Genomic DNA, 288,358 nt, shown 5'->3' on the forward strand with positions numbered 1-288,358 from the left:
GCAGCAGATAGTCTCAGTATTATAGGTGCCTTGAGACATGTGTCCAGCCTGGAAGAGAAGGACTCCCTTGTCCAGTCAGCTGCTGACTTCTTTGTCAACGGCAGATTGGCGACTGCCCTGGACCAGTAAGTAATTGCCTCACCTGTCTTGTCTGTCCGAGAAATTAAACTCACTAGCCCAGGACAACTCACACTGTCACATGTTTTCATAGGTTTGCTGATGGGTTAAAAACCCTTGGATTACTCAAAGAGATGAGGGAGAATCCGGCCGTGTTCTTCAACTTCTTTGTCAATGAGGAAATTCCCCTTCAGGCGAAGGACCTGTGCAAGTTATTTGTTCCAGACTTCTCAGCGCAGGGCAGCAACCGGAGAAACCGAGAAAATATGACAATCTGCTTCTGGCGTGACTGGTTGATTGACATAGAAGGTATACTAATTATTCTACCAGTAACAATATTGTATGTGAAAACATTTGATTTATTTTAAATTAACTTTTCTCCAATTCTATCAAGGTGTGAAAGGCATCACTTAATCACCGTTTCACACCACTTTCTTGTGTTACAGAAGGAGAATGCAGTCCAGTCACCCTTGAGAGGGTTTTGGAATTTTCGTCTGGAGCCTCTGTAGTCCCTCCACTGGGATTTCCACACCCTCCTCAAATACAGTTCATTCATGAAGAGAACCGAATCTTCCCTGAAGCAAACACGTGTATTGTTACACTACGCCTGCCGCTGCACTCTTCTTATGAATGGTTTAAAAAACATATGATGGAGGGAATTTTGCAAGCGCCGACCTTTGGTCTTGCATAATGTTACCGTGTTTGTTTTTAAAATTGTTCAGTGCAGGTTGTTAGAGGGCATGCCTCTATTGTTCCCAATTGTTTTCTACATTCTAGTTTTACAAGTGCTCTTTAACTTGGCACTTGTTGTTCTAATCACAACCCCATCACCAGATTTGTGCCCACCCTCTGCCACTCTGCCAATGCTGGGCCCACGACACAGGCCACAATGCCTGTTAGTTGGGCATCAACCACAGCTGCCATCAAGTGCCAAGTGCACTTGCACCTTCACTTTTAATGATGTGGTACTCTGTTAATGTTATGTCCAATTTCATGCACTTTTAAATATTTTCTATGTCCAAATCTTACAAGTGCTCCTTGCCTCTGTGGCACTTGTTGTTCTCTTTACTGTGGCCATCCCCACTTGCTGCACTCTCAATAAAGTGGTCAGTGCTACAATGATGCATTGTTGAGTGTATTTATATGCAGGGCCTATAATTTAACAAATCCTTTAAATCAGCATCCCAATAGCAGAAGGCCTAATAGACATAAGAATAAATGGCTTCTAGGCAGAATGGAAACATTCTCACACAAACATGGACTTTTGATCAATACTCGGACTAACAAGACTTTATCACTTTAGATCAAGCGTTTGCAATAATACACATTTGTTCCGTTTGTTTTGAAGACGTATGACCATGCATGATGCCAGCCTCTTGGGCACCTGTGGGCAGGACATGCAAATTAGTTAGACATCAAATGTATATTTATTTATTGTACAATGTTGACCAAGCACAATGGGAGCAGTAACGCAACTATACAGCCCATCCCCCTACACAGAGTAGCCTAAACAGAGTCAGGCAGGGCGTGTCGGCGCTTGTCAACCAACAATAGGCCTACAATATGACATATGACAACACTTGTTGCTACTTCCAATGTCTTGACTGGCACACCCGGCATTAGCTACATCCTGGATAATGTATGCAACTAATAAAATGTCTCTGGGCTTGGAATTGGACTATACCTGATCAGTTTGCAAAATACTGACAATTGCAGTACAGCAAGCCTGATATTTAATCTTCAGATCAGAAAAGTGTTGGATTGCATTGTGCACAGATGTCTGTTGTTGCCGAGTGAGGATGAGTTGAGGTGGCTCTACCCTTACAGCTGGGAACTCTTCCTCGTCAAGTGTAGGCAGTGTTTGAATTCCGTACTGCGCTAGGATGGCCTCAATGTTTTGGTCGCTGTAGGGATTTTCCCCAAACACATTGTTGACAGCTGTGCTGTCTGTGGCAATATTTCTGAGCATGCCCTCTGTCCAGAGTTGAGTTGGTGTGCGATTATTTTCTGTTCTCAACGGATGGAGGTTCCAGGCCTGTCTAAACTGCTCCAGTCTTTTCTGGATCTCCGGAAGATAAACAATATGCAGTGATAGTCTGTGGACATCATTATCTGGGTTTAGAACCTCTGAATCCTCTAAGGAGTAGAACATATGGTAAAAGTGCTGCAACACATGCAAAAATACATCACGCCAAAGGCGTTCAATTCTCTGATTGTGAACTGATCGTCCGGTTATGAAACCTCTGTGTTCAAGTCCTTGAACTAGATGCATGAATAAAGCCACAAGGATGTTTTCACCACCATGGTCAGATCTAACTCTTGATGGTAGGGCGTAGAGGCAGGTTGCTTTCAAAAACTGAGAAAGCACTGTTGTGGAACGATTGTCTGTGCTGCAGCTGAGGTAAGTAATCAGACGGGAGTATCCATCAATTGCACCATGAGTGACAAAGCCCCATCTAGAAAGGTTGAAAAACAAATAAAATGATTACTTGAAATTATAATACTATTGACAGTAGTCTTGAAACAATATAGCTGTGAACTCCAGTTTTTCACTTGCTGAAGTTCTCTTCAAAATATAAAAGAATATATTGACAAGTCTGGTAGTAAGTATGACAAGTCTGGTAATAATAACCTTATCAGACGCATGTTCCCATCAATGTGCCACAAACTGTTGGGGTAAGGTACATGATAAACACGTCTTGCAACTGTCCGGCTCCATCTCCTTGCAGCAGCAGTTGGATTCACCCGTGTCAACATCTCACGCACTCTGGACTGTGTAACAAAGACACCCCGTGTGCGCAACAGGGCTCGAATAATCTGAAACACATTTAAGAAAAGATCTACATTTTCTTGATATTCAAAAAACAATGGCATACAAATGTGAATTAAATACAGGCTAAAAATAAAGACCACCAATTACCTCATTTCCAGAATTAGGATATTGGCCCTGAAGTTGCCTCACATGTTGTTCTAGTCCACCATCATCTATTGCAGGCCGCATACTTCTGACAGGTATACCCATCAACTTTGACTTCTTGTACAGAAATGATGAGGAACACCCAAGTATTTCAGCAGTTTTTGCAATTGTATTGCCTTGCGCCAGCAGAAATTCTATCTGTTCTCTGGTAACATCAATAGCTGGTCGGCCTGTTCTCCCTACAAAAAGAAAAAGTCAACAAGGTTTAAGTGTTGAGGCAGCATTGGACTGTTTATTAATTATAATTTAAAGTAGGCCAATATATCAGCATACCAATTCTCAAACATGCATTGAAATTGCATATTGTTAATGAATAGGCCAATAGGCTACCCTGGGTGTGGAGAGGCTTGAGGATTTGCAAAAATACTGTATTTATTGCTGTGACCAGTCAGTGGACATAACAGTAAGACCAATACATTTAATGATTGCTGAAATAAGCACATGGATCAGTGTGCGAAATACCCATCAATATTCGGGGGGTCCCCATCTCCCCCGATTGTTGCGCCATATCGATCTAAATTTTCTCATGCAGTAGGCCTATTACATTACAATATTTCATGGATGCAAGCCAAGATAATCAGTCTAATAGGCTACATGACAAACACATGCACACACTTAACAATTTTGCAAACTGAAATAAACATTTGACAAAACTTCCTTTTACAACGGTGAAAAATCATTAAAAACACTGAACGGGAGCAAGTGTGCGGACTTTCCACTCTTTTTCATTTTGATAGTTATTTTTGTCCAGTAGCAATTGTTTTTTATTTCTTTAGTGTGACTTCTCAACATTACGTCTTCTGTTTGGCGCACATGGCTAATTTGCATACGCGCACAGGACTGGCTGGCTGCTTGGCAAAAAATAGAACATATTTGTGAATAAATGTTTAAAATTCTGAATACTGGACATGGTGAGCTTAAACACATTGAAATTACCATTAGTGACAATAATATACATATATATATATATATATATATATATATATATATATATATATATATATATATACGAAATTTGAGACCCCTCTCAAATTTTGCTTTTGAGGCTTTCAGGGGGTCTCATGGGATAGGGGATAGTCGGGGGGTGCCCAGCCCCCCCGACCCCCCCGTATTTCGCACACTCCATGTGGTAGGCTATGCCACTCGTTTTTTTGTTTGTTTATTTTTTATTGACCAATGTACAAAATCCATAACCACTCGGTTATCGGGTCACCCATGCAGGAGCGATAGAGCAAACTCCATGACTCTGACCCATGCAACTTGTTTTTGTATTTTCACAAACAATCAGACGTGGTCTGAACCGTGCACCTGCATGTCCGTAGGAAACACTATCGCCACTATGTCGCCACAACTATTTTACGTAGCGAACTAATGCATATTATAGCCTAATATATGAATGCAGTGATAAACGGACACACCTGAACGAATGCGCCCGACAGAGAAACTTCGGTCTTCCCCAGCCTGGAAATGTGTGCCTACTAGATTTTTCAGTTCAGCCAAACTGCTTTTGAGTTCGTTGTTGGTCTCTGGTGATAGCAAATCTTCAATTCTTCCGAGATTTCTTTCACAGCTTTCAATCGAACGACGTTCTCTCTCTCCACAAATCCCCTGTGTGAGGGCTCGTTCAATTTCATGGCATTTTCTGGTGATTTTTTCGATTACAGCCAACGCCATGACTGCTCCTTTCTTATTCCCACTTCTTCTTTGATTATGGCGGCAATTGGAAATTACGTATTTCTGGATATCTAAAACGTCATGCCCAATAATTCGCACTCAAATGACGTTTGAGATATCTTTAACTTTAATTCTGCCTAGTCAAAACTGAATTACAGATATCTGCAATTGTCATTTAAGATGTGTGACGAGTTGAATGTCGTTTTCTGTGACGTCATTGCAGATATCTGTAATTCAGTTTCGCCTAGTCAAAACTGAATTACAGATATCTTTATCTGTCGTTTCGACTAGTCACAATTACATTACAGATATCTTGAATGAAAATTCCAACTATTCAAAATGTAATTACGACTAGTCAGAAAGAAGTTGTTGATATCTACAATGTTAATTCCGGATAGTCAAACGTAGTTGATAAATGACAATTCGGCTTGCCATAGGTTTGACTATATTACTATTTCTTTTAGCTGACACCTTTATCTAAATCGACTTACAATAAGTGCATTCAACCATGAGGGTACAAACTCAGAACAACAAGAATCAACAAAAGTACAATATATTAAAACAGTTAGCACCTTCAAATTGTTTTTATTAAAAGTCCACAAGGACAGTACGGTTTAACATAATGTTTAGGTCACTTTTATATGTGGTTAATCAGTAGCATTAACTTTCTGTGTTTTGTTGCGATGACCTGCTGTATGTCTAAAGTTCCTCAGGTGTAAGTCTATGTAGTTAAACTGTCAGATTATACTGACTGTGTAGGAAAAACATCAGAAAGTAAGTTTACTACATTTTATTCAGTTTTATGGTTTCTCCTGGGCTGTGGTTGTTGGATTTGTTGGTGTCAGGGTCTTTTTTTCTACTTAAATCAGATTTTATGTGCTAATGTCTGATTGTTACCAACTTTATTTTTCTATTTCTCAGTGCTGACATGCTTTTGTATGATTTTTTTATCAGCCATGAATCTATCAGGGGCTGAAGGACTGAAGCTGAAGTTGAAGATAAGGAAGCGAAACAACTGGAACTCATCCAACAATCTGATGACTGGTGTCAACCACAGACTATGGTGTCAACAGAAGGAAGACTTGTGGTGTGGAGCAGAATATTTGGTGCCTTTCTTCCGGATGTGGAGAAGAGAGACTATAACAACATCCTTCATTATTTGATGATGTGATGATGAAGTTATAAACCACCTTCAGTTCAGTCCAATGTCAGTAAAACAGAACTTTGTGTTTGATACTCTGTATTCTCAGGTTCAGTTTCTTACCTTTTACTTAATTTCTGCTGTTTTAGTGGTGGTGGTATCTCACATTATTGTAGCTCACATAATTTAGTCACATGTGGCAGAAACAAAACAAAGGTCAACATGTTAATGTTGGTTGAATCAAGCTTAACGTAAACACCTGGTAAACACAGGTTAGAGGCCATGAGGGAACTGCTAGGCCCAGCGTTGCAAAGCTATCGGCTTACTAGCTAGCTTGGTTAGCATCGTAATTCACGTTCACCGGGACAGTAACTAGCATTCAAACAGTTTCCTGTCCTTCAGTCAGAACACAGAAACACACAGTCACTTTTGTGGTGGATTGTGAACACATGTGAAGCTAAAGAGTGTAAAACGTTTAGAGAACAAGGGTTTATTTACTGAACAAACTGGATATCAGCTCCTCTGAGTCTGTTACTGAAGAACAAACTTCATGGTGAACTCAAAACTAACGAAAACAAACTAACAGTAAAATGTAAACATTTTCGTCGACTTATGACAGAATAAAAGTAAATGTCAGAGAACTGAGTGAAAACGAAGTAAATAAAGCTCCAGTTTTCCTTCAGTAAATCTCGCTCTAGTCTCAACTGCTGCCTGTCAATCATCTGAGAATCTACCAGTCAATTAAACAGACATGCCCCAAAACCTAAAATTTTACAAGTTACGATATTATTTTAAGATGGACCACCAGATCCCTGATAAGAAGGAGAGTATCTCGAGAATGAGACCGTAATCCCCCGAAGAAAACGTTTCAGTAATGAGTATTTTATGGGAGAGGTCGCAGATTTTGAATTGCAGTCTAGAGAGCTTCATCTTTTGGAGCTGGAATCTACAGTACGTTCACTTTTTATAAACAGTGTATGGTCAGACCTGAACTGAACGCGGGCCACTTGTGATCAGATCACTTAGGACAGATGTAAACACCTGGTCTGAACAGCGTTTATACATTAGCTCAGTAATAGAATATCCAGGGTTTACCTATAGCCATCGCCCAATGCATTCTGGGATAGGCCCCAGTGCATTACTATCTTGCACAGGATTTTATCTTTTTTGTACGCATCTGAGTAATACTGCTTGCACTTCTCAAGAGAAGCAACAGCTCCATCTCTTACACTGGCCACGGTTCATTTCTCATTGCAGAATAAGTGTATAAAAGTAACTGAGTTTTTGAGCTGAATGGGGACAGGATCACAGTTACTGATGCAAAATGAACAGCAGTACTAAGTGGTCGCTTATGCTGTGAGGCCCTTCAAGATAATGGGGAAAGCAAACTGTTGTTCAAAGTCTCTCATCACAAACTGCATGAAGTATTATCACAGTTCGTAGCAAACCTCATTCTCCTGCATATGCGTCTTTGACATTATCTAATGAGCGGTTGTCTGCAGCTCACAGATATGGAGCCTAACAGGAAACGGGTGGATTCAACCCTGCATGTTCTGCTGGGATATGCAGCATATAATGCAAACAGAACAACACACAGTGATCCTGAAAGTGTGGGTGTGAACTTCAGGAACTCTAACTCTCTTGCCGGCGGTTGGAGAGAATGATGAGGACCTGATGGTGCTGTTGTAGACTCAAAGGTTAGACTCATAATTTGGTGACTGATGGTTTCAATAAAAACTGCAGGCTTCTTCTGTGCACCACAGCTCCTCAACATCACCTATTCTAAATTTGACACCGCATGTCTGTTCGTATTTATTTTATTTCTTAAATCATTCAGAGTGTACTGCACGTGGGAGGGTTTCTGCAGCGTTTACCCCTGCACTCTGCTGGAACTTGTGTTTTTGATGATAAGGCAAGGGAGGGGGCAGCAGCTTCTGAGGCACATTTTCTTTTCCAAGGTTAAGACATGAATTTTGCATTGAGATAAGCTGTGGTGCTTTCTGCTCCTCTGTTGCACCAAGGTCAGGATTGGTTTTGATGATACAGAAAATCTAATTTGTTTTCTTCTCTTACAGGGTCCTCTCTACTGAGTGCATGCTGAATCGTTTTGGCAGCAGTGGTGTGGGTTATAGAGTTAAAGATAACCCCACATTAACTCAGTTTACTCTCCTCACCTCAAATTGTGCAAATGGGAAATTGAACCTGCATGGAAGTAAACAGGACATCGTGGATATCAGAAGTAGATTGGGTAGAAAATGTGCAACCAAAAACTGTCTTGTATGTTGTAATAAGAGAAGGGGATGGGCTTGTGCTCTTGAGTTAAACAGTGCTTTGTTTGTTATACCTCTGTCAAGGCAGAATCAAACAGCCACACTGTATAGAGCCTAAGCACCTCTTTTAAAGCAAAATGACATGTGAGTGAGCATTTAATGAAGCATTAAAGGTGGCGGCTGCATGAGGACGAAGGATTAGAGGAAAAATATTCCTCCAGCAAAATGTTGTATCACCCATAAAAAAAGCTACTTTTATCTTTAGCCTTTCTTGTCTAGTTAATAAACCTACAATAAAACAATACACATTATATTTAGTCCATCTACTTGGTCATCGGGCAAAGTTGGTGAACAAAGGCAAGTGTGATTCATGAGGTAGAGTCACACTTATGTTCCTGGAGTTAATGTGAGCTCACCTGTGCACATGTGCAGTAGAGCAGTACAAGGGGTTTCAGACTCTTTTTGGCTAGGAACATCTTACAGAGGAAAACATTCTCATAGTACTAATGCAGATTAAACATATACTTACTCCGATTAGAAGCTGTATGAATAACTTTTATTGTAAAACTTTTAAAACAACACACCTCAGACCTGTTTCGTAGTGACGAACACTGTTCCATTGTTTTAATCAGTCTGTCACTCTTTATAATGCGTTGATCTCTTCTCCCCACACCATTTACTTTCAAAGTCATGAGTCATTATTTGTGTGAATAATCTAACACACTGCTGTGACCTTGACTGAACTACATTACTGATGCATTACTCATAAGGTCGAGTGGGTTAGTAGGCTAACTCCCAGGGCTTGCTTGGGAAGTTTTACAGTGACATTAGCAGAGGATTCAGAATAAAACCATCTGTGTAATGGAGTAAGAGGGGTAGTTATGCCCCTTCCTCTTTTTCGTGTAAATACTATATGCAATTTCACTTTGGTGTTATTCAAGGGTAACATAGGAATTCTTTGTAATGTCTTTACAGGTTTGCAGAATACCATTACATAGCTTAGATAAAGTTTTTGTCTCCAGAGGGATCTGTGTGAAGTCTGATCAATTGCAAAAGGGTTAGGGTAAATATTTGTATAACTCTCATTTTTGCATTCTATTCCAATGATTCCTGTGTTATTTTCAATGAGAGACCTACTGTTGATGACTGGCTTAGTTCCTTCATATGGAGTAACAGAGACCAAAAAAAATATAAGATTGCTGTGGGAAGTCGATATTTACCAAATACCAGATGAGAGATATTGAGGATGGGCTAACTGTTTTTTAAGAATTGCAGAGTCACTATATATTATGTATATTGTATATTACATTATATCTGTACAGGAGAATAGAACCTGTCTAATTCCACAGATACTCCCTCCTCTCTTAGCAGTACCCAAGGTCAAGTTTTAAATAAAGGACAACAGTTCATTGTAGTGTCTACGCTTAGGGACTTTCATATCTAACCAAGATGCGGCAGAACGAGATGCACCAACTTCAACTCTCACCCTAACTATTTTGCCTACTTTATCAGTGGCAAGACGTAAGGACACAATGCAATTTAGGAATGCATGCTAGGAAGGGTTAACTATCCAATAGGATATGAACACCTACATGTAACATAGAGTGACGGATATTCTAGCCTAATGGATGTGCTGTTAGAATGGCTGACGCAAGTAGAGGTAGATATATGGGGATGCTGTGGGAGACATCTTCAGACTTGGGGGTGACAATTAGTCATGTAACTCTGTTAGCGTTTGGATGTTTCACCTTCTGTTCTCCTTGAGGCATCAGGTCTACATTAAAATCTTCTGCAAAAGACATCAGCTGCTGCCTGAGTTCTTCCACCAGCTTTCAGAAAAGTTCCATAACACCTGGTGGTTACTGTTTTGACTCCAGGGGAAGTTAAACTGACTGTGATATAACAGTCCTGAATTCCATCCTGAGTGGTTTAATGCTGGTTTTGGGCCGTGGGGTAACAGTGGCGTTAGTGAACTGAATTACTTGTTTTCTGATCATTCAATAATAACATTTGAAAGTTTAACAAATATTTTTGTCATTTGCAGATAAGGGATTATATGTCACACAGTGCAACAATAATTGACCCCTTTTAAGAAAATGTTGCTTCACATGGTTATTAAAATGGTCTGTTCAAGTCTGTTCTAACACTCTATGCTACTTTACAGGGGCATTACATTTTTATTCGCCACATATATTCAACAAGCTTCCAGGTCCGCTGCAAATCTTAGTTCATTTAAATCAATGCTGACAAGAGTTTCACATAAGGTGTTTGCCACAGCAAACATGAAACTCACTTTTTTTTAATTTCCTATGCATCTTTTTTGAATTGACTTATGTTGTTTTTTCTAATGCATTTTATATTTTATGAAAAAAAATATATAATTATCTTATAATGATATAGTTATAAATACAGTTTAGGATCATACACAGAATGCAATCCCAACCATAGACATCATTTCATCAGTATTCTTATATTCTTGTGCTTCAAATGCAAGACAGAAATTGGTAACGTAAAACACTTGTAAAGTTTAAAGGTACAGATCCAATGTGCTATCTGAAATGTTAAAACTATTATTTTTGAAATTGGAGTTGAACCCAGTATCTTACATCTTGGGCCTTCCAAGCAGATATATAGTATCTAAAAACAATAATAGATCTTACTGATTTCTCACCTATGTTGCAAAGAAGTTAAATAATAAAGCTCAGACTTTTAAAGACCGGCAGTGAGTCATGATTTAGTGTGGTTACACCTTATGAGAAATTCAAAAACAGACTGTTAAAACAACATGGAACCTTGCGTCATTGACATTATTCTGCAAGGGGATTTTTATTAGTGCTCTTCTTTGTACTACACCTCTGGAGCTGTGTGAACAACTCGTACCACGTGTTTTGGGTTTGATTGTGTCACCGGCTGGTAACAAGGAGACGCACTTCTTCTTCTTGTGTGTGCGTCAGGCACACCATTATCCAATCCCCGTTGTGTCCGCGTCTCACACCGGTGTTCAATAGAGTGAAGTTGCTCCCCCCCCGTTTCCGGTTCAGGTATATTGTGACGTGCTCCGCAGTGCATTTTGTGGCTTGTTGCACATTACTGTATTTCCGGTCCACGCTACCTCAGCCGACCCAGGGTGTGTGCGTCATCGGCGTGACGCGCCAGGCTCTGAGAGCGCACAGCTATTCGATGCTACTTTAGGGGTCGTGGGAATTTAGGGACAGCCGAGGTAACCCCTTTGCGTTTGTTTATTAAATTACCTGATGCCATGCCTACATTAAAGTATATTAACCCCGTTTATTATTTCTGTTGTAGATGAAATGCTACCACTCTTGTCTTGCCTTATAGTTGGTTATTAGTATTGGTTTGCTTTTGTAAGCCAGTTACAATGAATTGTTAAAATGAAACATCAAGGATCACGCCTCGATAGGTAGATAGTGATCAGCCACTCAGAAGGTTTGTGTATGTGTGTGAGAGAGAAAGAAGAGACGTGCTCGTGTGGGAGCGATCAGAATAGGGAGTGGAGTTGAGACAAGTCACTGGAAGTTTGATAAAGTTGGTGGAGCTTTGACTGCAGCGAACCGAGAGACAGAGGGGGTCTGGAGCGAAACCCGGTTCTTTTCACTGATCTCGCTAAACTAATGATCTGCAGCTAATGTGGCATGGTGTGAAGTGAACACGTACTACGAGTCGGTGTGTGTATTGCCTTTTGTAGAGATGCTATGGAGAAATGCATAGTTGTTCAATTCAGACAGCGAATTATAGCAGTAAGTGCTTGGTAACAATAATGCTATTAAAATAGTAACACTCTTAAATGCAATTTAGCTGATACTGAAGCAACTCTTTTGTTTTCTAGTTACACATTTTTTCAATGTTATAAAGGCAGTGTTAACTGGTTAGTTTTAAACGCTGACAGAAGATGTTGAAATATTATATTGATGTTCATTATAATTGTACTGTTATTTTTGAAGATGTACTCTAACAAGAGAGAGGGCATTACAGAGCCATGGGTAACACCTGTGTTTTCATAATTTTTCCTAATACTAGATGAAGGTGATACTTAATACTTTTGTCATAATGGTTCTATTAAGAAGACATGATTAATCAGTATTATAATGTATTGATGTATGCTGGTTATTATTCATATATTGATATTGAGACTTGAACTTGAACTAGAGTGTAATGCAAGGCCTGAACATATTATCATTAAGTTTTATACAGTACAATTAACTTAACGTTATGTGAGTGTTTTGCTTTAGTATGATTGTTCTAAAACAAAAAGATCAAACAAACTCTTAAATTCCTGTTGCAAAAACAGGCCAGGTCTTATGGACAGAACACTGTCATTAACGAACCAGTGGATTGACAAAACACATCAAGAGTGAACGCAGGAAACCGACTTTAAAGACGACTGATGTAAAATGACAGATTTATTTTAAAGGGCCCAATTTTATTTTCATGTAATATATATAATTTATTTTTTTTATTTTTCCAATGCTTAATGAATTATCACCTGCCACTTTAAGTCGGTAAAGTTACATTTAGCATTTAATTGTTTTGTGTATTCTGTGTACTTTTATTTATGGTTATTGCAGTCGTTGTCCCTCAGATCTTCATCGGACCTGTTAGATCGTAACCTAGCCACAAGTGGGTCACAATTTGCCTTTGTGTAGGGTTTGTGTTTGAAAATCAGTAGCTGGTGTAAAATCTGTGTTTTAAGGTGTAAAGTTGTTATTTATGTAATGTGAACAGATGAACTAAAAGCAGAGTTGTTGAGTGGTGGTAGTGGTGGTAGTGATGGCGGCATTGGATATTGCAGGAGTGTCTTTAATCCTCAGTCATTTGTTTCTTCAGTGTGATTTACCTTTCTTTGGATTATTTTACCCCTTTTCTTTGCTGTTTGCAGTGTGTGTTTTGCAGTGAAGTTGCAACCACTTGCCCTGCAATAGCCCTGGTTATTTTGACCTACCTCACCTTAATAATATGCAGTGTATGCTTCTCTAGGTTTCCATTTTCCAACTGTGTATATCTGGTATTGTAATATACATTTTTATAGAAAAGGAATATTAAATAATTGTATTAAAAAATAAACTTCTGACCAAATAAACATTGTTATATTTTATAATTGAAACACACGTCTGTATTCACTTGTGGACTGATCTGTGTATTTATGGGGAACCCTCTTGAAAGAGATTAGTATAATTGCAGGGATCAATCAGGTTTATCCTGGTATCATTGCTTATTCTTTAGGTGAAAGACCCAAAGAAGACGGTTGTCGGTGTTGGTTAACAATCAGTCAAGTAAGATCTCTTTCTAAGACATCCAGTTCGGTTATATTTGATTTTACTAGTTAGTCTTCTGCCCCTTTCTCTCTTTCCTGTGCCTTTCACTATATATTCATCCTCTACCTAGATCGGGGTTATTCATACTTCTAAATTATACAAAATTAATGCATATGAGTAATTTGTCCTTTCAAATTAATTAGTTCTATGTAATGACACTTATTTATGTGCGATAGGCCACATATACAGAAATAAACCCGGTTTTAAACAGCACGGGGGGCATATTTGTGGGGTGTATTGTTTTATATACCAGTGGCAGAATGAAATGTACTCCTGGAAGTCCACTCTGAGGAACAGGTTCATGTTTTCAGAGGCTTATTAGATGCAAAAACACATCACAGTGGTTTTTAATACTCACAGAGAGGATTTTATTGTGGACAGTTTTATCTTTCACTGCAATGATGCCGAGGTAAACCACAGAAAATACAGGATACTGGATGCCCTACAGCAGGTGCTGAAAAATATGAATATATTTATTATCTGTACTATGTGTGCAATGTGCATATATATTTTATTTTAGAGGCAAAACCTGCAAGCATAACCCCAAACCTGCACCCTGCATCAAAGGCTTCTATACATTCCCTCAGAAACTCAGTGTTTCTGTGTGGGGAGTGATGAGAAGTCACATAATAATCAACCCCATCTTAATAATAGCTACCTACAAATTCTACAAACATATGTCTGTTTGTCTTTCTTTTTCTCTGTTTTTGGAACGCATATCTCGTAAACCTTACAACTTATCTGCTTCACCCTTGTGTCCTGGGAGTGTTTGTGTCCTGGGGAGTGTGTTGTCAAATTTGCTGGGATTTGGACAAACGACATATGCAATGGTAATAAAAGTTTCATAAATGGGTGCCCAGCGCTCTGTAGCTGTCAGTGGAGGTGGGGCACTGTGCTTAAAGACGAGTTGAACATGCCTTTTTATTTGTCTTCGGATTAACTACAGCAGTGGTCTGCATCTAGGTACAAAGTATTTTTTTCATTTCACCATTTCGGACTGAGACAGACCCAGGATGGGTGCGAATCTCCATCATGGCAGCAACATTCAACAGTCACTTCCTGTTTGGTAATTTATCTTCTACGGAAAAGCACTATGTTTGTTTTATAAATGCAAGCCTTTACGGAGAGCTGAAATACAGAGCTTTTATTTATAAAAAATTGGGAAATTGCTCTGAAGACTCAAATCCTCTTTCTTTAAATGAAAAACCCTATTACATCTTGCAGATAAACCAGGTAGGATGAACAAAAAGTTTTCTAACTTCACTCTGGGTCATAGTCTGTTTATAAAAAGCTCTGCACACAAACGATAAAAAGTGAAAGTATATTTTAGAACAGTTTGAGAAGGACTCACTTATGTTAAGGAATAATTATAATAATTCTGTAGTAGCTCTGAAGCATTACCACAGGTCGGGCAAGCAGTCCATTCCAAACAGGCAGGTGGAAAACAGGCACTGCAGTAGTTAATCGTTAATTAAATTATGGATAGTTTTATTCCACAATTCAAAATAATAGGCGTCTACAAAGGTTGAGATCTTTCAACTGTACATTTATTTCCAAAAGGCTGCATATACATTTGCAAATTCTACTGTACAGAAAACATCCAAAATGTCCATAATTATAGATACAATATACCACAAAGCTGCCCTGGCATTACCAAAACATAGATGTTCAGCACTAGAAAAGCTCTGCAGCCTATTCAATATTATAATCTTAAATACTTTTCAACTAATACCTTTAAATGAGTGTCAGTATGATTAATTGTTCAGTTTTTTTTTTCATCCACACCTGTCCCTTACAACATTCACCATTTACAGTAGTTAAACAAGGCACAAGAATAGTGATATGAAGCCATAGGCCATGCGTTGAGCTAAGAAGAAGCGCATGGGTCCCACCAACTCAGGTGACAGAATATCATGGACGCAATAACAGTGACATTTTTGTCTCATGAAACAGGGTTAAGTCTTACACCAAAGCATTATACGTACATAGTGAGAACACGTTTGTGAATGTTTGTGTCTGAGTTCACTTTTTAAAAAACAGAATTTCGACAGGTTTATGAATAGACATAGCTGAAACACATCCAGGATGAAGGTGAGAGCTGGGTGTGATGATGGGTACCGCACAGACAGGAAGCTCTTGATGCAACATAGGCCACTGCGAAGCAATAAGAAAGTACACATTTCCATTTTTTTGACACTCTTTGCTTGCAAGTATGAGAAGGAGAATCCAGTTAGTCACAATAAGGGAAGTGATCATATCCAGGAAAAAAATGATTCTTCACTTACCAGTTTAAATCACATAAAAGACGAGTATAATCTGATTATAAATGGATGGCGATGACGGAGAGAGATAAAAAGAATGGTTCTTCATCAGGGCAGAATAAAAGCATTCACATATATAAATTCAGTAACCCTCAGTGGTGTGTTTAAAATCACTGTATCGTTTCTGATAAACCATTGGGACAAATCAAAATTCATTTAGAGCTCTCTACAAAAACCACAGAATCTACTTCCAGCTGGCCGTCTTATGCAGTAGAAAATTTTAAGAATCAGCTCTGAGGACGAAAGAAACACAGTATTTTGAGGCAAAATTGACCCAGGTGTGGATAAAGCAAAGAATAGGCTCAATTGGGCTCTTCAACATAACATGCAGTGTGTGCCAATGAAGAATCCATCTCGAAAACCATGAGTTAATTTGTTCCACATTCATCGTAAAGCGAGTCTGAACGTGGATCCAATACGGTGAATAGTTATCTGATTTACCAACTAAGTTATTGGTAATATTGAGTAATGTCACACTCTAACCACAAGGATCACTGACGTTAACCTCATGTTTTTGATGTACAGTGAACCGAGCAACTTTATTTGCAACTGCTGATCTTTCACTCTCATGGGACTGAACAAACTCATGTCTTACAGCCCCCTACATTGAAAGTTAATTTCCACCTTAAAAAATGAGACACCTTTAGAGTGGAGTATCCCCCGTGAAATCATGCAGTTGTAGCCCAAACTCTCTAGATATCAATAGTAAAACATGTGAAAATCACGAGTGCCTCATTTTATTCTAATAAAGTTGAGCAAAGTCGAGATAGACAGGTTTTAGTAGGAAGACCCACTGGTGACAACTGGGACAAAAATAAGTGGCCACAAGATAAGTTGCGGCTGCTAACCCTAACCCTGTGTGTGTGTGTGTGTGTGTGTGTGTGTGTGTGTGTGTGTGTGTGTGACCTATGAATGCTAACGCTGTGTTTCCAAAACAAAACTGAGGTAATCAAATCTGTTGTCCTGTAGCAAGTTTTGTGCCGTGACAAAATGTTTTACTGGGTGAGACCAACATTAATGTAATAAGTCCCGTGTCACTCTGCTCTGCTGCTCTGGACCAACATTATCTTATCGAGAGCCAAGGCCGGTGAGCCTCTGTTCCACTGGCTCCAGTAACTCAATACAAATGTCCCAGTCAGCATTTCTTGCATCCAAATAATGGATTGTGTTCCTTTTTCCGAGGTGTGCATTCTGAATCAGGACCCACTGCTGTTAGAAATTGAAGCCATTGGGATTCTAACAAAGTTAAACAATGTTTACTTTGTGAAAAACTCTACAACTCCCGTGTGAATTTACACTGAATTTTGTGCCTGAACAGACTTAGGCTACTTCCACACAACTAAGATTTCCTTTGAAAACATTTTTCACTCTACTACAGATATACATGGCATTCACACCACTCTGTTGGGAACAATAACATAGGAGCTCACAACTGCTTGCTGATTGTTTTTTTTGGGTCACAACGATTCTCTTTGCTGGTTCTTCAGGCTGCCATCCCACCACAGACATTAATCAGCCTCGGCTACCAGTTTAGAATGCAACAAGGATAATCAATTACAAGCAGCTAGCCTTGTTGGTGTAGTTTAATTCTGCATTTTGCAATATTACTGATTACACATGTAGGACACAAGCTATTATTCTAGCAATCGGCGACAATTCCTGTGTCCATTGGTACACACATGCCTAGTGTGCGTGATCTGAAACACGATATGTGTTAGCAGGTATGTTAGTATGGACAAGGTGTAAAACCAATATGGAGCCACATCTATTATGTAGACAGAGATCGTTTTAGGTTCAAACAGAAACGCAGTAGTGTGGATGTAGCCTTTATTACCTTCAGCAAGGAGGTCATATTTTCATTTTGTTGTCAATTTGTTAGTTAGCAAGATTCTGCAAAAACTACTAGACATTTTAACATGAAACTTAATGGAAGGATATGGTATGGGGCAGGACAGAAGCCATCAAGTGTTGGTACAGATCCAAATCAATGGGCATATAAAGGAATTTTGTTGTCTCTTCCTCTGGGGGTAACAGGGGTGCACACATATGAATTCGCTCTCCAACCCAAGAGATTCTGAGAGACACAGGAGAACTTTATTAAATTCCACCTCATAGCTTCAGCTACAATGGAGGAAAACCCCAAGTGAGAGATCTCTTACATTATTATGAGAACTGTGGCAGGACAAAGTAGAATATGGTGGGCCATATAATGGGAAACACTGGTGAGAAAGGTCATTGGCTTTGAAGGAGGTGTGTGCTCTCAGAGAACCCTTCTAGTATAAATGTGAATTGTTTATAGAAAGTGCTGTATAACTTAATTTGTTTTCAGATTGATTTAGAACACCATCACACTGAGTGTCATGCAGCATTGCCCCTCACAACGGACTGGACATGTATACTGTTAACACTAAATGAATAGAAGCAGAGATGAAGCTGTTCCACAATCAGGAGGAAAACTGTGCATCACATCATGTTTTTATTTTGCACAACATCCATTCATCTTTGACAGCATCAAATCCAAATTGCCGCCATATTGGCACAGTTGACACAGTGTATCAAGTCCCGCTGCTGAGACGTGACCTCCTTCATGTTTCCTGCCTTGGCTCAGCAGTAAATTGTACACGGCTCATCAGACTTGAGTCCTTTTAACAACAAACAATATAATGTTAATCACGTTGTAGTATTACTTGTAGTAATGCAATCAAAATTTGATTTAGCGCCGTGATGCCACTGGTACAGGTTGCTGATGCAGGCCGTTCTTTAATTTGCTAGAACCATAGTGTCATAATGACACAGCCGGTTCAAAGTGATCTAAACTTAAGAAGCCTACAAAACCAGAAATGGACCTAACTCTTATGTCGTTGAATCACTGACTGCTTCAGATGGGTAAAAATAACAAAGCCAGGGAATGAGATTCAAAGTTTTGTATATTTCCTAAAGAGAACAGAGGCTGTGTTCCAATTCAGGTGCCGTCTCCTTCAGAGGACGTAGTCTACAAGGCCCACAAGGGAGATGGTCGTTGTAGACCGTGAATGCTGAACAGAAACAAGTCTGATCTACATTGACATCACAGGCTCATCCCGCCCTTATAGCTGTCGTCTAATACCAGAGCTGTAGTTGGACATGACGAGACAGTGTTAATGCTCCTTGCTTTTTTAACGTGCACTGTTCAGTTGAGTTGAAGAGTGATACTTGAGCTCTCTTGCTGGTGCAATTAATTTTTCGAAAAACTGCTTGTCATTGAAGTGCAGTGAATCCTGGAATAGGTTGGACCGGGAAGGACCCAACCATGGGAGCCTTCGTTTTTCGGGGATGAAATTTGAAGGAGCGTTCGACATGGGACAGTTCAGTTACGATGCTGTGACGCAGTCCGTCTTCAAATGCAGCCTCCGAACGATGGAGCCCCTGAATGGGGACACAACAAGAGTCCCCTGGTGGCAACCTGCTATCACACTCCTTCATGACGATGTATGCTTAGTGTTGATTTGAACACGTATGTGACCCTGTGTTGTACTGCTTTCACTCCCTGTTTGTTTGTTTTATAGTCCCAGTTCACGTCCAAGAAATGTGGACATGCAGTGAGGGGTTTGGGGGGATGGTTGGGCGTTTTGGTTTGTCAAAGCATGATATGAGGAGTATGTGACGGATGTTAGCGGTGGGAGTTGGGTGATAAGTTGTGGCGTTACGTTCCCTGCGATGCCAGAGAATTACTTTTTACAGCTTCCTCATGCTCTATCTACTGGTAGAGGAAACTGTAATGAACTGCAATGTCACGGTTTGAAATCTCACTCTGCCACATTCACAACTATGCTTTTTTTTATTTTCCTTGCGCACACATAGTTACATCTGAATGTGCCATCCTTCAAGGTTGGACTGGGGCGGATACAGATTTTTTTTATCTCTATAAATGATGGTGTAACACTGGTTTGTCTATCAGAAGTTCCAAATCACTATATATTTGTTTGATCTTTATTTCATAAGGGATGCAAACTGGTGAATTTCAAGATACTTGGCTTAAAAAGTTCACAATCACAACATTTAAGCAATCAGCAGCTTCCTTTGAAACTTATAATACTAGACGTCACGAAAATAAACTGAGTCCTCATTTACTCAGATACATGATTTAGAGGGAAAAAAGAAATTAGATTAAACACAGGCGACTGTAAAATGATGCCACAGTTGTATTACCTTCTTTGCATATAAGAACTTTTATGCAAGTATGTCCAGCTGGCAAGTGGACTGCTGGGAAAGGAAGGGAGCCGGCAGGGGCAGTCCTGCGGGAAAAGGAGCTTCCATCTCTAATCACATAGGTTCACTAAATTACGGACACCACCACCCCTCCTCCTTCTCCTTTTCCTTCTCCTCCTCCTCCTCTCCCACTCCCACTCCCCCTCTAAGCTCGATATGAATGTACAGGGAAAAACTTAAAATAAAGAACATTTCAATATATATTTAACCCAAAACTTGAGTGGAAAGGGGGACGAAGAAGAAAATGTACAGTCCATCCTAAAAGAGGGGGAGTAGATCCACAGCAGGCATCGGCTCGCCTCGACCCATGTGATGGGTCGGCTGATTGCCACTGTCTACTCACCGACGACCTCATGAAGTTCCAGCGGACTGCCACAGTGTGTTGTCCATCACTGGCCGTGCACATGCACAGATACATGTTTGTCAGTTTGCACTTGCGGCTTGCACTTGCACTTTTCCCTCAGCCCGTATATTCAGGAGTAGGGTCCTCTGTCTTCTCGCCTGTTAGTTTGCCTGTTCCACACAGACTGCCCACCTCTATGTGATTGAAGTCAGACTCCGGCTCATCCCGGTCCTGGGGGGGGCTTTTGGAGTGGATCTTGCCAATCTCCTCCAGGGCGCTGGCTAGAGAGTCAAGGTCAGCAGTGTCCTGATGGCGAGCCTCCCACAGGCTCAGTATGACTGCAGATGGGCTCTGCTGCTTTGCAAAATAACCCAGGTTTCTGTGGAGGAGCACACAACAACCCAGGGACACAAATCAGGGCAAAACCTTTTTAAAATTTGACTCAGATACAGACGATTATGTTCAGAATGTTTTTATCTTGCAAAAGACATTAGTCAAACTGAGTCCATTTGTTTTAATTTCCTTAGAGAGAGCGATGAGAGATGATTATAGGAAAAGCAGTTCAAAAACAAACTGGGGACTTTAAAGGGATAGTTCACAGAAAAATGAATATTCACTCATTCGCTACTCACCACTATGCCGATGGAGGGGTGGGTGAAGTAATTGAGTCCATAAGACACTTTTGGACTTTCAGGGCTAAACAGTGTTGCAGCTTAATCAGATACAATCGAATTAAACAGGGAACAATTCTTTAAACGTAAAAGAACAACAGAAAAAAAACATTAAATGCCTCCATACTGCTTCTACGTCTCGCTGATGTCGTCCCGTGCCCCTTGATAGCTGCAGTTACTGTGAGACCTACTCAGCAAGACGAGATTGAATTTGAATGTCAGGGCTTACGGACACTTGGATGACACCACAGGAGCAGTATGGAGGTATTTCATGCTTTTTTTTTACGTTTGAAGATAGAGTCCCCAGTTACTTCAACTGTATAGGATATTGGCTGCAAAGCTGTTTACCCCTGAAACCCCAAAATATTTTTGTGGACTCAAATACTTCACCCACCCTTCCATCTCACATGGGCCATGGGAAGAACCCAGGGAAATTTGGTGTGGATACAGATCAAGGGGTGTAGCCATGAATTAGAAGTTTCACTTTCTTTAATGTTCCAAAATAGGGCTTATTATATTTTTACAATAGGAATTAGACAATCATATGAAGGATCTTTAGGCCTTGGTGGAGGTTTGCGGATGGCTGAGTGCCAATGTAGTTCCAACTGAAAATCTTTCAAACACGAATACACACTCTGGCCTCTGTCATTTCTGAAAAAACAGGTGTGAAATGAACCAAACATTATACTTGCATTTAATATAACTATTATATTACTTCATATATATTTTGGTTTTTACTATTTTCAGCTGCAGATCAGTACACATTTGTGTCTATGAGACACAATCCAACAGTGTGGCTAACTAATGTGTTTTCAATCGTTTTTTGAACAACAATGGAGCAGTCATTTAGTTCCAGGCGGCACGGTGGTGCAGTGGGCACTATCACCTCACGTCATGAAGGTCGTGGGTTCAAACCAGCCAACCTGTTCTCTCTGTGCCTGCTTAGGTTTCCTGTCACAGACCAACTGCATAACTGACCATTAGTGTGAATGTCAGGTGTCAGCCCTCTGACTGCTGACCTGTCTGCAGTGCCCCTCTCTCACCCTCAGGTAATTATTGGATGGAGGGTTTGGATGCAACCACACACACACACACACACACTCACACACAGACACTACTTGTTAAAATTATACAATATTTTTTCATTGACTGATTGTAAGTATTGTGTTTGTGTAGTCCCAGCATGTTTGTGTCATTTTAACTATTTATATCAGCTGTGTAGTAAAGACGGTTTTGCATGGGGGACCAAGAGCATATTTCTGGCTCAGCATGGATTAGGTCTAGAGGTTGCACCAGTTTCATATTCATACCAGTAAAGATAACGACTACGTTACTGACACAGGAAGTTTTCCACATCTGCTACTCCCACTAATTTGACAGCACTTGTCTTTGCTGACATTTAAAATGGCAGGAACTGCTTATCTGCATGGCAGCACCACGGTGGGTACCTTGTAAATTACACTGACATCTTAAAATATCACAAAGCGCATTTAAATGATGTAAGTGGCATAATTACAACAAAATTAGGGTTGAATCATTTCTACAGTTGAATGCAAATGAACTACACAGTATGGATAAATATGAATATAGTTAAAGTCCTTACTGTCTGAGATCTCAAAAGGTCCAAGACTCACATTTCAAACTCTGGTTTTTTGTTGTTCCTCCCACAAATAGAAACATTAGACTATTAATATTTATATATCTATCACTGGATCATAAAATTAATCTCATACAAAATGTTTCTCCACATGTCCCAGGAGAATCCGCCCTACATTAATATTAACGAAGCCCATATGGGCCCCTGGATCCTCTTTAGTTGACCATTAGTAAATCTACTAATTATATTGGTGGTGTGTAACTGTAAATTCATTTAAAACAAATTGGATAATCCCGGTGCTGTTAACACAACTATCTGGTTTAACATGTAGCTAAAACCAACAGCGTGACCTTTAAGTATTTTAGAAATATAATCCAGCATAAATTAGCATCAGAATTAATGAGCAATTACTGGCAAGCACAGTTTGGTTGGAATCTCGTTCTCAGGTGCTGCCAAAAAACAAAAAGGGAGCTTGTTGCCATGCCAATACAGTACACTTCCCCCTTGCATCATGTTGTGATGTGTCCAGATGGAGGCAGTGTTTCACTGCCGCTCCCCGCTACTTCACCGGAGGACTAACAACAGGCAACATTAAAGGCTGCAGCCATTGGTCACATCAGGCTCAGTTCAAAGCCGTTCAAAGTGGAGAGAAAAGCTTATCTGGATAATTTGGAATCCCAGGGGACTCGTGAGACCACTGTCTCATGAATCATGTTCTTAACAGGGCATTATAGCTGCCACAAGGTAAGACGGAGCAAAGACACCAAATGCACAGATGCAATTTTAGTCCGGTGTATTATTGTAAAAATGCATTTCCATCAGATGAAATAAGAATAATCAATAGTAAGTGTTAACCTATAAGGCTTACAACATTTACATTAACTGGTCAACAGAAAGGCAAGAGGATTGATTTTCAAAATGATATTAAGATCACAATGCACACCATCTTCCACAGCACACAACCTTTAACAAACTCACCACTGTGCTCTACAGTTAAACATTTTTAAATTCTGCTGACAGAGACGAACAGAGATAAAAGGTAACAACAGGCTGCATATACGCTCGCAGGACTGTTATCACTGTGGTCAGCACGTGTGCACGGCGGGACCACCGCAGAGACAAGTGTGCACGAGGACATCATGCAATCCCAGAGAGGATACACATCATACACTCACCGGTCTAAGTGGAGTTTCTGGGCTAAGAGTTGCCAGTCCTTGCCCTTGGCGTTGGCAGTGTCGAAGGTGGCACAGATCCTCTGGCGGATGGATAGGGGGATTTTGAAGGCCTTGGGCCCCGTCTGGGATGTGATGGTGCAGTCTGTCTGCATAAAAAATGGAACCGACTCCTTTTCCGTCTGGATGGAATAGAAACAGAAAAACAGCCCTACATTCAGACCGGGTTCAGGGAGGATCTGCAAATCAGCCAAGTAAGGCAAAGATGGAGACAAGTGGAGTTTTCTCCTGTGTTCAGTTTGAACTCAGATCAGTTACAATAGATTCCAACAAAAACTGGCTGGTTTGCAAACAACTGAACACCACCCCGCTTCAATTCCATTGGTCAGAAACGCTCTATTCCAGCAGTGGTGGAGGAAGTACTGAAGTTTAGTACTTAAGTAAAAGTACAAGTACACAGGAAAATATATACTTAAGTAAAAGTAAAAGTACTACATCAACAATCCTACTTAAGTAAAAGTACTTGCTTTTAAATTTACTTTAAGTATTAAAAGTAAAAGTACTCACGCAATGGGTTGTCTCTCAATGTCTAGGCTGTGCCATTTTGATAAAGAAAGCAGATATAGCTACTGGTAATACCCATGCCTCTACAGATGTCACTACAAGTAATAATTATAAGCAGTTGAATGTTTTTTCAGCAAAACAGGCAAGGTTGTAGTGCTGCTGCCAAACGCGCTGTTGCAGGTATGGCCTGCCCCTTTAAGGAACGGGCCCAGAGAGTGATTTAGTGCACCTGGGTAACTTGCGCAAGAAGTGTGTGAATACGAGAAGTGCACGAGCACCTAGAGGTGAGGAGATTGTTGCTCCGGTGGACAGTCAATAAATAAAGTGGCGGCGTTAAAACTAAAGAAACGTCTCCTCCTACTTCTTCACGGAGTGGTCCGGACGGCTGCTGACCGGCCACTGTGTGTGACTGTGTGTGTGTGTGTGCGTATGTGTGTGTATGTATGTGTCACCCAGATGCGTATGTGTGTGTGTGCGTGTGTGTGTGTGTGTCACCAGACGCGGAGCTGACGAGTGTGCACCCTCCGTCGGCCCAGCGCTAAACAGAGTAGCTGATGGTTAGATAGTGATCAACTACGAACTTTAACAGGAAGAGTGGAAATGTTTGTTGGCGCGTGTGTGACTGTGTGTGCGTGTGTGGAGCTCTGGCGGAGCCGCTCCGTCACAGCAACATTTTGGCGAAACTGTGTGCGAAAAGTTGTTGGATACATAATTGGCCCCTCTGTGTACAGTGTGGCTCCTTAACGGCCCCTAATTTAGAAAAATCCTAGATCCGCCACTGACAGGTGTAAAAGTTAAGGTCATTAAAAAACACTTTTAGACCACATGTCCCCATGCAGGGAGTTACATCCCAGCATCTGCCACCTTGACTCCCTGCACATGGAGAAACAGCACCCCCTTCTGTCGTGTCCCGTATCAAAGTCCCGGCAGACCCGGTCACATAACACACAGCCGAGGAGCATCCAGCTGCAGCAGCTTCAGCAGACATAATTCTACACAGCAGCTGTCATCCCCTGACGTACCTTTCACTTTTATATAGTGGCAGGAAGTGATAACCCCCAACCCTGAAAAATACTGTCACATTGACATCTCTGTCCAGTTAACTTTTTATCCATTGTCTTTTTCAGTGTGCTCTGCAGCTGGCTCAGGACCTAGACTTCACTTCTGACCATGAGGATGTGCTTAGGCGGCCAATAGAGACACAGACGAGGAGTGGAATAATGTCAAAAATGTCAGGGGCTGAGTGCTCTTCAGTTTCAATTGAGTGTACCGTACGGCCCCTTGCACACCATCAACACTGTGCACTGCATTGAACGCAAGGTGGGAATGTAGTTTTACTTCGTAGATATGACATTTGAAGAATAAAAGAGGAAATGATGAACTCCATTTTAAAAGCTAGCTCAGTCTTCCCTCACCTCACTGAGACGTTTGATGCTGCGGTGATCATTAGGTCGTGATATTAGAGGAGGATTCTTTTCATGTTCCATTTCTTGAATAAAGTTAAAATGTTCAGAATAAAGTCAGCTCCTCTGGTCCATCACATTCAGTCTGAGTGATCTAACACGGTTTTACATGCTTTTAGTTTAACAACTGATATATTTGCATTTGACCATGTGTCAAAACCAAAGTGCTGATGATTTGCATTCCACTCACAGCTCCTGCAAACACGTTGAGTCTTTCTTCCTACATGACAAACCATAACTAATCATGGAGGTGGGATTAAACCATCAAACCATAGAAGGTAATTTCAAAGAATATTTCACCTGTGTCTGATTGTAGCGCCACCTGCTCAAATGGTGACCCTGAGGTAGGACGTTCAGGTTAGTGTGACTGGCTGTGAAAATGCTGTGTGGTAAGAATCAATGAGTAACAGTCTCTCCTGCCTTACAGACACAAGGAGTTCTTGACTGAGGACGTCAAACTCCTCACTGCTCCAGTGGAGCTGCTCAGACGTTGACAGAAGGTGTTGTGGAGCCATTTGCTGGAACACGTGTAGAACTAAAGAATAAAACAGCTTCATCTTTGTTGTCTTTGTTTAGCATAGATTTGTTAAGAAAGAAAGAAAGACAGAGAGGGTGTCCTCCTCGCTTCATTAATAAACACTGCGAGCTCAGGAGAGCTGGCACTGGGAACACACTCCGGGAAGGTTACAGTAACAGCTGAGCACCTCTTGCAGCTGCAGGGCCTCACCTCGTCCACGGCCGTGTAGACCTGCAGAATCTGCTCGTGGCCCTTGACCTGGCGCACGCTGATTTTGCAGGAGAGCTGGGCGGTGGCGGGGCTGTATCTCTCCAGAGAGAAGGCACAGTGCAGGGGCTGCTGGTTGCTGCACCAAACTTGGGGGAAGGAGAATTCCTGAGGTGGCAAAGAGAAAAGGAGAAGAGGAAGAAGAGGGACGTCAGGGACAAACGGCCACATGTACAGCCCGAGAGGAAGACTGCTTATATAATTCACAGCCTGAATCCTTTGTACAGTAACGCTGTTAGCAGAAGCAGCTTGTGGGATAAGTACTGTACCCAATATATGAGGGAATGTGAGGAACAGAGAAAAAATATTGCTTTGATGTTTAATTAATTTCTGGAGAGAAGGCACATCTGAGGGGAAACGTCCTTGACCTTTGCCAGACTCTGTCTCTGCCTCATCTGCATATTAAAAGTGACCTGTAAATGATTCCTGGTGAAGACCACGACATTAAATGCGGCAGGCCACAGCGCCTGCTGAAGAATTAACCTGCATGGCTTTGATCTCAGCCGCACAGCAAAGCTCACCGCAGCAAGATAATGGAGCCGGGGAGCGGTGGCGGAGTACAGAGGGGGGGGGTGATGGACGTAGGAAGCTCGGCTCTTTAGCACTAAAAGCTGACTTGATGTATGGTGCGCCATGCGCCTATTATTCTACACCTGCTCCGCCAGAGCAGGTTCACCGTGCCTGCCTGCCCGCCATCCCAAGACCCTCATAAATAAGGCTGTAGAGAGTGGGTGTGTTTGAAACGCAGAGCTTTCCACGCTGCATCCACGTCTTTAAGCACCGGCAGAGTACAGTGGGGAAAACAGCTCAGCTGCTCTGCACATGGCAGCAGCAGATACAAAACGGTGTTCTAGTGGCGCGGGTTGAATCCTAATGCACCTGCAAGCGAAAACAAACACAGAGATATTAATCACAAGTCACGTCCATCTTAATGATCCTTGTGTGAGAAAATGTGGGCGACAGGAGGATTCACGCTAAAAGGAGCTGTTTTAAAACACAGGATGGTGCAAACAAGCAGGAATATAAATCAAACAAAAAGCAGTTGAATATGATCTGAGAGGAAATGATCTTCAGATTTGCCTCCTCTTTGTCTGAGTGTTTCTGACAAGAGGTAAACATCACAGCACCTAAAGCTGTAGGAGGTTTGCTTTCTCAACCTGTGGCGACTGACGCTGTGTCACTTAGCATCTGACCGGCTGAGAACTGCAGTTTAGAACGAGCTGAACTGATGAGACAGTTCAAGCTGAGGTATCACAGATGCAAAGTGTGGTAGCTGCGGCTGAAAACAAGACTAGGCTCGGGTCAGGTGTTTTTTCTTCACAATCGATTACAATTTTGGTTTTCAGATTTCATGTCAGTCACTGCTGCAGACACAGTTTTAAATTCTCAAGTCTTTTGATCATAACAAACATAGAAAGGTCCATCTTAAGTATTTGACCTCTGCAACAATAAATCTCCTTAAAATATGCTGCTGCATCTGTTATTGGTAGCAGAGGTGGAGTGGAAGAAAACAGTAAAACACACCGTATAAACAGGGAATAGTCAGTTCCAGGAGTTCACTCAATAAACAACTACACTTCCTCTGCAGGACACACAGTGTGTTCTCCAGCTGACAGGTTCATGCAGCACTGCTGGAGCCGCAGCTGACAGCTGGAGCACGGGTCACACGCACCTCTCTAATGCACAGCTACGGAAGGCTCAAACTAGAACATGATAATGCCATAACATAACATACAGATGTAACATACATGGCTCATTTAGATTATTTTACTATTATTATTACTGTAAGTCGGAATAAGCTTGTTTACACCATTTCCCCCAAATTTCAGTTTAATTTTGGACCTGATTCATACGACAAAACTACACATTAAATCACAGGCTGTATCACAACTCTAGTGAAATAAATTAGCTCTAACTTATCACTTACCATTTTTTTTATTTAATAAAATTCACAAGCATATTTTAATTGAATTAAATGTGATTTGTTGAACATAGTGTTTCATTACAGACACATGATAAATTTTGCGAAAGAAGAAGAAAAAGAATGAATGAATAATAAATGAAGGAGTATTATTTAGTTTTTCACTGCCTTCAGCACTGGAAATATTGTGATGTTTTTTTCCGTGATAAAGAAAACAACTGAGCAGATGAATATTAATGACTCTTTGTGATAGTTGTGTGAAATTACCATCAACTAATTTAACTTTAAGTTATCTTGTAAATTAAATCAAGTTCATGAGGTAATGAATGTTTTGTTGTTATTATTATAATTATTTATTGCTCATTATGATTGCGGTTTATTATTTTGGTGCGTACTGGGACTAATGTCCTGTACAGCTGCTTCTCTAAAGGTTATTTATTATTCCACAGGGGGCGAGTCTTGAAACTTAAATTACATTTACATATATTTTTCGGAAAAATGTATCAACACTGATTTACTTTACTGTAAAACACAAAGTCAGTGATGCTGAACACACAAAGTCGAACTTGACTTGAACCACAATCAGGTCGAAGCTCGCCTCACACTGTTTATTGATCAGTGAACTAAGAGAGGAGCGCTGCAGAAACAGCACAGTAATTAGCTCTTAGCAGCAAAAAACAGGATCTTGCAAATTAGCGCCTCTGTTTCAGATCTATGTTTTGACTTAATGTCCCGTCGGTTATTGCCATGGTTACCTGACATGTGGTAAAGGGTTTGATATTCCACAGGAACTGGGGAACATCCTGGATGGACACCTGCAGGCTGAAGGTGTTCGCTCGGAAAGGCAACATCTTTGGCTCCTCGAGGAGCTGACCCCCTCTGGTTTTCTCTGCTGCCACCACTCCCTGGAGAGGAGAGGGGAGGAGAGGAAGCAAAGAATAAGGGGGAGAGATTAGAAATAGGGGGGAAAAGAGAAGTGAGATGAAAGAGAGAGAAATAATAACACAAGACTGTCCTCCTGTCCTTTGAGGGTACAACACCTTTAAATACCAGCACAATCTCCTGTTTCCAATCCTTTCCTCTGTCACATCCACTAATTGACTCACAAACGTTAACACAGAAACAATCTGAAAAAGAAGTGACGTTGATTCTGAGCTGAACAAATCCTACTGCAACTTGTGCTCGCACATTAGCCTCACACACTCGCAGCCTCCACTTGAGAGATTGAGGCTTGGATGTAATGCCGGGGAAGCGCCTGCATCGAGGGAGGGAGGGGGGAGCAAATGTCCATCTCCCAAATTGAATTTGTGATGATGAAAGAGCACTTTGATTGTCGCCTGTAGGTATTCATCTGTCATCATTGTTCAGTGTCTCTGTGGACTCTGGGAAGGTTCAGAGTCGGGCCTGTCTATCCTTAGCCGTCTCAATCACAAAGAGAGGAGACAGGGAACAGAACTGTGGCTAATGCCAGGCCTCTCTGATGGATTCTGACTCAGTCTGTGTGTGCAAGAGCACGCCTATGCATGAGTGTGTGTAGCCACTGGGTGTGCAGAAAGGTGAGCCCATGCCATATTGCATATTGCCTTAGCTGGAGGTGGGAAAACAATCAATTTACAGCAGATAAAGGACATAAATCACAGGGAAAATAAATGTGAAAGTAGGGAGCTGATATATGATGTTTCTCTACTGCCATCATGACTCTGTCACCGTTAAACACAGAGCCTGTCAGCCAGTTTTCTGTAGACTGTGATGGTTCCTTTAATTTGACACATCACACACACGCACACACAACTGATTTGACTGTTATATAATATTTTTTACAGTTGCACGAGGGGTGCAAAGTCAACCATAAATGAGAAATCCCACCCGGTGAAGAGGTACCAGAGGAATTTCCAACATCCAACAATTCTCAGAGACAATTTTGAGCATTGAGAATGTGAGTTGTCGTCTGAATCGACCATTGTGTTGCAGAATATTCGGTTTGATGAAAAAGTGAAAAGCTGAACATGAATGAAACTAACTACCAAGTCGGAGGTTAAAGAGAATCACTTCAGTTTTGGATTCATTTAGCATTAGGACGTTTTGTGACATCCAGGCCTTAAGGCCGGCGCATGCTTCTGCAAAGGCCTCTGCGGCTTTTCACACAGTTGTGACGCAGGACTCATTGTCATTCATGGTTTTCCAAGCGTTGCGCGTGTTGCCAAGCAATTCCCCGCCAGAACACTAGGCGGAGTAATGTTTTTTGTCGAAGTCGGCTCTTCTTCGTGTGTGGCACGAAGAAGAGCGGTTTACTTACATCGCCACGCCGGCTCCTCAGAGCCTTTTTCTGGCGGACAAATCCGCCGGTCAGTGACGGGTTATACTAGTGGTCATAGTTTCGGATCTCTTCTGCCAAGTGCTCTTCTATTTGGTCCATATTCGTTCTTCTAAATCTTCTGTGGTTTCCGCCGGTATTATCGAGCATGAACCGGAAATGCGACTCCGGAAATGATGTAGTTAGCAGACCAATCACAGCCTTGCCGGCTACGTGACGCTTGCGGAGCTTTGCTGTCTAGTTAGAAAAATTGGGCGACGCACGTAAGCACGTAAGAAGGGATATGTAAGTACTTAAGGGGCCCAGAAGGGATCTTACGCTTCCGGGCCTGTGAAAACGCAGAAGCATGCGCCGGCCTTTAGTGTCCTGGACACAGTCTCACAGAGGCTGCAGTGATTGAGAGGTGTTGAATTTAAGAGGGAACTTACACCGTTCACTTTTTACAGATTCTTTTATCACATGAGTTGAATGTTTCTCCCCATAAAACAGAAAAATACATACTTTCTAGGTGTCTTAGGTCCAGGCAACATTTTTCTAATCTGTATCAACAGCTATCTGAACGCAGACAAATTAAAAAGGCAGGCAGCTGATCCAATTCAGTCAATGTGTTCCAGCTCCTTTGCTCTCCACACAGACTGTTTAGCTCCTAGCAACCAGAGTCTGCTCAGACCTGAAATGGAGACCAGACGGCTTCAGGCCCCAAAATTGTCTGAGCATGCAGAATCTGTTTATAGACATTAGCAGGTAGCGAACTTCGATCTGTGATCCTGCTCACGTTGATGATTTGGTCTTAAAGCTCTTAGTTCATTTTAAATTACCAAGGGACGCTATCAAAGGTTTGCAAACCAAATTGCCTCTGGACTAAATTGGACAGGCCGACAACCAATCAGATCAAAGTACTGTGTGAAAAAACAAACTATAAAAACGCCATAGGTAGAGTTGTCTGTTCTTCTTTCACAGAAAATATTTTTTTTCCTGAAGAAAATAAACTTTCCAGGTGGTTTTATACTGTCACACTCAAACACACTCTGCTTTTGATGAATGGTTGTGATTGGCCCAACATGTCCCAGACAGATTTATGTCTCTGATTGGTCTGTTTCGGCTGTTGGACACATTACACAGCTGAGTGAGTCCTCAAACACGAGATGGCAGCCACTGCATTGTGACATATATCAAGACTATTGTGAGGATCAATTTGGACATTCACAATCACTGATTGTGCTTAAAATGCTATCATTTAAAACAAATCATTTCATCTTAAAGATTTTACAATTAAGGGCGAGAAGCTAGAGGTCGAGGTGAAGGGTATTGTCTTGTAGCATTGAGACTGAAAGAGAACATCTGCTCGGAGAATACTAATACGAGTGGTATTTCCAGGATTGAACCATTGACCTGCTGTATCTTCAATATGACCTGAGCGCTGGGACCTTTCTGCAACATTCTGTGGGTTTGCAACAACCGAAACCGAAAATCTGACCATTTTTTAATGATTTTCAGATTTGAACTGCTTGTTTATTTTCCAATTTTGAGACAAGCTGAAGAGATGAGACCAATCAAACTGTCCAAAAATCTGTCTAGTTGAAGAGATGAATATTAAACGGTGCAGCTTCACCCGGTATTGCAAACGCCGACCCTGTCTTGCTCTCAGCTGAGGAGAACGTCTCCCTCACACGAGTGTTTGTGTTGCATCAGGCTTTCCGTTGATCCAGGATCCAGTCTGTAATTGACTTTGTGCCGCAGCTCGGAAAAAACACACAGAAGCGATGTGGTGCTAACAGACAGGGGCCCGAGGGACACGCAGAAGTCTGGCATCTGCTCGGCAGGCATGGAATTCATAAAGCGAATCCAGAATGCATTTTAAAGCCAGCTGCCACTGACGGCTGAGACATGACAGAGAGGCAGAGCCAGTCACAAGGCTCGTGGTGCTCTGCATGGCTCTGCTCTTCTGTTAGTCTAATCTCTGCGGGTAGAGGAGGAAGCTTGATTTCCCTGATGTTCACTGATGAGCTCTCAATACTTAAAAAAACCAATAGGTCGCTGAAGTGTAATCAAGTCAAACAAGGGGAAAAAAAGGTAAACATTTGAATGGCAGTGATTACACTACGGCAGCTTTTGTCTCAGTCTATTAAAACCACTGGCAGAGAATCTGTCAATCTGTTCCAGTCCCCACTATCGGCTCTAAATATTGTTTCACGGTGCTAATGAATCTGCAACCACTCACATGGCTCAACTGGTAGAGAGCACATGTTGAGGTCCCTGCTGCCGCAAAGAAATCAGGCAATACACAGAACAACTTTCATTCACACAATATGTGGAGTTTGAATCTTTGCCACAACCTACAGTGTGTACTTCCTGATAGAGTGGATATAACTTTAGTGAACCTGAGCATCCTCATCTTGTGAAAGAGCTAATTCCTTATTATGAGGCTCCAGCAGTAAGTCATTAAAGACTCGGCAGCCTGTCCAAAATGCTGCAGCACGTGTCCTGACAAGAACCAGGAGAAGAATCCACCTTTCTCCTTTCCTCTTCCCCCTCCCTATTACATTAAATAAATTATTGTCTCATCAATAAATGTTACTGACTTGACTTCTTCCCCATAGTCCCTTTGCGTTATCGCTCGCAGATCCAGGGCGGCAGGCTGCGGCCAAATCGGGGATTATGATGGTGGATCGCGAATCAGAGGCGGATCCTGTATCGTGCTAGCTGATCGTGATAATAATGGCCGATCCTGTATCGTGTTGGCAGCTGACCCTGGACTATGATTACAACAAGACTACTTGATACACAATATGAATTGAGGGGCTTTTGAAGAGTGAGGTGATAGCTTACTATGGGTCCATTACTGTAGGGCGGCACAGCAGGTCAGTGGTTAGCACTGTCACAGCAGAAAGGTTTGAATCCCGGTTTGCATTTACTCTGTCTTTGCATGCCTATGTTTTTCCCTGGGTTCTGTAGCTTCCACCAACAGGCCGAACACATGCTACTTGAAGACTCTAAATTGACCATTGAGGTGTGATTGTGATTGTGAATTAGGGCTGCGCGTTATGAAGTCAAATCAGTATCACAATCGTTTTAACACACTCAATTTTGTCATTAATTGATGGTAATACAGCACGGTACAAGGAACCCGGACCACCGCGGCAAAATTAATGTAGTGGAAACGCGACAGTTTGTGAATGCACGAATTGGGGAAAGTAGGAACTGACATGAGCAGGATTAAGTTGGTTAGAGGTTATAAATGTCAGTTTCAATACATTTTGAGTTGATTGGCCAGCCCGAGCGTGAAATGTTGTTTGTCTCAATATGTTGGCCCTGTGATGGACCGGTGACCCCACCCTCGTCCGAGCTTGTCAGCTATGATTGGCTCAAGGCCCTTGTGACCCTCAATATACGTATAAGCAGTTTTGCTAATGAAGGAATTGGTGTAATTTAATTTATTTAAAAAAAGTCGATCCTCTGCATGTTTTGCCTTTAGCTGCTGGCAAATGTAACTTAACTGTTGGAATTGTCTACAGTGGGGGTTGCACATTTTAACTGCATATTCTTCTGCAGCAAAATCTACAAAGTAATCCTTAGAACTGGACACATGCTAACAACAACTCAAAATTACAGATAAATGAATCATTTCCAGTATAAACAAATCAACTCAGCAGTGTTTTTCCACCTCACTGTCTCACTTCAATCAGGGAATTATTTTGAACGATTGGAGCGTAGAAGATGAAAGTGCATGATCCGCCTCAGCTGCCATTTTTGAATGCAGCAGTCTCACATTATATTAGAGCTGGTGTCCCCCCCTCACCTGAAAGGCGTGTGGTGTGTCGTCCACACAGTACACCCGCAGGCTGTAGTTCATGGAGCCGGCCTCCATGCTCCCAAACACAGCCAGCTTCAGCCTCTTGACGGCAGCCTGCGTCAGAGGCTCGCCCACCAGGGCGTACGAGCCCGGCTGGTCCAGCAGCAAGTGGCAGCTCGATGAGTCCATTAGGCAGTAACAGGAAGTGGACTCCTCCTCTATCGACATCACTTCCTGCAATGAAGGACAGAGGAAGTTAACGTCTTTAGTGATTCCAAAAGTCTCAGGTAGACAATATCACATTATATAGACGGCCATTTTACTTGCATCAATTATACCACTAGGCTTGATATATCATTTTAAAGCATTTTTAAAACAACATGTTTTTTAGATTGAGGCAGAAAAACTGTAAACAACCCAAAGTGCACAAGAACGCTCGAACAAATTCCCATAAAACTGTTACCTGTTGCAAAATAGCCACATGTTATATCTTGACAGTTGTATAACCTTGTATATACATACAGGTGCATCTCAATAAATTAGAATATCATGGAAAAGTTTGTTTATTTACATAATTAAATTCAGACAGTGAAACTCATATTATATAGATTCATTATACACAGATTGAAATATTTCAAGGGTTTATTTCTTTTAATGTTGATTATTATGGCTTACAGCTAATGAAAACCCCAAATTCAGTATCTCAGAAAATTAGAATATTGTGAAAAAGTTCAATATTGTAGACTCACGATGTCCCACTCTCATCAGCTTATTAACTCAAAACACCTGCAAAGGTTTCCTGAGTCTTTAAATGGTCTCTAAGGCAAGTTCAGTAGGCTACACAATCATGGGGAAGACTGCTGACTTGACAGTTGTCCAGAAGATAGTCATTCACATCCTCCACAGGGAGGGTTAGCCACAAAAGGTCATTGCTAAAGACGCTGGCTGTTCACAGAGTGCTGTATCCAAGCATATTCATAGAAAGTTGAGTGGAAGGAAAAAGTTTGGCAGAATAAGGTGCAAAAGCAACAGGGATAACCGCAGCCTTGAGCGGATGGTGAAGCAATGGCCATTCAAGAATTTGGGGGAGATTCTCAAGTAGTGGACTGAGGCTGGAGTCAGTGCATCAAGCGCCACCACGTACAGATGTACCCAGGACATGGGCTACAACTGTCGCATTCCTCGTCTCAAGCCACTCCTGAACCAGAGACGACGTCAGAAGCGTGTTACCTGGGCTAAGTAGAAAAAGGACTGGACTGTTGCTCAGTGGTCCAAAGTCCTCTTTTCAGATGAAAGTCAATTTCATTTGGAAATCAAGGTCCTAGAGTCTGGAGGAGGAGTGGAGAGGCACAGAATCCAAGTAGTTTGAAGTCCAGTGTGAAGTTTTCACAGTCTGTGATGATTTGGGGAGCCATGTCATCTGCTGGTGTTGGTCCACTGTGTTTTATCAAGTCCAAAGTCAACGTAGCCGTCTACCAGGACATTTTAGAGCACTTCATGCTTCCTTCCGCTGACAAGGTTTATGGAGATGCTGATTTCACTTTCCAGCAAGACCTGGCACCTGGCCAAACTGCCAAAACTACCAATACCTGGTTTAATGACCATGGTATCACTGTGCTTTATTGGCCAGCAAACTTGCCTGACCTGAACCCCATAGAGAATCTGTGGGGTATTGTCAAGAGGAATATGAGAGACACCAGACCTAACAATGCAGAAGAGCTGAAGGCTGCTATCAAAGTAACCTGGGCTTTCATAACACCTCAGCAGTGTCACAGGCTGATCGCCTCCATGCCACACCGCATCGATGCAGTAATTCATGCAAAAGGAGCCCCGACCAAGTAGTGAGTGCATATATTTGAACATACTTTTCAGCAGGCTGACATTTCAGTATCAAACATCTTTTTTTTATTGGTCTTTTGTAATATTCTAATTTTCTGAGAGAGAATTTTGGGTTTTCATTAGCTGTAAGCCATAATCATCAAATTAAAAGAAATAAGCACATGAAATATTTCACTCTGTATGTAATCAATCTATATAATATGAGTTTCACTTTCTGAATTGAATTATCGAAATAAATGAACTTTTCCATGACATTCTAATTTATTGAGATGCACCTGTATATACTGTGCATAAACCCTCTCGAAGCAATTTACAGCCCGTGACACCACCAAGTCAAAAGTTTCGTCTGAGTTCATCAAATGTTTCGTCTGAGTTCATTAAAAGTTTTGAACAAATAATTACTTTTTTAAATATCTATTTTGTTCAACCATCCTCCTCAAGTTCAATAATATTAATGATGTATGACTCTAACTGATCAAGAGAGCTTAGATTTTGAATTCTAACTAATATTTATGACTGTCGTGAATTCTTTGAAAGGAAAAATCATTGCTTTCTTTTTAACTATATCACCTAAATACACTCAAAGTCCTTACAATAAAACCTTCAGGACGTGTTTTGAAAATTGTATTTAACTTTCTCATATTGAAAATTACTGTTCAAAACTCATCACCATCAGAAATAATCTGACTCTATCTTCGTGACAGACAGACAGACAGACAGACACACAGAAACAGGCACAAACACACACAAACACGCACACACGTACACACACACACACACAATCTGTTGAAGAGCTAAATATTCATGCCCAGGGCTGCATGGATATCATGATAAGAAAACTGTGCAAATGATGCCCAGCACACAGTAGAATATATTATGGATTGACTTCTGGCACTGTGCAGTGGAATAACAGTGGATGGAACGCAACACAGGTTTAAATCACAAAGCAAAAACCCACACAGGTTGTTAGTAGTCTCCTGAGAACATGAGAAAACATTTCCTACATGAGTGATGGTGTTAGCACATAGCAGAATACAAAATAGTCATTACGAACAATACAGTTATTTATTTATGAAAAGACAACAGCAGCTGGGAAGAAGTTCATTCCAACTGGAAAAGGGAAAACCCGTTTATGTCCTGTCTTTAATTCTTTTCTATTCCCTTCTTTTCTTTTCTCTACTTCTCTAGAATACAAACAGGAGTGTTATTGTACCAAATGGAAGTGATGACAAGCCAATGAACTCTTGGAAAGAGATGAGTTCAGTCTGTGTTTATACAGTGCATGACTGAGGAGGTGGAATTTCAAGTACACTCAGTTGCCTCACCAATTCAAGTGAAAACTCTGAACCTCATTTCAAGAGAAACATAACCTAACAAAAATGCAAATGAGCTCAAATACCGTATATGATGAGTAAAGATTTGTTCTAATCTACTAAAGAAGCTAAAGTTGAGCATTGACTCCTCCAATTCTCCTTCAAAAGTATTTCTGTGAATGTCCAATTTCACATCATCGGTACACAGCACTTTGCACCCCCCCCCCCATCCGTTCAGGCGAGCAGATACAGTCCATGAAATACATGTGATTATAGAATTTAATGAGGAGCTGTGAGGCCAAACAGCCTAAACACAGCCCTGAGGAGGAGCAACATTTTATTCCCTCGCAAATAACCACACGTTACCTGGCAGCTTGGCAGAGAAAAGAGGTGTAACTGGCAGTCCTCGCTGCCTGCTGGACGGCAGAGCACCACATGTTCACTCACTGCTGGGTCGCTTCATAACAGCCTTTAGCTACAGCACCACACTGGACCTCAAGGAACACCGAGGGAGGCGTTATGGAGCTGAATGACCTCGAGTTTAGATTGTTTTCTCAACTTGTCAAACTGTAAATTCATAAAAAAATAATGAGCTGATCCTAATCAAATGTTTCCTGTGTAAATAAAATCTGATAAAATCTTCATATTCTTCTGAATCAGTCCCACAAATGTGCTCTTTCCTCTTATTTGATACAAACTACAGCAACCAGCTGTCCAGACGTTTTCTTTCATGTTTCGGGGATGTTCTGATCGCACAGAATTTGATTGGACAGGTGAAAGGGGAAGAAGAGAGATAGTGAGACACGTAGATCAAAGGGCCGAGTCAGAACTGAACATATATTCACTTCACTTCGGGGCGGCTGGGGCTCAGGAGGTAGAGCGGGTCGTCCACAAGCCAGAATATTGGAGGTTTGATCTTTGGAGGAAAATTCCACTGACCAGGTGTCTCACTGCTGTGATACTGTCTACCTGACAGGATGCAACCCTTATTTGGTGGTGTCTCACTGCTATGATCTTGACAAACAGGGTGTATGCCCTTTTTCTGTGATGTTTTCTCCAACTACTACAGCAGATAGACACAGATGATGATCTCATGTCTTTTTCGAATATTATGTTTTATGAAACGCCTCTTTGTATAACTTCTGGCTTTTTTGAACTTGCGGCCAGTTCCATTTTGAGCACCCATGCTTGTTGTGTAACCTCTGCAGAGATTACTATTAAAAAGACTCAAAGGCAACTCCGGTCTGAGAATTTCACTATTTCAAATCTCAAGATGAATTTCCATCACAGATCCCAGAGATAAAGTGCTGCATGTAGATGCTCTGGTTGATGCGTGTGTGAAATAACATTAACTGCAGAGGACTCAAGCTTCGATTCACTTTGAGACAGTTCTTTTTAAGAAATTAAAGACTTAAACCCATTATCTACTACAGCAATTATCCTGTAAGGGTCAAGGGGTCTGGAGCCAATCCCTCAGAGAACATGCTAACCACAAACAGAAAGGTCTCGTCAAAACAGGACTCGAACTAGGAACCTTATGCTGTGAGGCGTAAAAAGGCTAACCACTGCACCACCATGCACCAACAATTAAAGACTTCAATAGTTGGTCTGTTACATGTCTGTCAATGAACACATTACTACTACTGGATTACTTTGATACTAAAGGAAACACGATTCTCAGCCAAGATTTATTGATCTATATATTTTCTCCCATGATTTTCTCCCTCTGATTTAAGGATGTTTATGTGCAGTGAGCATCAGCTCATAACTCACATGAATTGTGACTCTGAGAAGGAAGGCGAGCCCTGACTCAAACTGCAGCTATCAGGCACCTGGGGCTGTTAAAGGAGCTTCACATCCTCTGAGAGGTGTGCCACAGCCACTGCTGCTGCTCCTGCTGACCTTGCCACCCCCCCCCCTCCAGGTTCCCTCCTGTAACGACGCACCTCACAGTCTGAAAAACCTCAGGTAGTCAATACCACAGGGTTCCAATGCTAGATGATACTGAATTTGTCACTGACAGTAGATCAGGATTCTCAGTTCTTGTATGAAATTTCATACAAGAATATGTTTGTATTGAGGGACTGACTTAACACATTTTTGATTTCAATAGAATTTGACATTGACAATAAAACATAATACCACCAAGCTTAATATTTTACTAAAACCACAATGTAAGGGTGTTTCCAGCAATGCTCCAGCTGAGGGACTGATAAATAAGACCGTTCAGTTTGGCATTTCACCAGAACTGTATCGCAATTCATCAGGAAACTTAAAGAATTGTGTGGAGCAAAATAGGATGCTTATATTAGACTCAATGTTTTCTCTGTAGGCAAATTCAGCTTGTACTGAATTATCAGGTCCTTTACTGCTCAAGGCGATGCAACACACAGGGAGAGACCTTAGCACTTTTCAGCCACACTCATGTCAGGGTCTGACAGTCCTTCTGTAAATACTTTATGTTTACCTATTTTATTCCTGCTGTATCCTCACAAGAAAACTGTAACACAGTGCAATATGACACTCAATAATGTTTTAGTGTGGCTGGGAGTGCAGAGGAGTTTTCTACGGGTATACTGTGTATACAATTCTCTGAAATATATATATTTTTTAATGGCATGACAGGTATTTTCCCGATCCCCCCAGCCCGCTCTCTTTAGATTAGACCTCAATGGTTAGTCATCATTTTGAACCCGGAAGTTGCAAGGTTCTCTGTGCCCTTTTAACATCAGAGGGAAATCTCAGAGCGACATGAATCTTCCATTCATTCCTATTCCCCCTAGTCTCCTTCCATTCCTCATGCGCAATACTTGCATATTGAGAAATGTCCCTCTTACACCGAGGAGAAATCTTTTTTTTTTTTTCTTTCCTCACACAATAGGAAAAACCCTGATTGTTCATAAAGGGCAGGGTTAGATAAACATGAGCCTGAACTGAAGGAGGGGGAAGCAGAAATGCTCACTGACACCTCTGTAAGCAAACAAGATGTCAGCAGAAGAGCTGTTTAATCTCTGACTGGATGACCTGAAGAAAACTGACAAGGTTTCTAATCTGCAGCAGCAGCGGGCGGCATCTCAGAGACAGATTATGAAAAATAGACACGGGAGAAGACAGAACAAATGAGGGACCCTGCAGATTATGTCTTCTGTATGTTGGCAACCTCTTATGTAAGATTAGCATGCGATTAAGAAAAAGACTGATATCATATCTCATGTCTGTGTCATAAGAGAGATTAGCTGTAGGTTTGGCTCGACTGAGGTGTCTGTAAACCAGCACAAATTAAACATGGTGACAACACGTTCAGTTAGTGATGCTTGGTGTGATTACAGGTTAGGAGCTAAATTTACTGCATCACATCACCAGCATTCACAGGCATCTGCCTCACCCAATATTAGGTGTTTTCAGAACGGATTTTTTCTACTTCTAGGAGCGTCAGTGAGAACGACCCAACTTGCAGCATTTACTTTTCTGCATTTACGTTTCTGCTGAAAATAAATACTGTATTCTAAATTCATCACATTGTCCTTGAAGAGAAATATTGATAACTTTGTTCTTTTTCATTAATCACCACATTATAAATACAAAATAGGGCACACTTGAAATAACATAACAGAAACAAAGAGAACCAACAGTTATGCACTACCATTATCATGTGCAGGACCACAGCGTTCTACTCTGGTATTTGACAGATTGTTCATGTATACTTTATTTATTTCACCAGATGAGTTATTAAGTATGGGCGAAACTAGTCTTTTTCTACTGAGTAATGTCCAGCAGATTGGTTTGAGTACTTCAAGTCATGTGTTTCTTTACAGGTCATGCATATCTCATCAGTTTTGTGCAGTAATGTTAAAACAGATCACTTTTTCTCAGAATTATCAATCTCCATATACTTGGGACACGAATGTAACTTATAGAATGATACTCGGTAGAGTGCATATCTCTGTTAAGGCCCAGTAGTTCCTTTAAATTCAATTAAGCTTTTTAGCCAACAAAAAACTGCAGACTATATGAACTCAGAATTCCATTGAAGAAAACTTACAATATCTTAAAATGCGAGACAATAAGTGTTGGCATTACAAATGAGCCATTAGTGGTGCATGTTGTCTTTTCACTATTTATATTTTGTGTACATTAGAACTACAGCTACTAATGATTGAAATAAAGAAACAGCAAGTGTCCTGTCCAGTGGAACCAACTGAGACATCATTCAGCCAGATTGCAAAAAAACTGCTTACCAGTTTTTTAGCTCAGTGGAATTACGTTGCTTCACATTTATACTACAACAGAGGTAATTATTGCTTTACGTTAATGACTCAATTACTTTATTCCCAACATGATTCCCGACAGTGATTGTTTCATATCGACAGTTTAAACATTATATTAAACCTTTTAAGGCTCATGTGACATGATATGTGGAGATAAAAGTACACTCATGTTGCCTCTGTTAGAAAACAAACAGAGGCTCTAACACTGAACGCGGTGAAATCTGAATTTCGATCAAATGGACCTCATGCTGCGTCTGTGTCTTTACCTCAGGCAGTGTTTTGCACAGACGGATCTGCAATCTTTCTCTCTGCTCTGTTAGGATTTTGTTTAGACTGCTTTTTCTTTGACCTTGGGAACAGCAGTTTAGAGGCAGATGAAGTCTGTTTAGTGTTCAGGAAAACAATTGAACAAAAGTACATTTCCATGACAACTGGGCAACTCTGTACGCTGAGGGAGACTATGTGATATGATTGGAAGCAAGAGCTGTTACTGGGCGGCACGAAACATAGTTAAGTGAGCCAGAATCTCCAGTGTTTAGAGGAGACTGAGCTGAACTTGCTTTGTGATTCAGGCCAATGGAATCTTAATGTGTTCACCCTGGCATAACAACTGGAGGCAGAAGGAAACTTCTATAAATGTGTCAATGCTGACTTCTTTACACAGTAGCTGTTGCTTTGAAAACCTCTAAATCAAAAAACATAAAAAAATAAATTGTGATTTTAGGTCAGTTACATGATATCGCTTCTTTTCCAACTTCACATGAGAGGTGCTTTAACAATCATGCTTTAGATGTGCTGCATAAGGGTTTTGGTTTCAAAGCTCACAACCTCATCAGCAGTAATGTCGAATGGAAACTATGATAACAAAGATTTGATGACATACCTATTTTCACAACACATATTAGTCTAATTTATTACTGCTTTGATGCCAAACAGTTATGTTATGTGTTCACCCCTGTTTAGTTGTTGGTTGTTAGCAGGATTACTCAAAAACAATTGGACCAATTACCATCAGAGGGCATATCCAATAATTTTTACTTCCTTTATTATTGTGAAATAGGGCGTTTTTCACCATTTTCACAATTTAATAACTCGTAAATCTTGATTTAAAAAAATGGTGCATTTAGAGATATGATATCTATGAGTGTGTGCAATTTGGTACAACTTGTTTAAATGTAAGGGGACTGTTGGGCCTTGGTGCTCTACTGAGTGCAATTCTAGTTTGAACGGTATCCTCCACCATCCAAAATGACATCTTGTTCAGAGCTTGATTTGATTGACCTGTTGCTCTAACATTAAAAAGAAGCATCTTTAAATCAGTAGCAATCTGTAGCTGTCAATATGTTTTCGAATGAGTTATCTGTACACTAACTTAATCTACAATCCACTGAGAGGGAGACAAGAGGACACAACAAAATAGCCGAGACGTTGAAGAAAACATGCATGTGTCACACTGACATTTATGAGAAGGTGAGTTAAAGTAACATTATTAACTTCTGTGGCTGGAACATTAATGTTGTTTTCATCTGACTGCTCTAAGCAATCAAATGGGATAAGTAATCTTATGCAATAATGTCACTGTCATCCATCTCAATGTTCCCTAAAGAAATATCACTAAACTCTCTGAAGCTGTGGGCTTAACACACTCACAAGACATAACAATTAAAAACTAAAAACTAATATACATTTGATTTTGGTCAGATGACTGAGGCACTACTTGGAGCTCCTAACATACACACTCCAGCATTTTGTAGTGAAACTTAGAACAAATACATTTATTTAATATAATAACAATATTTTACGGATCCCCTAAAGGCAAGAATCCTTTTTGAGGATTACTTTTGCATTTCCTCGCAATTTGTTTTTCGATGCGTTGCAAAACTATACAATCCTTTATTCTTTCTAAGCCATAGTAGAGTCATATATCTCTGTCTGAACTCATCTGAGCCTGAGGGAAAGCTTGCCGAGACCGACTAAAATCTGACTTTCTCAAACAAGCATTCTGTTTTTATGTCTGTGATGTGATTTGAATGTAACTAGCTTGCTTGCAAGTCTTTGTCTAAACCTGGCCCAGCCTGATGGATCCCGACAGGTCCCAACGGTTTGGTTATAGTAGCTCAGTAGCTAATTTGCACTGCATTTGCATACCTCTACGGTATGGATCAGTTTATTGAATTTAACATTTCACTGGGCATTAGGTATGCTGCTAAGTGCCACTACTTAGATATGGTTTTATAATTAGTGAAAATAAACAACTAATTCTCTTGAAGAGTATAAGATAAAGTATTGCAAGATAACGTACAATCTCAAAAGAGTCTCACTGTGACCTTTCAGAGTTCCGTAAAAGTACTTTTAACTGGGTTATAAGGACCTAACCCGACTTCCATAGCACATCATGTTGCATCTTTGCTCGGGGTGAGATCGGGGTGCATGCAGACGCCAATGCAGTTCTTACATATTCTTCTCAGCAGCCCTCTATATCGCTTAGAAAAACATTACTCAGGACAAAGGCAGTCCTTGTAGAGAGCAGGCAAATGTGACTGCTCTTCCTCTACATAACAAGCTCTTTAAAGCGCTGACAAGCACCACAACAGCCAGGGGCAAACCTGCAGCATTCATTATTCTGACCCATGCTTGCCTTGCCAAAAATTTACGTCAGTTTTACATTTGCATTTTACATTGCCCGCCTGACTGGATATTCTCTTCATTAATCACCCCCACTACTAGCCTCGTTATCATGGCGCTGGTTACTGCTCAAAAACATGAGCAAGTAATGCAAAGTGATGGCGCGATTGGGCTTGTTATGCCTTTAGGTTTGGGATTAAGCGTTCGGGACTTGGAATCTTCTTCGCTGGAAAGAACAAAAAGGCTGAAACTGTTGGGATGAAAACCCACACAGAGCTGGAAAAGTACCAAACACAATGTGTCCTATTGCAAAGCATCAGAACAAAGCTAACGGGAATCGCACAACACTGGGTGAATTACACATCGCTTAGATTTAGTAGGTGTCGATGCACTCATGACTGTGTGTGTGTGTATGAGTGTGTGTGCGTGTGTGTGTGTGTGTGTGAGGACATCTATAGGGAAACAGAGAGTTGTTGTCAGCAGAGAAACAATCTCCATGATTCTACTTCTGATCGCCTCACGTCTAAATTCAGTCTGCCGTGTCTCTCCTTATCCGCTAATCAATACTTCCCTTGTCCATCGGGCGCTGCCACTCCCTGCATTGACTGACAGCAGCCATGCCTCTTCCTGGCCATTACATGCTGTAATTGTTTCTTTATATTCCTTCTGCCGGACCGGCTGTGTTACCTTCATCTGGCCTTATGTCACCCTCTGGACCAGCAGAGGACATAAGGCCGGATCAATCAGCTCGCCCACAAAGCCCCAGCAGTCTTTTATGGCTCACACATAATTCACCGGTCACATGTCACAGTAACTGACTGGACCTTTTTCCAAACATAAAGCAAATGAAATGGTCAGTGAACAGAGGGAACAACGAATGGCATCTGGTGTCAAGATCATTGCCTGCAGATCGTCTAAATAACCAGATTAATATCAATTTATCTTGACAGTAACAGACCTCGGATGTAATACTGCAGCAGCATTAGAATTTAATGAAGTCATGGTTCTGGGAAAGTGTAGCTGTGTTCTGGTCTCACATATGGTAAATGCACCAGTGGCATGCTGTCAGGGCCACTCAAGTAAAGCTGTGCCTGATCTGTCTAAAAATAGACATTAATTCAATTCAAGCAATCAAACGATCACAGAACAGTGATGTAAAGGATCCGATGTTACCAACTTCCACAGAACTTTTATTTGCGTCTATCGTTCCTGTCATTTTTGTCGGTGTGAGTGTGTCCCTTTGACAAAGTGTTGGGGGGGAGGAGCTTGTTGTGGAGTTTTGTTCATTTAGAACCAAACCTGATTACAGTAGCGAAAGACAACTTTGTGATATTTCTGTTGGTTCCACTATAGCAAAGACAAGACCTGTTTTTGAATTTCACCAATGTGTTTTTGAGAAAGGCCCCCCACCATCAAATGTAATGTTTGTTTCTGACTGTTAACAACACGGCTACTGCTGTCAACCAGCTAAGAACAGCACTTTAAACTGCAACACCCAAGCTCAGTGCTTTGATAAAGGCAGGGTAAAACAAACCTGAAGGCAAGTTTTGTTCCTGATACAGTAGAAATAATGCCAAATTTTGGATTGGATCTTGGATAAATGGACTGCTGTCATATAGAGCTTGATAACATGAAATTACCTCAACATGCACCGGATATTCGTGGAGGATGGACTGCCACCTCTGAAGGTGGTTAGTGACCTCATTGAGGACATGGGCCGAAATAATAATGTTATGCTAGCAGCCATTAGGCAGGTAACACATGAAGAGGTCCTCTTCTCAGTCCTGATGTCATTCAAGGCTTGTGGATAGAGCTAATGGATGGCTATGAATCATTCTGTTCATGTTTTTGTTTTATAGCTTTTGGACAAGCACAAAAGTGAGGATGTAAATGGAGTCTGGCTGTTGGTCAAGTCCTGGACTACCTGGACAAGTCTGGACATGTTGGCTGCTGAATTTGTGGAACACAAAAAAAAACGGTCCCAGCAGATAACTCCAGGTTGTTTGACCATGGCTGTCTCCACTCCTCATTTTAAGTTCCCTCCTTACTTAATCCAGTGTCTGTTTCTCTCTAGCTTCCCCTTCTTTGCCACCTCTTTTTCTAGATTGAGTTTCTAGATTTACTCCAGTTGTCCCACTGCCTGCTATTTCCATTACCTTGGGAAAGCCACCAATAAGTATCAGGGAATACGAAAGCACTGAAGAAAGCATTTGGTTTTTCCATGAAATTTCACGCAAGAGGCCAAATAAACTTGTATAGTAAGAGTGAGGCTCATAGGGACCTGCACTAAAGCCATTACTGTGCAATAAACATTTAATTCATAACGATAACATAAAGTAAAAAAAAAGAATACTGCCACTTAAATTTAACATTTATTGATCAGTAGACCTTTGAGGTCTGAGGCAGAATACATCTACAGCAGTTGCATTAGCTAATTCAGAAACATATGGGCCTCATGTGGAATGAATCTGAACAAAAGGGGAAGCAGGCTTCATTACAATGCTGCTGTTTGTTTGAATCCGCGGATCCAGGTGTTGCAGCTGAATTTGCATTAAAAAAACATGCTTATTTTAACCAGGAAAAGAAGTGAGTGTATTGCACATGCTGCCGATGCATTTCCCTTATCTGCCTATTGTATCTCACTGAAGCCAAACAGGTGTTCAGTGGGAGGAAACAGCTCCCAAAAATACAGATTCACATAAAAACAAACTGCTTTACTTTTCTTCCGTGACCAGTTTTGTCTTCTGCTTAATATCTTTACAAAATCAATACGTTGGAACTTCTGTCACATTCATGGTCTTGAGATGTAGCTGGCTTCGTAGTGCAGACATAACCAGTGGAAACACTTGAGTTTGGTGGGTTTACCCCTCCTCCTTTCATTCTTGTTGACATTTATTAACCAAACAAAAATAATGGTGCCAATCAGGGAAAAGAGACAACAGGGGAAAGGCAAACACTGTGTCTAAGCCCAGCTAAGATCCTGATGGGCCGCACGGTACTTGACAGGTGTGGTTCTGCAGCTCTCACCTCCCATTTGCTGTCCTGGGTTTTCCTCTTAAGCTGGATGTTCCAGTTCTCGGCGTCCACCTCGGCGCAGTGAGCGATGGTCATGGCCACTGGGCAGAAGAGGTCCAGGCCTGGAGGACCGTATGTCACCTCTGGGCCCAGAAGGATTTCACAGCCTTCCAGTGTTTGGACACTAAACACACCATGACACACAGACACAGACACACACACATAATGAGAATGAAAACCAGCGTAACAAGAAAAGAAAAGTCTTGCAAGGAAATTATGTTGCCTGAGTTAGTATATGGACACACATCAGCAGAAAGACATCCTGCTCTGATCCAAATGCATCATAAATTATTTTTTTATTGCAGGGAGAGGTTGTCTGAACAGCTGTCTTCTTATGTGAAGCAGGCATGCAATAAATTACTGTGCTGCAAGACTGATAAACTACAGAAGCATTAAGGTGAAATGCCTTAATGAGTTCTGTACTTTAAAGTTTTTGAAGCATGATCCCTAATCTGTGAAGAAGAAAAAAAACTCTCACTCTTGCAAAAAAGTGCAAGAGTGAGAGTGTCTGTGTTAAGATTGTAGGCTGTGATCTTCACATGACTTCCAGTATTCAGCATTATATATTTATGATCCGAGAGTAATCATACACGGGAACAAACTCTCTCTGAGAAACAACAAGCTAACGAGAGGAGCTTTTGAAACGAGCTGGGCTGCAAACAAACCATGCCTGAGGGCTTATACCTCCAGGTCCGGCTTCCTGTGGGGGCCAGTGCTGTAGAATTGTTGCTCTAGTTCAAGCTACTGCTGAACGGCCGTGCCGCTAGAAAATGCTCCAGCCCGGGTGAGAAAGTCACAGTAATTTGTGTCGAGCAGGAGTGTGCTCATTAAAAGCAGCTTACAGTAAACAGGTCTTGCAAGTGGATGGTGGCAGCAGTTGTTACAAAAAGGAAAGGGCAGGCAGGATCATGAACACAGGAGAGCGTCGCCTCTAAAAAAAGCCATGAGCCCACTGGGACTTTACATCTTGCAATCCACAAAGCAGAACACTGCAATGACAACTCAATAAAACATCCTTAGTTAAGTAGACTCTTTTTATATAAATATTTTACTATTTGATCTAACATTGTTTACTTAATTGTACTTTTTACATATATATATACAGTATGCATTTGTACTTATTCCACTAGTCCCCCAACCCTCTATTTCAATCATTCCCCCTCGAAAACCGATAACCAAAACTGGCCTTTTTGGGATTTCACTTAATTGGCTAAGTACTATCTCAAGTACTATCTCCCACATTTTGTTTTTAGCAGCACTACCAGCAAGGCTATATGGTTGGCAATGTTGGATCATAGACTGTATATAAAGATGGATGACATGTCTCCACTTCCTCCCGATGTACACAAATTAGGCCAAAATATCCAGTAGAGAGGTGCTGTCATTTTGTTATTTTTACATTATTTGGAGCCAGAGTTTGTGCAGTCATGATTATGAATATGGAGCTGCGGTATTGAGGTCCCGCCAACACTCAACCAATCACAAGTCTGTCTCAGCTGTCAATCATGAAATTCACGCCATTTCTATAGCATTAAATAGTTAATTAAACGCAAACTAACTGAAAAAGTCAACATTTGAACATACTTAGGTGTGATAAGAACCACCTAAAATGACAGAAACCATCTTTGAGAAAAATTTGCCAACATGGAGGAGGACGGGTTTAACATATATACTGCAGCCAGCCACCAGGGGGTGATCGAGCACTTTAGCTTCACTTTTGGGGGATGTCATGTCATCCATCAAATTACGAGCCCCAAAATTCAAAGGATCTCCAGATCTATTTGGCAGATTGGCCTTTAGCTTTGCTTAAGATTTACATGGTCCCCCAGATAAATCCTAACATCTTTGGTAAAAGCTTAACTTAACTACCACTACTCTGCTTTGATTTAAAAGGACCTGTACAACTAATGAGATTCCATTCAGGCACAGCAGCACTTTGTGTTAAGAGCTAATTAGGAAATGTTAGCATGCAGGAATTAGCAAGTGCAGCCTCAGAGCTGCTAGACACATAATCTTGTTAAATGATATATGTTTTTTATACTGGAAGCCCAGCAAAATGGGAGGTGAGCACATCTGAAGTGTTCGTTAAATTGCAAAGATAAATTGAGTACACAGCTATGGCAATTAGGAAAAGTCGTTAGTAAGAAATTACAGTGGAAACCGCTTATAGCGATCACGACACACAAACACACACACATCTAAAGAGGTGCTCACTTTTCTCTCTCTCTCTCTCTCTCTGTTTCGTTGACTTGCAAACACACACAAACACACACGCACACAAACACACAAACCCACACACATCTAACTGCTGCTCAGTTTTCCCTCTCTCTCTTTCGCTGACTTGCAAACACACACACACATACACACACACACACTCACTCACACACTTGCACGCACACACAGAAACTTTTATCGGACATATGTATAAACTACAGAACTGGAGAGACGGAGGAGATGATGAGGCGCGCACGGTTTGTCTTGATTCGGTTTGCGCAGTGCGAATGATGACGACACTGAAAAGAACATTAAGTAACTGACAGAGCCAGTAAAAACTGTAAAAATCTAATTTTTTCAGTGCAAACATGTTTGAAAAGACCCAAAATGAACACTGTAAGCACACTACCAGATCACTGTAATCAATTTATTTAAACACCATTTGTAGAGGAATGATGCTGTCCTAAGCTTTTTGATCCATATAAGTGGTTGATCACAATACCCGTGATTATTAAAACTGGTTTCCACTGTATTGTTATGAGAGGTTTAAGCCGAAACCTCTAACCTATGATGGACCATTATATCACAGAGTATGCATACAAAATTCTAACGCCTCCTTCATTTCTCTTTCAGTCGGATTGTTCAACCTGTTGGTGGGTTCATGACCTCTTTGTTTAACTCCTCATTTGTATTGTCCTGCTATTCATGTTGAGACACTCCCATATCTATCTACAAAAATAAAACACAGTGTCAGTGTAAACAAGAACAATCCTTCAATCTATAATACATTTCATTTGTGATACATTATTCTCTAGCTTAGCAGGTTCCATCAAGATGCAGAACAACATCCCCTGTCTTCCCAGTGTCTAATGGGAAGTCGGTCCTTATATGTTAACAGCAGCCCTGCTCTTGACAGGCCCTCGACCCCTCAGCCAACAGCGCCGAGCCTGATCACACGTTCACTGCAAAGTGTAGCCAAGGAGCCGATTAACTGATCGTTATGAGCCCTCAGCTCGGGCCTAAGAGTCCTACAGTAACCTTACAGGCTCCTGTCCTCTTCTCTAAGTTCCACTTGTCATCACGATGAAGGCCTTCATACGGCGGCCTCTTAAGCCCCAAGATGAGGTGCATTATTTAAAGAGACTGATGACTCACTCCTCAGGGAGCCGCGCAAAGTGGCATACTGGGCAAGGGAGAGGGTCGAGCAGCGCTTAACAAATGCATACATTAGCATGCTCCATTAACTTCACCTTTATTTGCTTGTCGTCTTCCACCTGTTTGTCCCACTGTGATTTTAGGCATTTTGAAGACACCTTATGTGGTGCATGGATGCATTAGTCAAACAGGCATCCAGAGGTTACCCTTTTAGACTTCTGCTTCTTCTGCCGCCATCGTCCATAACATCTCTGTTTTGCTGCAGCCTGTTTTTCCCCTGCTAAAGTTTTTCTTGCAAAGCTTTTATCGGCGCAACTTCAGTAATCAAGGATCTGCATGGTTCCTTGATTGAAAGAACAGCTCTTTAAAACATTAACAATAGCAGAAATTAATCCCCCGTCTATTTTAAAAAAAATACACTGCAAGGGACAGTGTCTTGATTTATAATACAACCCTAATGACTATTCAACTAACTTTAATACCCCACTTTATTTCCAGTCCCAGAGCTTGGTGCACCACGGCACACTGGGAAAATGACTCTCAGCAACAAGGCAAATCACTTGAAACAATTCACACAATGATATGTGTTCACCTATCATTTAGAGTCATATTAAAAAAATACAACAAAATGTCTGAGTGAGTTGAGTAAATGTGCAAAGCACTTAAAGGCACATAAATAGCGATATGTTCTGCCACATTATTGTGTACAGCAGACACTGTGGTGCGTGGGCACTGTACACTGAGCTCAGCTGTGTGATCACAGCCTCTCAGGCCCATTGTTATTGGTAATGAGTTTATCAAAGGGACCTGTAGAGCCGAGAGTCAATCCTTTTCTCTCCAGCGTGTGTTCTTCTTGTTTTTGATGAAGTCAATAAAGGGCAGAGACGAGTGCGTATGGATGTTAGCTGAGTCATGTGTTTATCTGAGCAGAAAATGGAAAAGATGATAACCATGCTAAAAATCGATCCGTTAACTTCCCATCCAAACTCTGGACTTTCAAGTTTTGAAAGGTGATATTGCTTTCAGATTAAAGTCTTATCATGAACATTGGTTTTATTTTGAAAATATTGTTAATTTTAGTCATGGGGCTTTAGGGACTGCAATAATAATTGATGCCAGGCAGTTGGCCCATGGGTTTACACTTTATTCAATTTAATCTACAACAATACAGGTTTCCATTGAATAGGGACTATAAAACCACAATTAGGTTAGGTAAGCAAATTTGGATTATGTATTTTTCCTGAAATTACGTCAGTCCATACTAGTACAGTATAATTACAATATTTACCAAAATACAGGTGTGTGTAACTAATATAACATCAATTCTCTAATGTCAGTTGCTACTGAAATAACTATTTAAAATAAGACTGTATATTAACATTGGGAATTAGCTTTAGGATTGTTCAGTATGTTGAATAATGTTTTATTTTTCATGTTCATTCATTTAGTTTCCATATGCATATAATGTCGAGGTCTGTGGTTTAATTCTGATCATTATTTTGATCATTGATCCTCATCCTGTTTCTTAGCATTGAATAAAAAACAAATTTATCAGAAATGTGAGCACTTGAATATAAATTTGTGATTTAGTGAATTAGTGACTAAAAGGACTAAAATATCTTTAGTTAACAAACATGTTCTTTGACATTTCAGTTTATGACCTTTGCTTTTTCTGGCTGGACTTCTGGGCAGCTGTCACATCATGCGTCCTTATATAAACTCACTGAAGGGGAAACAGAGTTGTGTGCTTTGCAACAATACTATGAATGTTGCGTCTGAGATGAGCGGTGAGGTTCGAGCAGGAGCTGCCCTGGAGCTGTTCCAGAGAAACAGCTGAGCTGGGTCAGACACTGTGGGCAGCCTGGTCTATGACTGCAGGGCCCTGCATCCGCACGGGAAGCCATGTCCCACCTATGCACCGGTGCCCTTCTACTGACAACCATGTGTATGAGATTATCATGTTAACCCCCAAACTGTTAAATTGATCCTGGGACACACTGTGCGAGTTCTGAGAGTTTTCCTCCTCTGGTTTATGAGGTAAAATTGAACCAGGGCCATCTAGACAACAATAAAACGGCGAACAGCGGCGTGTCCCAAATGTTCATAGAGCACACATTTGGAAGTTCCATCATTAAAAGCTCTGTTCCTACCAGGACAAAGGTGTTTCTGCCTCAGTGGTCTGAGGGATTTATCTCACAACACAAAGCACTCGTAAAAACCTCAGAGGAAAGCGGAATATGTCTGACCTAAGCAAAACTGCGCCTTGAAAAGATTTAGATGAGCCTTTGAAAAGCTTGAAGAACACATTTTTTTTTTTAGAAAGGGGCTTTAATAGGACTCTGTCAGGGTGTGGAGAAGTAGGCTGAGCAGGGATTGGGGGGCTGGACGCAGCAGAGAGAGAGAAAGGATGCAATTCTCCAGCGTCTGCGAGGATGTCGACAGTGATTGACAGCTGGTGAGATGACAAACACAACAGACCACAGGCAGAATTAAGGGTGTCTACAGTAAACATCTCACACAGCGAGGTGGAAAAAGAAATAAAGCACTTGAAAGTCACGGCTGTGGCTGAAAACTGAATACTGACGGATTGAAGCTTGAGATATTTTTTATTGTGTTTCAATGGTGGATCAACCGGTGGAAGAAAGCAGACCCTTAATGCTTGTAGATAGAAAAACAAGAGATGAGGATGGCTGCAGACCTTCCTGTGCAGATATATAAAGAACACTGCCGAAAAAGAATTCACGATTCATGGGTGTGTATACTTACTGGGTAGCATATTGAAAGTGTTACAGAACAAAGCGCGCACTGCAGTCTTTGAGGTCAGTGTATCATGTGTCGTCCTTTGTCTAAAGGGGAAATTGACTGCCTGCTTTTAAAATTGAGCCCAAGTAGAAGAAATGACACATTCATTGCTGTTTGCACCTTATTATTTCAGCACTTTGTCAGGTCCATAAAAGCCTGTCATTTCGTGCGGCTAATGTTGGCACTTTATGGGCTCTCTCTTTTCTTCTTGTGACTTTGTTCAAGCGGAGTGGCGAAAATAAACACTGACACTTCAGAGGAAACTGGGAAACCCTTGTGGCTATCTGAGAGGGGCGAGTTTACAGCCCCCCTCCCCCCTCCACACGTCCCCCCCTCAGAGAGAAGCTCAGTCCATCCAAGGGTCATTACCTAGCTGTGATCAGAATACACAATGCTGTCGAGATAAAAGGCCTCGGGAGACGTCTGCGCCTTCCATTCCGCTGTGCATATCCATCAGCGCACCGCGCTCCATTCATCACCGCATTCATCATCGTTTAAACAAGCTTCCCAGGTAGTGCCTCTCTCCCAGAGCGCCGTATTGTTGACAGAGTGGAGAACATAAACTACATATTGACTCTAGGCGGAGTGGCTAGGACACCGAAAAAAAAACGGAGCGAGATTGGAGGTTTCACTTTGCTTCCTGCGCGTCAGTTGGCTAAATGAAGGACTCGGTTGCAGAGCCCCCCCGCGGTCGCACGGCGGGAACTCGAGTTTTTTCAACAGCAGCTGGGACATCAAAGGCACAAACTACCACCTGTGAGAGGCTTCTGGAAATGAACACCCATATTGTGACACCTAGAGGACTCCTATAGGGAGCGGGCGATGGGCTGCAGTGCTTGCTGGGTCCATCTGTCAGGCAGCCAGCCGGTAAACGCTCAGAGATGTGCCGATGGCCACAGGGAGGGTCACACACATCTGCTCTCTTTACATGTCTCCATGCAGTACTGCCCAGAACACAACATGTTGGCTAATTTAAGGTAACACTGATGATAGCAGCAGTTTTACCTTTTTTACACCAGAATAGGCAGGTTTATACGCAGTTTTTTTAAACGTGGGTAAACCTGTTAAAAAAAAAAGGAGTCACCGACGCACCAGAAACCGAGGCACTATCCTCCATCGCTGTCTAGACCACCATATTCAAGAAGAAGACAAAATTAACGCGACTCGAGTGTCATGTTTCCATCACTGCAGATCGGAACTGGAGCCGATAAAAACTAATGTCTTCTGCAGAGTCGTTTGACCTGATGGGAGTGAATGCAGATTATATCCATCTCGTCCTATGGGCTGCGATGAGCTAATGAATTGGACGACTGGATGTCCTTGAACACACTTGCAGGACAAAGTCACACAGTAAGTAGGACAGCTACATCAAAATTCAAAGTCTCCAAGTCTGAGATGAGAAAATTACTAAAAAATGTTAACAGTAGTGAACAGTACCAACCTTAATGCTCAGATTGGTATATAAGTGTAAAATCAGTGAAGCCTTTCAGAATCCACGTTTTTTACTTTGAACTTATTGCAGAATTTCTACAAATATATATATATATAAATTACATTTGTCAATCAGACTAAAATAATCACAGGTTTATAGAGAGTGCTTCTTAACTCAGAATAATGTTTATACTCATTCCAACGCCCAACAGTCCCTTAAAATCAATCAAGCTTCACCAAATTTCACACACTAATAGATATCAGTTTCCTAAATGTGTTTGAATTAATATGATTGATCAAGAATCATGAATTATTCCCTGGGGAAATTATGAAAATTTTTAAAAGTAAAAATTAACTGAATGAAAAGTTAATGGGCTCCTCCCTGACCTGTACCACAACGTCCACATTTGTAATCTTGATTCCAAACTATCAAACAACAGACAAGGGTGAAAACATAAACTCTTCATTGTCTGTAAAAATACTAAATGGATACATTTCTATTGTTCTATTGTTTCTATACAACTATGGACAAGCAAGCAGTTTAAATTACACTTCCCTGGCGACACTGACAATAAATCCTCTAATTTATCTTAAAGCGCGAGAATCTTCATATTTAATACTCAGAGGAAAGAATGAGCAAAGTCAGCGGGATAAAAAAAAACGGAGCCTCATTAAAGGGAACTCAACAGAGACGATTAACAGTGAGAAACAAACACAAAAACACATTTCTTTGACATCAGTGCGCTTAACTGTAACTCTGTGGTAATTAAGCCACCAATGATGGAGCGTATTAATCTTGTAACTTTATAATCTGCTTCAGTAAAACTTCTGAGTGTTGTTCTACTGAGCCTGGTCTCCTCCCTACACACTGCAGCTTTAGCCGAGGGTTCTGCATAATTAGAGAGGAGCAGGACAGTGAGGACGGAGGACGGAGGTTTTGGGGTGATGGATGATAGGACAGACGGAGACTGACAGACAGATAGATGCTTGAAATGATATTTGGGTGAACTCTGGCCTCACCTTGCTTCTCCCTGATTGATCACCATGTACATCTCCCAGGACATGTTTTCAGCCACGGCTCCATGAGGCACCAGCAGGCTGACCCCTGGAAAACACACACAGATGTGTCAGCAGCCGCCTGACAGCGCGTGGTGGGGGGGGGGGGGGGCGAAACAAGGGCTTACAGCAGGTTGTTCATGATGCACGGGTTATGGAAATATTTATGTGAGCTTCATTTGACATTAATGAGCTGTGGGAAAGCAAAGAGCAAAGTGAAACTCAAGTGTGTAAATAAAATATCACAAAAAGACTTTTATCAGAAACATAAAGAATTTCAATAAAATTATAATAAACTTTAGCACATGCAAACACTGATGGGTATAAGAAATGTATATTTAAGTGAATGAGGATGTATAGTCACTCAAATATTTACACAGGATCGGGCACACACACACACACACAAGTTGCTATATGTGCTTCTGAATTGTGATTGGCTAACAGCAGTGTTTGTCTAAGCTTAAGTATGTACAACGCTCTGAATGACCTTCAAAATTAAAGTGTGTAATTGCTTTTTAAAAACTGATGCCGTAACAAAAAATGACTAAGACGACTTTTGCCTGAGCTGAGTTTGGCTCAGACTATAGGTAGAAAACATATGGTGAGCAGCAGCCTTTCATGTGAAAGTCATAACCTTCATTGCCCCAAACATCCCTGTTCAGTTATGCTGCTGTGAAACAAAGTCAGGCTCCTTCCACCTCTTCCTCGGACAGCCAGCGGTCAGATCTGGCCTTTGCTCTCTCAAGGTGGTGCTCTGTCCTTCGCTCACAGGACAGGTTCACTTTTCCCCCAGTCTCAAGTATTGTAAAACAACAGAGCTCAACTGTAAGTTTCAGGATTTCAAATTGGCTGTAACTTTGAAAGAAACCCCCTTTTTTCTAACTTCAACAATGAAGTCTCTTACCGCATTATTATTAAGCATCAGTTTATGTTTGGCATCGTTACTCATCATTTACTCCGACCTTTTAAGTCACTACACGACTAGTAACCATGTTATCTCAGTCTTTTATGTGCAACTTCCTCTAGATTCATCTCCTCCCTCGGACTAAACACATCATGCAGTTCTGTCATATCGTTCTCTCGTTACTCTATGATGTCTGACCGTCTCATTTCAACTATGCTTCTGATGTAAATCTCCTCTTAGACTGTCTGATTGTAAATTTGATTCTGTCTCTTTAGATCTTATGCACATGAAGTACTCTAACCTGGAGTCTTAGGATTTGAATATTAAATAAACTACAGAGAGTTCACTCCATTAGCTACTAAGAGTTTTAAAGGAAACAATGCAGGGACATTAAGTAAACGTGCATTGCTTCAGCATCAAAAAAAAACAGAAACCTTCCTTTTTCAATTCTTCATAAAAACAAACCTCAATATTAACCATGATGAAGGGCAGTACTGAAATCAGCTGTAATACAGCCAGTCTCCGGGAGCAGCCCCCCATGTGGTCCTGACTGATACTAAGTGGCTTCATCTCAGTTGGCTCATACACCAAGGCCTCACAGGCTGCGTGTGTGTTATCTGTTGTCCACACTCACAACTATCTTCATCTGTATCATCTTCAAATGCATCTTCTGGGTCATGAAATAACAATTAAAACCTTTTTAAAACAAACTAATGGTATTGAGTCAAGATGGCTTTTACTTTGAAACTGCTACAGGAAGTGTTGCCACTACATGTGTTTGTCACATATTCCACAGATTGCCACTGATAAAGATAATTTTCCCTGTCTATTTCTCTAGAAGGTTAGCACGTCTCATGTGGGCAGTGTGGCCGCTCTGAACTGATAACATGGGCGCAGACATGTGTAATGGAGAAACATAGATGAGTCAATATATGGATTTGAATTATGTTATTATGTAAACACGTCTCTCTGAATTGGGCACGTCGATCTTGAATAATCATAACAATCTTTTTTTTATTCTAATCTCCTTGTAACAACAATTACTAAACTTCTGATTATGCAAGAAGCAGTGCAGCACTGGCTCGCCTCTATTCATCAGCCCTGCCTGACACTATTCATCTGCTGCTGTGTGGATGGCGGAGCATTCACAGCGAAGAGCAGAGAGCATATAGAAGGCCCATGCTCTGAAAAGAAAAGGTTCAGAGGGGCAGAGGGGGAGAGGGGGAGATGACAGAGAGAGAGACAGCTTTTGGCAGCTGTCTGGGGAGGGGATCTATTGTAATAGCAGCAGCCTTCTTTCAAATGTGCCTTTTAAACCAGTGTGTTTTTAATAAATAAACCTGCTGTGTCAAATGTTCATATAGAGTCCTGTACTCGATCTACAACCGTTAATAATGGAAAAGACTCTCAGTCATTCTCTGAAATGTCTTGTGTAGCATTGATAGGAAACGCCACTGACTTTAGAGGTAAAAGGTCGGGTTAGTTGACAGAGGCTGAACAAAAGAAATGACTGAGGGGTTTACCAGGTAGTGAGGGTCCAACATGGGATCCAGAGATTGGGGATCTTGGCCCACACTAAAATCTGCTCTCTTGTCCACCAAGTTAAGGTAGTGAAATACAAAGCTTTAATAAAATAAGTGACTTAAATTACCTTCTGTCTTTTATTTCAGTATAGAACCCAACAGTATGGTTATATTCTCCTGTAGACATCTTTTATTTGCAATGTCAAAGAGAAGTACTAAACTACCCACAATCCTCAGAGGTAATTGCGACATCTCTGATTGGTGGAGCTGTTTGTTACCGTGGAAATGTATACCAAAAATACAGAAATCATGTCTCTATGATTGGATGGTTCAGCCTTACATTACATTTACTGTAAAGCAATTATATTTCTCTTTCTAAACTACAGTGTTTTGAAAATAAAATTCAAAAGGGTGAAAATAACTTCAACAAGATTAAATTACAAGCAGAATCGCAAGGAAGTTGTCGGTAGGGGTTAATTTCTGATGGTTCAAAAGATACCTAGTTCCTTCATTCTTAAGATAATTATGTTGACAGTCTTGTGCTTTTGTATTTTTTCTATGTTACTTTTTGCATTGAATCAAAGGTGTTATGGTCACTGTTCATCTGATAGCTGGTCGTTATGGTTACGGACACACTGCTATAATTCCACGCATGTTATTGCCACTGACTGTCAATCAGTGGAATAGCGTAAGCCCACTGGCAGAGATGTTGCATGTCACAACAACAATGCAGTGGGGAGACAATCATTAAGATTTTGCATAGTGTTACCAGTAGTCACAGTGCACCTTTAGCAACACATTCACTAATTCACTGCAGCACATTTGTATTAGACTACATTAGTTATACACATGTACTTGTTTGAACTTGCAGATGAGTGTGAATTGTCATGGAGCCCCACGTTTGTTCACCCTGCTTATGTGTTGTGTTATATATATATATATATATTAAGATTAAGATACATTTATTTGTCCCAAACACATGCACAGAGGGAAATTTAACCTCTGCTTAACCTCTGGTGCAGGACACACAGAGCAGTGGGCAGCAATGTACGGCGGGGAGCAGTTGTTGGGGGAGTAAGGTGCCTTGCTCAGGGGCACTAGACAGGGTAGGGAGAATCCTCCTGGATTTTTGGACAGCTCAATCCAGGTTCGTCTTTTTGTTGTTTCTCCGTGGAGTCGAACCAGAGACCTTTTCTGCCCATAGTCCAAGTTTCTGCCACTAGTCCACCGCCTCTCAGGGAAACAAAGAGAGGCTGTGGCGATAGAGAGACGATATACCATTTATATATTGGTGTTGATTTGCTGTTGTGTTTTCTTTGCCTGCAGCTTCTTTATGTGTTGTCCTGGCGACAAAGCTCTTTTATTCATCTGCTTTTTTTTTGTCCATTTCTCTTTGTTTCCCTGCCACACTACTCACTGAGAAACTATGTCTTCTGCAGAAAGTAGGGCCAATTAAAAAAGGACGTCAGAGGATTGTCCAGAGTCGTCAGAACATTGTTTGCAGGCAGAGATGTTGCTGCAAATCATCTCTCAATTACGCCAACACCTCTAAATCTCAAACCTCAGAGGCATAACCTATGCTAGAAATTTGGCTTAACATAAAATTATGTCAAAATATTCACCATTTAAAATCTAAATAGTGAAATATAACTACAATATCTGCAACCTGTGTGAATCCACTCTTTAACAGGCTCAATATAAAAGTCCGGTGAGCTGTAAGGTATGCTGCTATTTTGGTTCTATACCACTGAGGTGAGGAGAAAGCTTCAGTAATCTGCAGTGAAGTGCTGCGTGCGGCTGGCTATTCACTCTAATGAATAGCAGTCCCCGCCGACAGACTGTGTGAGTGCTGCACTTGACAGCAGTGACTGCTCCACTCAGACCCTCCGCCTGAAAGATGACCGCAGGAGGCTGATTATACTTCACCTCTCCACGCCAGGCGAGGGCCACAGAAGAGGGCCGTGAGCTGGAGCGGGCTGTTGACCCCCAGACAACTGTAACAGTCCATGCAAAGTCCTCCAATCACTCCATTTGTGTTGGCGGGACACGATGACAGCGTGACCCATGTTTGCCTGAGAGAGCCGGCGATGATGTGGAGGAATAACAAACAGCTGCCTACCTTGGCAACGGCACTGATTGAGTGTGTAGGTGCACAGATAGTTGTGATGTGCCATAGAAACAGGCTGAGTTCTTAGTGAAGCGCAAACTCATTTAACACTTTATGCACGTAATCTTTCTCCATCTTTACTTAGGATAAAAACTTTTTCCAATAATTTGCTGCAATTTAGTATAATGGTTGTTTATGGACCTCATTTTCATGGTGAATACCTCTGAAAAAGCTTCATAAGAAGGATATAAAGAGTTGAAAGTGTTAATTATAGTGTTTACGAGTGCTAGTTCTTAAACTGCCTGTTCTATTGTCATGTGTTAATGCTCCGGAGACAACTTCAGAATTAGTCCTTGTCCTCGTTCAACAGTTCTACAATATATGGTCTGTTTTTCTTGTTTTCCTGATTTATCTCATCTAAAGTTTTTATCATCAATGTTTTCATAAAAAGAAACTGAATTTGGTTTATTATGTGGCTTTTATGTATTTTTTAATTATTTGCCGAACTAATTGTTGTTAGTTATTTTTCCCACATTACATTTAGGCGATTTAAGATTTTCTTTTAAGCAATCGACATAATCTTAAAATCAAAATAAAATCTCACGCATGTAATGTCACTCAAAGCATTGTGTCAACAAAATTAACCTTGTGCTGGTTCTCCAAAAAAAACAAACCGGAAAGGATTCTGTTAATGTAGCCAAGACAGAGATCATCATCTGTTGTGTGTCAGTACATCAGTAAAAATAAAAATATAAGATCAAAATGATCTGGAGGCGAATTGGACCCACGGTTTGACCTAGCTGCCAACCACTGCTGTAGTTTATCCAAGGACATAGACGACATGTTCAACTCGGTCTGTGCACTGACAACACACAAACGCCCCCCCACTGATTGCTATCTGTGTTCACCTGTATGTATTGCAGGTCCAAATCACACCAAACTCTGCTCGCACAGCCTATTGGATGAAGGGTTAAAGAGATATGCGCTCCACATATAATATATTTATGGAATTGGTAGGTAGATATACACTCACCAATCTTAACTTTCTTTGGAGGCTTGATAGTTTTGGTGTCAAAGAAAGTTAAATATTTAAAATTGTTTACAAAGCTGCTCATGAAGAGGCTTGCTGGCTGGAGTGGTCGATGGGGACTGTATTATAGTTGGTAAACCTCAGACGAAGCTGAGTGCCTAATATATCTGTCAGAAGAGGAGATAAAGCAACAATCCTCCTGACAGACTCTTCTCATCTTTCATTCCGTCAATCTGAGACCCTGCAGTGTGGGAGGTACCACAGTGTGCCGCTGACAACCACAAATACAGTAGTTTGAGAAGTCTTTTATTCCAAGTGCAATCAGCAGTTTCAACCAAAAAAAAAATCCTGCTGCAGAGAAGTTTCATCCACCATGTAATCTACAGTATGCTTTGATTTGGCAATTTTTTACTATCATACTGTGTTTTTACATCCTAATGTGGTCTGTATTTGTATTTTATATGATGAATGTTCTTGTGCTGTTTTTATGTTTTTGGTGAGCTAAAGAGAAATGTCCACTTTGGTTGATAAAAACCATAAAGATGAATTCTGTTTTATTCTATTCATACCTTATTTGTGAAAACCCCTGATTTGTGTTTCTCTTTAGGCAGCATGCCACCTCCCAACTCTGAGAAAATTCACTGCACCACTTTTTTCTGTCAGAGAGTGCGTGTGTGTCTGTGTGTGTGCCAGCAAAGCACCACAGTGAAAAACTGTGCTTTCTTGATTGCACACGCAGCAGACCGTTAACAGCAACAACAAGCAACATGGAACTGGAGAAAAATAGATATTTGTTGTGTTGGGAAACTTCCTGTGGAAGCTGAACCCAATGCTAAATTGGGCTGGCTGATGATGGCCACTATAATGAGAAGTTACTGCAGCCTCTTATTATGGAAACCAAGCTGCTTTCCATTATCAACACAAAGTAAGATAGAGGCAGAGCCTTTTTATCTCAAACTTCCTGTGAAGCTCACCGGTGTTGGGCACCACCAGGCGTCCTCCGGGGTGGCCGAACACACCCGTGGTCCTCAGCTTCTCTTTACTGGAGCTGATGGGTCCGTTGAGCGTGAGCAGGCCCTTCTTGCGTCTGTCCATGGTGCTGCTGTAATCCCGGCCCAGGTCTCGCGGGAAGGTCTCGGCGGGAGCTTTTGCGTGGAACTCCGCCCGCTCAGCCACACCCAGCGAGACCATGAAGGAGCTCTGAACTTTGACCTTGATGTCTGGCAGGGGGTCAAAGAGCTCTTTGTCCGTGCTGTCCTGGAAGCAGAGGGGAGTGCTGTACGTCCGTCCCACCGTTAGGTCAGGCTGCATCGAGGAGTTGAGAAGCAGCGGGTTGCCTGCGGAGATGGAGAGAGCACAAAGCGCACGGTCACCTAAACGCCCCGCTCACAGCTGAGGACTTGCATTATCTAGGGCAACTGGTTTTGTCCCAGGGACCACCATTCTGACTAGAAAGTTATCCACGGCCCACATGCCTAAGGAAGTTTTAACATTTGGTTTTCCATGTTGGTTTTATTTAAAACCCTCAACAAATCTAGAAAAATCTCTGAAAAAACAACGAAAACGGTTGATTTTCACCCCCGGTTAAAAACCCCTTATCTAGGGGACTCATTTATTTAATGAATCAAAGCCTCTGTGTTATCTCACATGGGATAACACAATTCACCACTGTCCTAGATACAATGCAATAAAGATAGTAATACAATTGTCATTTGTTCTTTCTTTTATTCTTGTTGTGTTAGTTATTTTGTGATTTTGGTGTAAAAGCTGACAATTGTGTCAAGAATTCTGTAATTTTCCCGGCAGAAAAAGATGTGTCACTCAGTTTGCATGGATTAAATATGGATTTCTGTCTGCAGCACAATGCAGTACATTCAGCAGAGTTGGATTTTCGTAAGAGAAGGCACAACGCACCTGGATACCTGGATGTTCCCATGCAGGTCACATTAATCCAGTTCAGATCAGGTTTAAAGGACACATCTCTGGGCTCCTTTAAGTACAATATTCCTGCAGCTGACCAGTGACGCTCCAGTAGCCTCCCAATTAAAATAACATGTCCGGGCAGGCGATCAGCGCTTCAGAGGTAAGGGAGCACAACCTGGACAGAAGGTCCAGGGCTCGGAGCCACGGTTAGAGCGTCAGATTTAATTACCAAGCGCTCACAGTGCTTGATCTCCATAATCCATCTGCCAGACTCCGCTCCTCTGGACGGGGAGGCGTCCTCCTGAAGGACAGGAGGCAGGGCCAGGAGGGGTCTAGGTGACTGCTCTGTAAATGAGGGTAGTCCTTCAGCTCGCAGTGTGGACCCAACAGCCTGTGGAGGGGGGTCTTCATCTGCGGCCATTAGATGTGACAACGCTGCCAAACAGAGCGAGGAGTGCACAGCATCGATCTGGCAGACTCGGAGGCTCAGTGCCCCCGGACGAGCTGTGCCAAGATAACGCCGAAGTCACTGAGTCCTTGCTGCCCAGCTGTTGCCTGGCAAGGGGTACAAGGCGGGAGGCTAATGTTGTTTTATTTTTAGGGAAATGGTTAATCACCGGTGGCGTGATTTGTGACGAGCATTTTGGGATGTGTTCGTTCTGACTTGTTCTTGAAAAGCTCAACTTTTCCTGTTGTTTCTGTCCCCCCCCCCTCAGGAGTCTCGTCAGTGAAATATGGAACACGGCCACACATGTATTCAGATCCTAACAACCGTGCTGCTGCTCTAACGCAGAGTGAATCATAATGACTGGAGCTGAAAGTACTACTTATTTTGACTATATTAGAAAGTGTTAATTATTTCTTGATGAATCAATTGACCATTAATAAAAAATAACTGTTACACTAGTCACTATACAGAGTTTCAATGTGCCCTGTCCTGTGCTCTAGGTATCATGTTCAGTATCATGTACAGAGTGAAATACACTGTTGCTTTTCATTTATGTATTAACTCTGTCATGGTTTATTCAAATGTTAAATTACCAATATGTATTTACTAACTGAATGATTTTCATTCATGTCACCCTCTAACAAAGCAAAGTGATATATTGTATGTCAATGTTGTTCAGTTGACTGCAGAGTAACACTGCTAAATGCAAAGCACAATTTGTACAAGAGCTGAACATTTTGTTGTCATCTGTTCCAAAATTAAATAAAAGAAGAGATAAGCTATCCAACCACAGATTTAGATACCATGGATACTGGATAAACGATGCAACCCCTCTTTTGCTAATTTGTGTAAGTGGACCTTTTTAGGGTATTACATGGTGCATTATAACCATATTTCAGTCCATGTATATAGCAAATCCTAACAAAATGTTTAGGAAAATGTTTTTTGTTTTGTCCATGTCCCATCTGCTAACATGGAGGAGACCGGCTTTATGACCTATACTGCAGCCAGCCACCAGGGGAAATCCAAGTGATTAGACTTCAGTGTTTGTGAGTTGGCATGAAATCCATCGTCCATCATCTGCAGCCTCCTGCTGTAAAAGCCGTCACTTAAATCTACAGTGAATAGTCTGGCCAAGAGGAAACGCTTTCCACGTGAAAGGCTGGCTGTCATGGCTGCCATCAGCTCAGGTCGCCCATAATGTCACGACAGATGATTGCTTTTCCTTTTGGAACTAATTACATGTCTACTTCCTCATGAAAACTAATGACAGTGCTTCGTATTTAGCAGCAGTCTGTACATAATGCGGAACAAAACTGAAACACAATCCATCTTCTCACTTTCTTTTCTGTTCTGTGTTTAATGCGAAATGAAAAAAACATTTCACTCAGTTATTGAAGACAAAAGGGCACAAAGGTGTCATGAAACAAATGTGTTTCAATGTGACACAGTCAACACATACATACAAAGTGATTAAAGTACCTGTCAGCTGGATTTCACTTTTGTTGTTCACTCTCACCTGTTCCTTTTTTAGATTTGGAGGCCTCTATTAAAAGAGCTCTATTTCATGTCTGTCATTAAAATACTGCCAAAGTACCTACGTGCCAAATTACTGTAATTGTAAAAACTGTTGATTACAAAGATTACCCAAAGACATTAAGTTGTGTGTTTTATTCTACTTACAGCCTATGTTTGCTTATAGGAATGCAGAATGTTTATATTTTATATAGACTCAAACGTATCTTATGACAATGAACAATATCAAGGCTTAATTATATTTCTTTGTCATAAGAATTTGATAACAACAAAGCCACATTATATATTCTTCTGTCATCTTGCTCTTGTACTCTATCCACTACCGCATATTGTTTCACCTGTATTATACAAGAAACAAAGTCTGAGCAGATGGGAACATGTTAAGTAATTTCTACAAAGTTAGTGTTCCATATAAATATACATGCTCCATGAGAAATGAAAAGATGCATTTCTGAATGCTCTCACGGTAAAAGCAAACCTGCGGGCGACTTCGCGGCTATTCGAGGACTCAGTGAGAGCTGCAGGCGAGTGGACATCACCCCTCAGCAGCAGATATTCGATCAATGCAAAATGTTCTCCACTCCGGCCGAGTGGAGAATGATCTGGTTATCGCTTGAGTGTGCATCTTTAAGAATGGCGTGGGACTAAAATGGAATGGCAGTGGCGAGATGAGAGAAGTTAATGAAATGTACCTCAGGTTGAATACCTTGAGGGATCGGTCTGGAATTGGGCCTCTGATTAAAAATCACTCAGAGGGAGAGGTAATGCAGAGAGACAGGGTCAGGTCCGAAGACTCATTCGACACACTGACTTACAGCCGCTCCGGCAGCACACAGCCATCCGAAAGCATTAAAGAACCTCTTTAACTATTTATGTTTTTTTCTCTCTGGTGATTATTAGGCAGGAAGCCACTCATTGAAATTAAACACACACTTTTAGAGGAGTTTCCCCCCTTGAGGAAATGTTTGTGAAAAAGTGTTAAGAGTGCAGTCACAGCAGAAACAGGCCGATATAAAACACCTCAACAACTTGCTCCCAAACAAAGTGCCTCTGCCGTAAGGAGCCAGGAAGTGATCCTCATTTCACGGGGAGCCTCAGCCGGCTGAGGGAGAGGAAAATGGAAGAAAGTGATTGTGGCCGGTGCAGGGCACAGCAGGCAGGCTGCGGGGAGACATGGCCTATTTAAATAGGATTGATGACCTGCTGAATGTAGACCCGGCTTGTACCACCCCCCCCCCCCCCCCATTCTCCTCATATCTTTCCCCGGTGATGTGGGGTGGGGGCTTGAGCTACTCCCTAGGCCTTGGGGGAGCCGGGGGTATAGCGGGGGCACCAGGAGGGCTTCTCAGTGCGTTGTCACCGCGGCGGCGAGGATGGATCACCCATCGCCACGATGGCTATCACTTGCGCTAACCCAGAAGTGTCAGGTGACAGTAATACGAAAGCCTGGAGCGAGGCTGGCCGGGACAGCCACAGTCCCATAACCAACAGAAGTTATTGCTGTGCGCAACAAAAAATGAATTGATGTTCACTGTTCCATACCCCTCACATTTATCCATCAGTGGCTCAGGCCAGTGTAATCTGATGGAGGAGATTGGTTGCCTGACAGTCAAATGTGTGGTCTTCGGGGAGGGGACGGCACAGCGCCGGTGTCTATCAGAGATTGATTATCTCCTTCTTCACAATAACACGGGAGCAGGTCTGTCAGAAAAGAAGGACAGATCCTTTCATTGATTATGGAGGTATAAATCCTAGGCAAATAGGGAAGCTGCACGCCATGCTGCTCCATGTAAACAAATGCCATCAATCACCTGGGTGGCCCTGCAGCAGTGGTCTTTGATGACGCCGGCTTTTGGCCTTGTGGATGTCAGCGGGTGTCGGCGTGTAGTTGATGGAGAGGCTTCTTACCTTGTCTGGTGGTTTTGAAGTTGAAAGACTGGAACCCTCCTGTGAGGGCAGAGGAGTCGATGACGTCCACGCCGTACTCGCTGTGGTTCTTCCTGTACAGCATGACGGCCACCACGAGGATTGCCACGGCAATGATGCCGGCTCCCAGGCCCGAGTACAGCGCTACATCATTGGAGCTGTCCATACCTGAAACACACAGGAGACATGGGAAAGTAGAGAGACTTTAAAATCTCATATAAAAGCCAGTATTCAAATATTGCCCAGGTATTAAATAACAGGGCCCTGCACAAACCAATGTCAGCCAGTCGCTACTAAAGCCTGGTTACAAAAGGGGAGGAAATTACCTGAAACCTTACAGTTCACATTGTAAAAATCGGTAAAATGTTCATAACAACTGAATACAATTTATATTCTAATGTATTCCAGTTATTTTGACTTTCTCTTACTCCTTGCTGATATTAAAAGCACGCACATGAATTCCATTTACAAGTTTTGGGGAGTTAATGTTCCGCAAACAGTGTTAAACTGCAATAAGTGATGTCACTTGAGTCACCTATATTGGAGGTTAATGTATAAATACTATCAAAAGACAGTATAGATATTATCTCTGGTTCTGCTGCTTCATTTATGAAACATTTGCATTCTCCTCACTGACTGCAATGGTGAATCAGTGGAGTGCTCTTTAAAACCTTGTCACCAATAAACCTCCTCACATTAAAAGCCTACAGCAGGAAAAGCTCGGAGAAATACCACGTGAAAATTCTGGAGAAAACTTTGATGTTCATTCACTGAGATGAGCCGAATGTTATTCAGAGAAAAAACAAACAAATGGGAACTCCTGACATGACCAGTGCTGTGAAATTGTACTTTTTCCTGAATTCATCAAGACAGCAGGAAAAACACGGAGTGAGTTAAGTTTAGCGAATTAGAAATAAAGGCACGTCTCTGAAATAAGACTTAATAAAGACCTGTTTCCATCTGTACTGAGGTAAGTAAAAGGCCCCGGGGCAGTTGTGGAGCGTGTGTCTGTACAGTATGTGACAGTGTGACAATATGTGAATATGTTCTTGATGTTTCTCTCGCAACTGGGTCAATTCTTTTTCACTTTGATGAAAGCAGCTTCGCCGGAAAATAGGGAAAAAGCCTTTTAAGTGTTGCACATAAAATACCCTTGTGTTATTTTTATATTAATAAAGACCCAGACTCAGTGAGGAGGAGGAGGAGGAGGAGGAGGAGGAGGAGGAGGAGGAGGAGGAGGAGGAGGAGGAGGAGGAGGAGGAGGATGGAAGGAAAGCAGTGAAGACAATTTTGTTATGATGAAGACATTCAAGGGCAAACAAATGCAAGAGTTGTACTGTGTTACACTGGCTCCAGCATGGAAGTGAGATGGGAAGGATGGAGAAGTGGTAAGATGGAGCAGACCATCTGTCTTATCTCTCTATGCTATATTATGCCCCACAGACAGGATTAAATGAACACGAGCGGTCGTTACTCTAAACTGTTACATGCCACAGTCAAGCTGCTAACATGGAGGGTGATTAGCCAAACTGCCTTTAGACCCACCGGTCTATAACCAATAGCTGTGATGGATATCTCACAGTGAAGACAGTTAAGAGCCCATGCGGTGTTGCTGTTGGTCACAAGTTGACGCTAGGGCCAATCAGAGGCAGATTCATTTATATTGTTCCTACCAGGGTGATCACTCGACACATATCAAAGTAACGCACTCCCTGTTCAATCCTTTAAAGCTGCAGAGCAGGCAGTAGGCTCCACTTTAACACAGACGTGGCAGGCTGATGAAGGCACACTGGCTAGCACCTGACAATCACTCAGCCAGGCTAACACCGGTGAGTGATTGAAAGCCGCCACAGAAATGTGAGGACGGCACCGTAAATTGGTCAAAATTAGCTCGTTTGCAATGATTACAACCCATTAATCCTCCACACCAGAGCACATGTTCACTTGTCACAACCAATATATCACCTGGCTCAAAGGGGAAGCACAGCTGTGATGTCACGGCTGTCATGAAAAGTCAGCGTTGAATAATGACATGAAGGCAAATGAGAACTTGCTGGGTTAAAAACTGGAGTAGATCAGATCAGGGTGAACTAATTGCCGGTAACTCAGGATGTTTTCCATTTCCAGAATATGTCCTGAGAGAATGCAAACTGAATGTCACCCCCATTTTCCGCTAACTTTAAACTTGGAGTATTTCAGCTCTTTGCCCACAGAATTCAGGGCATTGCACATTAGTGGCAGGTGGGGACTGGGAGCTGGAGATGAAAGAAGTCCACAGAGGAAGACTCACTTTGAGGTTTTACGTCATGTAGCAGCTTTCGATCTGCAAAGACAGAGAGATAGAGTGAGACAAAGAGGAGAGAGAGTGGTGATTAAAGTCCCAGCCTCGTGTGAAGCGTCTAACAAGCGCGGTGTGGGACCTGGAGCAGAGAGAGAAGCTCTTCTGATGACAGTGCTCATAGATGACAGATATTAAGTGATAATGGCCAGGCCAGCATCACCACTGTCGTCACATCAGCATCGATGAAGATGGTGAGTTGCAAAGCGCTCGGTTTTTAAAATTTTAAAATGCCTGAAGACCGATCATCTCGAAAAACTAAAAACGAGTTTGATTTTATGTAAGAGGTGTAAGGTCCAGGGTTTCTGCCTGTTTCAACATGTTGAACTGTTTAAATCCTTTTTAAGAACATAATGAGGGAAATATAAGAGTTCAAGTACAACAGATATGACAGACGTCACAAAATTATTAATGGAGATTAAGATTTGTCCAGTTGAGAAAAACGGTTGACGGCATGTTATCTCGCAAACTACAGGCAGAGACAGTAGGTATCCTTTTCTTTCTAACAGTCAAGGTGAGTGTCATGAGCTCAATTCTCAAGCTGTTTGTAGGATCAGATATCAGCTCCATGTTGGCCCTGTTGTCTCGTATCGAGTTTTATTACAGCCGGTTAATATGTAGACTTACAACATACTTAGACATTACAAACCATGTATGGCGCCTAAACATTTCCTTAAAAAAATTTATAATTTTTGATGGAAGTAGCATTAAATTAACGTTTACATAATAAAGACCCACCAAAAAGAAAAAAAATAATGCCTGTGTTCAGGACCTCTCTGAAAACATCTAGTGCATAAAGTAGTGATATATTTAAGACATTTTAAGGAGTATACAATGTTAGACATTAAAAGCCCCAGCTGAAATCTTGGAATCTTACAGATGGCACCATTATGGAGACAAAAATAAAAACCATAGTGAAAGGCACATTTAAAGGGACTCTTACCTTTGTTGCATTTTTACACTTTTTTTGGATAAGGTTAAATTGGTATTAATAAGGTAATGACACTCTAAAATGCAAGACAGACCCACCAGGAGTAAAAACAAACAATTATTTCACTCTCATAATATTTAGTGAAAACTTCAACCAATAAAATTCTTCGGACCGAAGGACCTTATTGGTCGACAGACCTGTCTGTTTGCTGCATGGACATGCAGGTTTTCCGTCTGCTTCTTGTGGCGCATTCGGGCCCGCGTCATCAAGGCATGTGAATGTAAATGTATATAACTTACCGAATCCATTGCTTTGGTAAACAAAAACTCACGTGCGTGCGCGGAGGCAGTAATTGTAAGTCTGCTTGTAAATAAAGTTTCTTCAAAAAAACACCGCGGATGGGAACGAGGGGGTGGGGCATTGGAGGAAGGCGGGATGATTTGAATGTGCTGTAATTCTCAAATGCAACAAAGGTAAGAGTCCCTTTAAGTAGAGTTGAACAACTCTGTATTTATTTTCTTTTAGTAACAGTATTGGGGCTGTGATTTAACCCTCTTTCGTATTTTCAGTTTAATAACACATTTGGTTCAATTTAAACCTGTTGAATAGAATTGAAATTGATACCCAAATTTATGTGTCAGATAATTCAGTAAGTCTCTTTGTTGAAGACCTAATAGCCCTTTCAATAAAACAAAACACCCCCAGCCTTCATAAGAACCAAGTTACAAAGTCGTCTTAATGAATTTGATTACAAACGGCGTAACAGCATAATTCTTCTGTATGCCATCAGAAGGTACAGACCAGCCATTTGTCATTTCACTTCATGTCTCTTATGAGCCACTCAAGATGGACTCCTGACATCATGACTGCTACCCAAAAGTCAGAATCAGCTAGATCACCGCCTGGTGGCTGGTTGCAGTATACGTCATAGACGACACCAACTCAAAAACTAAAGGTCAAAGCAAAAAGTCTAATCGTTTTCTCAATTATAGTTTCCGTCATTTTGGGTAGTTGTCACACTCATGTGTAATCAAGCCTTTATTTGTTCAGTAAGTTTGGTTTTAATTAGTAATTTGAGGCTATAAAAATGGCACAAAGCATCATGATTGACAGCTGAGATTGATTGGTGATTGGTCCAGCGCCTCCATACTGTGGCTCCACATTACATCCCTACTTTACAGACTTAGAAATGTCAGCACTCGAATCTGAAATGTTGGCCTCCTTTTTGTACAATGGGAGGAAGTAGAGATGTGTCGTCTATCTTTATATGCAGTCAATGGTAGTTTCTGAGGCCTATTTCACCACCACAGCAAACCATACAGATGGGTTGGTAATGTCTGGACACAAACTATTACATCGGATTACTTGCAAATAACAGTGTAGACAGTCTTCTGTACATATCTAACATTCAGTCTGAGCGCAGCTGTAGTCCTCCTTGACTTTGTGTTTTCTCCACCATGTGTTGTGTGAGCTATCATCGATCACCGATGTTTGCTTTTGGGTCCTTAAGCAGAGAGAGGATGTTTGAACATAAGTTCTAGTTTCCAAACTAGTCAAAACAAAAATGTGTAAGATGTAGATATGTTGAGCTAAAAGCCTCGGGTTTAACTCATCCGAATATGATGAAGTTATTTAAAAATGTAAAATATTGTATGGGATCATATTGACCCCCAAGGACCATAGGAGGGGTAATTGATGTAATCTAATATAAATTAAAGCTAAATACAAAACAAATTAAACTACAGGTTGTATTGGTGGTAGTGATAAATAACATGCCAAATAATGATTAATGATCATAATTTAAAAGTTTAAATAAAACATTGCAGTTGTGTTTTGTGCACTTGTTAATTTCATTGTACCTGTATTCATATGAATATATAAAGAAAATAAAAAGATGCATGTGTCGAAAAAATCTGTATTTCTAAAAGAAACGTGCCTCTTGTGATTTGAAAATGTAAACCCTTCAAATCACAATTCTTATAGAAAAGATCATCATCCAGCCCGATTCTGTATTCATAAAAAAAGTCATTGCATGTGCATGACCCAAACAGTGCAATGCTCTTTCATTTCAACCATTAAGCCTCATTCAATGATGGATGCCTGCACACCTCAGCCTGACACAGAATCAGTGGGACGTACAGTTTGTTTAGTGAGCAGCATGCTGTACTTATCATGCACTGGGCATCCATGTCAATCCACAGTGTGTTTTCTTTCCAACACACCTCCTGTTCAAACATGCTCGGAGGATTTGCCAAGTTACAGTGAGTGTACAGGACTGTCTCAGAAAATTAGAATATTGTGATAAAGTTCTTTATTTTCTGTAATGCAATTAAAAAAACAAAAATGTCATGCATTCTGGATTCATTACAAATCAACTGAAATATTGCAAGCCTTTTATTCTTTTAATATTGCTGATTATGGCTTACAGCTTAAGAAAACTCAAAAATCCTATCTCAAAAAATTAGAATATTTCCTCAGACCAAGTAAAAAAAAGATTTATAACAGCAAAACAAAATCAAACATTTGAAAATGTCCATTAATGCACTCAGTACTTGGTTGGGAATCCTTTTGCACGGATTACTGCATCAATGCGGCGGGGCATGGAGGCAATCAGCCTGTGGCATTGCTTAGGGTTTATGGATGCCCAGGATGCTTCAACAGCGGCCTTTAGCTCATTTGCATTGTTGGGTCTGGTGTCTTTCAGCTTCTTCTTCATAATACCCCACAAATTCTCTATGGGGTTCAGGTCAGGGGAATTGGCAGGCCAATTGAGGACAGTAATGCCATGGTCAGTACACCAGTTACTGGTGGTTTTGGCACTGTGGGCAGGTGCCAGATCATGCTGGAAAATGAAATCCTCATCTCCATAGAGCTTTTCAGCAGACGGAAGCATGTAGTGCTCTAAAATCTCTTGGTACACAGCTGCATTTACTCTGGACTTGATGAAACACAGTGGACCAACACCAGCAGCTGACATGGCTCCCCAAACCATCACTGACTGTGGGAACTTCACACTGGATTTCAAGCAACTTGGATTTTGCTCCTCTCCAGCCTTTCTCCAGACTCTGGCGCCTTGACTTCCAAATGAAATACAACACTTGCTTTCGTCTGAAAAGAGGACTTTGGACCACTCTGCAACTGCCCAGTGCTTCTTTTCCATAGCCCAAGTCAGACGCTTCTTCCGTTGTCTTGAGTTCAGAAGTGGCTTGACCATGGGAATACGGCTATTGTAGCCCATTTCCCGGACACGTCTGTGAACAGTGGCTTTTGATACCTGGACTCCAGCTTCAGTCCACTGTCTTTGAAGCTCCCCCAAATTCTGGAAGCGACCCTTCTTCACAATGCGGTTAAGGCTGCGGTCATCTCTCTTGGTTGTGCAGCGTTTCCTGCCACATTTCCCCCTTCCAACAGACTTTTTGTGGATGTGCTTTGAAACTGCACTCTGTGAACAGCTTGCTCTTTGAGAAATTTCTTTTTGTGTCTTACCCTCCTGATGGAGGGTGTCAATGATGGTCCTCTGGACAGCAGTCAGATCAGCAGTCTTCCCCATACTTGTGATTTAGTTTACTGAACCAAGCTGAGTGTTTTTCAAGGCTCAGGAAACCCTTGCAGGTGTTTCGAGTTACTTAGACGATTCAAGTGATTAGTTGAATACCCTACTAGTATACTTTTTCATGATATTCTAATATTTAGAGATAGGATATTTAAGTTTTCTTAAGCTGTAAGCAATAATCAGCAATATTAAAAGAATAAAAGGCTTGCAATATTTCAGTTGATTTGTAATGAATCCAGAATGCATGACATTTTTGTTTTTTTAATTGCATTACAGAAAATAAAGAACTTTATCACAATATTCTAATTTTCTGAGACAGTCCTGTATATATGATGATGAACATGATAGTGAAAATGATGAAAATGATGAAAATGATGATGAGGATGATGAGGATGCCCAGGGGGGAGAAAGGCCTTACTCTGGGTACAGAGTCCATCTGTGCAGTTCTCAGTGGCCTCTCTGCTCCCTTCACACGTCTTCCCTCGGTGTCTGGGTGCAGGCGAGTTGCATTCCCGACTCCGCTGCTTCTCGCACTGACCGCTGCATATGGTCCACTCGCTCCACTCGTCCCAGCCTCCATCAACTGTAACATGAGGATTATACACATAAGTGGATGAACGAAAATTAACTGATACTCTGCATGTATATAGTTCCAAGGCAATGTTAACATGACTACTTGACAGCTTGATTAGCATTCATAATGGACGTTATAGAGTTCAACTTTATTCAGTGCAGTCGCCTGCTGTCAGGTCAAGAGGTCGACTTGTTAAAGCAAAAGCTAAACATAAGCTAGACAAAACAAAGTGATATCTCTCCTCACATCTCAGAACAACATTCCATCCCAATAATGACACACAGCATTAGTTTTGTAATATACTGCCCTCTTCAGGTGGAAGCAGGCTATTGTCTCTCGAAGCTAGGTGACTAGCCAATGTAACTCATTGTTTCTCTCATTTTCAGGGGTGCATGCCATTCAGTCTTGGGCTTGGGGAGTTGAGGGGACACAGTGAGTTTTGGACTTTTTCGCATTCACGATAAAAACCCCGGGATCTCTGATGGGTGAATGGCTGTAGCTACAAACAAGTGTGCATGTCAGGCTGCTCTTGATTTAGCTTCCACTATTGTGCGAGCAGGTCTTTTTCACACTTTGTTGGACAGGGTGGAAACTGATTACATTAAAGAATTACTGTGTAAAGGGGCAGCAGTCGCAAGTAAACGAGCAAATTACACCAATTTATCAACTCTGTGTTCGATTTGCAGTAAGTAAGAGAAGTTTGAGACAGAAGACACTTACACAAGTAGTGCAGCTGCTTTAAGGGATAGCTCAGAGCATAAGCGAGTGGGCGAGAGAAAGTGTGTGTGTAGGTGTGTGGCTGGAGCAGAGAGTTAGAAGTTAGAAGTACAGCTGTGAACCAGCAGTTTACAGTTTGGGCTGTTCGTCAGGAACTAAATGCTACAACACCTCAAGACCAAAGACTAGTTCCTCTACTCTCTCTGCTGTCAGATGCCCTGATCTTTTGATCGTTTTATTGCTCACGTAAATTGGAAATAGTGATCACAGATATAGTGATCAACCATTTATATGGATCAATAACTTGGCACAGAATCGTTCCTATACAAATGCTGTTTAAATAATTTAGTAATGGGGATCAAGTAGTCTGCATACAGTGTTCATTTTGGGTCTTTTCGTACATGTTTGGAGCGTACTTGTTTTTGACAGTTTTTAGCGGCTCTGTCAGTAATTTACTCCTCTCCTCTCTGTGTGCCTCTCATCGACTGAATCGAGTTAAACCATCGCGCCCTGCCATCTCCTCCAGCTCCATAAATTGTCTAAGTTTACAAATTCCATTGTAGCATGAGGTTACAAATGTCCAATGCCACTAGTTGTGTGTGTGTGTGTGTGTTTTTGTGGGTGTATGTTTGCATGTGTGCGTGTCAGCAGGCGCAAGATAATGAAAGCAAGCAGAGTCAGGATGAGCAGAACTAATGAATAAATGTGCTCAGCTAGGGGTGGTGGGCTCTACAGTTCTGTTCGCTAATGTGTAAAAGTCCCTGTATGTGACTGATTTGCTGTTGTCCTCATGTCTTCATTTTAAGGACAAAGCTCAATTCTGTTTTGTTTCTGTTTCTAAAATGGATATAGCATGTTCATTGGTGAACTTTGGAGGTAAAGGTAGCAACTAGAGATGAGCCGGATACTCGGCTGAAACGAGTATCCGGTACGGATAAAGCACTTTTGCCGACTACGAGTATAATACGAGTAATCGGAGTCATTATCTGTGCTCGGACAGAATGAAAATCCTCACACAGCGTCACAGCGCTCCTCCCCTTCACACACGGCTCTGCTCACTCACTCACAGAACAGCTCTCTGTCTCTCAGTCACTCAGGTTCACTGCGCATCGGGACTGTTCCATAGGCTCAGTCAAGGAAGCAGAAATGATTCGTTAATTTCCCGACTGGGTCTTCGAGTACGAGTCTTGATGAGTGAGATGCGAGGGACGTTCACTGTCTCCCGGAGAAATGAACACTCTGTGTTTTTTAGTATAGAAAGACGTGAATTATATTTGTTCACAAGTCAATATGACTGGTTTTGTTATTTTCACTTTACATTTACACTTAATTTACAGTAAAGTAAACCTCTATTAAATACAGTACAACATGACAGTTTGTATGGTTTGAAATTGTCATTTATTATCACACTGGCATTGAATTATCACGGCAAACAATTACACTGCACTAAACTTTAAGTGTTAATGTAAAGTGAAAATAACAAAACCAGTCTGTATGACTTGTGAACGAATATAATTCACGATTTTCTATACTAAAAACACAGAGTGTTCATTTCTCCGGGAGACAGTGAACGTCCCTCGCATCTCACTCACACACACACTCACACACACACACACACACAAACACACACACACACACACACACACACACACCTGGTGTGGAAATAAATTTAAAAAAAATAAAAATAAAAAAATCATAAAAAAAATTCAAAGTTAAAAAAGAAAGTTATGTGGAACCAGCCCACTTCCGGGTTAAATCACACCCACTTCCGGGTTAGGCCCCGCCCACTCCGAGTACGGATTATTCATATGGTTAACAGATACAGATACAGATAATGCTGTACTCGCTCATCCCTAGTAGCAACATTATTTTGTGCAGAGCCAGGTTAGCGGTTTGCAGATGACTCTAGTCTTTAAGATAAACTCAGCTAAAATCATCTATGTAAAGCTCGACCAATGTTATTACTCATCTTTAGAGCTGTATGTGCTTGGCCACATTTCTAAATGTTGATCCCAGCCAGGTTGGCTGTTTGCAGACAACTCTAGTCTTTAGGCTAAGAAAAGCTACGCTAAGCTTAGGTAAGCTAAGCTAAACTCAACCAATGGCATTAGTCGTCTTCAAGGTTGTAGGTGGCTACATTTTCAAATTTTTCTAACAGCCATGTCAACTGTTTGCAGATGACTCTGGTCTTTAAGTTAAGTTAAGCTCAAAACAATGAAAAGATTTTCAAAATGTAAAACCCTCTCTTTAAAATGCAGTTGTTTATATCTTCATTTTAAACATACAACTGTTTTTATTCATTACACAACTGCATAACCTTAAGTTTGGTGCTAACTTCATACACATTCGGCATTAAGATATTGTCTTAACAGTCACACACACATATTCAGGACACACACAATGCACATTGTGATGTGGTGGTACAGCTTGAGAGACATTTTCTTTTTCTCATTAACCCCCAGGCCTGTTTATATAATGGGATTTGATACAAGGCTGTGAAACCCAAACAGCTTGGTGCATGCTAATAGCTGAATTTCTTCCGCCACGCTCTGTCATCTGATCAAGGAAGAGCTCATCATGCTTAGCTTAACAAATATTGTGAGACCATATGGCGCCTGAAGATTTTTTGGCAGCACTTGCGATGCCCATAATATACAGTCTTGTGGGCGGAGGAGAGGGATAATTTCTTTTGTAATGTTCCATGGGCCGTGCCTACACTTCACATTTGTTTGTGGTTTCTTCTCAGCTGTTTAAAATGCAAACTTGTGTTTATGTTGCGGAAATTGAGGAAATGCTGAGTGTTTCTGAATTTCACCGCAGTTATTTTGCAAATTGCCACATACTTTTTCCCCATAACTTGTTGCTCTGATTCCATTGCATGAGCTCATCTGCCAACTGCTATAGATGCAGTCTGATAACCTGTAACCACTGCAAAACTCTGCATAGACTTTGGGGTACTTTTCACGCCCCAAGCTTCATGTTTTTCCGATCCTGCATTCGTTGTGTCTGCTTTCATAAATTTGCCTGATTTCTGTGCTTTTTTTTCTTTCAAACCCTCGAGAGGATGTCTTGAACAACTACAGGTCTAACCTTGCATTACTTGCATTACAGAAGTTCTTCAGTGTGGGGTCCGGACTTCCTCCCTTGCTTGTCTGTTGCCTTCGCAAACACTCAGAAATCTCTGGGGCGTTCGAGGGGTGGTGCAGCAGGCAGAGGCAGGATGTAACATATACATTCTGCTATGGTGATCACCTGTTTTTGTTTACATCTCATCGACATAAACATCAGTTCTTGACAACTTTGTCTTATTCATGCGTGGCAATGCTTTTTCATCCTGGAGACATGTATTCTATTTGTGTTTTTCAGTTTTGTGTTCATCGCATGTTAGAAATGTCATCAATGCGGCCACTTGCTCAGACGTTATCCAGAGTATTTAATGTCAGGAGAAACTGCATTACTGAAAGCAGCTTAACTGTGATCTGGCAACAGAGAGCAATGAAATGATTTATATACTCGACAATCAAGAAACGGTTGTGACTGCTTAAGATTAAATGACTGAAGGATATACATACAGGCCTCAGAGCTCTACAGTGGCAGCCTGGTTTTACTGGTCTCATCAGTCTGTCTGCAGAGCCCATTGAAGAAATATAATTGAGTGTTTTATCTCTTTTAGCTACAGAACCATGAGCTCTAAGATCTAAAGAGACCGCCTGAGTCAGTGGAAATAAAGAGGTTCACTCTTTCACTGGATCTTTACCTTTGAAATTTCGTCTGAATGCAAGACATCAAAGTCATCTGTATAAAACCTCCACTTATTTATATATTAATAATAAAAGGGAGCCAATGCTAACTGTTGCACTGCAGCTCTACTGGTTCTAGTATCTAGTAATTACTGTTACTGGCCCATTAAAAGACCAAAGGGCATAACTTAAAAAGAGGCCACAAATGCCAAGTTTCAGGTTTAATAAGGTACTCTCCTAGAACTTGTGGGCCTTGTAGTTTTTGATCAAGAGTTACTAAAAACGGAGGAAATAAAGCCGACTGAGACCCCTGAGGCGATGATTAGGCGTATATGTCTTTGTCACCGATACCCAGTGGGTCTGCACAGTACACAGTGTGTAATGACTTAGTTTTAATCACCTGTTCTCTCCCAGAACTATAGTCTGAGACAAGTTTCACTTCTGGGACTGTTCTCTTACCTCTTTGCCATTTCTTGTTAAGTGCCAATCTGCTTTGCGATGGGGGGGCCCTCTGACCTCATCTACCCTCCGAGCTCTCTTTACACTCACACCATCATTAAGGCAATGCTCTGGGCTGGCTTGTCAGAGCTGGACAGCCTTGTCAGTCAGTGGCTCAGACAGCTGGGTCACCGCAGCCTACGCTTCACCCTTGTCTGCATCTCCTTCCTCCCACTAACAAACTCGCTCCTCCGTCTGCTGCATATATATCTTCAGTCCCTCTGTGAAGCCTCCAGGCTACGGTGGTGGCAACAGGTCTGCATATCTCTGCTCAAGTAGGAAATTCCAATTCCTCCTCTTTTGCACGTAATTATTTTTTTTCCTGTGAGGTCCCTCGCCAGGAACACATCCAGCCGCCCCACCCCGACCATTGAAGGTTGACAGCTTTAATTGGCAAGTTGGTGGTGGAAAACTTGGATACCCACACATAAGTTGGCGTCTGGACTTAAATTTGTTTGTTTCCGACAGAAAGTGCTTTTTATAAGTCAGATGTCACTGCACCTTTAAAAATTAAAAGCTGATTGATCACTGAGCTCATCAGTTTGGCTGCATAGAAATCGAAGGTGGCTGACAGTGTCATTTTCTGTGCCTCCATTGTTAAAAGATGCAATTTTAACACTATGTTGTGTTTATGCTTTTGAAAATTGTTCGGTTTAAAGGAGCCAGTGTGTAAGATTTAGCCTATAGGGATCTATTGTCAGAAATTGAATATAAAATAATCCTAGAGATGTTTTCACTTTAGTGTATTTCATCAAAATTGTACAAATTGTTCTTTTCTTTACCGTAGAATTGACCCTTTATATTTAAACACTATATATTTACATTTGGAGCGGGTCCTCTCTACAGAGGCCGTCATGTTTTTTACAGTGGTCAAAACTGGACAAACTATATTATGACAATTAAAGGATAAGTCAGGTTTTCTGTCATGTTTGAATGGGAGGGTGAGGTGAGAGGTATTTCAGCTGCAGCATGCAACTTCACCACTAGAGCTCACTAAATTCTACACACTGAACCTTTAAAAGTTTGGTATGTAACATAAGACACATAAGAAAACAACTTTCAATGAAGATTAGCACTGAATTTAAGGGATAAAAGAATGCTGAATTATTTATGGGAAATTATGTCGCTTGCGCAGTATTTTAGGTAAATAGGACACACACTTTTTTTTGAGAAAAAAATGCTCCACTGAACGAGCCACGGTGCACAATGCTGGCTAGACACACATGGAGCGAGCGCCCTTCCTCACCTGCAGAGTATTTGGTGTTATTAAATTATTTTTAATAACACCAGGTTTCCACAGCACAGCACCTAACCCCACACATTAATGAACTGGCAGCCAAGAAAAATGCCAAACATCTGTCTCTGGGACACGTACATAAAAGAAGAATGTATTCTTTATGCACTTTATCCAATATCCTGTCTAGCATGTTTAATAAATATTGCCCCTGTTGATTCAGTTTTGAATTTTGTCCCTCTCTGTGATTGAGCTTGACACCACTGCTCTAAATGGTAAGGAAAGGAGCTTCAATGCTTCCTAACTTATCTCCTTTAGCATAGGAAACGTAAGACCATCCTTTATGAAAGGAAAGGAGAAACGCTGTCCCACAATTCTTTGTGGCAGCAACATTTAAAGTGGCATAACCTTGGAGTTGCATGGGGACACCCACATTAATATAAAAGTTGTTGTTGTAGTGATGTTCGAATGTTTAATAATAAAAATAATATCTTGCATTAATATGGCGCCTTTCACGGTACCCAAGGACACTTTACATATGGGAGAAAAGGAAAAAAGTAATTAGCACAGAAAACAGCAGGGTGGAGCATTAACTGAGGCCCAAGGCCTTAGTGAAGAGGTGGTGCTTGAGGAGTTTTTTAAATATGTCCAGAGATTGAGCGTTGCGTATTTCGGCAGAGAGAGTTCCAGAGGGTGGGGGCTGCGGCACAGAAGGCTCTCTCTCCAATAGTTTGCAGTTTGGTGTTGGGGATGGAGAGCCAACCTGAGTTTGATGAGCGCGGCCTTCTGAGCGGAGTATAGGGGTGGAGGAGGTCAATTAAGTATAGTTTAGTGAAGTTTTTCATACCGTACATAGTGCACTTAATGTTTCCCACAATGCATCATGAAAAGTAATCTACAACCGATGGTCACTAACCGTCCAACATTTACCATCATGCATTGCGCTTGCGACAGAGACAAGAGGAACGAGGGGCAGCAGGAGCTGCACGAAGTGTCGTACAAATGTGATTATGAGAAGAGCAGCGCATCAAAGCACAAATTGCGGCAAACAAGTTTATGTATACATTAAAATATGATCATTCAACATGGGTTTTTTAAATTAAAATATTAATACTTAGTGTAAAATAAACATAACAAATTTACTGTGGGATTTCCCACTCTCTGACGTTGTTGTACGTCATGATCCTACGACAATGTTCTGACAAGAGTCCGAAAGCATTGCTTTCTTTTCCATATGAGCTCATTACATAGTGAATTATATAGTAGTCACTATATAGCCAAGTAGAGAATAGTGAGTGTGTGATTTCAAACTCAGCTTTGGACTTTCCTAATGCAGTCCAGGGTTGGCGTGTCTTCTTCTTCACTCACTTTTTTGGAACATTTCTGCATTTCTTTGGCACATTACTGCCACCGACAGGAGATCACTAGAATAAAACTGTTGGCAGCCAAGTGGATTGCAATGTTGCACATTGTGTTCATGCATGAGCCTTATTGCACAGGCATGTGTGACAGAAAGACATCAGGGATGTAATCATCAAAACACTGCTCCACAGTGCTACTGACATACTAACACACTAACACAGTTAACGTTAATGACAACATGAAGGCCACAATAATAATACTCAAGGTATTCTACAGTGCATCGTGAACAAATTACTGTATCATATGATATATACAGAAATGTCTTGATGAAAAAGAAAAGAAATTTATAGGTAAATATATAGATAATATGTGCTAACAAACGTTGTTTTAATTCAATTACAATGCCATGCCAGGAATTCACCCAATTAGTGTCTAAGAGTGTGTTTATATTGCAGATGAGCTCGCTACATAACTCACTATATGAAGCACCCTACACAGTGAGTAGGAAGGAGTGAATGAGTGAGTGATTTCAAACACAAACTTTCAGATAGATTGATGGAATGTGCAGCTGATTGGAACACGATCCACAACACAAATCGTTCAGTAAATGTCTTGTCTCTAACATCTGCATTTGTTACTGATATTAAAGTCTCAGTTTGATTGACATCATATAATGTGATTAAGATGATTTATTGTGTACAAACTGCCTCAACAGTACTATGAAAATTGAATGTACTAGACTGCATGGCTTATCCAAATATTCCACAAAAAGTCAGGTACCAGAACGGAAAATAACTACAATCCTGAACATATCCCTTCAAAATAATTGGCATTAGCTAGGTGTGTGTAGTGTATATCATTTATACGAGTCTGCCTATCACTGTCTGCAGAGTGTAGAAATCATCATGATATCTGGATGAGGACTAACTTAACTATTCACAGAAGAACTGTGGAATTTAGTAATATTACGATATTATATGAAAGTATATGTTCATGGAGTAAAAAGCTATTGCTGCTGTTATTCTTTTCTTTTGTATATGTGTGGGCTGGATGACGCAGGAATAAAAACCTAACCGTGTATAATGTGTGTTTGCCCTCCACTCTCAGAAAGAGCCATCAAAATTTGATTGTGTTGTTGTCTGCAGCAGAACAATAATAATAAAGAATGTGGTATCTTGTGTTAAAGATTTATTTGTTTTTGATTGATTGATTGATTGAATATTTATTTAAGCCTCGGAAGATACATTGAGGGATAAGACCCGCATTTACAATGGTGCCGAGGGTACAATAAAAAAGTTGATACATTAAAAGTTAATACATTGAATAAAGTTATTGTTAAAGTATAATTTAGTTGCAATTAATAATAATATAATAACTTTTAATAATAATAATAATTCAAAAAATAAAAGAAATATATAAAGTGAATGTTAATCCTTTTACAGTAATACCCTCATAGCATTATTTCCTAAATCCCTCCTGACTTCTGTACATCTACCTCTCTCACATCTCTCCATCCTCCTACCCTGGTGTCGCCTCCATGTTGCTATTAAACTAACCCCCGACTCTCTGTCCACATCTGCGCCATATCAGTCTGACCCCCTCGGAAAACAAATTGGACCATGGCAGGTTCATTGGACGACATTGAGAAAAAAAAAAATAGATATGAAAATGATATTGTGTATGTGTATGGGGCCTTGTACAAGACAGACACTAATTGTCCAGTTACCTCTAAAGGAGTGAGATTTTCCCTGTATTCTTTTCTTCTCTGACTTTTGTGAACCTTTCACCCTGTTCTTTTTTCACATGCTAGTTTGGCACCTTTCAAGCCAACACTTCATTTGTATTCTCACACCATCGGCTGATCATCCTGATGAAACACTGCACTTGAACTTATTTTTAACTGCGTCACTTTCAACACAGAACAGTGGATTTCACAAGCAGTAAATATGCTCACGTTGGTGACAGAGTTGATAGCAAATTTATACAAATCTTAAACTGAGATTTCTAATTTACAAACATATTTTGAAGCATATTTCAAAAGTCCTCTTGAAAGCAATGACAGATCCACGTCCTCTTGACGCACTATTTTCTAAATATATTAAATTACATGTGGCTAAAGAGCTAAGTTATTAATAAATAAATAATGAATGACTTCAATGTGCTCCTTACTTAATCAGGAATTGTGCAGGGATGTTGGACATATAATTGTCCCATTGTGTAAACCGTGTCCCCCCCATGGCCCCCCCATGGCCCCCAATTACGAAAAATTTCCAGAGCCGCCACTGCTTCCTGTTAAAGTCTCTAGAAGCTTTGCACAGCTGGATTTTACCCACGTATTCCTGGCAGATCCTTTTACGCTCTATCAGATTGGATGGGAATAGTCTGTGAACCATCTTCTTCAGGTCTCCCCTCAGGGGTTCTGGCTCTGTGGCCGGGCCACTTAAGGACATGTGTCACAGTAGAGGAAGTATCAGACAGGTGGAGAGCAGAGCCTGCTGTTTGTCAGACGTAGTGTTTGTCTCCTCGGAGCTGGGAATCTATTTTTCACTCCTTTAAATGCTGTTTGGTAAACTCTACACAGGTTTTGTCATCTGCCATATCCAAACGTCTCTATCCCTCTTGACCTGATCTGTGCCTCAACACCGATTTATCACCGACGTCCACACTTTCCTCAGACTTAATGACATCTCTGTCCTGCAGGGGGAATTGTGGGATATTCTATGTACACAGGTGAGGATCTCATCTCAATTAATTTTGCCACAGGTGGATTGCAATCAGGTTCCAGACACATCTCAAGGACAATTTAAACAAACAGGATAAACCACACCAGAGTTCTGATGTGCTACAGTAAAGACTCTGATCACTTTTGAAAATAAGACATTCAAGTCCAATTTCTAAAACATGCTTTCATTGTGTGAATTATGATTGGATTATTGGTGGGAAAAAAAAGAAATAGAAGTGGAAATTTTATTCATTAAAAACGAAATCCTTGACGCAATAATGTGTGCAAGATGATGAGTACTGGATGCTTTCTGAAGGCTCGGGAAAATTAACTTTAGGACAAAAATTTAAATAATAATAAAAAAATAAAAGCTGCTGGCTCACCCTGTGTCACCTCACAACTTCATTTTGCCAGTGGATTGAATTTCTGATGACTGAACAGTGAGTCAGCTGTGTCTGCCTGGAAGAGCGCTACAGAGGAAAGGTTACAAGCGAAACCAAAGCTAACCCTATCTCCTACGATGTCTCTTTTGAAAATATTCATGAGCAAAAACTGATTCTTTAGGAAGCTTTCATTGGTTTCAATTGTCTAATTTTCTCATCTCTCCTACAATTGATATGCAGATGCACAAAGCGGAAAGTGGTTTTATTTCTGTGCAGACAGGAGCGATTTATCATCCATCAGGCTGGTGAAATTGAACATATCTGATTTTCTCCTGCTGGTTCGGCTCTGTCACATATTTGATATTTGGGTTTTCAGGCAGAAATAATATAGTTAGGTGAGTTAAACATCGATATACCCAGCCAAGCAAGCAAGTCGTCTCCTTACAGCCTAAAAAACACATTGACATCGAACATTCCTGCAAACTGTTAGAGAGAAAAGTTGATAACTGTAAATAAGGTGAGCTTCTCGGGCGTATTCCATCCAACAGTCATGTGTCCGCAAAATACATTTGGCAAAGCAAATTCATAATTGATTGCGTATAATTGTGTCTAATTGCTGTAGAACAATGTAAGCAAACCATGATGGTGACTCACAGTCTTGATTGTTAAATGACTCCAACAGCATCACAGGAAACGTCTGGAGTGGCTCAATTCTTTCTTTGTTTAGTTTTCTGGACTTTGTGAGGTCGTCACCAGGAGACTTCCTGTTAATAGTCTGTCATTTACATACGATCATTTTTTGGCATAGATCCTATTTTATACATTTTGTAACTGAACAAAAGGGGCTGTGGGAGAAGTGGTATTATTCAGATGTTACCAGCAATTGTGAAGGTTGTCTTTATGAATTATAAATCACACATTAACACACACACATTCATACAGTGCATCTATGTGTCGGACCGCCAACCTAAGTGAATGACTTGCTCTACATTCTAACTCCCACAGACACTATGGACCATTTAAGCTTGTAGCCTAAATATCATCAAACTAGACTTGTTACCTCCTGAGTCATGTCACTATATTAAACCAGTCAACAAAGTATGTGTTGGTTTATTTTTTTGAAAAATATTGCTAAATAAAATCTCAAAAACCTGCTAAATCAAGAAAAGAAAAGAAAAGGCTAAATTGGCCAAACTAGGAACCCCAGGACATTTCTATTAAGCTCAAAGCTAAGGACCAATAGGACTATTCTGGGCTTTGTAACAGCCCTGTCTTAACAAATGGTTGTAGAAATATAGCTGTGGTCTGCAGATCTGTCTCCATGTTGACGGGCCTGATTTGCACTGCTAGATAACCTCTTGCCTCTCTGCGAACTAGCCACATCACGCTCATTGCTTCAAGAAGCACCTCAGCTCACGCTCTTCCCCTTGAACTGCAGCGTGCACCGAGTCTTACGCCCTCTCACCGCTGCTGCTTCCTCCATTCACTTTATTTTACATCATAAATCCCCTCTTCGTTTTTTACGCTTTGTCTTTTCTTCCAGGGAGCCCTTCTCTCTGTATCAGCCCGCTGCTGCAGGGATGATGTCAGGTATCTCTGGATCTGTCCCATTATTGGTTGAACTTAAAGCTTTTGAGAGAGAAATGTAAGCTCATTTAAGTCACCCTGGATATCCTCAACAGATAAACATCAGGTTTATTAATATGGGCAACACCCTGTGACACTGCAAGGTGCCTTAAAAAGACCTTGCATTGATGTGCGTCATCAGGAAAGAGAAGAGAAAAATATAATCCTGAAAACTAAACAGTTAAAAGCTTGTCATCCGCTAATACCATTATTAAATGTGATAATTTCTGGCAGCATGTTAAAATTTTTTTGACAAATCACCTCAATCATTCATAGCAGAGTATTATTGTATCTCATCTAGAGAAAATAAACAACTCTATACACATAAAGTTCAACTCATTCTATGCAGAAATTCAAGAGGGACTGACTTGGACATAGAGCGTTGCAGCTGATCTTCTGCACCGACATGCCCTCGCAGAAAGCGCCTCCGTTCAGGGGAGCCGGGTTAGTACAGGTCCGAGATCGCTTCTGGACGCCCCGCCCACACGGCACATTACACGCCGACCACTCTGTCCACAGGGACCAGCCGCCGTTCACTGGAGAGAGGTCCGCAAAGTTAAAGGGGGAAGAAGAAGCGGAGGCAGAGTGAGTGCACGACAACGTGTTATCTGTCCACAAGTCTGCTTTAAATACTTTAACAAGAGCTGCAGCTTTTAATGATAATGCCGGCTGCGAGGCGCTGCAAGGCAACAATTGCAACGGCCAGAGCAGATTGAGCTAGGCACAGTCGTTGTGGTGGATATACAGCTCCCTCTCTCCTAATTGCCTGTTCAGTGTTCCTTGCTCTTGGATTAAGATAAAGGCATGGAACTGTGAGAAAGCGAAGAAAACAGCCATTACACTGCATTGCCATTTCTGAAGGCGACACTGACTCATAGTGGTCGACAGGTTGGAGTCGAGCACTTAGCGCTCTGACTGAAGCAGTTTATTCTATGATCCCTCTGTGTTACGTGAGTGGAATCGTGATGTTCAAGCCGCGCAATCAAAGCTGGTGCTAACCGGCGTGGCTGGAAGGCCTCTGGCAAATAAATACTTAATAAGCTACACTCCTTTTAAATGAGATTAAGACACAGTGGCTTATTTCCTTTCATAAAGTACACATTGATTTTAAATGAGAGGCAGTAAATTGAGTCTTTGAATAATACATGCATTGGAAAGAAAGAGGGAACATCTCTCTTCATTGGAAACATGGAGATGGGTCTTTTAATCACTTGTGTCGAGGTGTGGGGAAACAAACTAACTGATGTGAGTGGCCATGTAAACATTGTGTGACAACACTGTGGCGTGATGTAAGGCAGCACAACAGCAGCTGGGAAAGAGGGCCGTACCGAAGACTATCACAGCGGCCGTGGCGCTGCGTCGCTTTGCCACTATGTTGCTGGCCAGGCAGGTGTAGTTGCCCGAGTCGGACAGGCGCGCCTCGTTGATGATGAGGTTGTGGTCGGCTCGGGTGTCGATGTTGTCATCAGTCAGGGAGCTCAACAGCTCCTCGTTTTTTAGCCATTCGACCTGGGGACAGAAAGAAGAAGATTGTGTTTGTATTTGAGAGGAATGCACTTAAGCCAAGTGTTAATCCTTCAAATAAAAAGTGATCACAACTATAGGCTGTGAGAGCATCCATCTCATAGGGAGTCTCCACAGGAGGGGTTTGTGTGAGCAGTGGTTTTTAACAGAGGAGCCGCTTCTGGGCTCCATGTGAGTTTACACAGGATGAACTCAGCTGTAGGTCGGCAGCAGTTTGCCAGTTGCTCAGAGCTAAACAAACGCACTGTGTCAAAATGGTGGAAATAGATTTGAAGTATTACATCAGTGCCAGGCAGCACAGTGGTGTAGTGGTTACAGGTTGGAATGAAAACTTTCTGTGTGGAGTTTGCAGGTTATCCTGTGTCTGTGGGTTCTCTCCGGGCACCTCCTTTCTCCCACAGTCCAAAGCAGTTAGGTTACCTGAAGACTCTTACTTGACTGTAGGTGTAAATGTGAGAGTGTATGGTTGTTTGTCTCTATATGTTCTCTCTGTGACACGCTCCTGACCTGTCAAGGGTGCATCCTGCCTCTCGCCTAATATTTTCTTGGATTGGCTCCAGCTCCCCCCCGTGACCCTCAAAGATAAGTGGTATAGATGGATGGGTGGATGGATGGATGATAAGAAAAAAAAAAACTACTTCATGCTTTGTTTAGGAGTGTGTAAAAAGAGGAAAAAATGAGCCATTGTGTGTTCTGCGTAGAAAGCTGTATTGATTACTATGGAAACAGACTGTTAGGAATGTGGACACCATGCCTTGTCCCTGCATTCTTCAAATCAACTCTCACCGGCTCCAGTATTTAATGACCGGCTCAGCCACTCCACCACATCATTATACCCTGAGGTATTCGTTCTTTGTCGAACTTAGTCTGATCTCTAGTCTGTTTGTGGAAAGCCTTGTTATTTGTGCGTGCCCCACCTCATTAGGATCACCTGCATGATCTCCGTTTCCCTGCCTCACGACTCTAACCCCCGTTCTCTCAGTCCAATTGGCTTTTATTCTCTAGTTCTGTTGGACCTAATGGCAGCTAGCGTGTGTTGTACTCATAAAGCAGGCCTAAGTATTTATAATGGGTTGTGTATAACTATTTAAATACATTTGTAAATACATATTCAAACCTCTTTGGTAATACAAGGCATGTACTCAACAGCTAACTGCTTTTCATCAGACTTTATTATATGCTGTGTATTTTAATAACCAATAGAAATTGCATGGAGCCTATCAAAATCACCAACTGTGTATTAAGTCGGGCAGGCTGCTGTATGCATAGGATGTTTAGCACTATCAAATAAACACATTTGTCTTAAGCACTACGTTAGCCAACTTAGCTGGCTGAGCTACTTATTGTCCAGGGAGAATAAATCCCCATTTAAAAGGCAATGCAGCAATTGCGGTGAGACGCTAATGCTATTATGTTATTACGGCTTGTAGCTGTTCTTTTCTCTGACCAAGCTCCAGCTGTGCCATTTTGCCAGGATGAAGGCAGTCCATTCATTCAAAGATAATATTTGAGTTATGTAATTATATGAAAATATTGAAATTTGGTTATGGCTTTTATATTTTCAGTTTTCAACATTTCTTCAACATTTTACGGAAATCTAGTTAGTTATGGCTCATTCTTTAAAACAGTACATTGACGAATATGTTTTGTCATAATCTTTGTTGATTGACTTTGTGACAACTGCAGTTGAGTGGAATGAACACAGTGAAGCTGGTGGAGGCAACAGCTTGGGTAAATTTCCGCAGTAGGTGATTAACAGGCAACTACCCAGCAGCACACCACCATCCACTTAGAAAGTACAGCCTGCTTATAGCTCCTGATCTAACGGCTAAAACCCAAACAATCAATGAAGGTTTTGTGACTTTCTGGAAGCAGTAATCAATGATCACATCGTGCCGTTGAAGGTTGAAATTATGCAGCGTTTGCACAGTCTTCCCACAACTTCTTCCAACATCAGCAATAGCCTGAATTCCTTTAAGGGAAATTTAAAAATGTGCAAATCTTTCTCTAATTGCATTTAGACAATTACAATACAAATACAGACCTCTCTCTTGGACAGAGATCCTGGAGTATAATGCAACTGAAAGTGGGTCTTATAAAAACAGGTACAGACACAGAACGTGATCTCAGGTTCTCAGAAGATGCAGATGTTATATTTACATTAAACTGTAGTGTCCGTCACCCACCCAGTGACCCACATACATGTTGGTCAACTGTTCCTTCTCCGCCACGGCCAGGCAGCACGAACACTGACACTGAAGCCTTTAAGCAGTCAATAGATCACTATAACCAATTACCAGCAACAGAGAGGAAAACTAATTATGAATTACAAACTTAGTGACGCTTTAGTGCGTCTACTCTGGTAAGAGAGCTGCATCAGTGCGTTTGCAAATTACATTCACGGTGTGGCAGAATGGGCCGAGCTGATGGATTTATAGGAAGCACACAGGCACTCTTTATAATAAACAACGCTCAGGCAGGATGCAAATAGGAAGTGCCTTGGGCATGCAGACGTTGGGTAAATAGAAATGACACGCCGACCGAAGGGATGATGGATTGCAGGTATATATTGACACAAATAAAAATGATAATGAACATCATAACACAGTAATCATTTCCCGCATTCACTATTTTTTCCACACCAACCGAGTCAATTGAACTACTCTTAACAGAAGAGGGATTTGTTTTTCTTTTTCAGACATGAGGAGTGCAGTTACCAGTATATAAATGCAACCCTGCATTTTCCTCTGTTTGCCTGGACGGAAACTTAGAGGCCGATTTTCAAAGGCTCCCAGATTCTTTTCGACAATTAAAAGATATCCTCTCATGTGGGTTTCATCGGATGCCTAAGCATCTCTGATAGATAAGAAAAACGAGACGGAGCACTGAGGGACAGGATCTAATTTCTCATGATTAAAGTCGTCCGTCACTGAATGGGGTGACACAAGTGCAACCCTCCACCCCGTCCCCCAAGTCTTTATGTATTTATTTCATATTTATCCTGGGAAAGTTGTGACTTGAAAGAGGCAATTAACATGTGACACCAGCCGGCCCCTTCGCAGTGTTTGGGGTCCATGCTGCCCATTAGCTGTCTGTCTGCGGCTAACAGCCCGTTGGTGATGATGAAAAGATTCACCGAGCGGAGGGGAAGAGAGACAGTGGGAGAGAAAAAAAAACAAAGAGAGCTACAGGGAGAGAGAGGAGAGAGAGAGAGAGAGAGAGAGAGAGAGAGAGAGAGAGAGAGAGAGAGAGAGAGAGAGAGAGAGAGAGAGAGACAGAGAGAGAGAGACACACAAGTGAAAAAAAGATGAAGGGACAAATACAAATTAGCCCCGGCAAGTGTGTGGTGGAGGATGTGAGAAATGAATTGCCTAATTGGCACATTTGTTTCAATTAGGTCGCGGTCATCAGTGTCAGCCTTGACGGAGGGGTCTCCAGGCCGGGCCACACACCAGGGCTTCCTCCCTGTGATTTCATTACCTGGACTGGCCCTGAAGGTCACCTCCTCCAGCCCTACACGGCCGCCAGGTACTCTCATCCACTTGAATCCACACACACACACACACACACACACACACACACACGGACGCACACAGCTCATTCAGATGACATTTGCTGATGATTAGATGCTGAGAAATGTGTCGGTTGAGGGGCAATTAGAGGACAGAGAAGCGGTGTAACCGGCGACACTGCGGCCATCATCGAGACTTATGAGGAGAGAGCTGATAAAGAGCTTCCCAGCTGACACATTTTTCCCAGTGAGAGTGCGCCTCATCGCCACACTCAGAGGTCTAATGGTCATTTGATGTCAAGGTGACGCAGTACAAACGTCGGGGGGGCTTTAGTGCAATACGGAGGGGAAATCTGTCTGCTGAGTCATGCTTAGGTCTTCACAATGAGGCATGATCTCCTCCCCCTTTGGGCGACACTCAGCTGTGACGGCGGCGTGGGCAGCAGAACTGTTTTTTTTCCCCTTCTTTAATGGCTGAGTATCTCATCAACGCAATTACGTGGATTAAGGGTCCCTGTCAGGTGTGGCTCGAGGGCCTGGGGACGCCGGAGGGACCTGCTGAGCGGCTTATCAGGAGCGACACCTCAGAGCACGGAGCTAATCCACTTCATGGATTCTCCCCACAACCAATCAGCAGCACAGGGCATGCTCATTGCCTACACACACACACACACACACACACACATAGATACCTGCCGACTCTTTGTACTCAGCATGACTCGGCGTGTTCATACGAGCAGCAAGCCTGACAGCAGCAGGTGCATCTGTGGGGAGCTATCTGCACCTCGACCACTCCAGAGGTTAATCAGAAAAGATACGAGGAGAACACAGAGTGGGCCTGTGTCGCCCGAGCCGCTCCCCCCCCCCCCCCGTTGCTTCCCAAATGCCACCTCTCCTCCCCTCCGAGCTCTGTGGCACTGCATTGCTATTCCACCCCGATCTGTCTTATCTTAACGAAATAAATAGAGGGGCGGGGCTGGGGGTGGATGTAATTGCTCGGCTTAATAATGAAGCTCATCACCTGCTCTCTGGGAGACTTTCTCTGACCTGTGAGGAAATAACAAAGGAGCTCGGTGGTGGCATCAGAAAGTTGAAACAAGGGAAGGGAAGGCGGGGGGGGGGGTGAGGTGGGGACATATAGTTAAATGCTGACTTGTTGTGGAGCAGCATCGCGGTGTCTTTGGGAAGCTCAGCGGCGAACAGCTTGTATAACTGTGCAGAAGCATTTAGTTGATTCCCCTTTGAGCCGTAGCCTGGGCCGTCTACCTGAGCTACTGTAGATCAAGGGGATTCATCTCGGATTAAAGGCTTTCATTCAAGGAAGTTGAAATTGGCTTCCACTTCGGCTGTTCATTTCACACTTTCTCTCAGAGCAACCTCTCAAAAGAAACTCATTATACAGGGTTCTCATGGACTCCTTTCTCCCTGAGTCAAAAGATCCCCTCTGCATTCACACCCCATGATATCTGTGAAGTCAAAATGGAGGATTGGTTTTGGATCACCGAAACGGAATTACAAAAAAGCCGCTCTTATGTTCCATTAACCACAGATATATTAAAGCCCCTGCTCTTAGCATACTATGTGTGAAGGTATTTTTTTTTATATCAAAACACTGTCAAGAATATGCACATTTGCAATAAATACTCACAGTTGAAGCTCAGAAACCTGCGTCCATGTTTTTTGGACGTCTTTAAATGTCTGAGCTGTAAAGCCTGACAAAAAACAAATGTTTTTGAAATGCTGGGAGACAATAGCTATTCAGGTAGTGGCTTTTTCAATTATTATCGAAATATAAATGGTTTCATTGTCTGTATAATTGTGATCAAGATAATTGTGGTACTTTCCAACAACAGTCAATGAAGCCTTAGTGAATTATTCAATTAAATTACAGATTCCACACAGTCAATACGTGCTTACCAAGGGCGGTGGAATTAAACTGCACACAGAGGTTGTAAGTTGAGGTTCACAGGCCAAGTTGGGACTAAATTTCATAACTGAATCAGGTTTTCTGCTACGTTCAGGTGGGGCCACTCATCCATAGTAAAGGCTATTATCAGAGCACTTCCTCTGAAGGTTTAGGTACAGCACACACCCCTAAACCTAATGCATATCAATGTGGTGAGCATCAAAATCACACAACCGCTGTTGTAGTAACAGACTGGGACATTTTGAAAGCACTTTCTAAATAAAAATTGACTTCAGACTTATTTGACAATTGTACTAATTTATGAAAAGTAGCCATGTACAGTAATATAGAAAAATGAGGACATAACATTGAGATGCATCAAAATGAATTGAATCATTGATGGGGAAATTGTTATTGCTAGTGAAGATTCACACCTCCCCTATAGTGATGCACGGGTCAGGGGTTTCTTAATACTCACTCACACCCGACCCTTTGTGAGTTAATCAAAAAGATATGTGTTAGTCAACCACTCAAACTGTTTACTGTCATGAATCTTCTTTAAAGCTTCTGATTGCACATTGCATTTTTACACTGTGACATAGAACAAAAAAAAGATTGAAAAATAATACATTATATTTACATATAATCAGCTTCATCAAAGTTTTATTCTCATTTCTTTTTTGTGTTGTGTGTTCATGTATCAACCCACACTGCAGATATCTCCTCCACGCACGTTGACCTGCTGCCTCGTGTGGTGGTGAGGGTCATGTGTTCACTCTTGAGAAAGAAAGAGCGATTTTTCTTAAAATGGAAATGCATTTCAAATTTAAGTTCGAAGGGAAATTTGTATCAAGAGTTAGAAAACTATAGTAAAGCACTGTAATTATCTTAAACTTTTCAATTGTGGTTGAACAACATAACAACAAGCTCTCTGCTTTGTTTCATGATGAGCATTGGTGTTATTTCTTTTTCATCACGCTCCTTCAGATGTGCACACTGGGACTTTGTTTCAACATGGAAAAGCTCTGAAACTGGAAAAACGCTAAAATGCGTCATTGATCAACAGAGAGGCTTGTTTTTAATGTAGAAGCAAATGTACCAGTTTGTGTGTTTTTATAAATCACTATTAAGTACACTCATCCATGATAGTGTATTTGAAGCTGCATTAATTTTATATTTTGGCATCTTGGGGGCACTGACCTAATAAAAAGTTAATATGGCAAACATGATGGCAAACAATTGCCTATTTACATATGCAGTAGACACGGAGCCACATTAGCATTCACTTGGTGTGATGTTACTGAGCGCCTGTTGTGGCTGAGTTGTTCAGAGCGGAGTCTGTGGGCTGTAAAACCAGGATGATGAGCTAGAAAATGCTAAAAAGCTCCGTAGAGAGGAGGGTCTGTGCCAACAAGTGACCTCTTTATTTTTCACACACGTTATTTGATCCATCGTTTATAGAAATACATTACTCAGAGACGCTTTTATGTTGTTGTGGCAACATATCAATAAGAAATGCTTAATTTCACTGGAAGACTGGAAAACAGAGTGATAACATCAATGATGACATCAGTGCTCAACTGGGATCTTGACCAAAAGGCTTTCTCTTTTTTAATTTAGCTTTTCCTCTGTATAACTCTGTATCACATCAGGCTCTCAAGCCATTTTCCGCTACATCTTTTTTGGTTTGTGCAACTTTTGTGGCACATTTGGTGCAGAAGTGATTTGGGAAGCGGTGACCTGAAGACACTGCAGAGAGGTGTGGGGATGACAGTCCTCCAGCAGACACGGCCTCTCAGAGGAGCTAAAAAGCTTTTCCTGTCTCTTTCTTTGTGATCTTAAAAAAATAAAACATGCAATTCTCATAGTACAAACCTGTCAGTCACGCTCATGTGGCTTCCAGTGAGAATTGACTGCACACTCTGTACTGTCATGTGAGGTTTGTGTTATTCCACAAGAACTGAGTGCCTAAAACTAAAATGTTAAAGAAAACAAAATGTATTTTTACAGAGACTAAAATATACTGACTCTGTTAGAAGTTACCAATGTTACATTTTAAAATTCTCATGGTGAGGACATAGGTCCAATCTTCTCTCCTTTAAATTACATTTCTATGCATTTTAAATGTGACTGTAAATGTGTTTGGTAGTACCCGAAGTAATGATTGGCTTTTCGGAAGCAATCTTTTATTTGAGTTAACAATTAAGTGCTGCATTTATAAACAGCAGCGGAGTCGACAGCGGGTGGTTGGTGTGGATGACGCACATCAGTGTTTGGCATTAAGAGAAAAATATAACAGGAAACAGCCACTTCATGCACTTCTTTTCAGACATGTAATGATTTCATGTAATTGCTGCGGCTTTAATTCCTCTCAATTTGATGAATGCCAAATGCCTACTGCATGTTCAGACAGTATTTTCAATCGATAAGCAACACTTTTGCAGTATATTATATAGTAAATAATAATGTTAATTACAATAACAAATAAAAATGGACACAAACGGACTGACTTTTGATCTCCATCGAAACCCATCGTGAACTCAATGTGATAATTTGGTTGTGTCTGACCTTAAAATAACTGGATTGAAATAAAAACTAGAAAAACATGTTGACATGTCAATGTTTGTTGGGAAGAGTTAAAGAATAAGAAAACAAATTATTGTGAAGAAAAAGGTATCGTCATCAGAAAAAAATCAGCTACTGCACTTCTCACCTCCGTCTCAAACTGTCGTTGCCACATAACACACAATGATTTCACTGTGAGTAGCTGGGGGCTCATTAGCTCACAACCTGACATCCCTGCTGACAAAGGTGGTTCCTAAACCCACCTTTCAGCAGCACACTGTTTACGCTGCACCCTAAAACGCAGACTCACCTGGTGTTGGGGCCTGTGCTGTGTGTGCTTCAGAAGCATCCGCCCTGCTGCTGCACTCTCCTGAAACCTCACACCGCTGCACTCCTGGACGCCACCTCAATATTTCATGGACAAGGTGCGCTGAAACCGCCTGGGCTGAAGATATCTGCCCTGTGTGCTCTGCATTATTCACTCCCATCTCTCGCTGCTGGGCTCATTTGTGTTGACAAAGGACTAGACGGGAGATTGTGATTCGGTCTGTACCGCTCAGATTCAACTATTTTTATCCCACTGTGGATTCAGCGGTGCTGGAATGACATCACTCCTCCATTTCAATGCTGAATCATTTATACAGTGCAGGGCAGGAGGTTGACCTCCGTCTAAATCTGTCCCCTGCACGCATCTATTACACAGCCATCGTTCATGCTGATAATCACTGGACCAAATATGGAGCCAGACCATCTCCTTCTGTAGAAGTAAGTGAATGTCACCGAGACATTTGAAGTCTATTGTTCCCCCTGAAGTCAGACCTACAGGTTGGCTGTGAGAGACATCTGTTCTCCGTCTCCCAGGGCGACAGCGTTTCAGTTACCACTAAGCATAGTAATGCTAAATATGTAAGCACCATATTGGTTTTCTGGACATACGCTCAATCAGTTTTGTGGACAGCTGTCACAGGTTAATTACTGGTTGTCACGCTGAGACTCTAGCCTACAGTGAGGTTCCAAATACATTATTACACAGAAACTAGAAATACCAAACTGCAGTTTGATGCCTCTGCCAACCAGTGCAGTTTCCTTCTCCATATTCTTTTTCCAGATTCATATAAGGTCACCATGACCTTTACATTTGACCACTGAAATGGAATCAGATATTGTTTGAGTCCTGTGAGACCAAGTGAACATGAGTGCAACATTTGAAAGAATTCCCTGCAGGTGTTCCTGAGAAATCCCATTTACAAGGCAAGGCATGTGTTTTGAGTGCTGTCAAGGTGACCTTTAACCTCTGGCCACCAAATTCTAATCAGGTCATCAATGAACCAAGTTGTGCCAGATGTAATACAATTCCTTTTGGGCATTCCTGGTATATCGTGCTCTCAACAAAGTGAGGTCACATGACCTTGACCTTATGACCTTATGACCTTCGACCAACAGTCCAAGTGAGGCCCACGTGACCTTGACTTTTGACTTTGGGTTTCCAAAATGAAATAAGTCTATCCTTAAGTCTAAGAGAATATTGTTTTGCCAAATTCAAAATGATTCCCTAAAGGCCGCCTGAAGCTATATCATTCAAAAGGCCACCAAAATCAAATTAGTTAATATTTTTGCCAAATGTAAAGAAATTCCCGGCGGTCTTGAGAGTTCACGTTCACATGAATGGGTTGGATGGACCTACATATGTATGCAGAGGATTGGGAGAGAAGCCTACAGAGCGTAAATCCTCATGTACAAATAAAACAAATACATAGACATTTATGCCTTAGATACCCTGTATTTCTCTGCAGACAAAAAGTCATATTTTATCTCGATATGTGCAGTATATCCAGATTTTGTCCCATACTACAAAAGGTGAACTGTATTTGTTACTGTATTTAACTAGTGTGCAGGTCAGATTCAGCTGAGTGGTGAATGCAGCATTAGGAGCATCAAAGACGAAACTAAACTGAAACAGCTGTGTCGAGACAGGCATGAGTCCTGGAGGCTGAGAGATGAAAAAATCAAATGTAAACTTAATTCTGTATATTGTGTGATTCACACAAGCAAAAGACTCTGGGGGGAACCACAGGGATTCTAGTGTGATGTGCAGCTGTGATTCCAGACCACTAAGAGTATCAGGTATCCATTATGGATATTTTACACACACTGATGCAACACATATCTGTTTTGTCCATATTACAACTACACAATGATGCGATTTACTCTCATGACTTTTATGTCTTTGCCAACGCACAGTAGGAGCTGCTGATGGACCAATCCATATCCACTCCCTTAAATCAGCCTCCAGAACTGTAACTGGACCGTTCGCTTAGTGGCCTGACCCACTTTAAGCCAGATGTTTCTCACAATGTGTCCTCCCGAGACTCGCAAGGCTAATGGAGCTATAAATTGAAATTGGAAAGAGAATCTCTGACTGTGTGATCTCTATCTTTTATTGATACATTATTCAGCGTTTTGGGGATGATTTGATAAAAATTTATGATGTGAATCCCTTCATCTTGGACCGCTACTGCACTTTAGAACCAACACCTCCACTTCTAAATGCTTATGTGGACTTTTTAGCTTGCATGTAACAAAACTATATCAATCTCCTAAAGGTCAGAGAAAGTCGAGGGGGAGGTAGAATTGACTGAGTGGCAGAGAGTTACTCAAGCAGAATAAAGATGGACACCCTGATGCAGATTTTTTCTGCTCGGCGGGTGTATAAGGAGAGGGAGCTAGGAGCAGTCGGCCTTACCTCCGCCACAGGCACTCCCTCCGGAGGGCGGCAGTGCAGTACGATCATCCCATTGATTGGCACCTCCTTCCCCTGGGGGTCCTGCTCGAAGTTTTTCCTCAGGTCTGTTAGGGGAGATAAGAGGCAGCTGTCAGGTGTCAAGTGTTACGGTCAGCCTTGCTGCAATCCTCTTCAGCAACTAACATGCCAGCGTAGCCCCAGCTCTGCACGCCATGACCTTCAAACCTGCTGCAGCCTGTATAGGAAAGAGAGGATCCAATGCCCCTGTGCCTGGTTAATCTGTTGACAAGGTGGTTTGGAGGTTACACAGGATGGAGGAAGTCAGCGAGGATTGCTCTGAACCTCCTGCTCACTCATGTGCATAAGACAGGTACAGATTCTATTCTGCCTATTTTTTAAACTTCTATTCTGTCTATTTTTGAAACTGATTTTGATAGCTTACTGTGCCGCCACTATTAACTGAAAACCTTTAAAATGTCAGCCTTTTGGGAAAGCAGATATGTGCCTTTGAAATTCTAAGGTTATGAATGTGTCTCATGTAGCCATGGATCGTGAGAGAATCCCTGCATATAAGGGATATAACTACCAGGAGAAAACTCTATAATTGTGCCTCAAAAACTGTGTTCAGCTGGCAGGTAGATAAGTGCAAGTAAGTACAAAAGCAATGATATGCAAATCCCACCAGATAAAGATCTGACATCTGACATTCCTCCTTTCTTTCAAGGACAAGAACAAACATCCTTCCCGGGTTGATGTTCAAAAGTGATTTCTCTTTGCTTTCTCTTCAAGGCCATATCAAAATCAAGCGAAACTGCAGCACTTGTGGCCTTTAGCTGCTGGATCACAGCGGCTGTGAATATCTCACTGTGCCCAAACTTGATTGTACAGAATTTGACTGGAGGAATTGATTATTTCACTACTAATAAGTCTGACGCTGCTTCTGATGGGATTATATCAGCCCGCTGTGCTACCACAGCATGCTCCAGACTTAATGAAAGACACGGTTGTATTTGAGCTCCAATCTGTGAAGAGTTGCAATATCAACACTGGGACAGTTTGGGTGAGCCGTCGTATATCCTCACAATACTTCTGCTTCAACCATCAAGACAAGAGCTTAGTCTAAAGACACCTCCTTCATCCTCTCATGCTAAAGTGGCGGCACACTGGACCCTACAGGGACTCACTTGCCCTGTTCAGACCTCCACATCCGTCCTGAGAGATCCAATCACAAGTTTGTTCACACCCGGAATTTATTGTATGAATATGCACAGCTGGGAGCGGCTCTGGTTCAGGGGGTTGAGCGGGTCATTCTCTAACTAGAAGGTCGGCGGTCCGGTGCCAGTCTTCTCCATTCAGTCCCATAGAAATAGTCCTGCACATAGTTGCTATGTATAGATTTGTATAAATGGGTGAATGGAAAAAACTATACTGTGGTCATCAAGACCAGAAAAGTGCTGTATAAATACAGACCATTCAGCTGTGAAGAAAGATTTGACCGATTTAAGAGAATCAAGTATCAATCATTTTGTTTCGGTCATTGATACTATTGTGGCGGAGGCAACAAATCGATGTATGGACACTAAGAAGTACAGAAATACATTAGAGTCAGAGGACGTCAGCTAAGTAGTCGGTGCTTCATATATGGCCCAGGGTGCATTGGTGTTCATTAAGTGAAAAGAATATGGCCACATGCGTCCCAGACCTGTACTTAGTGCTGACCACTTGTGATTGGATCACTCAGGGCAGATGATAGTAACAGGTCTGAATGGGGTCACTGTTGCAAAGTGTTATTATGACGGGACAGGCTGGGGCTACCTGGTCGAAATGTTAATGTAAATAGAACAAAATAAGTCATTCAAATAAAAGCAAAACAAGACTTACAATTAAAATTGTTTGCTATATAGTGATAGCAAACACAAACACACACTCTACAGTCACTTTTCACTTAGTCATCACACCATCTCTTGCTCAGCCGTAATTATGGAAAGCAGCAACAAACCCAATGGTATACATTAGATACTACATTCATAATCCTTAAGGTTTTCCATACTCACAGGCGATGCGGGCAGTAGCCTTGCGGCTCTTGGAGGTGCCGAGGTGGCTCCAGGCCACACACAGACACCAGTAGTCCTCGGGGCCATGGAAATCTTCAACCTGCTGACGGGTCACGTTGATCATCACCTCGCGCACCTTCAGCCCTGGGACAACAGAAAACAAAAGACACTTAGCAAATTTATGAAAACAAATATGTTTAAAAATTTAATTTGTTAATACATTTCTCTTTTTCTTTTTTTGAGTGTGCCTCCCATCCACAATTCCCACTGGTAGCAGAAAGCCGAGCCGAGCCAATGCATTAGCAGCTATCAATGAGTAATGGAAGAACAAAGTCTTGCAAAAACGGTTGGTTCTAAAAAAACTCTGATATCAGGAGACGCCTATACATTGTGATTAATCCGCCTAAAGGCCTTTTTCTTTTTTTTTGCTTTTACAATATTGTGGTTATATCATAATAATAAGAATTGTTATTCTCTTTTGGTTTACTACTAATTGAATGGTAATTATAATTATTATTACTGTAACTTTATTTGATTGTTATAATTTTATATAATTGATTGCTTTGGTATGTCTTTGAATGTCTTTCAACACAACTTAGATATATTTGAGTAACACTAGCATCGAGTTATTCATCTTGATGAATGTCTGAACCAATTTTCATGGAATATTATGAAATTATTCATTAGCTGCCAAGACATTTTCATGAAAGCCACAAATGTCAACCTCATGAAGGTGCTAGAGGAAAGCTCATCACCAAAGTCAGTAGGTATGAACTTCTGGGAATCACTTGTCTCTAAATAAACTGTTAAAGTATTTTGGTAAGAGGATCCTTCATGAAGCACTACTAAATTAGAATCCAACCTCTTGGAACCAAGGCTATCTGTTATAAATGTCATGGTAATCTAGACGATATAAATGTTAGTGAAACAGCTAGGAACAAAAGTCAACAAGCTTCATGGCCATGAATGTCACTTTCAGCAATTTAATGCTTGTCTAGACATCACCCTGTTGACCAAAGTGATGGACACACCACCGTAGACCTATGACGTGATTCAGGGCTAAAATCCTGTATAGGGGTCTTGGGATAGAATGGCTTTTTAATTGTACTAGTACCTGTCAGCTGAGTCTAGTCAGATTTACAACCAGGCATTGGCTTTCTGTCCTAGTGTACATGCAGCACAATAGGAGGGAATACGCTAACTAGAAAGCCCTGCATTCTAAGCAATGATCCTTAAAGAGTCCTTAATCAATACTTCAATACATCTACAGGCTCGGTGCTGTGATCAATGAGTTTTACAGGATTAGTTATGCGTTAGTTCTTAGGAAAGGCTGACACACTTCCTAAATCAGTGCATTCTCCCCCTCTAGGCTGAGTTCTGAGAGCATCGCTAAGGAAACACAAAAACACAGTCCCCGGGGGCCTCTACTGTATGGTTTGAGAGCTTAGTGCAGCTAACAAGAGGAAAGCTAAATCAGCTGAAGCAGAATTAGCATTAATAATTTGGACTACACTTAACTGCTTCAAACAGCATATGTAGGCTCGCCATGCAAGCGATACCAGGACAATATTGCGTATTATGTAACACAGAAGGCATGCAGCAAAGGCACAACGCTCTTATTATACTGAATGCATTAAAGAAGAAGGGAAATGCACTATTTCAAAATCCTCTTAGGCAACACGCCACAAGCCCCCAGTTGGATGTATTCGTCACCCTGTCATAGGGCCTCAGATGAGTATACAGAACCCATATTTAATCTGAGTCATCGGCTTAGGGCCTGTCACATGTGTTTTCTCACTGCTGCACAGAGCCTTTTGCAGCCCGCCGGCCATATACCCACAGCTGGATTGAAACCAAAGGATGTGCAATGTGCTTGCGACTGCAAAAGACCAATACCCACACACCTCCCTCACAAGACCCTTCACCCCGGATTGTTGTGGCTTCTGTGCCTCCTCTGGTAAATAACTCTTAAATCAGACATGCTCTTACTAAAGTCAAACAGCCTCATACTGTGGCTGCACAGCTTGCGAAGCACTGAGCAGACTTCCAAATGAATACCAATTAAACTGTGTGAATGGCAGCTGGGCTATGGCAATGGATCCATGCTGCTGTTCGTGTTAAAATTAAGAAATGGAGAACATTTCGGGACGGGCGGTCTCCACTGTTCTGTGTTTGAATGACAACAACAGGAAAGTAGGCTTATTTGTATTTGTCACGCCAAACACGGTAGATACAAAATATTCAATGATATGAATTTGGGGGTTTATGTCAACATGGTGAATGGCGATGTATTCAATGACCGGGATTGTTTAAATCGTGATTGACAGGCCTGACCAAACAAGGCCACATTTAAGAGGAGTGGTAAACAAAGCTGTAGCTCTATGGTTGGTGTGTCCTAGTCCCAGGCCCTGTAGAGAGCGAGACATGAGCATAATTCATAACTTTTCGAGCAGCAGCAGAGAGCTGGCAAGTGACAGTTTGTGCGGGAAAAGAGACAGCAGAGTAAATAATGACTAATGACTTTCCATGATGCCCTCAAAAAGTGTGAGGCTGTGGTTTACAGAGGAGGAGAGACGACGGACAAACTGATGGCGGAGAAAGTGAGAGGAAGAAAAAAGGCAGTTGTAAGCTTTTTCAAACAGTGCAACACATTTCTCGGAGTCCAAACCGGCAGTGACAGGTGGTTTGCCGGAGAGACGGAGACAAGTGGTGCCACTGTGTCATCTGTCAGCCCTATTTGTTTATAGGCAGAATACTGTTGACAGGGCTCATTAGAGTAGAGCACTTGATCTGCTCTCCTCCCCAATCCCCTCCTCACTCCTCACAGTTTCCTGAGTCACTTAAATAGAGAAATTCATCCAAAACTGCAGATTCACTCAGAGAAAGACTGGTACAATGGCGGGTATAAGCTTTGGTGGTATTGAGATCCGCTGAGGAAACGAGTGTTGCTGCTGGAGCTTTGACGAAGTGTCTCTTATTATGGATTAAGAAGAAAACGTCGCCTCAAGCTGTGTTCATACCAAACAGGAAGGGAAATGTCATGTCGTGATCTTCATGTGAGTGAACACAATCCGTGAATCTGCCTGTTTTCCTGCAGAAAAGAGGAGAGGAGGACTATTGGCTGAAGTGACTACAATATCTGCGCTGTAACTGCTGTGGATACACCGGAGGAGCCAGCATCCTTTTGTGTGTCCAAAAGAACATCCAGAAGTGCACACAGCTAGGAGAATCCCTTCTCTATGACCTGTCTTGGCAATGGGTTTCATTCTCAACGCCTGTGGCTTTTGTGACATTGCATCATGCGACTTTTTCACTTGAGTTCAAATAGTTCACCTCAAGCGAGTGAAGCCTAATGACAAGAATTCCGTCTGTGCGTCTATTACATCATGTTTTTGAATTGACTTTGTAGGTAATCTCAGCACATAAAATATTTGCTTTACCTTTAGGTGTGAACCTTACCATCAAATCCATAATGTTCATATCATAGGTTTTAGCTTCATGGGTCCGAGTTCAGGTGAAAACCTTTCTCTCATATCCTCTGTCTCTGTCTCTCTCTCTGCACATATTTTCTCGTTCTCTTCTCTTAACTACCCAATAAAGGTAAAATGGGAATAGGCCGCAGTCCCATAGATCAATATTCTTTTCAGAAAATGGCAATATCTGCCCAATGCACTGACAGACCCAAAATACTGCTCCACTGGCTCTGAAGATAAGTGGAAAGGGAGCTCAGAATTTGCTAACCTCACTTGAGAGGACCTGCCCTCATTTTAAGGGCAGACATTCTATTTAAATATCTGTGTTGACGTCATTACTGTCTAAGGGCCGCACTAAACCTTGAACTCTCTGTTGCATCTTGGCTTTTTAGTAACATCAGTGAATCCTTATCAGTACTGTCATTCGATTGGTGCAATATCTGTGTGTGGTTGGGCGCTAAAATTATTCATTGCATCCCTCAAAGGTCCAGTGTGTACGATTTAGGTGAAAGGGATCTATTGACATACATTTTATATAAAATAATCCTAGTGATGTTTTCATAAAGTGCTGTTTTATTTAACCTAGAATGGGTCTTTTATATTGAAATATTTACATCAGGTGGGGTCCTTTCTATGGAGGCCGCCATGTAACCACAGGTTCTCTTTCATGTTTTTTTTTTACGTTCGAAGCAGTGGTTGACATTATATTAAAATTTTATTGAATTTGTTTTATGGACTCAACCCCCCATTTATTGAAATAAATGTATTTTCTACTTTTATGATTTTCAGAATATTAAAGGCCCACATGAATAACCAATATACCAGTCACCCATCACAGGAATGTACCTTTTGCTGGTGGCCATTCGTCATCCAGACAAACAGATAATCTGGCTAACTAGCTGGCTCTGTGGCTTAAACTAGCCGATACTGCTGATTAACCAGCCAGCTAGCTAATTGAGCGAGGCTGCACGTGCTGCTCACAGTACAGCAAACGGAGTGAAAATGACCCTGTCCACCGGGTGTCCTTCTCACACCACTGAGCACTTCTTCACAGCTGACATATTGACTTGTCAGAGTAGGACGAAAGCACAAGTGACTCAGTTCTGACAGGAAGTCATGTCAATGTGACAACGAGCCAACAGCACCACGACCCTGAAACTGAAGCAGCTAAATGGAATTCAGCCATCGGTCATTTAGACATAACATCATTGTTTTCCTATTGACACAGATCAAAACATCTTCTGTGGAAGAAGTCCCTTTAAACCTTAGACTCAGTGGAACGATCCACTGAACTACTGTACATGACCCATATTTTAACTTGAGACTGTTTGCCTATATTTATCTACTATTTATTTGATATTTACTGTAGTAGATAGATTAATATATGTATTGTTAGCAGCTTAAATCCTAATTTTCCGATATAATTGCCTTCAAAATAGCATAAAAGGGACTCTTACACAATACCACCGAATTTCTCTCACACACTAACACACACTTGGTAGTAGCAGACACACATACGCACACACACAGACACACAGTGTAAGACTTGCAAAACTTTCGTTCAACATCTGGGATGTGGAGACATTACACTTCCATGGGTTGTCTCTCATAACAGAGTGTTGTCAGCGCTGTCAGCCGAACACTCATTGGACAGCAGGCTAGGAGAATTTTGTGTTTGCATAGCTCAAAGGTACTTTAGCCGACTTTACTGACAGTAGGCCGAGGGGATCCCAGAGGACAACAGATATCAACCACGCCACCTTGGCTTGTGCTGTCAACGGCTTTTGGAGTTAGGTCACTGTGGGGAAAGACGTGCTTTGTGAAACCTGCCATGCTTCTGTATAGCTCAATGTAAAAAGAAGCAGCTAAAAGAGAAAGTGTATGGATTTAACAGTGATATGAGTTGACTCAGGGTCCCATAGACCAATTCATACATATTTATATATATATAATTGAAGAAATCTCAGTGTTTATAGAAACAGTGACTTGGCTTTAAATTTTTATGTCATCTACCAACTAATTCCACCATCCCCTGTCTGACAGTGGAATTGAAATCTTGCAAATCTTTCATCTAACCAGCTTCATCTTTTAGGTGACTAGTGAAAATGGCCAAAGAAAGTACAGTTCAGAGTTTGGTGTGATTTGGCCTTGCAATATGTTCAATAATAATAAAAATGTAATAAACAGAGGCCCAGCGCTCTGTAGGAGTCAGTGGGGTGGGCAGCGTGCCTTCAGTCTGTAGACAGAGTTGAACATATCTTGTTTTATATCCTAGGATGAACTACAGCAGTGATCGGTAACTGGGTCAAACCGAGAGTGATCATTTGCTGCAACATCACTGTGATGGTTTATAATATTTTTATGTCACCATATCTGACTGAGACACACACACATAGCACGGGCGCTGATCTCCATCATGGAAACAACATTCATTGTATCAATCTCTGTTTAAGAATTTGGAAAATAACAACATTCTAAAAGCACAACATTATTTTTGTTGCTGTAATACTGTATGTTAACGTGAATAACAGAGATTTCCTTTTGCAAGTTGTGACCTTTTGTCTGAAGATGGTGTAGATTGTTTAACAGACCTAGCCCTGCACTAGTTGTTGTTAATTTCCATAATTTGACGATTCTCATTTCTTTCAATTCTTTAATTTGTGCCTAGATCGTCAATTTCATCAGACTGTTGATGCTGGGTCTAATTATGCCGTTGATCTATTATGTTTATTTATGTGCAGCAGGCATGAAATACCCGTGGGCCCTAACACACATATTATTGTCATACTCCTGGTAGCTCTCATTGTCTTTTCATGATACGGTCTTTGTACAAGATTGCTGTTTGGGTGTTGTTCGGTGAGCCTCATCGTGGACCATCCACTTGATCCAACAGATCCTCTGAGTTCTAATGTCACAAGCTGTGCACTGATGCAAAAATCTAAAATGCACATTATACTTGCAATAGCTTCCTAGGTTTTGTTTATGTTGTGTTAATATTCAGGCCCTCAGGGTTGAGAATGTTTGAAAAAAATTGCCCACGATCATCTAGCATAAATCCCCACAGACGCTGTTATTAGATTGTGACCGAACATTTCTATTTTAACCTGCACACTTTTTCTTACACTTATGGTAGTCTTATTTAACCTTGAATTTACTCAGTGTTGATATTCCTCCAGAAAGTTACTTGAATTCACTTTGGTTTCCCTTTATTTTGTTGTTGGACAGCTTAATTTAGATTGTTACATTCCTTTTACTTTAATGGACCAAGCTCTTTCAATAATAGAGCGATACGGGTAAAAGGCAGATTAGCAGTTCAGGGTGGAATATTTTTTGTTGTGGAATAATGTCTTGCAGTGCATACTTTCTTTTTTGGCCGATTTGTTTGTATTTAAGAGAAGATTATTAACCAACTGTTGAAAGTTTATAAAATTATAATTTTGATAAATTCATTAAGTAATAATTGTTCAATAATCAAAAAAAGCGTCAGATTAATCGATTAAAAATAATAATCAATAGGTGCAGCCCTAGTGATCATGTACAGTAGTCAGATGGAAGTTGGATTGCATTCTGTAGCAGCCAAGATAAAAAAAACAGACAGACCTTTCACGTCGCCCAGCAACACCCATTCTGTTTGTTTATGTTAAATGGGCTCTTATCAGCATGTTTCTCTGATAAACACTTTGTGTCATCTCCTTTTCAATGCTTTTCAGGAGGAGCAGTGCAGATCCCATTAGTGATTCATTCAACACTCAACGGACAGGTGCTCTTATCTGCACTGGTTGTAGTGGTCGGCTGCAGTGTGTCTGCATGCTAATGAAGCTTATCTCGCCCAAATCACATCCACTTAATTTAGAGAAGAGTTTAACATGCCGCAACTGGTAACATTACATGTGTTTGTACAGATATTGTCAGATGAGGAATGTACAGTAGTATGTACTGTATGCACAGTACACAGTACTTATACACTTTACAGTACTCTGCATATTGTCTTAATTCAGACTCTGTTTGATCAGACTGGACCTGAGACATTAATGCACACACTTAACAGATTAACTGAGGGTTTCTTTAACCTTCAGTTCTAATAAAGTTAACTAAAAACAACAACCATTGACAAAAACAAGGAGAGGCAGTGTAATTATGCAAAATTCCACTATGAATGGTAGAAAACAAAATGGACCTACAGATGGCTGAAAAAAGCAGGCAATATGGTCTGTACCGGAGCCAAGTTTAGTTTTAAATCACAGAATATCAGGCTGCAGTTAAACACGACATGGACGATGCTACTCCAGTGATATTCAAACAAGCTCACTACCACAACAGTTCTGTAACAGATCATATCATGGAAGTTCTCAAACTGCGCACGAGCCGAGCAAAAGTTCTGACGTGCCACAAATACATTTAATCAGAAATGGATCAGGCAGGAATTTGTCTTGGTTTTAACATAAGTCAGAGGTTGAGCAATTTGAGGTCAAAATTTGGCCTAATTCATACAGTCTTTCGAGGTGTCTCCCACCTGCTAACCCGATAAGTGTGTTAAACTTGTATTTCGTTGTATTGTTTAAATGTATAGGGTTCTGTTTACAATCTACTATACCAATGAAATAAATAACAGAAAAATAGGAAAATCCACTCTGATTGGGAGTGATTGAAACGCCACACTCGGGTGAACATGCTAATTTGCCCATACAGCAGCAGCAACATCAAGGACTGGGAAAAAACAGTAAGGCAAACTCGTTGACTGGTAATTGGAAAGCAATCAATTGCTGTTTTTAAAAACCTGTGTATATCCACAAACGTTGGTATAAAAGGTCCTGATGTGATATTAGAAAATGAGAAAAATTTGGAAGAAACACAAACGCGAGCATGATTATTAAAACAACAAAACATTAAACTGTGCCATGTTTGCACCGCAGAGGAACATTTTACCTGGATCTTTCCATTATTAATTCAGTATTTTCAGTGTATAGCCTCAATCATACTCCACAAAGAAAGGCTGTGCCGTGTTTTTAAAATCAAAAGGTATGATAGTGTCACTCTATTTAATAACCTCAGTTTTCCTCCCATTCACAGATACAGGTTTTTGTTCTGCAGGGAAAGTGTTTACTGGGAGCCGGTTCCTCATGCTTTAGAGAGTGGGATTTGTTTTCTCAGACACTATATTCATTTAAGAATCTGCTTGTGAATCTAAAGAAAAAAAAAACATCCATGTTAATACAGCATCTCCATTTTTACCTTCTGTACTTCATGGGTGGAAAACATCCCTCTGCTGACAGGCCTATTGGACAAAGACTAATAATAACCAATTACAGCTTTAACTGTCTGGCCCATGTGCCTCATACATGCTATGAGAGCCACAGCAGAATTCCTTAAGTAAAACTGAGGACACTACACTTTAGATCTGAGAACAGCATTAGCACATTAGCGTCATCCTCCATCAGGGTCTCGTTACATCTGCTCCAGCTCGTCAACCAGGGCTTGTTTCCACACCAGGATGTAATGGGGACAGAAGATTCCTGCAGCTCCTGTCTCCTCGCTGCTCAGTAACCGGAGCACTTAGAGTACAGAGGCTTTGTTCAAAATGAATCCCCAAATTAGCTACCATTTCACTCTGCCCACATTCATATTGCATCCCAGCAAAACGTTTGCACACGTACACACAGACACACACAGAGAAATATGCTGCATGTGCATGGAGTCACTGGGTTCTTTTTCACCTTCATCTTTTGGGAGAAAGGATATTTGATAGCTGGACATTTTTTTGATTCCTTCCAGAAAAGAGGAACTTTTATCTCCCAACTCCATTAGGCCCTGTGCCCACTTCTCAGCTCTGTAACCAGAGAAGTCCCAACCCGCAGTCATGTCTGCTTCAAATGATACCCAATTTCAAGCCTGCAAAAATGTGAAATCAAGCCTGACAAACCCAAAACAAGGCAATAACAACTGACACATCTTGCAGTGTTATGAGATGCATGAAAACAAAGGAGGCTCTATGCAGCTATGGCAGAAAACAGCGGCAATTAAAACTACAGTGGCTCGTAAACAAGGACAAGTTGTTTTGTTTTTCTCTATGTGTTTCTAAATGGGGAGCTAAATGCAGATTGATGCATCAAGTCGACCCACTCAAGTGAAAACTCATTACTAACTTTAGTATTTTGTCTATAACTAAATTGGGCTGTGGTGTGTGCATGGAGCAGGGGACGGGTGGTGGTGTTGTAGTTTCTGCTTCACGTAGCATCTCTAAAATGTGTTTTACTGCACCATATTGAGCACATTCATTCTAATCATTAGCTCTACACTCCTTTGTGTTTTAGAGCAGAATTTGTCTAAATTACATCTGAATCTGCTTAATTTTTCCACACAAGTACAGGTCATTCTGTTTCGATACTGTGGTGGAGCTCGGCCAAATGAACGGAGAGGAAAACATTAAACCTATGGGTGTGGGGCACTGGGGCTATTATTTTGAGTTGATGGCGTCATGAATAACTGGACTGACAGCTGTGCCAGGGTTGTGTCTCGTCACGGATTCTGTTTGTGACTTTCACAGACAGAATGTTGAGGTGCAGCCTGGTATTAGTGTATGTAGTGCTCCGCAGGTTAAGGACATAGGCATCACTTGGACTTTTAATGTGACACATGAGGTAAATTTAAAACAATGACCTTAGTGAACTAGCAGGATCATAAATCAAAGACTATCTCTGATGAATGACGGAACAACGCCATGTGAACCTTTGGATAAAAGTAAAATAACTTTCTGAATAGTACAGGTAGTCAGTGTCTTAACTGGTGCAGTAATAGGACCCTTTTCTCTATTTTAGTTAAGTATCTGACCCCAGAATTTTGAACTAGTGTTTGCTTTCTTATAGACTTTATGGGGCATTCAATATAAAGGGAATGACAGTTGTCTAAACAGCAAGTAATACATATTACAAACTACTGCTCCATCGAAAAGAGTTGATGCACTACAGGCTTTTGATTCAAATGCCAACATGAAGTCCCAACCAGATATGTCCAACTACGAGGAGGCCAAAGGACTGATCAAGAATATACTGACAGGATCCTGTAAGAATAGCTAGAAGACGTTGCTACTGAGAAAGATCGACAACCTTGTTGGCTAGCGGGTGAATGGTTGGTTGGTTGGTTGGTGGTTGGATGGATGGACAGTGAACCTCTGGGGCTCACTGGTACCTCAATGGTTAAGCAATCACAAATATAACCTTAACACCCGAGCTTCCGTTCAAGCCAGGGACCTTTGTTCTATATCACATTCTTCTCTCTCTCCCTCTCCCCCTTCCTGTGTATATCTACCCAGCCAACCATTGAATAAAATCAAATGTGAACCTTCCAGTCCTGAGTTACTGAATTGCTGAAATCATGCAATACTGAGCAGCTCCTGGAGTCATACCACATCCTCAATTTCATGAGTAAGAGTCACAGCCCCTTCCCAAGGGTCAAAATTGTACAAAAAAAAAATCCACTAGTGCTTGCATCGATAATCCTGCGACAGCTAAGGTATAAAAGCCGAATCCGCTGGCTCATCAACCGCAACAAAGGGCCCCTTTGTCTCCAGTAATAAAAGAAAAAAAACAAACAATAATAATCATAAAACCTTTACAGCCCACTCCTCAACTCTGGCCGCAAACAGGTGGTATGGCTAAATAAAATCATCTCCAGGAAAAGAGAACCATCTTTTTCACACCAACAGTCTATAGTGGTATGAGAGTGTGTGTATGTGTGTGAGTTGTATTGTTTGGGCCACATCCGGTTAACAACCCCATTAACTGGCTCACAAAGCAACCCCGGGGCAGCGATAACATCAATCCCGACTTTAGAGGCCATTACGTTTCAGGCCGAGATATCCGCGCCGTGCTGGAAAAGTGAGGTGAGGGAGTAGCTAGAAGGGCGGTAAGGTGTCAGCACCCGTTTGTCAAGGCCAACCCTCTGTCCACACGGCAACCCCATCCTGACCAGCATGCGGACAGACACATACACACACACACACACACACACTAATAAAGCTCCAACAAGTACCTGTGGGCTGCTTGGCAGGGGAGGACCATTTATCTGCTTTAGTTAGGCCTTCACTCCACACATCTGCTGAACAGAATCCAACAAGGACTCACAACTACAAGTACACTTTCTCTACATATGGCAATATGAACAATGTGAAACACACACTGGAAACACAACCCACTCCCATTAATGCACACTTTTATTATGATGTACAGAGGCGTAGATGCAACACCCAGAGTGTCAGTCAATGTATACACAAAACCAGATGGCTGACAGACACACATAATGAACATTTACTCTCATACAAAGACACACCACACATGGCAATATGCACACACAGATACTTACCATCCACTTTCCTTCACCCACACACCACCCACTCACACAAACACACACACAAGAGATACGGTTTCAGCAGTGTATGAAGGTGAGGGCTTTGTTCACTCGCTGTTCACCGATGATAACATTCACACTCTGCAGATGCTGGAGAGAAAGGTCAATGGACTTCCCCCCCCTACCTCCTCTCCTTCCCCCTGCTCCATGGGTAACTATTGAACTCTGAGATTCTGTAAGGAAACATATTTGTGTGCAACTCGGAGTGCTTAATAGCCAGATTCCTATAAGGGAGACTTAACTGCCTCAATTAAAATCACATAAAGGAGAAAGCGCGACTCCTAACAGCATAAACACGTCTCCTCTTTACAGCAAACAAGGATAAAGAGTTTCCCCCTGATGGAGCCAGGTGGATGCTGTTTTCCTCTCAAACTCCCAGGTTGGAGGCAGTAATCACGATTAGGGAAGTGCCAGGAGAATTGGCACCGATGAGTGACGGCTACCCCCACCATCCTGGACATATGGTTGGGAGAGGACCGTTTTACACCAGGCACCGAGTCAGCTCTCCCAGCGGGCCCCCCCACCCCCCGCTGAGCATCTCCCAGATATGGTGAGACAGGAGGGGTTCCACGACAAACTGTGTTAGGGAGTGCTGAGGGTTTGTTCACAATTTGAAATAGGACACATTTAACTTGAGGGGATGGAGTTGAGAAAAATAAATCTACACTCCATTTACTAATCTCCCAAGGCTGACAAGGAGCTTAACCATGGGATATTCTTGGTGTGCTTTACAGTGAAACAGTACTTTGTGATGGTAGGGTATTTCAAAGGTTGGTTTATTTCCAAGTGCTGTATCTTGATCAGAAATGAAAGCTCCACCTCTGCTTTAAATGCATGGATTCTAATCTAAATTGCATTGACTTGTTTAACACCTTGAACTAGGTGCCTTGCACTAAACAGAAGTCATGAAATAAAATACATAAGCAATACCAAAATGCAAGTACCCAATAATAGATATACATTTATTGTATGCAGCTAACATTCATAAGAACCACTGTATACATATAACTTCTTTGCATTCCAAAAGGATCAGTGGTTGTTTGTGCTTGAAATACTAATAAGCAGATTTCCATTAGAAATGAAATAAAGAACACAGGCAGCTTGTTGCTGTAGTCTTTGTCAATTTTGTGATAGATCGTTTCCTTCATTAAAGTGTTTGGCTGAATTGTCTGTCATTAATGCATTAATGGACATACAGACACGTTTGGCTTCTCGCCTTCAGAGTTTCCTGACAGCCAAAACCACAGTCGTCCCCAGTTGTTTGAACTGTCAGCACAGGCGGCTGGTGCAGAGATAGCCGGGGCTAAACCCAATCTGAGGACCACTTTGGTCCTGAGCCACCGATGGCTGAGACACCCACCTACGCCAGCAGTTAGAAAACTGTTTGTGACACAGCGTAGGGGCAGGAGAGGATAGAGGATATTTGTGAATGCTAGATGATGTGGTGGTTCAGCTGTTTAGTTTCATCATAGATGTAACAATAAGTGCAGCTTTCCAAATTTCCAATAAGCACCGGTCCCTGGTGGTGATGGGCCGCCCATATTTGATTAGAGGGTGTTACCCTTTCAAATATATATAAATGTCATGACATAGACACATCTTAAATTTTGATACATTTAAAAGTCCAAGATAGTTCGAAACTACTCTGTGGTTTTATGAGCCATGTTCAACCAAATGTGAATTTGATTGTTTTTTTCAATACTACATCCAGATTTCATTTGTCAGCATTGTGGCAAATGTCGTTCCAGGTGTATCGGATTCTACTCAGACCCTGGCTGGTCTACCTTATGTTGTCAAAGAGATATTGTTCAATCAAAAAAAAGGAAAGCTCTCTGTGCAGTGTATCACGATAAAGTGTGGTAAAAATGTGCTTCACATTTAATCATTTTGCTTCATCACTGTTCATGTTCAGCCAGCCTGACCAGGCTTTTGACAGGAGACACCAGTAACTGTTGACTCAACCTGACAAATTCTCTATATTCTCCTGCAGATTTTCATTCTTGTGGTCATCATGGGACACTTAAACTCCCCACTGAATGGCAGGCTAATGAAATTCTTTGGCTGCAGCTCCTTATGGCAGAGTGAGGCAGATTCCATTACAGGCTTTACGGACTGACACCCCAAACACGGTTGAGTCAAATCCTAATCCTATATTGGTCGAAGCCTGGGCAATATTCTTTTCATATCGTAGGGCTCACTTCATATTTCTCCCACTGGTATGTCTTAGATACATATCACCAGAGTTATAAGAAGAGTAGAAGCCGTGAAAGATGCTGGAAAAAATTAAACGTCTCTACCTAGGCTTCAGTAGATGGATTTACTTGACTAATAATGTGTCCAAAAGGCCTCTGAGGAAGTGACTGGTATCATATGTGTTACAAATACATGGGAATATGGAAAGGAAGACTTGCATTTAGTAATATCATAATCCAGCACTAGCTACCTGCTCAATACATATGGTGGAGACTTGCATCTAAAACATGGCTATGACTATGGCCAGATTAAGAATCACATGACTGACTCTGGGTTTGCTGTGTGTCAAATACTTTGAAGCAGTTTGATAAAACACAACAATATTTGTGAAAAAGCTTCAGGTGAGCTAACTAAGCTCAAAATTCATTCTATAAATGTACTGGGACCAGACAGGCTGACTGTATTAAGAAAATAGAAAGTTAGGGTTTTAGTCGATATCATAATTTTGATGTTAAACAATTGTCCTATCTTCCTCAAATCACACAATCAACTGATATCAAAAGACTTCTCAATAAACTGGCCAAGCGTTTGTTGACGTCAGCTAAACTGGGTCATAACTAAAACAAGCTACATGAGGGTGGAGTGCCATGTCAATCAGTGTTAACAAATTAAGATTGTATCCACAATACAATCTTAATTCTTAAATCTTAAAATCAACAGCTTAGTTAATTTTAACTGATTTGATTGCTTTAATTTTGCTATGGTGGGTTTGGCAGTTCCTGAAATGAATGGTGAGTGCTTTGACAACAATATGTTTATTAAATTTAATAATAAATTGTTAACCAGTAAAATGAATGTATCAATAATATTGCATATATGTCTTCTGTCAGGTAAACATGTTAAAAGTTGCATTATACAAATTAAGTTGCTGGCCCACTTTATCTGGATGTGGTGAATAGTTTCTGCTGAAATGGGACATTTCTGCTTCGATTTTCACCCAACAAATTTTCTTTATTTCAAACAACAAATTGTAGCATTTTAAGTAAATACCATTAACAGTGTAATGATTTACATTCATATGTCTGACATCCATACATGTAACTCTCATAAACAAGGCCAGGAGTGTATTGCAAAAAAAAGATTATATTAATAATTTGTGATCATTTGCCCCTTAAAAAAACATGCTGGTTATTTAATTATTAGTTCTACATTTATTTCATTCATATATTCATCGTCATCTAATTTTCATGTTTGTTCTCTCCAAGTGCAGTACCTTACAAATTCACCATTATGAAAGCAATCCACCAAGGTACTGGCTCAAAACGTTTCAAAAGGAATATCACTCTGGATTATTGCATATTAGACTCAAAACACACCAATGATTAATTATGAGACCAAGTACAACACAGCTGAACCTGGTGCAGCAGGTTTGATTTGGACCAGACCTGAATGGACTTGCACCACGTGCTTTAGACCTTGTGGCTCGATAGTTGAAATAGAGCCTAAAATATCAGTATCAATCAGTATCAGCCTCAGAATTCAAAACTGACATAAGGTGAATCTGGGGCTATGAGGGCTGTTGTGGGCTTTGCATGTTTCTCAACCCTTCCTGGTCAGTTTAACATACAGTACATTCAGTTGGCTTTTTATACATGCAAATAAAATAAACGCATTTTGTGTTCTGAGACAGGCGTTTCTGTTATTTAGTCTATTCTCACTGAGATAACTTAGGGGGTGGAGGGTTTATAAAAACACCAGCGAGTGTAAAACAATACTGTGCACAGTGCAATTCAACAGCTCCACAAACTTCAGCCTCCAAAAATGACCATAAAATTGATCAACGGGTCTCTAAAACACTGAACATCATAAACTTCATGAAGGTGGTATTCATTGCAGGACTGTCGTATTAGACTGCATTACTTTTTGCTGGGTGTTTGTAATAAACTGGCTGTGTGTGCTTTGCAGAGATTTTATAATCTTCAATGGCATACTCAAACTGGGAGCAGCAGCACTAGACCTTCATTGGGATTTATCGGTCGATGCATTTTCTACCAAAATGCATGGACGTTCTACACAGAAGCCTGCATAAAACCTCCTGTGGAAATTTCTACCTAATTTCCCCATTTCTGGTCAGCTTTTGTAATTCAATACATCTTTGTTAGCATTCAAATTATGGATGAAATCTTTTTTTATTCTACACACACAATGTAATTTAATGGAGAATTCATCAGGATATTCTCATAATTATATTGAATGAGGGCTGTGCATATTGCTCCTGAGAGTAAAGGAAATTAACTTATATAATATTCCCGTCCTTTACAAATCCCTTTTGAGATATCCCTCTGCTGTGTTCAACTGATGTATTATTTGTAACTGATCTGATGGGAATTCTGTCACAGCGAGTCCAACAAAAGCTTTTTCTGAGTTTCACCCAGTTGTCTACAGTAAAGTGTATGTACCAACACTAGCGATAACAAATCAGTTCTGTCTTAAAGGAAAAACCCACTTTCCAATCCTCTTACACTGTTATTATTCATCAGTCTCTGATGCTGTTGACTGCATTCCAGGGGTTGTTTGTGATAAAGTGTCTGTTGCATCCACATTTCCCCTCAGCCCGCCTCATCTAGGACTTCTTCACTTCAACATTTCCCAGAATGCCTTTCAACAACAGGGGTGTACGCTCGTTGCTTTTAGTCTCAACAGGGTTTGTGAGCAGATAAATTGTTGTTGTGTATAGTTTTTCATGAGCTGGCCACTCTGTAAACACCAGGGTGTGTCTGCAGCCAGGCCCCTCGCTCAAAATGCCAATTGCCCTGTGGCTGCATTGCATTATGGTCCAGTGATGCTACTGTGGGTAGTGGAGGAGGAATCTCTTTTTCTTCTACGATGGATTTTTTCCCCATTTGAATGTTGATACCTAGGCTGAAGGCAGGGGGAGATTCACACTAAACCTGAAGGTTACAATCTCACAAACAAAATGTCCAAGGTGGGTATGTCCTTTAATTTCTGATCACATTTAGATGATGCTTGCTAAAATTTCATCTGCAAAGAGCTGCATAGTTAGTTATATTATATATATTTATATATAGAGAGATGGAACTAGAATAATCTATAAAAAATGCAATCAATATTCATGCACACACTATGCAGTAGTGCCAATCCTCGGGTGTTGTACAGCACACAGTGCAGATAAACACTGTCGTCCCCTTAGCATCTGCTGCCGGAGAACTCAAGGGCATTGCCCGCTTTATCAGCGTCCAGCGATTCATCAGGATAGTTGGTAAATAAGAGATGCTATCAGGTGCTCCTGGTGGCATTGAGGGCCCGTGTCCTAATCAATAACATTACAATTCTTCACTGATCTCCTCCTCTGATTAGCCAGACTAATCCAATACACAATGTAGCTGTCTTGACTGAGCCGGGACAAAGCCCTCCCGTTAAGACCGCCCTTATCTGTGGTTTTGCATTTACTGCTGATATAAGGCGGGCCTATATGCCAGGAGCTACAGCGAGGACATCCTCTGGCTCCTCTAATTGCTAATCCACATGGGCCGGGAGATAGCGATGAGATTTCACTTGGCCTGGCAGCGCCACAGGCAGCTAAGTGCGCCTTATTGAAGCAGGAGGTAACCAGTCGGTGCACAGGGGACAGAGTAAGTTGAGGTAAAATGGCTTGTAATTTTTCATCTCCCTTAAATGGCAATGGGAGATAGCGGAGTGGCTAAGTAAGAGGAGATGGGGCAGGTGGGCTGTCACTCAGCCTGTAAAGAACAGCCATGGCAGCCGGCACTTAAGCGATGTGGGAACACTGATGAACAAGCTGAGCCTAATTTGAGTTAATGAATATGAAATATGCATCAAACTTCCCTTTCAAAATGATCTGCGATGAGCATAGCTGATGGAGGAGGAAATGAAGCTGCATTAACTAGTCAATGTTTAGCTCCTGAACGCTGATTAAACCAACGATGTGGTTCTAAAATTGTCGAGTTACACACATTAGTCCATGGAGGTCTGAATTACACGGTCCACTCCGTCGTTGGGGGAGATAAATGCAAGGTAGCAGATAAGTCTTTCAAGAAAAGAATGTACATCATCAGAATAATCTAAAAGACGCGTTCGCCACATACAAAATACGAAGGGTCTTTGAATTATTCATGGTTACCATGGTAACATAAGGGTCACCTGAAGCCACCGTAAGGACCTCACCTCAAATGAGCTTAAATCTTAAATCACATAGAGCTCTTCTGACAGGTAATGTTAGTGGGGAACACTGAATATTTTAAGAACAATGCAATTAGGATAATTCCAGTGAATTAAACCGGAATATGATTAAAGCCCCTGTGAGCATTGTGATGATAGCACCACCAATGAGAGCCGCTGAATGGATGCTCTGTAGATAATAACACCTGCCATGAATTGTCTGTCGAAGCTGTTGATTATTCAGGTGCTTGTGGTTTGTTGGTTCATGTTTTCTCTTATCTATATTTTTACTGTCCATCACCCGTCTCTGCTTGGTTTATTTTGTTGTTTGGACATTTTAAAATGAGATTGGATGAATTACAGACAGCAGTTTTATGATGCTAAAACCAAAACAGCAAAAAATGAAGTCGATTGACAAAACGGGAGTGGACACTGGATCTTAGGGACTGGTGCCTCCACCTGGGGTATCTTCAGAAGTTGTACAAAGGCAACTGGACTTGCTTGTGTCTTTTCAAGTTTTTTTGTTCCTCTCATGCGAAAGAACTGAAGCAAGACGTCTATGTACACAAATTCTGAACCACTGTAAATATATGCTGTGTAAAAAATGTACAGATTGAAATAATTCCTCTGAAGTCTTTTCAAAAACCTCTGGGGACCCTCAAACTTTATGGGGCACATCTAACGGGCAATACATATTAGTGAGGGAGATTGCAATCCAGTGAAATAAACTTGAACTAGACTTTAACTAGTGGCCTGATGGTGATGTCACGATTGGTGTACTCGAGTCCATCTATACATCACTGGCTCACAGTGAATATTTAATCCACATGAAGCCAACACATTTTAGGGGGTCATTGGACCTATTCCACTCATGAAAGATACAAAGTGTTTACCTGACTGACTACAAATATTGTATTTGAACACAAAACACTGCATTAACGATTGTGTTTCTTCATTGTATTAGTCCCGCCCTCCTCCCCGGAGGTTTGCACCCCAGCACCTGTCACTCATCTTGGTGAGTTGTATATCTTAAAACAGCATCCAGCCTGAGGTCTTAGTAACAGGCAGTTGTTGCTGTGGCTTGACAGATTCTGGTGATGGTGATACTTCACCCAGTCATGCCTGTGGTCATTTCATCTCAGAACAAAAGTTCAGGCCTCAGGATTTCTTCTGTCTCCCTGTCCTGTTTCCTGAAAGTGTTTTACATCCTTTTTTTTTTTTTAAAAGACTGATGAAAAGTACTGGCTTTTCTATCAATGCATAAACTATGGTCTATCTTTTCATTCCTACATTCTTTTTAAACAGCTCAGCAGGGATTATTTTAGACCAGCCAGGGTCCCTTTATCACGGTTTGGTGTTTTGTTCTATTCTGCATTGACTTAATTTACATGCACACTAATAATCCAATCATAATTATATTAAAGCTCCTTCATCTAACAATGGCACACATTCAGTCATCATGTGTTATGTTGTTAGAGATGTGCGTTTCTTGCCAAGTTATGTTCAAATATCTAAGGTGAATCTCAGATAATTAGATGCCATTTCCAGACATGCATTTCTTTCCTTTTATGCTTGAAAAAAGTGACTAAATGCACATCTTAATGACAGCGTTGGCACAGAGAGATCAGGTTGAAGGTTGAGGTAAACTGTAAAGCGGTGGAAGCTTTTATGACATTCCTCTGTAGCATGGGAAGAGAAATAATAATAGAGCCATTCCTGATTCTAACAGCTCAGAGTAATGATTTAGTGGATGTTTTGCTGTAAAGGTCACCTAAGTGCACTTTATATGTACAGTTAATGTGTTAGGGAGGACAGATAATCTGCTCTTGTTACCTACATATATTTTAGTCTGTGCACATTTATCTGTCAGAAGACCTAAGGACCGACAAAGGATTATTATTGTTTGAGGCGATCTCGCCATGCCAAACCTGCTTTAACTTTGCTTTGGGACATTTTTGGGGATTCAGGGCTATAAGGGACAAACTATTTCTTTTGATGAACTGAGGGACTGTGTGAACCTGGGGTTCGGGGGAAATATTAATGTATGTGATTTGTTTGAAGTTGAGTGGTTGTGTTTCCTGTCTTTGTTTGCGGGCACCCGTCCAGATGCTACGTATGTATAATTAGGTTTATTGAAAATACAGATTATTAAATGCAACGTTCTGGGTTAATTTTGTTATTATATATATTCTTTCATATGTTGTGGGGCCAGATGACAAAGTTATCGATCCTGTAAAGTATTATTCGTTTATTGTAAGAGGGTCAGTGGGCGGCGCCCAGCGTGACAGATCCATCCGTTCTCCTTTAGAATAGCGTATGTAATGTTTCCATGGTGAATTGTTACATGGTTATCATTGGTTGTGATCTGATTATTTTGTCGATGTGCTTTGTAGGACTGTTTTGCTTGTCATACATAAGAACCAGGGAGAGTGATTTATTTGAAACTAGTGATTGTTTTCAGTGCTTGCAGTCTGGGATGTATACAGAATTATGGGCTTCAAAACATGGTAAAATGTCATTGAATATCAGAGAACTTATTTAAAGAAAAAGAGATTCAGAGATTTGATAATTTCTTCATAATATTATAACCATCCAATGCTTGAAAAAAGGTATGGCCATTTAATCAACTGAATGCCAGGACTCTACAGTGTGAATAAATAAATAAAGTCATTCAACAGAAACGCACAAGTGCTTTTACTTTGAAGAGGGTACAAGAAGTGTTTATGTATATTTATGTTATGACATATTCAACAGAGACACATTGAAAGTGTGGTGAAAGGTAATTTTGACTGTCTTTTCTGATGTGAACCTTGGGGCACAGAAAATAGTTGAGGCCTTGATTCTCTAGAGGAGCAGCTCATGTGACATGAATGCACCGCGCCACTTACGCAGGCAGTGTGGCCCGGGCTTTAGCTAGTGAGCTATGAAACCAGGGCAGACTGAATCATCCAATGTTTGAGGATGTGTTAGGGACCCTGTAGTTTCATGTCATGGTGTTCAGCGGTAATTTCACTCACATGTCTTGTATCAAATTAAAACCACCATGTATTACAAGGTTAAAAAAACGGATGTTCGCTGGAGAGGGCCTTTATTGCTCTGTTCAATGCTAGTTGATGGTCATTGGCACAGAAATAAAGTATCTGTATGAAGTTTGATAACATTAGCCACTTGTGGACATACCAGCCCAAGTGAGCAATCAGAGCAAAATTCCTGTGTACTGAAGAGAGCATGGCTGTGTTTTTTAATGCCCCTGATAATTTATCAATTCAGTTGAGTAAAAAAGCCTGTTTGTAATTTTTTTGTGGTAAAGAGTTTTCATGGTCATTTTTTGATTCTGTATCCAGTTATTTTAAATTCAACTTTGGCAGATGTGATGCAGCACAGGCTTCTGACTTTTGAGTAGCCAACTCTATTTTGTACTTTTCCACTGCACGCAGAACAGCAAAGAATCGAGCTTCCAAATTTCAGGTTGCCATTAGCAAGATCCCAACTATTTCACAGCACAGCAATCACACCATAATTAACTTCCACAAGCAATTAAAGGCTTTTTCCTGTGGAGCAACCTTCAGGAATACAATAAAGAGGGCTTTTCTCACAGCCCCTGATCACAGCATATCTACCCGAAGTGTCTCATTGGATTTGTTGTTTGCCAGAAATTCACTCAAAAAGCCTCTGTCAGGTCCTCTAATCATCATGTTCCCACCTGACAAACACTTATGGGGCTTAATTGGTATGGCATCCTACTGCGCCCCTCACGCTCCAAATCATACTTGTAACACATCTCAGCATTAGCTGAACATGTGCTAGCTGTGGACCTTGTTGAAGGATTATTCACACATTATTTTATGGTTTCTAGTCTAGTCTCACCTGAGGCTCTGAAAAATCTCCTCAGTGATGGTGCAAACATAGACTGACTCAATAATACCCACTCAGTTTAATTTCTGAACATGAAAATTAAACTAAACACTGTAACTTGGCATAAACCTAACCATCAAAAATAACTGCAACAAGGAAGTGTACCTGATAAACCATCTTTAAAATCACAGCACCATTTAGATTTATTGAGACTTTGAAAAAACATTTAATATGACTAATTTAATACTTAATGTGCCAAATAACAGGCCATCGAAGCATGTGAATGGAGATATCCTATCCAGAGGAGACAAGACACAGCTATCACTGGTCTTTGAGCCAAAAAAGAAAATTCTTCCTAAATTTGGTAATCTGGGACAGTTCACTTTGTAATGTGGGACACTTGACACTTTAAAAAAGCCTAAATCACCTTGCTTTATGCATGCCAATATTACCAAATTTCTTAAACGATTATTAATAAATTACAAAGACATTAAAGCTTAATATGAAAATGTATAGTATTCATAAAAGGTAATTGTTAATATTATTTCATATTGACATATACAAGTTATATTTTTTTCATAAAGAAGCCTAGAATACATAAAGAACCTAACTATAATTTAATTTAAAACATTCTACTAAAGGTGTCTAAGTCAGGTAAAGCGAGAACAGAGACCAAAATCTATTTTTATTTACTTTGTCTGTTGTGCATTTCTGTATTAAATGTGTAAGAATAATGATGAAGATCAAAGGCTCAGAGATAATTTGGGACTGCAGATTTTTACTTTTAAAGGTAAGGCTGGCAAAATAAAGTCATTGTCGAAGCATACATTTACTAAAGGTTCCCCAATTAATTTGTTCTGCACCATTCACATTCCTGTCAGTGGCTTTACGGAATCCTACTGAAACACAGGATGTGGCAAACAAAGGCAGAGAAGAAGAAGACTGCTGGCAAGCAAACATTTCGTATTGTGGGTTTTCAGAGTGTTTGATGAAGAAGAAACTGCATTCCACACAATGTGTTTTATGATTCACACTGATTTTAAACATTTTAGTCAGGACCATTTTAAACAAACTTTTGGTCAGTTACATTTGGCAGAATGGCTCAGTTCTGGCACCGCCCTACACTCCCACATACGTTGAAAGCCTGATGTAGGGAGAGCACACCTGCCAAACCGTCAATGAGCTTTCATGGAAAGTGAGGCAGGCCGAGCAGCAGCTCAAAGAACCAGGTACAGATCAGAGCAGGCATCGACAACATGTGGAGATTTTGGGGAGGAGGTGGGCTGCAAAGGGATTTGCAGTGGTAGCATGAAGTGTTGGCAGCTAAAGCAGCTTAAATAGACTCCTAAAAAAAAATCTATTTGTTTATATGGAAATTCTACAGGGCATCTTTTCCAGCCAGTGGAATACCTGACCGAAAGGGAGATTCATCTTACCGGTGTTGAGGTCTTTATACTCATGGGAGAAGTGCTCGTTCTGGTGCACCCATTCTCCGTTGCATTTGAAGAAGATCTGTAAGGCGGGCGCGGCTCGACAGCGCAGCTTGATGGGGTTGCTCTTGACTATGTAGGCGTCCTCCGGCTCCTGGATGAAGTGCGGCAGTGTGCCCTGAGCCGAAGGAAGGGCGTCAGGCTGAGCGTCACCCGCGGCGCCTGCAAAACAACACCAGAGACACTTAATCTTCCCAGTACATCTCTTTTACAACAGCGCTGAAATGAACAACAGGGAGACTGACGGAGACAAAGGCGATCCACGTCCTTTTCACTTAGATACACAATTCAGGGACAAACATTTTCAAGTGTATTTTTCTTTACCAACAGCAATGTAACAGCAACTGCTTCTTAATTTGAACTGATTGTTCGGTGGACCATGTTTTCAAATCCCCATTCATCAGAAACATATTGCAGAATGGCAACATAGACACAAAGTAGAATCCGTGCCCCATTCAAACGAAACTGGTGTCCTCAGAGCAATTTGCAGATGAATGAAATCAGAGCAGACCAAGTGGAGAGAAATTAGGAAATCACTGATTGCCAAAATTGTGGCTGTTGAGTCTGAATACATCTTATCTCAGCCACAAGGCTCAGATTGTGGTCCACACAAAGACAAAAACAAGACAAAACAAAACTACAAAAACAGTCTTTGTGTTGCCGCCAACGTCTCATCGACTTTAAGAACAATTCACAGCAGGTTAACCCTTTTTTTTACAGCCTGGTGAGAACTTGGCCCAGTTCTCTTTTGATGTTCATCGCGGCAGCCAATTGATAAGAGCAGTTTTTGAAACACCAATCTGAGCGATCGTGAGAGCATGACTTTGTTTGAGGGATTTTCTTTTCATTTTACTTTGAAAGTGGGTTTCAGCTCCACATGGTGTCCTGTACTTGCCTCCTCAGAGAAAAGCACACAGAGCTCTGCGGGTCCGGGGCAATAAGGAACAGGATATTTGTGATCCTGTCGTCCCCTGGATCTTTCTCGGAATTACGCCTCAGTCCCATCAGGGCAGCGCCAGCTAAGCTATTCAGTGCCGTAAAAGCCCATGAAAGCTATTATACCCCACCATCAAATCCAATTCTGTTCTCTGAAATCGAATCGGCCGCCTTGCCACCTCTCTCAATCAATGTTGTCCTTGTTAAATGGGTAAATTAATGGGTGCAGGTGTAAATAGAGGCCACACATAAAACAAACAGGGGGGGGGAGTGGATGAATGGGAATAATATGCTGACACTTCCCACTGTGGTAGAGGTCTTTTTCATCCTGTAACCACAGTAACTTGGCCATTAAAACTACCATTATGCCTTGTTTTCTTAGTGTTCAGTACCTGATAATACTACACGGTATGATGCTATTTTAGTATATGTGAAGTCTGTAGGTTGCTTTCACACTTCTCTACATATAACATATTTTAGTGTATATATTGTTATTTGATAATTTTTAAGTCCTTTCTGTTCAATATGAGATTAAAAATTCTGCTACAATCCTTTATTAAGTGGTATTAGGTTTGATGCGTGTCCGTAGATTGGTTTTGTCTCGGGAGAGGAGTTACATGACGTGGAACTGTCTGTGACAAGTGAGACAAACAGGAAAACAAACAACTAAACACACAAGTATGATTTCTATAATGAGAAACATGAGGAAACGCACAACGGTAGCAATGTCCTCCATAACCAGTGGAATAACAGGGCGGGAAATAGCTCTAGAGCAGACGGAGATTCCATTATACATTATATCACGCTGCTGTATGCTGGTGGATAAGAGGGACCAAACTGGATGATGGGTTCGGGGACAGTAAATGAAATCAATTCATTATATCCCCAGAACTCGGCCCAGTGCACACATCCGATATTAAATTGACTTTTGACGTGAGCTCTTTTGTTTTTCTCCTACCCCGTCTCCACATATTACATATAATACATTTAAAGCCCATTATATATTCTTTCCATACATGACACTTAAAGAAGAAAAAAAACACACTTCAAAGACAAGGTATAGTGAAGAAATCGATGTGACGGTGAATCCCTGGTGTGTGAACATCACCGGCTGCACCACAGTTTGAGCTGGGTTTAGCCCTCACGCATCACATATCACGTGACTTGGAGGTGACCCATTACCCAGGCTACAAACAGCTCATTTCCACACACACTGCATCCCACTTCTTTGATTTATTGATTTTGTGTTAATTATAAGGGACAGGTTATAAAGGGAGAGGTTATTTTGAAACCATGCATTTAATTATCCTTTCTCCAAACTGTTGGATTTTCAAAGAACGTTGGTACTTTGTCTCACCTGGCGCAACCAGTGCCCTGTCGACAGGTACAGTATCTGTGGAGAGCTGCTTTCAAAAGAACGATCACTGGCGCCTATCTGCACACGGCCCCATGAAACCATGGAGGTGCTTTTCTTCCAAAAAAACACATTTTCCCCTGCTGAGTTCAAATTACTGAAAAAACTACATGGCTCCTACATCAGCTGCTCATTAGCCATTCTTCTTCATAGCAGATATTACGACCTGGCTAGTTTACTAGCTAAAACCCTGAAAGCAGAATTCGAATGTTGCTGTATAAAGACGTACAGATGATAAATAATGATTTATTCGAAATTTAATGCAATTACAACAATCAACTCTGAAACAACTCTGTGAACTGGATGGAGGATGACTTAGGGGGTTGATTACAGCACCAACCATATACTGCTCCTTGGATTTGGAGGTTAATGCCCTATCTCACATGTCAAAGCAGTGTTTCCCATTATTTATCTAGACCGTCGCTGCCCACCATTTTCTAATTAGGCAGACAGTCGTAGATTCAGCTGGGTACCTGCAAATGGCACGCGATGCAGCTCTCTCTTTCACGCACCACTTCTCTTGAGTGTTTAGTCTGTGTACCTGACACTGGTAATCTGTTAGAGAGGTATACATGCGCAGACACGTGCACCTTCGCTACCGCTAATTGATTCAATGAATTCTTTGCAGAGAAAGGGAAACTAAATTCCTTTATCCACCCATTTATTCAGCTCATCCCCAACATTGAATGGGTTCTTTCCTGACCCATACCTCAACCTTCCATCCCGTTTCATGGTAATCTGTCTGGTAGACAAATACAAATAAAAGATGACCTTTTCAGAATAAGTATTAAATCATTCGAGGTGTTCACGTTAAGAACACAGCAAAGTTATTAGCTCCTCAGCCTCTTACATTTGAGAGGATTTTTTTTCAGCTCTGGCAATAGATGGATGGAAGAATCAAGAATCAGCTGGGGCTGATATAGAAGTGAATGAGCTTCTGACTTTCTACCAAAATCATCATCTTACAAGTAAACATAGCTGAAATCACAGCACAGCCATTTTCATTGTCACAGTTACGAAATCAGGCTTTTAGCTGAGCAGAGAAGCAGCTTGGAAACAGCTTGACAGGGACTAATGTGGTTAATACGTCATCTTAAAGGGCCACGCTTCAGTCGCTGTTTCATACTTATTCCATTGCAGGAAAACAGAAAAAGAAATGCACATGAGAACTGCTTCTAAGTGAATTATGCTGTGATATACTGTTAATGTGAGCACAGATCAGAGGAAAACAAGGACTGGTTAAAAGACTGAAACAAGCTGACACTAGGCAGACAAATATGAGAATTAATGTATTACATCATCTAGCAACACTTTTTTAACAGACTTTGTCCAGCAGGATTTACCTTCAGCTGAGGGTGTAGTTGCTGTCTCATTCTAACATTGTCCTTATGATCACGTTTTCCTCTGAATTACGTGTTAAGTGGACATCTTCAGCAAAATCAGTTTTGTTGTCGAAATGATCACATCAGGTAGATTTAAGTAAAGATGTTCACAATTACACTGCGCATTTTACAACCCAAGAGGCTTGTTGTCACTATCCGTAGAGCTCTTACTTCGATCTCTAAACATGGGTTTTCACACCCTTTGATTTGCTTGTTCTCCAGTTATAACTTAGACTGAGGAGGCACACCATCATCTGTCCTGTTACAGTCTCATCACAAGCTCTAACTTGGAGTTTTGCATCGTCCCTTCATTGAAGAGACGTGTCTTTATCCTTGTCGGTTTGACTCTTCTCTCATCATGAGATCAGACTCCATTACTCTGTGATGCGACTGTGCTCTGCTGCTGCACGGAACAGACGTGTCAGTTTCTAACTATAGAGTCGGACAAAGAGGTGATAACTATTATTTGATAAAGTGCAGTTTTTCCTTTGATGAGCATGGGTGTTGCCACTGATACAAGAAATGGAACCAAATGGGCTCAGAATGTGTGGTGAGTGAGTGAAATATGAACTTGTGATGTGCCTGAACACCTTCAATACTCACTACTATAGCAACCCACGTAGACTGGACCCTTTCCTCCCTCATCTTTCTGACAATCAAAGTGGACGCCTCCAAATTAGTAAAACAACTTTCAGAAGTTGTGTGTTCATCCTTCCAGTTGCCTTACCCAGCCACAAAGAAGGAGTAGCTTTGTATTTATTTTTTTGTTTTCTCTGCTCAAAAATTCATCTCCCTGCTATAAGTGGTGCCTGTATATGTTCCGCTATGAATTCTATAAACTAATCAACATTTTTAATGAGTTTGGAAGACTTGATTATTCTAAATCTCTACAATGACAACTCATTTTAAACTTATAAACTAGCTTTAGATTCAATGTTAATTATAATTATTATTAAGAACCTTGGAGAATTATAGTATACTTGTAAAACAGGCAACATCAATAACCACTCTGATTGATGATTTAATTTTATTAAAAACATTTTCCTTTGTCTAGCCTGTTAATTACTGATAGTGAATGTCAAAAATAAAAGCATAAATACCAGTGCTGGCCATGAATCGAAGAAACAGCTCTTATCGCATTCAGGGATTTGCATTGAAGCCTGCTAATAAAACCGAAAGAAGAAACCTGCTTCAACATCATTTAAAGCACTAACACGTTTAATGGTTCGGCCATGTAATCCTCCTCCATCCTGCACCTTCCTCACCACTGAGCAGCCCTTCTCTAATTACCTAATTGCTGCTATGATGAATAAAAATAGTCTGACTACGCCGAGCCCAGACAAGCCTCTCCTTTCACTTTTTTTACACACTGCACAACAACTAATGATGTGTCCTCTTCTCTTAATGTTTAAACATTCAGCACATTCAAAGGTAGCAGATAATTGGAACAAGGTGACAATCCATGCTCCATAAACCAGGAGCTGTAGCCGTGGCTGTTCCATCCGTGATGGCTGCTCATAAATATCAGCCTTAATGAAGGAAATGACTGCGGCACCAATAAGTCACTTATTTCCTCATTACGCTGGTTAATTTTAATACTGCCTCTAAAATGCTCCCTCGCCCTATCTGCTGCCAGTCACAGGTTTCCACCTGACTGAACATGAGGCTCAGTGCAGTGGACCTGCAGCTGATAAATGCCCCGGGTATCAATCTGCATACAGGGACACAGACGACACGGTGGCGGCACTGTCAGCCCGGGCAGGCTGACAAAGCCTGGGAGCCAGGGGAGCATGTTGAACAAAAACAGATTTAAATCAGCCATCTCTTAGAGACATGCCAGGGCAACAACCACTACATGGCCTGTTTGGATACGCAGGGACGGATTGAGACAGCGCAGAGTTTAACGATGGAGTGTACAGTCATGGAGCTTTAAACGACCAACTTTTGGACCTGAAATGTTGACAGCTAAACCCAATCCTTGGCAAACAAGCGGCACTATTAGGCTCTTCAGAGTAAATGGGCCTCATGCAAGAACAGTTTTATATTTTAATCTTTAAATGATATAATTTTACATTTTTGTTTGTCAAAATGCTTATATTTTCAAAAAGTGTGAAGAAACACAATGAACACTACCTGTGGAGATTTGCACGAACGTACATGCGAAGATTAAATTGGCATCGTTTTTAACATGCTTATAACACCATGAAAGGCCACACTTCCTGCTCCGCACGTCACAAGTGTTCATAAATGAAAATGTTACAAAGCTGAACTTTACAAGTTCAAAGGGTGAAGAAGCTCTGATTAAAGAGATCCCAAAAGTTAAAAGTCCAGACTTGTTAGCAGCTTCAGCAGTGGAATACAGAGACTAAGTATAGCAGTGCTGCTTATCCTGCGTCACCTGTGGATCACACTCTCACAGGAATAGACAAAATTGTTCGATATGAAAATTGTTTGAAAAACAAACGTGTCACCACAGCAAGGTGATTGATGGCTGCAACAGCAGGAGGTCAAAGTGACTCTGTGACTAAATGGATGAAACCATATGTGCAATGACACAACCTGCACAGCTGATCTCAGAGACCGGAGAGATCCTTGACTTGTGTAAGAACAAGAACAAGTCATAGCTAAACAGGTGGAGAAAGATTAGCAGCTCAGTAGCCCTCTGTTGGTGCTCTGTGGAACATTCTGATGTCACCACGCCTTCATATTACTGTGAAAATGAAGTGAATTATCACAAAGGAGAATTAGGAAATAGAAAATAAAGAGTGAATTAGGGTTGGGCGATGTATCGAATATACCTGTCAGCATAAAATTCTCTTTGAGGTTTGCTTCTCTCTTCTCATACCAAGAGTCCAAGAGAGTTGACGAGAGTTCAGACACTTCAATTTGAATTTAAAATTATGAATTAAACATCTGCACAGTGTTATAGAAGAGATTTACAAACATTGAGATTTATATCATGTATATGTTTTAGGCCATATTGCCCAGTCCTATAGTGAATATTTACTTTGTTTCACACAGAGCTAAATCATTGTAAAATAAACATTATTGCAAGCCATGGATAAAATATACAATGGGGAGAAACACATTCATCATATGTTTGTGCATGTGTGTGTGTGTCACTGCTGCAATTTCAATTTCATTAAATACTGATTTGAAAATATCCTACATTACAAATAATGACTGTTTCTACAGGTGCAGCAGTCGTGGTCATCACAGCAAATTCACTATTGACTCAATAATGAGTGACTGGAATCAAATCTAACATGTCAGTAAAATAAATCATGTTCCTAAGTGAAGTTTAGAGAAAATAAAAACAGACATTATGAGCCATTATCCGTCCTCTGTCCTCGTCCCTGCTGTGATTCACTAACTGCAGGCACCTCTAATGTTGTAAACAAGGCTAGAATAATAATAGAATGAACTAACGCAATCACATAGACTGCAGACAGACAGCTTTCGTCTTATTGTCTCCATTACGACTCACTATGAGGTTAACCAGTATGAAGTAGTTCTGTGAGACATGACAGGACACTGCCATCAAAACAGTTCAAAATCCAGTTTCATATGTGTGTTGAACAGGTGGTTTAATTTAAGGGTTTAAGTGGCCTTTTACTTTTTACTCACTCAGAGTAACAATCACAGTTGTTGTCAACTCCAGTTATCATCACTCCACCAGGTTCAGTTTGTCCACCGCTACCTCTCGGCTGTGTGTGTGTGTGTGTGTGTGTGTGTGTGTGTGTGTGTGTGTGTGTGTGTGTGTGTGTGTGTGTGTGTGTGTGTCATCAACACTAGACTAACTGGATTAATCTACTCCTGTGTGTTTTAAGCATCAGGGTGATTTATCACTTACAAATATCTACAGAAAATAATGATCCCTAAAGGATGTATCTTAATCAGAGTGGTGATTATATTACAACACCTGCTAATCTAAAGGCATTATCACAACCCTAAGTGTCGTATTTAGGGCTAGGTACCATGTTGCAGCATGCCGACACTCTACGCCATTACGTTACTGAACTTCAACAATTCCCATTGACCATTAACAAATTAACATAGTCATATTGACCATGTTAGTGTTAGCATTTCGAGGTATGGCTGTAGAGAGTGGGGTATAGATGATATACCTTACCATTGTCTAGAATGATGATTTGAGGAAAATAATTGACAAGAGAAAAGCTCTGGGTCATGAAAACCATGAAGCCTGTGGTGGTCCTGCTAAGTTCCATGATAACCAGACCAGTGGTTGATGAGCTACTCTGGATAGAGGGGCAGACCATGTGACATAATGCAAAAACGAAAGCAGTGTAAAAAGACTTTAAGATTTTAATGATTTCGTCATATGAAAAGGGACAGACATTTTCTCATAAATCTGAAGAAAGCTTAAAAAAAGAACACCCTTCTCAAATAACTTCAGCCGTTTTCAGACATGCAGTTTGCCTTTCACATATGCACAATGCAGCTGGAGGTTCTCTGCACAGATGCGTCCATAACAATAACAAATCCACCAAATTATTCAGGCGAGAGGTGGGGCAGCCGAGTGCAGCAGCAGAAAGTGACATATTAATTCCACTGCGTGGAAAACATGATTTTCTTTACAACACACTGGCGTCGGTTCTTATCGCCACAAACTCTCTTGACATCTTCATCGATGTCTGCCACAAGTATGACACCGCTTTCCACCAGGACATATTGGTTTCCTTTTTTTTTTTTACTTCTGTCGTGGGTTAGAAGCATCATAAACTTCCCACTCACTTGCAGGGAATCCAGCAGAGGATCTCCCGCTGTGTTCCCACATCAAATTCTCCTGAATTTCTACAGACTTAATACCAGGAGAGCAGGTGGAGAAAGTCTACAAAAACTGTGGAGGCTCGCACTCCTTTTTTTTTTTTTTTTATGATGTCAATAAAGGCATTTAATCTTTTATCTAGTGGTCAAAACAACATACACTTGCCTTAAGATTGGTAACTGGCTTCAATACAGTCCTTCACAAATCCTCCACGGTAGGTAAAGGGTTCCTGAAAGCCTGACAGCACTCTACTCTTTTCAATGCAAAGCCTCCTGACTGAGTCTAACATTACTATTTCACACAGCTACTCCAAAGCCAAAGTCCTTTAAAACCGTACATTCTTCTCCTCACATCCTCAAGATCTCCAGGGATTTCTCATGGATTTCTTCAACAGCTGAGATAGGAGGAGGGCAAAGATGAGGAGAGTCAGCAGTGTGAGTATTGGCTTTACATGGTGAGCACCCTCTCAGCTTTCCAGCAGGAGTCCTCCTCATTTGAAAAGCACAGAGTCGGGAGATGTCAGACTAATCCTTGACACTAAAGGAGAAAGAGTAGCTGAATAAAAAAAACAGCTAAAGGCTCCTCACGCGGCAGCACTGGGAGACCTCTGTGTGAACTCCAGGATATAGGTGCTGGAGACACTGAGAGGACGGGAGCTCTGGTAAATACACACTCAGAGACGTGATTTCTGTGGGTAAGTTCACCGACATTCAATCTCACGCTAACCTCAACATGAACTCCAAGAAAAATCTGATTTAAAGCTCAGAGGACCCGATGTTCTGCGTTCTTAGCTATATATATTTAACATTAGTGCCACAAGTCCCCTTGTGTACGATGTATTTTAGGATACATTTACAGCTTTGCAAACAGCTCCTGCCTTTGATTTACTCAAGTAGAGTATAAATGTCAACAAGCTTGATTCAGGCACAGTACGAGCACTAACAGCAGAGTTATTAAGACTGGGAAAGTGAGTTTACTGTGGGCAGGAAACCAGATGAGTGTAATCACAATAATACAGATTACAATTAAATCATAGAATAAGAAGCAAATTTAATTTATCGAAGGAGGTTCTATTGTTCTTTCAGGAGCCGACCTATTATAACATACCTTACAAACCTGATTTGCAAGTGTTCGTAGCTCCAGTAATATATAATGGGACCACAGGGCTACTTGTGCCCTTATGAACCTTCAATCCCTAGAGCACAGTGTATGTTGCCAGTTGCCTCCAAACTCCCAGTGCACACAGCAGATTTCACACAACCAATTTCAGCACACACATATTTAAACAATACAGATTTTCGACATAGTCTCTAATGATTTCTTGGTGCAAAATCCCAAACTAAAATGTAACAAAAGCTCATTTACACACGAGTGGCCCCTTGGATCCAGACCTGTGTATGCTTCAATGACCTATAGAAGTAATATTTTTTCTTTTGTTGTATAGACGGTCATATACAGGTATAGAGAGCAAATCCTGTTTTTAATAATGTGAAAGGCTACGCAAAACATTTAATCATAAAACCTGATGCAATACATTAAGCTCACATACACATACATTACAGATGCAGTTTTCCTTATAGGTAGACTAAATGACACTGCATGAATGGAATCATTTATCAATATTATTGGACACTTTCACATGCAAAGCCTCTTTTTTCGCAAACCCACAAAAAAACCAATAACATTTGGCTTTTTTTACTGCGACGGGAATGGATACAATCAGCGTTCACTCGAATGACTCTGCAGTAGACACAGGCTTTATTGGCTCTGGCTCTGATCGCCTGAGATGAGATCATGAACATCCGGGTGAATGTGCTTTCTTCTTCTTTATTTTGTCTATTGGCGCTGACGCAGCACAATGAACTTTCGGCCTTCAGAAAGTAAATAGCCATGAGCGTTCGTGTAATTAATGATTTTTTTTCATCTTATGAACAACATGCAACTGCAATTGTTTTCTATGTGTCATGCAAGATGCAGCGCTATCAAAATACATTGGGTTCCTGCGCACTTGTGACGTCCAACATGATGCACTGGGGAAAACAACAAGAAAGCTAAATTCTACACAGCAATGCGAAAAAAAAGTCAATCCTCCTTGTTTGCAGGTTTGTCCATGTTTTAAAAAAACAGCTGATATCTTCTAATTTTGGCATAAAGAGGTAAGGCACTGACAGAAGTTCACCCAGGAGAACCCAAGTGGCTGCAGGGATGCAGCAAGCTTCCTTTTTGGTTGAGGGGCACATGAGCCATATTTATTAAAAGTATATAGTTATTTAAAAATACAAGAAAAAGAGGTACACATTAAATACCAACAGCACATACAAGTTCACCCTAGCAAATGAAAACACACACAAACACCTGCTCTGTTTTAGTTAATGAGAAGAAAATAACTTAGAGCAGCGGGAGATTCTTTTCACTTGCAAGGTGGTGATGTCATACACAGGCCCCGAGGGAATAAGACCCTCTGGGGGCGATGACTCCATGTGTGTATTTACAGATACACATTTTGTAGCATGACATTGTCAAGCAATATTCCCCCTCCATCGACAGCACCACCCCCGTGTGCGTCTCAGTGAAGCCTCTTACATGGCCTGTAATCAATTTTAAAAGGTTGAATGGTATGAAAAGCAATTACACGGCACATGTGTCCACTGTCAGACAGCTGGCGGAGCTGCAGTTTGAGAGGTGGGCTCCCCAGTGATTAGAGAGCATGGATCTGGAGCGGTGTCTGATATAGGTTGTTTCTGTTAGATCCTCCTGTTTCACCAGAGGCCCGAGCAGCCTTACAGGCCTGATCGGCTGAGACAGCCCCTGACAGTTATTGACAGGCTGCTCCACTTGGAAGAAAGGGCAACAGGGAGAGGGGGTGAGAGATCGGGAAGCAAATCTCCATGTTAGAGCTGCTCACACATGGTTTGTTGCTTAGCGTGGGATGTTTTCTTTGGCATTATTTGAAGGTGCTTTCTTATGGGCTGGTGTTCGATATTGGTTGTTTATTAAATATCAAATATCTGCCACTCATCGAATCCTCCAGTGAGATTCCTCTTTAATAACCTTCCAGAAGAACAACAATAAAACTTGTTTTTCCTTTCCATGTTTTTTCTCTATTTGCCAGTTTGCAACAACTTTTTCAAATTGATAAATGCTTGTCTTGCTGCTCTATACTGCTAAATGAAACCAAACATTACTGCTCAACCTGTAGAAAAGCCTCCTACTGTTCAGGAATTGATGGGTGTTATACACTTTACAGCACCAACAGCTTAAGTGCCTTCATTAAAACTGTATTTTTTTTAAAAAATAAAAAAATAAATGCCGAAAATTGATGCAGCCTGAATATTAGTGACTGGATAACACCATCTACAAGGTGATGGGCAAACTAGCCAAATAACTGAGAATATGTTGCTGAAGAAAGTTAAGGTTAGTTAAGGTTAATATTTTCCCTTCTCGGGTTTTTGGTTTTCCTTTAGTGTATCAAAGCTTTTTGTGCATGTAAAGGATCTGTTAAATGACTATGAGCCATTTCCATAGCACAAGGAGTCCACCTCTTCCGCAGCTCCTGAAATGCCTCGTTTAGATTTTTTTGTGTAAATCATCTACATTACCAAGTACCAACAGCTTCAACCAGCAATGAGTCTGGGCTACACAGGTCAGGGACCTTTCAAAGTTCACATCAGTTCTTTCATCAGATTCATGCAACTGCTTCTATGGCCACCAAAGCTTTAAAGACAGTATATCTGGACAGTCCAGTGTGAGAGAGCTTCAAACACAAAGCCTCATTATGCTGGTTTTGGCAATGGCCATTATTGAACAGACTGTGTAGTGGAAATCTGAATTTTTAATTAAAAAATAAATAAATAAATAAAACTAAGTATGATCACATCTGTTAGTTTGGGGGACAATCGCCGTCATGTAGAGACGGCTCACCAGAGCTGTGTTTTGTGTTTCGGTCAGATGTGAAGAGGAAAGAAAGAGATTTCAGCAGATCACATGACCACTGCAACATACGAAGACCGCAGCATTTCTGCAGCGCAATAAAGCAAACGATTTGCAATTTCCTGACAGTTGGTGTTGTATGCAATTAACACCATTGACAACCAGTAATGATAGAAGGAAAACAAAATAGAACATAGTTAGTATAGTAATAGAAGTGGAGTAGACATGAGCTGAGTTCCAATTCAGGGGCCAGGGATGTTAAAGAGAAGAAGAAGGTGGTCTTCAGGGGCCACGTAGATGGCCTCGACTGCAAAGGCAGAACTGATTTGGGTTGGTCTGTTCTAAGGATCGGCATCACCAGCCAATCCCGTCCTTACTGCTGTCGCCTAGTAACAGAGCTGCAGTTGGACACAACAAAGAAGTTTCAACGGCCCTCGGTACCGTTAACCATTGAGTTGGGTTGAAGCCAGACACGTAAAGATTATACATCTCGTCGGCGACATGCAATACCAAGAAGGACCCACCCATTGGAGCCTTTGTTTCTCAGGGATGGAGGGATGTATTTGTTAGACTGCATTTGTCGGAGCCTCTGAAATAAGCCAGTCCAGTTGTGCCTATGTGATCGGCCTTCAACTGCAGCCTGTGAAGGAATCGGCCCCTAAATTGAGACACAGCTACGCTGTTATGCAGGAACAGCTTAAACCCCCTGGATCCTCCGGTACACTGTCACAGAATCTCCACATCACCCATCATCACCTGCTGTCAGGTCGTAACGGAACTTAGCATATTTGTCTGTGTGGACAGAATGATAGGTGACAACCTGTGATTCCGGTAAGTTCACAGCCTGCAACCTGTGCTCCATGTTTGCACCAGACGAGGAGAGATATTTCTCAATCCGTATGCCTTCAGGTGTTGTCTTCATCAATGAACTATTTCAATCATGCTTTGTGAACAGGCCTCATTACACTGTGCAGCGGGTTGAGAAACTGTTGGCATCAGCAGCTCAGTTAGGTGTTGATTAACAAATTTGAAAAAAGAAAAGTGTGAAATAAACAGCTCCAACAATATTGATGTCTTGTGCAAACTTACATTTTTACTTTTACCTAATTTTAATAATAAACTCAGCTCATTCCGCACATGGACAAAGACTTAGTTACTTGTAAAAATGATTACCTCGTAAAAGTTGATTACAGCTTTTAATGCAATGAAGTGTGTCGTGCATCTAACTGAGCTGGCATGACGGTGACAACTGAACGTTTCCAGGAGGTTTCATGATGGAACTTGTTTTATTTTAGAACATAAGACAAGTTGATTTAACTAGTTGATTTTAACGGATATAAAGAACAACTAGTGAATGTTCGGAACATATCTTAAGTTGTGTACTTTAGTGTCATCAAGTGTTTCGGCCTTTAATCACAATTATGTTAGAAGTCTCACCCGAGGCGGGAGGTCAATCTGACTTTATTCCCCTATTGCCAGCCTCCCCAAAAAGCATTACAGCACACTAAGAAACGGCTTGTTAGCATTGTTAGCAGTCACAATGGATGCCGACAGTTCTACCAGAGAGCCACAGGCTGATCAGCATAACATTTGGGTCTCATGTATAAACATGAGGTGTCTGCTGTCCTAATCCTCACAATACTGCTGAATCAATCGGCCCTTTATTAGACTTCACGCCACTGTAGGAATGTTGTCGCTGGAAATACTGATGACACTGATTTCCATATTACTACAAAATCTATCCCTGCTACAGAGAGCCTTGTAGCTGAGCTAACCTTGCTTTTATGTATCACAAGCTCATCAGATTAAAAGTTAATCCCGAGGCATAAAACAGGAATAGACAGGTTGTTTGATTCACAGACACAAGCAACTTGCGCTTCAAAGAACATATCGGTAATGTCATCACACAAAACAAATAAAATACATTTTACGCTCTAATGTCATCTGTTTGATGAACCGAGATGTTTGAAGAGCATTTCGTGGCAAAATTCATTTGCTTCATGTTATTCCTCTTAGTGCGAAATGTGGTTCAGAGGAGGCCGATTTTATGCTTGTTTTATCTGCAAAACCTTGGATAACGTGGTTTTGTCGGCTCTGCACTAATGCACACTGGAAAGGACACAATGAGTAAGAGGTTCAAGTATTGACTCTCTTCCATTATTTTTGTTACATCCACATTAGGTAATCAGTGTAGATATATAGCCCTTTCTATACGCTGTATACAACACGTTAATATAAGTCCTTCGGTTCAATCAGTCATTGTCTGAGTTCTCTTACTATCCCACATATTGTCAGCTGGTTTCATTCAAAGCTTTTTAGGTGGTTTTTGCCTGATTACCATTTTGCTAATTTTAGAATGTATTTTATTTAAGTAAAATCCTCAAAACATTTAAATAAATTATTGGGCAAATACAGTTATTTCTCCTCTTGCACTTTGCTGATAACTGCTACATTTAATGAATTCTGTGTTGGCTGAAAATCAAGTAATCAAGTACTACAATGACACCATCATTAAGTCCACTATGGTATTCTGTCTGAGGTTATTCTGCCAGTTGGCCAACCTTAAATAGTTTTATGTACGATGCTACCATTTATCATTTTGGGTGTTTTTAATTTTGAAAAATATACAATTTTATTTTATCTATAAGACGTATACATGTCTACATAATGCAACTGAGGTCTGAATGTCTTAATTTGATTATTGTTTCTGTCAAATCTGACCTTATTTAGGTTAAGGTAATCAAAAAATGTTTGTTACATGACAGTGTCTTTTTCAAACTTTTATCTAAATCAAGTGATTATCAAAACACAGGTGTCCATTTTGAAATAATCATTGTTAATCTGCTATGGGTACAAAGTCTGCATTTGAAAACAATTATTCTGAAGGACAGATCATTTAGAAAATGCCCTACTAAAGTTTAAACTAAGCTGAATGTTGTTGAAAGTCAGAGTATTCAGTCCAGATATTGTACCGTTCCTTTGGAACAGGGGTCTCAAACTCAAATTACCTGGGGGCCGCTGGAGGCAGTATCTGGGTGAGGCTGGGCCGCATCAGGTATTCCACCAAAAAAAAAAAAAAACTTTGCTAAAAAAATCCAAACTTCTCTAATGTCATTACTAACAGTTATTTAACTTCAATGGGTTCTTCTGAACATGAATAGAATATTGAAGAACATGAACAGTTCTTGTAAACATGGCTTCTCTTGCCTACTTCTTGCTGCCAGAGACCTGGCAGCGCTTCCTCTCACATAGCTGAGCCACATTTGGCTTGAGGGAGGAAGCAGTTGAGACCCTCAGTATGGCTTGAAGATGATCATCAGTAAGCCTGGACCTGTACCTGGACTTATTGAAGTTCAAGGTGGAGAAGAGCTTTTCACACAAATATGTGCTCCAAAAAAGGCACATGGTCCGCTTGAACATTCGGGAAAGCTCAAGGAAGCTGGGGTTAAATTCTCACAAAAATTGCCCAAGCTTGTCTTCCTTTCCACTCACCTCCCTGAACTTGGCTTTGAGGTCAGAGTTGCACTGCAGGCCAATGAGCTCCATTTGAAGCACAGGAGGGGCATCTTGCACATCAAAGGAGAAGGGATCCGCAAAATTTTTGTAAAAGTCGCTCTGTGCGTCTTGAAGTCTGCAAATCTATGATCAAATTCCTCCTGTAGCCTCACATTTTTCTATACATTTTTGTGCTTACTTTGTGCCGGCGTGTTGGCTTGCCTGCGTTCTGGGACTTATTTGAGCAGATCCGGTACCTCTCGTATTGAAAAAAATATGAACATTAAAAAAAGTTTTTTAAGAAATGATTAAAATAAAATATAACAATATAATGTAATCACTAGAAAATTACGGAGCCCCTGTTGACATCGGTGGATGAATTACTAATTTGTGGCCACGCAATAACAAGATAATCTAATAAATTATATATAAAGCTTTCTTAACAACAGAATCACAATTTCATAAAATAATAACAAATGCAGACTTCTAAGATGAACCAAAATAACTAGCACATTGTCATGTACAGTCCGTGGCTCGGTGCGTAAATGTCACCACCAGAGGATGAGGGAATTTAAATCATTAAAATTCATCCACACATATCAGGTGTAAATAATAATGTAAAACAGCCCAGACTGTAAAATGTAGATATTAGCTCAATGACGTGTTATAAACTGCTGCGGTTTAGAATAATCTGTCTGCGTAAAGAAGCTCCCAAAACCTCACAGCGCAGCGTGTGCGTAAAGGAGCCGTGGTGTCCCTTGAATTTGCCTTCAATTTAACAAATTGTGTGTGTGTGTGTATGTGTGTGTGTTCCGTTCCGCTGGACACAGAAGTCGCCCTTTGCTCAAGACGCCACTTTATTAATCACTGACATAAAGACTGATACCGTCACTGCAGTATAGCCTAAATAAGTCCCACTGCATTGTAAGTGGCATGTGTGTGCTGTTTTAAGCGGCGTTTTATGGGCGACCTGTGCTCGTCGTACCTGCGCTGTGATATGTACTTAGCGTTCCGGCACCTTGTGATTTATAAATGAAGCACTGGATACATCATGACCTGCGCGAAAGAGGGCGGTGCAGGAGGGTGAATTTCACCCTCCTGCACCGCACATCCAAAGCCACTCTTTTCTCTCCCGGCTCTCTCTCTCACACGTACACGTACACACACACACACGACCCCGCCCCCCATGTCACTCACTTGCATGCTGCGTTCACTGGTCAGGCACACAGTAGGAAACCAGAACATCATAACCTTGTCCCACACAGCAGCTAACAGCGGAGCTGCTACAATGTTTGTGCGGGCCGCACTAACATTAAACTTTCATATTAAGGTGGGGGCCACAAAATATCGTCCCGCGGGCCGCAATTGGCCCGCGGGCCGCGAGTTTGAGACCCCTGCTTTGGAATGTATGACATTTGAATTAGACATAAATAAAATATCACAGTGACTGCATCTCCCCAAAGGTAGAAAACGAGGTGTCCAGCCGGATTGGAACGTGTCTGCCTCTGTGAAAGGCTTTGATCACTCTTTCAGCGATAGCAAATGACTTAAGCGATACCTGCGCCGTCTCTTGGCACATTCGGATGAAAGGCCAGAAACTAATTACAGACTGTGACTGCCTGACAAAGCTCCAATTCCAGCTCATTTCCCCTGTCAGACTGCGAGAAAGGGCGGATGCAGGAACTTGTCAAACTCAAGACTTATTTTGCATAACCCCCCACCCCCCCACCCCTGCCTTTAAATTCTAGCAGTCCAGCTCACAGCTGTCTCTCGACGAAAAGAGAAAAGTGCACAGCAGCTCAGCGGTCATGAGGTAAACTGAATCTCCCAAGACAAGAGGCGTGTGGTTGGGGCTGATTTATTTACAAGCTGGCTGATGGGGGCCACAGAGGGTCCACAGTGGGATTCAGGGGAAATGGCCTCTAAACCCGGGCTGAAGCGGCTCTGATGAGTCTTATTTAACAGTCTGCTTTATACTCTGGAGGGGAAATCAAGGTGCTTCCAACACAGTTGTATTCACACAAGCACAGAAACAGATAGGGCGCACAGATAGATTCAATGATTCAATGCAATCCTCTGATTCAGAATTGTTATTTGTAGTTTCAACTGTGGCCATACAGTAATTTAAGCAGGCTGTTTTATAGTCTACACAATATTTAGTTGTTCAGGGTCATTGGGCCTGAGCCTAGGTTAGTATTCAAGACAGTGGAAACCTGACAGGTCCATCAGATGTCTCCAATACATGCTTCATGTGGTTTTAGACTTTTATATCTTCGGATCGTAAAGGAAAACCCACACAGTCTCAAGTACACACATAAAAGAATCGGATGCAACACAACATAAGAGTAAGCCTATTTTGCTTTGCTGGTCTGCAGCTACTACACCCACAAGTTGTGGTTACAGGGTGATTTACTTCAGTTCACTTGGTGTAAATCAAATAAAAGGTCTGATTCATGGGGACAGGAGGATATATGACTTATTTGTGTGAGCCCCCAACTTGTCCTCCAGTACCATCACAGTTCCTACTTATCCAGTGAAAGATCTGAAGATGTGGAAGATAGACAAAACATTCATGGTCCCAATAGAACGGATCTTAGTGACTTCGGTAATGACCTCTAGTACTACGAGTACTACTTCTAGTAAATAGGTTGTGGCTATTAAGTTTTGAAGTCATTGCTATGAAACTGGTTTATGACATATACAGAATATCTCCCTCAGGATGAACCTGAAATAAATACTCTCACTTTGCTGGTGCACCAACTTCAGGTCAAATTTTGTATTTGTCCAGTTGGTTTATAAACAAATATTGACAAATAATTCTTAAGCTAAATTCCCATGAGGTTTATTAAATATTTGCAAAAATACAAGGAGCATAAGACAACAACACACCTGTTTTAAGCCGTTTCAGTGTATTTATTGTGTGTTTGGTCGAGACAAGTTCCAAACCTGACTGGAAAAGTGGCACAAGTACAAAAGTTCCAAAAGGTCGGCAAAAGATTGTTTGCTTATTATCCAACATAAGCCAACATAAGCTAACATATGCTACCAGTCATAACTAGAAAAGGTCAATATATATACAGGGGTCGCCTAGACTACGGCATAGGTACTATACATTGTGACAATGCAGACCGCAACAGCTGTGAATGGTAGCATGTCTCATCCATTTCTCTCCTTCTGCTTCTCTCAGTTCTTTTGTCCTATATCATCCAGCATCTTTTCTTCATTCTGGGTTACAGCAACAATCATTATTTCCAATATTTCCTCTCTCAGTTGCCACTGCATGACGTACATACTCAATGGCATGGTACACTCTGCAATGTTTATTTGTTGCCATGAGGTGCTATTTCAGGAGATGCTACTGTGGGTCATATCAGAGGGCAGGAACAAATGACATGTATGCTCATTGAGTTTGTTAAAGATTCAGTAGCACGCACTGAATGTATCAATCAAGTGAAGAGCAGCAGAAGGAATATATTTGTGCTCACCCTGGAATCTCAAATCAAGAAGTAAATCAGTGGAAACTTTGCCATGTAGATAGAAAATTGGCCACGATGACAGAAAATGTTAATTTGGTGGAAAAGCCAATATGCCAATCTCATTGCATCGAAGCATTTCGTCTTTCAGCTGTCAGCTCCATCCCGTTGATTTATGAATATATCATTTTGAAATTGATTGAGCGGTTTGCTGGGGGCCCTTGTTAATATTTCACTTGACCTCCCACCAAATTGGAGTTTATCATCTCTGACAGATGATTCCACTATGCGGAGGGATGCAAGATGTGAAATTAAGCTGTTGCTCCATTCTCCATTTCATTAAAAATGCAACACAGAACCTGGCAGAGGTGAGGCGTAATGAGCGGCAGCAGGCACCTGGGTCCCCAATAGGTCTTATTCGTATACTGCACTGCTTTGTCTGGGAAAACTCATATTTTTCATGCTTCATCTCCATGGATTAGATCTCGTCTTTCCTGCAGAGTATAATTAAGATACAATTGGCAGAGTGCTTTTCAAACGAATTAATCCGATTTCATCTGCCTATGTATGAGGAAAGAATATGTATGGGTGTGCAATGTACTGTATATGTAGTATTTATGTGCCTGTATATTGCTAATATGTAATAAGTGTGAACATATAATATGTAGTGCATCCATGTACATGTAAATGATATGTTATAATGCAATATGGAGGAGAAATGATCATGTCATATATCGGCCATGTACTTCCATATCCATTAAAAAGTGGATAATTCAATCCTCATTACCATCCATAATGAGCGGCATTGCATTATAATTTTGTAGAATGAGATCCCATCATGAGGAGGAAGCGATAGGCCTGTGGTGAAGTGTTCCCCCCCAGCAGGGATGGGATGGTTACAAGCGGGTAGATATTATCTCCTCTGACACCCATTGTGTAGCCGACTCCCTCTGCAGGAGCACAGGCCTGGAAGCATTGTTGGAATTGATTTAGTGGACGGGGCCCAATCTTTGGACACTTCGCTGCTATTGACTGCGGCTTCAAATCAGAAATTCGAACAGAACTCAGTCGGGGATTTAATTAAAACTCAAAAGAGGGAATGACTGACATTGCGGACAGGGTAGTTGCAAGAAATCAATTGTGCAATGCAAATGAGTTTCAAATCCCCCTTTGCAGTCTGCTTCCATTATTTATTTATCTTTTTTTTTCTCCTCCTCAGCTCCGTGCTGCATTCTTAACTGGGGGCACTTCTCTATTCAGCAGTTCAGAAGATAAGCAAAGGCTTTTAAGCTGATTACTAAAAAAAGTGTCATTACAATTTGGATTGCCACCCGATTTTCATGTCATTCAAAAAAGCCTGCCAAAGATCCAATTACTGCTGATATGAAGAGGAGATCTTAAAAGGAAAAATCCACCCTAAAGCAGTTTCACATCAAAAAATGCAGCTGATGGTAATGCATCCCATGTCTCTGGTTCCACTTTGTTTAGAGGTGTATTTGTTCTTATTTGTATCCAGCCACATGTAAATAAGATGTCAGGCCATTTCTAGAAGAGCTACATCAAACATCCACATCAAACATCAAGTTTTAATCTCTGTTCCTCAGAATGAAAAGAAAGTTTCCATCAATGTAAAGAAAAAAAAAGAACATACAATGAGAAAGCTATCTTAGACAGGTGTGAATGAGGGAGGGGGCTGTTCCCATTCCACGGTACTCCTATTACTTTTTCCACATTTGGAACCACTTACAGAAGACGAAGCACAAGACGTTCGGCTGAAGAAAAGTGGAGGAAAAGTGAGGAAAAAGCAAACATTACTGTCGCCTGGCAATACCAGACAGCAATTTTCGATATGCTTATTGTAGTCTGGAGAGGCTTAATAGGCACATTGCTCAGCGGAGATGCTATTTCGCCTGGGCTGCACAGGAAAGAATAGATGATAAGCAGCTAGATCTCATTGGATAATCGGCATGCAGTTGGTTTTTGCATTGACAGAAAACAACACGACGACTGTGCTGGAAAAAATAATATATTTCCTCTAAATCATCCACCAAAATAGTTTTTGAAGGAGGTGGAATCTGGAACAAGAGTTTAGAAGCACAGTCACGTTTTAGAATATATCTGTCATTCGAAAGATGTCGCTCATATTGACAAACTCTACAGAGCATTTTTGTGATTTTGTGAGACATTTCCTGAAGGAGTTGGTGGAGAGGAAAACCGAGATGAAAGAAATGTCAATACTGGACTCACGTTCAACACTGCCATGCCTCTGAAATAATACTGTTTCTGCTGAACTTCTAAATGTAAAATAGTCTGCTAGCATGGTTGCTGTAACAATTTTCAATGTCTGATAATATGCTGTGATTTCAGCTTGTTTTTGATGCCGCAGCGCAAAATCACAGAGTTTGGATATTATGTTGGTGCATGCACTAAGTGATAGTGTAGGTGGTACAAGAAGACAAGTTTATGACTGTGCAGTTTGACAGCACAATTCAGATAATTCAGTTATCTGACACATCAACAGAAAGGCTTTAGATATCTGCACCTCGGAATAAAAGCAGTTTCTATCTAAAGGTGCCATTTTGAACCAATGTTAATGTTATCGAATAAAAACACACGTCAAAGCAGGGACTGTATGAACTGGAGGATTTCACATTTAAACTGATCCATGCAGTAAATGGAGGTAAAAAGTTTAATACATTTTGTAATTCTGTTTTAAGTCAGTCACAATTCAAACCCTGAATAAAGAGTGCCCATTCGTTGTTTTATGTGGGCTGTATGTGAATATTTATATTGCACTCATCATACTTTCTTCTCTTTCTCTGCTGAGTCAAACAGCGACTGAAACTGAATATACAATGGAAATGCAATTAAAAATTTACATTGTTAAGAAATGAACGACTGAGAAAATAAATAATTCATCGGCAAATGTAATAACTGTGCTGTTTCTAAATGGATCATTTAGAAGGAAGTGTCATTAATCAAGTTATAGTTGTATTTGTAAATGTATCAGATCTTAATATATTTTCAATATTTTCCTACGTTCTTGCCTCCCTATATCAGTGATTTCCATACTGTAACCTCAGAGATTAATAATCATCAAATTCACAAAAACTTCTTGATAAATTATAAATAAAAAGTAAAATAACACCACTTTCATCATCATCAACCCAACACTGTTGTTCTACAGAGAACTGACAAGACAGGATTTCATATGCATTGTTCATGTTGGGACCAAAACATGACGATACATCAGTGAGCCTGCTGCTGGTAGCACTCTCCTGGCTTAATGGTCATTACCATGAATGTGTGGGGGGAATGTTCCTTTGGTTGCTATTACCATGCAGATTTTTACTGAATAATCTCCAGTGCAAAGAGCCTTGATCTTTATCACCTTCCCAGCAGCTAATAGTGCGTAATCGTTGATAATTGGCAGCCGGCAGCATTTACAAAAGGTCCAGTGATTAATACTTATTAAGAATGAAAAATGTGGGTGTAGTTTGTGTGTGTGCGTGTGTGTGTGTGTGTTGTTATATGCGATTGGATACTTGTACATCTGACCTTGCCTGTACTCATATAATATGCTGTTTCAAAGGCAGTTGGGCGGCCGCCTGCCTACTTAAACACTAGTGCTACTGCATCACACATGAAATAAGAAAGAAAAGCTGACAGAGTCGATGGGGAGAGAGAGAGAGAGAGAGAGAGAGAGAGAGAGAGAGAGAGAGAGAGAGAGAGAGAGAGAGAGAGAGAGAGAGGGAAGGAGCGGTCTCTGTATGTCCTGATCTCGCCCGTGGATCTGTTGATGTCTCCACTCTCTGAGGAGTGGTGCCGAGTCAGCACAGAATTGAATGACAGAGAGACGGAGTGAAATCCGGTAACGAGTGTCTGGGTGTGCATCTCAAAGAGGAAACACAGGCGGTGTGTTCTGTTGAGCCACATCTCTCAAAGACAGGGGATGTGATAGAAGGGCAGCTTTATTTGAAGTTTTTCTTTTTCTCTCTGACACCAGCGCCACAATTAGGGCTGTAAAATATAAAAGTATATCTGATAATGTCAGTGCATGTAGGCAATCCATCAAAAGATGACTGTTTTATGTCTCGTCTACACCTATTCTTGGGGGAACCAACCCGTTTCTTCTCACAAGCTGCCAGTGTTCTCATCTCCCCTCTTGGTATCAGATTAGCTGGGCCTTTCATAATGGCCCTTGAATGAACTGCATTACTCTGGGGGCACTGCCTGTGCCCACCTGCCTGATGTTCTCTGTTGTCAGTTAGTCTCAGTGATGTCAGCAACAGACAACTGGACACAGAGCAAGGTGAAGCAGTGTGACACACTAAAAGCGAAAGAGGAGAAAGTATCCAGGGATTTTTGAAGGACAAATCTGACGCTGCCTTCTATGGAACTTGTGAGCTTGGGGTCGAGTAGATGGTGAGCTTGGTGATCAAGTAGGTCAATTGTGAGAACACCCCTGCAAGCCAATGGCAACAAGGACACCAAGATTAACGCTACCGTTATTGTTTAGAGCTGGCAGTATTGTAACATAATGCAGTAAATGTAAAGGGATAATGACAGAGGGAAAAGAAGAGACATTATATCAACATTTTTATCAGATGGGCTATACATTTCCAAAGAAAAACATATCGTCAGCAAACCTGGCACAACTCTGAGGTACGAACTATTTATATTGACTCTTCTTTTGAATAAATAGAACCACATTTTAATCCTGACGATAATCTGAATATCAGTGTGCATTTATAAGAATTTAAAATGCCTTATTAAGATAAGAAACTTGCTCTTCACTCACATATCGGTATTGCGTACCATGGGGTGCACACATTTACGGAGGCAAAAGCAGGGCAGGTTTACGTTGAAAACAGGCTCATCATGTGTGGGCGGCTTTTCTGAGCAACTCTGTTTTTAAAAGAACTTATTTGATTTAACAAATGTGTTGTGGAAGAGTATTAATACTGTGGGTAGCTTTGGATCAGGAAGGTTTGGGTTCCATCGCCTGCTCCACCTGCATGCTAAAGTGTCCTGGGGCAAAACACTGAACCATAAATTGCCCCTGACAGAGGGTAAGTGTGACTTGAAGTGTAAAGCTCTTTGAGAGGTACACATGACTGTACAAATATTATCCATCACCATTCCACATAAACAGGAAAATGTGCATGAACAAATTGTCTTTTTATTGTTAATTTATATTTCCACAATCTCAAATGTCTTACGTTATCAGACTAGTCACAGGTAAACCAGTCTACAAAGCTTCAGTGATATGAGAGAGTGAGAAAGATGAGAAAAATGGTCTTTACTTATGACATTAAAAGTCTATTATTCTATCTGCTGCCAATTAAATTTCAATTTATCCACAAAAGCTTTTAACTTCTATTAAATTCTGTATTTATTAGAAAAACTTTCACTGTGAAAATAATTTATTAGTTTTCTATGCTCCTGATTAAAATATCTATAGTGTAACAGTTGACAAATACATGTTTTATATCTAACCAAAATTACCATCTTTCTTTAACCATAATTGCATATATATATATAAGTTCCTTATTCTCGCGCCTTTATGTAACACAGGTGGTCTTTGCTAAAATTGTAAGGTTATCTTTGGTGAAATGTAGAAATTAGTACTCGTAGAAGTGCACATTTTAATTAGTGGGAATATAAAGGTTTCTGTGCTATGCTTTACTGAGTTCACCTGGAATCGTGCTTAATTAGAGAAGCAAAACTTTCAATGAACTCTGAATAAAACATGTTTTTGTTCAGCTAACTTCTTCATTTTAGATTCACAAGAAGTCATTAAACTGAGCAACGGAAAATATAATATTGTGGTGAACAGGTTTCTGTGTCGTGCCGCCACAGTCCACTCTCCACCATTAAGTTCTGAAGAGAAGGACTTGACGCAATCACTGTTGCTATGGAAAATGCCTTCTTGGTGCTTAATCCCACTTTGGTAGTTTAAACCTTGCTTGTAAAGGCTTCTTTGCTTTGTTCAAAGTTTCAACTAAATACCAAGAATCTGAAATGAACTCAATCTGCCAAATTTCCATCTTGAACATGTCAGCTTTGACCTTCATGCCAGGTCAGCTTACTACTTAACGCCATGAAGAGTGGCAGCCGTGCAGTGAGGGAACAATCTGTGTCTGAAACTTCCTGAAGAAGAGCCTAATGAGATTCCTCTTTCCTGACAGACAGAGATGTTCTCCAGCCAAAGCTTTAAAAGGGCCCCAATACAAATATGCTTGCCTTGTGTTGGTGAGGGTAACTTTGCCAAAGGTTTTACTCCACTTCACTGACACCTAACAAGAGCCTGGAGAGGATCCCACTTATTCAACATTACCTCTCCACTGGAGGCCTCATTATCTTCCATAGAGAAGCCGCTGAAAGGCTCCAGAGACAGACACAGTATGAAAGGAAGACAGGTTTCTGCTCAGACAAAGCTAAACAATGTCAAACTAAAAAATGCTTCATTGACTGGATTGAAAAATATACACTTTATCTGCTCAACATGTATCACACGTTTTATCGGCGCAATTAGAACAGCAGACTCCCCGGTGACAAGTTCTGATGTATTTCTAGTCTGCTGCTTCTCACCCAGTCGGAGTTTCGGCCAACACCAATTTAGCAATTCTGCAATAGTGTGAATGTCCAAAAACAAGCCTTTGGTGGGCTGAGCTGAAGAAACAAGAAAGTCCCCACCAACGTTTGGCACAGTGAGTCTTGTCTCAGCCCTGTGGAGCTTGTTTGAAGTAGCTACTGATGTGCTGGTATTTATGCAGAGCAAGACCACAGAGACCACAAGCAGAGCACTGTGTGACCCACATTCACCAGACTTGAAAGTGCTGCTCATTGCCAAGTTTAACAGAGGGCAAAAGTACACAGAGGGCACAGCTGTTTCATCCGCTCGTCCTTTCTGCAGCCCGTCTATACAATTCAGAGCTAAAGGTTTTACGAGGAACAGAAAATGAAAAATCATCTTTCCAAATATTTCAGTGTGCTTTCAAGGGGAAATCTTTCTTTTGTACTTCGGTGACATCTTCGACGCTATAGATTCTTGCTCTAATGTGCAACTAAACTGCTAAATATAATATCAATTAGGCCCATATATCATTTCTGTGCCAGATATATCATTAAGTAAATCACCCAGGTATAATTAACATTACTGAAAACATTGCAGTTAGTCTCTCAGCTTTGGTTGAGATGAACTTACTTAATCATTATCTGTCTGAATAATGCTATTTATGTTCGGCTCAGCCATACAATCCCATGACATTTAGATTGCTGTTGTTGCTGCCTAAAGTATAAAATCCTAATTACATTTGGAAAGAATATTATAAGGGATAATTTGTTCAAACATTTCAATTACCTTTTTATAGAAATTGGACAGGCACTACTGCTTATTTTAACAATGACCATCCTCTTCAACCTAACTATATTTCAGCTATAATCACCCCGTTATAACGTAACATCATCATTACATCATAATGTGTAAGAAAATGTGGAAGGTTGTTGCATCTCATGATCAAACTACAGAGAACGAGAATCCACAGCTCCCCTCAGGATTACAGATGTTTAATGAGTTATGGCAATTTTTTTCGTCGCATCGAAAACATTGTTTTCTGCAGCAGCAGGCACAATAAAAATCTCCAAAAGCCCAGTGTTTCCAACATGCCGAGTACTAGACAGACAGCCAGAAACGAGCTGAGGAACTTAGTGTAGCTATCAGCAGCTACAAAGCCGGACATTTCCAAAAGTAGAGCTCAAAGAGAGTGGAAATCCACAGCTTATTACGTGGCCAGAAATTTGACTATTTGATTATGTCACATGGTAACTGCCGGATGTGTATGCAATATATAAATATGCATGAAATAGCTGTTCAGTTGTTAACAAGTTAACTATATTGACTAATAGTGTTATTTTGTCATTATTTCTAGATTAGAAAACTGATGGGTTATTTTCAAATGCATTGACAAACATACGTTGTAATGTAGGGGTTGCCATGTTGTTTCTCAGCCTGACTGTTTCCATTGTACGTTAAAGCATATTGGCAAAACAGCATGTTTTCCACATCAGCCAAGTATAAAAAGTTTTTTATCATACTTCAAGATAGTCTTATACCCAAAAGGGCTGGGCAATCCACCGAAAATCGATAAAAAATGACATTTTATGTTATGTTATAAAATAAAATATAAAATAATTATTCATTAATCACAATCAAGGTAAAAGTTGGACATAATTGTGCTATTGATTTGCAATTTCGCCCAGCCCTAACACTCAGATTGTAAACAAATATTAAAACCAATTTAGAGAAACCCACCTGGTCAAGGGTGCTGTGCCGATCTTAAACTAGACAACCACATGGTTCGGCTGATGCCTCAGCCAACTAGTGCAGTGACATATTTCTACATAATTTTGTTTTCTAGATTTACATAAGGCCACCATGACCTTGACCTTTGACCACTCAAATCGAAGCAGTTAATCTTTGAGTTTAAGTTAACATGTGCACCGACTTTCAAACAGATCCCTCGATGTGTTCTGGAGGTATCACATTCACAAGGCAAACCATGTTTTGAGAGATAACAGTGGCCTTGACCATTGACTTCCAACTTTTCAGGTCATTCTAGAGTCCGACTGAATGTGTGTACCAAATTTGAAGATATTCCCTAGCACTGATCTTCAGATATAAGGCTGAAGGCGTTCATGGAGGAGTTCTAGAGATATTGCGTTCATGAGAGTGGACGGACATATGGACGGACTGTCAATCAGAAAACATCATGTCTTCTGCGACTGGCTGTCGGTGGTGCGGAGGCTTAAAAAATAACTTTTTAGTTTTACAAATGTATTGTACATATATTTATCTGTTCAGCCAAAATCTGTAGGTGTGCATGACCGGGGGGGGCAAATAAATGTAAAAAGAAATCCAGATAGATGTGAAGATGGAAGCACCCACCATGTTTCTCAGCAAGTTATAGTCACTTGTGTTTTCTCCTGCTCAGAGGCAAAGATACACAAACTACCACCTCTCCAAAACTGTGCATAATATTTGCACAGCTGGCACAGTGTGGATGCTTACATTAATAATTTAAATCTTTCACAGACAGAAACATTTAACAGTTAATTGACCTGTGATTATTCTCTGAGATTATTTGCGGAAAAGCAGCAAATGTTTTCCTATTTTGTTTCAAGATTGAAGTTGTGAGGAAGATGTTGTTTTCTTTTGGATAAATTAAAAAAGAAGACATAAAGAAGTTTACATATATTGAACCTGTATTAACTGTACGTTTTCAGAATTACGACTGGTATTGGCACTAGTATCCATCCCAGCATCTGCAGCAATACAGGTTACATTAGCTGTATGTTCTGTTTTGATTTCACTACTTCACTACAATTGTTCAATTTGACACTTTTCCCCTAAAAAACATTGACATGACACATGTCAATTCAGGGGCTCAAGACCCCCTGTATCTTGCACTCTGCAGTCAAATTCCCTGACAACCTTAAATGTCTATGTAAAAAGTAACCAGATATGCTCACCCAAAAGTTCTTACCACGTCAAGATACTTGAGGAGAACACCCAAACTGTTGTTTCTGACTTGTTGACCCTATAGCTCTGCTCTGCCAGTGCAGCTAAAAGAGAGACCCCAGCAGTTTACTTGCCAGTCAATGATCCTTCTGTGAGTCGATCAGCAAGAATCAATGGGAAGCTCTAAGATTTGTAGCACAAACTGCCTCTCCTCATCCCAACAAGGTTTGTGTTGTAAGGCAGAGGGCTGGCTAAAACAGCTGGGGAAATGAACAGGTGTGCATCATATTTTATTGAGCTCCACATCAAGCACACAGCCCGGCTCAAACTGTGAGGCTGTTTGTCTGCGCCTGCTCTCTCATGAAAAGTTTGTTCTTTCTCTGTGAAACAACTTCCTCACGATGTCTCTCTGCAAGGACACAAGTACTGACGCAGAATCCTTGGATGAGATATTTAGCTACACTTCTAATAACGGAAAATTAGGAGTTGGGAACATAAAGTTTAATCCGGGCTGAAGTACAGCACTCAGATATTAAACATCAATGGATTGTTATACAACCTGGCAGACATTTTAAACAGTCTGTCCTCTTTTAAACTTTAACCAGAAAATCTGTTTTCTGTCTGGCACCATGTAGTTAAGCGATTGTGAATATGTTGCTGAATCAATTTTTTACTTCAAAGAGAAAAGCTGACTCATATAGAGCTGTGATTATTATTCCTATATCAGCCTGTGTAATAGAACGGAGACAACTTTTATGTTCAGCTATGTCACATTGCTTCAACAAAGTTTAAAAAGTGGACTTTTTCCCAAGGGCTCAGTCATTCAGACACGGTGAAAAACTAAGAAGTAGACACAGAGCCAGGGCACAGGAGGTGGTGGAGAGCAAAAACGGAGCTAAAAGACGGTGAATATAAAAACGTACATTTGGAAGGTGGCCGGAAATGTGGCTCGCAATGGATGATGTTTGTAATGTTGCTTTTAATCTGTAGCATGTATAAACAAGCAACAGATTGCTAACAAGTTTGGAAAGTCAAATGAAGGCATGATGGCTGCAGTTGGGTTTGTATTGAACTGTTTCTGCATTAGTTGTGATTAATAGTAATATGTCGGATAGCGATAGAGGGACGCAAACCTTATCTTCTGATATGTCACATTGGAGCGAAACCAGACATGACTTTCCTCCTGCTGCATCAGAAGCCAGCCCTGGCTGCCAGTCAGGAGGGAATTAATTACACACTCACACATTAACAGTTCTGACAAACATAATGGGTTCAACACAAACAAACAGTGGTCAGCATTCATTCCTGCAGATGAATAAAACAGCACCAATCATTATATACGCCTCTCGTCTCTCCTTTTGTCTCAGCTGCTTCACTCTGCCCAGAATTTGCTGACAGGCTTTATTGTGCAGTTCAAGATCAGGCGACAAAAATACATCCGATTACTTTCCCTCGACGATCAAACTGCCACAAGACGCTCAACTATCATCTGACTCTCTCCCTCGCTAATGAATAAATGCAGAGCACATCGCTGAAATGTGAGGCGGTTTCCCTCTTAACAGCCCAGATTGAAATAAATCGGTTATGATTAAACCAGCGGACCATTGTTGCACGATCAGAAAATGGAACTGATTGTTGTGTTGCATTCATTCAGTGCTCTTACACGCTGAAAGACATGAGGCTTCATTATAGAAAGGCCAAATGATTATCATAAGAACCTCTGAATACCATTCTGCTGGACTCACCCGGAAAAGCAAAGCCTTTGTATTCAGTTAAATTACCAACATGGCTTCACTCACTGTAAAAGCTGCAGTGATCTGTCTTCATTTTGAACAAGGCAGTAAAACAATCCACATCCTTTGGATCATTTTAACATTTGCAGTTTTAACATATCAATCAAAGCATAAATAATATCACAGTTTCTATTAGAGTCTTTTGTGATTAAATTGATTTAAAGCAGGATTTTTTTGTGTTAATAACGACCAAATTATTGTTTATAATAAAAAAAAGGTTGCTCATAGTGACTGACCCACAAAGAATGATTCAGTCCATGATTTCCTCTGAGGTCCTAGACCTCTTTCATACCATGGAACTATTCGTAAGCTCATATTCAAAGTAGTTGTATAATGTCACATTTTTTTCGAAATAGATTTTTGGGAAAATGGGACCTAATGAGAACACACATCATGCATACCCATATAATATGACACTGTGTGGTGGCAGCAACTTGTTACGATAGCGTGCAAAAGCAGTCAAGAAGGACACAGCAAAATAATGTAAGCTGTATCGTATTTTCAACATAAAATTAGCTGTACTAGTTATTTTTCAAAGAGGGAAATGGATGTGATACATTTTTAGGGTAGACACTGATTATGTTGGAGAGTAACGCTACATGAAAACATCATTTTTTGCTTGGGCATGTTTCTCCTTGGTGTTCCTCTCACTGCTTCTTGTTTCTGGCTGCTCTGATAAACCCACTGTACACACTCACACTACATGTCCAGCACCGACTACCTGGTGAAGCGTTTCACAGCCAAACAGCCACATATTTCCCTCAGGAGGTGGCCAGGACCAGAGGCTACACGGATTACGGTTATTCTTCAGGTGGCCAGAAACACAAATTTTGAGTGAATAATTGTTGATTAACATGCCATAACAGCTGTGTAAGGCAACAATGACTCACCTTGATGCTGAGATAAATCACCAATCAAAAGGAACGTTCCCACACAGAGGAAGAGGAGGACCCCACTACCTTGTTTTGCTCTACAGTACAGGGCAGCAGCTTTATCACACACACTGCAGCATCCGTCAATACCTTCACCTTTTTTGTCTTTAGCAGCAAAGTTCACATCAAACAAAGTTCACATCAAAGCACCAATAGCAGTGTGAAGGGCTGCCATTCACTGTGAACAGTGGAAACAGTATCCTGGTGCCTCCCTCAATTCAACTGAAGACAGATATGTCTTTCGTCGGTGCAACAACTTGACAGAAATTCAACTGAAGCAAATTTCCCTCTGACATGCAGGAGCGACAACAACTGAGCTGTCCGCCCCAACTCAACTATGTAGTAAAAGTGGGAAAAACGGATCCATCTGGTCAAAGGTGTTTCCATTTAATATTTAATGTTATGGTACCAAAGAGTAAAAATCCTCTTAGGAAATGAGCTGTTTCTATGTGTGTCTGAATAGTGGTGACAGCAGTGAGTTTGTTAATGACGTGATTAACACTACACAAGCTCGAACGCTCACACAAGCTGCAGGCTCGTGGCCAGAGGCCACCTGCTGCTGGGAGTCTGTACGTGTGAGCAGAGGTTTAGTCACTGGTGGATTTTAGCAGACGGGTGAGAGCCCTACACTTAATTCTGCTAGCTGTCAATTTACCATGAACATAGCCGGTCCTGTTAAAAACCTGTTGGTAAATGTTTCCCTTCCTCAACACTTGTGCTGATCAACACTCACATTAAAATTATTTAACTATTCAAAATATGGGAAATATGGTGTGTTACAGCAGCAAAGGAGATAAAACCTAAAAAATGTAAAAAATATACATGCAATATAAATATAAGAGATTAAGAAAATGCACAAAATTGGGCCAAGAATGAATCAGTGTCAAGTCAGACTCTACTGACAGAGTCAGAGCTTCGACCCTTGCAGCTGCAGAGAAGCCTCACAGGGCATCCACACATATACATGGAGATGCAAAGAGACAGCAGGCTGCCCACTGCACCGATCTCAATATGGAGCTTTCTACCATGTTTTGATCTCAACACATGATCTATAAAGTTCAGAATGTGTGTACCAAATTTAAAGATATTCCCTAGCGGTGATCCTAAGATATCAAGTTGAAGACGTTTATCGAGGCGCTCTTGAGATATTGCTTGCATGAGAATCTCCGGACATATGGACAAACGAACAAAAGGAAAGTTTGACTTCACAGCAATGCAGTTGTGGGATATACAAAACAACCCAAAATGGAGGAAGGCCATGGATGGTTGTAGACTGAAACTGCAGATCACATGGCCCCAGTGTTTTAAAGATGTTTTAAGTACAGCACTAGTGCTAACATGCATTTAGATTGGGAATCTTATGGAGGAGCCAGATCGTTTGGATGGAAAATGTGTCGTTGTTACACTTTAAATTTTCCAGAAAAGTATGATTATGCGAGTGTTCTCTTTTCATGTGCCAGTGGCTGATATAAGGATACTAATTATATCAGTTTTGTCATCAGTGTTGCTCCGACTGTTGACACTGCAGTGATCACTAACATGAATGTATCCAGGGTCTGTTCTCATTTCTCTGCACATGTGAAGCTCTATTTCTGTTTAGTCTTGTTTATAATTTTCATTGCCACTAGTTGTCATATCCTTCTGCAATATGTTTCATGTTAGCAGCCAGAGTTGTCTATCAAAGTTGGCGTTTGGTCAAAAAAGGATGAGTGTTGCATACAAATTCACTTAGAAGCAAACATTTCACAGACTTCCAGCAGCTTCCTTTCTTATAAATAGTAAAAAAATGTCCATTTAAAAGCTTTTATATAAACTGAGGATGCACCTTTTTATTCCAATGACAGAAAATTCAAAGTTGTATCTGTTGACCGTACTTTTGACGATTATAGAGGAAAGAAACAAAACTGCAAACCACAAATCACTGGTGAAGAAAAATAAGTTACAAGTTGCAATACAAGCACACAATCCCCTTCTGCACGCATTACCAAGAAAGTGTGGAAGTGGCAGAATCGGAGTCGACTGTGTTTTTTGATTTTTTTCCCTAGCAGAGCAGGGCCTGTGATCCTCGGGCTGAAGGAGCTTTGCTCTCCCCAGACACGCTTCCTGCACACACAGCAATACTGCGGAACTCAAGCCTGATTGGAGAGGACAGCCTGGTCCACTATTGCCAGCAGTGTGTACAGGATTCGACATATGCGACGGCATCCTGGCAGGGACATCGGTCCACTGGGCTCTGATTGGCAGCAGGAGCTAGTAGCACACCTGATGACAGGGAGGTTCAGCCAGATAAGGCTGTCTCGATGCTCCCCACATGACAGCCAGCCATAATCATACATTCTTCTGAAAGTGCTGCCTGTACCCCGGGTGTATCTACACGAGGTTTGGAGGAAATCACTCTTCAGCTGAACGTGTCTCTCTCTCCAGCTCAGTGGAGTGATGGACGGCCAAGCGGGCAGGACAGCCTGGTGGACAAATAGCTCACACCGGCCTGCTCCTCAACAGCGAAGGACTTGTGTCAAAAGAAATGCTTGACACCTCAGCTTTGAAACCTAATGGCATTAAGCGTGTGAGCAGACAGCTGGTTAGAGAGGAGTGCAAGGAGCCCGGACTGCATTATTAAGTGTAATGAATGTCAGCGTATGGAGCTCATCTGACACATCAGGTGCCAATTATAGAGGTAAGGCCTGATTTGGTTCTAAACTCAATGCACCGAGGAGGAGCTCCTTTGGCCTAACTGACATCTGCCTCATTAACTTGGTGAAATAGGAGGAGAAGGCTCGTGCCCATCGTTGCCACCAGGCCTCCGTGGGATCTCACAGGGGCAGAGGGACACTCATTCTCCCCGGTGCGTTGCTCCTGAGCTTTCTCCTTACCTATTATTGATGAGTTGGAGGGTGAATGAAATATGAATGGGAGACAGCCAGAGTGACATTTGGAGGTGATTAGATACTTGTGTGCACCATAGTTGGAGTATTTGGCAGGGCAGTTCATTCATTAGGCAACTCTGAATAGCGCTTAAAATCTTCACGCATAAAGAGGTAAATAAAGCATTCATGGATATCATTGCCTCGGGCAGTCGGAGCAAACACTATTGATTTTTCTGGAGTGTTCTGAAATAATGGTCACAGATGTGTCAAGACATTCATCAAAGCGTCTCTATGAGCCAAATCCTCAATGCAGTAAAAAGCCAATATGCTGCTCTGTTCTCTCAGAGTAATCGGAAATCTGTGCCAGTGTTAGTGGTGACAGTTTAGCTACTCGCTACACAATATACTCTCAGCCAATGACACACACACACACACACACACACACACACACACACACACACACACCAGCATGCTCTCCTCTCACTCAAACGCAACATGTTCTGCTTTCTTAAACTGTAATTTCAAGCTCCAGTTTTCATGAAGATACTGGGCACGCAGTACATTGTACATTTTCATTAATGTTAGAGTTTCAATATACTGTTCACAACAATGAAAACACTTCTCTTCCAGCTGCAGATTAGTACCTGTGGATTCAGAAATCCTCTGAAGCCTGTTTCAAACCAACAAGCCTCAAGGTGCATGTCGTCTACTCTCCCAGTAATATGTAATGTACTCACCACTAAAGCCAATTCTCCCCAGACACCATCAACTGTCTCGCAGTATATCCTTTCTTGGCCTGGTGGCACTGATTATTAGGCCAATGCATCACAGCAAACAACAAAAACAACAGGAGGAGAGAGGGACCATTGGGGACTTTTTATAGCTGTCCTCACTGAGCTATATTGGAGGAAGTATAAGAGGTCAGCAGAGAGGTGACCAGATAAACTGGCCTTAGCTGACTAACAGTGACTGCTGCGATGGAGTGATGTGTGTATAGCTTCTGAAGTACACACCCCTGATCAAATAACTACTCGTCAACAAGGGGATGGAGGGAAGTTGTGTGCTGGGGGAGCACAGGAGACAGTTGTGGAATGATTTTTACTACTAGCTGTAGCGTTCAGAAACGGCAAAGGTTTCCACTGTGGAATATGGCCCACAGCGAGCTGTTGGCAATCAAAGCAACATCGTCTTATACTTGTCTGATTGACGGAATAAAGATGAGCTTACTGTGCTGATGCCATTTTGAAGGCAAATTGCAGCAGTTTCAATCAGATCATCGTGTTCCGTGGAGTTCTGAGCTGTCCAGATTACTGAGAAGATTCTTTCTACATCTCAGAAAGAGCAATTTAATAATGCCAAGACTGACTAATAAAGAGTGAATACATTGTGAAGGCTTTTTATCTTGAAGGTCTTGGAAAATAAGCTTTTTCGCTCAAGCCGAACTTCAGAATGAAATGTCAACAGCAATATCTTGAAAGGTTTACTCACCTGTATGATGAATTGGTGGATGATGGTACCATGCCCAGCAGAAAGAAAAGAAAAGAAAAATACGTCAGTAATGTTAGTGATGAATCAATTGTTTCAAGACTGACAAATAACTCCCAATTTAAAAATACGTTGTATGATCTTGTTGAGGTTCTTGGCCTCAGGCATGAAAACACTGTATCCAGGAATAAGTGTCAGGATTCTCACAGTGTAATGTAAAATGCAAGCTTTTGAAAGCCTGTGTTGCTCCGCCTTGTCCTGTCAGTGGTAACATTACATCATCAGCACTCAAGGCCTCTGGAGGTCTGCGAACACTGTATCTGCGCTGCAGCCCCAATTAGAAGGCTTCACCTGCCCAGCAAGGGAAGGAGTCAGAAGTCTCCGATCTGTCAGACCTGGGTGCAGCCACTGTCATATCACTCTCCACAAATGGCCATTGAGGCCAACACCCACTGCCTAAAAGCCTTATGTTTCAGTGGCAGCCATGACATCCTCGGAATCGTCCCACACTTTGACAGGCTGCTGCTGTAAACAGTGCATGTCAGACCATTCTCGAGTGTTCAAGGGCAGCGAGTGGAGGGTAATAATTTCCTGGCAACTTGAGACCAGAGATTATGGGAAATACTATAGCACAGTTTTGTGGGGCAAGGTTGTGCAAATACTTATGAAGGAGTTTTAATAAATCAAACCTTCAACTTTATCTTGGATTTAATTCAAGTTCTGCCTTTGAAATATAATGGTGCCAAGATATGCGACCTGCAAATTCAAAACAGCCAATTTTTTAAATTACATCGAAACGGGCCAGTCTGGATGTGAGATTTGGGGAGGGTCTCCGGTCATGACCCAGCACTGGAAACTTGCTCCCAAGGGCCCTTTGGACAGTCCTGGCTAGTGACACATTGATGTATGAGCTCCAGTTTTTGCTCCGGCTCCCCCTCAGCACAGAGAAGCAGGTGTGCTGATCAGTGCCACTTGATCTGTCAGTCGGATGGATAAAAATAGCCTTGAAGATTGAGCTGGTAGCAAGACTGGCCTAACTCTTTGGTGGAATCTCAATTGATGTTGAAAGGCTCCTCGAATGATCCTGACCAAGGTAAATGAACCAAAGTCTTCTCAAGGTCAAACGTCTTAAATGCAGCCTTTCAGTTATCCCTTCTGTAAAGGGCTTGTCCTACTGTTAAGTATCTGTTACCTTGTCCACCTTCCGCCGACTGATGGAAATCACTATGTAAATCTGGAGTGCACAAAAAAAGAGGTTTTGAAGGTCATTACAACAGTTTTCTTTTGTGTGGATGTGTGTATATATATAATCAAAATGTAGCTTTGTTCTATACACTCAACTAAAAAGAGTTGTAATTAAGAAAGCACAAAAAATCAGGGTACTATCTAGCGGAGGGTAAACTACAATAATGTGCCTCTGATTCTTTTACATCCTGGTCTTTTAGTGTCAGATTTACCAGGCCAATCCTGGACTATCCTCTCCTCCTTTAGGCTGTGAAAAAAATGCATAACTTTGCAAGTTTTCTGTGAAGTTCCAGATCAAGAGAGATTGAGGGCAGACACTATAAGATAGGAGTAAAGCTGCAGCATCAGCAGCTTTCATTGTGGGAGGATGGGGAGGCTGTGCTACTTGTTTGAACAGCAGGTGGTTATTACACCACATGGATGCTCAGAGTAATTAAATGTGATCTGTTCCCCTTCATGTTCCTTCCTCTCTTCTCCACCGTGCCTTAAATCTGCACAGGTTTAAAGGAGCGTTAATGCAAGTGTTTCCTGCTGAAAACTTTTTCTCTGGCAAATGCAGCAGGAGTGTTTTTATTCACCTGTCTCAGCCTCATTTTAACAGGATGACTGATTAAAAAGAGCACGCACATGAACAAGTGTGCCGGTAAGTCTGCATGATTAAGTCCCCAAGTGAATTAGTTATGTTGTAGTTATGTTCCCTTCGGCTGGATTCACTTTTAATGAGCAATTGTATTTCATTTCCACTTGACATGCTTTTATCTAACTTTGTCAAAGGTACAAAATTGGGTGCTAAGAAGAAGCTTGTCTAATTAGCCAGCTACTTATGGTGGTCTCAATGGCAACCACCATTACAGATATGGAAGCTGTTATTATGATCACACACCTTCACATAACTACACAATGGCTCCTTTAATGTGGCTTCTTGAGTAAACACTCAGCACTCAGCAGGTTTATATGTTAGGCTAATAGTTGAAGCTCATACTTAAGATCTCTGTCTGGCTTATGCATATGTTAAGCTGATAAAAAGACAGCAGTGGTCATCACAGCCACTGGTCTGCTGAGACTAATATGGGCATTAAGTGTCTCAAACCTAAAGTGCTGACTCACTAAGTCCACTGAGTCCTGCATAGATAACTTGAAAGGCCACACTGATCCCAGATCGGCTTTTCAGCTCATAATGACAAATATTCTCATATTCCATCTAAAAGGGGGGATTAGCAGCATTAGCAATAGACCCTAAAATAGTGCAGAGGAGACAGTTGTCGGTTTCCTGTTGGAGAAGAAAATGCTATAAGAAAAGGCTGTCATGGGTTTCGAGAGCGAGGGGTGCGAGGATTAAAAAGAAAAAGAAAAGCCTCTCGTTACCTCGGGCAAGAGGTCTCAGCATTGAGAAGAAGGATTAATAATGTGCACATGTAAGACAGTCAAGACATAATTTAAAGAAGGAGAATTTTGCCAAGAGAAGCTCCACAAATTGGCTGACGGAAGCGTGTCCCTCCCCCACTGGTTCTTCAGCATTTATAGAGTAAAATGTCTTCATTAACATAGTCTTATAACAATGGAAATAAAGCAAGACAGAAATATCTTTCTATTAAAATTATTATTTGTCTCATCCCTCATTGTTTGCCTTTACCTTGCGAATACACAGGGGGGAAAATGCTGGCGTTGAACAATTTAAACAGAAGTAGGAATTAAATCGGTGTAAATAGCAGAACAGCCTAGAATCCAACAGAGCCAGCCAAAAGTTATATTACACTGAGAGCAACACGAGCCCTCCCTCTGTTCAACAATAAGTGACAAGCAGGGAGGAAGATGGCACTGAAATGGAGAGTACTTAATCTCCAAAGTGTTCTGAATGCAGTCAAGGCTTTTGTCATTGGTTTCTTGGCATGAAGGTAAGTAAATGATGTCCAACAGCCCCAGTGTCTTGGTAAATACCCTTGTGCTGCTTGTACCGATAATGCAAAATAAGGCGACATATTACCCCAGCTTGAAAAGACGTGCTTTAAGAGTGGTCGGGGGAAAGGGTTTGAGGGAAATATTTTACATGCATCATCTAAATTACTGTCAGGAGGAAAGAAAAATCTGATGGACGCCTGCTGTTATCTCCGCAGAAAATAAATAAATGAGGCATGGCCGTTTAATTGCTGCCTCCGACTTGGCCCCACCACTGTCTTCGGGGAACTGAGCAACCACAGGGCTGGATGGCCATCAGAGTAAAGACAGGAAAAGGAAAGAAAGGAGAGAGGATGTTGCGGAAGGCGTAGATTAGCCTGGCTGGTTCACCTCGCCAATTCCAGTTCATTCTGAAGGGATTCATAACGATCATTTGTTCTTTGTATGTGAGTGGGGGGCATGTCTGTGGGGCTCAGAACTCAGTGGATAGAGAGGAACAGAGCACAACGCTGTGACGCTAGACTGATGTTACAGCTGAGACCGACCCTCTATGGAGAGGGCACTGAAAGAAAAGATTACAGATGAGATATTGATTCACCGCTGATTAAAACCACACGGATGAATGTCAAAATATTGTCACTGTCTCTATCTTCATTATATTATCACTGTGGGGACAAAAGGACGGCCAGGAGCACATTGATTCTTCTGGGAGAAATCCCAAGCAATGGTTTTCATGTCAAGGTTAGCTGAAGTGACTTTATTGTACATGATGATAGACTCTGTATCCGATTCAATTAAATGTAACAGGGTTGAACAACAGAGCGGCCATGTGGTAGGTAGGACAAAGTGTAGGGGCAACACATCTTGTGGTAAAGGTTCAATTTCCCTCGGGAAACCTCCACTGAAAATGTAAAGGCTATCAACATGTTGTATATAAGCCCCAGGTCAACAGCAGATGTTATATATCATCTGTATATCATCCGCAGATCTATAGCAGCCATGGAAATATGTTATATAAACTTTAATGTGCTGCTGTTTTTTTGTCTTACTGCAATTCCACTGCTGCTTTGCTACTTTCAGTTAACAAACCAACGGCCCGGGATCCAGAACAATAAGACCGAAACCCTCAAGAGAGATATCCAGCTCCCAAAGTCCATGCTTAATCCAGGACCACCAAAACAGGTGATTTATTGAGAGACAAAAGGTGCAGTTCAGACCAATTATCAGGAAGCAGCCTCCGAATATGAGGTTACAAAACAACCAACATCAAAACAAAGATGAGAGAAATATGAGCCTGGTGACACCAACAGAAGATAGAAATAAAAAGCTAGAGAATTAGAATACAGTAAAATGAAATAGAAGAAATGATGCTTCTATACAGTAGTTTATGATATATGATTAAGGATAGGCACAACATAATCTAACATCCAACCAAGTCCTACCTACTGCTACTATACAGAAAAACTGCTTTGACTCCCCGGTTTCCATAATCCGGGCTACAGATGACATTTCCTCAGACTTGTAACTTGTGACACTGCCTGCACACCTGCATACAACCACTGATGTCTGATGATATTAAAGGCAGTGGGATGAGCAGACGGTCTACAGATCTACAGTAAGTGACTGATGCTTCCCGCACTGTTCTGCTCTCTTTGATTTACCCTTCTCATTGAAGTCACCTTACAGTCCAGGCCAATCACCTGGCAGCAGGGTCCAGCTATCATCAGACAAGAACGTCATTAGAAGACTCTACCAAACCCCAGTCGCAACAAGAACCCTCACTTTCAACTATCTCTGTGCACAACAACAATGTCGTGGTTACAGTAATCAATACTTTTGCCAAATGGCTTTTAATTGACTCTGAGGCTATTTTTCTTTTTTCCTTTTCTTTTCCCATCCCTTTTAATTGATGTTGTATTTCTTGATCTGGTGTCTGATTTTAAATGATATTGAATTAATTTGCTTCTTGACTTTTTATCTGTCCTCTTTGTGAAGCACTTGTAGCCGCTGTTTTGAAAGGTGCTATATAAACAGTAATGGATATAATATATACTTTTATGCACATAATATTTTCAGGGGAAAAAAAACACTTGGTCTGTTCACCACCAAGACCGCCACATTCTTACATTCCACCTCACTGCATGAAGGGCACACTAGTTCCTGCAGTTTTGACATTGGATATAAATCGTGACATGCACAATATGTATTTTCTATGTATACTAGGCAGGACATACATCACTGCATATAACAAGACATGCACTCAACATTTTATAGGCAAGAGTTATGGTATTTCCCACATGGTTCTCTGAGGTACTGTGTGTTGGAGATTACCTCAAGGTAGACTTTCTTAGGAACTTTGCACCAAACCTTTAAGCGGCAATATTTATATACAAATATGACTCTTCTTTTGTTGTAAAAGAATATTTACTTTTTACTTATAATAATGGCCTGAAATATAAATCACCACAAAACCAAAGGAAACCAGTTATATGTCTCGTGGCTTATATCTTCACAGTGCTGGAACTTTGATAAAATCATCAAAAAGACTAATTTTCCTTCTTGTAATACTAAGGTCGGGGTTGATTCCTGGCCTCATTAGTTATTCATTGCCTCTAATGTCTGAACATCTGGTCAGTGACCAGTTGATCTTTCCATTACCGCCTCTGCCCGTTTCACCCTGACCACCGAAAAATCCATTCAGGGTGAAGTCCAGGAGGCCGCAGGGTTTCTCCTCCAGCAGTTCTGCATCCTTTAGCTGATCAGCAGCTATTCAAGGGAGTCAGACCTCCTGCCTGCGGCCTGAGTGCTGGAAATCAGAGGAATCACACACTGGAAATCACTTCAATCTGTATGATAATTTGAAAGTCTCATCTGGGATTGGTCCAGTTCAGTGGCTCGAAAGTGTCAGATTGGTTTTTGATTTAATCTACATGTTACAGTTGAAGAGATGTATACAGTATCCTGCAGCAACTTTCTGTGAAAAGCCCTCCACAGAATAAAGGATGCTTATAAAGAAATCTAAATCTAGTTTTGTTTGTAATGCACACAAAACCAAACAAGAGACTGTGAACCAATCCAGAGGATTTTTAAGGTTCTATGGCGTATTTCACAGATCACATCTGAGGTGAGAAGTGATAGTCCAAAGCAAAGACACAAAGCCAATTGTGCACTCCGCCAACTGGTATGGAAAACTGCCAGAAGGAATCCAAATTCTTAAATCCCTTGAAGCAAAGAAAAAGTCATGAAGGAAAGCGCAAAGATGAGAGGGGTGAACATCCCAGTGAATCTGCAAAAATCTCTCTGAAGCCAAAGCTCTTGAGAGCAAGAGGTTTTCAGCAAACAGGAAAAGCCCATTTGGACTATCACAGTGCAGCTCTTTGTGAGAAGAGCTTTCAAAGTCAGCTCTTGAACAGGTTGCATGTTTGGCCGGGAATAAAACTTACATTACCTTGACGCTTCCTTCCCATTCCTTGGTTGGACCAGGAATCAGGGCTTCACCCCCCCACTGAGAGTCACAGGAAGGCAGGTTAATAGGGTTGCCTGTTTGACTGCCAAGTACATTGGGTGTGTTTCAGAGGGGTAAGGAAACCAGAATGCCTGTGCTAAAAAATACTCTTTAAGTGAGGGGGGAAATGGGTCAAATATTTTAGGAGCACTGAAATAAATATCCAAAAACAATCAGACAAGATTTAAAACCGGCAAGTGGTGCTTGTAGCTTAAAATAATAATGAATATAACAATAAGTACAAACATAATTAAGATTTATTATAATTGGTGTCTTGTTTTATTCAAAGCCCATTCTAATCAATGTAAATACTCTGATGTCGGCATCTTCTATAGCTCTTCTGTCCGTCCTGTGAGAGGGATCCCTCACATGTGGCTCTCTCTGAGGTTTCTTGGTCTCAATATTTGGGGGCATTTATCATCAGTCTTTAAAATTGCGAGATATTTATTATTTTTTAAAATCTTTGAGAATTTTTTAATAAATAACAGAGATCTTAAAAAAAGAAATCTAGCATATTTTGGGAACTGATATCTTTGAGTGTCTGTACAAAGTCAGGTTGGGCAAGACTCATGAACAGTCAGAAAGTTACGCCAAAATATCTAGAATAACGCTGCATTGCACAGGATGACTATCGAAAGTACAACACATCTAAGCACAACAATGGCATATGAAAACTGTGATGGATGTTTGCCTCTTACATTCTGGGCAGCGACCGATTGCCTTCGTGGTCGCTTTCAAATGATTTGATGGAATTATCTTGACTCTTAAAGGAAAAAAAAAATAGTAACTAATATTTTGTTGAAGCATCAATTCAAGAACTAATTTTCAGCTAAATTAGTTTAGATGTCACTATTAGTAATACCACTGTGTAAGATCTTAGCTTTGAAAGTGACAATATAAGATATTTTGGACAATATGCTTATTCACTTACACTTGCCGAGAGGTGAATCAACAAAGAGGTGAATCCACAAATCTGACAAACCCAACCACAAAGCTGCAGTTCAAACAAACAGCGAGCAGACAAAGAATTTCCCTTCTTAATATCAAACACTGATCAAAGCCTTAAACCAACATGTTCATATTTGGTGTAAACATCAAACTGGCTGTTAAAATTCACTGCTTTTTTGGTTATGAAACAACAACACCTATTGTTCACTGTATATGTATGACCCTCTGTATTGTCAGCATAACATCCCACACAGTGAGTGTATGGATTTTATTCATGACTTTCATTATGCACAGCTCTGGAAGCCATTTTTATTCAGTGTGCAGACCCTGCTGTTATAATGGCTGTGTTGCAGTCTGTTTCTTGTTTTCCTGCATTCCCTGTGCTTTATCGTGTCCATCCCGGCTGCACAAAGCATGTCCAGTGCTAATTAAGGTCAGACAATTAGATTGAGCCAGCCGGCAGTCTTGGCGACATAATAAGTAACGACAATTATCTGAAATTAATATGATAGATGCCTTTGTCTTGTGCCGCTCTGCTCAGTCAGACCTTGGCAGGGCTTCAGGTTATTATTACCGAGTATGCATCCACTGCATTAGTTTGAGTAATGACACTCGCCATGCAGCTGTTGCTTTTTCATCACAGAAAATGTGATTATTACTTAGAGTAGATATGTTCCCAGCTAAACAAACTGCCTACTCCGAGGGGCCACGGTTGATAGCATCACTGCGACGCTGGGAGGCAGCAGGTGCACTGCACTCAGAAGAGAAAAATTCATAGCTAGGCCTCAACTAGGTTTTAAAGTGCTGTGAGCAAACTGCATTTGTGACTTATAAGACAAGACTAGGAAACGGAAAAAAACAAGGCTCTTTCATTCCACTTTGCTCTACTGTTCTGACAGCCCTCTTTATGCAGGCACTTGAGGATTTCCCCGAACGCTGTGGCTTCTTCTGGTAGCTTGAATCTCTGAGGAAATAACCTCCACGAGTGAGATAATACATTCAGACTCAGACACTGAAGAGCAATTTGCACTACAGAGTTCACTGTTTTCTAACATCTTTAGCTTTTGACACCTGTTGTCTCGCTGTGGTCTTACCATCTGACACCCAATAACATTTGAAGAGCTATTCCTTGAGGACAGCAACAAAGGTGCTGGGGGACATTTTGCTGCAGCTGGCTTGCTCTTATAATGAGTACTGTCAGAGATTTGTAGCACTGAACTTGTTGCACCCTGATCTGTGGCGGGTCACTGTCGAGTTCATATCAATAATTCATCTGGCGGCTCAACTTCCTTCCCTATTATGAAACAAATCTTGTTAGCGAGTCCTGCCAACACTGTCTCCACCCAACTGTCTGACTTTATTTGTAACCCTCCCTTTTCAGACTGGGAAGCAAGCAGAGGGGAGGGGAAGGCTGGAAATGGAGATTAGCAAAGTCCATCTACATGGAGCCTTCATCTGGCAGTAGTGACAGGAAGGAGGGGAGGATTGGACCCTGTTGTGTGATCAGCGATACCTGATCCCACATGGGATTCAATGGAGTCTCCCGACACTGGCTTGCTTGTCCTCCGGCATAGATGAGTTCATGAAAAGCAAATTGTGTGGCCCTTGCTCTTTTACCTTGCTGTATGGCTCCTATACAGCCTTCCCCTGGATTATAGTGAAACAACCCAGAGCTGTCAGGGGCTCAGTAGAGACCTGGGGAGAAGAGGGCAGGGAAGCGGAACGCCATACTGGATGGGCTGCTCAGATAAAGATCCAGGGAGACTCCCCTCCCTCCTCCTTAGCTGGCAGCAAGCGACGGTAACCTTTCCCATCAATGACAGTCGCTGAAAGCAGCAGGGGGATTTGAACGCATTATGTTTGACTTCTTTCAAATTAGCACATTTTTTTTCATTTCCTGTTACTGCTTATCAAGGTAGCAGCAGTCAATAAAGTCATGGTGAATAATTACACGCCTGGGGATACTGAGCATGTGATGAACATACTGTAAACAGTTTCTATAAAGCTCAAATATTCATAAAACCGCCAAAAACAAATCAAGCATCACTTGACTCTCCAGGAGACTTCTAACGTCTCGCGCCTTGATCACACGGCTCCAGTTTAAATGAGACACATCCACCAGAGTAAAGCAGGTAGCGGTTCCCCTTATATTAACGTGCTAATGAGGTCCCACTGTGATACTTTTTAATGAAACCATCCAGGAGGCCAATTGTCCACAACTAATTATCATATGTTAATTGCCACACCAAAGGGCTGATAGACGACTGGTTTCGTTTTTCTGCACGTCTAACTTCCTATTTCTCTCTGTGCATTGTATCAAAAGTGCTTAATGACTGTAATTATGGCTCAGAGACGTTGCGGCTCAAATATTTCTTGAAATTGTAAAACACATGGCACTGACAACAAACAACAGGGATCTAGTTGCATGTGGGTGTGTATGAAATGTTAACTTGCAGCTAAGTAATAATCTTGTTTACCACAGGGAAGACAATAACTTTTACATTCAAACTGATGTGTGATTATTTTTTCAATCATAGTGTCTAGCTGTGATGGTCTCAATAAGCCGGGTGTAACAAATTCTTCTTGCAATATTGCACATTACCTTCATTTGCCACCCCCCGGCGCTCCGAAGTATGAAATAAGGTGAAGAAGAAAAATCCGATAGATCCCACTGATCTGAAAACCGATGAATAGCACCCTATCGAATTGAGCTCAAATAAAAGAAAACAGCTGGAAATGGACCGTATTGGTTGGGGTTCTGGATCAGTGTGCCAGAAAATGGGACAGGGACCACAAACAAATACAAATAACTGAGATTGTGGCTGACCAGCTCTGCAAACTAAATTTAGCAACAGGTTCCAGTTCAGTACTCAGCACAAATGCCTGGTCGGGCTGGAAACGAGTGGGCAAAGCTGCGATCTGGTGAGAAATACAACATCTTGATTTGCCTGATCGTGGCACTAAGGTGGAAATAATCAAACCGGGATTCACATAGTTCCCCGGGGATGCTTGACAGTCTCATCACACAGCACAGACCAACTTGCAGTATCACATGAATATGTACCATGTATGGTCTTGTATGAAAATGCATCCCATTCCCAGTACTCCACCCTATATGAGCATATACTCATGTCCAAATTCTATTTTGCTAATTTAAGTCGTCATTAGGCTTGTGACAATTAGCTATGGACAATGAAGCCAGGAGGTAACACAGAGGTATCGTGCTGGATCCCCATTAGATCACCACTGTAGGGTCATTAGACAGAGTGCAACGAGAGCCACACCAGTTTTTTGCTGCACAGCAATGCACATCACCGGAGGACTGGGGTTATTTCAATGTTAACGATAACAGCGCAAAGCATTTCTTGTGATAAGCTATCAGGGCACTCGGGCAAAGCTTTGTGAATTCTAAGTCATCTCAGGCGGGCAATTCCCTGCAGTTACTCCTGACAATGATTTTTTTACAAAGGTTTCTTCCCAGGTTGTTGAACAATGTGAAGTCAGGAGATCAGGGACCGAATAACGGCCATGTCTGATTTGAAGCTTTTGTATAGAGAAACAAGAAGGACTCTAAGTATATCTTCATGGAGTGCGACAGCTCATTAAATCAGAGGAGTCAACAGCAGTATATCACTGCTCAATTACATTAGCACAGACACATGTGAATGGCCTTGTGCTGCAGTAAAATGTATTGAGATAAAAACAGAATGTAAACTTGTGGAAGTGTGTTGGATATTCGGGAAAACTAATGACCCGTGCCGCCCCCACTGAGCAGACTCATTTAAACCATGCGAAATATTGTCAGTGTGCTTGTTCCCCACAGCAACACAGGCTCATATGGGCTTGATGGATGGCAGCTTGTCATTGGCAATCAATCATGTCATGTCAATACATTGCAGGGAAGAAATATGTTCATGTTTAGATAGCTATGTGTAATGGAGTTGTTCAATCAGGGTACGGTGTACTGTCTGTTGAGGAACGCAGTGGCGGACCATATCGAGTTCGCCATCTCACGAACCACAGGAAACCTGCTTCCAGGGTTCCTATTCCTTTTCTCCAGGTGCACTGTACACCCACGTCTCCACCTAGGCCCACTGACGTGAGGCTCCTGAGATCATATTGACTGACCAATCTGGGAGAAAAGCAGAATTTCAAACAGGTTCCTGAAAACCGGAGGCTAAAATCATCCATCACCCTGGGCTGCTTCAAATGCAGACATCAAAAAAAGCTACCTTATGGATTGATCTTTCTGATCATGTAATGGATTTCGCCACTGCCAGGCTGACGGCTGTAATGGGTTTCTATGCCGGCTGCCTATTGGAAGTCTGTCAGTTGCACCGGCTCTCCATGGAGCGCTCCATACATTTGCCAGAGGCTCCTTATACCTGCTCTTGGGGGACCATACTCTAAATTGACTTCAGAAGCACTCAAGAAAATAAGAGAAAGACACATCAGCAACTCCTGTAGGCAGAAAAAGACCACATCTTGACATCTTTTTGTAATTTATGTCTACCCTGCACAGACGCCGCTGTGTCAATTTTCTTCTTTGCTCAATATTTGCAGCAGATACTCTGTGTTCTCCAAAACTCTCCAGAGAAAATGGCCATATTTAATAATTTACTCTCAATTTGATACAGAATGCTCACTGAGTCAACAGCAGATAACTGCGGGCTGTTTTGCATTATAATGAATTAGTTACATGCGAATCAAATTAAGCAAATGGAGCACATGACAGAATTATGTGAATGGTGCTGTTGAGATGGAACAATTTCCTTTGCAACTCTGATGACTGATTTTCCAGTTAAGTGAGCGGCTGGTGCATTTGTCCTGTTCATTGACAGTAACCCGTCATTTGCGGCACTTAATCTAGCGGAGGACAGAGCACAGCATTCAATTAACTCGTCAAATAGACCAAGTGACACATTCATCATGTGCTCGTCTCCGGCACACTGTGTTATTTTCCCCTTTTTCCTCACCAAAAAATTCTCAAAGCTAATTATATTTCATGCCACACAGAAAATAAGTGAAAATAATCTATTTTTTCCGAAAAAGGGGTCAACATAATGTCATGATTATGTTTTGTTTTCCTAATTCTTTCTCATTTGCAGCTCTGGAACATGCTGTTTTTTGAAGACTAATTTTGAGGCCATGATATGCAAGATAAAATTCAACGTACTGATCCCGAGTCACAATGCAGTGGCAATTACACTAGACATTTCCCCCTTGTGACTAATTGCATCAATAATGTCCATCATCATGCATCAATCATGTACCTGGAGGAGTCGGCACTTTGGATTCCCAGTGCAGGTGATTACTGCACATGGAGGCCCAGCAGCAGACAGCTCTGCTCAGTCCAGCTGGACTGCAGAGCTCGCTGGCAGGCCAGAGGGAGGAGCATCGGCTCCTTTACCAAACAGCTTGCATCCCCCACCGTCAACCAAACAGACTGACCTTGACTTGGCAGCAGTAGGGGCTCATCTCTCACCTTGAGGTAGAAAACAACCCCTGAAAATCTTCCCTTGTCTGTGTCCTCAGGATCAGGATGAGACCTTCCTCCTCAAGAGCCCCAGCATTAATGTGTCAACGCCATATTGCATCACGGCTTCCAGCCGCCAGTCACATGTGGTTGGTGGGGGTGGTTACAAAAAAGGGTGAACAATAAGGTTTTTGGCCTGAGGAATATAATAAGAGAGGTGCTGGGATATTAATATTGCCAAGAGTCAGTGGTGTAGGCTGTCTTGCTGACATACAGCACAGCGGAGCCACAATTAGATCCACTCATCTGCTTTGCCTCGGCTCTGTATGGGCAGAGAGCAATCAGGTGGACCTGCAGAGAAGAACTGGGAGTATAACAAAGTTTCATCTAACGCCCGAGACTTAATTTAAAATGCTGCTTGAGTCGACTATCTGCTGGAGGAGGAATCTGAGATGTCTGAGATTAATTTGACGCAAGCCTGCTTTCTACAGCAAATAAACCCCTCTTCCAGACGCTCTCCTGTTTAAATCGGCTGACATATTAAGGACCTTGTCTAAAATGACTAGAAACTTCAACTCCTGATGCTGACAGGATTATATTTCAGAAAAATACAATGCAAATGTTTTTTCCATTATCTAAGTGATTTTTTTTTAGCAGACTGTGTGGCCTTAGCTTTTGGGATTTGAACTAAATTAGAACATGTAACTGCATGGTCCCTGATGACCGAATTCACATCTGTGTCAAACGTTGGGTTTCATGTCAACACATCTGTGCATTAATGGCTAAATAGGGCAGATGAAAAAAACAACATGTGCACTTTATTTGGAAATAAGGAAGGAACCTTTAAAAAACTGAAAATTGGGGGAAAGAAGTGAGATTTTACTACATTTTCGTTTTGAAACGATAACAATAAAACTGAGTTTCATCTCGTTTGTATCGTTCATATCAAGTTTTGAAAACCCTGCTGGCCACGTCGTAATTTGAAAAGGTCCGGGCACTGTTTGAGTCGGGACTGACAGAAACTGATATCAATGTCAAGTCTAGAAAAGAAGATATTGATCTTTGTGAAAAAAAATATATTTTCTTTTACATTACATTGCATACCATTTAGCTGACACTTTTATTCAAAGCGACTTACAATAAGAGCATCAACCTTGAAGATACTAACCGAGAACAAGAATCATGTAAGTATTAGTCTTAAAATAAAAACCAAACTACAAGTGCAACAGCATTTACGTGGAATATATATTTTTTGAGCAGGTAAGACTGACTATACTATAATATATCAATGAAAGATAATACTATTCTTGAATTTAAGACATTTAAGAAGTACAAGGATAGAGAAAAACCTATAAAAAGTCATGTGAAAGCCGTAGAATCTGGTGCTAAAAGGCTGAAGTAAAACAAACCTCGGAATCATTTGGATAAAGTACTTCACGTTGACCTCTAGAGCTTGTGCAGCATGAGAGAACATGTAGATGTTAGCTGCGATGTTGTTGTTTTTTATTCTCAGATTTCATTTTATTTTAATAGAGTAAAAGTCCACTTAATATAATCTTTCTCCTCGACAATCCCGCATTATCATGAAGAAGATGAGATACAGTTTAACGCAAAATGTGGAGTTAAACAAATAATTTGGCGTTGGGTGATTATTTTTTTTTGTATATGCTATTTTAATGTGAGTAATGAGTTAGTAAAAAAAAATAATAATAATAATCACAGCAGGCGAAATAGACACATGCCCCAAGGTTCCACATCCCTAAGGCCCTACAAAGCCCCAGGTGTATTGTATAGAATTTGCTTCAAGGCAATTTTGACCCCCTCCCTTTTTCACCTGCTGCCGTGCTTATATAAAGCCCAAGTACATCTGTCTCCTATCAATGCCCACAGTAAACCTGAGGCTGTTTGGCATTTCAGCATAAGAACAGTATACACAGTGCATAGAGAGGAGGGGGACATAGGGTTACTAGGCCCTGTGCGCCCCAACTAGATTTATCAGGCCATGTCCATATTCATGCATATTTGCATGAAAACCAATCAATTCAGAACGAGAGTATATAAATGAATCCAACCCCATCATGTCTATCTTAATAGCTGGATACCGGCTGGTGTCTGACTGACACATCAGGAAAAACATCAATGTGGCCCCAGTCGGCAGGTTTACAGTTAGACAAACAGCACTTTACATTTGTTCTATTCAGTGTCAGTATGAATCCAACTTTTAGCATTCTAATTTGATAAAACGACGACACCACAGCCCTCTGTGCTCTCACAATCCAATCGCTTCCTGAAGGAGAGGGGCCGCCTGCTGTACTGCAGAGGGAGAACGATGAGGTCTCTAACACACACTCTCTTTCATCCGAAAAATGACTGAAAGATAAATCTTCAGTGGGCAGCACAAGCTGTCGAGGTAACGCCACGAGAGTAATAATCTCCCAATGCAGGACCTTCTGGAGCCTTTGACACCCCCTCTTCCTCATTACCCCCTCACCGATTTTCTCTATTGGTCGTCTGCAGGGTCCACATCCCTCTCACTAAATTAGGAGACTTGGGATATCTGCGAGCCAATTTGGCTTTGATGTTTCTTTTAAAAAAGGAGCCCAAGAGGAAGCGACATCCCAGCAGAGAATATTATGCTAATCTAGGAAATGTTAATTAGGCCCAAAGGGTTAATTTCTTATACTTTATCGACTCAATACTTTAATCTGTGTCACAGTTAAAATGCTTATACTGGAGAATGCTTAGAAACAGTCAGTGTTACACATTTTAGGACGCTGCTTTTCCTTCCTTTTAGCTAAAAGTTTCCTTAATCTCATTCTTTGAAATGTAATTGGTGCAATCCCACAGCCAAGGAGCTCATCAAGCAACGAAATAACAGAATCTGCTTGAAGTTATCACATACATTCGACTGCATGTTGCATGTCTTGCTGTGTATTACACAGTGGGTTGTGTGTGGTACAAATCACTAGATTAGGAAAAGAGAAGGTCAACTATGTCGCACAAACACACACACTCACACACTTTTACACTAACAATTCACTCACATTTTTTTCAATTTTCTTAGGAATTTTCAGTGTAAGCAGGGAAATAAATAAGGAAGCTTCAAAACATAATGTCGACGGCAAACAAGCATAAACCTGCAGAGTGAAAGAGGGCCGTGTCGCATGTGAAACGGCCGATTTGACGCACTTCAGCGAATTTGTCTCGCAGTTTGTTTGAAGAACACCAATGAGTGCTCTCAGATAAAACGTATCGTCCCTTACAGCCTTGTTCATTCACCTGCACATTTAACACAAAGTCAGTGTCTCCCTTCATGTCGTTTAATTAGTGCTGATTCTCAGCCTGTGGAATACGGGAGGAAAGTGGATGCATGCAGCTTTTTTTTTTCCATCTGAGATGCAGAGAAGAACGAACAGCTCTCACCACTCATGCTGAGTGATGAACAGCGTCCTGACATGGCAATGGTTATGTATCTGCCTTCCTCCTGTATGTGACACATTGAAATGATAGGCGTTACGGCAGGCAGTGATGGATTCTGCACTGCGGCGGCAGCTTACGTGAGAAGGTTGAATTGTAGAGTAGGAATTCAGCTCAAGGTTGGTCTAAAAGTAAAATTAAAGGGGTGTGGAGCTTGACAGTCTCAAGGTTATGTTCACATTAATTCATTTCCCAAGGTCTTGTTTTTAAGCGGTGTCAAATGACATAATCTACAAAGGCAGAATTAAAGGGCAAAATGATTATTCAGAATAACAGGTTCTTTGGATTCTGGAGCTTAATTTATAGCATGTGCTGCTGCGGCTTTGCTGCAAATCACGGATCTGTATTATAAGTCATGATAAGATACACACACTTGCGTGATAAAGAGAGAAAGACACCGAGGCAGGTGTACTAACCTCATTTCAGATATTTCACAAACAGCATGACACATATGCCCACACACACACACAGAGCCAATAACACTGACTTCACCAGTATCTTTTCATATTCAAATGACTCAAGAGGATAGAAAGAAATACAAGGGAATTCAATGGACAGATTTGTGCAGCCATAAAAGAGAAGGTCAACATCATTACCAATGAAAACTAAATTCCCACTTTTATTGCTTCGAAGTGATTCACAACGGAACTCGGCTCACGCAGAGAAATGGTTATACATTACAGTCTATTAAAGGAGCTGATTGGGGAAAAAAATGAAGAAAGAGGTTAAAGAAGCAGTATAGAGAGAGTCCCAGGCTGCAATACTGGTCAGCACTCCCAGGGCTATGTGAACAGCCTCATGACCGAACACACCTTCCCTACTTCTAAATCCAGACATGGAGTGTGCTTTCAGCCATTAAAAAAGATGACTGAAGGTACCGAACACCCCCCTTTTTCACCACTGCAGCCGAAAACTATAATATGGTTAAGTGGGCATAATCTGCACTCATCAATTTCTAAAGAGGGATGTAGTTTTCCTCAGACACAGAAGAAAGCCCCCTACAGCTTGAAGTTTGAACCCCTTCACCTCTCTGCAGCACTCAGAGGTAACGCAGTGGGTGGGGGGGGACGTAAAAATTGACGAGTTTATTCACATCCATTTGCAACAGAAAGGAAAACCAGCGTCTACTAATGCTCTTCACTTTAATGCCACTTCTCTCGGCTCTTTGCAGCCTAATTGCTCGACTTGTCCCCTTTTCCTTGGCAGACCTCTCCTCAGATCCGAGAGGAACATCTATTGAGACATCATCAGCGAGGAAATAATTTTCACTTCCAGACCTGCAGGCGGTGGGAATCTAACCCAACCGTATCCATAGATGCAGCCTTATTGCTGCCAACCCCAGCCTCAGGGATTGGGCCCTTGCCTTTGTGCTTTTTAGTAACACAGATCCCTATCCCCCTAATTGATTTCTCCCTGAATCTTTAGATACAGAGCCAGAAACAGTGTACCACAGAAAGGCAGCTGATAGTGTTAATTAGGAGTAACTCTTCCTGGATTAGTGATAAAAGCTAAGGAACCATTTAAACACAATGCATAAGCCAATATGTAGTGGTACAATCCATTAGCTTCATAATACATTACAGTGTATTTCCTCATTTAGTGTTTATCTTGACAATTAAACTCAATCTACTGTCTTGAGAATATCACACAACTGCTATATCCTTATAAGTGTACACACAGTGTAACACTCCCTGTTAATTACTGTATATGTTTATCAATTTTCACAGTGAAAAGAGAGATTATTTTCTTTGCCTACTAACACTTCGTCATAATCAGCTTAATTAATCACACAAAGTCTACAATTATTGCTCCCTCAGCACTTCATCACAGTCTGGAGTTTTAGATATCTGAATATTTCTCAGAGGCAAAGTGGCTCTGGAGGCGGAATTAATCATTTGAATAACAATTATTATTATTTACTTAAAGCTCAAAAGCTTCCTTCTAGAAGCAGTCACAAAAAGCAGCACAGTTTTAAATTGAGCAGTTTCAAGGTCTTTCTTGAACAAAATATATACTGTAAATACAAATACATCTCAGACAGTGACAAGGAAGAAATGCAATGTCCTAAAGTAAGTAGAATTTCTTTTCAGCCTCAGTCACATCAAAAATGTACCACCATCAAGGCCAAAAAGCTCCCTCACGTTCAATTAAGCTGCGCCCAAATTCACACAACAAACCAATGTACAGCAGTAAAAAACCTAGTTAAATAAAATGAAAGAAGCCTCCATACTGCTCCTGTGATGTCATCCAAGTGTCTGTAAGCCATGACATTCAAATTTGACTGGAAACGGCATAATTTTCACCATGTTTTCAGCCTTAATGTCTGCTGTGATCCATTCGCCAATGCAGCTCCAGAGGAGAATATCAGCCATCTTATTACCCCTCCATCAGCATATGGTGAGTAGATAATGAGAGAATTGTCTTTTTTGGGTGCACTATCCCTTTAAACTGAGTGCTGACAAGGTGATATTTACTGTATATTTTGTGTTTGTTTCTATAGGGGGGCACTCAGTTTACTGCATTTTGGGGTTGCATTGAAATAGTGTTCATAGATGGCTTCTATGGTGATATATTTGCAGCTGTACACTGTCTGAGGTTCTCCAGAAGTTTATATTATATTGATAATTCTGCAGGAAACAAATACTGGAAGTAATATTATGTAATGATCATAAATATAACTAAAGGTAAAGTAAGGCATGAAGACCTTGGTTTGTGCCTTGTCTTAAACCAGCAGCTTCAGCTCTTTATGAATATTTAAGAATGGGCCCAATCTATCCATAACAAACCACAAAAGTCATATTGAAGCTGTTACTAAGAATTAACTCATTACAATTATCTCAACACCCGGATAATTGTGCCTGACAGTCTGCCAAACCATCCAGAGTTCAAATGTTCAAAGTGTTTAAAAAGCACTAACAAATGGGTTTCATTCTCAAGGGTTTCATTCCCATTGAGAATGTCTGTGCACTTACATTGTGTGGCCAATAAGTTAAAAGCACATGCTAATTGACATACAGTATGGTAACTAATGACAGTAATGGTAAAGTGCTGGAAAAGAATGGCAGCGCAGTATTTCATCACTGTCAGTGTGCAGCCTGCAGAGAGCAGTGGGAGCTGCGAGCAACCACAGCCCACTTTTCTCATCAAATACCATTAGAACGACACCGCTCGCATCACCCCGCCCCATTAACCCAGTGATGAAAGGCATTACAGCCGAGTGACTGGTGCACAACCAGGGGGATCCCAGTCAACTGGACAGCCACTGCACTGCTTCCTTCATCTTAAACAAATCATATTAAAATAGCATTTTGCAGCAGTAGGTACGGCCCACTACAACATTACATCAAATTGTCCTTTGCCTTGTTGACAAGAAATGGCGGAAGGTAGAGGGAGCATAGAAATACAGTCATGTAATTTATCCCGGTAGCAAAGGAATATATTTCAAATAATTTACATCTGAGGTCAAGAGGTTCTGCTACATCTCCTCATCACCGCCTCTGACTGTCTCTCCGGTAAGAGAAATGGGAGCATAATAAAACGGCCAATGCACAGGAGGAATATTAGACTAATGAAAAGCTCTTTCCTGTCTTGGCTGCTGGCCCATCTTCTGTGCTGCCTTGGAATTCCGTTGGCAAAACAATAAAGCAGCCCCTCCCCACCCACCCAATGACTGTACATCATGCACCTCGGCTCCAGAAAAACAGCTACAGCAAACAATGATGACTCAAAGCAAAGAGCGAACTGAAACACTGTATGTGCACATAGAGCCACTCCCCATTTTTAAGTAGCTCATTTGTGGTGCCTTGCATTTTTTCTGCATGCCTGACCTAGAACAGACGTCTTTTTGTGCTGGCATGGTGTTCTAGCAGCATCTTCTTTTGCAGTGACATAAAGGGAACCGGGCACCAGCTCCTGGAACATCATGGCATTGTGGATGACGGAAATGATTGTAAGTAGAAGGCCTTACTGTTTGGAAATATGAGCAAAAAGCAAACCCCCTCTGATCATCAGCCGAAGCTGACAAAGTGCCCCTGGCTGTGGCCTGGAGCACATCATGGTGTGGAGCTACACTGGGGCAGAGCAACAAATCTTTCCCTCTAAAAGTTAGATGCAGTTAGGGTGAAGGTGGAGATACAGTCCAGGCTTTGCAGTAAGTGACATTTGTTCTTCCCACCAAGTCAACAGTCGACATCTAAGGCTCTAAAAAATGGTTTGTCTATAGAAACAGGTGAAGGAAGGATGGAGTTAAAAATATAGATTTGTTTCTACATAGATCTTTAATTGAGTTGTTCTGACTAATAGGGGCCTAATGGAGAACCCCTGGCCTCTTGATCCCTATAGAACAGGGAGTGTTAAACTGCAGTGTGCTGTCTAGCTCTTAAATGTCATTAATGCCCATTTTGAACTAAAATAGTCCAAGAGCTAAGAGAGCCTTACCACCTCTGTGTGCTGAATCAGGAACTTGCACATGGTAAATCTCTACAGAGACACAGTCGTGTTTACTATTGCAGCTTTCACTGCTTACAGCAATTAACTTTGTTTGAACTGTTTCCATGCCTTAAGCTAGGTCTGGCCCTAGAGGAGGAACTTTTGAGGGGCTAGGAACTATGACCAACACGTTTTTAAACTAAATTCAATGACACAATTTAGTCCCAATGGCAGGTAACATTACAAAGTTGCTGAAAGCCTCTTCCTGGAAGAGTTCATAGAAAGCCTCATGCTGCTTAAAAGGTCTGAAGCAAACAGCAGATGAGCAGCTGTGTTCATTTTGTCTTGACCATGACAATGCGCTGGCCACAATTTGAAATAGAAAATGAGTTACCTGATGTTTTTCAACCAAGGATGCTGAAGACATCTGTGGTTTCAGGTTCTGAAATGTGATGATTGGCTGCTTGTCTTGTTTCCAGTGGTAAATGCAGTGTAAATCGTTGGGTTTTTGACAGCTTTTCATACGTTTTAAGCTATTTCATTCTGTCACCCTGCAATCTTGAATTAATGGCAATTTTATTATGTTACAACAAAAAACTGACCAAGGAAATAGTACTTATATATAATGGAATATAACTTTTAGAGAAAATTATATCTAGGTGCACAACAGAGAAAGCCATGCAAATTCAAAATGTATACAATGGTGGGCGGGCTAAGCCATGTCTGTGAAAATCAAAGCGCCCACGCATCGTACATCTGTGAGAGTGCCACGGCTATGAGATGCGGAAGTGACCGACTGAACACCATAATCGGACCATCTAGGAACAGCCTTGTCACACGGATGTACAACGCAGCTGTCCAATCTTCCAGCTGAGATGTGCAACTTCAGAAGCGAAAACCACCAGGCTTGCAGTCCTTACGTTAATAATAGTTCCTTGTCAGGGGAACACGCTGGCATGGTAATGCATCATGCCATTCCAGATCTCAGTGGTGCAGCCTTGGCACTTCTGCTGTTTTACTGGGAATTATCTGCAGTCGATTAATACATGTCGCACTGGCTGAGTCCCTCAGGATGAGGGGCAGAGACGCACGCCCTGATAATGGAGGTGTATCCATCATGTCTCCCAGTCAGGGCACTGCAACTGCCACTGCCACCCAGACGCATGATGTGCATGAATAAGGCACCGGTGGCTAATAAGGGTGACACTGTGAACACCTGGAAATGATCTGATGATAAATTTAGGAGACGCTTGGATTGCTTTGGCCATTATAATCCACAAACATGACATTAATCATTGTTTGTGGCTAAAATCTGGAGATGAATTTCAGCTGTTCTTTAAATGAGTTAACCTGACCCCTGCCCTACTCTAACAGCTTCGAACAGACAGAAAATGTAGACTGTGCATTTGGGCTTCCAGGCTTTTAGACATCCCTTTTGCACAGTCTATTTCAGGAAGTGAAAAGCAGGAGCTAATACATGACAAGTATCCATCCTGCTAGCAGACTTGATAAGAGTAAAAAGGGGTAATTTGCTGTAATAGCTTAAACACCCATCCTCTACAGGCATACATTTGGATATTTAATACCAGGATTGAAATTTATAAGCATAAAAATGCTTTTCTCACAAATGAATTCAGTCCAAGTCATCCAAGAACTCTCAAAGGACAACAGCAAAGCGAGTTGTTTTTTCTGACATGTCATGAATAAAAAAGGCCTGTGGGCTCTTAACGGCCTGTGGCCTGCTGCAAAAACAGAAAGCTCAGCGCTCGTTTTCCCCCAGTGCTCCAGTAATAGGCCAGTGGAAATAAATGTAATCACTGCACTTTGTTCTCCCCAGTGATATCATTTCTTCTTATTACTTTTCACCCCCTCCGCCTCTCAAGCCACCATCAGAATATCATTTGGTCGTATTTACATTCACTCTGGCTTCATGCTGATGCTAAAAAGCAATTACTACTTCAAGGTGCCGTCTGCCAAAGAGAGCTACACGAGATGTCCTTGCCAAACTGCAGAGGATTCCTACCCAGTGTGCTACTGACATTTAAGCTCTTGTCTTCCCCTGTAAGCATGGTTCACTACATTTAAGAGCAAAGAAGAGATTATGACAAACATGGCCTTTAAAAGAGGCCTCTGACCAGGGACAATCCCAACAAAGTAACATTCATCAAAGTTTTTAATAACACAGCGACAAGAAGCAGGGGGATGTGTCATTTATCAAATTAGAACATCATGTGAAATCTCAATATCTTAGTGGATGGGAACCCTTATTCGTCTCATAAAATTTTACTGAAAAGCAAAAAAAAAGTCTGTAAAATCCTAGATAGTAAATTAAAGCAGAGCATTTCTAAGTTTGAAGACTAAAGGTCAATTTTGTTTTTGTTTGTAGAGTTCATTATGAATTCTGAATTATTTAACCCTTAACCTGACCCCTAACCCTTGGAAGACATGAGCATACACCTTTACCAGGGAAGGAGATAATAACAGATGGTTAGCTAACCCTAACCCACTGAACCACGTTATGGGAAGTGAAGGATTAAGCATTTATCTGAATATGCTTCAATTCCAATCATTACCTGAACTTCATAAAGTGGACTAATAAACTATAAAGCACTAGTTTTCTTGTCTGCCTTTGTTCCTCTGCAGGTGCCTGTTTTCAATCCATTTTACAGACAAACAGACTAAAATCCAGGGAAATAAAGGATTTAAGGGAGATGTAAGACCAGTGACTTTGTCTCCTAGCCGATTCCCTTCATCTGATCATTGAGTTACATTCCAATTAACATAACCCCACACAACATCACAAAAACATGATGATGTAACAATTTGTAACAGCCGCTGGGTGATGCAACCGATGCAGCCTGGAAAGGCACGGCCATAAAATTGAAAAACCTTCCCTTAATGCAATGTGTGGTTGTCCATACCATTAAATGTAAATCTGGAGCAACCCAGTCTGACATTGATTGTGTTTCTTTGCAAATGGAGATTCAATTACGATGTTCTTCCAAGTGAGCGCAGAGAAAACGACACAGAACTATCAATATTGGGCTGCTGGGGGACAGATGCAGGGGAGTTTAGGCAAGATGGCCGGAGCTCCTTTGCTGTGCAGTCTTTGTTAAATTACCCAAGGTTAGTGCAGCGTACTAAAGGCAACTAAAGCAATTAGTTTTCGACCAGTTGGTCAATTGGCAGTCTACAGGCAGAGGAACCATTGTGTGTACAGCACTATTTTAAGACCAGATGGCAGCAAACAAGAATCACATCTGAGCATAGTAGTCACGCTCAGTTTTTTTTTCATTAACTCGTATTAATGGATTGTGTGACCTAAATATCCATTCTATGCTTTGAGAATTGGTTGGTGATCCGAACATTTAAATCTTCCTGAAGAGCTGCTCCATGCACTCGTTACAGTGCAAGTTTTTATAAAGAGCAAAACTCTTCATCATCACTAGAAGAGATATGACAGAAACTCTTCTAATCAATGCTGCTTTTACAGTGAGTGTATTCAGTAGCACTTGATGTGTCTTAAGCAGACAGCTCATGGGGATTATAAGAAATGACATGGATTTAAGGTTTTAATACTCTATATTTTATGTAATCCATTATGCCTTATAATTCTCATCTGTCTTTCTTTCTTTTGTTGCCTTTTTCACTTCTCCTGATTAGGAGAAATGTGTTTTTCCATTCCCATCCTCCCCCCTGGCAGAACTAAATGTGGAATATTCCGGATGCCACTGAAGTGCAAAAAAATGTCTAGAAATGATTTTCGAAACCTTTTTGTTTGCAATTACCATTCTGCTTTCCATTCAGCCCCCAGGGCGACTCATTACTCAAGGACTTAACGTGGTGATGGACTACTTCCATTTATTCCAACCCGTCTGTCTATAGAGAAAACATCTCTCCAGCTCAACAACCTCAACACGGATGCTGGGACTTGACTAAAGAAAATCAGTGGTGACATTTGTGAGTGGGGTTTTATTTCCTGTTCTTTCTCTGCCACCTATTGGTTTTTCTATCTTACAAAATAACTGAATAGCCACCTGGTGTACAAATTCAGACTGAATCCACATCTCAGTGTTTGTCCAAGCTGAATAGCTCTATTCATTGAATGGATTTGTGAGCTTTAATCAGTAACTTCGCATTTATAAGGCTTTATTCAAAATTCATCCTTCTGCAAAACAGCATTGATCCAGTTAATAAATAAGTGCGAGTGCCTGTAAATCATGTCGAAAAATTCCTCTCCCAAACTCCAGCTCTGTCTCCACACTCACACTAATGGTGGGACGTATCCTTGACCTGGAAGCAGGTGACGTTAAAAGCTTAATAGTGTTTGGAGGTGATTTCTATTACTTTGCAGTAGATCTTGGTGCAAATATTAATTTCACGTACCCTGTGCAGAGAGGGGTCGACAAAAAGAGATGGCAGTTATCTCAGTGTGTATTCTTCCTTCTGAGAACATGATATTAAACTACCATCTCAAAGACCAACGGGAAGTCCTATACGGCAGGCAGTTCTCTCAGGTAGGGCTGGGCGATTAAACAATAGAGATAACTATCACAAAATAACTGTTCCTCGATAGAAATATAAGACGTGTTATGGCTATTTAAAGGCCGACAAGAAGCAGAGTAGCGTGCACTGCAAATTGTGTCGAAAGCATGTTCCTATAAAGACAGGTATTACCACTAATCTTTTTTATATGTATACAGTGATACTCGTAATAAACACGACGTATATTACTTAGACGTTTATTGCTCACACTCAATACACGGACTCTGTCACAACAAGACCCTCTCCTGAACTCCCACAAACCCCTGCGCGACCCGTGGTCAAAGGTAAGGGGTCAAAGGGAACACTTCCTTTTACCACAATGACCATAATAGAGGGGAAATACATGTTAACATACAGTACACATTCATTTGTAAAGGTTGATTGATATAAGTTCATAGAAATGTCCCCAAAAAAATGTACTGTAAGACCAAAAGAGAATAGCAAGAAAAGATGGTTCTCATACATTTTGTCACTCCTACTAGGATTGTCTTTTCTTCTGAGCTCTAGGTGGTACCTTCATTTTTCTAACCTGGGGTTCCATAATGCCTTAAGTGATGTAAACAGGAGGTGTATTGTTGCCATGAAGACAGGAAGGTGTAGCCTTTAGCTGGAGCTCTATTTCGGGCGTATATGCATCATAAAAGGTTATGCTGCATTAGCCACTATATAGCTTTTCCCGGAATCTCTATATAAAACACTTTGAAGTACAGAAAGACAGGAACGCATCAGGTGACCCCATGACTGAACACTGGTCACGAATCACCCACCTAGGAAAGGCTTATCTCCAGACAGCATTTATCTGGATGGTATTTTATGTCATAAATTGTAGGAAGAGGCACGCTGCGTCATACACCAACGGCTGACATAATGTGTTCCCAAACAAGCAGCCGCTTCCGGCCACTGACACAGTGCACGTCACTTTGTTTCATAACTGCTATTTATTCAGACTCGTGCTAATGCAGCTTAAAAAGACAAAAGCAACGGCAACAAAACAATCAATTCCCGGGATGCTGTGTGGGCACAAGCCACGGCAAATCAGCAAAGATGCATCATGGCCCAAGGTTGAGATGAATATATGTTGGTCTAGATGGGAGGGTTGAGTAATCCACAGTGGTGCTGACCCCGAAGAGCTCTGAGATTGTATCAAAAGCCAAAATGAGTTTCTAAAAAAAAAAAATCGAACATGAAAAGAAGGCAGTAGGAGGATGCCTTAGGCACACAAGAAACGGTAGAGTTGCACAGCCACTACCCGCTAAAGACAAAGCAGAGCCCGAGTACAGTGCAATATTCATATTTTAAATGCTTTACCAGGTCACAAGCCAAGCTGTCAGGACTTGTTAAGTCAAATGAAAACCAGTGAAGTAGCCCTTTTATTTCACCATCAAAGCCCCTACTCATTAAATCATGCTGAAACAAAGGCTTTACACGGTGCAACTCAAAGCCATAGCCATCAATAAAAAAGAAAGGATGTGAACAACCAGTGAAAGCTGGGAGAAGTAACACATGCCAGGTGTTTCATCACCTTTCACCCATAAAAACTCGGAGGAGATAGCAGCAGTCAGCATGATCAGAACTCGTGTTCCTGTCCAGAAGTCTATCTTTGAAATGCGCCGCATGCTGCAGAGTGATGCCTGATGTCTCTGCCACGGTGAAAGGCTTTAAATGTATTTTCATGTTACCCTTCATTTCACAGTGGCCACGACTGTCGAGAGGCTAGTCCTGATCATTCGTCAATTTAGGTTGATACCTGCAGTGAGTAATGTTGGATGAAAGATGTGGCTCATGTGGCTTGTGAGTGAACAAACTGTCAAAAACAGACAGTCCATAAAGCAGGGATGTGCCCACAAAGGTGCCTTTGAGGCGGAGAGCAACACTGGGAGCTTTCTAACATAAAAATGCATGTGAAGCATTTTTAAGTGTCAATATTCCACAGTCTAATTTACTGTAATGCTTTTGTGTACTGACCATAAAGCAATGAGATCATGGTGGGACAACTGGCGTCTATCTCACGCCGCTACCATTCTTTCTCAAAATTAAGCCTATAATTCGCATAAATACTTTTTATTGAACCACTACTTCAACCTCACAGTTTTTTCACCCAATTGTCACTCCATCTCTCGAGATGTCACCTTCATTAGCATAAGAAACAGGCTTATTCGGAAAATAGTGAATCTGTTTCTACTATTGCCAAGTGCTGGTTTTCTCTCTATACTATTGTAAGGTCTCAAATGAACTCTGTCCAGTACCTTAATATGTAAATGCATAATGTGTTGGTTTTACGATATACTGTATATATATACCAACTGTATAGTATTGAATAGGGACAGCTCAAGAACACAGGACATTTATGGAAATTCTAGTGTTTTATTGTCAGCACAAAAGAAGGGCATATTCCCAAGAAGCAGGACAAATCATCTGGTATAGCTCTTTGAAAAAACTCCATTAAAGACTGTCTTTTTGTGTGTGTGTGTGTGTGCGTGTGTGTGTGGGTGTGTGTGTGTAGGTGTGTGTGTGAGAATTCATTTGAATAGGAATATTCCATACTGTCTTAGGGAAATTGCTTATGCTAAGAGATATTGTTATTATTATAGCTAAATTATTTAATACAGTCGACATATTTCTCCCTTATATTTCATATCAATACCATCAGCAGTGACATTAAAGAGCAGTGATATTTGGGGAAATTTGTTTACTGTAAGTTCACCTCAATTAAATACGTTGTGCATGTCAATCATAGCACAAATACTGGTAGCAGTTTGCTGAGCTCTTTTCATAACAAGTGTGAAATTAACTGTGTTGGTTATAAGCAGATGTTCCTGGCCGACAAAAGCTAGATGCAGTCACTACATGCAGCATCTCAAAAGTACTAACAGCAATTATTGATTTGTATGTTTTCATATATATGTCCAAACATTTTCAGCTTCCACAGAATGAAATGTATCTCATATGTATCATGTTGACTGTCTCTTAAGGAGATAGAAGATAACTCAAATGTAGAAATGATGAAATTTCTTGTTAGTCTTTTTGTGTTTCTAACAGTGGGCTGGAATACAAACCAAGCTTAGTCATACCAATTTTTATTTTCTATTTTCAGTCTCTTTTTTCCATCTGTTTTTGAAACAGGTGTATGATTGAAGGAGGAAAACACCTTATGTTTCAATAAACTCTTTATGGCCGCATCAATTATAAACCAAAAACCACAATCAAACATAATTTCCCCAAATATTTGTTTTCACTTCAATTACAATGATATAAATTCAGTGATTTGACTTGTTGTAGAATTCTCTTTCTTTTTAGGAGGATTAAACCGAGAACAACATGATCTCTGGATACTTCCTCGAAAGCAAAGATAGATTACAAGGCATGATATCACACATCTGTATGAATACATACATGAATAATGTAGTTGTAATAAAAGAGAATGTGCACAAATATTTTTGAAACAATGGAATAATTTTGTCTACTTAAGCAGAATAAAGATTTTGAACCATCAATATTATCAGTTAAATAGAATTATATACTCTATAAATCTTTTTCTCCAGGCTGGCCACTTTACCGATTTCTACATTTGTGGCACATCTGTACCATTTGAGAAGGAATTCTCAGAGTGAACACAATACAAACCCCACGGAGGATGAATAAAAACAAGTTGACAAGCTATCAAGTTTGCAGAGGTCTGAGGTAGGTCTGACCTGTTTATGAGGGTTGATTATTGTGATTGTCTACTTAACATGCATACAGTTTACTCTCATGAGCACCAGCGAGACAAGAAAAAGCAGGTGTTACGCCAAAGCGGTAAAATCTTTATGGATGTTTTGACGGGGCACCAACACGCCAGGATTTCTCCTGGTGCTGCCGATGGCCAGTCGACAATGACAGATGAGAGAGACAGAGACAGAGATTTAGCGAGAGACAGAGCAACAGCTGGGCAAAGAGCACCGCTTACAGCTCTGCAATAAAGCAACAGCACAAAACACAAAGTTAGAGGTCTTTTGTGTTGAGAGAAAATGTAAGAAAAAAATTGGGATCATTATGAAACTGAGGCGGAACGGCCTTCGGTGGCTGCCACAGTCTACCTTGCCAATTAATGAGAAAAACTGTGTAGGCCTATTGGTCGGTTGTATTCTGTTTGACTCAGCTCACGGCAGCTGCAAGCATCAAGATGTGTGATTCCCTGTGTTCTATTGTGCTGCTGTTTGCAAATGTAAAATGTAACCCTTGTTATAAAACCTGTTGCATTGGTGTTTTTGTCACAGACACTTATACATTCTAAAAAGAAGAGTTTAACATTGGTCAATTAAAGAGTGTCATTTATCGATGAGAATTCAAAAAAAAATGTATTGGGTTTTTTAAATATTATTTTAAATCTATTTATTTATGTTTTCTCAGCTAAGGATGTCAAGGTTCAAGGAGCTATATTTTTCTTGTTTCTTAAAGCTAAAAAATAAAAATAGTATTTTGTTCATAAGACTTGAGGGAACATAGAAAAGATAAATGTGGATAAATTAATGATTTCTCCATCATGATATTGGCGATAACAATGATGATAATGAACAGTATCTAGCTCAGGTGGCACACTATTGCAGTGGTTCTGTTTCCATGTTCTCGCTGTATCTGTGTGGGTTATCTCCGGATGTTGCTGCTTTCTCCCACACTCTGAAGACGTGCAGGTTAATTGGAGACTCTAAAAATTACCTGTAGGTGTGAATATGAGTGTGAATGTTTGTGTGAAAATTCCTATCAATAGGATGCTGGATAAGAAAAGAAAGATTATTTTTTAATGATGATATGTTTCCCAAAATGTCTGACAATTTTATAGTTTGAGATTTCTATTTAAATATCTGTTTGCAAAATTACTTCACTATTGGAGAACAATTTTTGTAAAGTTCTCATCAGTGCAAGCAAGATGATGTTGACTTTAAAATGCTGCAGTACTTAAAGGCATGGCCTCTGTGTTGACATATCTGCAACGGGAACTAGGACTGCTTGATTATTATCAACTTTGTCATATCATCCATTACACACTCAGTTCTATCACTGGCTCGGCATCAGCACCTTAGGTCGTCAAGATGCTCATCACATCATCTGTGCTGTCTCATCACCTAAGCAGAAATGTCATCAAATCTGAAATGTGATTCAGCTCAGCCAATTATCTGGAACACGTTACTGCCTTTAAATCAGGAATTAATTTACCAAAAATATTTGGAGCAATCCCGGCCCCCTCATGTATAATTTGAAATGGGATGACTTCAGTGAGCCCTGGAGCCCTCTAGAGTAGTTCTCATGACAGCAATCATAAAGGATCCTCACTGTGAAGATGAGTCCGTGCACTCACTCGGGAACCATTTGTCAAAACTGTGGTTTACATAGACACACAGATATTAAGCTGTTATTTAGGAGGAAAGACAACTTCCACTTAATGTTTATGCAAATAAACTGGGGTTGTGACTTTGAAATCTGAACATTCATTTGAACATGAGGGGAGAAGTTCACATTGGAAGAAGTATCTAGTCTAGCTTGACCTATTGCTTGTCCTTTTGACCTTGCAGAAAATTGTTATTGTTGTATTGTCTTGGAACATAAATGGAGGAAGTTAGCATGCAAAGTCGTCCTGAGCGGACAATCACGACAACTTCATTTCTGTGAAGCAGCTTGTGGAGCTCGTGGAGGTGCAGACAGCAAAGAACATAGGTGAGGCTGTTTGTCAAATCTGAACCGTGCAATTTATGGGCTCACCTGTTAGCGTTCCACCTGAGTGAGGCAGGGGAGGAAGCTCCCCCGACAAGCAGAGCAAAGTCAAGTGTTCGTCCTCATCCGTGATTTATAAGTCCCATGCACATGTCATCGCCATAGCAACTACTGTGAAATAGGCAGTCCTCAGGTCAAAGAGGAAGTCCACAGTATGGAAATATCATGATAACATTGCCCTACAGCTGTTGATTTTATCAGCCAGTCAGTGCTGCTCTCTGTAGACTTTCACATTTCCTCACTGTAAGCTGACTTACACAGAGGAAATTATGTGAAACTACCCTAATGCAAGCTGAGAGGTACGAGCTGAGAAACTGCAAAATAAACTTTTCCACAAGGAAAGTTACTTTTCCAACTGTACAAGATGTTGATCCAGGGCCAAACTCAGGTCGTGTCTGACAAACACACTCAGACTTTACTGTGCAAGGTAATCCATGTGACACACATACTGTTTTGTTTGTACACTTTAGCCAAAGTTAGACTGAGTAAGTCAAGTAGTTATTTGCGGATCCAAAGCTTCCGACTGCTCATTGGGCACATTGTGCTCCCTCCAAATGTGTAATGCTATGTTAAGCTGCATGTAAATCCCTGAATGACAAAATATATTTGCAGCTGAATCTTTTCATAAATTGTGACATTAGAAGATGCAAAAATTATCTTTCCCCCTTCTGACCCTCAAATAACATTAAGACGGTTCTGCTGTACTAAAGTGTTGAAAATGTCAAATGGGGCACATGTGGTGACATTTGTGAAGGTAGAAATGTGTGCAGAGGAGAATATTCTCACCTAAAGAACAGAAAACCAATTCCTAAAATGATTGTAGTCAGTGGTTACTCATTGGTAGTCGGTGTTAGTGTTTCTATAGAGATGCTCATTTTCTGATTGCTCTAGTGAAATCTGAGCATCAACCTGCTGGTAGAGCGTGTGGGAGCCTGCAGTGCTGAAAAACTGCAAGTGCAGCAAGGTGAAGCGCCACGCAGGCAAGGTGACTCACAGCAGCTCGATCGGCTGGAGAACAGATATGTGCCGGAACAATGTTCATTAATGGACATAAACAACACGTATCGACATTTAACTCGTGGTTTTGTAAAGTTTGCACAGGGTTTATAAAGACTATTCGTTACTTAACACCTTTCCGATTTCTTTTTATATTTATTTTATTAAAGAATCGATTCATTTGTACAGATCACATCCCATAGGAAAAACACTGTGCTGAAATAAAACCTATGGATTATTTCTAACTTTAAATTCTGAACTTCAAGTTTTAAAGATTTTTGGACTTGAGCTGCAAGACTGACAATGTTGTAATATGTGTAGATGTCTGGTTGATAAGGTTTGAGTTCCATGAGAATGAACAGATACTTTTTTTAAAATAATTATATTGATTACAAAGCATGATTGGTTTGAAACTTGGTTTTCCTTGAAAATGTATTCCCTATTTATGCTCAAGTCTCTGCCAAGTACCTTCATATGACTGTGCATTTTCAAATCAACGGCATGGTTACACCAAATGCGTATTTATAAACTATAAAGGACCAATGTGTAGTATTTAGTGGGTTTTGAGCTAAAAAGTTGCAACTGAAAACCCCTCCCCTCACACCCCCTCTTCCAAGTTTGCAGGAGACAACATATAAATACAAAAATCTCTAGAGCCAGTGTTTGGTTTGTCTATTCCAGGCTACTGTAGAAACATGACAGAGCAGCATGGTGGACTCTGGAGAAAAGTACCCACTCCTGATGAAGATATAAAGAGTTTATTCTGAGGTAATTAAAATAGGATTCTTAGTTTCAGGTGACTGTACACTAATAAAAACATAATTATGAACGTTGTGTTGCATATCTGCCAAGAGATTCCTGTTAACGTGACACTATAAAAAGTGAGCCTGGAATCTTTATGATACTGTATATCTAGTCCACTGTTTTGCATACTGTTTATTTAGTGTTCCAGCACAGTGCTAGTTGTTTGTCATAGTTAAATTTGTAGTTAAAACATGTCAGTTCTTTATGTTAGTATTATTCTGTTTTCATGTCTGCCCCGCGGTGTGCCCTCAGGTTGTTTACTCCATTTTGTGATTCATACGTGACTCTGGTCTACTTTTCATGGGCACTTCAAAAAATGTGTGTTGGGCCCATATGTGTTTTCATTAGACACCAAACAGCCAATAAGAGACACTTCTTTTATTTAACCTACGTGATTGCGACTGTAGAGTTTTGATCACTGGATTGTTGATTATGATTTATTTTTGATAATTAATGATTTTTTTACATTCATTTGATGATTATTCATTGGAATTTGTTTCTTCTATGCTATCAAAATGAATGACACATTTAGGTTAAGACTCTACATGACAACTGCTCTTTCCATTCAATTTTCACACAGTGCTGTCCATCTTACTAGCCCAATAACAAAGTTATTATTAACAAATCACCACTGACCTTTCGTCAACATCTACAATGATAGAAAAACCTACTATAAAACCGTTTCCCTGGACTTCTCTGCAGCACCTGTATGTGTCAGCCACTGGTACAAAGCAGTGTGGTCCCATGACTAACATGTGCCCACCAGCGAGACCCAGAGGTCCTCCAAGCAGGACAGGACACAGTGAAATGAGACTGGAGCTGGGCAGTCCATTCATCACAACTTGTCCTCCGGCACTGCTGTGTCCCGGTAGGCCTGCTGCACCACCATGGATCAACAGAGGACACGTTTGAACAGCTGACCCGAGGCCATGAAAGTGGATACAGCAACAGCAACAGCATGGAGCTATCGGGGTTGGCATATCAAAGACTATACATCAAGGATCTAAGAAAGATGCCTGACATCTATGATTGGAGATGTTTTTTTGGACCATAAAAACTGTCCATAATGTAAACTAGAAATATATCAAGGAACTGATAGAAAGGTAGACGGATGTAACGGGAAACAAGCAAACAAAACTGCTTACCCACCCACATATATAGATTACCACAAGAATCACATGAAGTAAGAAATAGTAATCCAACATTATTTATCAATATTCATTATTACTCTCACTGATAGGTTGGTGCATGACAGCTTGACGTGTTCTGATAAAGACAAACTGGTACGTTCCGATACTGACGAAATTGCCGGGCCAGGACTCAATGAGTATGCAATTCAATGTACCGATCTGATTCCACATCTTTAAATTATATTAGTTTCACTCAGAGAAAACCTACAATTTTCTTCTCCCAGAATTCTCTTCCTTTTTTTTTCACTCAAAACAGCAACTACATTTTTTTGCAGCAGAGAAGAAGTTGTTTTATACAGTATAAATATAAAACTGGTTCACATATATATATATATATATAAACTGGTATTGAGTTAGTACTCTGGCATAGTCCAGTTATTGGAATCAGTATTTTTAAAAAGGGGAAATTGTATCACGACATTTCTAGTCACAGCTATAATCGAATGTAAAAAGCACTTACAAGTAACAAAAGCAGCTGCTAGATGTTGAATATTATAAAGATTAATTGGAATATAGGCGTTGCTAGTGATTGATGTTTGAGTGAACGGCTCGATGAGTGCTTACTAAAAATACCAGAAGTCCAAATTATTTCCTCATCTCTATCTGCCCACGGGACTCCCCGAATAGAGTCATACCTCCAGCATAACAAATTAAATCAAAAGATGGTTGACAACAAGCATTATACAAACTAATAAAACTCCTGTATGTCTGTTCCAGGTGACAAACAGAGTCACTCCAGTCATTTATAGTGACATTAACATGAGATCAGCTGACAGAGATTTCAGCCATGACCCCATGCATCAACAAGTCTTTCAATAACAATATAAAATTCTCTCTGACTTGAAAAGAGGTGAGGCCTTTCACTTGACTCTGATTCTATAGAAGCTCACACAGATGCTATCAAATAAGACCTGCAATTTATTAATAGTATACATTGAATGTACACAGGACTGTGTTTGGCTTTCCTAATTACTGTGTGTGTGTGACTGTGAGCATGCGTGCACAATCACCCAACAAACATCCCCCAGAAGGCCTTATGGCTGCTTGGAGGCTTGCTAAATAGGATGCTATCATAAAGCAGCCATGTAAAAAGCTCATCTGGTGCACACCATCTGTAAACACAGATATGAGGAAGTTCACGGCGTCTGTGCGGCCTGACACCTCCATGTTTGCAGTATAGCACTGCACTGAGGTAATGCCAGCAGTGGCTCTATAGAAAGAGCCTCATAAATGTGAGAGAAACACAGATTTGTGCTGTTGTTTACATAAAGACCACATTCTACTTGATGCTCCTTGAGCGTAACTGCTCCACTATGCGCCTGTGATTAATTAATGTTTGCAAACAATAAATGTGCATTTATTTAGAGCACATATAGAATCTTCAAAGATTACAGCAATGAAAATGATGCTCACTTAATAGCTATAAATATTTAAGCACAGTATGTGTGTGTGTGTGTGAACAAAATAAGTAATAACCCATTTACAGTAGAGACAATAAGAATATTTTTTCAACTTAGCTTTTATTCCTGTGTACAGTTCTTATCTATTATTTATGATGTATGAATATTCCATATACATTTACAATATATTACAATATATTTTACTTATGCAATTGGGCTATTCTTTTGACCTTTGCACTGGCTATGTAAATTTAAAAAATGCTAAATAAATTTAGCCTGGGTCATCTTTGCTCTATATTTGTGCAAAATATATAAACTTAATACCTAGAATACATCTGAAAGGAAATGTGACTATGCTTAATATTATATGTAAACATGTGCCTCATCTTTGGCTCTTTTTATAAATAGAGTTTGTAAGTCTTAGCTTGTCAGTATTATACAGAACACAGCTTATCACATTTAAATCCCAAATGTTTTCACCCTGATGGAATTCTTTCACAAGGGCTATAAAGGCGAGGGGGGGGGGGGGGGGTTAAAGCTCACATGGGAAAAAAGCTGTGTCCACGTGTATCATTCAGGTCTCATACAAAGATTACAATATTTTAAAAGAAACCTACTCAGCCAGAGTCAACAACATGACTATGGAGGAAAGAACCTCTATGAACACAACCCATTGAGTCTGCGGACTGAGATGGATGGAGCCTATCTGCGGCTTTCTTAAATGATTTAGCGCTGTGACTGAGTGGGCCCTCTCACCCTGTCCTGATTGCCGTCCCCTCAGATTAGGCAGGATGGAAGCTACGATGTTCTTCTGGGGCATATCAGGACACGGTGATCAGAGCCTTTTCTGAGGGATATTAAATAGAAACAGGGCAGCGTGCGGAACCTCAGTTCTGAAGTTACTGATCACTGATATGGCACTGCTTATAATTACTACAGTACCATTATAAATACTGCAGCCGTGCTGAAATAAAAAAATCAAAATACCTTGTATTCCACCTGCAATTCTTCTGTGACACATGGATCATAAACAACACCATGAGTTGTAGGTAACCGCTCTAGAAACTGGTAGTTACGTTTTTTTTAGGCCGATATTAATCTTAATCTGGTGACATTTTACTCCAAAACTCAGTAAAATGTTTTTATTAATTAACTAAAAAAACGCAAAACCACACTGGCTAGATAACACAAATACTTTCACAGCTCATTCATGGAGGATGTTACTAACTAGTGACATAACTAGTAGCTAACTAGCTGCTAACAGTTGGTCTGCTGGTTGGTGCGGTGCAGGCTGATGAAGGCTGTGAAAGTCAACAAAAAGGTTTAAAAGCAAAAACAATGAGCAAAAAGTGACTTAAATTCTACATGGAGCAGAGGGGAAATGTAAAGTTGGAGCTAATTTATTGTGGGCGTAACACAATTTTTAAATGACAAAGAGCTATTGATCCATTATTGATAGAAAATTGTGCTTTGTGCAGCATTAATGTTTGTCATGTTGAGTTCCGAGCTTCTATTTCAGTCTTATCCAGGCTCAGCCATTTGTATGGACTTGTATGGATCAGGTATAGGACGATGATGTCCCCAGATGTTTGCACGACAAATGTTAGGAATCAGGCGACCTGACACCCAACATATGCCGGGGCCACTGCAGCATAAACCCACACGTACAGATGACATACAGTACTTGGAAAAAGTTGAATGTCCTGTATTATCTTCCAGCCACAGAGCTGACAGGAGAAGCCAATGAGCTGCAGGGCTGATTGCTGACTACATTACGCCTCAAAGGCAGCGCATTGATGAATCCACTCGCTGAAATGTGAAGGTAATAGTCTTGACATAGCAAAGACATAACTCACCGATGGTACCTGCAAAGTCCCCAAATGACAACAATCCCAAGCGGGAGCGGGTCCAATATGAAAGGGGACTTGCTTTTATTACCATCATCATTACTGTATATCATTTCGAAATGTAAAGCCATTTGGTTTCATTTAAATGTAAATCTGGGCACTGAACTGCGCACGTTGTCACCCACGGCAGCCTGACTATGATGATTCATTCTGGGATTGGCAGGGAAAATATAAGCGGCCCTTTACTGTCTCTGAGGGAAAATAACAGATTTGACCTTTGTCTGTTTTCATGAAAACCCAGTGCACAGCGAAGAAAAGAGAAAAACCTTGAGTTTTTTTTTTTCTCTAGGAAACACAAGTAGCTACCGTTCTGTGCATCCTTTAGACTCAGGTGCGTGTGTTTTTTTATTAATCCCGAAGAACACGGAGGTCCAATCTGCAGCCTGAGGTCATTGGTGAACCAAGCCCCGCAAAGAATAGAAGAGTCCACGCGTCAAATGAGGTTTCAGCATCAGACAAATGGAAAGACCGTGGCCATGTGGTGATGGTTATTTCAATGACACTTCACACAACCGTGCATCTGGGAAGCTGGAAGATGCTGTACGGCTGCTAATGTTTATCAGATGAGGTGACCACAAGGGGCCCAGGCATGTGTGCTCTCTGGCTCTCTCCGGCAAGGCAAACAACTCCACGCTCCGATCTCATAACACATTCTCTTAATGACATAAAGCATTAGAAAAACATGCAGCTGAGCATGCTGAACGACTGGCAAATGAACTAGGTGAATTCCACGATCCTCGGCCAAATAACAGATAATCCCCTTTTTCTATTATTTTTTTGCTCTGTACACACTCTGCTAAATCACTTACACATAAATTAGTCATCAAGTCCCAAATAAACTCGCCTGCATGCTAAGTGATATCAACAAGAGCCTTATCAGAAGCCTGGTTATAAAGGTGTATTACAAATCAGTGCACTCCGACAGCACCTTTTTGAATCTGTAAGCAGGGCTTCAAAAGCAGATGAATGCATGTTACACCTCATACTCTTGCTAAGGAAGCTGCATCCGTTTCGTGTCTAGCTCTGTGTGTGGCATGCGGCTGAAAGGCCTTTTCAATTTCCCCCACGGGCCACGCCGTGCATGCTTATTCACACCCATGTCACACAGGAGGGACCCTCCCTCACAACCCCTCTCTTCAGTCTCACCCCCCCTCCCACCTGCGAACTTCACCATTGATCCTTAACAGCTTAAATCTTGCTGAGTGCGTGCTAGCGCTGTCACGTCCTGCTGCGGCGGGACCGCTGTCTGGTTCAACTAAAAGTCAACCTTGTGGGGGAAATGTCCGTGTGACACCTGTCATTAGATTTATGGCCTTTGAGACTGATGTAACGTGCGGGGAAATGGCAACATGGAAGGTGTTGGTGCAGCACATGAGGCACAGGGCACAGAGAAAATGTCACTTTGATTGCTGCGGACTCCATGGAGGCACTCACTGTGTTTTGAGTAACATTTTTATGCACGCCATCAGCATCAAGCACTAAAATTAACAGTCAATTTAAATTAGGGAAATTTAAATAAATTAAAACACAAACATTCTGTCATGTCTTTGATTAGGATTCTTACTTGGAGCAGGACAGTTTACTGATGTCACCTCCCAGGGCTTCTGGGAAATGAGGTCCCTAAATTTCAAACTCTGCCATTAAAGCCAAAACATATAATTTATTCTGTCAAACAATTCTACGAAAAATGTTTATAATAAAGACTGTTTGCATTGAGTGAACAATAACACTAGGTCCAACAACCTCTCGCAAGAGAAATCTGAAGTTGTGAGGTGATTTGCAGGAGATTTATACATTTTTGATTTACTTGAAAAATTCTGGATATTTAAGCAAATAATCCAGAACAAGTTATCAGTGTTATCTGGTCTTCTAGCCTCAAAACCAGACCACTCAGCAAGCTCACATTTATTGGCTATTGCAGATGTGTCCGGCCTGCACACCTTCCAGATTTTAAACCATGCTGACAGCGGTCAGGTGGGGGAGTACAAGTAAAGGATTTTCATTCACAACCAAGATGGCTGCTGCTGGTGTGGAGAGGTAACTCGGAACTACATCAACTGTTTTGTAGCTCAGATATGTTGTGGGTCTGCTCTGTGATCGTTCACAATATCTCTGAACCGACAATTAACTGCAAGGTTCCAGACCCACTGGCAGATGCAACCTAGTGTGACGATGCCGAGCTAATTGACTTGCGCTTTAGACTAAATGTTTTCAACAGAATTAATGTGTGGTGCTTAAAAGATGAGGCGCTTAATAGGAAAGTTGCTTCATGGTAATTGTAGGGTCCAGTGTTTCTGAACCTTGACCCATACCTGGAACCAAACATCAGGGGACCTTGGCCTCTGCTGCACAGATTTTGACCTCGTCAGTCCCCCAATGTTTTGGAGGGGCGATACTAAATTATCAGAGTGCACCTTTAGCCTCTGGTTGCTCATAAATATATGCAGCCTGTGAGGGTGGGGATTACAGGAGGACATTGCTTCATTGTAAAGGTCACAAGGAAAAAAAGGTTGTGAACTTATGGGTTAAATGCAAAGTGTAATTATGCATTTAGCTCTTTTTTCTGTTTTGAGGACGGTGCTCCTTTTGATTTAAAAAAAAAAAGGAGTCTGCTCTGCATTTGCACAACATGACATGGCACCCGGTTCCCTGTCATGACAGATCAACTCAAAACGATAAAGTTACGTGCAGCTGTGTTTGTCCTCGTGACACAACAGAAAAAATCGTGATGTACGCCCCATCCAGCAGACCACCAGATTAAATAAGAAGAAGAAAGAGCTGGAGTGTTATTGTGCTCAATCGAACTGGGGATGTTGCACACACACATTCAGTGAGTGCGCTGGCCGATGGAGTCGTGATGCTGTGACCTCAATCTATTACTGCACTCAGTTCAGCTCCACCCGCAGCCGTACAGTGAGTCCAGATTGTGTGGCTCCAAGAGGGGGACAGAGTAATATCAAATCAGTCTCAAACACCATCACTGTACACACTCACCTATAACCTACATTAAGAGGAATCTGAAGGATCAGCTCTGAGCTGCAGCCTGAGGAGTTGTGAGAAAACAATTTTTTCTCCAAGTCACACAGAGAGGACTGAGAGCCAAAGATATTGAAGGGAGGTGGATGCTTGGGTTGTAACCTTAGATTGAAATGAGTGACTTGTGGACGTGCATGCATCAAATATCACCGGTCACAAAACCTCCTTCACTGCCCCTCATCTGACACAGTTATCCCACTCTCAGTAGCAGTATTACCATCAATGAAAAACATGCTTATTAAACATTATGTTTAAAACACATGGGAGCATGGCTTTAAACACATGTTGCTGGAATCCAGCACTGCCGCCCGTTTCTGGCAGTGGCAGAACGTTTCTCTTGTTTGGGGCTTGAATTCAACAGAAACGCATCGCAGTCTGTCACCCCCCCACCGTGTTGCCTCCAGTTCATCATATCACTGGGGGGGCATCGTTTCAAAAATGAAGACAGACACCCACAGCATCAGTCTTTCAACTCCCAGAGCAAACCTCGGGGACATGCCTGTTGCACACCGTGCCACAGCCTCCACTCTCCGGCACGCAGCGCGGGCGCGATGATGGATTCATCCCAGACTGTGAGAACTGAGTGATGAGGGAACAATTAACATCGATTTCACGGGGATATGGACGCAGATAAAACAGTGGGAGAACTTGACAGTGGGAGCCGCGGCTTGATGAGTCAATACGAGAGGACAGAACGCTCCAACAGTGATAATAAGTCCGAGGATGGAGTGGGAAAAAAAACGCACGATGGAAGCTGAACGTGCACAGAGGAATATTTGCTATTTCATATTATAAAAAGAATATAAATGTGAGGGAAATGCCACACGTGGTGCGTAAATCATGAGAATGGCACCGGGAGAGTGTTTTTATTACAAGCCGAGCACACGCGTTCGAAAGCCACTGACACCAGAAGTCCAGACGCGTGCATGCGGGCAGCTCTTACCTTTAGAGATCACGCGTGCCGCGCAACAAACCAGAAGCAGGAGGCCCGTCATGGAGAGGAAACGTCCGTTAGAGAGCGCGCCCATCCCGGGGACGTCTCTCCGGGTCTCCGCTGCCTCCTCTCGCCTCCTCCTCCTCCTCCTCCGGGGAGCTGCTGCTGGACGAGCCCCGGCAGCGCAAGTTCCTCCAGGCAGCCAGGGACCGGGCCAGGAGAGGAGGGGGTGCTGAGTGGCTCTCTGGTTGGACTGTGGACAGAGAGAAGAGAAGGAGCATCTTCACTTCACTTCGGCCGCGAGTACGCGCGCTCTGAGTTTAGCCCCTTCTCCATCATCATCACCATCCCTGCCTGGAGTGGGGCTCCTGCAAGCGAGCTGCACACACAGAGAGAGAGAGAGAGAGGGAGGGAGAGAGAGTGTGTGTGAGGGAGAGAGAGAGAGAGAGAGAGAGAGAGAGAGAGAGAGAGATAGAGAGAGAGAGAGAGAGAGAGAGAGAGAGCGGGAGAGAGAAAGGTGGAGACTGAGACCTATACTCTCTCAAACATTTATTTTTGTTATAAACCACAACACCAGGGACGTGCACAGACATTTTCAGGGGCCATGGCTCAAACCTGAAAAAGGGGCAACATCCCCCCCACCCCCCATGATAGTGTAAGTTAACTTACTTGTGCCGGCTACAGTTTCCTATAACCTAGTTTAAGCTGTAATATAATTTAGCATCTTGACCTTAACGGTCATTTATACGATTGGAAACCACACAATTCAAACTTCGAAGACGAGCTCTAAATAAATGAATTCAGGTCATTGTGAGTCGACTTTCACACTCCCAGTTTGGACCATGTGACATAAGAAGGGCCAAAGGACATTGCTTTTTTAATAATTATCAATTGGATGATAATATGATTTAATTCGGTCCAACTTAAGCAAATATTGGGGTTATTTTATTTATACAGCCACAATAGTAGTTAAATATATTTTCTCCGAGGTTCAGTCAAAGAGGGCCGTTGCCCAGGCAACATTAGCCCAATGCTGTGCACGTCCAGGCATGAGACCAGGGCTGTGTCTCAATTTAGGGACCGTATCCTCCATTGGCAGCATTCTCACAGCAGCGCGACCAGACTGTACCAATTCGAAGGTTCCTACAAATGTGGCCAACAAATGTGTACTTCCACCCCCGTGCAATGGAAGCTCCATTCCATTCATTGCTCTTCAGTGTCAAATTGTTTTTCAAAGAGGTAATGATGGAAAAAAGGTCAGCAGAATGTATTTTTAAATGTAAGATATCAACCAACGGCTAACGGTAAACATGATTAAAAAGTTTTCAATATTTTTAATCAACCGAATTGTAGCTTATAGGTGACGGCTCTTACTAGGAAGACCTGACCGTTTAATTTCGGTTTGGTTGACTTGGCCTAAAAGTAGTAAAAAGGAACTGAGGCCAGGATTCACAAAACCTCCTCTGAAACAGGGACAGACCTGGTGATAAATGTGCCAGAAACAGTGACACTCAAGATATGTATAGTCAGAGTGCTGAATGATTTTAGTTTTTGTATTTAGTCACACAAACAGCGCAGAGAGTAGAACCGCCCTCGGTGCTCCCGGCTGTCAAGTACACTTGTAAGACATGTTCCTTGGCCTTCCTGCTCTGCTACACTATAGTAATTATTAAACAACTAAAAACTCTAGGTTTATTTGAGCCACAGGATGAGCTCAGAGTTTTGTCACTGTTACATAAGTCTTTAAAACATTTAAATATGAGATGAAAGAATGTTCTGTTTACCTCTGCTGATTGGAGTCACTGATTGACTTAATTGTAGGAGATCAGGAGAACCCAAGCCCACAGGAAATAGTAGGTGCGTTGGATTTAATGCGGCAATGGGCAGCGCTGACTTACCGTGATGCATGTTGCACTTAACACAATGCATGTTGGTGAGAGCCCCAGCAGATCACGTCGGCGTCCATCTTGAACACGGCTAAAGCCACCAGTTTCCACATGATGCTACAAAGTCAACACACCTCACCTCTTATTGCTGTTCGTTAAACAGTGAATGGTTTTTCGTTAGTGCTATTTTGAGGGTTTTCCTGTTGTTTGTCATGGCCTAAGAACCAGACTGTGACAATGTGTGAACACAGTTACTTTTGAACATATCTCTGATCCTGGATGTTATCACCAGGTGTGTAAGGGGCCAGATATGCTGGTAAGAGTTGACCACCACCCCATTTTTATGTAAAGTACAATTTTACAACTAATGCTAGGATATAAATCAGCGGCAACATAAGGTACACTAGTAAACATGTGTATACGTTATGAGGACTGTGTTGACAGGAGCATGTGGGTTTAATACTGGGCCTTTAGTGGAAACTGCCTCCTAGCTATTACTCACTGAGAAAAAGGTCAATTTAACTAAACCTGACCTGAAGCTTAAAAACATTGCGATTTAATTTTATTTCCTGCATAGAAAGGGCGTGGTTTAAGTGAAACACCTCTGAATCCAATGCAGTCCAGTAGGTTTCCGTCTGTCAGGGCTGACGGTGCCTGATCAAGGCCTTCAGATTTAGTTGCAGCTCCACTCTGAAGTGACATTCTCCTGTTGGTTGGACCTGGTACAGGGGAAGGGGCTACCGCTCTGTTTCCACTTCTGTTTCTTGCTGCAGTATGGCCATCACCTGCAGCTTCCTCCCCAGCTGTTGGGGTCAATGCCTGCCGGCCTCGTGTCACGCTTTCAGACATCATTGAACCGCAGGCGACCACTACACCTGGAGCTTGTGGACATCTCATCGTACGGGATGGCTCTGGGGAACCGACTGAGGTACATGCTGTAGACATCAATCAAATTATATTTGTATTGCCCATATTCACAAATCACAATTCGTCTCATAGGGCTTTAACATGGTGTGACATCCTCTGTCCTAAATCCTCAGCAAGAGTAAGGAAAAACTACAAAAAAAACCTGTTAAAAATACGTAGAAACCTCAGAGAGAGCCACATGTGAGGGATCCCTCTCCCAGGACGGACAGAAGTGCAATAGATGTCAAGTGTAGGAAAACATCATCAAGAGCAAAGTTTTTAGCAGAATTGATAGGGTAAACATTTTGAAGGATAACTTCAATACGGTATGTCAAGCAGTCCTGCTGCAATCACAGTCAATGGTCAGCAACCAGCAGGATCATGATCAGCCATCCCGATCAGAGGCCACTTTAGTCCACAGTCATTGTCCACTGCCACTTATTAGGATCCATCATGGGCTGCCGCCTCAGTCCTGGTCCACCGCCATCCGATGCCAACGCGACAAAGGATCCGCCATTCCCTCTACAATCAGCCCGCACGATATAGAATCTGCCATACTGGATCCAGCATTGCAACCTCTGATGCGCGATCCACAAATCATAATCCATGGTACGGCCACAGAGGCCCCTGGATCTGCGTGCGATAAAGCAAAGGGATTCCGGGGAAGGGGGATAGGGATGGAGAAGAGGAAGGAGAAGCTGGAAATAGAAGCTCCGTGTGTCATGTATCATAAATTCCCTGTGCGTCTTAGCGTCATCAGGGGTTTTTGCCTTGTAATCATACAATGATACAGGCTGAACTTGAGGGTACACTGAAGCTCAAGGTAAATCTGACTGGCTACTGGTTTGTATGGTAGTACGATGAAAACCATGTGGCCCACTCAACATGACCAATCCACCGGAGGCGGGGCTGACTCAGCATGGCCAACATGCAGGAGGATTGAGCACGTTCTAGGGCTTGTGTGTTGGGTACTTTCTCCTTTCAAATGATGCCCAGGATCAGGATACTACACAGGCATATAAGGGTCCAGGCTGTACAGCATGGTCGTGGTGACACAAGCTTGGTAGACCTGGAGTTTGTGTGAAAACTTGTTTGACCACACGCTCCTTAACAGGTTTGTCATCACTGCTGTGAGTGTATGGTTCCTGTGAGCTATATAATTTTGTCTTTAATCACTCAGAGACTAACAAAGACATTATGGGAAGTAAAGTTTTCGGTTAAACTAATATTAAAAGCAACCAATAAATGCGTAACCTTTGAAAACCGAGCATAGCATAGATGCATGTTATTGAATCAATCCTGAACTGACAGCTAAAAAGCTTTGAGTGTGAGTCTGACTAGTTAGTTTCTCTGCTCTCGAAGGTGACCTTAATGGTCCTTTACTTCAAAAACAGATTTACAATGCACTAAGGGAGGCTTGCTGGTTCAACTGGACATGGAATTTTCTCACACTCACAGCATGTGGGTGTATTACTGGGCTTTTAGTGGTGGAATTGCCTCCTAGTGTCTATTACTCACCAAGAAAGAGGTGTATATGGACCAAAAAGGACATGAAGCTTAAAACACTGAAAAACTTGTTCACGACAACAGGAAAATGTGTGGAACAATCAGGCTAGGGGTGGTGCCTGGAACATGCAGGAGGCAGGAAATGACATCTATATATTCCAATGCAGGATTTATGTTTACAGCAAATAAACCAGTGTAGGCCTGTATCACCAACAGCTCTTGAAACGTGTTGTCATTCCAAGTTGACATCTTTGTATGGTAGCAATCGGTCATCATGACATATATGTATCCTTTTTGTTTTTGTCAGTTTTGAGTACAACACGTCATCACTCAGTCGCTGTGGAAGCTGGCAGATTTCACTCAGGAAAAGTTTCAGATGAATTCCAGAGCAACGGACTTTGACAACAACAGTGTTAATGTTCACATTCTGTATGCTCAAACAAAGGCGATGCAGGATGGTGACAGTTCACCAGAAAGAAGGTCAGGCTACACCGAAGGTTATGATTTATAACCTTTGATACCAACTGAAATAATAAGCTAAGAATTTACTATGTTCAGACATCTTTTCGTCAATATAGGCTACTGAGGGTTAAGAGAAGGTCAGGGAGAAAAACTGCACCTAGACACAGCACCAGTGAGTAGCACTTGTTAAACATATCTTCTTAATGGTAAAACAGACACATCTGAAGACCACCAGCAAAACTGGAGAAAAACTCAGAATACTATTATAGTAACACAGCTGCAAGTGATGATCATCATGTATTTCAGCTGACTCTGTTTGTTTCCAGTAAATATTTAAGTGGTGTTTTTAACAAATACTTGTGTGCTTAATTAGAAGCTAATTAACAACTAACACTGAATTTGTGTATCAGTGGGAGAAACAGGGGGTCAAACAAGGACCTACAGATCAGTTTTGCCCAGAGACCACCTATGGAGCCGATCTGGACCTGCCCGGCGGAAATGTTCTTAAATCATAATCCCCACAGAATTAACCTTCATTAGCTTTTAACTCTGTGGTTGCTTGGCTGAGCAGAGTAACACAGCCTTAGAATGCACAACTTAACACACAGCATATCTTACATTATTTTTGATTATTGTAATAAATTTGCAACCATGTTTTTTTTAAGTTCTTTTTCTTCTTTTCTCCGATCTCCCCTGTTATAGCTGAGGATTCAGTGAAGTGCATCTTTTGACAGACATGACCAGAACTATCTTTGTGCTGCTGATTGTTTATCTGTCGTCTGTAATTTACAATGAGGTCCCAGATAAAATGAGAGAAATTTTCCGATAATACCTTGAATAACATTTTCAAACTAACAATTGAGTAGCACTTACATGTCACTTACTTATAGCTCTTTGTAGTTTAGCTTTTTTTTTAAAGAAATTGTACTTTCTTGATTCTTGTTGTTCTGGGTTTGAACCCTCATAGTTTAATGCACTTATTGTAAATCGCTTTGGATAAAAGCGTCAGCTAAATGAAATGTAATGTAATGTAATAATATTTGCCTGTCAGTAACTGTGCTGCTGCTGTGTGGAATATCCCTGCCAAGCTTCCCTCCCATCATACGAGGCCCAGGCTGTTTCGTCAGGAAGTTCTTGACCTGATTCTTTGTGGCAGAGATTTTGCATTCAATTATGTTTTCCCTCTCATCTGAGAGAGATGTGATGGCCTGTAATCAGTGTGACCAACAGACAGCTCTATGGAATGAGTTTACGTATGAATTTCTGGATATTAAGAAAATTAGATACTGAGGCGAGCGACCCTCGCTACATCTGAATGTTCACAATGTAATTGGTAGGTGTTCCCACGAAAATATTTCTTAACTCACTCATCAGGCACAGCTATCATGCCTCCCTGTGTTCCACATTGATTGGTAGTGAAACCTGAAATGTTAAATAATATTAAAGGACCAGTGTGTGATTTGTTTGCATCTATTGGTGAAGTTGTATATTTCAAACAAATGTATAGCCGTTGTCTCACCCAATCCAAGTGAGTAGAAGAACCTAACGTTGCCCTACAGGTAAAATTAAAACCCATAAGATTCTCTCCAGTCAGTGTTTGGTTTGTCCAGTGGGATAATGTAGAGACATGGCCGAGCGACATGGCTGGATACATGCAAGAGGATCTGGCCCTTATATAAATGTGAAGGGCTCATTATAACATGATTCTTAATAATGAAAACAAGAATTCACATTTTTACATTTCTGTAATAGATCGCACTAAATACTACACACTGCTCCTTTTTGGCAAACTCTTCAAAGTTGTTATGCCTACATTTTTGTTCACTTTCTTTCTACACTTTGCAAACATCTTTGTAACATCAATGGATTATTAACCTTCATATTGAATACGAGTAACATCCTTGAATGAACAGTCTTCCAAAAGAAAGAAAAAAATAATAATCCCACAGTGTGAAAGAAATTGTGAGGCTGAAGGTCTGCAAGCAGCCTTGCATTCTTTCTTTGGCCTGAATAATGTCCTCAAAGTTTTTGTTCTCAATCAAAACATGCCACACGATCACTGAAACTTTGGCTTGGCTGTTGCTCATCTCTGAGTTTATACAATTCTTTGATAGTTTACTGAAGTTGTGTACATTTCTCTAATTTGGAGAGATGGATTGTCTTTGTTTGCGCTAACATAAGAGGTTAATGTTCGTATGCCTGTTCGTGTTCTTTCCAAAGAAAGTGCCAACACCGTTAAATAGGTTTGCATTATGTCATGTTAATATAGGTTAAATGAATATTACTATGGTTAATATCATATAGGAACAACAATACCAATTTGCAGCATTCGCAACATTTTACCATTTTACCTTGAAGACAAAAATAATTATCTTCGCAGACCCAAGGACAAAATACAATTCAAAGTCATAGCTACAAATGAGAAGCCTGCTTAAAATGATGTACTCATATATGTCAAAACTTGGAGTAGAAGTTATTCGCCTGTTATGTAGCAGGGATCAGAGGCTTTATCAATAAATACAGCATTGTCAAGGTGTTCAGCAGAGGAGCACAACACATTACGACAAATCAGGTTGCATCAAGAGGTTCAAGGTAAGTGAAATTTACAAACACAAAGGAGCGGAGAACGTCAGATAAGCAGCTCATCCTTGGCTGACCACTTTCATAACATCCTGCTCTGGACTGGGCACTTGTGACAGGGCTGCAAGGGGAAGTTGAAGGACAAAACTTGAAATGATTCACCTCTTGTTGCTTTTTATTTTAAATGATTGGGTGAGCAATCAGTGCAAGTACCTGCGGCCATGCAGATAAAACAAAGTGGACAGCCTCTTGTTTTCATGGATTCGGAGAGAGCTGATAGAATGGTACAGAACTAGAGTTCAGCCGTACTTGACTGGAGTGCAGCAGTGGGATTATTGTGCCGAATAATTGAAGCTCCAGTGGAGGTACGTTCCTGAAAGGCCAACATGTCTTTCATTGAAACTAATTTGCACAACACTAGATCACAAAGACTATTAGCAAACAGATTCATCAGAAAATATGTCAATGTGTCAAACATTTGTTTTATTCACCACAATATGCTTCCTGGAAACTATAGAGATTAAACAATCTATGGTTATGTTTAATTAAAGCAAATGTTTGAGACGAGGGTCAAATATTGGGATTTAAGGTAATTAAAACCTGGAGAAAAAGATAGGACACATTCATTTTTCTATAATCAAACCTAAACATGTTATGGCACTTTTCAAAATATTCTGGCAGCACAAGTTTTTTTTACAGAAAAATGAGACATCCCCCGAGTAGACTGGTGGAGTCTATGTAAGTGTTGATTTTCTCAAAACCTCGACCAAGTCTTCTACCTAATGCTCAGGCCACACTGGATGTGTCACCATGCGTTTGGGTCCCAGAACCTCTTGCTTTTCATTTCGGCGCCCATGGTATCAGGTTAGAGCAGCAACACTGCCCTCGTTAGACATGCCTGAGACAAATTAATCCATTCATTTGTTTTAAGGTTTCAATTACTATTGCAGGACCAGAAGATGCACATCATTTAGTGGAGTACTTTTATTTGAGGAAATACAGTGCTCAGACCAGTAACCTGACGTAGCAGCTCTGCAGCTGACACACGCGCCCTGTGTGAACAACAATCAGCAACGCTGCTGTCACCCGCTGAACCCACACCCAGCATGACCCAGGCATTACTGAAGCCAATCAAGAGACGGACGACATCAATCAGGTCTCTGATGGTCATGTTCCCTGCACAGCCAAACAGCTACTCTGTCTGGCTGTCCTCTGGTGTCAACACATTAAGAATACATTTGTTCAAGGCAGCAATAGCATATCCTTGAAACAGTATTTGTAAGTGAGAGAACAGGGTTGAGCAGCATGAGGCAAAAAAACCTTTAGCCCTAGAACACTAACGTCGGGTGTTTTTTACCCGAGCGAGTGTGGTTATGGGATTTTCAATTTTTTTGCTGCTGTCTGATTGGTGTGGGTCCTTGGGTAGCGTTATGCTATTCACTCACGTCATAGAAGGTAGGCTAGTTTCCCTGCTCCCATCCCTGTTTTTTTCACTAGGAACGTGTTTGGGTAATTTTCACCCGACGTTAGTGTTTTTTAATATGATATAACCTGTAAATGATGCAGGGAGACTGTGCCTTCACCGGACATGTCCCAGGAACGGCTTGACCGAATAACAAGTTCCAAGCTCTATTATATATTTTTCAGGAATTTTTCTTTAACGACCCCCTAATTTTTCACTAATTTTAGAGCCTTTTTATAGGGTCCCACCATGATACCTTTTGGTGAAGAATCATATTGCAGCTGAATAGCCCTCACCTCATCCTCCCCTTTTTAACATGAAAGAGTACCTGTGGTAACTCAAAGGGTTTTGTCCAGTCTGGGCTACTACAAGAACATTGAGGCCTCCATAGAGAGGACCCCCCCGAAGTAAATATAAAGTATTTCAATATAAAAGGCCCATTCTAGTGTAAATAAAACAACAATTTGTATAGTTTAGATGAAACACACTCGTGTAAACATCACCAGGATTACTAGACAAATGTTTTAAATTTCTGTCAATAGATCCCTTTCACCTAAATCTTACACACTGGACCTTTAAAATGTTGTTGAGATGTCGTTCACAAGGATGCGATGGATAGACAGACAACCCCGAAAACATTATGCCTTTACCACTGGCTGTCGCAGGCATAGGAATTATGATCTAAGAATGTTTTCGTTTTGAAGTTACTTCTACCAAAGTAGAATAAGCTAACAATGATTTTCTCTGGTATTTGCCATATTATTGATGCAGGCATTATCGCAACCTACTGCCCAGTTATAGTTGTTCAAGCGTTTGTTTTCATTTTTGTTTTGGTCTTGTGTCTGGAGATATTTTTTAGAACAAAGCTCGTGTGGATTTCTTTTAGAAACTCTCTCTCAAAATAATCTGCAGTCGTGTAGACAAGCCCTGAGCCTGTAGAGTTTCCATTCCCAATGCTAACTGGTCTTAAAGCCATGTTTCCAAGATAAGGAATAACACCTGCTGACCAGCACCACCAATAGAAAAGAGCATGGAAAACGTGTTTCGTAATCAGTGTCTTGCTTCCTAGTAAAATGTTCTTGCCCTGTAAGTGAATCTCCAGAGAGTAATTATTTTCTACTGATCGCTTCGATGTAGTTGTTCTTCAGCCTTGTGTGTTTCCATATCCTGCATTCTACATGACAAAGTAAAGAACTGTGGATGTTGTACAACAAATTAATATCGAGATCTCCCTATTTATTGGTTTGATCTAAGTTTTCAGTCAGATCTAGTCTATCTTTATAAAACTGATGCCTGATTCATCTGCAATGGGATCCACTGCACCTTTAATCACATTCAACACTGACACACACTAATGTTAAGTTTTACTTTACTTCTTTGCAGTAAAGTCAGAAAAACAAGATCTTAACAGGGTTGTAATTTACTTTTAAAAGGCTGCATGTTGTTTACAGAGGGCTTATTTTGGTCAGATCTCCTCTCAGGGCTCAGGCTGTGTTCATACATTTGTGGACATCTGGTTATTTAAAGATATTTTTAAAAACCTGTTCCACAGGAATTCATAATTTCCGCGTCCACCAGTCTGCTGGGGTCTGTAATGGTCCTGGGGACGTAAATGGCATTATCCATCCTTTTCTGTTTGGGAACGCACAGCATAGAAATGGAATGTAGGACAGGTACACATACGCGGACCGTCAGACGGACACTAAATATATGAATGGAAATGTTTTTCAGGAACGAGTTTACGATTATTAGCGGACACAGAAGGTGGATAGAATGCTCAGCGTTTTAGGGTTCTACACCTTTGTAAATCTTATTTTTTACATAAAGTGGGCTGAAATCCACCCATATTCAACCTCAGCTCTGTTAATTAAGAAATATAAATTTTTATGTTTTTTGCGCTCTGATCAAACTCATATGAGGCTCTGTTGTTTGCAAAACACTGGAGGAGGTTATCGTCATGTTCAAATATCGTGTTGGTCATAAATCCACTGTGGAGATCTTATTGCACTTGGACTGGTGCTGCTGTGCCAACATCACCCGAGGTAGGTGCTGGGGAACTCCAACAAATTAATAATATGTCCTGAATGGGACAGTGGATACGCTAACTCTCCACCACGACACACAAAATAATAAACTCTTGGAAAAATAAAATATTGACTGGCTTTCACAAATGCTGTAGCTGCGGAGGGGAACACTTGTCTCCATCAGGCTTAAGTTAAATGTTACTTTGAAACAATGTGCAGGTCTATGGAGATTTTAAAAAATCAATGAAATTGTTTCTGCCTTCAAACTGCATCCCCACAGATTGACTGAAGTTAAATGTGCTACAACAAAACATAAAACAATAAACTTGTTACACCACTGCGGTTGTATTCCTCCACCAACCAGTGAAGTTTCTGTATATATATTTCTTCATACTTTTGTTCCAGATTCATATAAATGTTTTGCATATGATACAATAAGCGTGACACCATGAAATGGTGTGCCTTTGGGCGTTCAATAAACTTGGATTGGATAAAATAATTTTAATAGATTAAAATTACCTCGGGGCACCACCCTTCAAAGGAAGGGGAAAGATAGTCAATTTATTGATTAAGTCTCATGAAAGTACTAACTACACATGTTGTCCCTTTTTAGGAAACAGACAAAACATGTTAATTGCCAGCCCAACATGTTGGATTGGTTTGTTCAGGAAAAAAAAAACATTCTTAAAAGACAAAATCAAATATCAGCCTCCTTTCAAAACACAGAGACCTTTGGCACAGTAATACAGGATGGGGGCCAAACTCCAGTGTTACTGTGACACTTCCGGGTCTCTATATCACCACGGCAGCTTGCCGGTGGTCACATAACTGAAACATACAGATATGATTTAACACAATACCCATTTTTTATTGTTGATAAACACAGGCTAAAAAATGCTGTAGCAAGACGTAGCAAGACATAAGCTGGATAGAACAAGCCTCTGCTATTCAGTGCTATAGAAAGAAGCTTACGGTGCTATAAGCATCACCATCAGTTATGTTTGCCCCCGTTCTCTCGGTTATGGACGGGATGCTGGCAACCGGCTATCACCCTGGTAGGATCAGAGTCATACAATCAAACTCATGCTGCGCTCACTATAACCGTGCCACAATCAATTGACATACCTGCATTAAATGCATTAAAAAGGGGATGTCCAACGCAGCAATCCGCATGCAGCCCTCTGCTGAACCCAGTAGACTTTTATTGTTTCCTGCCGACCGGCTGATCATGTAACCTTCAACCACATCACAGGAGCCAGTCATCTAGATTCCCTGAATCACATGAATAGAATTCAACAGTCCTGCGCATAGGCCTTGTGTAATTAGCCCAGTTATGCTACCACTTGGTCTTGCTGGTTATGGCTCCAGTGGTTGTGCATCTGCTGGTCAGTCTTTGTGTCGTGGCCAATTGCTTGTGTTGAAGTTCGTAACCAGGATCTCGAGTCACTGCCTTTTGGAAGGTTTTAGCAGTCTGCCTTAGGGAGGCCTGCTTGAAGGTCAAAAGAGCTGTGACAGGGAGAGGAATCTGCTCCCCCTGCAGAGGTCAGTAGAAAAGAGGGGGAACTTGGCTTATATTGTCCTGGTGACCGCATGGGTCGTGGAGCACACAGTGACCAAAAGGGGTTGAAAGTTGTGGCCAGGGACAAGTTCACACCTAGGTGTGAAGTTGAAACACCCTGGAAGACTGACTTCTGGAAGCTCATCTTTGTCTCCAGAACAAAGAAGACATGTGGCTGCAGGCTTCACACATAGACCCAACTATTGTTTACAACTATTAGGTCCCAACATTAAAAAAAGTAATAATTCATGAATAAACGTATATATATCTCAATTTAAAAACCTGAAACTATCTGACAGATAATGTTACATTTACGTTTCAACTTAAAAAAGGTCAGAACTCTGTTTCTGTTTCATAGTTTTTATTATTTTTATCACAATATTGAATAAACACTTTTACAGACAGAATCATTTTAGCTTCATCAAATCAAACAGACAAATGTTCATTTATGTTGGATTATTTCATATGTGAACAGACTTTATGTGATTAACATGAATCATGTCTCATGTGTGTTTTAATAAAGTTTGAAAAATTATCAGCTGTTATTGATGAATGTGTTTTTATGAGGATCTTCATCAATTTGCTTGACTTCATGCATCTAAACAAAAAACGTAATGATAGAAAACATTTTCCACGAAAGTTAAGAACAAACCAAAGATAAAGATCAGAAAATAATGAAATATTTTTACACACGTGGAAAAGTCGACAGGAAAAATAAAAATGAGTGAGAAGTAAAGGAAGAAATAAACAAAGCTTTAATATAACAAGTTTAACATTTAAATTCTGCAGATTTCATAAATATGAGTAAAATCTTCATCTCTAACTGCTCTGATCCAGCGTCACAGAGACATTCACAGGTAACAGTTTGAAGTTACCTCTAGTGTTAAAGTATGGAAACATCTTCTGAGTGAAAGTGTGGATGAAGGTGTAAATGTGTGTGTTAGTATCAGGATCAGAGAACGACAGTTCCCCTCTGTTCCAGTCCAGTTTCACTCTGATCCTCTTGATCTTCTGCACAGAGAGAACAGATGATGCTGTTGGTGACACTTCTTTGTATTTACCTTCACGGAAAGCTATTCTCCAGTATCCAGACAGTTTGTCTCCCTTCCTCTGGACAGACTCTGCTCTTACACCCAGTGACCAGTCACTAGTGTCTCCAAACAGGACGTCCCAGCTGTGAGTGCCTGAGTTAAAACCCTCAGCTCCCAAGACTGAGGCGTATTGATCAAACCTCTCTGGGTTGTCAGGAAGCTTCTGTCTCTTTCCTCGTCTCAAACTGGTCAGATCTTCAGACAGGACAAGTTCCGGATGAGCAGAGTTTGGGTCCAGAACCACAGGACTGTAGGAGACCAAGTCCTTCATCTTGTTCCAGATGTTGAAGTTCAGGTTGCCCGATGTTTGGCCTTGTCTATCAGAGCTCCTGAGGCCAGCTGTGGATCATCCAGCAGGGGGCGCTGCTGGACTCGTTCAACTGCAGCCTTGTAGTTGAACAGGAACGAGACGTCTTCAGCTCTCAGCTCGTCCTCTGTGGTTCTGATTGTGTCTGAAAGAGCCATTATGTCTCTGCTCAGGGCCTCAATTTTCTCCTTCATCATCCAACTCTTCTGCTCCTCTTCCTCCCTCAGTGCAGCCATCCTGGCCTCCTCTTCCTCCTCAAGAAACTGATGAAGCTCTTTGAACTGCTCCTTGATCTGCATCTCTGTGAGTCTGGCCTTGACCTTAATGTGTTCTGCTGTTTGTTCAAACTCTACTTTAACACGTTCAAAACACTGTAACTTCCTCTTGAAGGGCTTCAGTGTTTCCTGAAGCTGCTTCCTGTGTTGTTGTGCAGCTTCATCAATGGGGCTGAATCTGTGGTCGGTGTGTTTTTGTGAATCTCTGCAGATGAGACACACTGGCTGCTGATGGTCCAGACAGTAGAGTCTGAGTTTCTCTGAGTGCAGACTGCAGAGAGCATGTGAAGAGCTCTGATCTCTCTCCTGTAAGAAGGTCTCACACAGGTTCTTTAACACCAGGTTACAAGGTGGTTCCAACATTGAAGATCTTCTCTTACAAAGTGGACACTCTTTTACATCTTTGTCTGTCCACCATCTCTTCAGACAGTCTTTACAGAAGCTGTGGCTACATGACAGAAGAACAGGATCTCTGAAGACATCTTGGCAGACGGGACAGCAGAGATCCTCTTCTGATCTGGAAGCCATTGAGTCTCCAGGTGAAGCTGAAAACAGACAGTAAGTCAGTCACAGCTCCACAAACTTCACTGAGGTTCACTTCCTATCTGAGTCGAGGTGTTTGTTTAACTTACGGTCGACGTTTGGAGCGTCGGCAGGTTGTAGTTTGACTCTTCTCACCTGTAGCTGGACTCACTCAGGACGTCTGGTCTGGTTTGGTTTAGTTTGGTTTGGAAGTTGAATGTGATCGTCTGGTTTTCAGCCTGCGTCTCTTCAGGGAAGAAAAGATGTTGCCTGGTTTCTCTGGTGTGTCAGGACAAGATTGTAAAAAGTAATTCAAGCCTTGGATTTGATAACTGGTCAAAAGTAATTTGGCAGCAACAAGCTCACACACAAAAGAGACTTGGTTGTAAAATAGCTGCTTGAATATGATTGTGATCTGCTCAGTATTCAATGTTCAGAGGAAGTTCTGCTCGAGTGAGAGTGAAAGTTAAATATTAACAGGAAGTGCAGGGGGGTGGGGGGAGTCTGTGACGTAACTGCAGAGCTGAAGTCACATTAAAGAGACAGAAAAAAAAGTGCAAATAGAAACAATGTTAGAAAATTAAAAGAGGGTTTTATGAATTCAAATCAGCTCAAGTTTGCTTATTAATTTGTGTGTGAGTGCAGTAAAATGTATGACATCTTCAAATGATTGTACATTTTGTTGTGATTATTATACCTTAAGTGTGACAGGATTATATTTTGTGAGTTTGGGCATTCAATAAATGTGGGCGACAGAAACATATTTAATATTAATATTTAATAATAACTTTAGTTTACATTAAAGCTACCTCGGGGCACCAGCCTTCAAAGGACGGGAAAATAGCCAACTTATTTAATAAGTCTCATGAAAGTACTATCTACAAATTTGGAACTTTGATTAATAATTTAATAATTAACTTTAACCAAAATGACCACGTCAGTAGTTAGCAAAGATGAAGGATATTGAGTTCAGAGGTTGAAAAACTTCACACTTATGCAACATTAATGAAGACAACATTTGTGTTTAAGAAAAACATTTATTATGAAAATGATAAAAATATGAACAATTGCCAAAATGGCCACTACATCCAAAATGGCGGGCTTCCTGATGCATTTTTCATAATGCTCCTTGAGACTTTTTTGTGCGTCTGAACATAATACACCTGTGTAGCAATTTTCAGTGAAGATCGGTCAATGTGAACTCAGGTGCTGCGTTCCAGGGGGCGCTGTTGAGCCATTTTGCCACGGCCATTTAAAATTACTCTAGAATACGTACATTTTAACCACTTTCTAATTTTCTGCAAACGTTGAAACAATCTGAGCATGTCAATGCCCGCAAAGAGCCATTTCATTTGCCTGAAAAAAAAAAATCCTTACAATTTCATTAGGTCCTCCCACTTGGGCCCTAATAATGCAGTTAAAGTGATGTGTGTGTTTGTGTATGTTTGTGTGGGTGTGTGCATGTGCATGTAAATGTCTGCATGAGTCAATGTTTATTTGTTTTAGACAAGCTGTGGTCTGAGATGAGGAATGTGGTGTTTGTACTGTGGTAGTAATAAATATATGACGGTATTGTATGTATACCAAAACAAAAACAAAAACAAAAATTGCTTTTTATGTATTTGTTATATTGTTTTTTGTATTCCTCCTTTCTTTTTTAAAAAGAAGGGAGGTAGAAGTTGCCACGTCGTCACCAGACCCACTCAAGGCATTCTTGAGATATTGTGTTCACACGATTTGGTCGTACAGAGGGCCAGACAATCAGAAAACATAATGCCTCTTGCCACTGGCTATGGCCATCGCTGAGGCATATTTATTTTTTATTTTTTTGGCCATTATTTAAGGTTATATGAATCATCTGTTCATAGACCATGATACAAAACCATTCTACAGAGGCTGTGGAGCCCAGAACGAGAAACAATAAAAAAAAAATATTAGGCGACAATATAATTACACAAGCAATATCAGATTCCCACCTGTTGTACTGCTGCTGGCATTATTAAAAAACATTCACGTAATCTGCAATATGATACACAGGCAATATGGTTGAATTTAATATACCTGATAATTGATACACTGTTGGTAAAGCACAAGATGATTCCCTGCATGTACACAGAGTCAATGGTCTGTTGCTGGAGCCAGCTGTGCAGAATGAGGACAAGCGGCTCCATATTATGGAACAAATCAAGCATGAGGCTCAAATATCCGACCCTCTAAAATTCCCCAGCTTATGTCTCAGCGGTCTGATCAAACTCATATGAGGCTACGGTGTTTGCAAAACACTGGAGAAGGTTATCGTCATGCTCAAATATTGTGTTGGTCATAAATCCACTGTGGAGATCTTATTGCACTTGGACTGTTGCTGATGTTCCAACATCACCCGAGGAAGGTGCTGGGGCAGGCAGACCAATTCAAGCCCTGAAGAACAATTACGTAGAATAAACCAAATGGGTTTAAAGTTAAAATTCCTTTTTTGATCAAACATTGCGGCTCAGGTTTGCTTTACAAGTTGGAGACTGGTAGATAACTGTGGAACCTAGATCCCAACAATTTGAATGAATAACACCAATGTGGATGTGCAGACCCTTACACACCGAGGGCCTGACAAACACACAAAACAGAAATGTTAAATACTCGCCTGTGAATATATTGCATCAAATCTATTCATAGCAACAGTGTTTGCAACGGTTGCAACACTTGTCAAGAAAAAGTAAAAAAAAAAGCTTTGCACTAAATCCGTCGTGAGAAAAAGTGATGACTTCAGTATCATCCAGTGATGATGATCTAGTTCTCATCCGTCAAAAGACCAGATTTCCCATTTTAGAGGGTATGAAAACAGACAGAGAGTTCGCTGCCACATACAGGAGCTGAATCTCGATGATGGACCCAGTCAAGGACATTTTTTTTATGACGGTGAAACAGTCTGACGTCCTGCTAGGGACGATAAAGATGCATTAGAGGACATAGAGGACAATACTGTGATCCTATTGACCCAGATTATAGTCTGGCATCTGTCTGAGGTCAGTTGTTGTACAACCCAAACTACTGTACTTCACAGTGATTGGTGCGAAAGGCCAGCGAAATGATTCTGTTGCATTTCACTGTGTAATATTTCCCTTTTGTGTGAACAACAAAAAATAACAGTTCTAAAGAAGATATTGATCGGATTAAAAGCCCCCAGTACAGAGACACCTTAAGGCTGCCAATATTCACTTTTTCTTATTTTATCAAATATAAATAACAGCAATCAAATATCATATGTGGTATTTTTACTTTTCCCTTAAATTCATCTTCTGGTGCTGGGGACTGGTATAAATGAGGTGATGGTGTTCAATACTAGAGGCATAGCTTATCATACCCCATTAGTTGCAGCAGGGTGGACGAGCCAATCCCTATATTACAACAGCCCAGTTAATGATCTAAGAGGGGGTAGTTATCCTGATAGTGTCAATGTTTTTAACCTCTGCCAAAAAGAAAATGTTTGCACAAAAAGTACTGAGCTGCTTTTTACTGAAACTCTTTGGACCAAGGAAGAAGCCATTCACTTTTGGAGTGGATCGGATTCAGGGGGCAGATCCAGGAATATTTTGTCATGTTCCCTAACATATTGAGCTTGGGCATCTTTCCTCATTTTTGTGAATTATACAATCAAATAATTCAGAGTTAATGATGAAATAAAACATGCAAACATTGAGGACTGATATCTATGAGTACATGCAATTTGGTAATAAGGTAGATAGATAGATAGATAGATAGATAGATAGATAGATAGATAGATAGATAGATAGATAGATAGATAGATAGATAGATAGATAGATAGATAGATAGATAGATAGATAGATAGATAGATAGATAGATAGATAGATAGATAGATAGATAGATAGATAGATAGATAGATAGATAGATAGATAGATAGATAGATAGATAGATAGATAGATAGATAGATAGATAGATAGATAGATAGATAGATAGATAGATAGATAGATAGATAGATAGATAGATAGATAGATAGATAGATAGATAGATAGATAGATAGATAGATAGATAGATAGATAGATAGATAGATAGATAGATAGATAGATACGCCAAGAGTCTGCACAAATGTCCACGTCCACTACAGTAGGTGGCGCTAGTATGTGAGAAAAGACTGAACAGAACCGTGGACAAGAGGTGGGTTTCTGTCCAGCTCTGGACAGACACTTTGAAAGACTTTTCACAAAAATGCTACTTGCAACACAATGTTTTGTTTAAGTCTGTAAATATCTATATTACATTACAATTTCTTTTCATCTGTGTGTTTTAAGCAGTTTGAGCTGTTTGAAGGAATATATTTTATAAATATCTCCCACTGGTCTGCTGCTCATAGACATTTGACTATATTTTACTGAAGCTGCATACAGCAGTCCTGCTCTGCATTACTATGGCTGTGAATACAAAACACATTTTTGTACAACATTTGTGCATCACTTTATCACTTGTTTTAATTATTATAATTTGCAGCAATATTGCAATCACTTAACACCAACAGCTGCATGAACAAGCTCCACACAGAAGGGCTCAAATAGAGCTATAGACAGCGCAGTGTCCTGATTGTGGCTGATACTGCTGCTGCCTTTCCGCTGTCTGCCTCCACCTCTAGCTCCCCTTCCTGTATCGATCCAAAGGAAAAGGGTACCTTTAAAAACTACATATCAGTTGTTTCCCTTTGTTCTTACATTTCCCAATTTAATGGACTTGACATGATATAGAAAGGTCAGGCTGAAAAATACCATGTATTGAAATTCCTTGCTGGGTGGCTGGGACAAATTGATTCTGACTTCCTTCAGGGGTTTTGACACACGTAACAAAATCTTCAGTTCTTAAGAAAATCAACAGCAAGTTTTTTTTTTGTTTCATCATCTAATCCTGCCTGTCTCCGGCCAGCCTTTCCTAATCTGAAGCTGATCCCCCTGCCTCCATTAAATCCTATCAGACTGAACGTCACACAGCGGAAATCAAGAGGAGATTGTTGTCTCTTCTGTGGGGAAACCAGAAGTTACCATGTGAATCATACTGTGTTATCTAGAGGTGAGAATCCTCCATAGAAAGGATGGCAGTTGTGTGACACATTTGTGCAGCTGCGGCTCTCTCCCCATTCATTCAGACACGAAACTGCATTGGCAAGATGGCTATCGAGTGATGAGACTTGCAAGGATTTTGGTCTTCAATGACTGCAGCTTATTTAAGAAAATAATGTATCATGGTTGATTCAGTAAGTTGATACTTTTTCTAACGTGCATTTCAATTTAATACAGCATTTAATCCCAAAGGTAATGAATGACAATCTGATTAGGTAAGATTTTAAATTTTTTTACATTTGCAAACACTGAAGTCATCAATAAATGCTTAAATATCCAGGGCCTTAACCCTTTGATACACAAGCTATGCAAACCCCCTCTAAGGCACAACATGGGTCAAAAATGACCCATATTGACTTTCAATGTTATTTCATGCACGGCTGAGTGTTTCTGGAAATCTAATTATTTCATCATTTAATATTCAAAGTGTTCATTAAATATCTTGTTTTTGATTACCACAAATCATTATTTTCATTTTATCTTTCATAATTTATTAACTAAAATAGTTTTTGTATTTTTAAATCAAGTTTACACACATGGGTCAAAAATGACCCGATGGAGTTTAAATTGTAAATATCTTTGCAATAAATTTATTTCATCATTCAGAATTTCAGGAATTTCTCAATTAACTTGTTTTTGATCATCACAAATTCTTATTTTCATTTGTCCTTATTTACTTTTTTAATAAAAAACATTTTTGTATCACTACCCTTCCATGGGTCAAAAATGACCCGTATTAATTTCACATGTTATTTCATGCATGGCTGTGCTTCTTTGCTATATCTTTTAAAATATATTCATTTAATCATTTAATTTTTCAAAGTATTCATTAAAATATCTTGTTTTTGATTACCACAAATCATTATTTTCATTTTATCTGTCTTAATTTTTGAACTAAAATAGTTTTTGTATTACTTCATCAAGTTTACACACATGGGTCAAAAATGACCCATGTATGCAAGTGTGAATTTGATATGAACCTTTGATTTGTAAATGTTTGTAGTTAGGAACATGTTTACTGTGGACAACTTTTCACATGCCACACTTATCAGAACTACTTGTCAGAACTAAATCATGTTGACCTAGCTATCGTTAGCTAGAATTGACCTAGCTTACATAAGCTAACATTAGCTAGCTAAAAGAGATGTTAACAGCTAGCTAAAAATATTGGACATATTTATCTTTCCCACCAGTAGAGGGAAGTAATGTTCAAATGTTATGGCAGTTATCTTTTCACAAGATATCAAATATTTTCTTAGGTAAAACAATTGTAAAATAAGACTTACATGAATCAGATGTGCAAACGCGGCCCGTTTAGTTCTGACAAGTAGTTCTGACAAGTGTGGCATGTGAAAAGTTGTCCACAGTAAACATGTTCCTAACTACAAACATTTACAAATCAAAGGTTCCTATCAAATTCACACTTGCATACATGTGTCATTTTTGACCCATGTGTGTAAACTTGATGTAGTAATACAAAAACTATTTTAGTTCAAAAATTAAGACAGAGAAAATGAAAATAATGATTTGTAGTAATCAAAAACAAGATATTTTAATTAATATTTTGTAATATTAAATGATTAAATAAATAGATTTTAAAAGATATAGCAAAAAGGCACAGCCATGCATGAAATAACATGTGAAATGAATACGGGTCATTTTTGACCCATGTTGTGCCTTAGAGGGGTAGTGATACAAAAATGATTTTTATTAAAAAAGTAAATAAGGACAAATAAAAATAAGAATTTGTAATGATCAAAAACAAGTTAATTGAGGAATTCCTGGAATTCTGAATTATGAAATAAATTTATTGCAAAGATATTTACAATTAAAACTCCATCGAGGTCACTTTTGACCCATGTTGTGTATCAAAGGGTTAAAGGTAGGATGGGTAAAGTGGTTTCTGTTGAAATCATCCTCACATTGCCATCAATTAATAAAGTTGTCTGAAGAAAGAAGCTTGTGTCGGTTTCCCTTCGGACATTATCTGGAGATCGTGAGAATACAAATGTCCAGATGAGAGGTTCCTGAGTTTCTCTGGAGTTTCTCCTGCCAGCCTCCTGGTAAAAACTCTGGATGATGTCCGAATTTGAGAACACAGCAAGAGAACCTCTTTTGAGTGTTAAAGATGTTTCTAACAAGCCACAGACACAACAAAACGATAAAGAATACAAATGGACACACTAATTTTGGTAATCAGGGCCAACACTAATATCTCGGCCGCCAAATACATATGTTACGTCCTGCTCTGCCTGCTGCGCCACCTCTCACCTGAACCCACCAAAGATTCCTCTGTTGGAGAACGAGTCTGAGCGGAGAATCTCCTGCTGCGTTGTTCAAGTGGAAAGGCAAACTCCGGAGAAAGTCTGGACCCAATTGAGCAGATATTCTCTGAGATCATGTCTGAAAAGTGCTTCATAAACACAACCAATCATTTCATTTGGACAGAATAAAATCATTCGCTGACCAATCCACTGACGGACCTGTCAGCCTGCACCCACACTGCTCTCGCTGATGATTGGATCCTTCAGCTGGACAGAAATACGCAGCTGAAGCAGAGACAACAGCCAGATAGAAAGCAAATCAATGAAAGTCAGCTTCTAGCAGTCGTCAGTGCACGTTGATGTGTTTTGGGGGCGTAGATTTGATTAGAAGGGGGGATGGGAGGGAGTGGGATGTATTGGTTGCATATTTGTAATGTGTAGCCTGCTCTTGCTAGCTTTTCCAGGATTACCAACTTCAGCTTAAAGATGCCCATTAATACTAGAACCACTCAGGGTTTCTGGCTCAAGAGCTCACAGGGCTTTTCCAGGAACGTGGTGCCTATGTTGTCACATCGTACATCCTAATTTAGAGAGTAAGAGGTTTGTTGCTGTGATCAATAAATGAAAATCTTAAGTCTATTGCCTTAAAATGGATCATGACTGGCATCAATTTGAAAGTCAACTTTAAAGAGGTTTGCCAAAGGGATCAGTTATGTTTTTGTGTGTCATTTAGTTTTGAAAGTCTGTATATTTCGTGGATTGTTTGTATTTTGTGTTGATTTGTAAGTATATTCATCTGTGGATGGTAATGCAAACTCATACATACTGTGTCATTGGTTCATGCTATGTGCTAGTTCTCCCTAGAAAATCAACTTTAAACAAATGTACAAAATGCACAATAAGGAGTATGTGCTGTGGGATGAATTGTGCAGTTTAACAATAAGCCATTGTGCAGGAAGTAGGTAGCCAATATGTACAATACTGTGGGGTGTATTGGCAATCTAAGTTTCTGTTTACAATCAGTGTGACAGATCGAAACACATTGTGTATCTATAATGTATAAAAATATTTTTGTGAATTTTCTTCCTCATATAACATGTACAAAGCTGATTCTTCATATGAAAATATTTTGAATTTGGATTGTTTACATCCATGTGTTTGGTTTTAGGCAAGTTCAACGTCATATTTTTCTTTTTTAATGATTTGTTAAGGATCTTTTTTTACTATAAAGACCTTGTGACAGTGTTTACCACAAATGTAATGCTTGAGTTGCAGTATTAGAGAAACAAACTGAGAAAAAGAGGAACGTCTTTAGTTAACATTTTGTCGCGTTGTATGAAATCATAATGATTCCTCATGTGTATCTTTAATGCATTAAAACAGTTCATCCATTCATAATGTGTATCACACCAGCCTCAGTGATGGATATGGTAGTAACCTGGTTGCTGTAAGTCTACGTGTGCATGCAGCAGGTCGTTAATCAGATCTCTCCTCTGCCCCTGACCTTATTTTAGAAGCTTGCCTGGCTTATTTTAAGTGTAGCAGTGATAGAAGATGCTGTCTCAGTACCGAGGTCCTGACTTTGTGTGAGTGTGTGGGTTTGTGTGTGTGTGTGTGTGTGTTTGTGTGTGTGTGTGTGTGTGTCGGAGGTGCCTGACAGTGTCAGCCCATAGGACAGACAGAGCATAGCTTTCCCTCATAGTGTGAATGTGTCTGACTCAAACAAACAGTCAAATGTTCTGCAAGGAGACTCAAAGCCACTTTGAGCTGGTTCCGTCAGACTTGGACTTTTCTCCTGGATAAATCTACATGTAGAAATCAGGTTAACTTCAGGTTCATTTAACCGTGATACCTTAGTTAAAATGCAAATCTGCTCTGGAGCAGGTTAGGTTTAGATTAAAGCCTGTCAACGGCCCAAATACGGACCAATCACATAGATACAAAAGAGTTTACAGCAATGCCAAACAAAATAAAAATGAGTAAAAGATGTTTATATATACAACAATGGTTTCCTGTTCTAGACTTTTCATGTGTCCACTGGTTTTAAAACAGAGGACCAAACAACAGGGAAGAATTTATCTAACTAAATAACCATCAAAGCTGCAGTGTATCTTCCTTTAAATCAAAATAGAGTCTTTGATTCCTGACATAACTGCGGCTCATAACATCATGAGCTGTATGATAATAAAACTAAACACAAACCCTGATGGTAATTACACTGCTAAATAATCCCAATGATAATAAATGAACATGTCAGGCAGACTGACCTCATCCGACTTGATTTACTTACTGACGGAGACAGTCGAACATTACTGAAGCTTATGTTCAATCAAACTAGTTTGTTTGTCATTAGACAAAAAGCAACAATACTTACTCATTAATTAACCTAATAAAACCAGGTGCACTTTATCTTTAGGCAGAGTTTCACTATCTCAACAAATAGTTTTTCTTTTAAAATATTTATGTGACCATATTACTTGTTCAAGTCATGTTTGTCCAACACTCAAATCACATTTACCTGCAAGTAAGAGGATTTCTTCTTATCATATCATATCATATTAAGAATGTACTACATGTATCGGACCATGGTGCTGGATAACTCATCCATATGAATGTGCTCTTAGTTGAACAGGATAACTGAGGGTTAACTTAGACAGTTGATAATCAGCTTTGTGTAACAGGTAATTCATGGCCAGTATTTGGTTCAGAGAAGCCAGGTCACAAAAGGTTTTCCTGGGTAAGTAGAGCTTTCTTCATGGTACAGGCACCTGGTAACTTGCATGCTAATTGTTCTTGAGCACTACTGGTGGTTAAATTGATAATACAAAAACCTCCGATACATATATGGCTTAAATAGAAATCTAGTCAAAGTGTAAGTAAACTTAAAATTTTCAGAAAATTGAACTGGTGTAAGCTGCAATTTTTTATAAAAAGAAGAAAGTAAGGTAGATAGCAGTTGATAACAATGCATTATGCTGTATTGTGTATATACAACCATTGTGGCAACAATGGACAGTACTGTGTGATGACTGATTGAATGACTGAGCTGTTAATGTACAAAATATGTCTACAGCTCTCACTACTGTCGATGTACGGAGCAGCCACCTTGGATTTGAGTTTGAAATAGGGACTCGGAAACTCAGACTATCCAGAGAAAATTTAACACACATATATCCATCCATCCATCCGCCTTCAGAAAGTGTCATGTATGTTGTTGAGGTTGAATTTTGTGAGCACCCTTTAGCAGATACGCCTGGGACTCTTCAACATAAGTGACATTGTTGATAATGACAACAACCACTGATTCTCCAGGTCGGGGTTCTGCGTACTCAGTCAAGCTTCACTGAACCTTGATTTAAACAGGTGAACAGCTCTTTGTGCAGCAGCGGTGGTGCAGCTTCAGTGTTCTGCAGTCAGTCTTTATGTCACGGCTCGTTGAATGCAGGTCACTCTTACAGTTTCAGAAAGAAAGCTGCATCCAGCATCACCGCAGACCAAGCAAACAGCCTATTCCAAGTTGGCAGATTTAAAACGGGCACTGCAATATTTCTGTAAATGGGAAGAGCTGCAGTTGATGGAAACCTTCCACATAAAATGAAGAGATTGTGATGTGTGGGTACTGAATGTTTTGCATTTTTATTGACTTATATTTTTGAGTGTGTGTGTGTCCAGCACACATTAGCTTTGGACTTTTTCATCCACAAGTTAGAAAACGTGAAAACATTTTCATCAATTAGGGTTACTTAAAATACATGTCTCTGTCATCTGATGGTGCATTTTTGTAAACACTCACATCACCTGTCTTACAATTTTGTGATGGTCTCTGATCTCTGCAGGAATGGCACACTGTAGGGAGATGTGTCCAGGCTCTATCAGTAGTGCTACCCCACTGCTATTATCCTGTACATTTCACGCACTGAAGTGGAAAATTGATCAAACATTCCCTTATTCTATTCACTGTCAGTGCTCTAGTTGTGCTGGTTGCTGAATTTGAGAAGTAGTGTATCGTTGTGATTCTCAAAACGCCTGTGTGCTGCATGTCACAGAGATTGTGTGTTTACGTGTTATCTGATTGGCATGAAACTGCTCCCATATTGATTTTGTTCTTGCATGACAGACTATGAAATTGTGGTCACCGACACCATTAGTGGCCGTGACAGGATTGTTTCACTGTGGTCCCAGCACTGCAAACTCGGGTAAATTATATATTGTTCACTAGCCTATTGTACAGTGAGGAAGACATAACTGATGAAACAAGCGTTGGAATTTCAAATTATATTTAAAGGAACAAAACCACGTTGTAAAACCACCAAGCTCTACTGTATCTGGACAAGGACAAAGCACCAATGTCTGGGGAGAGCAGCTTCACTCGAAACATACCTGGCTAAGAAGTGAGTTGTAAAGATTTCTTTAAGTATAAGTTACAGTTGACGAAAGTTGTATGTATGTGGTGTACTTAAATGTCTTTAATGAACATATCAGTGGTTTTGGCCAATTTCGTCTGAATCATTGCTCTATTTAACAACAAAACCATTTTGAAAACCAGGCTGTTGTGTTTTTCGACATTTGGAAGCATTTTGTCTACCTAACACATTATTAATTTCTGTCACTGTATAGATGCACTGTATTATATACCACCTTCAAGACCTTTAAAACCAGTCTGTGCCTAACTACATTAACACAAAATGACAGTGTAACAGTGTAAGGCATGTAGATGTAATGTACATACATGTAAGGGAATACTCAAGAGCATGTATAGCCTTGGAGATGAGCTACAAAAATATTAAAAATACATGATTATTACAGCACATCAGTACAATTGTGCCAGAGGCTGGAGTTTGTATTCAGTTTGCATAATGCACAGGCCAAACTGAATGTGTGAGCAGCGTGTTTGCATTGCAGAGTGTCTTGCTTTTCATATTAGCACCCATGTTATCAGGTTAAAGCAGCCACACTGCCCACGTGTGTCTCAGTCGCGTGTCACAAAGTTCTCTGCAAAATAGACAGTAAAACTGATCTGTATCTGCCTTATATTTAACAAACATGTAGCAAGTATTAACAACGCTTCCTGTACCTGTCTTAAAGAAAAGGCACTTGAGTGTTTTTTCTGACTGAATCGGTTCATTTGTTTTAAAAAGCTTTTTCTTGTTAAACTTGCAAGGGCAGAAGATGCAAGGCTTCATACCGTAGAGTCCTGGCATAAAGCTCTTCTTTTATGCCAGGAAATTCAATAGCCTTACCAAAAACCTCATGTAGCAGCTCTGTAGTAGTGACACGGCAGAGCGACTGTGTGAGCGTCTGATGTGCTGGAGCCGCAGCCATCACAGCCTCTGTACATGCACCTAGTGTGGCCCGGGCCTAAGCTAGATAAGTTGTGCTCCCTTTCTTTGTGCCTATAATTACATTTCCTGTTTGAAAAGCACCTGTTGATGTGCAGACTAAACGACTTGCAGATTACTTTGATACTGAGAACACGTACAAACATGATTCTAAAGCAACAGTTATGAATTGTCCATCTCCTGTGATGTATAAATTGATTTGTGTCTTCATTAACTGGTCATCCTGTCTGCTTTGTGAGGATGTCTGTTACAAGTCCAGGCAGCTCCGAACCTGGGCACAGGGTTATTCTGAGAGAGCCACTTAATATGATAACAGTCTCTGGCTAATGTTTGCTAACTAGCATTGGCAAAAAATATTGCTATACATTTCTGATCTGCTGTTAGTACTGCAATCATTAATTCAATTGGATGAACAACTTAGTTTGTTTATTAAATTAAAGGGCCCATATTTTACCCCTTTCTGGGATTTAATTTGAGGTTTTGTAACTCCTAAAATGATATATCAGAGGTCAAATGTTCACTCAAACTTTACATAGGTTAAAAACACTGAAAACGAAGTGAAGAATGAACATTTTAGTTTATATTTGATTGTCTCATTCTTATGACTTCCTGGTTCACCACCAGGGAGCTTATTGGAGCTCAAATTGAACATTTCAAAATGAACCCTGGTACTGAATGATCTATTATTCATCCTTCAAACACAGCATGTTATTTATCTGAATTTCCTCTGTGTCGTGGCACCTCTTATAATGTCAAATGTAAATCAGCACCTCCATCTGCAAACACAACAGCAGTTCCATGTTTACATTACAGCTGGATTTACATGGGGGCTTTGTGCTTGAAGCCTCTGGAGTGCTTCATGTCAGGACTAGCTTCATGCTAATGTAAGTCTTCCCCTCAGTGTGAACCACAGTAAAATATTGAAACCACTGAATCGAACACCATTGGTTTATTATTCTCTGCTCGATGCATCAACATCTAAAAAGAGGACAATTCTATTACCTTGTAGGCAAGGACCTTTCAATTATTTTTGCAAGATGCACTCTATTTGCAGAATAGTGCTTCTCTTGGCATGGGGCGCTTCAAGTTGCTCTTCCAAGCACACGAAGAATGACACTACTTACTCTATTCTTATTACTGCTTGCTGCTTTTTCAGAGAGGGGGTATGGAGTGATGCCATTTATCATGCTTGACATGGGGCTGCTTTTTTTTTATCAAACGCATTTCTCCCGCAGGGAGTTCTCGGAGCACATCTTTGATGAATTTTCAAAACTATTGGACATCTTTTTTTAAATATTTTGCCTTCGGTGAGCAGGCTTCCCAGGAAACCTCCAGTGTAGGGGTCACAGTGTTCGTCACTTTGGTGTCACAAAGTATTGAGTGGCTCATAATGTGGAACATCCTGTGGAGATAAACCTTAATTTCTTCAAGGGAACATGCTGATCCATAATCCATAAACAAACTGGCAGTGAGAGCACTTGATAGCTGGACTGCCTGAAGGCTTTGTCTATTGGAAGATTACTGTAAGTGGCCCCAGGAGATTCTGTAACAGATAAGTTGACTCATGACGCAAGTTGATGCATGCAGATGCGACACATCCTATGCTTATGGACTTTCAATGAGAGGTAAAGCATGGAAATCCTTGATGTAGGAGCCGTGGTGCTCACGGAAATGTGTTGCTTCACTCAGGCTAGTGTCACAACCTCCCTTAAAATGAAGGAGGGAGACCTTCTGAGTATTAGGGCCTTGTTGAAGAAAAACTAATTTTGAGAATGAAGTCGAAATGATACGAGAATAAAGCCACTGTAATACAAAAAAGTATATAATTTACAAGAATAGCGAGGAGAACCCATGCTGATCAGAGTTCCACTCCTTCTGTATCTAAGATCTTGATTACTAATCTTCTGATTACGAATGGTTTCTTCATAAACTAATCCCTTATAGAACACAGATGTAACCAACGATATACAGCCGACCACTACCAAACACTTCCTCCTCCACAAAGAGACAACTACAAAGTATGTTTGGTTCATTCTTCTGAATAGACAGTTTCTAACTCAACTCTTGTTACTTGTTGTTGACCCTCAAGGAATAAGTGGACTAATGACTTGATGGATGAGTGTTTGTTTATGATATGTTTAACTTGTATTGTCAAATATCTGCACACTGATTAAAAACACTGTTAAAATCATTCTAAACCAGAGTGTGTGATATGGACAAAATTAAAATGTATTAATTTATAAAAGACTCTCATCCTTATCTCATAGCTAACAAAACATGTATTCATCATAATGTTTTCTTAGGAAAATATTTTAGAGAGAAAACGCGTTCTCATCAAGGCATTTGTCTGTAATTATTGAGTTTATTTTTCTGTAACGCGCGTCCTCTTCATTCCAATCAACTGTAATAGTCACCAGCTGATTTCCATTAAGGGTGTGTCAGACTTCCATGAAGGATAGACTACTTTATTCAAGCTCATGGTTCCTCCGAGATCCCCCCCCCCCTCTTTCATCGCTCCTCCGACCAGTATGAAGAGGTTTGGAGCAGCCATCAAGCAAGATCGGAATGAGCTCCGGCTCAAACAATGAGCAGGGAATCAAATAAGGTAATTGATTTCCCCATGTGAGGAAAACTGGTGATTGTTATTAATGATTTGGTTTTCCAAAAAAGGTAATAAACTGAGTCAGGGTCTGAACTATGTCAGTGTTCAACAGATTCTGAGTCGGGCCAAATGCAGTCGATAATAAGATGTGCTCACAAGGTCAAACCTAAAATGCTAAATGTGAGGTTTTCCTAATACACAAATGCTAGTAAGGAAAAAAACGTTGACCCCTTCCAGATTTGTTAGTAACAACCATCCTAAGTGAGCCAATCCCAAGTGGTCACAGGGGAGATTTAAAACCAGTTCTACCAGAACTACCAGTTCTACCAGTACTATTTGTCAAACACAATCATAGCCCTGTAGTACCCACCAATGGACTAACACCTGACCCTGGAGGAAATACCCAAAGGTATCCCTTCTGGCTTCACTGCTTTGCCACACCGGGTCAAACTATTCACTCAAGGAAGGATCGGCTCACTGCCCACTGATCAACTCCTGCTGGGAAATAGCTAAATCCAAGTCAGTCTCCAAATGTCAGTCTTTCTGTGAAGGCAGAGACTTTGTTCTGGTCATGGCTGGTGTCAACACACAAGCTGTGAGAACATCACAGGAACTTTAAAAGCAAAGGCTTTGACTTAGCCAGTGGAACGTCATGGGCCTAGACACAGTTTTTTGCCTCCATAACATCACGACAAATGAGAGACTCAAACCGACCTTAGACAAAAGCTTCAAAACCACAGAATTTCTCAGTATGATGCAGCTCCTCAGAGATTTCCTCACTGAAACAACCAGCTGTGCGATTTTCCATACTTTTTACTGAAGTAAAATGTCCCCTAATGGGGCTATAATCACATACTCGACATGAACCAAGAGAACAAGGACCTATGAAAGGGGGCAGGTGTGGCTCAGGAGGGAGAGCAGGTCGTCCATTAATAAGACGGTGGATGATTTTATTCCTGGCTCTTTCTGTCTCCATTTTAAAGTGTCCTTGAACCTTAACTGTCCCTAATAGATATGCTGTCAGTATGTGAATAGGCTGTACAAGATAAAAAGTGCTTTTTACATAGGCACTGTATGAATGGGTGAGTGGAACTCATAGGGTAAATCACTGGTTGTTAAAACTAGAAAAGTACTTTGTTTATAAAGTCCATTTACCTAAACCCTCTTTTAACTTTACAGCTTCAGACAAAGAAAATATACCTGGGCAGCAAACCACATTATACAAACAACCTATAATCAATAAAATCATCAAATTGTTCCTATGTACCAACACATTTTCATCTGCCTAATTATGAGATTAAACCTCAGGTGGATGAGAATTTTTAAATTACTCCGGCAACATCACACAGATCAGAGAGTAGGGACATAATAAGCAGAACACCACCTCTTATCCCTTGTAAACTAAACATGTGACTTTTCTGACCTAAAATGACTTATGGCATCACCGCATGAGTCTTAAGCACTGCTGCATTTTAAGAGTAGAATATTCCTCTAACCACTGGGCCACACAGTCTATATGATTGTGCCCCTGCACACCATTGACTTTTCTGACAGCAATACCAAACAGGAGTCACTGACAAATAACAAAAGGGAAACGTTCCTAGATCTTACAAGGGAAGAATTCTAACATGTGCACCACAAACAATAGTGTCCCCATAATAAAGATCTACCCTTCAACCACACCTGACTGTAGGTGTTTTACGTTTTCTATAATGAATGTTGCAAATGTTTCTGATTGGTACACCAGTGGTATAATAGAATTTGCAGCCTTTCAGGAGCACTGTGACGATGACATTCCATTCTACCTATTTTAAGTTTGTGTACCATCGAAATGATTTTAAAGCTGTTACTTTAAGACAAACCCTTCCAACAAACACTTCCAACAAACCGGAGACTAATTCACTGTCTGTCTTATGAAGACACAAATGTTTACTACTGAAGATGAGTGTAAGAAGTGACACAAACTTTTTCGGCAGCAGATAGGAATGCTTCTAATACAAAATTATACAAAAACAATATAGCTTTAATCATGCATGTATAATCTTAAATTTAGTCTTGGACACAAAAAATATTTGACTCCAATTCCTTTTCTGAAATGTTTCAGTTCCTTCTCATCTAAACTCTTCTGCCTCAGTGACTCACAGCAAATATAAACAATATATAAAACCATCACCAGACACCCTCTGAGACAAATGGTGCTGGGCTTCACTGGAAGTTGTCGAACTAACCCAAGGACGGGATGAGTCATAGATTCCTGTCTGGTTGGCCTTACTAGTCTCTAAAGTAATATGGCCTTGTTCACACTCTCTGCAGCCTTTGAACTTCAGGTGCTCATCCTCGAGGTCTACCCCATGCGTCGGCTCATTATTCTTCCTTAAAGATACGACAAGCCACCATGGACAGGAAAAAGAATGAAAAGACGAGGGAATGTCATTTATCAAGATCACGACTGCAGCTTTAAATAACCCAGTGTGGAGGAAGGGGTGTTGTAAAGAGGAGGAGCTTTAGCCAGGAGGTGGCACTCAAATTCAGAAGATGGAGGATTCAAGGTGTTTTTTCACTGTTCAGGTGGTGATCATTTCTTTACAAACTGTAGATATGGAAGCTTTTCCAAAATGTCCCCAGTTTTAGATGAGGATATTAATGTTGTCTATGACGCTGATCTGAAAGTTCGACAGGGACCAACAGAAATGCTAAAGGAGCAAGTCATATTTTATTGTCCCCCTAATGAAAAGTACAAAAAAAAAAAGAGTTTACTGTTACTATAGCTACAGGACACTGTATTTTAAAGGAATGTGAGCTGCATTCATTTGTTTTAGATCCTAATGGTCCCAATGGCACCCACATATGTTAATATACACGTGATTGAATAGAATTTAAAAGGATGAATACATGTTTTGTTAGCTATGAGATAAGGATGAGAGTCTTTTATAAATTAATACATTTTAATTTTGTCCATATCACACACTCTGGTTTAGAATGATTTTAACAGTGTTTTTAATCAGTGTGCAGATATTTGACAATACAAGTTAAACATATCATAAACAAACACTCATCCATCAAGTCATTAGTCCACTTATTCCTTGAGGGTCAACAACGAATATTGCAGAACTGGTTCACAAAATGTGACTGTACCACTAGTTTTTATGTTGGAAAACAGTTTAACTCAAGTAAACTTGAGCAATAGTGTCAAAATGTTCCAACAATACAATCATAGATTTAGTGCTTGTAAAGTCTGACTTATGGTCAGTGTTGGTGGACCTGTGTTAGTGACCAACATTGGGGTTAGCATCCTCGTAGACCTTAGCAGTTTAAGATTTTACAATAACAATCTAGTGCTTGACTGATATAGCTGGGTCCTGTTTGGTTTTCGGGCATTTTTACACCTATGCATCTGGATATACTTGACATTGATTGGTTTGTAGACGGGCTTGTGCTCGACCTCAGCATATCATTATGGAAGTACAACCAGAGGCCAAGACTGAGCAAATTCTGCGAGTCACTTGGCTTCTTCTTCTTCTTCTTCTTCTTCTTCTTCTTCTTCTTCTTCTTCTTCTTCTTCTTCTTCTTCTATAGTTTATGCTTTCTTAACTCCCTGTAATATTTCTGAAAGTGTGAACAATGCAAAAAGATTTTTTCACACTGCAACTAATCCAAAGCATGGTTCACTCAATCTTTTGTCTGGTCCTAATTTGGGTCATTGGTCCGAGGCTTCTTTTACATTGGAGTAGCTGAAAAGTCTGAGGGCCAGACCAAACAAGGTAGGTGAGAAAGCACTCATAGACTGTACAAATACAATATTCACTCCTGATCAAAAGTCTTAAGACCAGTTAAAAAATTGTATGAATTTGCATTTTGCACTGTTGGGTCTTAGGAAGGTTCTAAGTAGAGTTTCAAAATGCAAAAAGAAGAAATGGGAACAAGAGCCCAAAAGTTGTGTGCAGGCAATTTATTGAAAACAACAATTTAACTCAAATAGGCTGTTCATCAGCTGATCAAAAGTTTAAGACCACAGCCTTTAAAAGCCAAAATCTGTGCAAAAATTTGGATTCCATGTAATTTCCTGTCAAGTAATCACACTGTGAAGATCTCTTGATGGCAAAGGCAAAAAAGCTCACCGTCTTTGAACGTGGTAGGATTGTTGAACTGCATAAACAAGGCCTCTCACAACGTGCCATCGCTGCTGAGGTTGGACGCAGTAAGAACAGTCATTTTGCATTTCTTAAAAGATCCTCAGGGTTATGGAACACAAAAATCAAGTGGTAGACCCAAAATAATCTCACCGGCGCTGAGCCGGAGGATCCGAATGGCTGTCCGTCAAGACACGGGACGATCTTCGTCCCAAATTAAGGCCATTACTGGTGCTGACTGCAGCCCAATAACCATCAGACGGCATCTGCGAAGGAAGGGCTTCAAAAACAAGAAACGTCTTCAAAGGCCACGTCTCCTTCAATGCCACAAAATTGCCCGTTTAGACTTTGCAAGGGAGCACCAAACATGGGACATTCAAAGGTGGAAGAAAGTTTTATTCTCTGACGAGAAAAAATTTAACCTTGATGGTCCTGATGGCTTCCAACGTTACTGGCATGACAAGGAGACGCCACCTGAGATGTTTTCTACACGGCACAGTGGAGGGGGCGCCATCATGATCTGGGGTGCTTTTTCCTTCAATGGAACAATTGAGCTCCAGGTTGTGCAGGGGTGCGTCAAACAGCAGCTGGCTATGTGGAGATGTTGCAGCAGGCATCCCTCATGACTGAGGGCCCTCGTCTGTGTGGTAACGACTGGGTTTTTCAGCAGGACAACGCTCCAATTCACAATGCCCGTCTGACCAAGACTTTTTTCCAGGAGCATAACACCACTCTTTTAGACCATCCTGCGTGTTCCCCTGATCTTAATCCAATTGAGAACGTTTGTGGATGGATGGCAAGGGAAGTTTACAAAAATGGACTTCAGTTCCAGACAGTGGATGCCCTTCGTGAAGCCATCTTCACCACTTGGCGCAACATTCGCACTAGCCTTTTGGAAACACTTGCATCAAGCATGCCAAAACGAATTTTTGAAGTGATCAACAATAATGGTGGAGCTACTCATTACTGAGTCACTCAATTTCTGTTTTAGGAGGTTTTTGGTTTTTTTTGAGCTGTGGTCTTAAATGTTTGATCAGCTGATGAACAGCCTACTTCAGTTAAATTGTTGTTTTCAATAAATTGCCTGCTCATAACTTTTGGGCTCTTGTTCCCATTTCTTCTTTTTGCATTTTGAAACTCTACTTATAACCTTCCTAAGATGCAACAGTGCAAAATGCAAATTCATGCAATTTTTTAACTGGTCTTAAGATTTTGATCAGGAGTGTATACAGCACATTTTTGTAGAATAATTTATAGACAATGCTCATAAGAGCTTAGTGGATAAGCTTCCCAAAACTATCATGGAAGTATTATGCTAAACAATTTTGTAACTTGCTTTTTGTGCTAATTCTGTTCAAGATGCAAACAGTCTGAAGTGATGCATGTGTCAGGGTTTTTAAATACACACAGCAGCCTGACCAACAGAAATATATCAATCAACCTACCAGCTCTCTCTCTTATCCTCTACCAATCCTGGGCAAATGCATCATAAATGATAGTCGAGGTGCAGAAAGTCTTGTGATAAATATTCTTTACTATGGTTAATAGGTAATGCTGATATCTTACAGCAAATGCACAAGTAACCTGCACACTCCAGTGTGGGTGGGTATAGAGAGAGAGAGGGTGTAGATGTACAGCAATCACAGTGTTTCTGTAAGTTATATACAGCCCCACCCTAACCTTCTTTCACAACTGACCTTCAGCTTCCACAAGCATGGTGACCTGGGGCCACCTAGGGAAGGATACATTGTTAATCAGAAGTTCATTGTTAATTTTGTGAGGAAACTTTTAGAGAACGTTATTTTGGAACGGAAATAGAAAATTAAATTTAGAGAAAATATAATAATATATAAATATAAATATAAAAAAATAATTCAAGTACAAACTGAATCAATTCAAAGCAGAAATTAAATAAACATAACTTGAGGGGTTTCATTTTTAGTGTCTGGTTAAAGGTTCAGTGTGTAGAATTTAGTGACATCTAGTGTTAAAGTTGCATGTTGCAGCTTGATACCCCTCACCTCAACCTCCCCTTGCAAACATGAGCAGAACGTGGGTAGCCTTCTGTTAGTGGTTAAGGTGTTTGTCCAGTTTGGACCCACTCCCGATGTAAATATAAAGTATTTAAATAAAAAGGGCCCATAGGATAAAGAAAAACATACAATTTAGATGATTACACACGAGTGAAAACATCACTAGGATTATTTTATATTCAATTTCTTCCAATAGATCCCTTTCACCTACATCTCACACACTGGACCTTTAAAATATCAACGAGTTGTTTCCATACTATTAACTTAAAATCAACCAACAAAGCTGTTACATAAATATCAAAGCTACAGTGCCCACAGCTGCACTTTTTTGGTTCGATTAATTGTCACTGATATCCTACAAAGCACTCTAATGGGCCAACATGATATATTTTTTTATTGTGAATGACCCCTCAGTTCATCATCACTCCTGAGCTGAGAATTCAGCTGATAGCAAACTGTTAAGTTTATTCATCACAAAGTCACAAAGTGATTCACAGTCAAAGATAAACATAGAGTCAGAGAGAGGCAGATAAAGATATAGAAAAATCCTTACAAAAAGATAAAATCAGCAGATAAAATACATCACTGAAAAAGATACAAGACAAAGGAAAAAGATAAAATGTTTCCTAAATGCCTGTTTAAACCATCTAGTTTTTAACTGCTTTTTCAAAGAGTCTGACTACGTCAGATAGATATAGATTATGAATATATATGACAGATGATTACTGCAGAATCAGTCACTTGTCACTTTACATTACATCAGCCAGTTGTAGCTGACTATATAATTGCATTGATCATTATCTAAGACAGAACACTGGACAAATGATTACCATTACCTCAGACAGCCCTCATACAAATCCTATGTTAAAACATCTGGTTGAATTTCGAAGTGAGTTGGAACCTTTTGTCTTTGGTTAATTTACAGGTAAGGTAAACCTTAAAACTCTCATTAAAATCAAACATTTGTACAATTTATTATTAATGTTTCCATCTAAACATTGACCAATGTGTCCTCTTTCACGCAGAGTATCAATTTACAGAAATAGATGCATAGTTTTGTGCTATTTTGTGGGACAGACGTAACTGAGAGCAGGATTTTGGTAAGGGGAACATAAAATAAGAACTTTTCCCTCTTGCTATAGTTACCACATTTTTGACACCACACTTAGTTAACATTCAGCAAAGTCCCCTCTCATACAAAATGAGAAAATTTAGGGGACAAGGATGTACAGTCTTTGATTCCTAAAACAAAATCTGAGTGCTATCTCTCAGCTTAATCCCTGCCTGACCAGGGGTAACACAGTGGTTAGCATCACCATGGCAAGCTTTAACCGCACTTTGGCACAGTTGATTGAATTGACTTCCATTCACTGTGGACAGCCCGACCAAACCATAATCTCAACCTTAACCGGGACCTCAGAAGAGACATGTTGACCTGATTTAGACCTGACTTTGTTCCCCATGATGACTGGCACTGACAAGATCTGTGTTTATATGTTGGGGTAAGGTACACACACACACACACACACACACACACACAGCCAGAGAGACAGGGCTTGACTCCGAGTGCGTGCTAAAGTTCCATACACTTTAATTCTCATTTCAACATTTCCATTCTCACTCTATATTTTACAACCTCTATCTTTTTTTCTATTGTGCCAATTCTTTATACTTCTCCAGCTGCTCCTTTATACAAAGTGAATTGTGCAGTGCAGTTTAATGTCCAGCCATCCATCAAGCAATGCGGTTAAAGTGTCAGCATTCCAGTATCAAGCAGTCCCGCCACAGTTTCTTCAGAAAAATACATTTGATGTTGTTCTATTTCCTGACAAGCAAGTTTCAGTGCAGGAAACAGTGTGGGTGGCTGTGTGTGTGGCTCCTGGATAATTGTATTAAATTGTCGTTGTTCCTATTTATCAGGACCTTAGTAATTAGGTGGATTTGCTTATTAATAATAACCATTTCCAAGTCATTTTTGTGACATTAAACAATCAACCGAGATTGAATAACAATTGGTCCAGTAGGTGTAAAGGTGGGACCTTGATAACACTGCTCCACTCCTTTATCACTGCTATGTGGACTCTCACTGTCCGTCTTCATACACAATCATTTCAAGCCGCTCTGTTACTCAAGGTATTCTCATTTGAAAACTGTTGTTTTTTTTCTTGTTGAAATTGTAGGGTTTTTATCTTATATTATAAAGAGAATTGAGTATGTATGTTGTTTTTTGCTCTATACACTATTATAAAATAAAATTTTTAAGCAGCGCATGTGTACGAAAATGATCATAACCATAACATTGAACTTTACGAGAAGACAGAATGTGATGGAGATGAAAGTAGAAGAAGGGATATCTAAGTAAAGCCCCTTTACCAAAATACCCACTAACATTCTGTTTACTGTTGGAATGGATTCACTCCCGGGTCAAGTGACTCTGTAGTAGAAGCATTTTTTATCTGCTTCGATCAGCAGTAATGGAAACCAGCCACCCGGGTAAATGTGCTACTTTGACAATTGTCGGTGTGTTCATGACGTCAAACATGATGCAATGGGAAATTAGTCAATCTGCTTTTTTAAGTAGGTCTACCCCATTTAAATCAATGCAGATTTGTATTTGTCACACCTTGACCCCTAATTCATCACATGTACCTGTATGATTTTCTAGATTTATTGATCAATTTAAAGATGATCCATTACTTATCTATAGAGCTCATATTGAAACAGAAGTAAAATAACAAAAAATAATAATAAAATGATAATACAAATAATTATGAATGTACATTAAAAGAGTCTAAACCTAAATCTAACCTGTCCAGGATGTTCCCTTCTCGCCCAGTCATGCCTGACATTGTTCACAGTGCAATAGCATTCACCCTCGTGTTCAATGTGGTCACAATGTGTCCCTGGGCACCACCTGGTTTGGTCTATCAGTCGTGAATATGTCCGGGTTGCATTTACAGCTGGTTGCATTTACAGCATTTACAAAACTTGAAATAACCAGTCCTCATAAAGCATTGCTCATGAGGAGCAGGTAGACTTTTACCAGGATCTTAATCCTGCCAGACAGTTGGTTTGATATTCAGATTGAAAGGAAAAGTGGGTGTTTCAGTAACTGATACAAGTGTTGTCTCGCTGTCAGCAGGAACTCAGACAACCAATTTATTTGTCTGATGTTGAAAGCCAAAATGGACCGAGCTGACAGGCTTTTACTGGATTAACAGTGACAGCAGCCGCTTTAACTCTTCTTCCACAAGTCGGAATAAACAATTAGGTGGTGGAGCTGTGTGCTCTTGTCTCTTCTGTGGAACTGCAAAGAGACACTTGAACGCGTCACTTGCTTATTTCATCTACTTATTTGTTTTTTATTAGAGAACACAATGTCAGAATAAAGACGACTTTAGCCAATGTGCACAAACACACACACACACACACACACACACACACACACACACACACACACACACACACACACACACACACACACACAGAGGACATTAGATTGACTTGCATTGCTTTTCTGAAGATCACAGAATAAGCCATAGTTAGGCTACTACTTGCCCAAACCCTAAACCTTTAAACATGTCTTTGCATTAAAATTAAACGATTTGTATGATCAGGACTTTCTTTTGTCTCAATAGGTTTAAAAAGTCAACATGATGTGAATGTGACTTAGGTTCCCAAAACATAAGTGACTCAACTGGAGACAAGATGAAAAACACAAAATAGTGAATCCAGGGTCGGTATCCCAGTTCGGGAACAGGACACTGGGCTGCAACAGCAGTTTACACTTCTGAGAACAGACGTACTGACCATAGACTGACACACTCACACACACAAACACAAGTGGATCGGTTGAAAGTTGGACTAGAGAGACGTCTGCTCACTCTTTGACACAGCTTCTCATCTTTCTTTTACTTCTTATGCTAATTATGCTGAACTACACTGCTGCTCCCTGCTTTAATGTCCCTCTCATATGTCCTCTTGCAGTCACACATATCCAGGTTCCAATCATTAACACGGGTGCTCTTCAGGTAGGTGATGAAGTCTTCTTCTATCTTGCTGAGAAATAAATAGGTGATGACACGTGTACTTTCACTTTGCAGGAAACTCCTGGAAATTGAATCTACTTAAAAATCAGTGTCATGTTTAATTAACAAAGGTCTCAACTGTGAGCAATTTGAAAAGGTACCTAGGCAATGCAGTATTCTCTCAGCTCTGTCCACTAAACAGAAACTATTGCAGTCTAATTCAACAAATAAAGTAAATCCTTCATCCATGAGTCTATTATTAACTTGTTTTGTCCACTTATAGGGTTAAACTACTAGTAGCCTCACAAAAAGATTATTTACTCAAGTTCAAAAGGAAATATTATACTGGTGTGAGTCACTTTTCATATAAAAATGCCAAGCTCTTAATGATTTCTACATTATCAGATGTGATGATTTGTTTCTTTTCTACCGAGGTGTATTGACTTCATTTGAGAAAAGAAAATCCACTCTTCTCAGAGCATTTAGTTTTTTTAAGGAAAATTATCTTGTTGATTCAGAGAAACAGAGCAGATGCTTGTCTGTTTTTCTAAATTTAGGTAAAAGGTAAAAAAAAACACCTGAAAATACAGCAAGAAGCTTTCACCAGCATGGTTGTTGCTGCTTATGACCCAGTCCTGATAGGCAACCATCAATGCTGTATGGTTACAAGGTCAAAAATCCAAATTCCAACATTCATTTGAACATAAGCGGATAAATTGTTCTTGAACTTGGAATAATTTGAATTATACAGCCTAAAAGCGCAAAAGAGACCTTCTGAAGCTGTTTGTCTCCTGATCCAGCGGAGGGAGATCACTGTCAGACCTATTGCTTTCCCTCTTTTACAGTAGGTCTTTAAAGTTCCTGTTTCTTGCTACGAAAACGGAATACGCTAGTAAGCAGAGCCGTCCTGAGCAGACACTCACGACACCAACGCATCTGAAAAAGCGGCTTGTGGAAGTATTTGGGTTTCTACACATAGTTACTTTACAATCCAGGGTGTAGAATCTGACATAGCTGAGGCTTTCTGTCGACTTTGTACCATGCAAATTGTGGGCTGACCGCACACAAAATGAGCAATATGAAGTGAATATTATATATGCACTGCACTAGGTGTAAAATAGAACCATATTCAATAAGACTTCCGAAAGCACATAATGTCTCTGAATGACCTAATCCAACTTGAACTAAAAATGTTTCCAAACTGTCTCTGCTGATATGTGTTCCACCACGTGAACTTCTCCAGAAATCTTTTAAGGATTGTAATAGCACTTTTTGTGAAGAGATAAGAAAGCTTGAATCTATTTGGCTGAAAAATAAGCAATGATCATAAGTAGGGGTGGATGTGGCCTCCCTAATGTGCATCTGTAATGTCAGTCCTCCAGTATCAGATACCTATCATCGTCTGCATGAAAAATAACAGGAGGTAAAGTTGGGAATGACAAATAGAAGACTCGAAACCAGATTATGTAATATTTATAAATATTCCTTATGTTAGCCTGCTAAACACATCAGGACGAAGGAGAACTCATGTTTTATTCATGGTCTTTACAAGAAACATTATTAATGGATTTTCTGGGCCAATAAGCAGTCAACCATTACATTACATAAGCTATGGCTAAGACATCTAAACTGTGCTTGGCAGCACAAACAGAAAACAAAATTGAAAGACATTGAGACATCATAGTTGTTAATGAGCTACACTTGCTATTTGAGTAATTAAACATTTTTGCACGATTTACAATAAACAGTTATGTTAATGTGTGGCTTATTCAATTGAAATCAGAAGTAAAAAATAAACTGTGACAGTACATTGGTGAATGTCCTCAGCTAATGGAGGCAGAGTCTCCATGCATTTAGGAACAGCGGGTTGTGGGTTTACCTCACCACGGATCAATGGCAATTGTGAAAGTGCAAATTATTTGTCAAACTGTGGCCAATATTACTGTAAAAGAATACAGAATAACACCTTCTTCTCAGTTTATATTGGCTCATCTCCTGCGCCTCTTTTTATTTATCCAGAAATGGATGCTGGCCATAGACTGTATTTAAATGGACATGATGAAAAGTGAAGCCAATTTGGAAGTCAATGACAAAATGATGCTACTTCTCAATTAATTTATAATGCAAGTAAACATTTTACTAAGGAGTTCATCATCTCAATTGCTACTTTTAAGTCTTTGTCAATAAAGCATGATGTTGATAACTGAGTTATGGTTCCATTTAGAGTAAAACATGATAAAGCACGGTATGACTGGAGACCATGTAGCTGACAACTTGTACCATCCAAAGAGTGCAGGTGGAAGTGGGCGTGTGGAGTTAATACCTAAATATAGCTACTCATGATAACAGAGATGGAGCTGGCCAAACCTTAGGCTTGAAAACAGCAGTTAACAAACCAAAGGGTAACGTCACAGTGGGTCGCAACTTGATGTTGACCTACATTTTCATAGGACTCAATTATTTGGGAAAAAACAAGATTGAACATTATACTGCATGCTGCACAAACTAACTTAAACTAAGCTTCGAAAACTACATCAAAATAATATATACAAAATAATAATAATCAGCCGATTGATAAATAATGTAAATTATTATTAGTTATTACCCTTGTGCTTAGATAGTAAGTATGCATTATTAGACTACAGACTGAGTCTGGTTGCTAGTGTTTACTAAGTACACATTCCTGAAACATATACAGCACTATTTACAAACACTATTAAGACAAAAAAAAGGGAGGTGCCATACACTGCTGGATATTTTATGAGGTAAACTATACACAAAGGAAATTCACGCAGCATTTGACACACTCAACTTATCCACCTCTTCATTGTGTTTTCTCGCCCTGATCCTGTGGCCCTCAGCCATGTATATATGGTTCTAGCTTCATTGTATTTTCCATTAGTGCCCTCATAGACTCATGTCTCTTTATTTTCTCAGACAAATGTTTCATATATCTTACTCAAGTAACAGTCCATGCTGTATCTAAAAAGTAAACATGGAAAGTTAATTTTTGAAGCTGTTCCACACGTCTTCAAAAATGATGGAGGCCATTGTGGCTCTTAGGATCCTTAAATACATTAGAAATATTTTTGTAGCCTTTCCCATGTTTCTGAGCTCTGCAAGTAGATGCTTCAACTTAATGCTTGTTCTTTGGTCTAAAGCTGCTTTCAGAAATGCCCAGAACTCCAGATTATCTCCTGACATTAACTGGAGTGTCTCTTGCCAGCCTCCTAGTGAAAACAAGCATAAAAAGAAGAGCTGCTATACAGAGAGAAGACACTGATGAAGATGTCAAGAGAGCTTTTGGTAATACGGGCAACGTGAGTGTCAGTATTTTGTGTCACAAGAACACTTGATGGAAACGCATTTGGGACATTCTGCCGTTGCTAGAACGCTCAGATTTTCATGTTCATGTTTCAGATTTTCATGTTGTATAAACATGCCTGACCAGAGAATCTCCTGGTGTGCTGTTCATGTGCAGAAAGACAAACTCTAGAAAGTCTGGACCATACTGTGTTGACATTCTTCGGAATTCATGTCTGAAAACAGATTAAAAGGGAATGTCAGAGGTGAAAATCTTTGGAATCATTGTTTTTAAATTGTATCATAAGTCTACAACTTTGAAAAAAGTTATTGTATGTATATACCTCCTGAAACCACGTAATCATGGGAAATTTGGAATTCAGCATTTCAGCCTTCTCTCATGTTTTAATCCATCTATTATATTCTCGATTTTAGTGTTGACCAATACGTTTGGAGGTATCTAAATTTCTTGCTCTCCACTTGCAGAGAGTTTAAAGTTGCCTCAGACACAATGAGTTTTCCATCCTTGTGATGAGCAGTTTTGGTTTCACTTTCGTCACAGACATGTCGTTGCAGTGTGACAGTACAATACCGACCTTTCAGCAAAGTCTTTGACAACAGCAGGAACAGAAAATGTGTTAATAAGTTCCGAGTGTCAAGTGTTGGCCTGTAATGAGATATCCCTTCAGTAATTAAAGGAAAGAAAACAATAGCTGTCGAGATAGGTGAGAGACACATTCACCCTTTAAAATGGCAAGAACCAGTGAGCACTGCCAGCCACACAAGGACTCACTGACAAGAGCAACCCACACAGTCACGTTGCGAAAAATTGTTCAGAGAATTTTTTTTAATAAAACTGAGGATCAGTAAAAGTAGTTTCAATGCAAGATCATTGATTTGCAAATACTTATAATCAGCCAAATACATCTGATCATACCTGGTGCTGTTTGTATTAGGTCTTGTTTAAATATCACTAATCAAATTCATACTGTCAACGCTTTGGATTATCCAATGTTGTGCTTTTCTCCTGGCTATAATAGTCAGGGTGAATTAAATCTCATTTAAAAAAAGTGATTATTGATTGAAGTAGTACAAACAGATCTGGACTAGCATGTGCAGCACATTTCCACACTCCAGATGCAGCTACACTGAAAAACTTATATATTTTTAAGATGATGTGGGTTACATTGAGTTTTTTTTTACTAAACAAGTGTCAAGTATAAAAAGGCCTGATGAAAAGCTCTCAATGACTAAGTACCTCCATAACTACAAAGTAGTTCTCCTGTCTGTTGCACTCAAACAGAGCTGAATCATTATTTGAGCTGTGGCTCATATTTCTCTTCAATTCATTTTGAAACTGCCTGGGTGGAAAAGTGTGTCATGTTTGTTTGTATACTTGCCTTTAGAGGATTTATCATCCAGACTATCATTACTAAATACTCTGCATGTCAAGCCAAGGTGAACAATTAATTAGACTTTGCTCAGAGGGACGTCCACAGAAACTGCTGCGTGTGAAATGCTGCGATGATGCAGCCAGAGAACTTGGCTCTGTGGCCAAGCTGAGAGTAGAAGGTAGAGAGTGTGGTTGCACTGAGGTTTCCTGTGAACAGGAGCTCGTCCACAGACACCATCACTCAGTTTTATCCACAGCATTTGTCAAAGACACAGAGAATGTTTTTTCCTCCAAGATAGAGCTTTGTGAGATAAATGGAAAGTGTGAGTTCCATTCCCAAACATGGTTGTACTGCTGCAGCACTCATTTACCTCAAGTTTGCTACTCATTACCGCACAGAAATAAAGGATCCATGAGCTAGATTAGCCAAGGACTCAGAATCACTTATGTTTATGGTCCTATAGTATTTCATTGCTCGCACACAATTCAATACAATATACCTCATTTGTGCTCTGTAAAACAGTTTTTGCTAATAATCATAATACTAATACTATGGTTACTGTGGTAACAGAGTAGGAAGAGATGAAAGCAAAAATAAAGTTAGTCATAACTTACGTAAGCCGAGATCTACGACCCTGATATCTTCCAAAGATATATTAATGGTTGATATTCATTTTTTCGAAAATTTCTGTTAAAGGCTGCATGTACGAGCATGAATATACACAAAGAAAGGCAGTTAATCAACTGTATCTATTCAATGAACAATAACCACATTAAAATTAATTTATATTTACAGCTTCCATTCAATGCACAATATTTAGCTTCTCGGTTAAATATGTTCCGCAGAGTTTTGCTATGGTAAATCGCGATCGGCGGGTTGTCAAGCACTGGTCTAGTGTTATAGTAGAAATATTAAGACAAAAGCAAGTAGTCTCATATGCAAAATTATTTATTCTTCATTGTCTTGGACGCCGTTAAGACCTGATATCAACACCCGTTAAAAGTAATCTGATCACAGGTTGTCAAAGCTGAGTACAGGTGTGAACACACCCAAATGTTTCCTCAATGTGTCCAATCACATAAATCATATTCAGAGGTGTTCTGGGAAACGTGGCCACATTTTTATACTGTGGGAATTCATGGGTCTGGCTCACATATGAAGGACAACCTACTCAGCTGAGGTCCTCTGACCTGCTACCGTTTCACAATGAGTCAATCGTATTTTACGCTTCTCAGTGTTTCCCACACATTGATTTGGTTGTAGCAACCAACACAATTACAACACTGATCACATGATGATTGTTATTTTTCTTAAATCGGTCAAATCTTTCTTCACAGCAGAGCTGCACGAGATTTATTCAGCCCCTCCTGCCCCCCCTCTCTCTGGCCCTGTCTCGCTAGCTAACACACAGACAAACACATACTGCGATATACAAAACACATTGATATTGGACAGATTTGTAAAATCAGACTGGGTAAAAATATAATCATTTGGTCTTTGCCAACACAAATGACTGCGTATTTATTTAATATGGAGAAGTGAGATCAAACCACAAGTGGCCACAGGAGACATATCCAGGACACATTTTAATGCTGTACACTTGTGATTTAATCTCTCAGGACATTTGTTAAAACCTGGCCTGTACAGGACATTGGTTTAGTAGGTTTTGCATATTGCTGCTAAGAAATAATTAAACTGACATTGCGTCTTAGAAAGAGATAAATAGATGAAAACATGCCATGGTATAGTGACTACTGAAAGCCAAAAGGAAAGTCCCAAAGGTTTGTTAACAGCTTGGGTTTATGGGACAAATGATGTAAACAGATTTATTAAGTTAAAATTAGCTAGTGTTGGAGTTGGAGCTGATAAATATTGGATAGCAATTACTTTTTCTCAAAGAACTTCAACGAAGAAAAGAAAGAAGTAGTCCATCTTCTTTCCTTCAACTGAATTGGCGGCAGGTCTCATGGAAATGCGATGCTACCAAGCGGACCATCGATAGCTCTTACTGTCTGCTTCGCCTTGGCGCATAGTAAACATTTCAGGATACGGTGTAGGCCTCTATGTACGGAACAAGTCTGGCTTCGACACAGTATTATCAATTGGGATAAATGCTGCTGCAGTAAAACCCCTGAATGTAGTGAACTGAGCAAATGTGTGTTTTATAAGACGTGAATTTCATTTTTAAATATAAAAAAGATAATATTTTAGGGAATATTCGGCTGTCAGTGTGTTAGTGTGTTACCTCTCTGACATCTTGTTGTGTATAGGCAGCAAAGCTTTTCTCCCAGTTCCAGAGCGTTGGGGACTCACTGTAATCCAGATGACATGTGATCAGGCTGTGTCACAGATTCTATATACTTTCACTTTATAACTTTGTGATCTCAGGTGACAATGGGCCACATAAATGGAGCTACATCCAGATGACTTCACCTTATCATTACTGAATAGCAGACTACTTGTTTGCAGCTGCTGTGTTTATATTGCTGTCATCCTGAGTCATGGTGAAGAGACAGCACGCAGTGATGGCTCTGTTAAATGTTTGTTAGAATTCATCTGAGTCCCACTCACAACAATCTGCACTGGTTTCAGACACTCGGAGGAGAAAACACCAGCAGCCAAACACAGTTCTGTCAGTCACCATGTTGTATGTAGTGTGACCCTGGTTCCCTCGACAAAAATGGCAGCGAGATTTTTCCAACCCCGCCACGGCCACACAGCTTCAACATTACCAGCAAGCTTCCAACTTTTACATTTATTTGATTCTCTTCTGCAAAATGGTTCGAAAGAGCATAAAACAGAAACAAGGCTATAAAGGCAGACTAGTAGGTTAGTTTACATATCTGGCATAATAGCGTATAATGTCCTTGACAACCCCTTGTAGTCTGAAGTAGCTGCTTGTAGCAACCAGCTATTTTGAGACAATTAAAAGCTTGTGAGATGTTGACTGACATATTTTGTTTCTTAGGCAAGAAAGTATTTCTAAAATCCATGAAACTCGAATTGTCTCATTAAAAGTGCAATAAAGAAAGTTGTAGTGTGTATCTTATTTTTTCTCTAAGTTATCTTCTCGGTTCCTGATTCAGCACCTAGTTATGTTGAGTGCATAAAAACTTGATGTCAGACCTATGCATATATGTTTATGTTTTTCCAAGTTTTAGAACTCTTTCTTAAAGAACTCTTCAAATCTGGCTTTAGTTTCAGCATAAACTAATCACAATTAATGATTCCAGTAACCCTGGACCTTTTATTAACCACATGATCCTTCTGTCATGTGATGCCATCCTGGAATGTAACTGGTTAAAACAATGACACCTGCCCAGCCCCAACAGTTATTTTATTTATTTTTAAATCTCAGGGAGCTGCCATATGGTAACAGCGTGCAGTCACGGAGTAAAAGTAGAGGCTGGGGACTAAAACAGCCACAGCCTTGTCTGCCAAGCTCACACGCTGTTGCCAATGTTGTGAAAAAAAAGTTTAAGCCACTAACATCCAGCATTCAAGGGGCATCGAGGAATATGTTAGTGAGTCATGTTTCCATTTGGATGCTGCAGTTGTTACGGCGGAAACTTCATCCCGTAGTCCTTTCGCTTGTTTTGCAATTTACTCTTATGGCAAGAGCTAACCGAAGTGGAGACACTGCAGTGATGAAGGGGATTAGCTGTATTTACGCTCCCAGATGTTTGTCTGCAAGTGAGCAATCGCCAATGAGCGGACTCTAAGATGCCAATCCCGAGGGGAGGAAAGCCCAACACAGGAGGATCTTAGCATTCGCAAAAAGAAAAACAAAAAGCAGGGTAGTCTTTGATGGGATTAGAGTCTAGAGAAACAAACACCAGGAAAAGGAAAAAAACAAAAGGCTTTATCTTTGCTGTTTCTGTGCGACCACAGAGCTGGCTTTGTACACCTGGTAATTTGTGGATATAAAAAACACATCTTTGGCAAGTAATTATAGCCCTTCCATCACTTGCCTACAGACTGCTTCCCATCTCTGTTAGCTTAAAAGCTCTCCTGGGGATTGTAGTCAGAATGTATTTAAATTCTATTAACCCAAATCACATACCGGGGCGTGAGCAAAATTGTTTTTCATGCAAGGACTAAATAAATAATTACACACCTAAATGCCAAAGCCTATCAGCATTGGCGAGTTAAGCCCAGCTCACTTTGATCCAAAGCCATTTCAACAGCCATTAGTGAGTTCTCTGGAGCCCAGAAAACAGAGGAGGGAAAGGAGAAACAGGCAGTGACAGAGATCACGCTGAGCTGTGGATGGTCTATTCTGCCTGGCCCCCAGCCGTCTCTGTTGCAGGATCTGAGGACCCCAGCTGGGGTGACCACCAGGTTGCCGTTATCGAGGCCGTCTGATGTCTCGCACAGTCGGGACTATAGAGGGCCTATGTCTTTTGTGAATTTGTCCCTTGAGTCGTCATTCAACTGCGATGTGTGTGCGGCATGCTAATTGTGCTTATTCATGCGGCCACTGTGACAAATAATGCTTCAAAAGAATGTTCACAGACCAGGAAAATCATGTGTTGAATGCATTTTACAATTCTGGGGATAGACTCACCTCAAAGTGTTGATTTGAACTGTACAGAAATGTGTGGCAATGGGGGATCCAGGAGGGAAACTGCAGAGAGAAAAAAGTAAGTAAATAAATCATTTTCTGTTCATCTATCTATAATTCCACAGTCTGTCTGTTTGTCTGTAAAAATCATATCTGGAGAACTGTTCATCTCACCAGCTTCAAACTTGGCTAACAAACATACTCCAGTTGATCACTTCTGCTTGTTTAGAAAGACCAGCATTTACACAGGCCAAGCAAACAGGCAGATTTATAACGGCACTGCAGCAGCCTAAATTAATAATAAAACAAAAGAAGACATCATGTCACTGAGCACAAATATGATTGTGAAAAAAATGAACGCTCTGACTCTATGTGCAACTAAATAAATGAAATTGTTAATGTGCACTGACTTTTTTGCATTGCTTCTCTCCAGATTCCTGGAAATCATTGTTGCTGTGAACTGAGGTGCTGAGCTGCCTCTGGTGCTGCTCACATCAGTGTTCGCCTCAGAGACACGCTGCTTTGCTTTGAAGCAGCACTCTGCGGAAAGAAAGCTGCAGCACTTAAATGATCATCAATCAAAGCACGTTACAGGAGGAGATCTGCGACAAAGCCTCAAGGCCTCAATGTCCATACCTTTAGCTAGAAAGGTGAGAAGGCCTTTAGTCGGCCAATTATATTGCATTACATTTCATTTAGCTGACGCTTTTATCCAAAGCGACTTACAATAAGTGCATTCAACCATGAGGGTACAAACCCAGAACAACAAGAATCAAGAAAGTACAATTTCTTCGAGAAAGCCAAACTACAAAGTGCTATAAGTAAGTGCCATTTAAGTGCTACTAAATTGAGATCAAGTTGCAACACCAGTAGTGTTCCTTCCATCTGGAGATGGATACAGTGAAACCACACAGTATCCATCCACGCCTACTCAGCAAGACGTCCTGGAGACATTAGTCCAAAGTTAATTTGAAGGACTTGGTTCAAACCAGTCGCCAGATGCACAGAACCACAGGACGATCATTACGCCAAGGCTAATTTCCTCCTCTCAACAGCTGGTCAACTAATACCAACGCTACCCCAACACTAGAGGTGGTGGTGCACACGCTGGGTTGAATCAAATAAGCTGCAACATGCGCTGGATTTGTGCAGAGGAGAACGTGGCGAAGGTTTGAATAGTAAACCCAATTCCAAACTGTAAATTGACAGAGAGTAATCCCACCAATTCCAGGGGAAGATTAATGCAACAGTTCGGAGGCGTACCAAGTGTGTGCGGTATTTACTAAACTGCAAGAGCCCGGGAATTACTGCACAACTATGAGAGGGAAATCGGGTTACTTTCTGCATGAGGACATATTCAATCACTGACCTTTAAAGCTCCAAAAACGGGGGGGAGGTCCACACTATCCTCTCATTCAAATGAACCTGTAATGGAGAGCCATGCATAAATGATGGATTACATCTGCACGGAATCTCACTGCCACAGAGCGCCGCGCTGTTCACTTCCGAATCTGCTACCACAAGAGCAAGTACATTTGCTTTCACTAGTATAGTAAAACCTATGAAATTTTTATTCCACACATACGTGCTTTTCCTGTGGACAGTTTGGCACAGACGGATGCTTTGGAGGCAATAAAGAAAACACATTCCTGTTACTTTTTTAGGGCTTAAAGAAAGGAACATTGTTTTTGAAACATCAGCTTATGAAATAGTTGCAATGCACATCATTTCTTCTATTGTAGTTCTGCAATACCTTCATGTTGTCTAATATAATCAATAACAACACATTTGAGTAGAGTGTCTACACATGTTTTGAAGTGTATGGATAAGGTTGATTCTGCATCTGCAACAGATGATGTGTAATATGATACGTTTTGCTCCTAATGACAAACATTTTAGCATCTATCAGCTGCTGGATGTATTAATCAAGCCACTTTTAACATTGTAAAGATGACATATGATTTGTCAACAGCTATGTCACTGCTTGTTGTTCTACCCCAAATTCCCAATCAAAACAGTTTTAACCTCTGTCATCACCTTTGTTAACTTTGTAACTGCAGTGCATCTCATTATTTATATAATCATAATTTCTCAGAATGTATGCATATTGCTACAAGTAGGCGAAAAAGAGAAGTAAACATGGGGTACAGGTTTTAAACCAGTGGCAAAAGAAGTATTAACATGATTTTATACTTAAGGAAATGTAGTAAAAAGCCCTGCATTTCAAATTTTACTTTAGTAAAACTATATTAAACATGACCATTTACATATACTGGGGATGCACTTGCACTAGTTACTAGTTATTATTTTTTCATACCTCCTATAGACAGTTGCAGACTGTAAAATGAAGATTTCACCTGCACTGCTAGCAAAGGTGCAGCAAGATCCACTTTTAATTTGTAATCCATGTTTTATTCACTGCTGGTAAACAATGTGATAACAATGTGATAAGAACCTGACAAATCAGAGAAGGTTATGTTGTGATGTAGAAGAATCAATCGGGATGTGAACATACCTGTGGCTCATTGTTTTCAAAAGTCCAAACTAAAATGCAACATCTGGGTTGGGACCAGTAGCCTTTCCAAAAGTCTCCATTTTAGGGATTGTAGTTGCCAGGCGTAAATGCCTTTTAAAACTAAAAAGAATTTGTGTGGATGCAGATAAGCCAGGGTTATGAAAACCCCTGTGAGAGTGTGGAGAGTCTATCACCCAAATGAAAACCCAAGTGGGCTGTGGAAACATTCCGTAATATGACACAAATGCACTAGATCGTTCCATTCAAGTAGCTAACAAGGAGTCTAGTCAAATGGTGATACAATAAATAAACCCTGTGGCTGAACTGACAATTTTTCATTTGGACCAATGGTCGGCTTCCTTTTTAATCTGAGTTCAGATGGAGAACCAAATCACAGCTGGAACACAAAAACATCTTAGTCACAAAGTCATCGCGTTTTTATGAATTGCAAAGCACAAACTTAAAATTTAAACCTCAACCATCTATTGTTGTGCGAGTAAAGAGTCTGGCTTCAGCAGCTGCTGGTCCAGCAAGGGGACTTGAACAGTGGTCACTTAAACACCTGCCCGGTCCATGGACAATAACTTGGCTGCAGGACCTTACTGCTAATATGTAGTCCCATACTATGTTAAATACAGAATCTTCCTGCAAAGGTGATGGGCTGCACAATAACTCTGAAAACAAGGTCAACGTGCTCAACATGATCTCTCTTCATTCCACTCTGCTGGACATGGGGATAATCTCATGCATCTTTAATCCTGTTGTACTCTGCCCAGACTGAGGAAATAGATTGGATGTAGAACAGCGGAACAGAGAGGAGAGAGCACACACTGCAGAGAAATGAACCTGGTACAGCAGGACTCAGAGGATGTGTGGATCCATTCACATGTTTGTCATCATCCATTGCTGCATGCGTCCAGTCCTAGCTGTTGTTTTAACATATAATAAACTGCTAATAGTTTCTGTAAACCATTACACCAACAAATAAATGTAATTGCACTTCAATGAGGTTGGAATACAAGAAACAATTTCATTATATAAGTACAGATGCATTTTTTGTATCAATGCTCCATAATGTAGCGCATAGCCCTAACCCAATATACATATTTTATCTTTGCCTTATGTCCACCCGTGGATAATTTAGACTCATATCAGGAACCCCTGGTGTTCAGGAGCTGGTGTCTAAAGAAATGCAGCAGTTTTAGCTATGCATGGTCTTTTAGATGGCAACACAAGCATACGGGTGGAATGCCATTACATTTGTACAGACATTCATGGTTCCCAGAGGATGAATCTTACCGACTTTGCTACTTGGCTCCTGTACCAGCAGTTTGATTATTACAGTTCAGGGTAAAATATCTCATCATGTATTTTATGAATTGCCATTAAACCAGGATGATGGACACAGTAAATAGTATAGCTGCTATAGCTGCTAAACATCATTACTGTCATTTGTGTGCACGTAAGCTTGCTACATTAGCATTTGCTTCAGCCTTACAGAGCAGCTGCCTTGGCTTTGGACCCCCTAGTCTTGTTCACACCTCACCTCATGCTACATTAGGCAGTAATTTCCAACTCCCTGTGAACGAAACTGAACTTATCACTGTCAATTAAAGCTGGGTGTATGACCATATTAACATAGCCAGGAACATTATCATCACTGAGGTAAAACCATTATTGTGCAGATGGTTGCACTAATGTACTTGGTAGCTTAGATTCTGCGCTATGAATCTAAGGGAGATATTCAGGGTAATCAGGCCCTCAGGGGTAACATATCCAGCGTGCATATCACTAACATAGGTGATATGCATAATTCCAAGAGACAAGGCAAAGGAAAGATACTATCGTAGGATTGGGAGGGAGACAGAAGCAGCGGCAGAGAGAGTAAAGCAGCACAGGCAGCACTGAACTGAAACTGAAAGGTAGAAACTGCAGAGAGAGAGAGAGAGAGACTTTGGTATTGGTGATGGTTTCGATGAAATGATGCAGTGCATGGGAATTGTATGAAAAAAGGCTGCATTGAGAAATGGGGCACGTCTGTTGACTAAAAACCGCACGTCTATTATTTATTTAAAAAGCAACATGTCCTTTGGGTGTTTGGCATTCTGCGTCGCTGAGTTTACTAGTGGATAAATTCATCCTGTCTATTTCCTGTTCTTCTCCATGTAAAGTGGTTGACCATTAGTGCACAATATTTCAGGAAAGGTTTTTACTCTGATTATGAGAGACTGACAACAGGGTTTAATGTAAACCACTGATGTCTTGCATCACAAATACATTTCCTGTCATTGAACTTGCAGCTAGAAACACATCCAGACGATTGGCCACTCACCTTGAGGAATACACCAAACAGCAAGTCACATACCAAATAGCTGCATATTTAACGGCACTAAAACGTTTTTTTACTTCAGTTATCCCCCAACATATGCAATTTCATGGGAGCTTTCATTCAAAGTGCCTGATGCTACCATGAGCACGCATATATAGTTGAAGCGCATGTGGCCCCAGTGGGAATCCACCCTGAACCCTGGCTTTGTTAAAGCTGTGCTCTTCCGTCGGAGCTACACAGCACAGCAATGTTTTACAGCAATATGGTTCAAACGTGTATTTAAAAGCACAGTGAGGAGCCTGGGCTTTGTGTCTGGCTCACTGCTGTATCACTACTGTTGTTTACGGCAATGCATGGCAAGTCATTTGATTCTGGTAGGGGGGTGCATTTTGGAAATAGATTCAATCACAATTTCTTAAATAGGAATCCAACATTAAATCCTGTTGAATACTCCCATCAGATGTTTTTAGGTTTAGCATTAACCATTTATAAATGACTATAAATAATTCAACAGTCAATTGAGGTAGTTAAATGAGGAAAAAGAGTAAAGCTTTGACCAACAGGCTGATTACTAATACGTTGGCTGACCTGAAAATGAACAGCAGAAGATATCCATGCAGTAAATGATTGCATTTTAAGCCCAATTACATTTATAAAGCTTAGTTACATTATTCAGTCAGTCTCCTCATGTGATCATAGTGTTAAGATCAGGGGTCAGACAGTCTTGTGTTCTTTATGACTCTGGCTACATATTCAGATCTGCATTACACATGTGTGGATGACCAGAATTTGACTTAAACTGGCATTCCTGCTCTCTACCACAAACCATTCAAGGCACAACTGGAGGAATCAGTATGAGATCAGAAGTTTGAGAATCAAGAGGAAGAAGCCCATGACCCACAGTCCTGAGCTCCTTGTGTGATTTGGACACAGAATTCTTTGGGGGGTTTAGTCTTTTCTTGTCTCGGTCAGATGCCATTCCAGTTGATGATTTCCTCAAAAATAGATTCTCACTTGAATGCATCTGAGTTTACACATTTACTGATACAAGGTTCTGTACTCTGACCCAATGACCACAATAACAGATATGCAACCTTTTACACATCCCTTCCAGTTATTATTTAGGTTTTGGCTCATTATTCTCAGTCTTACTTGACCTAGTTTGACATTTGTCATTTGTTAATTCTCAAAATTACCTGCAATGTACAAAGTTTTGCTTTGTTGAAATAAAGTTTTGCTTTGTACATTGCTTTAAATTTATGTCAATTTGCTACAGTGGATGAATCTGCAACTGGCTGAAATTTATTTTTGTGCAGGCTTAAATGAAAATCATTCCCTTTGCTGAAATGGACATGTTGACCTCAGATCTTAGTAAATCTGCTGAAATGTCCAACTTACGATTAGATCCTATGAGCTCAACCAACAAAAGGGTAAATAGAGATGGAAATAAGATGTGAAAAAATAGATTTCATACAAGTTCTATAAGCTTTAAAAGGTACAAATAAAAATAAAAAATATGCAAATTTATATTGCTGCCACGCCAGAAAAACAAATAAATCAGTATCACGTCATAACATAACTTATTCTGGGCACTCACACACACAGCACACATGCATGCATGGGTGTGTATATCTAAAAAATGCCTCAACCTCGCCTCTGCTCTGACCCCCTCCAACTCAAATCTCGCAGGAGCAGGCAGTTTCAACTTTTGAAATATAATCTGCAGTTTCCACAATTTAATTGGAAGCATTAACTTTTGGATGTTCACCTGCACAAACAATTTGTTTATATTTCTATCACATGCAGCCTTTTCTCATAAAGATGGATGATGGCAGAGTTGACAGGTTATCAGGTGGATGAAATCCTCCCCATTCAAATCGCCTGCTGACAGAATCATGTTTTGACATGGTAAGCTTTACTAAACGTATTCTTCCATTGCATGATATTGATCCATTTTTTCTTTTTTCCAGCATGCCAGCGATACATTTTTGTTTTAAGACTTGACATAATATTAAGGTTTGTACTTTTGAGTCTGTACTAGTTTATTTTTACCCAGGCTGTTGAGGAAGGGACGGTTGCTTTATTCCGCCCAGCTCTTCTGATGAATATCAACACCTAATGGGCGAAGACATTGTTGTTCCAGGTTAAACCAGATTTGTGTTTCAAGGCATCACAAGGAGTCTTCTTATCAGCTCTATAGTGGGACCTCTATATAAAAGGCCCCAGTGGTACAATACCAAGCCTCTTTATCTATTATTATTTTTGAATGCTCTGGGGGCTTATTATACTCGTTTTGTTTCGGGTAATGGTTTCAGATGTGAGATGATATGATGCAGTATCATCACTTTGATGTAAACCATTTTATACTCTTTAATGGTGTATAGTTGTCTCATTATTTTGCTGATCTTTGATGAATTGTTAATTGAAGAAAACGGTATTTAGTCAAATTGCAAAACAAAGCCCATCATGGAGATAACTGTGTTCCCTATCAGTTTGTGTCTACCTACCCTCCACAAAGTAGTCAGACAGCCATTACTTGAGTTCAAGCATCGACTGTGGCCAATATCAGTCTGCAAAAGCAAGGAAGTGTTTGATTTACCTTCTCTGCAGTGGATCCTGTGCACAACCGCTGAGGCCACCATCAACTCTCACTTACTTTAAACATATTTCAATGATGCCTGGAAATAGCTCTCCCCAGAGCTCATTTTATTAACTTGACAAATCTTCTGCCGTTCCACTGCATCATCACCCTTGATAATCTCTCACAGCGTGGGAGATTGGGGTAGGAATGATATTTCCATGTGAGGCACTGGAGTAGAAGGACTCTAATGGTATTAAATGATTCGTAACTCGGTTATCAATAGTAATGTCCCACAGGAGGAGAGTTCATTGCCTCAGTTCTCTGGCAGAAGCTGCTTGGAGGGCTGATGCTCCAGAGAAACATGGAGCACGAAGGTGCATATTCACAGAGCAGAGTCAAAACAAGGATGCTGATTTCAGTTTGGGAGAGGTCGTTCATGCCAGGTCTGATTGAAACTGCCAGAGGTTGTCTGAAGCAAAAATACCATTTGGTTGTTACACTGGTAGGAGTTGGTCTGATATTTACAAAAGCGTTCACCCTCTCCCATCTATTTGGCTTCGATAAGTCACCAAACTGCAAACCATAGCAAGGCACAGCGACTTAAATATAGTAATAAACTGCCTTTGAGTACTATAAGTGTGGGTAGTGACTGCTGAGACCATTTAGTGTTGGCATTCCTGCCTCACACTGTTCTGAAACTATTATTTAGTGGTAAATCATTGTAGTTTGGTTTTATTTATGACGTACATTTGTTTTACACTATATATATATATATATTTGTATATTTAAGTTATGTATACTTTAAGCTATAAATTGAATCTTGTGGTTGGCCTTAGCAAAAAAAAAGACTTCATATTGTTGACCGTCTTTTTGTGCAGGAGGGGCAGGACGGGGGGGGGGACCTGACAAGAGACAAGTACCCCCTGTCAGGTACAAGAGGAGACTACGACAAAATAAATCCGGAAGACAAAATCCAAGAAACATGAGGGAGAAAACAAAACATGACCTCAACTATCTTGGAGACGTGACACATCTGTAAAAGAGGAATTCCTCTCCAAACCTGCATTCCTGTCTAGCAGGTAAAAAATAGTCACATAACTCACAACTTTAGAATAGTTCATGAGGACAGTTTCTAGAAGTCATTCTGATATGACCGCGAAGCAGTCAAAGGTAATAAAGTGGTCCATATGTCTGTGTTCTGACCAGACATATTGTATTGCATCAGCAGCAAACTGGCAGCTTCCCTTTGCATTGAATATGTATGAATACAAATAAAAACTCTCAGCATGAGTGCGCAAGCACATAAGACATTTGATTGAAGGCAGGATCCACATCACCAGAAATGTGACACCTTGGATGATGTGTAGAAAATGAGCCCAACTATGGGAGCATATTGATGGGAAATATTTTTTGCCGGTGGAAAAAAATAACAGTTATCATTTTATGCTCCAGCTATATTACAACCCGAGTCTACAGCATGAGGGAGATGGTGAAGACAGATTCTTCGGTTTCTCTGGGTTGATCAGTTTATAGAATGAAACTGGTAAACAAAGTTTTTACTCAACACACGTTTTTACTTGAATGCACTATCACTTTCTGAAGCAACCGTACGGTACATAAAAATGAGATGATGTTCATGATGTTCATGAACACCTTCCCTGAGGAAAAGAAATCTCTTTTAGTTCTTAAAGATCTTTTTGTTGATAGCAGCTGTGCTGAGGAGAAAACTAGAAAAACAGCAACACCCGCAGGACTGGGATTTAATTTATAACTTTGTTTGAGAAAAATGTTATGAATGCGCAAAGGTAATGCAATTTCAGCAGGCATATTTCTGTAGTATAAAAATCTAATTTCCAGAGGTAGTTTTGTGCTCCTTTATTGCGTGGAGATCAATAAAGGTGCCAGTGCAGCTCCAGTGGTGCGAGGGCAGCCACTGTTTACTGGAACACGAAGGGAACTATTCACAAATATTAGGTATGAACAGTGTTTATGTCATGAATATAGAGCAGGCCTTGAGGCTGGATGTTTCATAATGGAGGAAAGTATGCGGGACCTTGAAAAATCAGTTAAGTGTTCGCAAGCCCACAAAATATCATTTTGCCTCCCAATGCCTCCTCCGAGAAGGTGACCCTCCGACACGTAGATATTATCATCCTGATATGTCCGATTATGATGTGGAAAATAAGTAATATGTGTGGAGGACAGGGGAGGTTTCATTTTATGGACAATTCTTACACACCCTTCTTTAAAACAGGGACATATGAAAGCATCATTGTGTTGAAACGACTGACTTGTAACCAATGTAAAATCCTGCCATCGCTTGAAGCATTTAAAAGCTGACTGTTAAGCTGCAGAATAAATATTTATATTCATTTTTATACAAAAATAATACATGTAACATTCCCTCATGAATAATGCATAATAGCAAAATGCACTTCTGTCCCATTTTCGCTTAATTCAATCCCAAAGCTAACTTTGCATTGTTTGTCTCTATTACTGTCTCTTAAAAAAACAAATAATAAAGGTCTGTTTTCTGCATAAAAAAACATTAAAAAACATAAAACAGATTTTCCTTTGTAATTTACATAATCCATTAGACACATTCAGTTTTTTCCTTATCCCACCACCTGCAATGCTGATGAACCCATGATAAATCCCAGTACAACTGAGCATGTATTAAATCAAGTAGTTGTTAAACAAATCACTGCTTTTCCATGTATTGTTAATACCCAGGAGAGGGAGGAGGTCACGTCTCCGTCCCCAGAGAGCCTGAGCCGATGATATGCTAATGCTCCCTTCGCATGTCTGTCAACTGCTGCATGAGTGTACCTTTGCAGAGAAACTAATCTGAGTTTTATTGGCCTGCCAGAAGGAATTTATACATTACTATTAGATTACTGGGGTTGGCAGCTGTACAGTGCGTAGAACTAATGTGCTCTGTCACAGATTGTGTGCATAATGAACTTGGGGAGGAAAGTAGCCAAGGCAAGTCAAGGAAAAGAATGCAGTTGTAATAATACCTTCAGAGGCCTGCTTCTGCTCAACAAGCAGGGGGAATAGCATCTGTCTTGAAGGCTCGCTGCAGTGACAAGTCCATCTCTAAAAGCAATATGCCTATACAGCATTTCACCCTGTAGTAAGTGGGGCCCTGCCACGGACTCTGACAAATTGTTTTGATCAACAGTAATTGAAAGGGGGCGAGTTCAAGTGTAGATACAAGCAGGGGGGTCCTTTCCACTGGGGTTGGAGACGGGCGATGATTTCTTCACTGAAATTTCTCCAAACGTGGAAAAAAGCTCCCTGACCACCCAGCTGTTGTAAGACACAGATGAGCGAAGCAATGAGTTAATACCAAGGTTCCGTCACACACACAGGTCACTTTCAGCTAGAACTATATGCCCATAGCAGTCGGCAATGTGTGCAGCAGAGAGCGCTACACTGTTTATTATTTTCTCTTTTGCCTCGGGTGTTGCCTCTCAGGCTACGTGCGCCACTCTTTGATCAGGGGAGGTTTTTGGAATGTTAAGCTGCCTGAAATATGGGTGAAAAAATTGCTTTGATATCTGTTCTCAATGTTCAGAGTCTCATTTAAATTTGGTATAAAATCAAATCTATATGAAGATTTACTGACAAAGAAAAAGTTTGCTTTATTAAACCCTGGGTCTGATAATCTTCCCCCAGAGACATAGTCATGGAGATAGTACCTCCCGAGCCACAAAAACTACAATGTTGTAAATATATGAACGACGAATACCAAGCAAGTGAATAAAAAACATCAGCAAAGTGTTTTGTGAAGTAGATTCTCAGGGCTTCTTTACCAGTGACATACAGGAGGTCCAGAGTCCTGTCTCCTGTGTGTCCATAAATGTAGTTTAATTGTGGAGAGACTTGACAAGATCAGGTCCCCTGAGATCATGAAGAAAGCACTGATTGCGGTTGCCGGGTTACCTGAGGCAGGGTCTGATGGAGTAAGAACTCCTGGATATTAGCTGTGGACTCACCAACAGTTCAAGCTGTAGAAATGTTCCATCCTGTTCGCCCCAACACTCTGCAACAGGAACATACTCCAGATCCCCGTCGTCATGCCTCAGAGTCTGTGAAACACTACACCCCCAGACGTTCTACTGATTCCTTACTGGGTCCATGACCTCGTCCATCTTATTGTCCAAAGATACATTTCTGCCATCATTATGTAGTGGTGGAAAGGAACCAACTTGATGTTCTCTCAAAATTTGTAAGCAGATGTCCATTTTCAGGTCACCGTGCCAACCGCTCTGCAGCACAAAGGCATTCAATGTTTATTTTAACAATAGCTAAATCTTCCCTAACTTAAAAAATTAACCAATTAATATATAATGTATAAAACTGATCAAATTACTATATGTGACAAGCATATTAACATCTTTTAGCTTATTGTTTTGTTTTTTTACAAACCACAAATACATTCTCACTTTTATCAACTGTTTCTTTTCCAGAGGTTAGTGAAAAGCCTACTGCATAGTAACCTCCCCTAATGGCAGACGCATTAAAGTGGTGTACCAATCACATTTTAAATCATTTCATGATGTCCTGCTGATAAGGTGACGAATTAAAAAATTCCAATATGGGAAGGAAATGTCAAACAACCTGTTTTGTAATTTACATACTGTATTTATGCACTGACTTTGCAATCACTTTTGTTAAAGAACCTTCATACACAGACACACACAAACCTTCGCCCTTGGATACAAGCCTGCAGAGAGTCATCTCTCCTCTTTTTTAAATACCTCTGTGGCATCTGTAACTTTTCTCTCCCCCCTCATGCTGACGCATCCTCAGGAAGCTGACCTTATTACGAGGCCGCCCTTAGGACATCAACGACATAAACACACTTTCATAAGCATAACAACATTGGGAGAGAGTGAAAAAAAAACAGAGAGTACACATCCTTCTGCGAGGGCACTGGGGAAAGGAGGTGGATGAGGAGCATTACCATAGCTGGAGAGGCAAGCTGACTGCCCAGAGAAGTAGTCAGCATGTTGTATCAGCAAGAGTGTTCAATGAATCACACGATGTGCAGCCACTGAGGTGATAAATACACAAGCATGAGGTCTAACATACAAGATAGGACTTATTGTTAGTAGGGCCCGGCCTGTATTTCATAGCCAGGGCAGCCCTGATGATGGATGGCTGGGTGCTTGGTAATATTTCTTCCACAATCTTGGTTCAGACATAATGTTGAAAGTGCAGAGAGCAATCCACTGTGGAGGTACAATAAAGGTGGTGTGAGTGGGACCCCTATGAGCACCTCGTGAGCTCCCTATGAGGTAAACAGCCCCTCAGTCCCTCAGGAGAAGCTTGTGATTAGCTGGTAGAGAAATATGATTATTAATGATTCACTTTGGTGGTGCTGAAATGGTTTTGCTTCCTTTTAAACTGTAAAACAATAAACATCTGGCCTTTCTGCCTAATATCTCTTTTGGCAAATTTGTGTGATTCACTTTTTCATGTGAGGTAAATAATCATTTTCAGGCAACAAATTGAACCAAGGTCCAACATGTACCTGTGTGTGCACTTGTATCCTGGCAACATGTGCTCATGAGAAAACATCAGCTCTGCATCGATCTGGGTCCCAGCTTTCAAGTAACAGATAAATCCCATTTGCGTTTGGCTGCAGCATTTCCTCGTTCTGCACGATTCTGGCTTTCGAGTAATAAACGTGTCTGTTTTGGTGCAAATAATAAAGAATATTACTGCGTTTTTTTTGGGCACACATTTTATGCCATGAAGACTTTATCTGGCTTGCACATCAGTGCCTTTAGGAGAAGAAGTCAGAAGGTAATGTGATGATGCAAAAGGAAGACAATAGAAATAATGAGGGATAAAAGCAGAAACACAACCTGAGGCAGAGTCTTGACACCTCGTCCAATTATCATTCTTTTTTAGACAACAGCTGACAGCTCCGACCGAGTCACCTGACAAGCCGGCTCTGCCACACAAACGCAGCTTCTGAACACCCACACAGGCAAAATGACACATTTACACAGGCAGCCATCGTCACCTACAACTGCACCCAAAAGGAAATGGTGTACACGTCCACTGGCGCTTTCCGTCAGTGTCACTGAAACTCTGTAGCCTCTCCGAGCGAGACTCCAGGAGTCAGAGGCAGACATCACTCCTGGCAGCACACCTTGTATTTTCCCACTGCCCATTCATTCAATGTGTTTCTCTCTCATTGTGTTCCTCTCTGTCTGTCCCCTCTTTCATACTGCTTCCAAAAAATAAATCAGAACCCCCTGAAGGGCTCTTCCATAAAAAGAAAAAAAATAAATTATATATATATATATATCTCAAAGTGGGGATCCGAGAAATGATACTTGAAAGCTTAGGGCGCCTTGTTTCCTGCAACCATGTATTTGAAAGGTTGATTTGATAACACATTTGCATATAAGGCACATACAGCAGGTGCCTGTACTTTGTCTGATGTATACCCAAATATCTCACATTTACATTTATTAGGTGTTTCAGTGCTTTAGTGTTTCAGCTCTCAGGACCGACTCATGATACATGATTCCGAACACCACAGAACACTAAAACACCAAGGATGATGATATTATAGGATGACGTAGTCACCATCTGCCTGGTGATAGGCAAATCCATTCAGCAAATCCTCAATGAAAAAAAGACCCCCCAAAAAAGTAGGATAACACCTATGCTGTGAGGGCAGTTATTTGTGAGGGGGGGCAGGACAGGAGGAAGGACTGCTACTGTCACATGTTTTTATTCTCTCTAAACTCTGGATATTTTTTTATTTAACTAACATTTTAGATTTAGAAAATCTTTAGTCATATTTATAATTTAAATATCTAGTTGTAAGGTGCACAGAGATTCTCAGAACATAGCAAACAATAGGCTGTGAAAATGACTTAATCAAGGCGACAGATGACTAATTTGTAATGCAAAATACTGACAGTAATTTGTATGTTTCAATATCTGTGTCAAAATATTTATATACCTGTCAGCCATGGATGAGCCAATTTATCAGCTCGGAGGTGCTACAAGAAATCTTAGCTCAGATTCAACACCTTAGAGACTGAACTATGACATATATTAAAAGATTATATGGATCACTGCTAGCTAATCTTCTAGCATGTTTATTGTGGTAACATAAGTGTGTATGCAGGTGTGAGCACAGGGGGAGTGCTGCAGGGTATGTGAAAAAAAAGGTGAAATTTGATGATTAACATTTTTCTTTACTTAAGACCACACATTTTATATAAAGGTATACGTAGCTAGGTATTATGTACGATTTAAAACTCAAATTTTATCAAAGTAACAAAAAAATACCAGTAGAAAAGATTGGTTTGTTGTTTATTTTGGAATCGTGCTTCTCCACATTGTGAGTTTGACAGTGGATTATTTGGAATGTCTGAATGACAACAGTAAAGTACTACTTCATCAACACTTGTGGCAGAATTAAGAACTGCAGCGTGTCGATTAAGAAGTTTCTTAATCCAGATTAAAAAGATTAACAAACTCGTTTTTCCCTTTTTACTGTCGAGTTTGGCTAATTTTTCAAGGACAGTTGAGTCATGTTCTTCTTCAAGGATTACCCACAAGCTTGCATGGCTGCAGATTAGTCCCCTTAACCAACGTTTTTTGTCTCTGACGCATGTAGCAGATCAGTTTCTCCAGTCACACCTAATTTAAATACCACATTAACACCATATACAGCATATACCATGAAAAGTTACATTTATTAGAGTAGCCTTTAACCCTAAATGTATTTGTGAATTCCGAGAAGGACCTTTGAGATCTCTCTGCTTTCATTTTACACTTGAAGTGACAATGACAAAAAGGGGGGAGGAATCGTCACTAAAGACATTCACTCCACTTTTGACTTTCCTTTCTCCTGTTCTCACCAGGTCTAATAACCTGCTCTTACACTCTTTACACCTATAAACTCTCCGGTGTCTGGAGGTCTGCTACATGTAAGCTCTGTGAATAAAAGTTTCGTGCACAGCACCGAAGTGAAAACCAAATTTAGTTTCTATTAAATACTTTGTTTGTAAAAGATGTGTGTAAGGATCATCCCTAATAAATCCATAAAGATAACTATCTTCTTAAATATATTTTTGTGCTCTTAATAAAAATCAGATTTTTCTTAAACTCCTGTCCTCTTATCCAGTTTATTATTTTTTCTGAATAAGTTAAAGTCAAAAAGCTTTCAGTGTCGACTGTGCTGAAGTTATGAGCCACTATGAATAAGCTCTTTGTGTGTAAGAGAGGAGAGTCCTGCTGTTCCCCCACAGTACACCATGAAGCCTCTGTGCCATTTTACAGATGTAGCCGTTCCCTCAGTGCAGCTGCTCAGGCTTTAAAGAAGTAATTAAAACAAGACGTTCTCCTGAAACTTCACTGGGCTGCTATCCTCGTATGTTGCCATAGATAAGCTGCTCAAACGGAAGCCTATTTTTCTACCTCTCAAGGCGCGCAGTGGATGACAAGCAGAGAAGGGGGAGGGTAACATCCTATTCTTTGTGAGAGTTAGCAAGTATCAACTGCAGCAAAATCAGGGCAAACTTATTATTTGAAACAATAACATACTCATATTTAGTATTTTCATTTTTGGAACACTTCACTGCTTCTCATCTACTGGCGGATCTGGGATTTTTCTAAATCAGGGGCCATAAAGGGGCCACAATTTACACAGAGGGGTCAACATCTGTTCACCAGTCCTGATTCAGTGCGGTGCACATTCAGGTGATTCTTTGTTTAATGTGAGCTCTATTCCTTTGAGTGAAGCTACTAGAAAAAAAAGCTTCTTAACAAATGCATGTATCTGTATTTTTTGTAAATGGCTGATTAAACACTGACAGGAAAGGGGTGCTTCAGGGGCCAACCAGTGTTAAGCTGGGGTCAATTGCCCCCCTTGGCTGTTTTATATATGCTGTTGTCTGATTCATATGAGGGAAGGCATTTTACTTTTCTGGTTTATGCCTTTAAACAACAGGCAGTGATCACATTTGTGTCCCATTAGATGCTGAACATAAAAAGAGAGGCCAGCCACACTGACATTTCGCTGTCTGTATTTAGCGCTCCCCTATACAGTCCAAGTCAACTTTATTGTCAATTCGGCCACATGTACAGGACATAGACGGGGTTGAAATGCTGGGGGGTGGGGGGGTAATGGTGTTCTCCATGTTGTCTGGAGTTTTGTGTGTGTGTGTGTGTCACATTTAGAGATGTATGGTTAATTGTCCAAAATAAAAGCAACAGAGTTACATTTGTAACAATATGACGTACTTCAAACTTCACTTCACGTTAGCCTGGTCAAAGCAGAGGGGCACCCACACTGAGACTGTGTCGGCCAGTTACTTAATTTCCCTTCGGGGATAAATAAAGTACTCTATCTATCTATCTATCTATCAGAGGTTGCTTCCCGTTTTTCTGTCCACAATCACAAAGTGTTTGTTCCTACTCTTTGGTTTCTCTATGATATTCTAGGACTCAAATTTACTATGTAAAGGGTCTTCAGATAATGTATATTTTGATTTGCTGCTATACAAATAAAAGTGAATTCTGTACAGCCATAACTCATCCTTCGTTTTTATAGTTCTGACAGGATTTATTAAGGGTTTGTTCAGTAGGAAGAGAGAGTCGGGGTGAACCCAGGACTTCTGTTCCTGTTTCAGAAGTCAGAAAAAAACATTCAAAATCCCAGCAACATTTGTAATAATGACTCAAAATCAAACCTTCGAACATAATCCTATTCAAACAGGTGGTTGAATCATAAACTTCACTGCAGGCTAATCATCATGGCTGACAAAAGATGAGAAAGTCAAAGGGTCAGTTATCTTACACGAATCTGTAATATCACAGGATAAAGAGGCCTGAACACTGAGCACAGAAATAGACAAAGCCAAGAAAAAATGACTTTAACATTTGCATTTGGGAGCAGGTCCAATTTTTAGGGGAGCTTTTATGCGTGCACATAACATAATTGTGTAACTTTGTAAAGTCATAGAGGTTTTTTATAGAAAGACGATTGATAGATTGCGTCACAGAAGACTGTCGATATTAAGTTTTATGTAGACCATCCTTCTATTTATTTACCGGAATAATTTTCCAATTGTTTTTCTTTTGCTAAAGAGGTGGATGACACAATGCTATAAATCTTTTTTTCACTTGACGAAAATTATGAATTTTAGTATTTTTCTGTGCTGAAGGGGAAAGTCTACTTATATTTTCTTGATAAATATTATGCCTAATGGGAATGGATAGTGGTTTAAAAGGTTGGTTCAAGAGATGTTTTTTTTATTACAAAGGTAATGTCTGTTCTAAACGGAATTGGTTTAATAAAGTATTGGACTTATTGAGAAACTCAGTGTTTGTTATGTGAACTCCTTTTTATATATGCTATTTGATTATTTTCTTAATTTGTTCGTTCATTTAGTTTCTCATTTTGGTGAATTATCTCCTTTGTTTGCACCTTGAGAGGCCACACACACACACACACACACACACACACACACACACACACACACACACACACACACACACACACACACACACACACATAGAAGCACAGAGAGAGATATTTTAAATGGACATTTAAAAAAGACTTTGGTTCCTGTGGTTTAATTTCTCTTTTAACTTACTTTACGAATATCTACTGATATGTATCATTATCTTTGCATGTCCTTACTGTCATACAGAGGTGACTTAAATGTTGACTTTGGGGTGAACCTGACAACTTCTCTGTTGTCCAAACATAAAAAGCCTCATGCTGCAGTGTCCTGAAGAGGCCATTACCATGGGTAGCCCAGCTGGCAGAGGCAGCTGAGAAATGGCTCAGGGACCTGCCCATCTATCACAATCTGCCCCCCTTTTTCATGGAGAATCCATCACCAGAGATTTGGCCCAGAGTCACTCCCTCACCCTGGTCATTTTCAGCTGGGGAAGGAAACTGAGCCGGGTCAGGACGTGAGGTTTTACTCATAAAAGTGACCTCAGAGGTAAAGTGAGAGGCATCTGGATGGACAGATTTACCTCCTCTGGTACTTTTACTACTGATAATATGAACTTTGATGTTGGCTGTATATCTCACTGGCCATAAAGGTGTATTGTTCAGGCGTAAATACAGTGCTCCCGGTGGTTAAAAGACTGGGTTGGTTTTTTATCATTGACACATTAAACCTAAATATTGATCCCCCCCTCCCCCACCCCCGCCTCACTCTGCGACTCTCATTCTCTTTCTCCATCTTCAGCTTGGCTTTAAAAAACACAAACCCCTGACCTCACTATCTGCTCCACCTGGACAGATCAAAGATTGCCAATCTTGTCCAAAGAGTGTTACCCCACAGGCACTGTAGAGAGACAACAGAGACCCATACACATAAGTTGTCTGTGTCACAGTGCGCACAGCAAACATTTCAAACACATGTTCTCGTGGTCACCATTACTGCTCTCTATCTGCACTTTCAAACTAAGGGGGAGGCAGGGAGCAAATTGAAAAAGAGACAAATGTCCAGGACCTCTGGTGGGTTACATTTATCAACGGACACTATCTGATTCAAGTATCCTGCTTGTCATTCAGACTGAGCACCTAGGTAGAATAAACCCTTTAAGGCTCAGTATGCTTAAAATGAACTAGGTTGTTTCAGTGGGCCCACAACACCAGACCTCCTTGCTGCATCCTTCAACGTCCCCAATCTTTCACACACGTGTTAGTGGTGTCCGAGGGTGACTGGATCTGTCTGTGTGAAGATGTAGGCAAAACTCAGTGTCCTCATTTAAATCTCTTCTTAAAATCACTTTTTCATAATTTTATTTCATAATAAAATGTTCATTTGTTAGGATGATTTTGTTGTCATATTAACAGAATCATAAATATTGTATTAATATTGATACTCAAAATAATTTTGTTTTAATGTGAAATATAGGTAAGCCTATTAGATAAAGTTTGTAAAGAAGTGTAAATAAAAATACAATACATAAATATATTATATATAATAGTAGAGTGTATTACATTAAAATTACATTATATTATAAATTAATTACAGTTTGGATTTAAATAATTTGTCTTAGTTTTTTCAATCTATATTTTAAAAAGGTGCTCCATAAAACATATTGTATTATTGTAGTTTTGCTTGTAGACTGAACATTGAACCACTACAGAGCTGAGTTACGCAGGAGTAAGAACAAACAAACCAAGCAGGCATAAACATGGAGTTAAGCCACTCTTGCTGGGAAGCTGAATCACAGAATGGACCTATGACCATACTTAACATGTGCTGCTTCAAAACAACAAATAAAAGAACATGTAGGGCCAAGTTAATTATGTGAAGCATGAAGTTTAGTTTTGTCTTCATACCAGCCAGTTTTGTTGAATATTTTAAATGAGCTTCATCTAATCTCCAGAGTTGATATATTCCAATGGTTGTGGGAGATGTTGTTTGCCCACAACTGCTCTACTTAACACTTAAGGCTCTTATATACTACTACGTGTCCGTTTCTCGGAGAGGTCTCAGCGGAGGGCAAAGAGTCTTTTTGATTTTTACTTCTCCGACACAGTCCGTCGGAAAAAATTCATCGCCAAACCCATAGGTGGCGCAACGGAAGACGAGCTCAGAGAAGCCTACCCCATTTGGGAAGAAGAAGTCCACGTGTCTCTGTTTACATGTTAGCCTGCCTCCCACACACTGAACCATGGCAACTAACAGAACTAAATAAAGTGACACCCAGCGGGTCAAGATGCTGATGTAATCGTTTCTTAGCGCAGCGGTTCCCCGGTCTTGTTTCCGAACTGTGTTGCTGATTCCACAGCTTGAATCTGCTTGAGGCTACATGTAGCTAGAAGCTACCCGGAGCTAGCTCCCCCCCAGCTTCCACACACAGTCAGCTGGGACTCCCGGCACTAACAACTACTATCCAGTGTTTGCTTCTAACCTGAGGGTATTATAGAAACAGTGTCATGATAGAAGTGGAATTAAAGTCGTGACGGCAAGTTCTTGCACTGTTACCACCGCAGTTATCATGGTGGCTAGCCTAGCCTGCTAGCGCCGTTTTGAAAGCTCGTTATAACCGTCTGTGACCGTGCACACATGCCCTCAGTGCTCTAACGAGCCACCGTCAGCCGGACAACTCCGCTGGCTTAACACACACGTCACATTAATCGTAGAATCATAGTTGTGTTTGTGTTTGTTGCTACAAGTAAACAGGAAGTTTGAGGTCCGGAAATACGGAAATGACGTCATACGGAAATGATGTCGTTCGCGGACCAATCACAGCCAAGAGCGTCCGTCGGGTCTCCAACATGAAGACGGATAGTTAGAAAAATCAGACGTGTACGAAAAGCTGTCCGAAGCACTCGGAGAGGGCGTTTCACGACCGATAGGGCGGTCTTATCTGTCCGTAATAGAAAAAACGGAGAGGCATAAATTGGCCTTAAGTTTAATGAGGCTGTAATTGATACCTTTATAAGAGCAAAATATCAAATAACGCTAATGCTGCTCCCCTCTGCTTTACTGTTTCCCTATGCAGGACACTATTTTCGTGTTCTGGTTCATTCTAGCTGCACTGGGTCCTTTTTGTCACTAAAAGGCATCTGTTGGAGCAGGGGGAGGATTGTATGGAGTGTAGAAAGGCTTGTTGGAGGAAAGGAGGTGATGGAAGCTCCAATCACCGATTTTATACCAAACTAGACTCACAACACCTACAAAAGTGCTCCACTGCACATTCTGCCAATAGAGAACCTCCGCCTGTCACATCAGTTGTTAACACTAATCACATTTTCACTGCAATGCAATGTGAAAAGTGATAGAGGAACTCAGTCTAGGTGTGGGGGGTCAACAAGCTCTTAAACTTAAAGTCCTAAAAGCAGCAGCCAATCAGGCTGCCATGATTCCTTACTGATGCGATTTTTTTTTTTGTGAGTGCAAAATCAATGAGAACTTTATTACAGCCATTCAAAGCTTCCCACCGCACTACAACTTTCATTTGATTGGCTACAGGAATAAGCAAAATAATGCTTGGGGAGACTTGCATGCATCGCTGGGGTTGATGGGGAGCTTGAAAGCAAATGCATTGATTTTTCACTGTTTATTTTCCATTAAGGCGATCTAATTAGCACGTGTGCCATTTTGATAGGCAACATTATGTGTTTGTCCCATCAAAACTTTGTTGCTGCGGACCATTGCATGGATGCAGTTAAAGCCTCTGTCACCAAGTTCAATCTGTCAGGATAGAGCGAGCCGTCAGCCAAGTGGCTCGTGGTGTGAACATTAGGTTCAGCTAGCCCTCCGCAGCAAACCCCTTCATTTCCAACCTCAACCTCCAGCTCAACTCCAGCCTTCAACCTTTCGCCTCAGGGCAGAGAGACCAATGCACAGAAAATGAAAAAGCAAAAACAAAATGAATAGTCTCTCTCGGAACCTTCTATTGTATTTTCACACCATCTGTAAACCTAAAGGGGCATAACTGAGATTTTTACTCCCCCCCCAGCACAAAATGAATCTGCAGGGACCCATACGTTGCTTAATGCCCCTTAAAATAACCAGCAATGGCAATGATGTTGCAACAACAGGGCGCACATATAGTACCATCAATTGGGGATTGTAAGTGACGGATCATTTTGGCCAAACATCCGCCTAGGGCCAACTTTTCCATATAACAAACAAGGAATTGAGGGGACTTTGGTCAGTGTCAGCCGACATTTTTCACTCCAAATGAATGGACTTCCTGTGGTCCATTTGTCAGGGCACACAAGCTGAACACACTTTTAAACCATTAGGCCTGGTGCACAGGCAAGGATTTTTAACCCTTAACTGATAAAAAAAAAATGTGAGACTACAACATAAAGACAGATTTTTGCCAATTCTTAATATTAACATCTTCAGACTGCACACACTAGGTAACTTGGCTCAGACGCAGGACCACACATTTGACTTATAAGAAATAAGCTCTGAGCTGGAGATGAGTTGGAAATGTATTGTTGTTTTGAGTTGCTACTGTACAAGTAAGCAACAGCCAGTTGGTGAAGTTCTAGGTCAACAAGCTTTGGTTGGCAATTGGGAGATTGGTCAGTATTCGGTCAGATCTGAATACGGTGACATCTAACATGTTTGATACTTTGATTCAAGATCTTGGAGACTCCAACTCAATGACAGCTTTAAGAATATTTTTGAAACCCCTCACATTTTTTAAACACTCATGCTTTTTCACACAAAAAAGCCCCCGCAAAAGTCGGGCGATCGGGTCCAAAATCAGCCCAATTATTCTTAAGTGTGTGTAATCCCTTAGGAATTAAATATAGCATGAATTTACCGGTAACAATGTAGATACTAATTCAAAGCCATGTTCCTGCTGTGGAGTTTGTCTACCATATTAAATCTCACAGATTAAAACTGAGCCCTATGGCTTAAAGAAAATTTAGCATCAAACACATGTTAAACTGCCATATAATGTTAGTCTGGAATAAAAAAAAAACATCAGACTATACAGTATCCTGCAGAGCACAAAAAATAATGAATCCCTGTCTCTACATAAGAGCCTTCAAATACTTCCAGTCTCTATATTGTTGAAGAAGAGATTGCCAGCAGTGCACCTCTCAACGCCTGCATCGTCATCTGTGTGGATTCTACATCAGGGATTATGCTCTGCATTTAATAGGTGGATTTCTAGCATTGCCTGCAGGCAAATACAATGGAACAAACAATCATAACCCATGCCTACTGGATATATATCAAAACAGAGCATGACAAATAAGCCTGTCAAAGCCTTTCCTAATCTATGTGGCTCAAAAGATACAGTTGCCTTTGACAATTGTATTTCTTATTCAGAGATAATAAATTACACGTTAATGCTTTGCAAAGCAGGATTCAGATGAGCGACGCCCCTGGAGGCTGGGTTTGTCCAGAAGGGGGATCTCAGGATGTGCTAATGTGTGAAGTCAATAAACCCCTCAAAGATTAGTCTTTCATTAAAGCAGCAGCGTATAAAAGCTCTGAACGCAGTCAGAGAACAAGATGAGAATTCATTGGAAGTTATATTACTGTAATGTAACACCAGTGAATACTGAAGGTCAATATTTAGTGTACTTAAGCTCTGCTGAGTATCAATCAAATCCTAGGGTTATGGTTTTTGGATCAGGGTTAACCCTAATCCCAAAGGAAACATCTGTCTCCTTGGTAGCTAAATGCTCCACTGTGAGTAGTTGTTAGTATGTCTGCGAGCTGTATCGTGGGCAGCCAGAGTATAGTGAATCAGCTTTTCCTTGCTGTAAACAGCTGCCTGCCTATGACGCTGAAACAACCACAGTGAAGGTGTATGTTGAAAGCCAAAACAGTGAGTTCGAAAACAGTGAGGGCTCCACCCTCGCCCTACAGCCGATGCAAAAACAATACCATGTGTCCTAACTACTGTCAGACCAACGCAGTTATCTGTTCCGACAAACACCCGCATTAGCAAATATACTTGCACCCAACTGAGCATGCCCTGGCAAGTTGGTTTGAAAATGAGGTGTGGTCAGATGGTATCGTGATTAGAGGACACAGACTACAGTTTTGACCTGGTCTGAAGTCAGTGGCGCAGTGTTACTCTATTATTTGAAGGCACATTACAGATAACATTACAAAATTGTGATATGCTCCTACATAAAGGCGGTTTCACAACACATGTACACTGCTTATTACATACACAGCAGATCGTGTTGTGCACTGATTGACAGTGTTTCCTCTGCAGCAAAGCATTCTCTCTAACTAGCTGGAAAATGTAAGACTAGAAAGGCATCCACCGACATGTAAGCACTCCTGGTTTTGAAAGGAATGGATGATGACAGTCGGATTTCTTTACTGCATGTTTAATAAAGAAGTCCAGCACTTTTGTCTACGTGTTAAATCACCATTGGTTAGGAATGAGGACTACAAGTATCCAACTTACAATAGTTATATAAAAAAGTATTAAAAGTATAATAATTACGCTTATAATTTGGGGCCTTTCAGACCCCTGTGCCTGCTTCTTGCAAGCTTGTGACGATCAGTTCCAGGCTACAACTAATACACAAAGATACAGAAAAGTGAGAAGCGAATGATGATGCCAAAAATAGATAGTAGGGTTTTATTAGGAAATAAACACTAAACTAAAATTATATTTTCATTTTAATGCTCCGAAACACATTGATTATTATAAGACCATCAGGTCAAAGGTCAAATCTGCTGCTTAATTAAAGAAAACTCCCATGGCTTTGTTCTAGCTATGATCCTTCATTACTTATTTAAGACCAGCGATAGAAGCCATCTGTTGTTTAAAATCATTTCCCAGTTCTGTGAAGGCCAGGACAATAACTCTGTGCTTCATATCTGTTTATGTCTGCAGAGAAAAACATTCTTCCAATACCAAGTAACATGATTGTTTTGATGTGGCATTCTACGGAAAATAAAAGCTGAAAATAAAGCTGTTCCTAATGATTCAATAAATGATCGGCTGTAAAGCCAGTGTTTGGTGGCTCATGTAATTGGCCACAGGGACAATTATCACAATTAGTTAGTGGCTGATGTCTTCAGTGTCGACTCAGGGTTTATCAACACCTTTGTTATAGAGCTGCACAATCGACAATCAGTGGTCATAGCTGAATAAGCTGCTTTCTCATCTTAAAGGATGTCATTAGCATATCGGAGAAGTTAATAATTCATATCCTCTCAGAATGTGGGAATAAAAGGGGACGGGTAACAAGAGCTACAATTCAAGACAGAGAAATAACTTGTTTAAGAGAGTCTCCTCTACCAACAGATAACAGACAGGAGCAGTCACTATATTTAGATGGAAAGAAGGGCTTTTTATGGATTTGCAAGGTACAGTGGTTTTATAATCGAAACCACTGCCAATATTAAGAAAGTGGCAGCCATCAAGCACGGCAACTGTGAGATATTACCACAGGAGAGTAGGAAAAAAGACAAAAAGTCATAGAACCAATATGTATTAAAAAGGGAAATCAAAAGTTGGCGGCAGATGAAGTCCAGAATCAAATCAACCTCAGAGGATTAGCAAAGTCATAACTGCCAGGTATCTTCAGAAATAAATGAAAATGTTTTCCAGTCCCAAGGGGTTTGAAAATGTCTCATGTTCTGTTGTTCCTCTGGACACTACAGTCTCAGCTGCCACTCTCTGCTTGTGACAACAGATTATGAAGAGGATGTGCAGAAGACGCTTCGAGCACTGTGACTGGCGTGACCTCTGCCATTCACCGCAGATTGAAAATGTGACACTTTGTAAAGCAAAGGCTGGACAAGGTGGGAGATTCTGGCAACCATCCATTAGAAAGTCAGGTGCTTGTCTGTGATGGGTGCCGTCTCCGCACCTACTCTTTATTTTTTGTGACTCAGCCTGTCAACACCCCTTGTTTGGCACCCGGCGTGTGCACAGGTGGCTTATGGCCCGATGTGAAATGAACAATCAAAAAGAGATCAGACAGGTGCTATTCCTCTGCCTGGCCCTTTTCTTTCCGGGTAATTCCTTTGCATATATCATGTGATCCGTGCTGTATGAGTGTCTATCATAGCCGAGGATCCTTTAAGTGACACATCATCTGTGGCACATTGCTTCATACAGCGGGGGTAGCTTTTGTTAGGGTCTAATAGTGGGAGATGAATACGTCATCTGAAGAGATTGTGACATTAGGATGTGTGTGTGTGGGTGTTTGTGTGTGTGTTTGTGTGTGTGTGTGTGTGTGTGTGTGCAGATGAGAAGAATATATGTTGATTCACTCTGATGTACAACTTTGTCACCGATTTTTCGACCAGGGTGTGACTTCTAACATCTCCATCAATGATAAAGTTTTCAATCTTGTTAAACAATTTTTTTCATTGAATCAATCAATACTTATATACATGTTTTATATGATATCTGAACCTAAGTATTTTAATATGATACAAGACATATATCGCAGTCAGGGTTTCATATGTCGCATTCCCAGTGTTGGGGAGTAACGGAATACATGTAACGGCGTTACGTATTTAGAATACAAATTATGAGTAACTGTATTCCGTTACAGTTACAAATTAAATAGATGGTATTCAGAATACAGTTACATTGTTGAAATCAGTGGATTACATGACGGTACTTCTCTGTTTCACGAGTTTAATCACTGTCTCGTAAATCCACCGGAGGCAAAGCCCCCAGGAAGCAGCTGGAGACCAGGGCTGCCGTATGAGCGCCCGGACCCCGGCGGCGTGAAGAAGCCTCACCGCGACCGGCTCGGGACCGTTACAGGCCCGGGACCGTGGCTCTGAGAGAGTTCCGTCGCTACCAGAATTCTACGGAGCTGCTGATCCGCAAGCTGCCCTTCCAGCGCCTGGTGAGAGAAGAACGACCTGCGCTTCCAGAGCTCCGCTGTCATGGCTCTGCAGGAGGCCAGTGAGGCACGCCGGGTATTGCACCGGACGCTGAAGCGACGCTAAAATAATATCACCCGTTGACCCAGTAGTATAAAAGCATATAGTCACTTGTTGCTCCAACATTAACTGCAACAGCATCCCAATTTAATTTCATCCATCTTCAAGAACTTCTCCGCTGTTTGCTCCGTTCAATGTCGGGTGTCGAGGGTAAATTACGTATTCTCCGCCCTCCCCCCCTCTCTTTTTATCTTTATGACTGCTTGTGTGTCTGTATGGATGTGCAGAGGGGGGCATTTAATAATGTGATCGGTCAAATTGGTAAATTTAAAGCTCCAGGACAACAGAAGGGGAAAACAAACTATGGGATGCATGCTTTATCATTTATATCATATAAAATATGTCATCAATATCGTTTAAAATAATTTTTCAGTGTGTTTCCTCGCGCGATATGCTCGCGTCAAGCGCAAAAAATCGACACGACGCCGAAACGATCGCTGCACGGCGCGAGGCAGCCTTGGCGCAGGGGGGGTTCAGCCTCCGGTGGGACCGGCACAGAGGATTAACATGAGAGTGGATGGGAGCCGGACATCCAGCTGGCCCGCCGCATCGGTGGAGAGAGAGTTTAAACTGCTGCTGCTCCACTGACTATAACAATGCCGCAATCATACACTTAAAAAATGCAATACAAACCGGAAGTATTCCAAGTATTCAGAATACGTTACTCAGATTAGTTAATGTAATGGAATACGTTACAGATTACATTTTTGTGCATGTATTCTGTATTCTGTAACGGAATACGTTTTGAAAGTATCCTTCCCAACACTGCGCATTCCTATAAAAGCTTATCTTATCACCTTACAGCTTTCCCTTTTGACTTTCCAGACCAAACCTGGATACCACTTTTTTTTTTACGAAGGAATATCAGATAAATCAATTGTAGCTTATATTTTTACAAGCTAATTAAGCTAGTTTTGCTAAATCAGAGCCGGTTATCGAGACCAAAGTTTATCCGAGGTTAGCAACGGATTGTTAGTTGTTTGATAGTACACTCAAGCCAATTATCATTCAATTTCTAACGATGGAGCAGGCGATACATTACAATTTTGACACATCAACTTGTAGCCCACTCTAAAAGAGTCAGGTTCCAAAAGGTCTGAATCACTCAATAGGAAAGAAGCAGAGGTTTGTGTCTGCTGAGAGATGGGTGGATATAGTGTGATGGAAATTCATCTTGAGATTTGAAATAATGAAATTCTCAGACCATAGTTACCTTTGAGTCTTTTCAATAGTACGATCTGCAGAGGTAACACAACAAGCACGGGTGCTCAAAGTGGAACTGGCTGCAAGTTAAAAAAAACAGTACTTCGACAAAGAGGCTTTTCATAAACATTATATGAAAAAAAAGACATGAGATCATCATCTGTGTCTATCTGCTGTGTAGGTGGAGTAAACATCACCGAATAAGGGCAAACACCCTGTTTGTCAAGGTCATAGCAGTGAGACACCACCAAATAAGGGTTCCATCCTGTCAGGTAGACAGTATCACAGCAGTGTGACACCTGGTCAGTGGAATTTTCCTCCACAATAGTTTGTATGTTTATAGAATGCTTATCACGTTCATTTGTACGCCTGCTCCTGAAAAAGCACACTTACATTCCACTGTATCTGATGAAGTATTTTCGAAGGCAATGACAATTAAGTACCCTTGAACCTTGATCAGGCAAAGATGAAGGGTTATTTCAAAATCATGAAGAGATTATTTTTATTGGAAGGCACTTCTGAATCTAGCTGTACATAATAAATGAAGAGAGATGACATTTATTCAATGCCTGCAGAGGAACTGTTTTCTGTGAACCATGTTTTGGATCACAGGTACTTTCTGACATAAAGCCTTGCTCATCTGACCCGTGGCGCTTTTACGTCACTTCCAATTAAGGGTAAAGAGTCAATAAACCTAATCAACTTGTTTACAGACATTCATTTGTTTAATTCTACCCACACATGAACACAAGTGACAATAGTATGACTCTGAAGTGCTGTAACTCTGCAGTGAGACTTTGATGATCCTTTTTCGATTCGGTAAAACATCACTCATTTGTAAGAAATATCTATTCACTGACTCAAATTGTGCCCTCCCCGATAAAAGCCGCCCCCCACAAGCAAAAAAAGTAATAATTTTTCCCCAGCAAGGTCATTGAGATGGAGTAGGAACATTACACATTTGGTTTGTGATGAGACACTAAAAGAAAACTGGTGAGTCAGGAGAAATTGTATTGAGTCTTTCAGAGGGAAACAGCATTGAAATTTATAAGCGTAAAAATGATGAGGGTTGGAGTACAGTGTGTAAGGGGGGAGGGCCATAGTGGGCTAAATGCCAACATTAAAGCTGCATAGATAAAAGAATCAAGTGTGTCTCGGAGATGATGTTTTTAGATTGTTTTTCCCAAGCAGGATGAAAGTTAACATATTGAAATTCAAGTCATTTCACGCTGGAGTGGCAGAAGTACTGGAAGACTCAAAGGAGGATGCCCACTCAGAACACTTAATGCCTGTGTCTGAATACATCAATGGTACGGTTTGTGTGTTTGTCAGTGGAAATACAAGTGAATGGTGTCATTGACATTTCAAGCATATCACTGGAACTATTCCCCAGCATACAACAAGCGAGCTACTAAGAGTGTGGAGTCAAAGTCGAGGATCAAATCTTTGACCAATGAGTCCCTCAATTTAAGTTGTAGTTTTGTGAATGGTCAATGCTTTTTTGATAATCATTTAACAATTTTGCAATCAGAAAAAGCTAAATCAGTCCATATCTATTGGAACACCAAGTGAGTGAATTTGCTTATAAAGGGCAAAAGTTAATTCCATCCACATATTTCGTGCCGCATTCCGCTTTTCCGCTTTGACATGAATTTGACCTTTTAGCCAATAGCAAACGGTCTTGACAGAGTTGACCTTTACCAGAACTAGAGAGTTCAGGAATGAGGAAGCAATCATGGCTCATGAGCTGTCTCACCATCCACTTTAATTTTACCTTCTCTGTCAAAGTATAAACTGCTCCATAATAGGGCAATGGTTTGCAGATGTTAATGATTTAAAAGTCAATTTTACAAATATATCTTTGTGAACTTAATAGCTTGCTAACACACTCGCTAACTGTTGATGGCCAAGAGCGGCAATTTCTCTCCTTCCAAACAATATTAAAATGAAATTCCCCTGTATCAAAAAAACAGAGGGTCAGAGAGCTAGAGTGACTGACTTGTGCTGTGTTAGAATTTAGCTCGCTAGTGGTTTCCAAACATATCCTGCTAGTATTCACTGTGTCACCAAGCTTCTAACACTGCTTACTGAGCCAAGGCTAATGTATAATGTAAATGTACCAATATTTGGTTACCTGTGGAGCTGCAGTTGTCAAGTAGTGGAATCCTTTTTCTGAAATTATTTCTGCTTCGTACAAATGTCTTTATTTTAAATTTTCTTTAAAATGTTAATGTGATGATACTATATTTGTTCGTGTGTTTCTTAGATTTCCTTCTACTAGTGCACCTATTGTTGAGCTGTTAAGCCTATTTCGACAAAAATTGATTCAGAACCCCAAAAGTTTACTCCCAAATTAAAGCAAAAAATTGCATTTTTTCAAGAACAAACTTTCATAACATCGGCCAGTGTATCCTACTCTACCAGGTGATAGAGAGGTTTCTCAGATACAGTATCTGCAATAACGGTGCAAAAACCGGCAGGTATTTCACTTGATCCACCTCTCTGTTAATGATAGATCCTGGTTTACAATATTGATCCTGCTACTGTTGGAAACATTGGAAGGTCCACTGCGTAAAACGGACGTTCCAAGAACCAGAGCTAATGTTGTAGAGAATGGTATCAGAGACAATAATCATGAAAGGTTAAACATTTGGTTTTTTAGAACTGGGTCAAAACATGATGCTAAGGTTGCCAAATTATTCTAAAATAAACCTGTAAAACAAAGCTTCTACAACTGGTTCCACACCAGCATAGCATCAAAATTTGGGCTTGATCAAATGCAAAAGGTAGTCTTGTGTTTTCAGTGTGTTTGTCGCATTATTCTTGTGATGAAGTGCTGTGAAGTACTGTGTTGTTTTCTGCAACCTGACTTGTCTACTTGAGCTACTCGAACAACTTCCTGCTGGGTTTTATTTGTAGGTGGAGAAAGAGATAACAACCACATAAGTGTCAGCAGCAGTAACAGAGCTGAAGCACTCTCTCCTGTAGAAGAAATCTTGTAACTTTGTATTGTGGCTTCACTGCATTCTGGTCTATTGTAGAGAAATGGGTGTGTCAGTCTGTTTTGGTTTAGATGTTTCCCGGTGTCTCTGCTGAAAAAGTGGAACTTTGCTCTGAAGGATGTTTATATCATTCTGTTATACATTTTCTGTCAAGTTCCAGCTCAGCATGATATCACATCAGTGAGTAAAAACAAATCCTAAATAGGAAGATACAACCTGAAATGCAGCACAAAATGCTATATCTTCTATTTCATTCTAGCAGCTATTTCGAGCTGTACTTTAAACCTTAGGCCCCACCATAAACAACAGAGATCAAAATAATGTTGATATTGTTAATGTGGCTGGATAATGCAACGTTGAATTCATATATCCTGTTCAATTTAGCTTTGGAGGGATAGACACAGCAGCAGTACAAGACCTCAGCCTTTTTCCCCTTTGTGATGAGTCGTTTCAGCGCGGTAAGCAGGCGCAGATCGCCTGGCTCAGTGCGTCCATCTATATCTTTTCTTTCTTTGACACAATGGGACTGATTAAAAAGACAAAATTGATAGCCACTGGCAATGTGCTAAATCTCTGCACTCTAAATGTGAGAGGAATGACTGCTACCACAGCTGACCTCCTTTGATGTAATTGTACTTGCATGCATGCGCATTTGCGTGCACACACATATGCACACACACACACACACACACACACACACACACAGACAAACCAAAAGCAGGTAGGTCAATTTATTTAGCTAGATAAATACTGAAAAAACCTTCCTGTAGCATTATGTAATAGCTCTGCCTTAGAAAATATTCTATATGGAATATTACAGCCTACTATTGTAAATTCATTAGTCAAATTTGTGTCATTTAACTTCTGTCTGCTCCTCATGATCTATTATAGTTCCTTGATTAAATCGATTGGAGGATCAGTTGCATCCAAGCTGACGCATCATTGAAGGACACTGATTTGATCTCTTAAGTGGTTTTCAGACATGACCTGTGGATAAAATTAGGAGAATTGGCGACAGAGGATACCTGCAGTTTGACTTTCACACAGGTACAACACAGCAGGAGGTTCTCTGCACAGACGCATTCACAACAGCAACAAATCCTCTGTACTATTCAGACGAGAGGTGGAGCAGCCGGGTGCTGCAGACAGAGGCAGGAAGTGACGTATTAACTCCACTGTAGAGATTACGTATTTTCTTGACAACACACGGCTCCTGTCACTGTTTTTTCACTGGGAGATAATTGTTTTCTTTTTGTTTTCATTTTTGTGTCTGTCACGTGTTTGAAACATCATCAACTTCCCAACTTGCTGCCGATGAATCCAGTGGGGATCTCCTGCTGTGTTCACATATCAACTTCTCCTGTATTTCTACAAACTTTATATAAGAAGGCCAGCTGGAAAAAGTCCACAGTAACTGCAGACATTTGCGTTCAGGGATGCACCTCCTCCGGAGAATAGGGAGTATCTAGAGAGTTCAATTTATGTCTGAAAGCAGCTTTGCTGTATCGAAACAAGCTCAACAGCGATGCAACTCTGCTAAACTTGACAAACTGGGTTGTCAAACTCACTCACCTGCAGTGGGACAAGCTGTTTCAGGAAACCTGAAGTTGTTTTAGTGAAGATTGAAAAGTGTTCATCAGTATTTTGCAGGAAAATGGGACACAAAGCGTGGCCCACATTTCAAGGTTCTGCGGAAATTGAGTGGAATTGATGTTTTCCTGCTATCTCTCGCCTGCTTAGCCTTGAAAGAATTCTGTATGAAACACAATGCTCCACTCTTATTGTGAATCTGCCAAGTTTCCAGCATAAAAGACGTAAAACATGAAGACTGGCAACACCCCAGCCACCTTTAGATTGGACAAATAGCCAACACATGGGGGGGGGGGGGGGGCTCTGCAGCTTTCCTTTGTGAATGTGTAATGACTGAACTCAACGAATGCAACATGAGCGAAGTCAGAAAGAATAATGGCACGCACATTTACAAGTTTCATGTTGTTAGGCTTGAGATAAACTATTTCACTTTATGTAGTGCGTTGGTCATTAATCTTTGTGGATTTCACAGACAGGGCCTTCTCCTTCCATTTTATTTATCATTGCTTCATGCAGGAGCCTCTTTTATTCCACCAAGCCACAACCTTAAGCACAGCACTGCTCCACTTCTCTGCCTTCAGCCGCAATGCTAGTTTTTGCGTCACACCTTTTCTCATTGTATCCATCCATCCATCCATCCATATACGATATACTCTGGCACAAGAGATAAAACTGAACCACTGAGTGCAACTTTTACAGGACAATACACAGGGTCATGGCCAGGGGGTGCTCTCCTGGAGTGGGTTCCCACTTTAAAACTTCTTATATGAAGAGACTGTTGACATTCCTTTTTAGAAAGTTAACCACCCACAAAGAAAAGTAAAATAACACAGGAGAAACAGCGTGACTACAAATGAAGAGACAACGACCAAGAAAATGGAATGCAAAATGATGCAAAGAAGTGCAAAATAACCAGAAAATAAATGTCAAACATATACATTGAAACATAAATCAACAACAAAAAGGCAACTTTATATACAAAATCTGCCTCTTTGTGGTTGTTTTATGTCGGACAAATGGGAACAAATAAAGTTGTTATATGCTAAGTGAAGAGGAAATGTTTCAGGCTCTTTGCCTGAAACATTTCATGTGTCCACTTGAACGTGTTGAATATAATCAAAGATACTTGTTTGTTTGTGAGTCCTTCATGAAATAAAATGGCCACAACAGAGTTAATGCACAATTTAACATTTCTCCTACTGTTCCGCTGCTCAATTTCCTGATTGTTTTGTCACTCGGTTTAGCTACATTAACACTGACCCTAACATTTTCTGAATTGTCGACTCCAGCTGCGTTCATGCTTGGTCTGCCTCTCAGAGAGATGACTGAAATCATGAAAGCCTGTTCTTCACTATTAAAACACTGTTAAATAACAAATCAAACACACTCATTGGCAGGAACTAATTCAAGTATTTTTTTGTCTCCTGACATTTGGTTTATAACAATATCCCCCAGCAGGTGGCTTTTTGGTTGGCTATTCAAAAATAATACTCTGGCATGGAAGAAAGCAATGTTCACTCAGTGCCACTGAAACCTCACTTCTTTCTTCCACCAGCAATGTGAACTTGCCCCAAATGACCTGTTACCTCCAGCTATCTGGAGTTATAAATAGCAGCTTCTTGTACATTCATGAATATTTAATGTTGTTTACCTTGCATTCATTTATTAAAGGGAATAAACAATGGAAGTATCAACAATGTGCCATTCATTATTGCCAATAACCAGGGCTTTAAAAGTGAGTCTTCTCTGAAGCTATGCCCCTGCCTCCATCCCTCTCCTTCACCCACCAGCACCAGTGTCTTCTACAGTCCTCAAGAATACGTTGTAACTCCACATGCAGCCGGGGATAATGTGAATCTTTGGCAGCTTTGGCTTTGCAGAGAAATAAGTTGCGTGCCCGCATAATCAAATTACTCTTCCATAACCCGAGCACAGATCTGTGAACACTGATAACCTCACTGAGCTCTGATGCATGGGTCTGTCTCATTACATGGGACACATGAGTTTATCTCTCTGCTTCTAATGTAGATTGCTATACTTAGCAACCAACTGGCCTGACTGTCTGCAAGCCTGCGGAAGGAATCCAAATCAGGATATTGACTATTATAAAAGACTACATAAAGTCAAGGCAGGGATGTGACAGTGCAAAGAAACTGGCTGATGAAACTGAGATCATTCAGAGCCGGCGCAGATCTGCTTGTGTTGCTCAGACACAACGAGATACATCATATGCACTTCAAATCCTGCCGACAGTTATCAGACCAGGTCCTCAGCTCTGGGCCTCTTCTCAAACCTGACACCATTTGTAATACATACTGAAGTGAGCCTTGTGCTGCTGGGATATTGAGCTCATGATTATGTGTTTACTACTCAGCTGTCCCACATTCATTCAGCAGTATTGAGGGTGACAGCTGTTGCTTCCTGTATGTGTTGGAAAAGAACAGAACCAAAGACAGATTTGAAATGTGAAGATTTGAAATCTGGGTGATTTTATTGCTACAAAAATCAACTCAATGCTTCAACAGCCATTATTCGTATCCTAGTAGAATGGTATTACTCATATCATGTTGATCTGACTCTAAAATGTGTAGGCCACATTATTAATGTTGGCCTATATATGTAAACTAAATTGACTGAGCAAGCTAAAAAAAAGCCCATATGTGTTCACTGGTGGTTATAGCACAGATAATGTACAACACCAAAACAGATAAAATCTTTAGTAACACATGGTTCACAGATTGGATTTGACATTAATTTGTTTCAAATGTATTCGTACATGGATACATTTGTATGTATTGTAACTTTTGTGGCTGTGATTCAGAAGGTACAGCCCACTCTGTCCACCAACCAGAAAGAGTCCTTGGGCAATATCCTGAAGCCCACATTGCATCTGTGCCTTGCAGTGTATAAATTATGTATGATAAAGAAAGTGCTGAAAATAGAAGCATTGTATGGATGTGTGTGAATGGCAAAAATGGCTGTACTTTAAAGCAGTTTGAGTGGTCATCAAGGGTAGGAAAGTGCTATATAACTACAGACCTTTTATCATAAACATTTGCAATATGGAGTGTACATTAATAGTTTTTTTTTTTTAAACTTATAATACCATGATAAAGATTTAAAACTCAAATCCACAGGAATACATACAACATACAAACTCCACACAACAGAACACTGAACTGTGTTGATTTGAGAAGACAATTAAAACCACTACAACATCTTGCAGCAAGCAATTATTTCTGTAGGTGGAAATGAATGACTAAAGCAAATGCAGAAATACAAGGTCCTGGTAGGCATGCATCGAACCGGAGGGAGAAACCTCATGGTA

At 40.7% G+C, this 288,358-nt stretch overlaps 3 protein-coding genes and 1 pseudogene across 3 annotated transcripts in view; 1 reads left to right on the forward strand and 3 right to left on the reverse strand.

Annotated features, from left to right (window-relative positions):
• LOC133002197 (G2/M phase-specific E3 ubiquitin-protein ligase-like) overlaps positions 1 to 1,239 on the forward strand; it is a 6,065-nt gene extending 4,826 nt beyond the window's left edge. The window contains exons 13-15 of the mRNA XM_061071964.1: positions 1 to 125; positions 212 to 426; positions 564 to 1,239. The exon at positions 1 to 125 is cut by the window's left edge and continues 48 nt beyond it. Coding sequence (XP_060927947.1) covers positions 1 to 125; positions 212 to 426; positions 564 to 808 — 585 coding nt within the window. The 3' untranslated portion in view covers positions 809 to 1,239. The remainder of the gene's footprint in view (positions 126 to 211; positions 427 to 563) is intronic.
• Positions 1,240 to 1,310: 71 nt separating this feature from the next.
• Positions 1,311 to 4,942, reverse strand: LOC133002373 (uncharacterized). The gene is made up of 4 exons (XM_061072174.1): positions 4,513 to 4,942; positions 3,038 to 3,273; positions 2,750 to 2,934; positions 1,311 to 2,573 (listed from the first exon to the last, which is right to left on the reverse strand). Exons 1-4 carry the CDS (start codon positions 4,766 to 4,768, stop codon positions 1,796 to 1,798), a joined length of 1,455 nt encoding a protein of 484 aa, XP_060928157.1. The 5' UTR covers positions 4,769 to 4,942; the 3' UTR covers positions 1,311 to 1,795.
• Positions 4,943 to 20,541: 15,599 nt separating this feature from the next.
• Positions 20,542 to 203,121, reverse strand: unc5db (unc-5 netrin receptor Db). Its single transcript, XM_061071591.1, has 17 exons — positions 203,037 to 203,121; positions 125,420 to 125,635; positions 101,860 to 102,003; positions 99,806 to 99,909; positions 88,885 to 89,065; positions 87,925 to 88,092; positions 75,119 to 75,283; positions 70,169 to 70,201; positions 67,861 to 68,046; positions 63,020 to 63,382; positions 56,446 to 56,530; positions 47,776 to 47,947; positions 34,710 to 34,937; positions 29,352 to 29,501; positions 26,619 to 26,783; positions 23,868 to 24,046; positions 20,542 to 20,803 (listed from the first exon to the last, which is right to left on the reverse strand). Exons 1-17 carry the CDS (start codon positions 203,119 to 203,121, stop codon positions 20,542 to 20,544), a joined length of 2,886 nt encoding a protein of 961 aa, XP_060927574.1.
• A 12,711-nt stretch (positions 203,122 to 215,832) lies between these two features.
• LOC133002016 (nuclear factor 7, ovary-like) lies at positions 215,833 to 218,051 on the reverse strand (annotated as a pseudogene).
• Positions 218,052 to 288,358: the final 70,307 nt, after the last annotated feature.

Source organism: Limanda limanda, chromosome 5 (genome assembly GCF_963576545.1).
Source record: "Limanda limanda chromosome 5, fLimLim1.1, whole genome shotgun sequence".
In the NCBI taxonomy this organism is placed as follows: Eukaryota; Metazoa; Chordata; class Actinopteri; order Pleuronectiformes; family Pleuronectidae; genus Limanda; species Limanda limanda.

Bases quoted from the DNA above. Each gene is read 5' to 3' on its own strand.
- LOC133002373 (XM_061072174.1), bottom strand. From the start codon at position 4,768: ATGGCGTTGGCTGTAATCGAAAAAATCACCAGAAAATGCCATGAAATT. The intron at 3,274-4,512 runs GTGTGTCCGTTT...TTCTTTTTGTAG, and splicing joins TGTCGGGCGCATTCGTTCAG to GGAGAACAGGCCGACCAGCT. The intron at 2,935-3,037 runs GTAATTGGTGGT...AATGTGTTTCAG, and splicing joins ATCCTAATTCTGGAAATGAG to ATTATTCGAGCCCTGTTGCG.
- unc5db (XM_061071591.1), bottom strand. From the start codon at position 203,121: ATGGGCGCGCTCTCTAACGGACGTTTCCTCTCCATGACGGGCCTCCTG. The intron at 75,284-87,924 runs GTCAGTCCCTCT...CTCATGTTACAG, and splicing joins CTGCAACGCTCTATGTCCAA to TTGATGGAGGCTGGGACGAG. The intron at 47,948-56,445 runs GTGAGGCCAGAG...TGGTGTGTTTAG, and splicing joins ATCAATCAGGGAGAAGCAAG to TGTCCAAACACTGGAAGGCT.